Below are 288,358 nucleotides of genomic sequence, written 5' to 3' on the forward strand. Positions count from 1 at the left end.
GCATTTGTACTATTATTATATTCTAATAGCTTGTCACATGACTATGACTGACAGCAGTTACAAATCCAGATAATTACCTTTATTCAGACATGCTAAATTTTACTATTAGCTATGACAGGCATAAATTGACACATTTCGGCAGGTAAAACTGACAAGTTAATGGCTTTGTGCTTGCTATTAAGAATTAACTGCAGTGGGAATATCGGATTGACGTTTAATTGACTCTCCTTTCATTCATTGCTCATCATCCTTTGCTTTATTCCTTAACTATCTCATTTTTTATCCTTTAAAATCTGTATTATTGAAGAGATCCTATTGACCAAAAACGCTACCATTTTAATCTACCTTACCGAATCAATTAAGAGGATCATGCTGGCGCTGTCCATTGCCAGCGGTGCTGAAACCCTAGAAATGAACCAGTATTGCAATATCTTGATATTATAAGGGCATATTATGTAAACAACGTTACATGTAGAGCGTGTTGTGGTGAACTGTGTTGATTGTATCCACCTCAAACAAGTGGCCGTGGTCAGCTAGTTGGAGCCAAAAGTGCCAGTTTTCTTTACCGGCTCACTCCAGTCAGAGCGTGCTGTTGCGTTTTCCTCGTATCCGTTGCCCCAATTCTCCACCGCCAGCTACGTACTTTTCTTACGCTCGCCGAGCTATTAAAGGTTAAATTACGTCGTGGGCGTAGCGGCTCCTTGTAATGGCGACCGTGCCGTAGATGTGCCTAGGTTTGTGAAAATGAAGCGAAGAAGAAGTTATTTCTTTTAACTAAAACGCCGAGGTTCCCCGAAGGAGGACTTTGCGTCTACAACCATCACCTTTTGAAGTGGTAAACTTAGCTGTACTTTTGAACTTTTGTGCCCTTTGAAATGATGAAGCTCAAGTCAAACCAAACCCGGACGTACGACGGGGATGGGTACAAGAAGAGGGCCGCCTGTCTGTGCTTCAGGAGCGAAAGCGAGGAGGAGGTGAGTCCGAGGATGTCACTGTCTGCTAGGCCAGGCTAGCATCAGCAGCCGCAGATGCTCTGTGTGTCTTTTCTGCCTGTAAATCGGCACATTTATGAACACAGTGGGGGGTTTATTTCTGTATGAAATGATACGTAATCCTGTGTAAGAGACTGTTTTATTGTCCTCTGTGGTTACGTTTAAACCATAGTTTTAGCGCTCGTACTTACCCAGGTGTTATGTAAGCCTCTTTAGCTGTGCATTTAGCAACCTCTGGTTTATACCCAGCGTCCTGTTAGCTGCGCGCTAATGCTAATGTTAGCTTGCTAATTAGCCGCGTTGCTGCTGTGGGCAGCCGGCTCTCGGCCAGCGACCACAGCCCACAGCAATGACTACACTGAGTGGTGACTCAACTGCCAGCCATGGCTGGAGAGATATCATTGTTTACTTTCCCGATGTTACGGGTCCAAATATGTGTCTACCCTTGTTAGAGTTGATACGGCAAAAAAGTAGCGGTGGACTGTTAGCTTAATGTAACTGGTACTGATAGCTAAACATAAGGCTGATAAGTAGCTATTTAGCTATTAGCTGTGTTAGCCACAAGAAAGCACTGGTAGAGATAGCCGGTACTTACTGAGCTAAAATGAATTATATCATATTTTGAGTCACCCCTGCGGCTTAACGTCAAAATTTGCTTGTTTCTTCTGAATACATCTAACCTTTTTTCAATGTTACTGATAATGAACCACTTGATCTTTTGCTCCTCAGTGAAAACCTCCAAAAAGTAGCCTGCAAAGGGTTATTTGAGATCAGGGGTGATTTGGAAAGCTAATGTCCAGTCAGCAAGCACAAAGATGTCTTTGTGGTGGGAACATTTTACAAGAGGAAGGAGACATTGTGAGACGAAACTAATTCCTCATTAAGGTTAAAGTAAAGGTTGGATTGAGAACGGCATGGACTGTTAGTTTACAGTGAATCACATCTGTATGACCTGCATGTTGCAACAGACTTCTACCAGACTCGCTCTTCTCCACCAGATCGGCACTCAGCCAAAGCTCAGATTTTCGCCAAGTGATTGTTGAAAACATAAACTCTCCATACTTGAATGGAAGAAACAAAGTCTGTGACTCACACCTCAGCTATTTTAAAAATTGTTAGATTTTCTTGCAACCACACAGTGAGTTGACCACATTCGCACAATATCCAGCTGGAAAACTCTGCTCACGACGACTGCAGTTGTAATTTTGAAAGTTTTCCTGTGTTAACTTGATGTATCACTTGTTGATTTTCATTGCTTTTACTTCTCTATCTTACACAGACCACTGACTATCTTGCTCAATCAGCAGCAGTTGTGTAATCTAAACAAAAACATTGTACACTGTCAACAAATACCCTAGTTTGACTGCAAGTCTTAACAACTTTTGTATTTTTATTGGATTCTTGGTAGGTCTTGCTGGTTAGTAGTAGTCGGCATCCTGACAAATGGATAGTTCCTGGAGGAGGAATGGAGCCAGAGGAGGAACCCAATGTTGCTGCAGCTCGAGAAGTGTGTGAAGAGGTTAGTCCTGCAATCTTTTTTGCATTATCATTCTAACTATGTAAGCGGATAACCTGGGCTGCATTTTTGTTCTTGTTATTGTCTGTCTGGGGTTGTCAGATGAGCATTCCTGTGAAGATTGTGCACCACTAAACTTTCCTTGACCTTTATATTCAAAACACGGATGTGAAACATGCCTTTCTAGACTTAGTACATAACCAGGAATATTGTTTCTCAGAATGGATTTCCATTTCCAGCTTGGCTCTTAAGCTGTATTGTGTTTCATTTCTATTAAATCATGTCTGTATTTAACACTGGGCCTAATACCTTGCTCTCAGAACCCATTTTGTCAGTGCAGTCATCCTGTATGCATGGACAGTCAGATAGAGAGCCTAGCAACATGTAAGCTGTATCATAGCATCATGTTACAAAGCAGTGTTTGGGTACTAAAGGAGGTCACACTGAGATTGAACACTGGCTACCCAGCGGTTTCCCTGCAGCACTGAGAAATACCAAGAAATTGAAGAGATGTTGGAAAAGAATCAGCTCTCATTCTTTGTACGATTTAGGTAGTTCTAATTTTAAAATGCTATCCTCTTCAGGAATTTTTATCTAGTGGTGTAAGGATACAATTATTCTTATACCAATAACTGTAGGAAAATGCCCAGATATAGCCTGAAGTGTGGGTTAGGGATTTGAAGAGTACCGCAGTCATTACCTGGGATCTGTTCGAATAGTCCTTTTTGCTGAAGAAGGTTTCTAACTGAGTGAAACAACCCGGAAGTATTTGAGTGTAGGCCATGATAAAGGCTGTTAAAGTTCTCCAACTGAAAAGGAAAGGATCTTGATTACGTCCCTTATTATCTCCTTTAGCCTAGGAAACACTTTACCAAAGGAGAGATGAAAAGACGACCCACAGTTCTTTATGTCAGCTTCAACTAAAGTGACGCACCTGTTGGCCGCTTATCAAAACAAACGATCAATATGACCGTAATGTTACTAGCACCGATCCAAACAATAATTACCTCTGCCAAGGAAGTTATGTGATCGGCAGGGTTTGTTAGTTTGTTAGCAACATAACTCAAAAAGTTATGGATGGATGTTGATAACATTTTCAGGAAATGTCTAGAAATGACATAAGGAAGAACTGATTAGATTTTGGGAGATCCAGATCACCGTCTGGATCCAGGAATTTTTTAAAGGATTCTTTACTATTGGGAGATAGGGCTAATGGCGGAGGTCTGCGCTCTCCGAGTGCTTTTCTAGTTTTCACTGTCAAACTAATGATTTGTGTGATAAACTAGAGGAAATAAAGATAAAAAGAGGAATATTACGGACATGACAACTATATCGTCCCACATATAACTAGCCTATTTCTCTTCTTTTCCATTTTTATCCAAACAGTAAATCAATCAGTCTGTATTTCAAACTGCATTTGTTTTGCTATTTTGAAATGTAAAAGTTAGTGTGATGGGAGTTTATTAGTCATAACCATTTCAAGCGACAAAGCTGGCATTTTTCCAAATTGTGGTTATTATATATGTCATTATGATTACCAAAGTAAGACGAGGAGAATCTGTAGCCATTGAAGGTTTTTCTATTTATGGTTAATAGAGCTTCTCACAAAATGAGCTGAAAGGAAGATTAGAGTTGACTTGTACAATTAACAGAAACGAAAGAATTAAATTGCAAATGAAAGGAATTAAATAACATTCATTTAGTTGTACTGACTATGAAGAGAATTCAGATTAAGAGAAAAGTTTCTGCTGTTCTAGATGTTCACAGTCACAGTGCTTCATCTTGGGCTATATAAAACTTAATGAGCTCATAAATTTATCACAGAGGCTTTCATGTTTCATTCGCTGCACTAAACACAGAACATGGTGAGTGATGGATGCGAATTTTGTAGTCCATCAACGTAAAATTGTAGTTTTAACTCAAATTACACACGTCCGTAACATCCGCCTAGGGAAAGTGCAATCGGATTTCTTAATCATTGCTATTCTCCTTTGCTGTCCTCATTCTCCCACCTTTCCTTGACTCTGTGATGTTTTTTACTGGGCTTTAAAGAAAAGTGGATAGGAAAGGACTTAGGAAGTAATTTTATGGACTTTTCAAACAGACCCTTGGACTCTGCCCCTAAGCTCAACCAGAGGAAAAAAAAAAAATATATATATATATATATATTTGATATACCTGAAACAGAGGTCGCATTAACCAAAATTGTCCTTCATTGATGGATTTTTTTGAAGGATGACGGAGGATTTTGAAGACTGTAGTTTTGACCGACTGGAAAGATGAGGAAGAGCCTGTGTTTCAGCACCCACACACAGACGGATGCGTAGACCTTTTCTATTTTGCACACATGGACTATCAAGGAGGTTATTTAATCCATTAAAGAATCTTGTAGCCAGTGGGCTCTATCACTGACTTCGACGCCATAGATTAGTGAAAGCGCGTCGGTCTTGGTGCTGACAGCACATTGAGAGGCTGTCTTAGCATTTTACAGAGGGATACAGATCTGCATGCAGAGTGTTAAGCGATGAGTACGTTGCACAAACTGAAGATATGGTCTCATAAGTTGTGGCTCTAATTTTAGATTGAAGAAATAGTTTTTCTTATGATTTTTTTCCTCCACATCTTTGCGGCCGCTGTAAACAATCATCGGCACATAAAGGCTGAGCACAGTGATTTCTAGAAAATAATGTTCTCTTTATATACTATTCACCTTATCACAAATAGAATGACAGCCTCCTGCAGAGTAAAAATGATGATGAGAGCAGCTGGTGAACACTGTAGTATTTATGAGATCATAAAGTAAACTTAAGCTACGTGATCAGAAGTCTAGCTTAATTCTTGATGTTTAATCTAAAGAAAGTCCATTATATTAATTTTTCAGAACTGTTATTAACATAATAATAATTAACCTAAATAAAGTCTGTTATATTACCATTATTATAGAGTTAAATCAGTCTGATGTTGTTGCATGCACATTTGCAGATGGAGCCTGTGCAACTTGTGGAGTATGTGATGGTCACATCAAGTTGTCCTTTCTGGTTTCATTATTAAAATTTAGCGTGGGGTAATGATTAGAAATCCTGTGCAGCAGACAAAAATGTGCATGGTTCCACAGTCCAGCCTTTTAACAAAGGCTTTGTGTTTCATAAATTGAACACTTCTAATAAAGTCATATTGAATTTTATTATATTACAGATATTAAAGAGAAAATTATAGTGACGGTATGATGGAATTTTTACAACCCTTTCCATCAAAATACAGACAGCAAAAAAAGTCCAGTACATGTTGTCTGATCCTAAACAGTGCCCTTCCCTGCAACGTTGCACTGTGCTGCCTCTAAAGATGCATTATGGTTGCAACTGGCAATAACTTTATAGAGCATGAAGAAGAACCAATTCCAGGAAGTTTATCACACAAAAGCACCAAAAACAACTGTACAGCACTCGCTGAGTGTAGAGTAAGTAAGAGCCCCACTGAAATAAGCAGTTTCATACTAGAAATCAGTGTGTAACAGTCTTTGGGCAACATGAGAGATTGGTGTTTATATTCCTTGGGGTTTTTCGTGCATGCAAAATTTGGTGCAGAATTTGGTACTGTCTAATTTTGTTCCACAACCAGCCCTCATAAGAGTGTTTTTATGAAGAATACCATCTTCCAAAGGCAGCATTGGATGAATTGGACTTTTGCCTTTATTTATAGCAGAGGACAGTTGATAGAGTTGGAAATGGGGATGAAAGAGACATGAAGCAAAGGAGCCACAGGCCAGACTTGAACCCGGCCCACAAACGTACACGGGGCGCACCTTAACCGCAAGGTCATGTGCACCACTGAATTTGACACCTCTAACTGCAACATGTCAAAGGTGGTAATGGTGCATTTGTCTGATGATAAAACAGAATTGTCTTTTCTCAATGACAAAATTATTAGAATTCTTAAAAGCTGCTTGTGAAGGTGTTTGGGTGTGCTTGTAGCATGTGACCCATGCACATGTAAACGCTGATAAAGTTGCAACCACTGCCTCATTTTGAGCACGGAAATACCCTGTTGTAATGTAGGGTGGCCATGGTAACAGATTTTTAAACTGCAATGTTACTTAAGCACAAAATTTAGTTGAAACCCGTTTGACTTTTGGAACAGCACTGTGCTCGTCAATGTCACTTCTCCTTCACTTGCCAATCAAAACCAAGAAGGGGCATAACTTTTGACAATAGTGAAAGAGAAACTTTTTTAAGGGTATTTTTAGATCTGCAGCTGCTTCCCATGTCAAGATAGGAATCCTTTACATTGTCTGCATGTCTTCTGTGTGAAATTTCCTTAAAATATGTAAATATGAAATGCATAGAGCAATTTTAAAACAACGTTACAGATCCTAACGAAGAAAGTGGTATTCATTCTTTGTAATGTAGCAACAAGGACTGCTGATGAGAAGCACTCTGAAAATGAGGTTATCGGCACTGCCAGTGCAAAAAAAAAAAAAAAAAAAAAAAGACTGTGGAGATAGGCCCTAAATCATATATTGGCATTAAATATCAGCAAAATGTACAACTGTACCATCAGGGGTCGTTGGTTGCAGAGGGTGCCAAACACCCAAGGAGGCCTACCCGTGTGCCCTTGAATGAAGCCCCAAATGTAAAACAATAAACTACCAGACCGTACACTTCAGCTCCTCTCTCAGCCATGCTTGATTCAGCCTCCCTGCACTGAAGACACTTGTAGTGTTTTACAATAAAAAGGTCTGTATATATATATATATATATATATATATATATATATATATATATATATACACACACACGTATGTATGTATATATGTGTGTGTGTGTGTGTGTGTGTCGGCATCAGCTTGAATGAGTTTGGAAAAAACAGTATATTAGATATCTGCAAAAAATCCGGTATAAGGCATCCCTAACAAAAATCAAACATATTGATACATTTTTCAATTCTAGTGGAATGAAAAAAAGAAGTCCCAGGTACCCAAAATTGAACATTTTCTCATTTTTAACTACCAAAAAAAATGTAGGCGAACTCCTACACACTGTACAAACGGCACATAATCTTTGGCAAAATGTTGCCAAAACATTTGTGCTCTCAGTTTTACTCGCAGCAGCATTTGTGTGAAAATAATGCTTAAGTTCTAATTTCTAAAAGCTTCATTACCTTAAATTGTATTGAAAAAAACAAGATATATGAAAACATTTAAAATTTATCAAAATTTTTGGAACCTTTCAATAAGTATTTGATTATTGGTTTCAACTGACTGTCAGGCTTGATTAAAAGAAAGAAAATGATTGGACATTTATTCTCTTTATGTATTTCGTTTGTTTTTACTGTAGAAGTAACTTCAGCTAAGCCAAATAGCTTAGCAGTCATTTCACAGAAATTCTTAAGTAAATAATATTACACTGGTGTTATCCTTTTATTTGAAAGATTATTCAAAAAATATTATTTGTCGTGCCTTTCTTGAGAGGACATAGTCAGGTGTAGACTCCAAAATGGGGATGAAAAATTTGTCGATGACATGCAGTAAATGCAGTTGAACTCAGGGCTGCCACTCCAAAGGCTGTTATTTATTTAGGCTATCGTGCGGGTATGTTCTGAGTTCTCTTGAAAATTTGATGAATACATTCAGCTGTCTGTAAAGGGAGAATGACTTTTTCTGTTTTTAGAGGAATTGTCTAGCAATTGGTCAACAGGTCTGAAGCTAATTGGAAATCAATATCCTGCCCCTACAGCCTACATCCATCCCCTAACACGGTGTCCCTTTTGTGTACATGAAGGTCATTGCTTTGGCGTTTTGATCAGAAAGGCGACAGGGCTCTAAAGACATCCAATCCACCCAACCCTAACCCGGCTGTCAGCTCTTGGTGGCTCACTGACCACAGAAAGCCTATTCTCTGTGTGTGATCCGTCACACTGACGGATGCTGATATCATCCCTTATCCTGGCTGCTGCTGCTGCTGTTTGGTAGCTTAAGCGACAGTTGCAGGACAGTCTGCTTGCCAACACATTTCCACAGGGTCAAACACAATGTCAGGTCGCCACTGAGGTTTGTTCAAAGAGCCAAAAGGCTGCATTCAGAAAGTTTGTGATGACTTTAATGCATCACCGCCTACTCTCGCTCCTTAAGCCTCTTATTGGATGGTGGTGTAACAGCACACATCCTAATCCTGCTGAGCTTATTCTGATGACTATATGAGTGGTGGGTGATTGCTTGTGCTTATTGGTTTAGGGTCTTGCCAGGGATGAGTCGAGACAATGCGCTCAGGCGCAGGCAAAAGGTTATACAGAGTTCCTCTTTCAATCTGACTGTCCACTACCTTGCCTCATGCTCAGGAGTCATACAGCGGTGCTGACTGGCACAAAGAAGGCAGAAGATAGTATTGCATAAGGTATAATTTAGCCTCAGAGCTGTACGTCCACTTCCAGATTGATGCCCAGTAGTTTTCAGTTACAGGAACGCTTGATTTGGAAGACATTTTCCATCACATTAAAAATACTGGTTGACATTTGGCCTATTACTTAATCCCTGGCATGTCTTTGGGGTTTCTTGTGGTGAGCCTGGTCTTTCACAGATGATCTTCTTGAAGGCCTGAAGGGTTCAAAACTGAATCCGTGGCACACTGTGTGCAGTCAACACTTATTTATAGACTGAAACGTGAACCTGAAGAAGAAGCTGCAAAGATGTCAGCAAGTGCCCTGGCTCTGTGTCTAAACTTGACCTACTACTCACCTCAGGGAGTCGAGATATATCTTTCAGATTATTTTTGTTAACAGAATACATAACAAGAGTGTGAAATGGAGCCATTGTCAGCTCTGGCTTTGGTTTTCAATCATGTAGAGAGGAACAGACAGCAGAGACATTGTCTTTGTTGTTTAACATTTACATGCACTTTTATGACGCTTCAAACATCTGTAGAGAAGTTGTCACTATGTGGCAGTATGTAATAGGTGAAAACAACTGACATGTTTTGAGTTGTAGACTTTGGGACCTCAAGATACTATTTTTTATTGATGATGAATCTGCAAATTATTTTGTACAATAATAAGTCTATTAAATACTCAAAAATACCTGTCCTAGTCTATAGGGGTGGGATGATTTATCAATCTGGATGATTCAATCAGATGGATGAATAAGTCAAAACATCAGTCTATATCGTCATTACAATGTGCCTTTAAATTGAAATTCCTATGGCACCTGTTTGCCAGTTTCTGCCCAGTGGCATGTAATCCTGAGCTCACCACCGTTAGCATTGAAGTGGACAGCTACAAACAGCTGAGATAAAGAAGATGGTTTCTCATTTTCAGAAGAGACAGCTGTGTGGAAAGATTTTGGACATAGACTGCATCTGGATGGTCCTCCCAGAGTTTTTATTCATGTACAACAGTTTAAGATAATATACATAATAAAAATGTTCTCTTGCTGTCTACTCATTGATAAAGAAGTGTGGATGATAAACAGTTAAAACACTGAAGAAACAAAATAACCATTCAAGTTTAGATGTGTGAACATGCATTGAAAGGAATCTTTTAAAGAAGTAGGAGCAAACAAGCCAGGCTCATGATTTTAAAATAGGCCATTTGTTAATGCAGGAAAATAGATGTTCATCATTTAAAGTAGAGGTGTCCTAACTATGGCCAGGGGGCCAAATGCAGCCCTCAGACCATTTTAACTGACCTGCAGCAAATTCTAGAAAAAAAATGAAAATGGCCCACATTAGAACATGATGCTTGTGATTGACTGTGATGTACATCTTTGTTTCAGCACTAGGCTGTGCTACTGTGCTAAATCTGTAAACAAACATTTTGACAGGATGATGTATTGATGGGCTTTTTTTTCATAACTTAACTGAAACAACTGTGTAAATTTTTTGGTAAATGGAGTATCATTCTAATCCTGACTGGGGTGGAGACGGCGGTAGCCAGGGCCAGGCAGGGCTCCCCTGAAATCTGATTGGCCTCCTCAAAATCCTTGACATGACTGACTATTTGCTTTGTCAGCCATTAAGTAGCTATTTAAAGCACATCTAATCACAAAGTACATTTTTACCTAAATTTGATATACTAACTTTGACATCATAAAGCAGAGGTCTATGAAACTGGCCCTGCCATCCTTATAGTTTTCTGTGTGGCCCTCAGTGGAAAAAGTTTGAACAACCCTGATTAAAAGGTAAACAGGACCTTTAAAGTAAATGATAAACATTTGCATTTAAACATGAAAAACATGGCACTTTACAGCAAAACTCAGGATATGTTCCAATAGATTGTTGTCAACATTATAAATATTAAAATGTCAAAACATCAAAATCCACTTTTTAACTTAAGGTGAAATGTAGTTGATTGTGTTGAATGGATAGGCTGGAGGAACAAGGCAATCCCTTCTTTGGAAGTTGTAACAAAGGGGAGAGGTGATAACTGTATCAACAAGCAGCGCTTGTGTTCAAATGTGTGTATGTGGAGCTCTCTCTGTGTCATGCCCTGTCGCACTCCCATTGAGCTGAAATGCCTTGTTAAATGACAGACAGGGACATGCAATATCACGCTGTTGGAGCACTAATAATGAATACCTTGAGGTGTAATGACGGCAAAGCTTGATTTTTGGCACTGTTGTGGAATTACACAGTAAAACACTTAAAATCATTGCAGGCTTTGATATTTGCAAACATTGCATTGCTTAATCAATGTTGGATTATATCATGATGAGACTGATGATTTTCACTGCTACCAGTTCAAATTCCAAATGGATGTCTTTAGATTTACTTTTTTGTTCGTCTGAAACTTGATGGAAGTCAGCCTTACATCAAAATAAAACATTAGAAATAAGGTGATCTCCATGTGAGATGTTAAAGACAGACTTTTGTGCCTCTTGTATTTTTACTTTATTTTTTGTTTGAACAGATATTAATGAACTGTTCTAGCACTGCAGCAGAAATGCATCAGTGAACAACTGGCAAATTAACTCATTAGCAGAAAAGTTTAGCATTTATTTCCTTACTAATAAACTGAACTTCTGCTGTGTTAAGCTTCTGAAAAACGTCTTTTTCCTCTTCCTTTCTGCATCAAAACAAGACTAAGGAAGCTTGTGCTTACTAAAGATGTGTTATACATTTCTGACCTTTTCTGAGGAATGAGTTTATATTAAAAAAAAAAAAAAAGGAAAACTGCAGAAGATGGAGCAAAAAATGTTTGGTGCAACCCTGAATCACACATAATTTGAGTTACAGTTGTTTTTAAAAGTTTAAAAAAAAAGCTAGTTCTAAACAAACTTCTGAGGCCTAAATTTCCCCTTTTTGTCATTTCCAAACAAATATAATCTCGCTGCTGGGAAGAGTAGACAGCTTTGCACACCAAACTGGAAAATTCTGTGTATGGAAGATACGGCTTTTGAGCTTTTGGTCAAATTAAGTGAGACTGTTTTTGTAAAGGCTTTACTCCTGTGTTATTTGGAGATTTCAGAAAGGACTCAGGAATTACACAGAGTGAATTTGCAGGGGATAAAAGCAATCTTATGATGTAATGTAATCCACTGAAAGGCAAACACAAACCAACATTTTAAAAATACAGCCTCAACAAAACAGGACAAGGTTCAGAAATGAACTTTTATGTCAGGCTGCAGGATTGCATTACCCTTCTGCCTCTTCATATTTAGGGAAACCTCCATTTCTGTTCTATAATGTGGTTTGTTATTTCAAGCATTTTAATCATTCTTTCTTTCCCAGGCTGGTGTAAAGGGGACTTTGGGTCGATTAGTTGGTGTATTTGAGGTGATGCTCATTTTCTTTTTTTTAAACATTTTCTCTAAATGTCAGTGAAATATGTTTTATGAATTAAGTAAAAATATGCTTTATTCTCTGTGCAGAACCAGGAAAGGAAACATAGAACCTACGTCTACGTTCTTATCGTCACAGAGGTGCTGGAGGACTGGGAGGACTCGGTCAACATTGGTAAAGCTCTGCATTTGTTTACTCTTCATAATGGGGATCATATGGACAAAGTTCTCAGGCAGTCACATGCTATCTGTAGCTTTATTTTCCTATCCCAAGCCTTTGCGTTTTTACGGTTGGAGGGATTTTAATGCATATTTGTTAGGGGGAGATTATAACACCAGCTTTGTTCCTACTCTCATGGCTGTAGCAGAACTGCTAATTAGTAAAACCTATTTATTGTACAACATGTTTGTTGTTCCTCGTGTCATCTCTCACATGTCTTAAGTTGTTTTATAATGGTGTCTTGTTCTGTCAACAGGGAGAAAAAGGGAATGGTTTAAAATAGACGATGCCATACAAGTGTTGCAGTGTCACAAGCCTGTGCAGGCCACCTACTTCGAGGCTCTCCAGGAGAGTTGCCTGACGAGTAATGGAACACCTTTGGTGGCTACGATAGGTGGGGACCTGTCCCCTACCTACAGCATCAATCAGAGCTCTGTCTCGGGTATCAGATAACTAAAACCACAACCCTGACACCCCTGGAGCTTTTCGCCACCACTTGCGCTCTTACTTGTGTCATTTTCTCTTTTTTCTTTCTTTTTTTTTTTTTTTCTTTTTGTCTCAATAACATGGTTTGCCTTGCCAACTCCTTTGTGCCAGAACTGTGGCACAGACTTGATGACAAGTGTCGGGTGAATAGTCTGAAACACTTTGTAAATGTAAATGTAATTTTTGACCCCTCTTTTGTTTTTCTTTTTACTGACAACTGCATGAAATGTCCCCTTGCTCTCCTCATCCTCTTTCCTTAACGCGCCCTTAGCGTGGTGTTTATTGAATGCAAGAACTACTTTTTACTGTTGTAATGTAAAAGTGTATACTTAGTGCTTAAGCTGAAGGCTTTTGGTGGTCTTTTTAAACGTTTCCTCCATTTTTATTTTTATTTTTCTGTGAATGAATGTGCCCATTTAGTGTACCCCCCTCCCCCTGTTAATGCGGATAGGAAATGTCGTCTGTATCTGAATGAACAGAATTGTGGGAAGTGACTTGTCTTTGCATGAGCACTGTTTTGTTGTATCTCACTCGCTCTGAGTGACCTGATGCTGACCGTGCAACGGACATGTGGTAAGGTTTGGATTCTCTTCATTTTGGTCCTTATTGGGTTGGTGATGTCGCTTTAATAAGAAGGATATGGCCCCTCACTGATCTTTCAATTTCAAGTGTCAAGTTTGTTTCTCTCTTATCGGGGAAGCTAAGCCAAGCACTACAAGTTACACTCTCCGATGGAGCACATTTACAGCAAAGAGAGTGAAAGAATGTCAACCTACAAAAGTAAAACGAACCACCTTTCTCCTCAGTGTCTTTACCTTCTTTAATCCCTTTTGTTTCCTTTTTTAAATGCTTTTTTTGTGACTGACTACAAAGTCTTCCTCCACATACTGAGAGGGTAGAAATAGTAAACTTCAAAATCATAGACTTGTAATTTCAGATTCAATACATATCACTTAAGTTATTAAAACCCATTTTCATATTTTACTCCTCACATTCAGTTTGGTTTAAAAGCATTTGTTTACATTGTGTTCGTACATAGCACTTTTTCATTACAGTCATGATTTTTTTTTTTTAACCCTTCCTTTAGTATTTAATCTGCATCCCCAAAAACACTCTAAACACCTGCTTGACATTGAAAGTAATGGAATCTATAATGCTGTCTTTGGCAAGATGCAGAACAAACAAGCCTTGTACAGTTTGAGACCTCATTTTTAACATGTAAAATGCTTTTGGATACTAGTTTATGTTCTTTTTTGTTGTTTTCTCTCTCTAACGTCTGGCAAAAGTCTCTTTAGCCAAGCTGCGTCACTCGGCCCCGATGTGGTGAGAGGCAGCAGGCTCAATACTGTGAAACTGGAGGCGCTGTAGATAGCATGTTAGAGGTTTTTATTGTAAATTGTTTATTTCTGTATAGATCAAAGGTGAGAGTACAAATGACAAAACACCTCTTACACATCTGTAGTCGTACGTCATTTCAACTGAGGCTGAACTGATTGACCTCAAAGTGTAGGCTCTGGAGCGTTTCTCTTGAGATAGTATGCAGTACATCTGAGGCTAAAGAACAAGCATTGTGGCTGTAGGTGACGCTGAAGAGCCTAATATTCATTATTCTACAAGTCCTTTTATTTATGCTGTTTATTTCCAAATTCTTAACAAATATTAAATTTCTTTCTCAGCTTTAGCTGAGCTTTAAAATGAAACAACCTTGTCAGCAACAGAGACTTGGTCTAGAAGTAAAGCAGAGCCAGCATCCTTTAGCTGTGCTTCTCTCCTCAGCTTGATTCCCATGAAGAGTTTTTATTAGCTTATAGAAAGTCATGACACTGTACGTTCTGTCCATATGTTAACTAAGAAGCAACAAAAAATTGACATATAATTTAAATATTCTAAAAACAAAACATTCTAAAAGTACCCCATATTTGCATTTTTAAAAAAAAATCAAATCTGGTATTAAACAAGATTTTCATACGGCAAATTTGCAGTTTATTTCGCATGAATCATAATCTGAAACTAACCATTTTAGGTCAATTTTGTCTCTTAAAGTAGTGGCCTATGTCTAATATTTAATCTTGTTTCCTGTTTTTTTAATCATCGCAAAGTCCAATAATCCCTCTGTTGTTGTCCCTACTAGTCGCAAATCATTTAAGTACAACAGTCATTCCTGTAAGCTTAAATCTCCACCATTACTTTTAATCCATTCTTTAGCCACAGTTTCAGCTGTTATATATCCATATTTGCTCATCTGTTCGGCTAAGTTTTGCTCCAAAGCAATAGCTAATTTTTGAAAACTATATAACTGTCCAGGAATATACAAATACCAAAAAAAAAAAAAAAAAATCAGATATTGGTGCTGATGTGAGGGATAGGTACTCAAAGTCTTAAAACACTGCAGTTTCTGTACTCTGTATCATTTTACACTATCGTGTTTTCCTCTATGCAAGTAGAACAAAAAAGATGGCGCCATGCCTGCAGTTAAATATCTGAACATAAATGAGGATGGTAACAGCAGAGCTGATTGCAAACTACATGGCTTAATTATCAAGAAGAGGGGTGAGACACATCTAATGAAAAAACAACTTTCAATTTAACTTTGATAACTATAAAGACATTATCAATTAGTCAGATATGTACTTGGTATGGTTGAGTGCTCAAATCTAAGTTCTAGTGCTTGGTCTGTAAAAATCTGGCATCCATGCATCCCTTTAGTTGTTACTTTAAGTTGGTTAAAGTAGATACTAACTTAAAGTAGCTGGTGTTCAGGAACATTATGTTGCCACCTGTGGTTTTTGTTTTCCAATATTCATTTTACATTTCACTCATTTTTTTTCTTTTAGTAAAACATCTTTACAATAATCACTTTTTAATGTATTTTGCTTTAAAGTGCAAGTACAGTGGGCAAATGTCCAATACTGCCTTTTGTAAAGCAAGATTTCTGATATCCAATTCTTTTGCAGTTAAAAGCAACACAATGTCCACAGTCTTATTTTTTTGTTACAGATAGCTAAGACCTGTGGGATCTGTAGTTTTGAATGCTGACTGTGATTTAAAACTGTTTTAATTTTGGTCAGATGAGACTACTTAAAGAAACTGGCCACTATTATAGTGTTTTTTTCTTTCAAAATAGACAGAAAATGACAGTGTCATGATTTAGTTATTCACAGAACATTAAAGCGCAAGTCTTCATGGGAAGTTATGCTGAGGTCTGAGAGCTACTGGATCAAATGCTGACTTAGGAAAGCAGCAGGAAATCTCTCCATGTTGACAGCAGTTGTCTTAATTGTTTATTTTTTGCCCATTATTTTAAAGGGTATTTAAACTCTGCCAGCAGGTCAGACTGTAGACAACCTCTTTATATCGCCCTCTTTAAAATCCCTGAATGAAAACATTTTCTTACTGAATGACAACTGTTGATGTGAAAAGGGTCTAAAGTCTTCCTAAGACTTTATTGCGCTGTATCCCAGAGGTGTGGTGGTCAAAGTCTGTCTTTATGATGGCACCTCACAGTGTTTTCATGTCAATTTACTCTTTTAAGTCTTTATTGACAGGTATAAATAATGTTAAGATTAAATGGTTAACATGTATATGGCTTATAAAAATCTAAAAATATCCCTCAAGTTAATAATTAGTGATGAATTTGTCTGCTCTTGACGGTTTGATGCCATGCTGGGTACTGTCAAAATGAATGTGAGGAGGATTTCTACAAGTAACCGCCAGTGACTAAATCATTAATGACCACTTGTTCTTTATCCATAGTTTTCTTTTTTGTTTTTTTTTTTAAATCCATTGTGTTATTGACAGGCTAATGTCATGTATATAGCTAACACAGCACCCTTACAGCCAGAGGATGCTCTTTGGCTTTGGTCTGAGAAACATGAGTCTTTTTTTCTTATAAAACAAATCCCTTAAAATTTAAAATTCAGGCAGCTTCTGGTATAAATAATGGGAGTTATAATGGCGCATATAACCCTTTCTTAAAGAGATTACTGCTGTCACAATAGGCCCTTTTGTAAATTAGATCTAGGATTAAAAACTGAGAGGAAATTTACCAAAAGAAAAATGTAGAGCCATGAAATAATTTCTTTGATTTACCAAAGGGGATTGTTAAGATACAAATTGCCCCATCTTGTGGCCAAAGCTGAAATATTAAAAGCACATCACTTTGCCGCTGAGGATTGTAACATTCAGTTTCCTTTGGCATGGTCGGCAACTGAATGACTTTATTGATTATAAAAGAATAATAAACTGTTGAAAAAGCTGTAAAAGATGACCCCAAATACTTTCAATTAAGTAACAAAGTCAACAAATGTGCACTTCTAGCCGTTGACCTCAGCCTTGAAGTTACATACGTGTGTTCTTTGAGGAGTTTGTGTCACTGGACTTTTCTTTTCCTCTTTTGTCATTTGGGACTGTGGAATAAAACCAGTGCGAGAAGACTGAAGATTGTAATATAAATGTGCCAACAAATAAACACCAGTATTTCACATTCTGTCCTGTGTTATTGTTTAATATGAGCACATATCTCAAACATAATCTTTTCATCATGTACAATACAATGAATCTATAGGGACTGATTTGAAAGCTACATTCTTTAATATAAACTTAAATTTGTTATGTAATATTTACATGAGTTTTTATAAGTTTCACATAATAAAAGATCAATTGTATAATCTGATTAAAGACACATGCCTCTAAATATGGCAATATTAAATCAGTTTTAATTATTAAGTCTTTAAGTTACATTTATGCTGTATATTTCTTATAAAACTGTTTAAAAAAAATTTAAAATATGAATGATTTGTCAACAGCCAAACAGTCAAGCACACTGATAAACCTTGGGATTTTTCTGTAATGTACTCCTGCTGTGAAGTGAACAGCAAAGAAGCTGTTCACATCTGGGAGAAATTTGAATTTACTGAGTTTAACTGTTTCCTGGAAGCCTGAAAAGACTTTCATATTTTGGAAAAATTGGTTTCTTTGTGAAGTTTTAATTGGCAACTTCTTAAGTTGTGGTTCTACTGATGTTTCATTGAGCGAGGAATCATTTCATGTTGGCATGATACATTTAAAAGTGCTTTCAGCAGATTGCTTTAATAGTGTAGAGCAGTGCTCTCACCCTTTTTTGCTCAAGGCACACCTGAGATCAAGCCAAAATCTCAGGCACACCATATCCATACAAAAATTGCATGTTACTGTATCTTGAGTTATGTGGATGTACAAATTCCCACAGCATGCCACACTATTTGAGAACCACTGGTGCAGAGTATATTGTGCATTTTAGTATTCAATAAATGTACATTATGGATCTGCTTCCTCACAGGTGCATGCTGTAGATTAAAAACATAAATGATCAACAGTGTGCAGAATGTTCACCATATATAGCTAACTCTGCAGCAAAAATTCACTTCAGACTAAAGACTTGGTACTGGGTGATTTGTCTTTCAAAATTGGGACAACTTAAAAAGCCCGTCTCATAAATTGTGGCCTAAATTTTAACTTAGACCCAGGCCAGTCCTCCTACCAAACTTCCTTTCTGGCATTTTACACAACCTAGATTATTGCTCATGTTCCTATTGAGATGTTCGTAATGCATCTTTACTTTCTACATTTATAGGCTTTATACATCCATCAGATCTACTTTAAAGTTTCACTTTTATGAGGTTGTTTTTTCTATAAGGATTGAAGGTATATGCTCTTACATGAAAACTTTGCAGATTTAGGCAATGACATTAGTAATGTGTACTGCTTTTCATGGAAACTGGAGTACTGAGCAGCCCTCATTTTGAAGAAAGGACAATAAGGCTTTTTTTTACCAATGACAAATGTTTCACAAGTTTAAGTAAAGCACTAATTCTGAAGTGATTTGTGTTTAATTTTCTGAATCTAAACCTGGCAGTAATGCTCCTTGACTCAGGGTAAAAATCAAAGCTGGGATTCAAACTTACTTGTTAAATGCTTAATACCCCTTGTTTATAAAAATACTGATACAGATGAGTTTTATTTTGATTTTCTTTATTGTACAGAAAGAGTGAGTGAAAATTACTGAGGCTGCTGTCCTCCTCTGCCGCGTCCAAAGCCTCCCCTCTGCAACATGGAGAAGTTTATATCAATACATCATTCAACTAAAGAATCAGGATTTATCGCTGCACGATACAAAACTAAATTTAGCTGGCTGACATTCCATGTTGAGGCCTTTGTAAAACCGCACCCACATGCTGGTGGGGACATGCTTATTGTATAACTGCAGTAGAAAACATTCCTCATTTTCCATAACAGATGAATGATTCAAGATCAGAAATATGCTCCAATTTGAAAAAAAAAACCATTTAGTTCTTTTAATAGTGATTTAGGCAGAATAGAATCTACTTACGAACTGGAACTCTGTGGCAGCTCCAGCACCGGCCTCTGCTTTCTTGTCAGCACCAGCTATAGAGAAAAGAAAGTTTGATTACAAAGGCAGCTAAAAACCGTCATACTTATAAATAATTACAAGTGGTAGAAATTTTACAAAAGTAGTTGTATTTTTGAGACACCTCTACAATAACTGAAAAGAGAAAATAATTCAGAAGTCTGTCAGTGAAATTTCATTTAAAACATTTAATGAATTCTGACTTTGTTTTAATCAAACTTTAGAAAGAGATTTCCTCTACAAATATGCTCATTTGCTTCAGGACTTGGGGAGCAGCATTTACCTTTTCCCTGGAGCTTTTAACTTTTGGTAGATAGAGTGGATAGAAGAAGATCAGGAAAAGAGTGGGGAAACATGCAGGAAAGGGACCGCAGGCTAGACCTGGACTCATACTGCAGCTAGAGTCCTCCAAGCAGGCAGCCTATGGGGGCTTGACCTAACCAATAAGCGATTTGCCCCTAATTCATAGCTAATACCAGTTAAAAAGAAAATAGTCAAAGTCATGAGAAAAATATCCTGGTCTAAGTTAAGTCATGCCGCATTTATATATTTTGCTACACAACTTAGATATTTGGATTGATGAATAAACAAAGAAAGCACTTTCTTTGGTCATCAAGTGTTTTCAAAAACGTCTACATTTACTAGACTAAACTTTGCCATGCTTGGTGATAATCTGAAGATTAAATGTGTAGTTAAGATACCAAACATGACTAAAGTCACTATTTCCACCTGTTGGGAGCGTCATCTATACATTAACACAAGACCACAAGATCAACTCATTCCATCATTAAAAGTCATTAAAATTATACTTACGAGGTGCAGCAGATCGCCTGTATGCATCTCTGTCGGCCTCACCACGGTTAAGACGAGCGGGCCTCTCTCCCTCCATTCCTGCAGAAATAAACCAAGAAATCATCTCAGGTGTGTCATCTTACAGGTGAATTCTCTTCACATAAAGATAAAACCAGGGGAATCTGTATTCACCTAGGAAAGTCAGTGTTAGGCCACATATTACGCAATACACCTAAGCTCTGCAAGGAAAGCCTTTATTTAAAAAAATACACATTTTCTGGCCTCGGGGACACCTCCAAGGAGCAGATCACTGACCATCATGAAGATTTTTGTAGCCGAAAGGGGACACATGATCCCAGAAAGTGGTGTTAAATCATTCTACCCAGCACTTAATGGCTGTTAACTCTGGGTGAGCGATATGTTGGTGGCTGATTTGAAAATTAAATTATTGTTCCATTAATTGGATTTAAACAGATTATGTCCAATATTTCAGAGCATGACTGCAGATGGGACTGCACTTCAGGGAGCAAAGTTATAAATAACCAACTACCAAGTCTGAGTGGATACCCATCTGAAAATGCTGCAGTTTTGGAGTGGTTTAGGCTTAAACATCCTTTTGTACTGGCATTTAAGTGGTGTTACTCCTTGCTTGCAAAAGTGTCATGTAAATTAGATTCTAGGGCTTGTGAGACCATGGAATAACAGGGTTGCATCAGTAAAATGAACTTGTACATGCAGGAATATTTTCATTCCTCCTCACAGTAATGTCTTGGTAATGTTATCAGGATTTTCAGTATTGTCTTGGTAATGTTATCAGTTACTCATTAACATCTGCCATGGATAAGTGCATCTTGATGAATCATTTTAGTTCAAACTGCGCTCTCAAATACACATTTTCTGATGATTCACTTAAGGATTAGCATCCTGTTGGGAGACCAAAAAATCATTAAGCATCAGCTGTTCTCAATAAGGTGTCAGATCCTTCAGTCTTAATTGCAGTTTTAAATCTCAGATTCAACCGCATAATCCTCAACTTCAACAAACCCAGGGGAGGATTATCAGAACGTCTACCTAATGCCATAAAAGGTCAGTGTACTAGAGTACAACCTGAGAAACCACAATCTAATGTGATGCCTCGTTTCATCTCAGTAAGCTCTCACCTGTGCTTTACAATTCTTCTTTTTAGGAATATTTGATTTTTATTTAATAGTTCAATGCAGGGTAATTGTAAGCCAATTCTCAACTAAAAACAGCCATCACTGACTGTATCTGATCTGATGACAGAGCTGTAGCTGCAGCCATGGGACTCCATGATGTTAATCACTCAGGAATGCTTTTTCACTCAGCAGCTTCCCACTAACAGCTCATCACTTCTAGTTTCGTTAGTCAGGTTCCAAATTTTAGAGTCTACATTTAACCTGATGTTTGAAAACTACAAACAGGGTTGAACTAATGCAAATACTTTAATTAGTTTTCAAAGCAACATCCAATGTTACAACCACTGCCTGTGTTAAACACAGTATTGCATGGATTTTTTTAACAATATGCTTCAATAATAATTAAAGAAAAGCAACCAAAAGTCAAATAAACCCCACAGTGTTAACTGGCAAACTCACCCTTGGGCCTGGGCCTTGCGGTCTCAGGGCGGGTCTGGCGGCGAAGGGTGGCGGGCACGATCTCAGGGGGGAGGTGGAGGAAGTCTCTCAGATACTGAATACCCTCATTGGTGAGATACCAGTAAAAGTGACGCCAGGCAAATTGCTCCTTGACATACCCAGAGGACTTCAAGGACTGGAAGAAAACCAAAAACAGTTTTAATCCTTGGTGTAATACTGCCTAAATAGAGGTATACCACCTCCCCTGCTCATTTCTTCTATTCTCATGAGACTCTGATGTACAACTAACAAAATGCCTTTTAACTTTGGTACAAATGACAAGTTTAAAAAACCAAGATGACCCACTTCATGTTCACCATTTAATTTATCACACAATCGTGTCCTTAATATTTTCACCTGGTGAACAATGCTGTTCTCTATCTTTTAAGGACTTAGGTTGTCTCAACATTTTCCTCTTTCCCTCATGTGGACACAAAACACAGAACCATTTGTTACTCTAATTATTGGATGAGTGTCAATGATTACATCTGAATTGACAGAAGCTATATCAGAACAGCAAAGTATTTTAAAATAAATGCCACAGTCTTAGAAGTTTCATCTGATCATGTTTAGGATTAAGAGAATCATAGCTGTAGAGGTTCACACAGCTTAAAGACAAACAATTGCCATTTGTGGATTTGCTTGAGAGGTGTAGAACCTGTAAAAAAGGGTTGTCTAAATTTTGTGCTCCGATTTCTGTAGTAAATTCATCACCCAAGCTGTACTGACCAATCACAAATCAGCAGGATATGGTGTATAAGGTAAAATGTCCCATTCTACCAACAACAAGTGGAACTTTAACCATGATGATAACAAACCAGCCTATGTCCCTATGAACAGGCAAAGTAACAATCCAGTATAAATCATACATTTGAAATTAAGCTGCAAATATACCTGAAAATGTGAATAAAGCCAATCATTAATGAGATTTCCTCACCATCTGAAACGTGTATGAACTGTGTTAAGAGTCACATGTACAACAAAAAATCTAAATTAAAAGTTCATTTCCTCTGCTCTTTAAAGAAGACCTTGAAAAACTTTTTTTTCCCAATTAACCTGCATCGTGATGCTATTTGGTCAAACTTAGTTACCCTTAATCGAGGAAAAAATACATTAAAACAACTTCCTACTCATAGTGAGCTCAGGTAAAGCCCTAAACATTACAAAGTATATTCATATGACTCTTCAATAAAGATTTATTTTCCAAAATTCTGGGCATGTAATAATTACTATTACTCAGGAGAACAATCAATAGACTACTCTACAACTACATTTGTGCTACCCAGGCTCTACAGGAAACAGATCACCAAGTATGAGCCCACTTCAGGCCTATATTCACAGAAATGTAATAACTTCTACATGAGTGGTCCACCCTCATCACCAGTTCCTCACCTGCATCGCTTTCATCACATGAAGGTTGGGCACATTCTTGTCAGCAAGCTCGGGATGCTTGGCCAGGTGGACATCTTTCTTGGCCACCATGACTCCCTCCTTGAAGAGGAGCTCATAGATAGCAATGCGATTCTTCTTGGGCATCAGCATCTGTATTAGGGGACATTATAAGCATCAACATGGACAAGTACGTATCTGTCAGTGTAGCATAGCCTTTCCTATGGTAGCTTGCTAGCTATTAGCCTGTTAGCAAATTTAGCCACGTCTTCTAATATTATTGACCGCCAGCAAAAGCCTTTAAGCTGGTGGTCCTTTACCTTATACGCTATGATTGGAGTTAACGATTTAAATTAGATACCAAACGTTAAAGCACATTAGCGTAGTTAACAACGGCCCGCGTTAACGGACAAAAATGGCAGTCACTAGCTAACGTTAGAGCCGGGTACACTTCCCAACTTCAAACCTTGATATCGAGGATTTTAAAACGTTTAGAGGCAAAATACTTTCACGTAATTTTGTCTGACATTAACAGCAATCGATAATCAATCCGCAGTCTTCCAACAAACATAAGATGTTTAAGATATAGTTAGATTACAACGCCTGGTATATCTTTACCTTTCCACTTGATACGGGACCGGAGCCGGAAGGAACGTCTGACGTTGATCAGGAAGGTTTATCCTCTCCGGCCGGGCCTGTTGGGGAAGTAGCGCCCTCTGCTGGCTTGGCAGGGAACACCGAAGTGGTCGATAAAAGTTCTAACAGTATGGGGCATTGGTTTGATTGAGAAAAAAATCTACATATATTTTTATTTATAAGCACATTTCTTCTTACTTTTTAAAAAAAAATTATTTTATTAATTTTTCTTTATATTTCTACTTTTATTAGCCTTTTCTTTAATGGATTTTTTTAATTAATATTGTTTTATACAGCCACATTATTTTTTTATTTTATTTATAAGCACATTTCTTCTAATTTTTTAAAATTATTTTATAAATTTGTATTTATATTTCTACTTTAATTAGCCTTTTCTTTTATGTATTCCCTTTTTTTTATTAATATTGCTTTATATAGCAACATTATTTATTATTTATTTTTTTATACAGCAACATTATTTAGGTTTTTTTTTATATAGCAACATTATTTAGTTATTATTCATCTTTATATTTCCACTTTTATTTGCTTATTCTTTTATAGATTTATTTTTGTAATTTGGCACTCTCACTACTCCATAAGAATGTAAAAAAATGAAAATAATAATAATAATTATTATTATATATATATCATCTTTTGAATTTTAAAGCTTAAGCAACAAATATATTTTTTTCCTTACTAAAAAAATATTGAAAAATCTTAAAATGTATCCTCCTAAATAGCCACTTAAATTCTTTTTAAATCTATCAATTTAATTGTTGCTATATTTAATATTGTGATTTATTTTGATGTCAGAGAAGATTTGGCAAATTTTTCATAGGCATAACCCACATACTCAGCTCTGCTGCTCATCCCACAAATGCATGGTCCTTACAAATGTGGCATCATTTAAAAGGGAAATGAACAGGCTTTCCAGCGGTATAAGATTTATTGCCAAGAATCATTGTTACAACAAAGAAATAGTCAACAAAACACAAATGTCCTTACTTTTTGTGCTAAGTTTAGTTACTTGTCTTAATATATTTTCTATTGATAGTTTGATCTCATGCACTTGTACCCATTTGATGTAATATCTGACACAGGGCATACCTGCAGCTTATGGATATTTACTGCAATAGATCTACAAACACCTGACATTTTTTAAAGTATGGCAGGGGGCACAGATGGCCATGTGGTTAAGTCGTGGCCCATGTATGCAGCAGGCCCAGGCTCTGTTCCCGCCTGTCTCTCCCCACTCATCCCTGTTTCTGACTCTATCCATTGTCCTCAACTCTGAATAAAGACATAAAAAGCCCCAAAATATATCTTAAAAAAAGAAAATGTACTGCAGAATAAGCTTTGGCTAACATAAAAAAATGGTTTTATTTAAACATGCTTTAAAATATGCTTATTGGTAATTTCCACATGGTAGTTTTCATAAAAATTTAACTGATGGTCTTTCAAATGTGGTCAAAACAACACAAACGATCATCTAAACTGCAACAGAAAATGCTCTTTGTTGATTCAACCAACCAAGTATTTACACTACTAATAAAGACAGCTTAACAGTATCTAATTTGTTGCAAGAGTAATTAAAAAAATACTGATATCATCTTTCTGTTTTCATGACAAACACACCTCTTACTCACAGTTTTTCCTAGTAACCATTTCCTGCATCCAGGAACCTGCTGTCAAGCTGAGTTGTTTTGTTTGTTCAGACCTTTTTATAGCAGGTAGATAGGTTTAATGATTTAAAATAAGATAAGATGATTTTCACATAACAAACAGAATAGGTCGCAGGGTATTTCCACAAGGAATGGTAAGTATTCAGCCTAGGAATAACCGAATGGCTGTAGTTGCTCGATCATATCCTTTTTAAAAAATATTTTATTAAAGTATTGTTTGTTCATGAAAATGTCTTGTTTTGTGAATAATATACAAATATATTTGTGGGGCAGAAACCAAATGAGCATCACTTAAGACTTGAGTTTTCTATCTATCTATCTATCTATCTATCTATCTATCTATCTATATTTCAGCCCTTTTACACTCTTTGTTTACTTAATTTATTCTTTCTTTCAGTTATTTATTTTCTTTAGCTTTTCTGAGTAAACTTTCTCACCAGTGAAATTGCCTTGGTATTTTGGTGCATATTAAAGGAAATAATGTCAAAGTCAAAGTTTATTTGTCTCAAGAAAAATGGCTTGAGAGTTTATAACCTGCAAGATATGGATCAAGTAATGTTAAAAAGTTTAAAGTACATAACATGAAGATTTAATCTCATAAGATGTGTTTGGATGTGAATAAAAGAAACGTCTGTATATAATACTTAACATTAAACTTTCATTTGTGTTCCCTAAAATTTTTAATTTTGTCTAATGAATTTCTAATTTTCTTGCCAATTAGATAGATAGAGAGATAATTCATCAATCCCGAGGAAAATTCAATAAATCCATTAATGTTTATGTGCTTCTGATACGACTAAATCCTGTTTTATAGCCTATATAACTCTTAAATTATTTTCCTTTGCTTTTGTCTTATTTTGGTACTTTATCTATTGATAAAGTTTGCAGAAACAATCTTATTTACTTTTTCATGTTCACACGTTTCCTTCTTCCGGAATACGTTTATTTTGTAGGAGCGTCCCGGAAATCTTGTTAACCGTTATGGCTACCTTGACTCAAGCGGACCCTCCCCCATCTGGCGGCTCCTTTCAGTGGTACCACCGGCAACTGGCAACGGAGGAGGAACCAGCGGATGCGAACAATGATTACATCTTAAAATAATCAGAAAAGCTGGATTATATTCACCTCGGTATGTACATTTTCACAGTTTAACCGTCACTTACGTAGGTGATCAACAGTTAGCTTACGGTTGTATTGATAAAGTGGCTTTTTCGATGTCACTGAACCGTTACATTTGCTAACGGCTGGAAAACTGACATTTATCCACCACAGATGGTGTTTGCTGGGGCTTAATTTCAACTCTAAAGTGTTGAAGTTATTTTTTAAGTGATTTAAAGTTTATTTATTGTTGCAGCCTGTATGTTTTAGTTAAAGCACGGACTAGAATACTAACTTGAACCACCTACAATACTCGTATTTTATTACCCTCATTTTGAATTGAAATGACTCAGGACTTTTATACTACATTTGCTATAAGGAACCTCATTTTTTAGGTATTTCTGCTAGTTTTCATGCCGAAAATTCTGTGTGGAGCAGCAGAAGCAGCATGTGTAGGCTGCAGCAGAGGGCAGGGAGGGATGTATGTGGTTAAAAGCTTGTCTCTGGGGAAGACTGTGTTTCCTCCAAAGTAGTGCATTTCTCTGATTTATCATTGGAGAGCAGCTGGTGGTGGATCAGAGCTGCTGTTAGGAGCTGACCTCTATCTGATCCCTCACTGAGCTCTGTCCACGGTTCTGAACTGTCTAATGCACTACACACAGAGTCCAACTGGCTGCTGCAAACTGTGCATTTCTAATGGCCACTATTCTACTACCATATTTAATTAAACACGATCTGCAGCACGTGTTTGATGCATGCATTTAATTTATTCAAATAACATGGAGTTCTTCTTCTGGTCTTAAAGGGCCATATCACTCTTTTTTACACAGGTTTTTGAATTGATCTCAGCCTCAGTTACCTTGGTCTACTATTTTTTATGATTCGGAAGGCAATTTTTCTGTTCATACTAAGAGGAGTGACATATTTAAATGAAGATTTTTCTTTAATAGTTACAAAGTCCAGACCAAGTGTTTTGGGAAATCTCCCTGGATGCCTTGCAAATCAGTAGCAAGATGGCTGCTCAGATGCCAAAAGGAGTGTTTAAATATAAGTAGTTTCTTTGGAAATGTGGTTTATAAAATTTTGACAACAATTGGACATTTTAATTGGATGTTTTTCAAGGCACTAGAGTCCTTTTATTTCTTGAAAAATGCTTTTAGAATAATCACTGAAAACATTTAGTCTCAGAATGTACCGAGTACAAATAGATCTTAATACCACAGCTGTTCTTAAAGTTATTCTGAAAGTTCGTTTTATTTTCATAGATGTTCATCCCTCCTCTTGACAGTATTTCAGTTCATTCTATTTATTCTTCTAATTTTTTTCATCCTCATTATGTTGAAATATCAACATAGTGCAGACATGGCTCCAACTCTGACTACATACTTAGATCATGCTTTGATTACAAGTACAGTATCTGCAATCTTTTACAAGTACAAGTACTTAGGCTTGGTATTAGTACTGATATCCAGTACTGGAAGTGGCATCTGTCCATCTGTAGTTGAGTTTGTAAATGCTGTCTACATCCACTGGTGACATGTAAGGAACAGGAAGGAAGGAACAGACCCTCTTAAATCTTTGTGTCCCGTTTTGTCAGGGAAGATGTCACCACTACCAGTTGTAGTGTATGTTTCCTAGGGGAAAGTGTGCACTTAAAAACATGGGGTAGGGCTAGTGGTAAAAGTTAGAGATGGGACTACTGAGCCTTTACACTTCAATGGAACTACTGATCAGGACATACCTGCCTCTGCCGACTCGACTGTAAGCATGAGGAGGTCTCAACTTTGTGGATTTCACTAGATCTCCAGGAGTACTTCCAAAAAATCTCTGTATAGCAATTTTCCATATCTTATAGGATTTATCAGCATGGCTAAGTACTTCATGATACATAGCAAGAGCCACAGTTATCCGTTTGAGTGATTTTTTGTTGTGGTAGTGTCAAATATCTTTGAATCCAGCTTCTTTGTCTTCACTGTCTAGAATTTTAGTTTTTGTATTTTGACTTATTAAAATCTACAAATTTTAATTGTTTTTATTTTCCTTCTTACTGTTTTAATTGATATTCCTTTCTGTCTCTTCCTAATATTTTAGATGTTCATACATTTCTGGTCCTTAGGTATCTTTTTATGTAGTTGGGTTCCTGTGTTGCTTGGATTGGTCTAGGTTATTCTGGGTTTTTCTTCATGGTTTCCACTCTTATTCTGGAATGTTACAGTTATGATGTCTTTCTAACTTGACACGATTTCATGTTTATTGTGATTCAGCTTTTTTTCAAAGGACTTTGTAAACCTCTGTTTTTACAGGTGCTATACAAATAACGTTTATTATTATTATTATTATTATTATTATTATTATTATTATTCTTTTGTGGCCTTCAAATGGAACTTGTGAGGTCATGTCATGTCTATCATTCAAGTGGTGAAGTTGGAAAAAATGTTGCTTGATAACAACAATATGGATGCTGAAACATTGTTCTCCTCCTGGCATTCTTTAAATGGAAATGCTACATTGCATTATTTCTTTGTGTTTAAATCCCAGGCAGTGGAAAAAAAGGCAAGACAAAAAAGGTTATTATCACAACACTTTCCATAGCACCGTGCATAGCCAAAAACTGAAGTCCACGGGTTCTGACATTTCTGAAAATGTCATCGAACGCGTTAGTATAACTTATGAAACCGAAGCTTCCAAAAATGTCCCTTGTTATGTTATGAATACCAAGAGAGAGAAAAGTTCATATGGTCTCTTCTTGTACATGACTGCATTTGAAGGAAACATAACTTGTGATTAATTTCTTTTAATCTTCCTCTTTGTTATGACCAGTATATATATATATATATATATATATATATATATATATATATATATAACTGGTGATTTTTTTTCCTAACAAGTATTTAAAGTGCTTAGTTTCAATCAGTTATTCTTTTTCTTTGTGAGATTGAGTGGAAATCTGTCCATCTATCATCATCCATCCTATGCTGCAAACAATTAAAAATTATTTCTAAAGGTCAAACAACCATAGCTCTTACATAAAATATGAATCCTAAGTATTAAGAGAGTATCTCTGAAGGAATAACTTGCATTTATTATGCCAAACTACAGAAGAGATATTTCTGTCTTTTACATTAACTTTAATGGACAAACTTGACCAGATTTTAAAGGTCTAAAGCATGTGGTTTATTTAGTTTAGAAAATTAATTGGAGACTGACGTTTGCCATCTTAAAATCAATATTATTTCATATAAATATGTCATAACTGAGGGCCCTTCCCAGAGAGGCACACAAGTGCTTTTATAGGACTGAGTCTCTTAATTGGATTAGTTCATGTGACAAACGAGGGACAGTCATTTGATTTGTAGCGCTGGGTTCAACTCCTCCCTGTTTTTGTTACAACAGTAACAGATGAGCAGTCATTGCTAATGTAATTAATTAGACTAAACCCCCAGTCTCCCTTTTGTTCCATTTCTGTATAAATAATTATAGATTGAACCATGTTATTCCCTGTGGGATTCAGACGTCACTGTCTGCTTCCAGTTTCCATTTGTACTTACAAGCTCTGCATGTCTCATCTGGTGCTGAGGAGTCCAGCCTGTCGTTAGATGATTGAAACCAATTTAAGTTCTTATTCTTTGCTATTAGTATGCCTTATAATCAAAAATGTAGCTCAGCCCTTTTCCATTCATGTCTGGCTTTGCAATTAAAATGTTCATTTCCTCTGAGAAGAACCACTACACTAAATAGATTGCTTTAAAGTGAAGTACTACTCAACCACATGGCCTCTGAGTGTTTAAATGAACAGATTTAGAGAAGAACACTCGAGCTGAGAATTTAAACTACTGAAGTGGAATGATGGGGACTACAACTGATGATTATTATGACTGCTTAAAATGTAAAAAGCCATTAATTTTTAAATTGATTGGTTTTGTCTGTAATAATGAGGAGGCTCTCAAAGGCAAAGATGACAAGGCTGAAACGATTCCTCAAATTATTCTGGTGATTCAATTTAAAGAATTCATTGAGGAAAATTATCTGCCTTGAGGTTTCACTTAAATCAGTCATATATCCATACACGCCCATGCTGTAAGCTAGACATTGCACCGCATGTTTCGCAGCGTTTTTACTATAACGTAGCATGCATGGTTCGAGGCATGAAAATCACGAGGGAAGAGAAGTAAATGCAGTGATGTTTACAAGCAGGTGTCCTGCATTTTTACGCATGCATGGGCCATCACTTCATGGCAAATATGGCACTATGCTTGCACCGGTGAACCTACGCAGATCTCCAAGTTTATGCGCTGCCTGCATGACTCGCTGGTGTGAGACAGCGCTCAGTTTGTGTCTGCAGACTTCAGGGATTTTCATAAACTTCTCTGATTGACCCGACACTTTTACAGAAAACCATCAGGCGTCACAATTCAAGTCCTGTTTTGATGCTTTCCCTCTCTTCTTTGTCTTTCTCTCTCTCTCCCGCGTGTGCACATTATACATTTAATTTTAAATTTTTTGAAATTCAATGCACTGACATCTTGATTACACTGTATTTTTTCAAAACATTTCAGCATCCCCAATTATTTGATTAAGAATTGACACCAATCAAATATAAACGTTATTGCCACAGACAGAGACTGAGATGAAATAGGTTAAAGTTCATCATCGTACAGTCAGGATTCAACAGGTCACAGAAGCAGCTTTGTCCCTTAAAATGTGTTCTCCAGGTCAATGGATGGTCATAAAGGTCAAATTTTTATGGTGGATGAACTCACATACAAAAATGTGCAAAAATTAAAACCGAACACACTTTGAAAAATAGACCATATCTAAAGGTTCACCTTTCAGACATCATCAGACCACTGTGTGAATGATGGAGCTTTGTTCTTGCTATAATATGAAATATTACATTCATGCATAAAGTAGAGGATGTTAAAGCAAAGCAAGCCAATGTTGTTGATCATCCTCCCTATTTTTCCTTTATTTTTTTCTTTAAAGTCATGTTTGATCAGGTGAGTTTCTGTGAGATATTGTGACTGGAATATCGGCACTACAAAAAGCAGTTATATGGTCTTGTGGTCTGTTAGAATCATCTATTGTATGCTCAGAAGCTTATAATGTTAAGAAGTTGTTGAAACTGACCTTATGTCTGTCGTTTCACACATTTTACAAATCAGTCAAGATTTGAAAATCCTCCAGTATGGAGCCAGCCTTGCTATAACAGGGGAGAAAAGACTCACATTTAAAGAGCTGTATGAAGATTAATCCCCCATCAAATAACAATTACTCAAACATGACAGTGGCTGGCTGTTTGTTTAACATTTTATAAATAATGGATTTTTTGTTGCAGCTTTAGAAACTACCCTCTTAAATCTTTGTGTCTGCATGTTCAGAAGCTGTAATGGTGACAGAGCAGAGATCTGGACTTGGATCTGGCTCTGGCCTGAAGTGTGAGGTAATTGGAGCCTGAGATCAGATCCTCACAGGGAATCATGGGAGAAATGCAGGCTTCATTTCGTTAAAGGGCCAGGGGTTTGCTTCCTCTGTCACGTCTCTCCATCTGATGTGAAAAGATTCAGAGAGTTTGGCTTGCAGTGGAGGTTAATGTTTCTGCGGTGATGCAGTAGAGAAAAGGGCAGAACTGTCATTACAGGACTTTGTGCTGTACAATTGTTAAACTGCAGAATAGAAAAAAAGACATGAGACAATGTTTGCATAAAAGAAGAGTCCTTGGCAGAGAATTACTGTCATTCTTTGTTAAGTGTTTTATGAAAAGATGGCAGTGGCGTCATGGAAAAAGAAAATACAGAATGAGGAAAATTCATGGCATGCAGTCTCAAAACCCTTTGGCTGTCATTGTATGTCACTATAAGATAGATGATGACTGCCTCTAGGAATGAATATCAAGTTCTACATAAGTCTAGGAAAGCCAGCAGTGAAGTGTTAAACCACTTCCTGGCAAGACTTCCTTCTCTGTGCGGTGTTTCCTGTATGTCTAAAACACTGTGCTTCCTCTTTCCAAACCATCCCTCAATATTAAGCATTTATCTGCATCTTCTAGTTTCATTCCAGCAGAAGACTGAAAGTTGCACAGCTGCATCAGTCTTCCTCATTTCAGCAGTGTCAGTCAGAAAGAGAAACTAATTTTGTTGTGATTTATTTGGAGTTAATGGGAATTAAAGGGATATTTCAGGATTTTTTAAGTTGGGTTGTATGAGGTAGTTGGCTATAGTAGTGGCAATAGCCTCCAGGGATTACTGTGAAAGTTGATCCTGTGGTTATTATGAGCTCAGAAAGATGTGCGGCATAATGGCTATAAATGGGAACGTTTAATATTATTATAGTTCAACAAGTTTTGCGTAAAAATGGGCCATGAAGATATGTTCGCTCACCTGTACATTTTGTCGAAAACGTGCAGAGCACATCATTTCTCCTAAAAAAACTCTCTCCGTGTCAGGCACTAATTTATGATGCAGCTTTCGGCATTTTGTCTCCTTCTGCTGCGCACCGTTATCCTCTGATCAGCTGTGTGGGTATGCGGGCTTCTACAGGGATAAAAACACCACACCAAGCTAAAACAAAGATAGTATGAGTGATTTCTACCTGAGTGATTATACTGTGGATACGAGAGGATATTTGAATGAACCAGAGTACACCGAATAAGACCTTATACAGATGGAGAGTCAGCGAGCTAAAAGAGATAGCAGAGAAACTTCATTTGAAAGTTTTGAGGAGGAGAGATCCCGAGTTACCTAGGTGGGTGTGGAAAATGCAAACCCTTGCTTGGAACTCTCAGGGTCAAGAAGACTCTGGCAGAAAATGAGGTAGTAGGCATATCGGATTCCAGTACAACAATACCCCACCTGTAGCTGCAGCCTCATTCTCCTGAAATGATGCTGATTGGTCCGAACCATTTCAGGTCTGGCACAAATGATGTACATTGGAGCTCTGCAAGATTGAGTTGCCTGATGGTAGGCATGGAGCCTGGCAAATCCTTCTGCTTTGCAAGGTTAGCAGACCGTGGTGTCGAATGTGAAACCACCTTCACTGATTTTAGCTGGACACCACACCTACCTTTACCACCTAACACCTTAAGAAAGAAACTCAGCCTTTTTTGTCTGAAGAGATATTTGTTTAAATTTTTCTGGCACAAAAAATGCTGCACTCTTATCCTAAAGCTGAAAAAGTACATCTGCTATTCAAGACAGTTATTCATCTTTAACAGTTGTGGTACATGCAAATACATTTTTGCTCTTCTTTCCAGACACTGATTAAAAATCTCCCAGTTGTGTGTTCACTGTCAGACTGTGCTGCAGCAGCCAAAGAGACTGAATCAGCAGGATTTTAGCAGCAGGCTGCAGATCAGCAGCTTCATGCCAACACTCTTCAGCCATCAGGACCTTTAAAGCTGAGGTACATCCAGGTCACTGCCTGAAGGTGTTTTCATTAGCAGACAGATAATTTGTTTGAGGTCAGGCACAAGATATCCAGAATATTCTTTTTTTTCTTTACAAAACATTCTACCTGAACTTATCCTTTATCATTGAAAGAACACTGATATAACTGTAATACAAAGACGGCAATGAGAGTTAAAACATTTTCTAATAAGAATCATTTCAATCTAGAATCCTTTCTGCACTTTTTTGTCCTCTGTGTGCGAATCCTTCCCTGCTGTACCTTGTTTGTTCCTGATGACTGCACCAGAGAAGAAGACAAATTCAGGACAGTCTTTTATGAGACATAAATCAATATCTTTAAAAACTGAACACATTTATACAAAAAAATAACTAAGCCAGCTCTCAACGCACAAGAGAACACAGTTGTTTTAAGTAATTCTTGAAGCTAAAAGTTAAATATGACCTTGTTAAGGAAAGACAAAAGTAATCAAACATTAAAGCGCAGTTATACATCAGGAAGTATCAGAAATTCGAACTTCTTTAGAGGCTGATTTCTTTAACGACCTTCTACTTAAATGTGGTTGAGCACTGTGGGAAAGGATAGGATGAATCTTTATCCTGTTAGGTTGTACAGGCTTCCTCTTCCTTGAGTGTAATGAATCAGTGTGGATCTCTCATGACTGTTCCTCTCCTCCTCTGTGGTATGTAACATCATAAAACCCTCTCACAGCTTAAGAGGAACAAGGAGAGCCTATTAGAGGCTGTTGGCTGCGGGTTTGCTCCGCTCCTCTGAGGCTGGAGCGTGTCAGATTTATCGTGTCAGTGAGGAGCTTCACAGGAAGAGGAAGAGAGAGAGAGCTTCACGTTGCCATGGTGACTGGGTTTGGAAAAGATGGGTTTTGTGTGTTGTGTGTGTAACAGCGGGAGTGACATTTACATGATTGAAGTAGGGCTGCAACTAACCTTAATTTTACTATCAATGCACAGAACTTGCTCAATTGATAATTTGTTACGCCTGCTAATAGTGCCAGAATTAAAATCCAATATTTGCCCTGTTTTAGCATCATATCCTCAGAAGAATTTGCTCTAATCATATGCTGGCATGACACTCCCCGAAGTTTGGCAGCTAAGCACACTTTGCATGTGTTTTACTACAAGCCAACTGGCACATCAGTGGCTAGGATCACAGACACAATGACAAAGTGAGACAGGAAAAAGAAAAATACAATTTTAAGGCCAAAAACTCAAAGTTCATGCAGCCAAACACACACATGTTGGCACATTAGATAATCGTGTGACTGATCAGAGACTGGATAAAGAAAAAGGTGGAGTATTATAACATTCCAAGTCCAAGGTGTACCCCGCCTCTCGCCCAATAACAGCTGGGACAGGCTCCAGCCCCTCCACAACCCCCAACAGGATAAGCGGTATAGAAAATGGATGGACATTATTATCAGACTCATGTTTAGAACTTAGCCACCATCCAGGCATTGCTGAGAGAAGTAAGTCTTTATGATGTTGAGATTTGTGCTGTGTAAATCAATATCTTATCTGTTTATTAATTTGAATGTTCAGGATTACTCTTACTACAAGTTTTAAGTGGAAGGGTGCAATTATTCAAGTACTCAAGTAATCGATGTGGCTGTCATTATCTAAGTAACGTTTCATTGCTTGCTGAGAGTGCACACTCTTTTAGGCTTTAGTATTTTAATTGATTAAGCATTACTTGTGTAACCACACATTCCTGGTTTATCAAACAGAAAATACAGTCATGTGCATAAGTTTCAGGCATGTAAGGTTCATTACGGAGCCTGATGTGCCACAACCTGGGACTTGGGGATGGAGAACAAAGTAAAGCTTATCACATGTCAACACGTGTTGCTCAGCAGTGAAGGTCAAGCTCGATGGCATTTCTTTTCTTCCAGGCTTTTCCCCCCCTGATAATACACCCAGAGGCCGCTGGTTGTTATGGGCCCTTGGAACCAAGGGGCTCTTGAGAACCCTACTACTGGGCCAGATGGTACCCCTCGCCATGCTTACTTCAACAGATTATTTTCCCATTCCCAGAATATGACCTGGGTTGTGTCAATCCTCCTTCCCCCCCGATGGTGCTCTCAGGCAGGCTTAGCCATTACTCGCTTCACTCAAGCCTCAATTTTTGGTCCAAATATGCCTAAAAGCTCTACACAATACTGTACTTTGTGAGAAATTATAAGTATAAAGGAAATAATAACTGTTACACAAAAGTGTAACAACTGCTTTACGATGGCTAAGGTCACTCCCATGGGACACGTAATTCAAAAGGCAAATAACAGTTAACCCTGTTAGGATCAGTTATCACACATCATTTATTACTGTATCAGAGCAGAGAAGATTAGCCTGCTTACAAAAAACAGGGACTTGATATATGCTCACATTCAGTTTTGTGGTTAAAGAAGTCTTCAGCAAGCTAATTACACCTGTCAAGCTGAAGCAAAAGCTACTATCACAGCTAACAACAACCTCTCATTAGCTACTCAGTACTCAAGGTAAACTTTAAATTAATGACTTTTTTCTTTTCCTTGAGTAGATTTATAGACCAATCATTTTCATTTAACTCAAGTTATTTTTAACTGGAGTAACTGCACTTTTTCTTGAGTACAATAGTAGTGTAATTTTTCCACCTCTGATGAAATTACTGGAAAATCCTGTCCCTACTATTAACAGCAGTTCACAATGAACCAGACTGCAAACTTCTCTGGCAAGTTCAGTTTGACTTCAGTCTGCATTTGTTTCCCCTTTGAGCTTGCTCTGTGGATCGGATGCTGTCTTTTTCTGTCATTTGCAGTGATATAGCACTCACAAAAGCACTGCCATTTCTGTGTGGATCTGGCCCACAGACTTCCTTTTATACAGAGTATTCTCTTTACTGACTGAACACTAGCCGACATACTGAGAGCATCACTGATGTTTCCTCTCAGTGGATCTCTCTTCTAACAGCCTGAGGACTTCTCATTCACAACAACAACAGAGCCCTGTTGTGTGTAACTGTGTGTGTATCTCATAGCTTTTCGCAGCTGCTCTGTCTCTAAATGACTTGCGTCCATTCCCCTGCCCAGTTTATCGGCTGCAGTGTGTGTTCACACTTCTAGTTGAGCAGCTGAACCAGCGGAGCTTCAATTAAACTCTCTGTACCTGCCTGAGGAAAAAAAAGGTTTATTGATTACATACTGACTGAGGTGGAGAGCATACAGGGTCCAACCCTCTTGCCCTTGAGTATTGATTAAATTCTTGCAACACTAAAGCATGAAAAATTGGCCTGAAAAGAAAAGTAAAAGGTGCTACATAACCATGAAGAGCATACAAATGTGGCAGCCAAGGTTTTTAAAATCTTTTTTAAATGCTCCAACAGAGGACAGTTAGTGCTTTAAACATGGTCTTATAGACAGAGATTTGAGGTAATCTTTATGTTCTTATTTACCAATCATTGTCAGTCAGCACCTGCAGAACAATTCTAGCTCTGGCTACTGATAATCACCTAAAATATCAAGAAGGGCAAGTTGGAGTTAATACCCTTCATTTCTAACTGTGGTTTCATGTTTCCAAGGTCTGGAAAAACAACCCAGAATGAGGAGACATGATTAAAACTCAAAGACAGTTATATGGTTATATGTGTTCAGTGGTTTATTTGTTAAAATCTTCCTGGCAGACACTCCTGGTCCCTTGTCATCTCCCTTTTTCCTTTTTCCTTGTCCATGTCAACAGAGAGGAAAATAAGAAAGGGGGATGAGGGACAAACATTGCGCTGTGATACTACAATAGGAACATTCTTCTTGTAATGCTTACGTTGCATGCCTCCAGGACAAGTTTTTTAGAAGGGGTAGCTTTCCACAACTGTAAGTCAAACCAGAAATGGTTCTGACCAATCAGCTTCATTTGAGGAGAACAAGAGTTCTCGGGGTTGTCTTAAGTTGCATTGTAAGCCGTCAGTACTGGCTTCCTCCAGTGTAGCGGTTATCTTAAATGTAGCTGTAGTATATCAGCAGTTTTATCTTACCTGGACCATGTTTCTTAATGAAATAAAGAGCAAAGAACCACACTAAAAGCTTCTCTTAGCAAAGATGTTTTTGCATGTGTCCCGATAGGCCTCATCATGAATTTTAGCCACGCTTTGCCATTCAAACACTACAGTAGTGCTAGCTTGTATGAGGTTACTGCACATGTCTTCTACCTCATTTTGTCTCTTAAAATTCCTCATTAGACAGCTCTTACCACAATCATTTAATGCCACTGATGTCATTTAATGCAGAACTGGGATTTGAAAAACATTGACCTTCATACACACAAGTATTGATGAACGGCACAGCGCAAAAAACAAATGGGATTACCTCAAACCAGCAATCAAGTAGAGAGGTGAAAGTGTTTCGCTAGGTCTGAGAGGTTAATGTCCAACATGTAAGCTAAAAATGTAGTTTGTAAGTCATGGATCACTCACTCACTCATAAGGTAATGAGAGTATTGGTGTACTGAAGTGACTGAACATGCCAATCCCTAATCTGGACATCAGACTGTCAAATCTCAGCTGAAAACAGACTCCATTAGAAGATTGTGTTTTCTGTACCAGTAGTAGGACAGATCAGTGGCCCTTTGAGCTCTTGTTCTGCCTGCCATGGGGTCGTATATTACTTCCTGCTATAATGGGATCCAACACTGGGGTCAAATGGAGTGAGCACCCAGGGGGAAAGATGATTAGATGATCCACAGATGGCACAAACTAAAGAGATGAGCATCTGTCTGCATGGAGGGTGAATTAGGTTTTTTCAGGTTTTCATGACTTTAAAGCTATCAGACAACAATCCAGCTGAGTTTCTGGCTGCTTCATGCACACCTACAAGCTCTGGTTAGTTTATTTCACAGCGTCACTCTAAAAAACAGAAGAGCTTTGAGTGTTTGTGGAAGGATATGATGAAGCATTTATCACACCTTCTCTCAGAGAAAAACATGCCTCTAGGATGATCTGTAAATTATCTTGAAGATGCAAAAGGGACTTTTGCAGGCCTAATTTTTTTTCTCTATTTAGACTCTGCACAGAGCACTCTGCATCAGCGTTATGTTTATTGATTGAGCGGATGCATCCCAGCTGACCTGATGTCTGTCCTGTTTTATCTAACCACCTGTGCCTCCTCTCTCTGATCTTCCTGTCAGACTTTATCTTCTTGATGGGTGACTTTCCGTCCCTTTCAGTCTGTCTTTGAGTCTCCTTGGTCCGACCACACAGCACCTCTCTGAGGAATGTGTGCAACAGGGGAGCGCCCTCAGTCTCCGCCCTACACTAGCAGCTAGCTAATTATTGATGGCCTAATGTGTCTGTTCAAGGATCTGTCAAAGTTCGGTCCGTCACTGTGTGTGGGTGTGTATGTGGAAAAGGCGTGCCAGACCACAGGATGTGTCATGGTTTCATGTGTCAGCTCACCTGAAGGCTGTCAGAAACCCTTTTAGTGACGCTGTGGAGGACCGAGCGACTGCAGAGGACAGAGCAGGTTCAGTAATGTTCTCTGATCTCTACAGACTTATCTTACTTAGGCTTCAAAACTGTTTCTTTAAGATTGTATAGATACATGGATGTGTTGTATTGAGTCATTTTAAGTTTTGGATTCCTGCGAGAGGTGGTGAGATGGTGAATTCTGAATTCTTAAAGAAAGGATGGTGTGGTTTTGGTTGCTATTTCTTGAAAAAGTTCAAGGTCAAAAACAACCAAAAAAGTCCTCTTAGTACATTAAGTAGTCATGGACCTCGATCTTTGTTTTATCTATTTAAAGGAAGAATGTGTAATGAGTACCCTAATGATTCGGTGTCACACTCCTACAGCAACAGCTGACTCACCTATGGTTTTTAAGAAAGGGTCCAAACTCCTCTCCCTCTTTCAATTTCATCTTGGAAACACTATATACTCCCATATGAAACCAAAAGTAAACAATGTATTTTTACAGCCCAACACATGATCTCATCTCAGACTTTGTCGCTTGTTTTATAAACTGTTAAACACATTGAAAGGAAAAGGCACATTATGAAGAAACAAATGGTAAATAGTTTTGCAAAGAATTTTTCAAATCTGTGGTTACAATTTTGAAAGGAGTCTTTTTAAATCCCCATTGTCTTCTTCTTTGCCTAAACTACATGCCTATGTTACTCTCATTTAAACTAGGGATGTGTGTGATTAGCCAGCTGAATGGTTAAAATTGGATTCCTTTGTAGCTGGCACCCAAATTACGAGTTGGTTAAAGTAATTATTCACATTATTGGCCCACAAGCCTGGTCAAATGTCCAGTCTAAACTGTAAAGGCATATAATGACCACTGACATGCTGGCACAGTCTTCTTTAATCTGTTGTAAACACTAATGGGTAGCAATGATGGCATCTCATATGAACTATTAGCACAGTTTATTGAGAAAATGGGAATAAAGTTGATCATATAATGGAAGAATTAAGTGACAATATTCAACAAAGGACTGTAGACATTAATCTGCAAACAGGATCAAAAGCTGCCAGTGCTATCACTGCTAACCTTAGCCACTTCTGTACACCAACTTCATATTGTTACAGTGTGAAGTTAGTTTACAGATTGTATGCACTTGACTTTAGACTAGTCTGCTAAAAACAATGATCATCTGTCTAATCAGAAGGGAAATGATTCGCCTGTGCATTTCTTGAAAGTTAGGCACAGATAAAACAGATAAAAGATAAAGTTGTGACCACTCACTGAATGATCTGAATCCTTTAATATTCATGGTACAGTTGTTTGTCATCTGAGGCTTTGTTTCTTCTGAGTCATTGGCCTATGTTGTCACAAAACAATTTATAGTGTGATTACAGTCTTTCATGGAAACATTCCTCTCCTATGCACCTATCTTGTGAAATAGAGGAAGTGTTAATAGAGTTTTAGGCCTTTTTGATAATATTGAACTCTAAAGGAACAGAGATGGTATTATTTTGACTCTTGGTGGTGGTGTATGATGTGAACAGGCTTTTGATTTGTCCCTGAATTAGGCTACATTACTTTCGGTTAGTATTTTGAGCTTACATGCAGGGTCATTGTCCTTTTACCTGGCGATTGTAGAACCCACAGTGACTTAACAGTTCTCTTTCGGGAAAACATGATGGGCTGAGTAACTCAGGGCCCCACAGACAGTGTTGGCAGTATGCCAGTGTATCAGACACAGCAATGTAAATATTACAGTGACTGAAAGCTAGTGCTGCTAATGCTAACAGCGTAGCATATTAGGCTCACACCTCCTGCTCCATCTGTGTATCAGGGAAGGTGGAGACATGAGTCAAAGAATAAACAAGCCATGGACTTGCTTTGCTCAAACTGTCTACTGTTGAAAATTTACTTTGGGTGAAATAAAGTATGTGTGATTATGTATATATATTTTAACAATTGAAATCTATTCAGAATGGTAGATATTCATATTTTCAATTCTGACATGAATCAACTTTTTTCCTACAGCACTAAAACTGGTCTAAAACGTTTGTAAATATAAGCTTATATAGTCTGTTTTTTGCCGTATGTAGCAAACAAGTTTGTGGAGTTTAGGCAGGACTAACAGACCTATGTCAGCTGAAGTTCTTTTTCTTTGTCCACCCTCATTTCTTAACTTTGAAATGCTAAAGGACTTGAAGTTTTACGTCTGACATTTATATACTGGTGTAAATATGATGACTTTCTGCCCTGTGACTCAGCATTTGGTATCCCTGTAACTGCCCTGTTTTTTGTGTCTTTTTAAATTGTACTCTTGCCTGTCTGGGCCAGGACACTCTTGTAAATGATATTTTTAATCTCAATGAGGTTTTACTGGATAAATAAATTTAAATAATAATTATTGTTATTCAACATACTGCATCCTTAATTCAAAATATACTGGAATTGAAATAGTATCTACAATTTTGACAATGTTACCAAAGTGTTACCAATCCACTTAAGCTCCTGCTGATGAATATAAAATTATTATACTGTATTAACAACATAGCTGCTGAAAGTGGACAAATGTAAGTGTATTTGATTTCACTCAGAGCTTGTTTATAAGTCATAATAGATTAATCTTGTACAGAAATATCCTGCCATCTGTCAGCTGAGATTTTACAAATCATTGTTGGCTGCCTGAGAAGAATCGTAAGCTCATTCTGTCGCTTCAGTTTTGTTTGTAACAGCTTTTTCTCCATGCTTGGTGATCTGAAAAAATTCCAAAAGTGCCTAATCTTTTTTATTCATACAACTACACATATTCATATGAGAGGATTGCACAATATTATCACCCACTGTGCTCAACTTTGAGCTATTAAGCAACGCCACATGAGGAGCAGAGGGTTAAGTAGCTTTTAGAAATAATACCAGCAGCTGTAAGCAGATCAGATTCTGTTGCTTCATTCACATTTAGTTTTCATGCAGCATGTGTGTTTGCAGGTCAGACATCAGATGAGAGAAAAACTTAGATATAAGTTTCAATTTTGAATAAGATGTTTCATTTCAGATCTAGCCATATTCAGCTTAGCTGCAGTTTTGAGCAAATACGATGCATTTCGTGCTGTGGTGAGTTGGTTCTTTTACTTAAACCGACAATGACCTGTCCTCAAGGTGTGAGAGTCATCAGACACAAAGTTCTTCATCAGTCTGTCTCATTGCTCACTTATATTGATCTCTTGTTTTTATAATCCAATTGTCTGGACGGTGTCTTCAGATTACATCAAACCCTAAAGGGTTTGTGCACGTGACTCTGGTTGGTCATCTCCTCTATCTGTTTACACTGCAGTTTGCATTATTGATGAATGTGGCTCTATATTTAGGACCTGAATCTGATGATGGCGGCAGCAGAGACGCAGTTTGTCCTGAGGGAGAGAAAAAGTGCTTCATTTGAATAATGTGGCCAATATCTCACAGAGCACGCTTTGTTTGTGCTCAGAGGACAGAGGCCAACTTCTAAGAGATGCATTCACTTTAATGCATGGTATACAGTATGTATGGGTATAAGAGGATGTTACTGAAGTTTAAATGAGAAATTTGTGTATCTCACTCACATTATGATGGACAAAGCAATGATATTTGAAGACATATTTGAGACTCTTTTGGCAGAGTTTTGTCTGATAGTCATTAATCAGTTGCAGTTTTTTCACTATGATGTATTTGATTCAACAACTGTGAAGGAAAAACACTTCTGAGTAAACCCAAATGTACTTTTAGAACGATTTAACTGGTGTTAATTGGAGTTTGTGCACCAACCTTTCATCAAGCGCAAGGATTAGGTCAGTTTCATCTGATTGTCTGGTTTATGACTCAATAAAACATGACATTTTAATAAGCCTCAGTTGTAATTTGGGTCAGGTGCTAATTGTATTAACAGGTTACTGTGTTATTGATTCAACTAAACAACAATGGTCAGGGTTTCCTACACATTAACAATACTTAAGTCAGCCAACCAGGTGTATTTACACACCGAAATACAATGCAAAACAAGAGGGACATCCACCAGTATATCCCTCCCATAAATATACTAATGGAGGTTTGATGTTTATGGACGGGATAATAAAATGAAGCTTCATATGCTGTCATTTCGGTATTTTCTGCAGCTTCTTGCTGACAATATCATCCTATTCTTCTGCAGTCTGGGATGATGGTTAGCCTTTGTACATGCAGCTCACCTGCTATGCTCAGATGAAGCATTTTAAAAGATGAAGGGAAGTTATCGGATGAATACTGTCAAAAGAGCAGAAACAAAAAATTAAACAGGCAGGGTGAGATGGCCGTCTCTACCACAAGAGTACAGTGTCATTCTGTTGGAAACGCTGATGTTAAATATCAGATATTACACCTGCTAAACCACAGACTGTACAAAACATGGACATAGACTCAGTGATGTCACTCCTTGGTTTCTGAAGAGGTGTTTTCAGTGGCAGTGACCATATTGTAGATTATGACTCTTGCTGAAGTTTGACTAATCAAGAAAGCGGTGGAACTGAGGTGGGCCTAAAACTCCCTCAGCTAAAACATGCCCATCCTAAAATAATGCAAATAAATTATATGCATAAGTGTTAATATTTGACATTTTGACATGAAACCTCATGGGAATTCATTTTGTATTGGACTCAATCTCAAGTGAACGTTGGAGTTTTTTGCACTTTTATTATGACTTCATTTTTTAACACTGGAAGTTGATGCTTGTGCCAAAACTAAGCAGGTTTTCCGAGCATATTGGCATGCTGATGTTTGCTTTAGCTCAGTGCAGCTTTTTGACTTTTAGTTTTGTTCCTCAGGAGTCATATGTGCATTTTGCTTGTCTGTATCAAGCCCCATTGTGTTGAAATTGATCTCTAGTTTGTTTGTATGATTTTGGAAAATAAGACTTTATCAAAATATTATCTGCTATGAACACCCAGTCCAGGGTGAACCCCACCTCTCACCCAGTGACAGCTGTGATAGGCTCCAGCCCCCGCGACCCCAAATGGGATAAGCCGTGTAGAAAATGGATAGATAACTTGGACTTGGACAGATTTTACCCCATCAAACAGCCTTTTCACAGTTTTTTCCCTCCTCATCACCTCAGAGTCACCTGTATGCCTTTCTTTTCTCCCCCCTTTCGTTCTGTTTACAACGTAACTCTCACTCCCTCTGCCATTCTGCTTCCTGTCACTGTGCTGTCAGCTTGGTCTGGCTGGCAGGCTCATGGAGCTGTAGCTGAGGCTGTGACAGTGTTCTCCCTGCTCTTCATCTAGTTTCTGTGTTGACTTTTACAGATCAGTAGTACAGTTTCATCCTAGTTCTAAATTCCACCATGAGGTGTGTAATTATTAATCATTTTATGGCTGCCATGTCAACAGCACAGATTGGCCCACAGCCTTTAAATTCCAAACAGCTCAAGTTTATCAGGGTCAGCTCCACCCCTCATACACTCAGTATGGCATTGTCCTTATCTCATGATGATAGACCTCCACCCTACCTGCCTCCTACCTGAGACTACCAAAGGAACTTAAATGTGTTGAGAACAGTAGACAGAGTCAGAAACAGGAATGAAGTGGTGAATGTTGTGGTTCAGTACCATAAATCTCAGCTAAACCTCTAAATTGAGTTGAACAAAGATTATTACCTTTGTACAGGGTCACACATCCTAACTGTTATGTCATCCCAGCTGGAGCAAAATCTTGAAACTTTACTCATCCATTTTCCACAGACTTTTCAATATCTAGTCTTTGTATCTTTGAGAATATTTTGATTTTAATAAGCAACCCTATTTGTAGTGCTGTTAACTGTTATGTCTGTGAGACCCATATACTGGACTATCCTTAATAGAAACAGATTATAGATTAAGATTAATGGTATTATATTTTAACAATGGAAAAACTGTCCTACCTGTCAGCCAGTTTACCCTGTGAAGGCACTTTTAAAAATGTTGTTTTAACAATCAGAACACTATCAGATTCTTTAGATTCAGGTAGAAATAAAACCTGTTCATGGTGGGAAAATATGATTTTACTTTAGTTGTAATACCTTCAATGTACTGCTTTTATAGCACCCAAAGTGTGATTGTTTTCCAATGTTCTAACTTTTTTTAAGTAAACCTTTCAGTTTCACCAGTGTAAGCTGATTGATCCTCCCACTTCCACACTTCATCATCCACAGTACAGTTCATAAACAGCAGCAGCAGCAGCCCACCTACTCCACCCCCTGTACCCCCCCTCCTCACTGCTGCTCTGTCTGAACCATTCAAGCACAGCACCACAGGATTATCCCTCTCTCATTGAGAAACACACAGACACGCAGCCTTTCCTGAACAGCGCTCGGGGCAGGAAGATCTCAGATCACAGATTAGTGCTCCTCTTCCTCTTTCTCTACACGCTGATTCTCCATCACTCAGTCAGTCAGGCAGGCAGAGAGAACGCTAAAACTAAACCAACGAGAGGCGAGGAGGAGAGGGGCTGACTGCTGGAGGAGCCCACGTGTCTCTCTTTTCTCCGAGCTGCAGCCTGAGCCATGCTAATGGAGGAGCGGGGGTAAGCTTTTGTTGCTGTGGCGGGGGGCTGTGCTCTGCCTCTCTGTCTGGGTGTAGTTCTGCTCTTTGTCTGTGGGGTTTGACTCTCTTGACATGTTCATGCTTTGGGTTTGCTGTGCTGTGAGCTTTGCTGCTTTTAGGTGTCTTTGCACTTGCTTTCAAGGGATGGAGATCCATGATGCTCTTTTAAGTCTCGTTTTTGTTTGAGAGGATGTTGAGTCTTTGAATTGAGCTAAAGAATGTGCTGATGAAAGTGAAGCAAAACGGGACTGACTCAAAGAAACATGATGGTGACTAAACCTTTTAGGCTGCTGCCAATGTTTTTGTTTTTTTAAGGAGGTATTGTTCATTTATGAGGAGTAACTACAAAGATAGTGCACTCTAAATTAGTCATACGTCAGTTTATCGTCACCATTTCTTTTTCATTTTTATCCATTTTCTGGATGTGATGATGAAGTAGTAAAAGCTACTAAGTGTCTCTTTTCCTCCTCTGCGATCAGCCGTTCTGCAAGCCAAGCAAAGGGTCTTTCCTGAACAAAGCCCCCTCTCTGCGTGGAGCTAATGGATTAACCAAGCGTGATAAACACCCACTCATGCCATACTCCACGCTACATCCGGCCCAGGCGTTTGTTTTGCTCTCAGCTGCTGGCTGGAAATTCCCTTTTCAACTGGATTTTATTTATTGTACAATCTATTCACTGTCGTCTCTTATTTCATCTCTGCCCATCATTGTCAGCAGTGTTGCTCCATCCATTGCTCCACAGTTGACCCAAATACCCATGCAGCTCCCACCCCTCCCCCTGACCTCCTGTCAAAACACACCACTGCTGCTTTTTTCTATTGTTTTATACATCTTCCTTGTATCACACCCTTCTGGATCAATGGCTTTTGTTTCCTTGGATTTTTTTGTGTTGTTGTAAGATGTTGTTTTAAGTGCAATTTCAAGTGAAGTTTCTGATATTTCTAACTATCAAACATAAAAATTCATTCACAAAATCTGCAACCATAGTGCCACGCAAGGATTAACATAACAAATCAAATGGTTAATAAGTCAGAAATCAGGAAGAAAAAGTTTGACTTTCTCATATCTGTTGCTAAAATGATGCTACATGTAGCAGCAGTTAGCTTAGTATAAACACTGAGTGATAACATGGTTAAACAACTTGCTCCACTCCATCACATGGTGACAAAGCATGCCCACTAGCACCTGTTAATCCTGAGAATTGGCATGTTTTAATGATGTTTTCCTTTTCTTTTCTGCTGTTGAGGTTACATAATTTAATTTAAGGTCATCTATTTTCCCTTAAGTCCAATTAAAACTTCAATTTTGTACAAATATACTTGGGTTTTTTTTTTGGCTGAAAGACAGCAATACAAGCTCTTAACTCCCATCTCCAGTCTTTGTGTTAAGCCTTACAAACCAGCTGCTTGCTTTGGCTTCATCTGACCCTCAACAAGACATTTTACATCCAAGGTAAACCTACCTGACATTAGTTAGCTCATTTTCTGTGCACTTTGATTTATAAATCATTATAAGGAAGAACTACCTTTACAAACAAAAACAATGCATCATTCCAGAATCACTAAACAAACCTGTATCATCTCCATTACAGTGTAATCTGTTGGTTGACATTTTGTAGCCAGTAGAAGCTGACATTTCTCTGCACTGATAACAGTGCTGCTGTTTTATTCTCACATCATGTTTTTTTCTCCTGCTCATTTGAATTCCTGCTTTGCATTTTATCTTCATCTTCATTTCTGCAGGCTAGTTTGCTTTGTTTGTAATTCTTGTCTCACCTAAACCGGTTTATATGTCATTCAGTTTAAGAATGCATAGTTTAGTTTATCATTTCCATTATAAAAGTAGGTGTCTACTAAGACTCTACCTACCGAGCCACAGTCACCCCAAAATTAGACGAACAGGAGGTGTTATCACAAAGTTGTCATGACCAAGAACAACCAGAGAATATGAGCTAGATTAAAAAACAAAATTCTGATCAAGACTAGGCTCCAAGTAACAGTGTGGTGGTGTCATTAGATAAATGAAAAATCTGGTAAATAATAAGATAATTCAAATTTTGCTGGTTATTTAAAAAAGGCCTATTTCAAGGTGTCTACAGGGTCTTAAAAAGTACTAAAAGTTCATAAATCAAAGCAAAAATTAAGGCTAATAAGAAGTATTCAAAAGTCTTTAATGGGTGACCATTAGATCTTAAATTTTATAGCTGTTTTCAATTCTTAAATTTATCAAAGAAGGTTGAAGTCCAGTTTTTCTGCTTTTGTTTTTACATTTAGCTTTCAGCACAAGTGAGATTCTGATGAAACTTTACCAGATCCGATGCCAGTCTGCCCATTTGTTTATGTTCTGGCCTCTTGAGCCATCAGTGTGTTCCCAAAGCTCCTCTGTGTCCCTAGCTAGCAAACTAACTTTGTGATGGAGTGATGTGTGCCTGTAAATGATACGTAAATTCAAGTTTTCTGAGAATTGTTTGGAGGAGAAGATGTTGAAGCTGATGTTGGGGCTGAAACTTGTTTACATTTTACAGGATTTTAAAAATCAAAAGCAGCTTGGCAGTGAAGCTTTTGCCTATGAGAGTCTTTTCATGTTTGCATAGCTAGCATCTCAATGAAAGCTTCATTTGCAGACTGCAATAACAGATGCTGTCTGCATTTTCTTGATAATGGCACATTTTTATATTACAGTCTTCATAAAACATGCACATCACTGTGTCACCAATATAACTGGTTAGAAAATGAAGATGCAAAATACAGTTAGAGGATCTTGAAAAAAGTATTAAAACTTGTTAAAAATAATGTCAGATCTTCTGTGTACACCTTGTATTTGGAGCAGAGGAGGTATATTTTCTGACCAGACATGAACTAAAATAGGTATGTTTTCACTGTAGTACATCCATTCATTATCTACACTGCTCAAGGGGAATGACAGCTGATCCCGGGCGGGGTAAACCCTGGACTCATTGCCAGTCACTACAGGGTTGACGTGTAAAGACAAACTGTTACACTCACACCAATGGGCAATTTGGAGTCAGCAATCAGCCTATTGAGCATTATTTTGGACTGTGGGTGGAAGCCTGAAAGAATTCAAACATGCACAGGGAGAAAATGCAACCTCCACACAGAAAGGCCCGGTATAACTGGGGTTCAAACCAGGGACCCCATTGCTATGAGGCAAAAGAGGTAACCAACAAGCTAGAACCCTCGTCTAAGCCTTCACTTTGTAATAAGCTATCGCCAACAGCAATTTAACTGTGTTTGTATGCAGTTTTAAACAGAGCTTTCACCATCTGCTGCAGCCAAACGTGGTGCCACTGGAGTCTTGAGAGGGAACCTGATGAGGCTGTTTAACAGCACAGCAAAATAATGATCTACAAACACTGTAACAGCCCTTTTTTCTTCACCTTAGCCATTCTAAGATAGTACTCCTTAAAATCTCTAAACCTTGTCAACCCCTGACACGGATGCCCATCTTTAAACAGAAAGTAATTGCTTGTGTTGCTTTGACTTTACCTTTAACATTAAAGAAACAGACATGCAGCCATCATTGGCAAAGGCTTATTACCCCTCACTCAAAGCCTATGTTGTTTTCACTACTCTGGTAGATTCACAGCATAGTCAGTCACTTATGAAATTGCAGTTTGTGCTGTGAGCTGAACCTGAACCGTTGAAGGTGAGTGTGGAACTGATGAGCCTGCAGCAGCTCCAGGGTAATTTTTGCTTTCAGCTTCTCGGTATCAGCGTACATTTATCACCCTGAGATTATGCAGTCAATTCAACAAATCACTGCATAATCATTTCTGTCTAATTAAATGGTTTTAATGTAATAATTGCCCCCTGAAGCAAGATGACAAGATAGAGAGAAACAGGTACTTGGACAGGTTGGAGACATTTTTGTTATTTTTGTTTTTTGTAGTTTTTTTTAATTCTTAGCAGTGTTATGTGTTTTTACAGATCTTTTGCATCTGAAGTCATAATCTTTACCCCACCCCAGCCTCAGACAGCAAAAAGGGATGTGACTTCCTGAATGCTAGTGCTAAATAAATATTCTAGTTTACAAATCCCCTGCACTAATCTGTAATCTACATGTTCAACATTGGTTATCTCCTGCTGTGCAGAGGGGTGAACTAACAGGCTAGGCTATAATATATCCTTCTATCTTATGCCAAAGACAGTGGCAGAAGTGGATCACAGCCATACATTGGAAGACTTGGCAGCCATTAAAAAAACACATACGGCTGTGTAGTGCACCTTTTGTACAAGAAGAGCTTCAAAAGCTTGAAATGTTTGTACTGCATAAGACATTTTATCAAGTGTAAAAGAGCGGATCCCATATTCATTAAAACAGAAACAGTGAATGGGTTGATGTTAATGCAAGCAAAGACTGGTGTTACAGTATGAAACATCACCCTGTTTACTGAAGACCTTCAACTCAAGAGGTTGTTTGAAACAGAAAGAGTACTCAAGAATTCTTCTCTGTAAAGTTTTACATGGCATATGTACACTCCCCAGCCACTTTATTAGGTACACCTTGCTAGTACCAGGTTGGACCCCCTTTTGCCTTCAGAACCGCCTTAATTCTTCATGACATAGTTCAACAAGGTGTTGGAAACATTCCTCAAAGATTTTGGTCCATATTAACATGATAGCATCCTTAATGTGAATCTCCTGTTCCACCACATCTCAAAGGTACTCTATTAGATTGAGATCTGGTGACTGTGGAGGCCACTGAAAAACAGTGAACTCATTGTCATGTTCAAGAAACCAGTTTGAGATGATTTGAGCTTTGTGGCATGGTGCATTATCCTGCTGGAAGTAGCCATCAGAAGATGGGCACACTATATAAAGGGATAGACATGGCCAGCAACAAAACGCAGGTAGGCCGTGGCGTTTGAACGATGCTCAGTTGGTCCTAAGGGGCCCAAAGTGTGCCAAAAAAATATCCCCCACACTGTTCAACCACCACCACCACCAGCCTGAGCCGCTGATATAAGGCAGGATAGATCCATGCTTTCATGTTGTTTACGCCAAATTTTGAATGTCGCAGCTGAAATTGAAACTCATCAGACCAGGCAATGTTTTCCATTATTCTATTGTCCAGTTTTGGTAATCCTGTGCAAACTGGAGCCGCAGGCACCATTCACACAGAGACGAATTCAGGAGTATACGCAGAAGTTTTTTGTCGTATCGGCGTTTCATCCACACGGAAATGCATTTTGGGAGGCTGTTAATGTGACTTATTGAAACCGGGTCCCAGATTAACAAATCTGTAAACACTTACCATTTCTTCTCTGTGTGGAAAGCCAACCGCATCTTTCTTGAAACGATTATATCATACATAGCATAGCCCACTTAAGCCTCATGGGCGTTTCAAACCAAAACATTTATGGAAGATAACAGGGCTTACGAGGACATTTCCTGAAACGATCACATGTTTTAAAAAAAAAAAAATTCAAAATGAAACAGAAATATATCATTTTGTCTCCGACAAGGCCTCAGTTTTCTGTTCTTAGCTGTCAAGAGTGGCCCCGATGTAGTCTTCTGCCTCTGTAGCCCATCTGCTTCAAGGTTCAATATGTTGTGCATTCAGAGATGATATTTTTGCATACCTTGCTTGTAATGAGTGGTTCTTTAAGTTACTGTTGCCTTTCTATCATCTCATACCAGTCTACCCATTCTCCTCTGACCTCTGACATCAACAAGGCATTTTTGTTTGCACAACTGCAGCTCACTGGATATTTTCTCTTTTCAGACTATTCTCGGTAAACCCTAGAGATAGTTGTGCATGAAAATACCAGTAAAGCAGCAGTTTTTGAAATACTCAGACCAGCCCATCTGGCACCAACAGCCATGCCATGTTCAAAGTCAATTAAATCCCCTTTCTTCCCCATTCTAATGCTCAGTTTGAATGTCAGCAAGTTGTCTTGACCACATCTACGTAGCTGAATGCACTGAGTTGCTCTCATGTGATTGGCTGATTAGCTATTTGTGTGAACAAGCAATTGAACAGGTGTGCCTAATAAAGTGGCCAGTGAGTGTATATACTTTTTTTATTGAGAATTCAAAACCAACCATTTGTGAGGACAAATACGTGGGCATCAAAGCTCTTACATACTCTGACATCACTGCCTCTGCACAGAGAAATGTCGTTTTCAGTCCAGTCATTGCAACTTTCACAAGCTTGTTTGTGAGCAGTCTTGAGGTGTTTCACCTCATTTGACAGTCACTAACTACTATAGTCCAAAAAAATTGATGCTGTTGTTACTGCAGAAAAAATGTGACTTCCTGCTGTCTTCACATGACTGTTCTCAGGAAGACCGTGATAAGATAGGTGTCAAAACATGTCAAGGTAATAAGCACACAGAAGTTACTTGTAACTCAAATTTGTGTTAAGAAGGCTAATGCAATTATGCTACCCCTTGTTTCTTTAATAGCTCCCAAATATTCATCCGATACAACTGTCATACAGTGCCCATGAAAGTATTCACCCCTTGGCTGTTTTACCCTTTTATTGATTTTATTAGCCATGGTCGATATAATTTGGCTTTTTGACAATAAATAAATAAATGAATTACTAAAAACCTCTTTAATGTCAGAGTGAAAACAGATTTCTACAAAGTAATGTCAATTAAATACAGATATGTAAAAGGAAATAAGTGACTGCATAAATATTCACTCTTTTTAAGTCAGTATTTAGTATAAGCACCTTTGGCTGCAATCACGGCACTGAGTCTGTGTGGATGAGTCTCAATCAGGCTTGCATATCTGGACACTGCAATTCTACTCCATTCTTCTTTGCAAATCTGCTTGAGCTCTGTCAGGTTGCACAGGGCACTGGCATGAACAGCCCTTTTCAAGTCCTGCCACATATTCTCTATTGGACTGAGGTCTGTGCTTAGACTCAGCCATTCCAGAACATTCACCTTGTTGTCTTTAAACCACTTCTGTATAGCTCTCACTGTATGCTTTGGGTCATTATCTTGCTGGAAAATAAATCTCCTCCCAAGCCGTAGTTCTCTTGCAGACTGAATATGATTGTTCTCTAGGATTTTCTTAAATTTTTCCTCTACCTTTACAAGCCTTCCAGGACCAACTGTCGAGAAGCATCCCTGCAGCATGATGCTGCCACCAGCGTGCTTCACCGTTGGGATGATGTGTTTGTGGTGATGTGCAGTGTTTGGTGTCCACCAACCTAAGCATCTTGCCTGATGGCCAAAAAGCACCATTTTGGTCTCATCAGACCAAAGAACTTTCTTCCACTTGACCATGGAGCCTCCCACATGCCTTTTGGTGAACTCAAGTAGAGATTTAATCTGAGTTTTCTTCAACAGTGGCTCTCTTTTTGCCACTCTCCCATAAAGTTTTGACTAGTGAAGAACCTGGCCAACAGAGGTTGTGTGCAAAGTCCCTCCCATCTCAGTTGCTGAGGCTTGTCACTCCTTCACAGTAGTCATAGATGACCTGGTGGCCTCTCGCACTAGTCTCCTTCTTGCACGGTCACTCGGTTTTTGATTTACACATGTGCCATATTCCTTCCATTTCTTGATAATGGATTTAACTGAACTGTGGGGGATGTTCAGCGCCTTGGAACTTTTTTTGTATCCATCCCCTCTCTTGTATTTTTCAATAACCTTTTCTCTGAGTTGCTTTGAGTGTTCTTTTGTCTTCATGGTGTAATGGTAGTCAGGAATACTGATTAACCAGTGACTGGACCTGCCAGACACAGGTGTCTTTATGCTACAATCTCTTGAGACCCATTCACTGCTCTCAGGTTATCCTCATTTCATTAAGTGTGAGACTACTACCACCAATTAGCCAGACCTCTGTGAAATTAGGTCACTGACTTTAAAGACTGAATATTTATGCAATTGCTTATTTTACCTTACATATTTTATTTAGCTGATGTTACCTTGTAGACATCTGTTTCTCATTGATAATAAATAGTTTTAAATAGACTGCGATTAATTTATAAATCCAAGAGGCTAAAACACCCAATGGAGTGAATACCTTTTTTAAGCACTAAATGCATTGCAGCCTCATGTCAACATTGATACTTCTGCCTTCCTCTAGCTAACAGTTACTTCGTTGTGAGGCTAAAAATTGTGTCAATAACTGGTTTCTGATGTTGAAATTACTCATTCTGCCACCTTTAAAGCCCTTTACACAACTTTTGAACCCATTTTCATCCCTGTTTCTGCCTATTTTTGCCCCTTTGAACCCATTTCTGCCACTGTTTAATCCCTTTTCACCACTCTGAGCATTTCAACCTTTTATGTCATCTTTTGGTTATACTGAAACAGCTTTTTGGTCATTTTGTTTGTAGGCGTTTTGCCTCTCTTTGAGGTTGTTTTGCTTTTCTTTTGGTCATCCTGTGTAGACAAGTTGCTTCTTATTTTGTCATGATCTGAGGATTTTATGATTTTTGCAGCTGATTGTTTGATTGACTCCCATTATAAATGTTAAAAGCCACTTTAAACAGAGGTCACACTGATTCATTTGTACAATGAGGCCAATGCACAATAGGCCCTTCTAAAAATCCATTCATTGACACAGGATAGTTTTGCTTTTCTCTCAGCCTGCTCTCACTTCTGCACACGTTTAGTGTCCTATTATTAGTGCCATCATTTGAACTCATGTCACAGCTATTATTTCTGCAGCAGTATGAGGTGTTTCAGCAATGCCTTGAGATAATGTGTGACTACAATGAGAGAAGATTACTCTGCTATTAGCCAACTGTATCTAATAGGGGCAGGGTGACTAAACGCCACAGAAATTGCCATCCAGTCATTAAATCTATTGACAGTGTCATCTCAGGGAAGAAGACACAGAAATTGCCGGAAGCACTCAGGGTCTTAGGGTGATTGTGGTTCTCTAAGTACTTGAGTCTGCCTGAAAAATATTTTTAAAAGAATGATCTGCTGTTGGACTTTTGATTTCCACTGATAGTGGTCTCTTATCTCTTTACCTTTAGTTTGGACTTTGTACACATGGAGTAGCTTTACCTACACAACCTGTAGAGTTAATGTTAATACCTTACCGATGATTAAGAAAAAAATACAGCCGAAGCAACTATTTGACCCAACATACAGTAAACACTGAACTTGTTTCATATTCTAAATCTTTATTGACTATCTTTGATCCATCTTGGTTCTATGTGATGTTATATTTGGCTCTGAAATATCAGGGGGGAAGCTTTGAATTTAATCTGATGTGTCATAGATCCAGTTATCAAAAGATAATTGCAGTATTGATCAAAGACTTAAAAAGATACAGGGTTATTTTTATGTAAAATGCCTCAGGGATTGTGTCTGATAGAGTGCTTTAATCAGTTTTAACCACGTTGTTTTTTTTATATACCTGACAGATTTTATCACCTTGGCCTGGATATTTTGGATTTTATATAGACATAATAAATGAGTGTCATAACATTCTAAGACATGCTGCCTCTAGTATGGGGCATCAATAACAACAGGAAGAAAACAAGCTAATCTCTGCTTAAATTAAGGACATTTCGACTCAGCACATGATACTAACCAAGGACAAAGTGGACTGTGGAAATTGATTTTTGCTAATAATCGGGTTTCCTCACATTTATATGTGTGCCTGATTTCACAAAGAGGAGCCTAAAGGCACACATAAACCCAGTTCCATCAGTGGTGGATATGACTGAATTAATACCAATGTTATGGGTTACTATAACCTTTAGCTCTACTGTTTCTCTGTATTTTAGTGATCCATTTGCTTCTTTTACTATGTACTTGCTACTGTAGATGTATGGCTGCATCCTGTGGCTTGAACAGCGTAACATTTCGGCTCTAAGCATTTCTATAAACATATTACATCAGTGAAGGCTCTTTACTGCCCGCAGTGAATATTGCCAAGAAATAATTACAAGCAGGGTGATGATTTTTGTTAAATCCAATATACTGATATTTCTAAACACAATTTAGCTGATACCTATATATATATATACCAATAAAAAATGCAGTAGGTTTCCTGTGTGGTTCCCTGACAAGGACTTGAAATAACACAAGACAGACATGATCCCCAAGTGTAAATAATTCAAATAGCTGTAGTTCAGACCCAAAACACAATTCCTTTATCTACTTTAAATTTTAAGGAAAGATAAAACTTCAACTGAGCTAGATCTGCTAGATCTGCTTATATCTGCACAAACGTATTCTGATGTATTAGAAATTTACAAATCTGTATCCAGAACGATCATTTACTTTTTAAGCTAGTATATGTGTTTCTGCCATTTCCTGGCTGGAGCTGCAGTGACTACCACTTACAACTATTTTTGCCTTTAAAGAAAAACATTTTTTTTATGATTCATTACCTGTTGAGTAGATAAGACAGTTGTTAGTTAAGATCAAGACAAGATCTGCTTTAAAGTTAATGGTTATAATTCAGTGTGAATCATGAAATGGTATTGAATTATACTGTAAAAGCTTACTTATTTTTTATTTATCAAAACACATTTTTGTTTTTCCATACTGGTTCTTTTTTTTTTGATAACAATAGACAGTCATAGTCACATTATTCAGCTCTTAAAATATCATCTTAGTCCCTCATAATTCTGTTTGGTTCATAATCACTCATAATCCTTGTGCACCTTCTTTTTCTTGTTACATAAGAGCTTTAAAAATCATGACACATCCTTTATGTATAATATAAGCGCTTGAACAAAGGATCTGGATTAAAATGAAAATAATGTTTAGATCACCAGCTCAGAGCTAAGCATTAAACCTAAAAATGGAGGTCTGAAATAAATGCACAAACTTTATTAAAGACTCATAACTTCATTGGGTTCAGTTTGAATACACAAGACGATTATTTTAAGTGGCTATATCCTGGGACACTGCAGATACTAAGGAAAAGGCTTGCAGCTTAAAAGCATACTTTTAAATTTGTGTTTACCCTCTCTGCTTATCTTCTCTCACAGTGCATGAGGAGCATTTCTCTGCTGCAGACCCACATAGCCTGAAGCCTTCCTGCCAAATCCGGGACCATGTCTGGAGCTTACGACGAGTCGGCCAGCCAGGAGGAGACCACAGACAGCTTCTGGGAGGTGAGACAGTAAGAAGCGAGCTTAGACAGATTAAACCTTTGAGAGAAGTGACACCGCCTCGTGATGAACTCTCACTGAACCGGCCTCGTCTGGCAGGGGGGGGGGGCACAACCCGGGGCCTCGTTTATCAACTTTGTGTGGGCACAAATTCAAAATATAAGCATGAGCTGATAATTCGTCAATAATGTTTGATCCCTGAGCCAGCACTGATTGGTAATCACTTCTCATCACTCACATATTGATGGTTAATTTGATGCTATGAATCTTATGCTATTCAAGTGGGTAATAATTAAACACACTTATTATTTAGTGATTGGAACAGCCTGTGATATAGCTGCTCACTCAGTGTGACTATCAGGGATTTCTCATTAATATTTGCCAGCCCTTTTAGCTATCTGTGGAGGACACTGAAGTGACACTCTGCCTCTCTCTGTAGCACCAATGCCTCTTTACTGAGCTGATTTTTTAAGCACTCTCAGGCATTTCTTCATCATGGATGCAGCACTTATTAAAGGTGATATTTTGCAACATTTATAACCTTTAATAGTAGCTGTATACATAACATGACTCCATGTTCTTATCAGATAAGCCACTTATGGACAGTGTTAAGCAAGATACTCTCATTATGTAATATCATTACTACTTGTCATTTGAAGGTAGCAAGATACTTCACAGTACTACTGTTTGCACCACAGTAAATCGCTGATGACACTAGGTTGACATTCAGCTGTAGGATAACATTTATCATAAAATGATTGCTAAACCACACAGTTCTGGTAACAGGAAACTCTGTGGGGTTGTTTTTGCTTTTGATTTGTTGAAAACTGATAACAAATACAAAACTTGAAGTGCTGCAGGATGATGCAGTGGTTAGTGCTGCCACCTCAAAGGAAGAAGGTTCCTGTGAGGTGGCAGCGCTAAAAGACATGCTCGTTAGTTTAACTGGTGACTCTAAATTGCCTGTAGGTGTGAGTGTGAATATTTGTCTCTACATGTCAGTGCTGTTATTGACTGGCAACCAGTCCAGGGTATTTCCTGCCTCTCATCCAATGACAGCTAAGATTGGCTCCAGCAACCCCACGACCTCAAACGGAATTAGCAGTGTAGATAACAGATTGATGGATGGATGATATCTGATGTAGTTAATGTGGATTTTGTACTTAAATCTTACCTGTAGAGCACACTATTAAGACAACAAGTTACTTTCTGCCTAAAACTTATCATTCTTTTGTTAAATATGAGGCACCTTAACCATTAAGGCAGCTCTTTGGTTCAGTTATATCTAGATAAGCCTGAGCATCAGGTAAAAGGTATTGCACTGGCTGTCTTGAGCTTGTTAAAGGCACTGTCTCTGAGCACTCCTGTGACAGCAACACTTTACAGACTTTTTAACGGTGTACTGTAATGCGCTGTAAGAAACTTACATCTTCAACCCTCCAGCTTCTGTCTCCTGGTTCAACTTAATCTAACAAAATGAGGCTGTGTGTTATCTGTGTCAAGCTGTTGCTGCTTGGCGTAGCAGACAGTTGAAGTCACCCTTATTAATCTAAATCATTGGCTCACATCCTGGAAGTGCTAGATATCTCAAGGGGTGTGAAGCTCTGACAAAATTAGGTCATAAACCTAAACATATATACAAATCCATGAAAAAAAACAAAAATGTACAAACTACCAGTGCCATTACTACAGTAGTAGTTTAGCCTCTGAATCAAAGCTGCTCGAAAAAGTGAACAGTTTTCTCCTCTTGACGTTCCTTTCTATGTAATGTGGAGTTCTTAGCTGCTCTAATAGTTGTGACAAATTTAAACTTAAAAAAGGGAAAAAAGCATGCAGGGGGTACACAGTACACACTTCATGGAGCACACACTACAAACATCCACTAGATTCACTGACCGCACAAAGGACTGAGATATTCTTCAGAAGAGGGTTAAGAATATTGCTACTACTCTCTGAGTAGTTTGTTGATGACTTTTTTATATTCATCTCCAGGCGATTCATGAAATAATCTAATGTTCTTCTACTCAACAGCCAACAGAATCAAGTTAGAGCTGCATGTAATCATTACAGAGCAGCTGCATTAGAAACAGAGAAAAAATAGTGTAATGACTTTCTATTAAAGTGTTTTGCCCCTGCTACCAGTCTGAGGATTAAATGTTGCTGTTCTATGATGAAGCTAACTGGCAAACAGAATTACGTTATATTAAACAGCACTTCATTATAAATTTGAGGCGGATGGTTGAGTTTTTTCTCTATTTCTCTAAATCAGGTCCCTGTTGTAAACAAAGTCTAATAGGTAAAATGGAAAGAAATTTAAGATCAGCTGATTATGGCATGTAATATCTTTATTTCAACTATCCACAGTCAGTAGACCAGTGCACTGCTGAGATTCTGAAATATTAGGTGGCCCCTGTAAGGTAGATGTGCCCACAAATTAACTGTTGAAGATATTATTTTTAGGGATGTATAGTATTGGATTTCTGCTGATATCTGATATGTTGATTTTTGGAAATTCATTTTAGCTGATACCAGTATTATTATATGTAGTTCAGGCCTAAAACTTAGGTCCTTATAGCACACTTTAAAGTTTAGGGTAAACAAAGAACTGAAGAATTTTCCTTACAACACATTTTAAGGAATAAGGATGAAAAAAGGCTTAAGCTGATGTAGGTCTGTTGGTAGGGATGCACGATATTATCGGCAGTATATCGATATTGGCTGATAATAGCTTAAAAACTTAATTAGCAGTATCAGTCGATAATAAAATTTACGTCGATCTGTATGGCCGGTAATGTGATGTCATAATTAAGCACACGCGATGATGCCAGATGTGTGCCAACAACAAACTCAACATGTTGGCTTTGTGAGAGAAGTTTGAGTTTGAGGTGTGGGAACAAGACAGCAAAGTAGCTGTTTGTATTACTTGTAAAGTACATGTGATGCAAGGAGGATTCGACAACACATCTTTATTTTGCATCTAAAAAAACATCACCCTGATGACTACAAGGACTTTCTTAAGATAAAGAATGGCAAAACTTCGTGCCAGGGCAAACTCATCAGTAGCCTCTACTTAAGTCATCTGATAAAGCTAAAAAATACAGCAGTGACCACCCAAAGGTAAGGAGCTGATCAGGAAAATCAGTGAATTTAAAGCTCTTGATAATCAGCTTTTCAGTGTGATAGACTATACGGGCTTCTGTGGGCTAATGATGCATTTAAAGCCCCGCTATGTTGTACCTAGCAGGTGCTTATAGCCTTACCTGAACTGCAAAGCTTCATTTCCAGTCACGTAAAGAAGCTCCTTGTTAAAGCTAAACATATTAGCTTCACCACAGATATATGGACATGCAACCCAAAGATGTTACTCTAAGTTTTTCATTAGTGTATGGCTGTATTTGAAAATAAACGATACATCCTTAATTTCTGATAAAAATCAAATTTTTTGTCAGTTAAAAAAAAAAAAATAGACTACCAATATCAAAAAAAAAATATTTGTAGTACAGGATGGAAGTGGTGTTTTTAACAGTGGAAAAATGTAATTAATGTCGGTATCGGCCAAAATGAGTATTTAAATATCCGCATGTCCGATATCGGCAAAAATCTAATATCGTGCATCCCCATCTGTTGGTCCTTTTTTTACACTCCACAAATTATTTGTACATACACAGCCAATATTTACAGCCAGTTGTTTGAAAATATTTGCCAATGCTGAAAACAACCTTTTTAAGCTAATATCTGATAGCAATATCAAGACGATAAAATCATGCATATATAAATACCTATGACCAGAGACAACATCACTCTGTAGTTGTCTGTCCATTCTGAAACTGGATAGTGGCTATTTAGTACTTTTTGGATTTTTCCCAGGAGAGATTCTGATGAATTAGAGAGCATTTTACCCGCATGTCACACCTTTGGTCCACTTGTAAATATTTCTGTGCGAAAAAAGACCAAATTTAAGGGACTTCTGCAGCAATCTAACAATCTGGTCTATGGTTCAGACCAGAGCAAATGAACTATAGGTGTGAAAATGCCCGTAGATACCAGTAGTGGGCTCCAAGGAAAAAGTTAATCACCAGACTGAAATCAATACTAAATCAGGATTTTTTTTTTTTGGTCTTACAAGGGACAAAAAAAAAATTCTAAATGATACCCGAGTTGTAACGACAGCTTCATGTAAAGATGATAATCTTATGGACTAATGTGACACTTATTCTTGCCAGTATTAACCAACTAAATCAGAACACAGGGTAATGACAGCTTCATTAAGCCACAGGGTAATGCAGTAGTACTTGTTTTTTATAACTAACCAGAAATATTCAAATTCCTGTCACATGAGACCAAGAAAAACAACCAATAATCACACTTACAGAGTTAATGGGTGGTAATTCATGAGTGGTTTGCTTGTAAAATAAAGTAACTGATCAATTATCAGAATATTGACAGGTAATGACTTGCTTTTATGAATAATTGATTCAGTTTTTTTAAGCTTCAGGTTTCTGTATGCTGTAATAGGTTTCTCCCACGCTATTACATCACAGACACCCTGAGTGCAAACAGTCCCAAGTAATATGAGCAACAAGTTCCCAGAAGTGCATTCATTATGTATGAGGGCTGCTGAGTGCACGCCATGTTTACTCTGGGAAAAAGGCTGACCCATCTCAAGCTTCAGATCATATCCGCTATCATCTAACTGCATCTTTACATACAGTTTATATGATGGAAGGAGTCAGCAGATGTTTGAGATGGGAATGACGTATTGTCATTTTATCATTCAGCCTTTGTAATCAGTTTTCCTCCCAGACTCCTTTGTGTTTCATTCTCATCATGTCTTTAGGCCTGGAAGTGCATTCAGAAATCAGCTGTAGCAGCAAAGGTGTCTGTTTTCAGCCCAGAGTCACTACATCACAGCCCCTCAGTGCTGCAGTGCTGCCTGCTGATCGCTGACTCTGCGGGCTGCAGAGGGGTGGGGTGGAATACAATCATTTACACCAGAACTGCTTCATTCTGACGACATTTGAGATTTGTTGAGAGTCATTTTCAGGGTGAGGTATAGGTAAATACCAATTATACTTTAAGTAAGGATGCAGTACAATTGTCTCTGCCTAAAAGGAGAGAAATGAATGCAGTAAGCTGCCTCCTCCTCTTTCACATTTAGTCTGAGAGAGAAGCTCACAGCTCTCTGGGACACTACTGCTCCTGCATCCATAAAGAGTTGGAAATTATTCCCCATTAACTCACCCTCTGCTTTAATTGCATAACTCCTCACACACCAGCAGCCTTAGACCTCCTTCATATTCAAACCTGAAAGCATAGAAGAGAGTTTCTTATACCTGCTGCTCTCCACACATTGATTTTCCTAACAGGAACAGAGTACACAGTGGTTTTATTTACATCAAACAAACATCTTTAACTATGATGGTCAATATTGAAATTTGGCATTTTTTGTCATTAGTAAACAACAATGTTTTCCAAAAACATTTTGTGTCACTGCATTTTTTAACATCTGTTAGGGGTTTTAAATTGAGCATGTCCACATATTATAGTTGTTGCCTGAAAGACATTCAGAGTTCTAACCAAGAATTAAAGAATCACATGAACATAAAATGATAGAAAACCAGATGCATTTATGTAATAAGGCTAATATATTTCATCGACACAATGTAAATGTTATCTATTTAATAATTATGAAGCTACATCCAATAGTTAGATTAGTTATCAACACATCTGAGGAAATAATAAAGCAGATAGAGAAAACAACAGGTTAAATGCAGACCTGGGTCTTGGTAATAGTTTATGCTAAGCAATGCTTCTCACTTCCAGGCACAAATATTCTGATATAAGAGTAAAATCCACCTTTGCATTAAGACTGCACAATAAAAAATACAAGCTACATTAAACATTAAAAATGAGCACAAACAATGCATGTATAAAAATAAATAGATGGATAAGAACTGTTGCAAAAAAGACATTTTTGCAACAGGTTTAAAGTACAATACTACTGCAATATCAAAAATAGTCCTTTGCAGCTGTTTGAAGGTGTGTCTGTTTGCAAGAATGTTTTCATGGCGGAGAGGAGAGGGTGTGATGGAGGCTGCAGCTCAGAGAAAGAATACATTCCTTTGTCTGTTAGTGCAGGCTGTGGTGGTGGGATACATGCTAAGAAGTTGATGCTATCCTGAGAGCACCAGGCTGCAGCACCTCTGCACACTACCATCTTTACAACAACTCTCACAACTTTTATACAGTTGGATGAAACTCAAGCCAGCTTCTGGCCTCCCCCTCAGAGTAACTGTTGCAAGAAGAGCTTTGATTTAGTTTGTAATCGTAAGAAACCTGGCAAATAGCTAAGCTAAAACTCAAAAGACTCTTCAGTTACATTTAAGGGTATGGATGCTCACAGCATTCACAGTATATAGAATACATTCCTGTATTTTTCATATTGCAATATACATTACTGAAAGAAAAATATTGCCATGCCATTTTCATCTTGCACACAGTAATTATTTTACCTCCTATCATGTTGATTTATCATGATGCACTTGATTTTATGAGAAATAAACTGCAAATCAATACTTGACCCATATTAATAACTAGGAAAAGTCCAGAGGGTAAAAGTAATAAATAATATACAGCTGTATTAATAATGCACACATCCAATTGTATAAAGTATGGACAGTAATGCGAGACCTTGTTTTAAAGGTTGGGAACTACAAACGTACAGTGAAGCGGATCGATGATGGTCACCGGCTCTGCAATGACCTGATGAACTGCATCCAGGAGCGTGCCAAAATTGAGAAATCCTACACACAGCAGCTGACTGACTGGTCCAAGAGATGGAGGCAGATGGTGGACAAAGGTCTACAGCATTCTTTAATTATTTTATGCACTATCTATGCCTATACACAATTATTTAAGTTTTTATATAAATATATGTATTTTTTTTTCATCCTTACACCACCAGGGCCTCAGTATGGCACTGTGGAGCAAGCATGGATGGCAGTGATGACAGAGGCGGAGAAGGTGAGCGATCTTCACCAGGAAGTGAAAAACCACCTGATCAACGAGGACTTTGAGAAGGTGAAGAACTGGCAGAAAGACTCATACCACAAACAGATGATGGGAGGATTTAAGGAAACCAAAGAGGCAGAGGAGGGATTCAAGAAGGCTCAGAAACCCTGGGCCAAAAAACTAAAAGAGGTGAGAAAGTTTGTTTGGTGCAGCCAAATAGACATGTTTTAGAACAGTCCAAAGTAACTGCACTAATGAAAAAACCTACTTGATCCAAATGATTAAGCACTCATTATCGCTGTGTCCAAAATCATCACGCACTTACAGACTGTAGTGCACTTTAACAGGCATAGGGCATTTTGTAGGGCTGTCAGAGATGTCCGAGTTATATTCTCTATAATGTACTTATTGTACCTCAGAAGGAATTTTGAAAAGTATTGCAAAACAGATGGTCACTATCCCAGTAATATGCAGTATACCATCATGTATTATGGTGCAAAGCTTTAACATTATCATTACAAGATGAGAGGAGCACTGCCTGCATGAAAATAAAACACAGAAACACCAAAAAGTTAAAATTTGGAGGCATTTTTTAAGATACATTCATTTTAGTATTAGTTGTCAGTTTGGTTATACTGTTATTTATTATCGATCCCAGCTGGTGTTGCTGCATGTTTTGATTGTGTGACAACAATGGCATTATCAGCAGCATCAGCAGGCAAGACAGCAATTAGTGCCCAAAATCTTTTTCTGTTGTACTGGAAAATTGCACTACAGAGTAATCCCCATGCGATTTTGGACACATCCTCTATTGACAAGATGAGGTTTTGAAATCTTTACCTTGGAAACCAACAGAAATTGTAACTGGTGTGAAGTTTCATTGCTAAGAGCTTTAAAACACTTATATTTTAACCTCAACAGTACTCAGGATTCTGTTTCAGAAAATTAAAGTTGATGGAGAAATTTGACCAGCGCTGATATAGACATTTCATAATGAAACAAAAAACTGTCCACATGTAAAGTTAAGGCTAAAGATGTTGCCTGTAATTCAAGGGAATAAACATTTAGTGCCACATTAGATATCAGTTTTAGCTTAAGTTTGTAGCTTACACAATATAGAATTTTTGCAGATATGCCCATATTTACCAATAAATCTTAGCCAATACTGATATCAGTACTTACGTAGTTTAAACCTAAAACTCCAGTCCGTGAAAGCCACTTTAGAGTCACAGATTGAAAAAAGAAACAAACTTCAGTCCATAGAAAACAATTCAACTTTTAAGGAATGAGGATGAACAAAGAAAAAGACTTAACCTGGCGTAGGTCTGTTGGTCCTCCCTAAAACTTCACAGACATCTTCCAAAATATGGCCAGTAATTACAGCCGATGTATCTATTACAAATATTTGCAGGAATTTTCGTATCTGCCAATACAATAATGAAGTTTTAAGCTAATATCTATTGATACCGATATCATGCTGATAATATTGTGAATCCCTTCTTATTTATTAGCAATGCTTATTTTGCTTAGCTGATTAGTACCTCAGAAAAATAATTGGATTTTTACATCTTTCTTTGTAAATGCTTAAAATTCAACTTTAATTGTTTTAGATACAATATTATGTTTTGCTCAAAGAGAGATAAGCTGATTGGTTGAACGCAGCTTTGAAACATTGCTGAAATTACATCTTTATGACACTAAACTGTTCATATTTGTTTTGGGAGATTTTGGTATTACAGAAAAACCAATTTGATATCATAAACTAGGCCTTTTGGAAATTTTAATGGGCACTTGATGGCATTTTATTGTGAATAATTAATCAGTCAATTTTATTATTTATGAAACTTACCATTTGTCACAGCCTTACTGCATTTCGTGGCAAGTTTAAAACCAGCAATGAAATCCATGCATATTTATGATGTGTGCAGATTTAACCCAATACGCACTAAGGTTTTAACAACCTTATTTCATTTGTCCTTTTAGCTCGAAGCTGCAAAGAAGTCCTTCCACATGGCCTGTAAAGAGGAGAGGCTGGCGTCCACTAGAGAGGCCAACAGTAAGGGAGAGGCGTCTGTGACGGCCGACCAGCAGAAGAAACTCCATGACAAGGTGGATAAGTGCAAACAGGACTCAGAGAAGGTGAGAACATCTCTAACCGGCCTGCGGCATAATCATTATGCAAAAGATGTTTCCACTGCAAAGCCAAAAGCAAATCGATTCATGGTCTATTTTAGAGACAGCTTCCTTTCTGCCAAGAACCACAAAGGCATCGTAGCTGTAGTCAGTGAGGCACTGTTAATGTGGGAGTGAATACTACACCTCCCCCTCTGTGCTTCAGAGGACTCCGCTCTTTATGGACTGCCTTGACCTTCACACTCTTAGACTATGAACTGTTATGTGTTTAAAAACACACCTATCTTATTCTCCAAGGTTAAAAGGATTGACATTTGACCACAGAAGTAAAAACTAGGAAAACAAATAAATGTAATTATAGCACCTGTCATCCATGCTCTACTGAGATATAAAGGTATATTTCAGGCTCTAAAATTTTTTTGTGTGTGTTTAAACCCAGGCGAAGGAGAAGTATGAGAAGGCTCTGGATGAGCTGAGTAAATGCACGCCTCAGTACATGGAAAACATGGAGGTGGTGTTCGATCAGTGCCAGCAGTTTGAGGAGAAGAGGCTGAACTTCCTGAGGGAGGTGCTGCTGGATGTCAAACGCCACCTCAACCTCACAGAAGACCAAAGGTTTGAGATTATTATCAGAGCTAAAAAAGATAAAAAAGAATATAAGCTGATATTCACACTCACATTAAATCTTTGCTGTCTTTACAGTTATGCTACAGTGTACAGAGACCTTGAACGCACCATCACATCAGCCAGCGCACAGGAAGATCTGAAGTGGTTCAGCAACACCTACGGACCTGGCATGCATATGAACTGGCCACAGTTTGAGGTACAGAGATACAAAAACAAGCCATAATGTCATAACCATTCTGCTATTAATAAAGTCCAATCATTAAAGGATTAAATGCAATGTTAGGTAAACACTGACATTCTTGCAGTAAAACATTTGAGGACTGATATTGCTCATGTTCTGCGTGTGTGCTAATGCATGATGCTAGCATGACCATTAGACTGAAAAAAGCTGGCCTAGCTCAGTCCAAAGGTAAAAATACAAGCTCATTCATATATGAGAAAGAAATAATGTAGTATTTGTCTTGTTCAGAGTTTGGTTTTCTGTTCTCTTAGAGTTTTACTAAAGCCAGGCGTACACTGTGCAATTTCAAATCGACTCCAACAGTCGTGGTGAAATGTCAGCTCACACTGGATCATACATGAGCACTGTGCACAATTTATGTGCGCAATGTAAGTCTCATACACAGAGGTTAGAAGTCAGATCAGTTGTCTTATTTTGACACTACTAATAGCTACATACATCGACAAACAGCTCTCCCCAATTCTTTCTCTCACACAAAAACAGCATCAGGGGCAAACACAACTAGCAACTAAATAATAAACATTCTGTGTCAGGTGGATGCAGTTTACAAAGGAAAAGAGGCTCCAAAGTTGAGAAAATCTGCTCACAGTGGGACTGGGTACAGTTGTATGAATGAAGTGGGTAACTCTAGCACAACTTCACCAACTTCCAAGGTGCATGGAGGATGAAGAGAGTCTTGAAGAGAAACAGAAATCTCCAGCAACACTTGTAGTTTAGAGAACAACTTTGTTAGACCGACGCGTTTCAGCATGTAGCCTTAGTTGGTTTCTAAACTACAAGTGTTGCTGGAGATTTTTACAGTTGTATGACTTAAATATCAAACATGCTAACAATCCATCCGACCAATCAGGAGCAGCAGGTTGGGCTGTAGTTGGCCATCTCATCCCTTTGTTCACTGCAAGACAGGCAACGCATGAGACTCCCAAGTGAGGTGTACGACTCAAAATTTGTCTCTGAATCATCTAAAAATCACACAGTGTCAGCCCGGCTTAAGTTAGACACAATGCTTGGATTGAAACAATAGTCACTGTGCAGGACAATCAAATCAAACCTAAGGATGTTTGTCTTTTGCTTTTCAGGAATACAACCCAGACCTTACTCATAAGATCTCTAGCAAAGAAAAGTCAAAGAAAAGCAGTGATGGGGTCATGCTGACAAATGTCACATCAGCAGTAGATCATGCTCAAGCTGTAGAACGAGGAAGGTAAGATTAAATATTCAGGTCTAAAATATTTTTTATGTTATTAGATTTATGTTATTCTTCTTTTTTCCCAAAATGCCCAGAAAAAAACATAAAGGCATTACTCTACAAAGACTGAAATTAATTTTCTGTATAAATATTTATTATTCAGTGTGAGCAGCTATGATAAGAACCAGGCGTACACAGGCTCCTCAGAGTGGTCAGACGAGGACAAAACAGGCCCAAACTCAGCGGGAGACACTAATGGAGGGGTGAATCCTTTTGACGAAGATGAGGTCAAAGGAGTGAGGGTGAGAGCGCTGTATGACTACGAAGGCCAGGAGCAGGACGAGCTCACCTTCAGAGCAGGTGTGTGTGATGCTCAGTGACTTTTACCACACATGTAAGGGGTATTTTGATAAACAGAAAAGTATTAGCCCTAGAGGCTCACTGGTAGAGCCCTATTGAATCTGCAAAACTGCCTCCCCCGTTCCTGAATTTCTAGTCTCTCTGCAGCTTTAAAATTTAAAAATATTGATAAATTCTATAAATAAATGAAAACATGATTTGATATGCTACAAATATTTTAAGAAAAAGGGCATACATTAATGGAAAAATGTTACACTAAATCATTTATTCTATTAATTTTAATATTTTGGTACTTTCACTGGCAATTTTAATTTAAAGATTTATGTATGTTTTGTCCATACTGCCCACCAAGAACAGAATAAAACTTTTTTTCTGCTTATATCACAGCTGCTGTTTTATTGATAACTATGCTTACATGGAGCTTAGGGTTTGACACTAAAAGCATTGTTTTTACACAGCACTTCTTTCTTACTGATGTTTAAAGGATCTGTGCTTATTTCACTGTAAAAAGTGACACAAATGTTTCACATCACCTCCTGATTTCGTGTGTTTCTATGTCCTCTCATTCATAAAGGGGATGAGCTGACAAAGCTGGCGGATGAGGATGAGCAGGGCTGGTGTCAAGGTCGCCTAGACAACGGCCAGCTGGGTCTTTACCCGGCCAATTATGTGGAGCCGATTTAACTAGACCAGCTGAGGACGCTTTTTCTCTTCAGAGGGAAAACCAAGACTGAACCGTCCAGTCACATTACTGCACATTGCCAGAGACTTGAAAGCAAAGCTTCTTCTTCCTGTCGGGCACAGTGAGTGCTCTTCATCTCAGCACTCATCACAGAGACTCGAGACTTTACAAAACAAGATCGAATCAGCACCACATCATCCGCAAACACTGAAACTGAAGCAAAATATTTTATTCTGTTTGTGTGTAGCTGTGTTTGATTTTCAGATGTGACGCTAACATGCCATTCAACATGTTTTCTCATCTTAATATTGGTACGGAATTATCAGTTGTGCCTGGATAGCCTGACTGAGCTATGCATTGTGCATTTCATGTATATATTTGATCCTTTTTTACAGTCTGGATGCTTGTACAGTTTTTTCCTCATCAAGTACAGTGTTTTCTTTGTGAAATATTTACATGTTTAGCTGAAAAGGAGTAGTTCAGTATTCTCTGTAATTGTGCTTGTTCGCTTTCAAAGAATGAAGAGCAAGGAGTTTTATTTATAAGTTAAATGCAAAATCTCTCACAAGCTGTTTTAAGTACAACTGATATGATACTTGGATCAGGTTATCCTGGGTTAACAGAAAAAAACTGTCATAAAGGAGAAAGGCTGGCCTTAAAGACCAAAAACAATCAAGAGAGAAGAAGTGATGGACATGTAATATGATGAGGCAAGTCACTGTTAGAAAGTGAACAGAAGTTAGTAACTGTATTATTCTCCACTTAAGATATATTCACAAGTTTTTTTTAATCAAGTTAGGGTACTTTAATTCAAAAAAAGTAACTTTTGATATAAAACAGAATCACAGCCTGAACCTTATGGAGCTTATTTTGTCTTTATTCTTCGCGAGTCAGTGAACAAGCACATTTTCAGCTGATGAAATATGTCTTCGCTGCATTTTTCTTCTTTACTTCCCAGCATGTCACACCACAACCTAGTTTCACAGCAGTTTATAAGAAAGTCACAAAATATATCATCTGTAGATTTGTTTACATAGACATTAATTCACTGAATTTATGTCAGACAGCAAGGTCTTCAAAACGTCGTGAAGTTTATTGTCTCCCTGCAACTAAACAGATGGAGTTAATATTTATTTTAACTTAAGTTCGGGAGCAAGGCCACACCAAAATCACACCCTCAATCACCTGACAAGCCTACTTAAACACACCAACCCACATCACGCTGTCTGTCTGAGAGTCTACAACCCACCCTCCCCCCCTTCTCTAACTCATTAATCTCCTCCTTCATCCATTTGCTTTACCCAAGACTCATCTAATTCTAGTCACAGTCTGGGTTGAGTCCAGCTCGGGTAGAATGATGCCTGAGATGGAACCCCCATCCTGAGTCTCCTTCTGCCAAGCCTTCATGCATCTCACAGACTAGACTAAAACTACCTACCCATATCCCTCATCTTCATCATGACAGACAACAGTCTCGCTGCACATTCTTATCAATCTCGATCAAACCTTTAAATGCATTCTGTTGTGGTGTGGTCCTTGCTAGTCAACTAGTATTAAGTCTAATTGTAAAATGGGACGTGGTGTTTGATTTGCAGTCAGGGACAATGGATTGATCTAACAAACTTAAGATTCTAAATTGGTCTGCACTACCAATGGAGACCATCACCTTTAATTGATATTAATACTCTTATTCTGGAAATCAGTTCCAGAGGATTGGGCCCCTGTGACCCTAAGCAGGGTAGGAAGCAAAAATTATGGATAGTACCTTCATTGATAGGCCTGAACAATCCAAGTCCTTATTGTTACTTTTCTGTTATTATTTAAAAAGGTCTTTAAAAATCTAACCACTGCTGCTTTGAGTAAAAGAGAAGGACTGACCAGCAGCAGTGTCCCTAAGGTGATAACCTTCCAAAGCTGATGGATTGGCCAGATTTCATATCTGTCAACAGGCAGATCCATCTTGCAAAGCTTCAAGCTGAAACTTTTGTGTCTGTTCTGAAAAATGAACAGACCAATCAGCCTCGTTTGAGAAGAGCCAACTACAGGTAGTAGCTATGGGCGGGATTTAGTTGTATTGAAAGTCAGTAAACAATGGCAGCCACCAGTGAACAGTTTGCTTGGATGAACTACAGTGGCAGTTTTACAAGAACTGGACAACATTTCTTTATTAAAGAAGTGCAAAGAACTGCACTGAAAGCTTCGATAGGGGGAAAAGATGTTTTTTTCTTTTCTCCCAACTGGCTTTGGCATGAGCTTGATTCACCCAGTGGGTCCACCCTTAGTAAACAATGACAACAGAGAATCATCAGTGATTTGGTTTAAATGACATGACTTGACCATTGATGCAAGGCCACATTTCAGGACTAACAAAACATAGCAATACTGACAAACTCAATTGTTGGATGGATCTGAAAATGCAAAACCAGGCTTTTGAGCAGCATTTTAATCCCCATTCCTGGTCGGTACTGTAAGTATAACTTGTCGCTGAAAAACCAGTAGACTGGTATCTAAACAACAAAAGGACTGGATATTTTGATAAGTTGGCAATTATGATTCCAACACAACATGCAGACAACAAGACACAAACCACTTTCATGATGCAGGAACAATTGTAACTGCATTAGAGTATATTGAAATGTATACTGTCTGGTGATGATGTGCACAAACATAAGTCTGTGGGTTATATTTCTGTGACCGTTTTATAAACTGCCACGACACTGGGATGTACTGCATTAGCATTTGAAACACGATCTCAGCTGAGCTTCTCTTTGAAATGGAAATTCGTACTCAACCAAAACAGTGTAAAGATTGTTTACATTACCTCCACTGTCCAACCTGCCTCTAACAAGGTGCCTGTTCATCTATAACCTTCTCCCTCTGTTTTAATCTATGTGTGCAGACTATGTGTGCAGACACCATGAACAAAACCTGCCTTTATGTGGAGATAAGCTTCATTTCACAACCACTGTTTTATTTATTTAAATTCTTAACGTTTCTGCTCTTAGTGAGACTTGTTTACTACAAGTGAATGTCAGTGACTCGGCATTATCAGCTTCCAGCTCTTATCTCTGTGATTATGTGCATGCTGATGCTCCCACACTGTTTACTGCTCTGATCTGAACAGATCCAGTGTATGTCCTAAATTTACCAAATTACTGACAGTTTCTCTTTGAAATTAAAATATTGTTGTATTTATTTGTAACCAAGACATTCATGATTGGTCAGTTTTTAAATATGTTAAATATGTTTATTTTAATTATTAAGAGAAAGCTTACAGGCGCATGTAGCAGTGCAGTTTATGTTAAATGAGACTGGTTCGTTACCCCTGACAACCTCAGGTGTTGGTGAAAACCACACCGATTGTTGATGAAGAAGGCGGGTGTTCTCTTACTGACACAGACAGAGAAAGCTGCAACGAGCGCTGCACAAGAAAGCAGAAAGAGGATCTGTCTCTGAAATATTAATGAGATTGTTGCCTTTTTTCTGCAGCAAGAACAAAAGCTCATTTTTAAATCCAGAAGGAAAATGTCACTGTTTATGCTTCTGTATGCTTTTTAACTGTTGCTCCTTGTAAACACTGGAATCAGAAGGGTTAAATAAATATTGCCTTATAAAATCAATCACCCTGATGCTCCAAAGAGACTCAACGTTTAACTAAAGAGAGCCCGCTTCTGCAGAATTTACCACCGGCTTATCCAGCTCAGTTTACACTGACATGACATACTCCCTTTGTTTGACTGAAGGTGGTATGGATTTAAAGACTCATAATTTAAACTGTATTCAAGGCAGAAATGGGATTGTTCAAAAGTGTAATATGCTAGAACCACTGTGAAAACTGCAGTCAAACACTGAAGGACTTTAAATCATATTTAAAAAAGAATTCACATGCTTTTTTCCTTTTCTGTGTCTTGCTCATGCTGCAAACTTTGATCTACAATGCTGAAGAAAACTTTGTAGAAGACTTGAGGGCTTTCTCTCTTTTCTTTTTAGCATAGTGCTGTTCTTTCAAAACTGTAGTGCCTGTTCACCTGCATAAGCAAAAATAAAAGATGTCATCAGAAAACTTTGGGTTCAACTGTGACTCTGTGAGCCCGAGACAGCACTTCATAAATATTCTGTTGGTCAAACTGCAGTAACTCACCTATTTAGTCTGACACTCTTAAGTCTAACCTGAGTGTATTTTTCTTGAATAAAGTTTTATAACTCTTTCACAGTGTTTTTAAAATTTTATACAAAAGAAAAGTCATCTTAAAGTGTGTGCTGAACATCCGTGATATCTAAATATCTAAATTCAGTTAAATGCTTTGGCACCCTCATGTAAAAACTGAATTTCCTTGAGTGTTAAAAAAATATCAATTTTTTTAACTGGCACAGTAGCAGCAATTTCATTAGTCAAAATAGCATTAAATCACAAAATCAATTATATTTAATAATAAAAAAAAACTATCACACCACAGTGTGGAAGCCCAAAGGGCACATATACATTTATTTTACTCTGTTCTACCTTGAGAAGGTAATTTCAGTCATCCTCTAAAGAAATTAACTTATTCAGGTTATATACAGATACATTTAAAAATTTAAGACCTTTTCTCAGACCCTTTTCAAAGAATTTTAAAACTCTATCACATCTTCAATTTCTAACCCATTACATTGACAACACAGTTGTGCTGATAAGACAGGAATGTGTCAACAAATAAAAGAAAGCCCAGTATTGCAGCATGCAAATTAGACTTTTTTTTTTTTTTAGACTTTTTAGACTAGACTATGTGAAAAAAACTGATACTGCAAAGTAGGTGTCAATGGAAGGTCTTTTTTTTTAAACTTAAGCCCCCAAAAGTAGTTGTACCACAATCTAGAAGAATCTATTTGCACATTTTGTACCGCAGTTAAAGCTAAAATGTAGAACAGCTTGCATTTCTGTTTTAAGAACAAAAATACAAGGTATAACCACCCTTTTCAAGATACTTATAATACTCTTTTCTGATTTTAAAGCATTTTAAAGCCCACAACCTCTTTAGATTACTCTAAATATATATATATATATATATATATATATATATATATATATAAAACATTAAAGACCTTATTGTGTTTTAGACTTTAAAACTTTTTAAAAGTCTTCATTTTGGCTAACTAGATTGATCAACCTTTAATTCTCTTTAAGACTCTGCAGACACCCTGTCATTATCACTGTAAAACCAGCCTTCTTATTTTGAAATTATATAAATAATTTGAGATCTTGTGGGAGAAAAAATGGAAAATGCTCGCTAGCACCAGAAATCAAAGTAAAATCAACCGAATGAAGTCCATGTAAGGCTCCAATAACAAAGCAAACTTTTTTCAGATAACAGAACGGATAATAGAAAAATTAAAGACTTAATAGCCATTAAGTAATATCAAAGGATTAACTTTGTTTTTTTAAACAAAAACTAATAACATTCTCCAAAAATATCCCATCATGAAAATGTAGGTGCTCTGTTTTCTGAATTTACCATGTACAAGACTGAAATTCAAGATGCATCCAAAAGCTCTAGATATAACTTTTTTGGACGGATAAATTTGTGAGACAGTTTAGGAAGTCTGCATCAAAGGTAGCTTTAGTATCAATCTGAACACATTTTTATAGTTCTATCCCCTACGATCAAGCCCATTAAAGACTTGAATGCTGGTGTAGGCTACAGCTCCCATCTGATGAGTCCTCCAGGGTTTAACATTTAAAATCAATAACTTCAACTGCCACAAGAGGTCAGTAGTCGCCAGATTCACCTCTTTGTCAGCCTCTGAAATGATGTGTCACATAAATCATCATGTTACATGTCAGAGTTCAACAAAGAACCACAATCCTTCAATGTCAACCAGTTCAGTCATCACACCTGCTGCCAGTTAATGGATCTGATGCCAACATAAACCCCACAATGCCAAAGGACTCAGAGTCTTTAATAGCCATCAATTACCAGGGTTTCTTGGTCGCATAGTTGACTGATAGATAAAGAGAACCTGGACATGATATGTTTCATCTTTAAAGAAGATTCTAAATTAGATTAAAGATGGTGAAGATACTTTATTCAAATGTGTTATATCCTACTGGTTATTTTTCTAGCGCAGACCTCAACAGACAATAATGAAACTTTGCCACAAAAAAGCAGGACTTTCCACTGCTACAAAGCACTTGTTTACTTTTTATGTATATTTGGTGATTAGCATTTAAGACTGAATGATTTGGTATTTTAATTTAATGAGTGGACATGTCAACAAGGGGTTAAGTCAGATGAGACTGTGGTTGCCGTAGCTACAACAAATGCAGAAAACCTTAGTGTCCTTTAAAATGCCTCTTTTGTTTAGAATTTAAAATAGATAACTGTATTTTGACCAAGAGGGCTCTAACCTTTGCATCTGTTGTGGCCTGCTGCAATTTTCTAATCGCAGAAGTTGCAATATTTCTTTAATCTGAAATTGGAGACAAAATACCAGTTAAAAACTTTTTTTTTTTTTGCAGCAGAGATGTTATGCATTACATATGCAATTATTCAAGAAATAGTCCACAAAATAATCCTACTTTCTTCATTTTTGTACATTTTCTGATTAAATATGCAGATGACATACAAAATATCATTCACTTCAGTACAATAATTCATATCCAATTTGCAATTCGAGTCAATATCATCAAAATTAGATATGTTTTGGATATGTTATAATACATAATGCTTTTTTGCTCGTGTTTGCTGGAAAAAACAGAAGATGAGGAACTTAAGGAATTATCACATATTAAATCGCAAAAAATCTCAATTCGATTATTTTCCCAAATCGTTCAGCCCTATGATGTTATTATTACATGCAAACACATTTTTAAGCTGTATTTTCCAAAGATAAGATCCTTACCCCAGGTGGCCAGGACGTCCTAGTGGGGTCTTGGAAACTGGAGAAGATGGGGGTGGGATTGGAATGAAATTAAAACATCTTGTAACTTTCATTGGGACAGTATTTTAATATGATGGTATTAATATCTATTTATCAAAAAACTTATGGAATACTCTAAACTGAACAGACCCCATGAGTGACACTGAAACATTGGAAAGTTGCTCTGCCCCTGGTGATAAAAACTCAGACAAAAGGAGATTCAAACAAGGCTAAAATGTTAAAATGTTAAATGTTCCTTCATTATCATAGATCAAAAAAGGAGGATGGAGACATACTAAAGATAATTTAATTAGTTAAGTAAACTACCTTGTCTTATTTTCCAGGCTTTTGAGACAAAACTAGCAAGATTAACCACATCAAAATTAAACAGCCATTCTAAATTTGCTCATCAGATAACTGCAGAATTTCACGGCTTTGCAACTCATTTCATGAAGCAATATTTCTCTTAGGTCATCATAATTGGTACAGTGCAGAGTCTGTTTTCTATGGGGAGATTGTTTAATCGACCAATCTCTGGCCTGAGGAAGAATACCAGATCTTAATAGTGCAACCAAGGATCTTTGGCTTCTAGAGATGTAAGGTGTATTTCAGGCAGACAGAACATTTTCATGCCATTTTCCTTCAAACTTAATCAAGAGTTTCTCTCTTTTCTACCCCATGGAGAAGTATTTGCTTTACTCCATAAGAATACTTTTGTTTGTTCTGTCCTCAAAATATTGATTAATCGATTCAACAATCCGATCATTTAACATTTTCATTGAATAATACCTGGTTCCCAATCCGTATCGTCCTGTATAGCTGGGATCAGAGCAAATCAGTGAACTCTAAGGAAGCATCATCGCTCTGTTCTGTACATCTTTATTGTCTTCAAACCCCACACCCTTGCAGCATAATTCAACATTACTCTGATTTATTTCCAATCTCCATTTGTAACACCAGGATCTAACTAACAGAATGTGTTTAAATAAATGAAAGTCTTTATAGTGCATTAATATGAGTGCATTTATTACACAGTTTCACTGATTAGGTAAGTTCGAAGAAAATCAATGTTGTGACTAAATGTCCCAACAAAAATGAAGAACATTTTATTGATTGTTTGAGTTATATCAACAAAATCTAGACTGAATGACAAGAATTTGAGTAAAACTAAAAGGTATTTTAATCAAATGTCTAAGACTGGCAAAACTTAAAATAGCTACCAAAATTAACACTGGTACCTCCTCACAAAATATTTAAATCTTTAAAAAACGATAACCAATACAAACTATAAGACACTATTTACCAAAAGACATGGAAAACAGTGGTTAAATACCAAGATTATGAACCATTACTATTTTTAAACAGCCTAAGAAAAGGCTGCATGTTCAGTTTCTGATATTTGCATCCCATACAATGGATCCAAAAATGGTGCAAGAGGGTACCCAAACTCAATGCTACTGCATTATGGGAACCCTTGGCAAAATTAAGGAAACCCTGTTTTGGTGTATCATTAACATAAACACTACTTATTGTCAGGCCTGCCCACAGAAATGACTGGGCAGAGAATGGGCCCTCCCCAGTTGTGATTTATTGATGACGTCTATGCGTGTGTGTTGGATCAGTAGCATTGGTGTTAGCGTCCTGGCTAACAGTTACCTCATTTTGGAGCTTTGTTTTCATTTTTTCTGCTTTTTGCCAATTTGTCACAACTTTTGGAACTTTTTTGCCACATTGAACCATTTTTGCCCTTTTTTGTTTTTTTTTTATGCCAATTTTGTACCATTTTGCTACTTCTCTTCTTTAGCCTTCCCCCCCTTTTTTCCCACTATTTTGCCATTTCTAACATATTTTGCATGCTTTTTGCCCATTTTGCCACATTTTTTAAAATGGCTTTCAACTCATTTTCTTCATTGTTTGGCAACTTTTGCCCAATTTGCCTCTTCTTTTTGTGGCCGTGGCTTAGTAGGTTGAGTCGGTCATCTCGTAATCAGAAGATTGTGGGTTTCGATCTCCAGCTCCGGCAGTCACATGTCGGTGTGTCCATGGGCAAGACACTTAACCACAATTTTCTCCCACTGCTGTGTCAGTGGTGTGCAAATAGGAATGGAAGTGTATGAATGAGATTAGCTGATACTGATGGCCGCTTCTCCATAGCAACCTCTGCCATCAGTGAATGAATGTGTGAGTGAATGGGTGTGAATGGGTAGGTGTGACCGTGACCTACAGTATAAAATCACTTTGAGTAGTCGGATAACTAGAAAAGCGCTATACAAGCTGAAGTCAATTTAGCATTTACTTTTAATTCATTTTTGTCTCTTTTTACAATTATTCACTTCTAAATTCACTTCTTATCATTACCAATAAAAAGCAAATTCTGTTTTAAGGTGTATGCATTTTTTAAGATGGCTATATTGTACCAAAGCATAAATAAATAAAACATTTTTTGTTGCTTTGGTAAGAGGTTATTATTCAGTTTAGAAATAAAATAGGTTTATCACAGATTTACCCAACAATGGACCATGATTTTGCTGACATCCATGGACCCAAGTTTGGCTGGGACCCAAAAAGGCCTTGCTTATTGTGCAACCCAATCATCACTCATCCCTTGCAAATATCTTCAAAATAAACACTCCCTTAACCAAAAGAAAACACCAACAGATAGAAATAAAACAATTAAAATCAAAGACCCCTTCAAAAATAACCTTGAATTTCCAATTACTTAATTTTTGGACAAAAAGGACAGTAGTCCCGCTTGGGACCTAACCTTATCTTCATATTATGTCGCCACGGTAACAGTATTACGTAACTCCAGGTCGCAAGTGGCTGGTACTAACTTAGTATGAAGATATGGTGGCAATTAGCTCAAAGCAGAGGCAACAAACTGTCAAATAAAAATGATAACTTACGGTATTATCGAAGCTTTCGCGTATGTGTTTGCTTGTCCTTTTTTATTCCGTCTTTTGAATATAAATTACCTCCTTGTTCCCATCCTTGATGATAGAAGTAGACGTTGGTGGTCGTTGTTTTTGGCCGTCACACCCGCAACTTCTCGTCGTTTGCATCGAAAAACTACTGCAAAACAATTCATATCCCAAGTGTTCAGCTTTACTACACTTAAACACACAGAAGTAAAGTATTTTTGCGGCAGTTTCGGCATTTGTATTGACTTTTGGCTTTTTACGTGTCCGAAAAAGTATGGCGTTGTCCTAAGTATGTGGTTTAAAATATCTCAGATTTAACGGTCATACGTCGCATCACTAAAACGTCATCACGTAAATGAGTAATAGATACTAATGATTTCCCCTCATGTAAACACAAACAAGTGCAATGCATTTATTCATCTTTTATGTATTACTTTTAGCATTAATCAAGTTAAATATTATTAGGGGTTGTCCTATTGTAAAATGTGGGTCATTAAAGTTTCACTTAGAGCAGCTGTGTCAAATTTAAACGGTTACCAGCTGTGTGAAAGGGGTTAGGGCCCATTAATAATTTCTGCCTAGAGTACAGAAAAAGTGTTTAAACCGCTGTAAATCCCTGTAGGTTTACACATTTGTCAGTGTATTATCCCATCACCATGGTGCAGATCATACAGTTATCACACAGTCACATCCTTTCAGCAGAGGGTTGACATGTTAACTCCGCTTGATCCTTTTAATTCCTGTATGAAAAGCTGCACAATATATTCAGGGATAAATTTAACTTCCACTTGTGAACTGAAAAGCATGCCTACCTGCAAGATTTAACTGCTCATTATTGCTTAGGGCCACCTTTTCTTGGCAGATATCCCCTGGCTCTCCTCACAAAAAGAACAATTATGACAAATTTCAGAAACCAGTCGAACTGCTGTCGGTAAGAAGAAAAGATAAAATGCCAACATAGATTCAAGATCAAAAAAGAACACCATAAAATTTAATAACATAATAACAAGTGAGCCTCCCAACAACTGTTAATGGGTGTAGCCTGCTTTTTAAAAACACATTTAACGGAATTTACAAAGCGCGTATTAGCCAGGAAACAAAACAGATGCACAGACGCACAGGCTTAGAGAGTTTATGAAGCCTTGTTAGAAGCTTGGGAATCCTCTGTTGTTCAGGCAGATATTCAGGCAAACTGAATATGAATATTGGAGGCATTTTCACTAGAGTATTGAAAATATTCTTTCAAATACATGAATATGAAATCAATCCAAAAATAATAAATAAAATAAAAAAACATACTATGGAATAGGTAGACATACCAGAAATGGCATTTCAAGTTACAAATAATGTATTTAATTCAATTTAATTACAATCAGTTTTTCTGCCAAATTCTCATAGACTTAAGTTCTGTTTTTTCTTTAACTTTTTTCCAACATAAGCATTTAATGTAATCATCCAAGGTTTGTTAACATAATCTCTGTGCATTCAAGGATGCCCATAAGGGGGGAAAGAGAGGAAGCTTTCTAGGCTAAGACACTCAGACAAAAGGATTAAAAAGTGACAGGACCAATCAGCAAGGGGCAGTACTTTCAGGCTCAGTGGAGTTGTGCCGTATGCAAGCAGCAACGAGAGTCCGGTGCAATTATGGCAGAAGACATTAGCGTTTTATCAGAACTTGACGACATTTCTTTGTTAAAAGAAGAATAAAAAACAGCACTGAGTTGTTCTCTTTTCAAAAACAACAAAAGTTGTGTACTGACATGTCTACAGTTGCCATGGTTCACGTTATGCAGTTCTCTATGGAGTTTAGTCCTCGGTATCGGCTATGTCACGTGTTTTGTTGCTCTGATTGGCCCGTAAAGATGTGACAGACAGAATGTTCATCCAATCACCCTCTCTGCCGTTTCCCAAACAATGTCTGTGAGTGGTTTACCAGATAGATGTGTGAAACAAATTCATCTGGCGTGCCACGTTAACATGAGTCTTGTTCTGCTCAAGGTTTTCACCTGGTAAAAGGACTTTTTCCCCTGCCACTGTAACTTCCCTAAAATGTTGCTTAGTGCTGAGCTCATGATGGATTAATGTTGGTCTATATAAATAACACAAAGAGTTTGTTGGAGACCTACCCTTAAAATGTCTTAAGGCAGCATGTATTATGATTTGGAACTTACAAAAAAGATTGAGACTGACTGACCTGATTATGTAGCTAGACTACAGTAATAAGTAATCAGAGTTATTACAGCTACTATGAGGAAAATTACGGCCCATTTTAAAATATACTGCATTTGACTGGGCAGTTTCCAAGACAAAAGTTACAGACCAATACTGCCATCAGTAGACAAGCATAACAACTGTTTAACTTTTAAATCAGTACTATAATGAAGTCGCTCTTTACGCCTTGATTTATTCACAAAAATGTATTTTAAAGCTACTTATTTTATTTCTATATTTTGTTTTTCCATAGAAAAACATCCTCAATATAAAAAGCATGATACAGCAGTATAAACCAGAGTTGACAGCATATGAGTATATAAAGTTCCTCAGCAGTAAAACAGCTTCAAGGACATGCATTACTTTTTTTCAAGGAAACAAAAAAAAGAATAACATCTTAGTGGCATCATCAACGCAGTCAGAGCAGTTTAGGAGGCTTCTTCAGTCTTCTTTGTGCCTCTCAGATGAGATAAAAGCTCTCTCTTTCCCGACGTTGTTGGGTTACAAAAACTGACTGAATAATTGTGTGTATAACAGTCGGGACCAAACCCAAAAACAGCAACACATTTCTAACCACATTTTCAAGTGTGGCAGAAAAACTTGCTCTAACTCAAACAGACACTGGTCAAGACAGAGAAACTAAAAGACAAAACAAACGTAGCTGAGGGCAATGGGCGTTTTCCATAAACTTGTACGGATGAGCAATCAGTTTTTACTATTTAGTTCAACAAGAGTGGGGTAATCACTTAAAGGCTGAATAAACAGGCAGATCAAGCAAATGAAAAGGCAGTTCATTTATTTGTGTTTGTTCCCGTTTGAAATAAGTGGTTGTTTTTAATTCTGCAGAAGGAATATGCCTCAGCAGCCACGTTGTTTTGTCTCTTCCTCTTAAGCAATGCACTGACAAGCCTTCATGCAGCAGTTGCCAGCTGTTACTTCAGTGTTGGCAGAAGAAGTGTGTACCATTGGGGTTGGTCAGTGCACGTGTACCTTGTCACCTCCTCATCTCAGACTTAAGAGTTCAGGTGAGACACTGTGTCCTTCTAGTACAGTAGGATTCATCTCGTCCTCCTCCCATGATGCTGTCACCTCATACTGGGTGGACAAACTGGTACACGAGTCTCTGAGACACGTCAGGCTTGCGGATGATGCCTTTCTTGTAGTATTGACGTATGGAGCGGCTCAACTTGTCATAGTTCATAGCAGGTCGATTTTTTCTGAGGCCCCACAGCCTCGCAACGTGAGCAGAGTCTTCAATTTTGAAAATACCTGACAGGAAACAAAAGAGATTTTAGATTTCAAACAGCATGCTGCAAAATGATAACAGTAGGTACTTACATCTTTCCTTAGACCATGCTGAGAGCAATTTTAGTCTTTACTTTTTGTTTTCTTAAACTAAGCTACAAGTCTAAGTGGGATTAAAACCTCCCTTTCTGAAGCCAAGTGGCCAAAAAGGAAAGTTTTTTCAAAAAAAACCACAAAGAATATAAAAAAATACTTCAAAAAGAGAGGTTTTAACACTGTTATGAAACAAAATATTCATATGGTTTACCTAATCTTCTCTACATAAATAAAACTGTCTTGGTGAATATGTCATTTTCATTTTCATTCTAATTCTTTTGAACAGAGGAAAACACAGCTTTAAAAAACACAGTAATTGTGTGATTTTTAAGTGACTGTTGAATTTTTTAAACTTGCCACCTGAGGACTTGTAATGCTCATATAGCAATAAAAAGAATTTTAAGTGCAAGCATGAAAGAATTTGGTGTTTCATCTAAAGTTTAGGAGAAGAAAGCAGTTATGACAGCTGAAGGGTTTCACCTCAATGAGCCAAGCTTTTTAGTTGAAGTCTAGTGAAAGAAGTTGATGAAAAAAGATGAGGTATTTCAGATATTAGCTGCCATGCACCAAGTGCAAAAGAGCAGAGTGTTAACTGTGATTGTAAATAGAGTTTCATCACTAGTGAGCTCCGAAAGCAGCTGAACTCTAAGTTGAGTGTACATGATGTGTGGAGAGAAAAAATCATTAATAAACTTAAATAATAAGGGTATCAGTTGAAGTACAAAAGACCGATTGTCAGTTGTAGGTTAATTATTTCTGAGGAGAAATTTTGGAATTTTTTTTTTTGTTAAGATAAGATATTCCTTTATTAGTCCCACAAGGGGAAATTCCAATTTACAGAAGCAAAAAGTATCTTAGACAAAGCGAACCAAAGCAAACCATACATGTAAAGAGTGCATTCTTGGGTACATTTTGATGTCTCTACAGATTCTGGAGATGCTTGACCTTACTGTGGCACTGATAAATACTTAGCTGGGCATTAATGAACAAAAATACCTTTTTCTTTGTTGAGCCAGCGAATGCAGCGTCCATAGTTGTGAGGTTTGAGCAGGAGTTCTCTGAGGAACTGCCACAAATGAATAGGCTGACCTGAACAAGATGAATCAGCCTCGGACCAAAGCTCCTCAGCAACTACACAACAACAGAAAATAACATTAGAAATTGTCCTTAGGGTTTTAAACTAACCAGACACAGGAGATGCTTGCTGTTGCATAACCAGACCATATTTGAATTACAGAGTATTGAGGGGTCAGATAGTCAACTGCTCAGAAGTGCACGAACTAACATTCTGTTTGTTAAATATTGACACTATAGCAGCTTGCGAAGTGCAGTCATCTAGGTTGTTTACAAAAAATGCATAAATTACACTGGACTCATCCTCAAATTATATCAATATTTGTGATTTGCCTGAGCATAAAACCTGAATTCCCAGATCTGTCTGGTTCCCAGGCTGGGGAATAAACAAAGCATGCTTGATTTGCATAAAGGTCTAACCAGAAAAGGTCTCATAATTTTCATACATCAGTTTTTTTCATTATAATAAATGCAGCAACAGATTTTTTTTCACAACAGTGTTGTGTTACCTTCAAAGTAATGGGGAGTATAAGAAAAGCTACCTGTAGTTTTTGTTTCTCCAACTGAGCACCTCTCTTTCATCCAGGCAGCTGAAAAAAAACAAAATAAAACTTAAAATCACAAGAAGCTTCCCAATAGTGCTCATTCTATTTCTTTTATTTAACTCCACAATTGTACTGTCACATTGTTTCTCTATTGATGTTTTTCTTTTTATCACACAATGTGATGTACAGATTGTAAACCACTATAAAGCAAATTTAGATTTGTGATATTAAAAACGTATAAAAACAACAGATTTAACAAGCAGGGTTAGGGCTGAGTGATACTGGAAAAACCTGACAGTGCAACATGTCTTTTTTATGTACATTATCAAAAGTTTTAAAGAATTATACTTTCTACTATTCTTTGCTTGTGGCTTTTGTCATGAACCTTTACTAATGCTGTTCAGAGTTAACTTTGACACAACAATTGTAACTCCTAATTAAACCAAAGCCTGCTGCTTTGAGCTGCCTATAACTCATACAGCAGTCCATGGTGTAGCACTAAAATACACAAAACTGGTCTGTATATGATGCCACAGTCTTAATGAGCATTGGGATAAGGGAAACATTTATGACAAATCTGTCACTGATCTGTTACTGATCATCTGCCTTGAGTGTCATGGTGGTGTATCTGTGACAGCAGTAGCATCACCTGTAGCTTTAACATTTTTACAAGCAAGTGCCCCAGTCTGTTAACCTGACACACCGAATGGATTTGTTTCACACATCCATCTGTAAAACCTTCAATACTAAGCGTTTGGGAAAGGGCAGAAGATTTGAAAAAAAACTTGGAGTGTGATTGGATGAACGTTCGGTCTGTCGCATCTTTACGAGCCAATCAGAGCAACAAAACACATGACGTAGACGCGACCGCGATGCACATGCGCATGTGCATGACATGTCAGTACATGACTCTGTCTTTTTTGAAAAGAAAACAACTCCGTGCTGTTCTTTGTTCTTCTCTTTACGAAGAAATGCCGTCAAGTTCTGGTAAAACTGGCACTTTACCAGCATCCACGCTAATTTCTTCCACCATAATTGCACTGGCCTCTTGTTGCTGCTTGCTTACATCACGGCTCCGCTGCGCCTGAAAGTACTGCCCCTCGCCGCTGATTGGTCCTGTCACTTTCTAACCAGGCCCAAACAGTTCAGACGGGAGCTTTGCAAGACGGATTTGCCAGTGAGAAACAAGGAAACCGGCATATCCATCTGCTTTGCAAGGTTACCAGTGTGTATGCACAGTGGTCAGTTCTCTGCTGATGGTGATACCAGACATGATTTCATTGTATTTGTCAAGGAAACAAAAGAACTGGCACTTTTGCTTTCTATCAAACAACACAATCAGGGGAGTGACATGATAGAGCCATGACACTAACATCTCATGTCCTGGCATGTGAAAATCACACATGCACACAATGCAATTGCAATGGTCAAACAACATATTGCTCAGCCCTAATCTGCCCCTACTTTAGTGTACACATAGCAATTAAGATGCTGCACACACTCAAAATGCAAATTAAGAAGTGAGCATATAATGAAAAATAATTTTATGAGCTGTAGCAGGCTATAACAAACATGATAAACTAGACTACACACACCTGACTTCCATATATCCAGGTGAGCATGCAGTGTGTCTCCGCACTGCGGTGAGCGCTGACGAAACTCCTCCTCGCTCATGGCACACAGATCCTTCCCTGTCAGGTCCTGGAAGGCCTTTCCTGCATGGGGCAACCTGTACAGGTGTTCAGTCCACAGCAGCCACTTCTGCACGTTCCCTGTGTTCCACTCTATGGGGTCTGTGAAAAGACAGGAGGCTAATGAGAAAAATCCCAGGTGTTTGTGCCATAAATCAACTGGTTTAGGGTTATTCCTCCAGTGATACTGGAGTCATATAGAGACAGATAGAGTTGGTTGTAATCTCAACTTTCCTCAGTGTGTATCCTGCTTCTTTTACACATCCTAAATTTACTGAAACCTCCTCGTAATCAGGCTTTACACCACTAAAGTTGCTCTGAGTTGAACAGATGACTGGGGATTGCGCAGCTTTATGACAGCCAGAAGTCTTTACAATACATAATTCATCTTCTGTTTGCTCTTATGTGCAGGAAAGACCTCGCCCATAAGACTGTGTACACGTCTAATGTCAGGAGAAAACCATCAGTGTCACAATCGGGGAGAACTCATGCAAAGGTCAGGATTAAAGAGATCCTGGAGCAGGTAAACACAGTTCTGCGTCAGTCAGGATATGATTTAAGAGATCTGTCATCTTACCTGAGCTATCCACACAAATATCTGTTGATTCTGGGAGCAAGAATCAATAATCCTTTTTTTCTAACATAAAGCAGGCAACAGATGAAAAATGTCCCGTGTACTTTAAAGATTTTTGTCTTTGACGGTTGTATTTCTTGGGACTTTAGCACACCTCTTGAACCTACAGTAGCAGCTGTGCACAAGGGGGAGGAAACAAAGTACAAATACTTTCTACCCGTACCTAAACAGAGTTTCCAGGTATCTGCTCTTTCCTTTAGTATACATCTGACTCACAACTAAAAGTTCATAGACAGCAATTCTTCCTCTATTTGAATGCATTTCAGTTTTTTCTATCATTTCATGTAACCTTCCCAACACTTGTTATAGTGCATCCATCAGCACATTGCATGCATGAAGCCAAAGGAAAATTATACAAACATTTGGGGGGGGCAAGTCTTTATCAACTAAACTGATTTGCATAGAAGACAAGAAGAGCAGTGTTTACTTTTAAAAAATTTAATTTGAAGACAGAATTAAATTGTATGTTTGGTGCCAATGACCTAGCAGTTAGATTACAGAGGCTGTGGTCCTCCATCTCCCCCTGGCTTCCTTCCAACTCATCCATTATCCTTTCCTCACCAATTTAAAGGAAAAAAATGCAAAATAAACCCTTTCAGTGAGTAAAATGACTACAAATGCTTGAAGTAATCCAAGTTCCCCAAAAATCATCACTGACATATTTAGTTCTTCTTCTCTTCGGCTCATAAAAACAAATGCCATGTATCTCCTTACTCACTGTCATAAATGACAAAAGGAAATGGGATAATCCTCATGTTTAAGAAGCTGAAACCAGAAAATTATTTACATGTTTGTTTGGAAAGTGATACAAACCCTTATTCACTTACAATAAAGTTAACTCTTCTATTGATGACTTTAGCTTAAGCTCTCATGTAATCATTTTTTCCCCAGAACTACAGTAAAGAGGTTGAATCTTTATTTCTTGTTTTTGTAACACAGGTTCGACATGAGTGCATTCAGGCATGCACGCTCATACATGAATGAAAAAATGAGTTAATTCATATGGATAAAAATGATAAATTCTGTTCTTCCTCATGGATTTTTTCTTCTTATTCTGTCTAATTGTTTCAGTTGTTTACGTTGTTTCTACTTTTTTACTGTAAATTGAAACTTTTACAGTACAGTTAGATTGTACCACTAGGTGGGAACACTTTTGGTTAAATACACATGATTAAGCATCAGTGAAGGATAAGTAAAACATCCATATATACCTAACTCATCAATTATAATCATAGTTACTTAATTTATGTCCTTTTAAAACACAAAAACAGTTTATTGATTCAATAATAAAGAAAAAGTAAACACTTAACTTATCATTTATTAAGTATTATTCACTCATTTTTATGTCATTTATAGACACTAGTGATGCACAATATTGTAGACTCCTAAGTCTAAGTAGGGAATGATGCTGAATAAAGAAAAAGACTCCAGCTGTCTGTTGGTCCATGTTAAAGTGGGGGTATTATGCCTTTTTCAAGGCTTTACACCATCTCTCTGATACCCACATAGTAGCTTTACATGGTTTACAGCTCAAAAAACTCCTCATGTTTCTCACACTGGGGTCCTGAAAAACCCTTATTTTAACCTCCGTCTGAAATGCTTTGTTTTCGCTGTTGTCTCTTTAACACCCCCCTGCTCCACGGACCTGCTTTCCACCGATTGGCCAATCTTCCGGAGGCTGGCCGGCGGCAGGACTCAGTGTTTTGTGCCCCCTCTAATGTGGCTAATGTTGTTATGCTAGTAGTTGAAAACTTTGAATGAACCGGTCCGACTGAGTAAAATATGGTGAATTTTGATACACATCCGTATGTGTTAGACCCGGAGTCCGACACTGATAGTTTGGAGAGAGAGGGGAAAGAAAACCAGCAGCAGCGAAGGATAGAGCAGGACGTATCTGTTTGGTAAGTGTTTAATTACTGTGTTACTCAATGGCTAAATGGCTGAGAGGCCTTGTGGGGGCGGTCTTTTCTGCTTTGCCGGCAGCATGGACGAAGCACGAACCAGTCAGGAGACAATACTGCAATGACCTCATCAGTTTGCTCCCTATTCGCTCCATTGAAATCTCGTCTCGGGAGAATCTCGGAGAGATTTTTCAACTAACCGTTTTCATCAGTTTACACACTAATTCCAAGATTACTGCCGCATACATTTATCTTGTGGTTTGAAAATTTGCATACATAGAGTATGGACACCCAACGTTGTGACTTTATATTTATGTTTTAAAAATCGGAAAAGTATTATACCACCTCTTTAAACTCCACTATCTTATTTGTTCATATCACTGATATCTACAGCTGAAATAGGCAAATTTTTACAGCCAAACTATCGGTTGCCAGTATCGGCGGAAATTTTCATTTCTGCTGATACCAATAAATCCCTTTTTAAGTAAATATCTGCTGATGCCAATATCATGCCAGTAAAATAAAAAATCAGTGAACTATTTTATAGTTATGTTTATAAATGATAGCTTATATAAAGCTATCAAGCTTACTTTGTAGATGATAGCTTAAGTTTAATGACTGCTTTGGTAATGCATCAATAAAGCATTTAAAGCTCATTTTATACATGACATAAAAATGTGTTAATAATGCTTTATAAACAGTTAGTTGAGTATTTATTAATGGTTTATTCATTTGTTTTAGTGGTAAAAGTGTGCAGTTGCTGAAAAGTGTTACCATAATTGCAATTACATGTACATACAACGTAAACTTTGTCACTGAACTGAAATCGCTGCAGTTAAATAATCAATAGAAATTCTACATGAGTAAACAACTTGAGTATATTTTCCACCTCTCCAGGTGAGACTGGCAGCTTACCTGGTGTGATATTGAGCAGTTTGCATGCTGTCTCAATGTCTTTCAGCACCTCTCCAACAACCATGCTCTGGACCTGCTCCAGAGAGTGCTCCTCTTCCTGACCCTCCAGTCCAGGAGAAAGCCCCTGCTCCTGGCTGTCAATGACGGGGCACTGCTCTGGTTCCTCGCGGGGCTCCATACGAGCCATGGGTACTGCCAGCGCAGGGGGGGAGTCTGAGACTTTCACCACGTACGTGGCATCCTCAGTGAGGAGCATGTCGAAGCAGGAGAGGTAGAGACCCGGAACGCTGCGCTCCAGAGCATCCACATTTGGTTTGGTCTCTTCCAGGTCCCAGGGTTCACTAGAGCTCCTGTTTCCCTCGAGGATGGCAAGGGAGTCCTCTGATATCCTGATCCTGGATCCATACCCTGTGCCCTCTGATAAACTGCCCACTGGGTTTGACATAGCTGCTGCATGGAGAAGTAGGACATGAGAAAAAAAAAAACATATCAAAGGTTTAGATTTCTGATCTGCTATGAAAGAAACAAAAATTTTCAGTAACCACTGAAAATGCTAGAAAAATTTATCTTTTTCTTATTGGAAGTATTCTGAATCAAAATGGGTCAACAGGGCAGCTTTGGACAAACTTATGAATAAAGTTGTTGTCGACAAAAGCTCAAAACTAATCCTGTAAAATTCTATTTTTCTAAATCTAACCAGTTAAGCATTAATTTCTAGCTCAAATCAAAAAGGGTACCTTTCCCAAATGATCCTTTAATTCTCCAGCTGCTAGACAAGATATAATTTTTGTTTGATAATCAACTCCATCAGAGGAACTGTGTAAAGGAATCCGTCTTTGTGGCGTGTTGTGCGCAGCACTGAGGTGAGTTCTGCTTGATGCCCTATAAGAACCCTAATGGAGATACTGGGGGAAATGACCCTCATGAGGGTTAAAACACACACAGCGCTGACGGGCATGGGGCAAAATGGATTTGACTGAGTCTCTTATGTGTGGGTCAGTGGCCCAGAATGGCTCATATGTTGGGGGTAGGTGACTCTTATTGAGACCTGGAGCAGCTCCGCCGCCTGCCTTGGCTTTCAAGGTGCCGTCTGTCTCCACTGTCAGCTGGAGTTTTTAATCAAGTTAGATAATGTGGGGAAGAGCATTCACAAAAAACTTCAAAAAACAACTAAGGGCGTCTGTTTCATAAAGGCTGCACTGACGGCTTCTTCTTTACAGGAAATGGCCATCATAAGTGTTGGTTTATGAACGTCAGCTGTAACACTAGTGTTGTAATCCTAGGGTGAGCTCCCATATGGCACCCATAATGTGTACCTGCCACAGATGGTTTATGGGAAGGCACACTGCTGTTGCACATCAGGTTATCAGTGTCTGCAGGAAGTGTGTTTCCACATTGCACATGTTCGTGGAGAGGTATGGCTTTATTTGCCGAGAACACAAAGAAATTTAAGTGCAATAAAATTTGCAAAATGATAAATGACACTCATCGACCACAATTATTAAGGAGAGTAGAGTTCCAGGTAAATATATGTGACATTTAAATTCTAATAGTGAGAAACTGCCAGCACAGTGATGAGAAGGGGCAATTAGCAATTTATCTAAAAAGGGATAATAAAGTTTATGTTTTACTGACCCTGATCTTATGGGTGAAGTTTTCTTTTTATTCTTGACATTTTGCCTCTTCAAACCTTGTTCTAAAATTAATTGGTACTTTTAGAAATAGAAGAGCATTTGTCAGTTGAATTAAAGGTATTTTTTTATCTTTGCCAGGGAGGTGATGATTTCTGTTGAGTTTGTTTTTCTAGATGTCAAGCATATTACACAATCTACTACTCAAATCTTAATGAAATCTTTAATTGTTTTGCAGCATGAGCAAAAAAATGGAGCAGGAAAAGAATCAGATCTGACAAAGGGGCCAAATAGATGTTTTTCTCATTATTCATGAATAATTGCTTTTTACTTGACAACACATGGAAATAATAGTTTTAGTTAGTTTCAGTTAGACAAAAACAAACTAGAAAAGATTCAAATAATTTTAGTTTTCATCGTGTTTTGGCCTCAAACTCCATAAAATACAGCTTAAAAAGTCAGATCAAAATTCCCAAATCTTTTCCAACACTGCTAACTTTTAAATCTGCTCTCACTTTCTTCAGGTGTATACAGTATATCTTTTTCAAAGATACTTTTTTTTAAATAAAACTTCCCCAAAGTTAAATGAAGTTATCTGCAGCCCCCTAAAAAAGATCCCCCTTGTAGTCTTTGGTCCTCAACCCCCCACTGTAAAACCTCCTTTCCAGTTTCCTTTTATCTCCAAATTTCTGGTAAGCTATAACCCACACTCCCTTTCACTCCATCAGGAGTCAGATTAAAAGCCGCTGGTGTCCCGGCTTGGCTGCTGCGTGTCAACTCTGCTCTGCAACAGCTTGCACTAAGCCCATTAGCAAAGCAAATTTAGCCATATTACCTTCTTCCAAAAGGAAGAGGGGGCACAAGAAAAAGACACAAACACACACCCCCGGGGAGACGGATTAAGACCCTGACTGATCTCTAAATGAGTTTGGTCAAGACGCTGATATTCATTTCAGGAGCATTAAAGCTTGCTCCATTTACTCGGCAAAGTCAGCCTTTGACACCGACGGGAAGAGGCTCCAGGCATCTGCCCTGGGAACCATATTTCTCCTACATGCTTGGTCTCATTTCTCATGAAGAAGGTGATTATTTAAGGAGAGGCTTGTACCATCACCATGAATTAAATATGAATGTTTTAGCCTTAATGGAATAAAGTAATTTTTGCAGGGTTTAATCATACAAAGCAGTCATATAAGGACTACATTTGTTTGTTTTATTGTTAGTGCATTTTTGTACAGGTCTCTGTCTTTGTAACAGGGCTGTAGTATGAGAAACTTTAAATGAAGTTGTGTAAATGAAAAGAATAATTTAAAAGCAGTGTAAATGTATCACTTCCAAAGCCAAGAGGCTTTTTGTGTTCCAGATTATTGCCAAAAATAAACTTAACTGTACCCTATTGTTACACTAGAAAAACCTCACCTTCACCCATTTTATCCCAACAAACAGATCAAAGTATTGTCCTTCAGATGAATCTTTTTGAATCTTTTCTATGTCTTAAATATCTACTTTCATGAAAAAACATTAGATTTAAGTGAAAAAGTTAATCAACTCCGATCCTTTATTTTCAAAGCATTCTTGAACTAAAAGTGGTAAAAGTTGCATTCTGCCTTAACCAATCTAGCTTGACATGAACCTGTTAGTCCACTGACCATTGTTGCTGAAACAGTGAAGTGACAGAAGTGTTTAGATTAAAGTTAATGAGTAGTGATTAAAGTCTTCTCTTTCAGCACAGCATTTAACCTCTGTGATTCAGTCTGAGCTCCAAAAGAAGGAGAGGTCATCTGTGAGGTTTAAGAAGTGTCTCAAATGTTGATCATGGTGCTCGGCGCTGTGCTGTTTGCGTGTGGAGTTAAAGAAGTGTGAACAGCCAGGCGTGACTGTTTGCCATGTGAGCGTCAAAGGAGATTTTTTTTTTCTTGTTATTGTTCCTCATGGGAAACTTGGATCGACTAAGGAAGTCATTGTTCTGAGAAGAAGAAAAAAGGAGTTTCATCTTTGTCTTGAGCTCTCTGCTCGAAATTGCAGGGAGGAAGACGAAGTCTGCAGGCTTCAGGAGGGATCTGTGGGTATTTGTCCTGGATTTATGGCAACAATGATACGTGCAGGTGCTTTTGTCTACATAATAAATAAAGTTTAGGTGCAGCCCTTATCTATTTTTAGCCTTCAAGTTTATGACTTGCAAATAAATGTTGATTTTCTGTACATTTGTTTGCCATGATCATGTTATAATTTTTATTACTGTTTACTGCTTCACAGACCACACCTTCCTGTTTCCTACCTGTTAAATTCAATTACACTTAAATATACTGGTTTTCTATTTCTGTGTGGTAATCTGACAGTGGGGAACTGCTGTAAGCCAGGTGCCCTGGCATTCAGCCAGAACCCTAGGAAACACAAAACCACTGAAACACTTTGGTGTACATCTAAATTAATTTTAGATGAAGATTGTATTTACAGTTAATGATTCAAATAATAAACGTCACAGAACTGAGACTGGGCCTGCAGATTGGAGGTGTAGAATGGATAGATGGAGAGAGAAACCCGTCACCTGTTTGTGCAGATAAATCGCAGAGATGTTAGAGATACAGAGTGTAAGGCCTGAGGCATGTGCTGCTGCAGCTGGGAGTGAGGAGCTGAATGTCAAAATATCAGAGAAAGCAGTTTTTGATATTCTTAGAAGTACAGATAAAAGAATAGTCAGCAGCTGCTTTTGATTCATCCACCTGCCTTTTTAAGGTGCATTATATCAATAAATTTTTAAAACTGGTTAAAATCTCAGGCTTATCTACAATGACAGAGTTGGTAAAATGTACAAGGGAACAAATTCACAGTTTAATGTATAAGCTATCTGTACCCTTCATACAGAAATGCATTAATACTGTACATTTCCTTTTAAAGCCTTTTCTACATACATGTTGTCCCTAAAGAGTGCTCACCAGAGCTTATTGTTGCTGGGTTACAGCAGCTGTAGACCTGGAAACTTTACCTTTGAAAAGACAAGTTAGTATTTCCTTCACCACTGCTGTGACAAAGCTGGAATCAAATGGCCCACCCCCTCTTAATTTCGATTAGTTGGGTCAAAGTGACATTGATGAGTGAAACGCTGTTACGTTGAACTGTTTTCAACCGAGAGCACTACTACAAAAAAAACCCCAACTAATGCTTAGAGCTTTCCCAGTGCCAAGTGCTTTGACGCACATTTCAGAGTGGATGCTTGTTTGCTTAAGGCTGACGCATGTGTCCACTCTGGCTTCATAACAGGCACGTGTACTGTTTGTTGGCTGTATCTGCCACAGCCGTGTCTTTTTCACAAATTTTACAGTAATTAATCTCCTTACAAATTAATTGATTTATTGTCGGCTGACTCATTAGGGAAATTTCAGAATAAAAGCATTCTGTACAAACGAGAAGAGTTTCCCACTAAAATGCTCAACCAGCCCTTTACTTTGCCTTTTACACAAAATGGAAGTGTGATCGTTTTATTTCATATTCTCTGTGACATATTCTACCCATTTGGAAACAGAAATCTCCAGGTGAAGTTGAGAAAACAACTTTATGAGACGACACATTTTGTCTTGAGGCCTCCATCATTAAGAAATACAGTACAAACATACTCCACCAATGTGGCTATACATATCTACCAAAACAAGGCAAAATACAGCTCACAGAAAAACAACACTGAAAATGCATGACTACACTGGCTTTACAGTGAAAAGAAGCACTGATTCATTTTCTAAAAATTCACTGAACAGTCTCATTTCATTCAGTTAGACAGTAATTTGAGTGTATAAAGCCAATGTGAATGCACACAAACTGTAGTTCCTCAAGTGTCTACTTGATGCTGCCTGCAAAAGCCCCAGAGGACAAAAACATGCCCATTCAAAAATTAAGTCTGAATAGCTTTTTTCTTTTACAGTACACACAGTACAGGGGATGATTTTTTTGTATAACTTTGCAGTTTGGATTTTTTTAAGGAAATTAGTTAAAAACAGCTAAGACAGACCATCTAGTTGTAGCCATTTGTTGAGAGACTTAAGGTACCCCTCAGTTCCACCTCCTTTCCCATTACCACATTGATCAAGAGTTTGTTTGTGACAGAAATTTCACCATGTAGACCAACATCGATGCGCTTCTTAAGCTGCTTCAGAAACAAACGGGTAGTGCCAATGAAACAATGTCCAAGTTAAGATACAGGCTATGGTTTAAGGTTCTGAATATGTTTTGAGCGATCCCTCCACACATACCTTTCTGCATTTGATTATTTTGTAAAGTAACTATGACTGAACTCAATCCATGCTGTGATTGTTGAGCTGTTAAGTTCCCATTTCTCTCAATACATTTATTTCTATCGCTCTAATAATGCTCTTTCTCCCACAAGTTACATTTATATACCACAAATTTTACACATTTTTTACAAAATGTAATCCAAAATGAAAAAGGGGCAATGAATATAATGTGTAATCATACACAGCACTATTTATTTGTAGAATTTACTTTTGTCTGGTTATGCTGTAATACAGAGAAGCCAGCAGGGTCTTATGGGTCATTTAAAATGTTATTTGGATCTAAACAAAACCACAATATTTCTACAACTTTTACCAAGATGATTCTGTTGACTTCTTTGTCCTTTGATTATCTCTATATTTAAGGGATGTCACAATTCTCAGTACAGCCTTCAAAATAAACTCATTTTATTCACAACATCTCCTTAAACTGACTTAGTGTAACTTTGGGTCTCACTAGACACTCACTTGACACTTAATTCTTATAAAACAACAATTTCTAAAAGACTCAAATTCAATTGTAACAGTCGGAGAAAAGGGTACTGGGCAGTAGTCTGGGCAGTGTATTCTATTTGAAAGAAATACACAAAAACACTTACTCCATAAGTCAGATCGCTCTAAATCCAGTAGTTTTCTCACATAAAACAGTCATGAGCAGCAGAATGTGCTTTCTGTTATTTCTTTATTTATTCTTTTAAACTCATGTCACTGTCCTGTTTTTTTCTAACTGCCACCACATTTAATTTTCACCTTTAATCAAACCCATAACTAACTCCCTTGGTGTCTCCTGGACAGCAGAGAGAAAACTATTTTGCATATTTCTACTTATCTTTGCGGTTTTTGGCACTAAAGCTGCCAGCAAAACCCCAGACTTTGTTTATCTGACCACATTTTGTTTTTTATCTGTGTGTGAATGAAATATGCATTCAGAAGAAATGGATAAAAAGGACAAGGAAAGTAATAAAAAGAAAATGCCAAACAATAAACAAGAGGTTGCCATCATTTCCACTTTCCCACCTTTGCTACTTTCTAAATTTTTCAACATGCTTTTTCCAAATGATTTTCTGTAAGCCTAACAGCACAACCACTATATCCGATTTCTTTTCATAATTTACAAATTTCTTATATATTCTGCAATGGCTATAAAGATGATAAAAATTAAAGAAATACACTACAAATAAAATCTTTATGAGCTGAAAAAACTACCTTTAAATGTCTCTTGATTGTCGTTATCCTTTAGTAAATAAACTTCACAGGTTTCACCCCTAAAATTATCTGAAAGGTGATATAAACTCACCAGTAATGGCTAACTGTACAACTGCTAAATTACACTTTTCAGTGCATTTTAAAAAGTGGTTTGTTTGGGTTTAAAGCACTCAGAATGCCACACATCAATTGTTACATAAAAGCAGGTGTAATTCTGTTAACAGGAGCAGTATTTTTAAAGCAGTATTTTTCAGAAAACATTACTGAAACCACTGTGTAATTTTAGGGTCTTCTTACCGAGGCAGAGATGCTCTGATGGCTGGAGGCAAAGACTCGTCAGGATGGTAGATGATTCAGTGCAGCTCTGGTTCTGTTGAGGATGAAGGATGGACTTTTCAGCTTACACAGGATGCCCGGTGCTACCTGAGGACAGAGGTGCAGCAGACAGCAGGAACCCTTCAGTGTTTCTCCCCTGGTGTCTGTGGCAGAGCCCCCAGCCCGAGGCCTTGGACCCTCCCAGCCTCTTTGCTACAATTATACTTAACCTGAAAGTCAGAGCCTAAAGCACAACTGCAAACTAAAGCTAAGGAGAAAGCACCTGCTGGGGGCGTGTGCAGAGACAGAGTGAGTGCAAAGGAATTCCAGCACCATTGAATGCAATTTATATTTATAGGGCAGTCATGTTTACTTATGCACACAGTCCTGTGTTTGTGTGTGAGAGTGTGTGTGTCTGAAGTGCCATGTGTCTTACAGATTAGCTCAGACCTCTTCAAACACTACTAGTTGACCTCAGTGCTCAAAGGTGACAGACAATTTAAAGTGATAAGCAGCTACAGAAGAATATTAATGAACCCTTCAATAAATCTTTATATGATTTTAAAATGTATTCAGCAAAGAAAATTTTCAAACAGCCTGATCTTTGATATAATCATCACACAGAAATTTTGATTATGTGAGCATTTTCAATTAATTCTATTTAACTGTTTCACTTAACATTTGTTTGATAGATTACATCCATACTTCACAGATTAAAGAGCAAGTTAGAAACATGTAAGATAAAATTAAGTATAACAGCATAAAGCCCTGGTTCTGGGTATTTTTCCTCATGTGATCAATATATAGAGTTTGACCACATAGGTAGCTAACGTGTTTCTTCTACATTAAGCTGTTTCCACCAAAGTATCTGAAACTTTTGCGAATGGGGGCGACTTTTAAAAGACTTAAAGGTTCCATCAGTGGTCTGTGTTTTACCTTACAAAGAAGTCCTTGTTGAGTTCATGCAAACCATTTGGCCACACATGTTCTTCATTGGAACAATATCTTTAAATCTAAATTAAATTGTCTCATTCACTTAACACGATTACACTGTATCAATACATGACTTGAGATTCAGCCTTTAGAGGTTTTTATCCTGTGTACTCTCAGCTGTTTAAATTTCAATCTTACTGGTATGTATTGTGAGATCAACAGCCACTGCCTCCTCAGAGGACTGCAAATAGTTGAGCATTGAATGATTATAAAAAAAATAAATTTCCACAGCTGTGAGCCCCAGTAGGGTGGCTCAATTATGGTGAAAATGACTATCACTTACTATTTACTATTGAATCTCTACTTAACACGACAGAATTCTAAACGATTAATCAAATTTCTGAAGATATTACCCGGTGATTGCTGCATGCTTTATAATCTGACACTTTACTACTAATGCTTCATCTGAAAAAGGTGAATCCATTATGGAACAAGGCCAGTATATTTCTGAAAATCTGGCACTAAATTGTTAATGCTGGACAGAATTAATGACAAAGATTATACACAGCTACAACTGTGTAACATTTAATTGTTTTTTTGTGTTTTTCCTTATCTGATTCCTCAAAACCAATGTGGTTCCACATGACTGAGGTTGTTTAACCTTACTTGTGCTGTTTTCTTAAGTCCTCTTGGTTTAAAACTAACCACTGTACATGCTCTGGCTCCCTCTGCTCCTCACTCAAATTAAAGCAAGAAAAGAGAGGGGGGCTCCATTTCCCACACAAGCACTGCAGAGCATCTGGCACAGAATTCGTTTGAACTTGAACTTCTTGTTTTCATGACTGAGGGAAAACAAAACTGTGAATGAAATAGAAATTCGATTGATTGCCCAGCACTACGCGCCACCCAAGTTCCTCTATTTTTTAATAAATGCTAACTAAACTGTAAATGTTAATATTGGTTACTGTTTGAAGCCCAAAGAGATAAAATCTTCAAATATATCCTTTGGAAAAATGCAGAAAAAATCCAAAATGATTAATACAGACAAGTAATACTTTTATTACCTCTGCCAAGGTGATCGGGTGGGTTTGTTATTAGTTAGTTAGTTAGTTTGTTTGTTAGCAACATAACTGAAAAAGTTCTGGACGGATTTTGATGAAATTTTCAGGAAATGGTAGAAATGGCATAAGGAAGAACTGATTGGATTATGGGAGTGATCCGGATCACCGTCTGGATCCACACATTTTTTTAAAGGATTCTTTATTATTAGGAGATAGGGCTAATGCAAGGTCTGCGCTGTTACCACTTTACACCAGGAGATGGCGGACATGAGTAACTTCAATCACAGCAGCATTTTGGGTGTGTTTCTATTCAAAGTTTTGGAGTTTATAGAGTTTGAAAGACACACGCCCAGTCAAGGAGAAAAGTTGGAGAGTAACAGAGAGAAAGACAGCGAATTGTAGCGAGAATACTCACAATGCTGGGAGGAACAGAGGAATATTCACCCTCTGCCATGACTTCCGGTCATCCAGTGAGACCATGGGGGAGACTGTCAGTGCATCTGTTGGCACCGGCAGGCAATGCTTACACCATGACAGTCCACCAGTAGCGAAGCCAATGCTTTGCCTCGCTGTGTTTCCACCCCACTGGGGAGAGAGTAATTGGTAAATGCCGTGGTGGGGGGCGGATCCAGGAATTTTTGAAAGGATTCTTCACTATTGGGAGATAGGGCTAATGGCAGAGGTCTGTGCTCTCTGAATGCTCTTCTAGTTCCTTATTGTTCTATTCACCCTCCAGTTTTATGGTGATGGCTGATTACCACAGGACCGCCCTACCTGCGCATTAGGTAGCTTGAACATGGAATCCAGCCTACAACAATATTTAGATGACACTTATGTTACAGTTACATAGGTCATATACATTTCATTTGAACAAGTATTTTAATTTCTATATTTTAAGTACAATTCAGTGGGTTTGTACTTTATTTTGAATGCAAGACTTTTGCATTTTTAAATCTTTATAAATGCCTGCTGTGATCACCTGGACTTGTATCGATGTCCTGATTTTACACTCACGAGGCAGACTCAGACAACCCGTAGTTCAGGACAAAAATTTGGCTGAAGATTTTGTTCAGACAATATTACATAACAGTATATTAGACAAACAGCATTCAATCTGCACTTGAGAAATCAATATTTGATTTGAATCAACACTGAAAGCACCTGACTTTTTGTAAATATCAACTTTTGATGAGGTTAAGGAGCTGCTAGAAGGACTGTGTCTTGTTTGGACTGTGATCAGTCCAAACAAGACTTTTTGGACTTTAGATTTATTCTGAGTAAAAGTACCACTGACTTTAAAGTGAAATGGATTTAAAACATCAAAGTAAAAGATTCCATCATATAGAATATTACATTATATGATAATATAATTAATACATTCAACTGTGAGTAGTACTTTACAGATCATTATGTACTTTATCCAGTTAAGGGTGAATATATTTTTTTCTTTTTGAGACAGAGGTTTAAGACTGTCCCACATGTTTTTCATTCATCTTAGTTTCCCTTGTCAAATTTTTATGTTTGTTGTAGTCGTAATTGAAGCTTGATGACACACAAAAACTGTTTCACAAGGACATTACCCTCATCACAAATAGGTCAATAGCTTTCTTGGAGTCCATCAGTCCTCAACACTGAGGGCAGCCATTCAAGACTAACAGTAAAAACATCTGCATGGGTGTGCCATGCCTGTAACAATAATAATACTGATGGTGAGGTGGAGATAACTCATACTGCTCTCTACACAGATGGGTATCTATGACAATGAATACATATATGTCAGATGTTAAAGTCTAATATTTTTGGGTGCAAAATCATAATAGTAAAAGTGACTTTAACTTTCTGGAAAAATACAAAACCACCTCTCAATTGTAGTGAATTGAAGGGAAAAAAGCATAACATTGTGATAATGAAGCATAAGCACAGCAAAGTTTTGTGGATGATGCTTTCCACCAGTGGGAAAGCTGTTGAAGTTTGCATGTAGCTACCTGCTTCATGTGGTCATTGTGAACACTTCCGTTTACATTTATCATAAAAAGCATATTTTCTCCCACACTTTGTAATCCTGCTCAAATTGGATTCAAATGAACATCTGATCATTTTAGGGGAAAAATAAAATATATGTCGCTTACATGGATACATTAGATACACACTATTTGGTTTGTTATTGTGCTCACAGACAAATATTAGAAATATCAAAATGTAAAGGAAATAACCTAACAGAGCCCCAAAACCACCCCTAACACCATATTAACAAGACAGCAATTTGCAAAATACTTAGAGCTTAATACCAATCTTGAACATTTTTTTAATCATTTAAAAAGTCTGCTTCATATAAGAACATATATGTTTTTTAAATTTTATTAAATGCTCCACTTATTTTAGCACTGTGCTCTGAAACTGAATGGTTCGCGTAAGATATTACTCACTGCAACCAAATCCTCCTCTCCACACTCTCTTCACTTGGTATCTCAGGATCTGCCCTACAGTGGTTTAAGTCCTACCTCACAGGGAGATCTTTTAGAGTATCATGGAAGGGAGGAGTGTCTAAACTGCATGGCTTATCAACAGGGGTGCCTCAAGGGTCTGTGCTTGGTCCCCTACTTTTCTCAATATACACCACCTCACTTGGTGCAATCATCCGCTCCCATGGCTTTTCTTATCACTGCTATGCAGACGACACACAGCTATTCCTGTCCTTTCCACCAGATGACACAACTGTCTCAGCTCGGATCTCATCCTGCCTTGCTGATATTTCTAAATGGATGAGGGAACGTCACCTTCAGCTCAACCTGCCCAAAACTGAGCTCATTATCATCCCAGCCAGTCCCACTATGGAACCGCAGATCAGTATCCAGCTTGGATCAAATAATCTCTTGCCCACTAAGTCAGCCTGGAATCTGGGTGTCATGATTGATGACCAGCTAACCTTCAAGCTCCATGTGGCCTCGATTGCTCGGTCCTGCCGTTTCGCCCTCTACAACATCAAGAGGATCAGACCCTACTTGACAGAGCATGCTACACAACTCCTGGTACAGGCTCTTATAATATCACGTATTGACTACTGTAACTCATTACTGGCAGGCCTACCTGCATGCACAGTCATACCTCTGCAGTTGATCCAGAACGCAGCAGCACGTCTGGTCTGCAACCAACCCAAGAGAGCTCATGTCACGCCTATTTAATCTCTCTACACTGGCTTCCAGTTGCAGCTCGCATTAAATTCAAAACTCTAATCATTGCTTACAAAGCAGTAACTAAAACTGCTCCTGTTTACCTGGAGTCCCTCATCCAGGTCTACACCCTTCTCGCCCACTACGCTCAGCCAGCGGCGCCTGGTACTTCCAGCACATCATGCTCCTAAGTCACTAGCTCGACTCTTCTCCTCTGTTGTCCCTAAATGGTGGAATGAATTACCCAACTACATTCGATCTACAGACTCCCTGTCTACTTTCAAGAGAAGGCTAAAGACCCAGCTCTTCAGAGAACACTTTGCACTTAGCTAGGCAATTCTCTACTGTTGTCCCCAGTAGTAGATTGAGTCTCAGCCAGACTATTCTCCACTGCTGTCCCCAGTGGTTGAATGAGTTTCCCAACTATAGTTAGCTCACACTGTCCTGCTCTACTTCTGGGATTTCTTTGCCCAGCTCTTTGGGAATGATCCAGCACTTGGTACTTGGTAAATAGTTGTTGTGAAGCCTAATGAATGGCAATTAGTGATCCCACATTTTCCTTGATTCATTGTTGCTGTCTAAAAACAAACAAACAAAAAAAACAAACAAACAAAAAAAAACAAAAAACAAAAAACAAAAAAAAAACTACATAAACAACGTATATTTTAGGTACTCTGCCTTAAACTCTACACAGCAGCACTTGCGTCCAATTGAACCTGAAGCACTTGATGGCACTTACTGATGTTGTTTCTTCTTGTCTAGATCATTGCTTGTGTTGTTCTTGCTCTCAAATGTACGTCGCTTTGGAGAACAGCGTCTGCTAAATGACATTGTAACATTGTAACATTGTAAACAGATTTTGTAAGTATCAGGGAGTCTATGCTTAAACTGTCAAAACAACTTTCAGTAAATTGATGTCTGTGAAATAATTAACTAAAGTGTTTGTAAAGGAGTTGTCACATTTTCTTATTTGTCTGGAAAATCAGAAGACTATCTTTCATTCATGACATTTAGGTGATATCATAAAGTGACAGTTCACTACTTTATAAAACAAAAATGTTTGCCACATTATCACTGGTTTCCCAGCAGTAAGTACACAACCTCACTGCCTGCCATTCTGTGACACGGTTATTCCACAGCCAACAATAACACATGTCAAAAACAAGCCCCAGTGAGATCTCTATCTCTGTATGAGGCGTAAAAATATTGACTTTAATATAGATGAAGCATCTTTCATCAGCACCTCATTTTAGTTTTGCAGTAGTGCGTATGAATTGCTATTGTTTAATACAAAGTAATGCATTAAAATAACTAACCATTAACCATCCAGAGGAGTGCCTTGAATAAATACACAATATGGACAAAAGTATTTGGCCACATCTGTTAATTACTGAATGAATTAAACTCAAGAGTCAAGCACCTAGCTATGCAGTCTCCATTTGCAAACATTTGTGATATAAAATGGGTTGTTCTGAGAAGCTTACTGACTTCAAGCGTGGTATTGTGATTAATGCCACATTTGCAATGAGACAGTTTGTGAAATTTCGTCCCTGCTGAATATTCTAGTCAACTACAAGTGAAAGTTATACAAGTTATTAGAAAATGGAAGCATTTAGGAACAACAGCAACTTGGTGGAAGACCACGTATAATCACAGAGTGGGGTCAACTACATGGTTAACATCATCATCCTCATTAGTCTGCATCAGAATCCTGATTCTGTTATACAGTTTTTCTATCTTCATATGATGGCCATTCAGTGTTGGCTAAATCTGCTCAAACTGCTATAGATCCACTTGCTGCAAGCTAAAGATCCTTGCACACTTTTCGTTCCAATTTTTTCGTGCATATAATTCACACTAAATATCTATTTGCGAACCTGTTGGGGGGTGAACTCCTCGCACAGTAAACCTTAACTGTGCCCTTAATATTATTTTTCATCATATTCAACACAGAATGAATGAAAAATCAGTCCCTCCTCTAAGCAAACTTGGCTGCCACAGTGGATGAAACAGTGAAACAAAACTGCGTAAAAGTACCTTTACGCTCCTATCGGAGGAGAGAGAGGGAGAAAACTCACTTCATATTCTGCTCATAAATATATATCACTGTCAGAGGACAGAAAAAACACACCGCAGACTTCCACAGTGCAGATGTTCTTTAGATTGAGCATAATTTATTTGCAAAATTGCTTCGCTCCTGATTTGCATAGAAAGGCGCCCTTAATGTGTAAAGGCCTTAAGACTGTAGCCATAGACTGGCAGTAGCTCCAACTAACAGGCTTGTTCTACCTGCAAACACAGCTAACATGAGCACCTTATTTGATCAGCAGTTTGGCATTGTTTCAGTCTAGAAAACCGAAAACAGATGCAGGATGTGTCAGGTTGAACTGGCATATCCACTGTATATACTCATTTTAAACAGAAATGTAGATGTCAACACACAAGTATGAAGGCTGCACAACTAATGTTAGCCACACTTAGCAAACCAAGCTAGATCCATTACTGTCCAACAAGTTTTAAACAGATTATGCATAGTTTTGACTCTGCAGGCCTAAATCTTAACCTCCATTTAACCAACCAAACATAGTCAGCTAAACAGAACACCTCTAGAAATGAAGAAGCTTTGAAAAAAGGTTCTTTTTAAGCATAGAAATTGCTGGCCATAATAGTAATTTCAACTTTTACCTCATATTTCCCTGTAATTGGGCTTTTTATTTAGCACATAAGAGTTATGGAGAGCCATTTTAAAAGTGACCTCTGCATCCTTAAGTTTCTATTTCCTTTCTCACTTCCAGGAGATATTTCTGTTCTTTCACTTTCACTACAGGAGCTCCAAGTCTGATATACTTTATCTTCACAGTCTGAATGAAGACAGGGCGTACGTGAACTACATCAAGATGCCTCAAAAGCTGAGTGTTTGTCCTAGTTGAATAAGCTGATATGAAATTGTGTTTAATTTCACTTGCAGACTGAAGGCAGACTTGTGCAAACACATTAGTGCTTGCCAATATTGTACACACAATTAAAGTGCCTTATAATTATAGTTTGCAAACTTCAACATTCAAATTCTCTTGCACAAAAAAAAAAGAAATAATTAAAGATTTCCTTGAGGAAAGGGGTCTGTTTACTTTTGGCTTTGTCTACATCCAGTTATTGACCAAATTTGCATGGCAGTTTCATCTACAAGTGTGTGACCTTTTTTTGGCCCAAGAACTACATTTTCACGGTTGAGAGACAATGAGCCAAAGGAAGCAACAGACTGGGTGTCAAACATGAAGCCACAATGGTTCAGTGTGATCTTGAAATGAGTAATGATTGTGCAGGTGTCCCTTCTGTAAACAGGTGTCAGTGACCCACCTGAGTTGTCTTAGCAAAGTCAACAAACATCAGTCGTTGTTAAGTGAATAGGAATATGAATAAAGATTGTTATATCTGCTCTGACTTTGGTTATGACAGCTTGTCCAACTGTTTTGGGGATAATGAGAAAGAAATTCAGATCTAACACAGTTTCAGTCCTGATGCTGTTTGGAATCATATGGCTATAGAAATATTTTACCAGAACAATTTAACTTCCTCTTAGAAAAAAGAAAGTGATGAAAAGAGATATGTATTTATAGTGATTCATTAATTTTTAACGACAGTTTGAGATCAAGTTGACATCCATTCCCTGATGATCTGCTTCAGCAGTTAGGCAGACTGCCAAGACATTACACTGCTTGTGAAACTGTTAACGCTGCAGAGACAAGCCCGATCATGCAATGTGCAAAAACCAACGGATGTGAGGCGAAATCATCTGCAGAGTTACATCATACAAGAGACAGATATCATGTGAAGTGTGTGAAAGCATGTGGAAGTGTGTTTACTGATGCATGAAATAACTTTAATCTGATAATAATAATATATCAAGCATCAGTGAGATGGAATAATTAAATAGATAAGAGGAACTGTTGTACACTAGTCTTGGGCATGTTCACAAGCTGAATGAATGGCGGCCAAACCAAAAACAAGCTATAAAGGTTTTGTTCCTTATCAAAATTAGCTTTAAACTCTATTTTTGTCCCAAACTATGTCCCAATTCATAATACATTCACTGTTTGTTACAGAGACACTCACTTCTAGATCTGCTCTAAGACTCTGGATCTGCTCTCATCTGCAGTGCATTAAGAAACTGCAAATGATAATTTAGCATTAACTTTTATATTTGTTATGCCTCTATCAGCAGGTTGTAATTCTGGATAAAGACTAAAACAAAGCTGACATTTATATTTAATTTGCAATATACATGAATTGATTAATTTTTCTAGGGCTTAAGTCAGATAACTAGGATATTTTGCTGTTATGATATGACATGTATTATGATAAGTAATATGTCTCCTCAGAAGTGGCTGGCAGATTGGAAAATGATGGCCAGCAGTTGTGCTTGTTTTCCCTATTGAAATTTTGGATTGTGGTCTCTTATGTGAGTTCTGGCATTAATAATAATTCATGACGGGCTTGCCTCTCATTTGCAGACATTACATGTCGAATATGTCAGGTCAGGGACTGTACTGTACTAAGGGACTGTAGAATCCACAGTGTGTCCTAACCAAGGATGGAAAGTAAATAATTATATTTTTCTCAAATTACTTTGAGTAGTTTTTTGTCAAATCCCATAACAGCTGATGGATTTTTTAGATATATTTTGGGGGATTTGTATGCCTTTATTCAGGCAGGAGGGCAGTGGATGGAGTCGGAAACAGGGATGTGAGAAAGGGGGAGAGACATGCAGAAAAAGAGCCACAGGCCAGACTTGATCCCAAAACGCTCCCATACATGGGGCACGACCTAACCACTAGGCCATCTGCACCTCCAGGTGATGGATTTTACTTTTTCTTTCAGGTGTAACTTGACCTAAATAACCTGGATGGAAATCCATAATCACAATTTGTTGTTGCCAGCAAGGAGAGATGGAGTTTCATAGTAAACTCCACAGTAGCTACTCATTACTTTCAGTACATTGATCCATACATCTATCCATCCATCCATCAATCCATTGGGTTCTTACACACTTTTAAAAATCAAATGCAAGACTTTTCGAGACCCTTTTAAGACCTGAGCTGAGAAAAATGAATACCAGTTTGGCATGGTAAATGTTCAAAAATGAAAGGCATGAGATTTCTCGTTACACCATACCAGGACTGAGTTTTCTGGTTCATGAATTGTTAATAAAATGTTAACAGGGCAAATGAAAAACTTTTTTTGGTCTTAAATGTCCAAATCTGATGATTTCTGGCATATTAAATGCCTCCATTCTATGAATTTATCTCACAGTGATATTTATCATAACACATTTTTGCAGGGTTGCTGAGCTGCTTCTAATTAACTATTAAGAGCAGAATAATGCTTTTTGTCAGGGAGGACTTGTTAAAATAAGGGTGGGCTAGATAGATTTTAAGTGAGCAACCTGGTGGCCCAGATTTTAGAGAACTGGACCAGTGTTTCACAATAGTCCAGAGTTTATTAAATCACAGTGAGTCAGATAACACCAGAGAGGGGTCTGGGGGTCCTTCACAAGGAAATTTAGAACATTCAACATGAATTCCCTTATTTACGGAGAATGTTCATGCAACAATTTGTAGAAGAAGAAGATTAAATAATACAAGGTTGGCAAAAAACAAAGATAAGATAACAACACGCCGTAGTCAGAGTACCCTCTAAAATTTAAGACCTCTTAACTGGTAAAAAACTTTTTAAGACTTTTAAAGGCCTTAAATGTCAAATGTGAAATTTAAGACTATTCAAGACTTTTCAAGGATCTACAGGAACTATCTATCTATCTATCTATCTATCTATCTATCTAGATAAACAGATAAAGTAGAGTTGCTCACCTGATACACCATGCTCACCACGTATAGAGGCTAAGTACAGACTCTGGTATGTCATCCCTTCACCCTCTTTTCCATGTTTCCTCTCTCTCTTCAGATTTTCCTGAATATAACAGCAAATGATAATAATAATAATGATAATAAATTAATAAACAAAATATGAGTTAATGAGGCAACCAACAGGTCAAAGAAAAAACATCAATAAAGTGCAGTGACATAAGCAAACAATATCAATACCAGCAAAAAAATGTTTGAAGTAGCAAATACAATCAATTAAAAACAAAATTTTTAGAATTGATTTAGAGGTGTCTTGTGTAGTTCCCTTGACTAGTGATATTTAATATTTTTTTCAATTAAGTCTTACTCATTTCAAATTGTTTGTTTGCATTACTTATTGCTAAATAACTGTTATCAATAGAGCTATGAGGGGGTGCATGGTCAGCAGGTGCAATTCATTTATAAATGAGGCAACTAAATATTCTTGAAGAAAAGCAAGATTCAGTTGTTTTGAGTAAAATCCTACTGCAATATCATTTCCAGCTAAACAGCTAATTCCCTCTGTTATGAACAGAGACATCATTGCGTGCAAAAAGCACACAATGACCACAAACAATACAATCCCATTACGAGTTAACTACAGAAACATTCGTGGATTTACACTCAATTCAGCTACAGACTGAAGAACTTTCAACGGAAGTTTCCATGACGTCAGACAGCGGCACATAACTAGGTAGCTTTGTGCTAACTTGAGATAACCCAAGTCTGAGGCACACAACACATATTTTACAAAAAGCTTATTTTCAGCTAGGACGCTTACTTGCTGTAAAAGAGTCAAATCATGTAGTCAGTCGTCTTCTTCTTCGTCCCTCTTCCTCACTGTCCACAGTTGTCGCAACCGAATGTCTCCTACACTTCGACATCCTCGAAGTAGCGTTCTGTGTTCTCTGTACCTTCTTCATCCTCTCTCCAGAGTTTCTCATCACACAGCCCGTTATAGACTATTGTATTTCACTAAAACAATGTGTCACATGTACTTATGCCTTGACTAGTTATTTTTAGACTAATTTGGGGTAATACTGTCTGAAACAGGCTATCAGAATAGTAGAGTACCAGCACAAAAGCACTATTTAACGGTCAACGGCACTCGCGTATCCGTGACGTCATTACGTAAAATAAAACATTTTTTGTTTACTAGTCATAATCGTAACCCAGATGCTATATTTGTTAATAAAGCGACTTTTATTCAATAAATAATTTAATCTTTAATAACTTTGGTTCAGATTTTTAAGGGGTTGGTGCATCTGAAAAAAAAAAATACCATATCATGAAAAAGGTTTTTTTTCCTGTGTGTCAAATTATAGAAGTGAAAGTTCCGTATATTCTAGATACATCTCAAACATAGTGAACTATAAGGCTTTTTGGTTTGTTATAATCATGATGATTACAAAAATCACAACTCCACCATCTCAAAATACTACAATATTAGATAACATCAGTTATCTAACCCTTTTCTAGAAAATTATGCTCATTTATGCGACATGGCACTGAGCCAGTCAGTCTGTGGCACTGCCAGGGTGTTATGGGGCCCAGGTTTCTCTGGTAGCAGCCTTTAGCTCGTCTGTATTGTTAAGTCTAGTGTCTCCAGTCTCCCTCTAGACATTTTTCCCAGAGTTTCTCTTTGGGGTTCAGGTCAGGCCAGTTGGCTGACCAATCAAACAAAGTAATACTATGGTCAGCAAACCAGTTTCTGGTAGTTTTGGCTTCTCTGTTGGCAGGTGCCAAGCCCTGCTAGAAAGGGACACTGAGCAACTGTCTTGTTCTTTTTTTAGCTCAGGTGAGATACTTGTAACATTTGTGGTTCAGGTGTAGCTCGGCACCAGGAACCTGACATTTGTAGCTCATTTCCTAGACCAATCTGTGTGTGGTGGCTTTTGATACGCTGACTCCAGGTCAGTCCACTCCTTGTGAAGCTCCCCTTAGTTCTTGAATACGCTCTGTGTGGCAACCCTTTGAAGGCTGAGCCCATCCCTGTTGCTTGTGCACTTTTTCTTACCACACTTTCCACTTCCAGTCATCTTTCCATGAACACGCTTTGATACAGCCTCTGAGAACAGCCTGCCCTCTCAGCAGTCACCTTCTGTGGCTTACCCTCCTCATGGAGGGTGTCAGTGATTGTCTTCTGGACATCTGTCAAGTCAGCATTCTTCCCCATGATTGCTGCTGTGTATACAAAACCAGAATGAGAGAATAAAGGCTCAGGAAACCTTGGCAAACTGGATGCACCTGTACCCCTCCAAGTTACTTTCCTCCACTGAGGCAGAGCACAGCTGTGAACCAACAAATCTTGAGCAAGATAATTGAGGTTTTTGTATATGTAACTTTTTCTTTTTTCACTTGATTTATCCTTGGGGAAACTAATCTTTGGGAACTTTGATCAGTTCCCGACCAACGTCTATACAGACTGAGTTACTGACACTCCCTACCCCAGTACCGCCACCACCATTATTATGTTAGGGTCCTAAATCACATTTGCTGAAGTCTGTTAAAGCCAAAACTTCCCAAAAGCTATTCTGCCTCATACATGAACAGACATGCCCAAAAAGACAGAGACTCATCAGTTTCGCTGTCAGAGGGCCAATAAAAGCTCTAATGACAGGTATCACTGCCCTCCATTCGACCTATCTAACTGAAGCTCACACCAGTTACTATATTCTACTTTTATTAGCTGGATGAGGAGGAGGGGGGGAAACTTCCTGCTGCAGGGCAAAAGAGTTTCATATTAAGGTTTTAACCGTCTCTCCAGGGGATTTAAGTCCACCTCAGCAGCAGATAGTACAAAGTAATCTTTTTGTTATTCTCAGTGAGCTCATTTTGATCCTGAATTGGACCTAAAAGTAGAGGAACCAGTTTAAAAGCCTCACACTGTACTGGGAAATTTCAGGCAAAGAGAACAGAGCAGACCTTTGAGGTCACTGGGTACAACACCAGGTGTGTTACACACTGGAATTACCAGTGGTTTTCAGGGAGGCTGTTGTTAGATGGTTTGTAATGTGAGACTTAATTCAGCTCTTATGACTGTTTGTTTCAGGCAAAGCATATAACATTAAGACACCAACTGTTAACAAATCAACGAGTACTTTCCTTAGTTTTCTTTATTTGTATTTGATTCATTCTGCATTAGTCTGGGACGATTCTAGGCCCTGGGCAAGAAGGAAGATGAGACCCCTCTACATTTTTCTTCCATAGCTGGTTATTTTAAAGCATCTCTTTTCAGCTGACAGAACCATATTAAACAACACCTATCTACATATTATTTACATGTGAGTAAGCAGTATTTGCTCATTGCCTCCTTTGAGTAAAAATATGACTGAAAGTCATATTCAAACAGAGTTTAACATGTCTCAAGGCAAGGTTTAACTTCTAAAAATAAAAAAAAACATGAGACAACTACAGGTGTTAAATCAGTTCTGCCCCAATATGATTGTTTTATTTACAGTGCATCCAGAAAGTATTCACAATACTTCACTTTTCCCACATTTTGTTTTGTTACAGCCTCATTCCAAAATGGAATAAATTCATTTTTTCCACAAAATTCTACACATAACACCCCATAATGACAATGTGAAAAAAGTTTTTTTTAATTTTTGCACATTTTTTTTAAATAAAAAACTAAGACGTCACAAGTACATAAGTATTCACAACCTTTGCTCAGTACTGTGTTGATGCACCTTTAGCAGCAATTACAGCCTCAAGTCTTTTTGAGTATGATACCACAAGCTTGGCACACCCATCTTTGGGCAGTTTCGCCCATTCCTCTTTGCAGCACCTCTCAAGCTCCATCAGGTTGGATGGGGAGCATCGCTGCACAGCCATTTTCAGATCTCTCCAGAGATATTCGATGGGATTCAAGTCTGGGCTCTGGCGGGGCCACTCAAGGACATTCACAGAGTTGTCCTGAAGCCACTCCTTTGATATCTTGGCTGTGTGCTCAGGGTCGTTGTCTCGCTGAAAGATGAACCGTTGCCTCAGTCTGAGGTCAAAAGCGCTCTGGAGCAGGCTTTCATCCAGGATGTCTCTGTATGTTGCTGCATTCATCTTTCCCTCAGTCCTGACTTGTCTCCCAGTTCCTGCCGCTGAAAAACATCCCCACAGCATGATGCTGCCCCCACCATGCTTCACTGTAGGGATGGTATTGGCCAGGTGATGAGCGGTGCCTGGTGTCCTCCAAATATGACACCTGGCATTCACGCCAAAGAATTCAATCTTTGTCTCATCAGACCAGAGAATCTTCTTTCTCATGTTCTGAGAGTCCTTCAGGTATCTTTTGGCAAACTCCAGGCGGGCTGCCATGTGCCTTTTACTAAGGAGTGGCTTCCGTCTGGCCACTCTACCATACAGGCCTGGTTGGTGGATTGCTGCAGAGATGGTTGACCTGCTGGAAGGTTCTCCTCTCTCCACAGAGGACCGCTGGAGCTCTGACAGAGTGACCATCGGGTTCTTGGTCACCTCCCTGATTAAGGCCCTTCTCCCCCCGATCGCTCAGTTTAGACGGGTGGTCTAGTCGGGTGGACGGGTGGAAGAGTCCTGGTGGTTCAGAACTTCTTCCATTTACGGATAATGGAGGCCACTGTGCTCATTGGGACCTTCAAAGCAGCAGAAATTTTTCTGTACCCTTCCCCAGATTTGTGCCTTGAGACAATCCTGTCTCTGATGTCTACAGACAATTCCTCTGACCTCATGCTTGGTTTGTGTTCTGACATGCACTGTCACCTGTGGGACCTTATATAGACAGGTGTGTGCCTCTCCAAATCATGTCCAATCAACAGGTGGACTTCAATTAAGCTATAGGAACATCTCAAGGGTGATCAGTGGAAACAGGATGCACCTGAGCTCAATTCTGAGCTTCGTGGCAAAGGTTGTGAATACTTATGTACGTGATGTTATAATTTTTTATATTTTTAATAAATTTGCAAAAATTCCAAAAACACTTTTTTTCACATTGTCATTTTGGGGTGTTATGTGTAGAATTTTGCGGGAAAAAAAAGAATTTATTTCATTTTGGAATGAGGCTGTAACATAACAAAATGTGGAAAAAGTGAAGCGTTGTGAATACTTCCCAGATGCACTGTATGCCATTTTGTCACACTATACATTTTGAGACATTTTGAGAACCTACTGTAGGTGTGAACCTCTACTTTGATGCTGTTGTTTGCACTCTGGTTAGCCTATTTACTTTTCTCTCCTCAGCTGCCTTATCAAATAAAGGCAAAAGCCCCAAAAATAACCTTACTAAAAAAATTTTTGTTGCATACCTGGAATTTGATGCACACCTTTGCCCATGCCAAAGCCCCCCCTGGTGCACAAGGCCCCAGCAATTGCCTTACTGTATATGGCATTTTTGAGTACCCAGTGCAATTAATGTCCATGTAAAGTGAAATCCAAACTTTGGGTCTTAACACAAGAGCTATGTTGGGACAAGTTTAATGTGAAAATGTGAAAACACTGAGATCTACTGTATATGTGACTGAATTTTTTATCTATATCATTAGGAAGTTGTTCACCTCTTTTTTGTCTTAGTTTTATTTGAGCAGGGCGACATCTGAGCCTAAGACATCACCAGTCTTGATGGGGAATTACCCCGCCCCCTTACACTGTGAGTCTGTCTGATGTCTGATGCCTTCATTGAAAGTTTACAGCCAGCTACATGCTGTGTTTTTGTTCATTGTGAGGTAAATTTCCCAACACTATCAGCCATGATGGCCTACAGGTCATCAAAAGTATCATAATGGAAAAATTTGTGCCAGAAAACAGTCAATTTAATCTCCAACTTCTGTCATATTTCTTGTGAGTGGGCGTGGCTTCAGCTCATGGAACTGACATGCCCACATTATCCTGGAGCAGCTTTTACTGCCTCATTTTTCATGATTTTTGAGGCTTAATTTTATAAACTTAGACTTTGCTTTCATGACTTGAAATTTGGTCTGGTGGTCTATGACACAGTGGCCTGTCATACAGCAAACCAAGGTTATACAAGTTTTGGGTTTTTCATTAGTTTATATTTTTATTTTGTTTTTACCTTGCGTATTACATTTCAGTTTATTTTTAGTTTTTCCTGCTAGGTTGCTTGTTTAGTTTAGTTTTATTGGTCAAAAATGCTTCATTTTAGTTAATTGTTATTAGTTTTAGTGTTAGTTATATATCGGATACCTGTTAGGGGTGAAACCAAAAGGACTCATCCCTTTTTATTTCCAATCAAATCAGGGGATTTTACTCTCTCCAGGCTTAGGCATACATGTAAGTGATTATGCTTCTGTCAAAGATTAAATGTAAGGAGTTTTGGTCTTTGATTTTATTTTATTCTAGTTAGTTTTGTCAGCACATAATTCAGTTTTAGTTATTTAGTTAGTTTTAGTTAACTATAAAAACTATGCAACAAACCTAAAATGGAGAGTTTTTGTCACTTTACGGGGACTTTAGATGAACACAGAACTGACAAAAAATAGCATATAGTTTTCTATGCAGAACAGTCACAGTGAGATAATGAGCAATTTGGAGGATTTACATTTAAAAACAGAAGGCAGGGTTATATAATAGGAGTCACATCTCAAAAGAAAACGACTGGCCAAGCAATAAAAATTCAATTAATATGTAGACTGTCATGCTGTTACCTTTTATAAGGATGCAAAAGGGCAAAAGCTGCATTTTACAAACTGCTTTGGTAAAATCTGAGAGAAAACAAGAGGCAAAATGAAAAGTGTTTTAAAGCTTTATTTTTAACCACATATATCAGTACATGGAGAAATGCAGCAAAAGTTATTTCACTCTTGAAATAATTCGAAATTTAAAATTGAAGTCCCAGAATATTATTGGTGGACATCCCAATACTTTTAAAAATGTTCTCACTTAGATTTATTTTTTATTATTATGGTGAAAATCAATCTCAATGAAGTGACCATATATGGGGTTTTGCCCATTTATGGTAAAAAGACAAATTAATTAATAATATAAAATGTATGCTTTTTATAATGGAAAACAAACCTATATAGAGTCTAATGAGTACTAACTTACACATTAAAAAGTAATTAAATTCTAGATATCCATTTGACAACACCTGGTGAGGTTCTCACTTCTTTTAGAGGACAGACATGACTGGTTTCAGAGTACTGTATAAGTAATAGAACTACCACCAGTTTATCTTATAATTCCAACAGGTCACCTATAATTGTCACAAATATTGAATAACTAAGTGAATTTAAGCTGTGATGATGCTAAGAATAAACATCAAAAAGGATTTATATAAGTTCAGTTTAATAAAACGGTCATACTGTTGTAAAACAGGTTAAAATCACATTTATTTCACTATTTATACTACTTATTCTTCTTTATAAGTCCACCAGAGAATGTAAAAAAGACATCACAAATATTACATTTCTTAATTAATTTAAGCAGATATAAGGCTCATGGTAAAAATAATGAAATTGTCCACCTAAAAACCACACATATTGAATCATTCATATCTAGCAGTTTTCTATAAATTAGCCAAATTTACCACTGGATCACACTTCAGTTTCAATAAATCTGTGCCAACATCTTATTTTCCACACTTAAATCGCTGTAACTGCTTGAAATTCTATTTAAACAAGATATTTAGCTCTACTATTCACCTGTTTATAAAAGAGTTGTAAAATTGCATTTTGTGAGTTGTGGGGGAAACAGGAAGTATGAGATACTCTGGGCCACTGCTGATTGGTCGGATGGTGTGTTGTCAAAAAAAATCAGTTTGGTTCAACTGTATTACAGAGAGTTGGGGGAGGCCACGAACAAAGTCGAAAGTGGCCACCCATGGTTCCTTTTCCATAAAGGGTTAAATGCATGAAGAAATCACTGAGATAAACAGATAACTGTTTAAAAATTGCATTAACCCATTTATTTCTATACCCCAGGTTATGTTAGTAGAAAACAAAAAAATTATTTCTGCGTTTCAAAGATACCTTTACAAATACACTCTTTAACTTCTGAATATTTTCAGTGCTTGAGTTTGAGTATTTCACACAGACATCCATTCATCACATTTATGATAAAAATTCATGTCATTCAGCTACATTTACCCAACAGCTGTGACCAATGTTGACTTTGGAGATAAAGATTTAAGAGACAAATCTTGCTATGATCCCAGAACATATGTCACCTTGCAAAAGAGGGGATAAAATAATTCTGAGAAGAATATAAAACAGTAAACTTGACACTTGGACTCGTTTCATCATTAAACATTTACTGTTTATGACTGAAGATTTGTCTGAAGGGAGAACTGCCTCTTCTTTTTGTGACTTTTAGCGTATTTTTTCTGCTCTATTTCATCTTGAAGAGTTGGCATGAATGTGCATGTGCTGCAGTATTTTTCTGGACTATCTCTATTCTAACCTCGGTAAAATCTTCCTCTACTTTTTATAAGATCCTAATACTCCCGTGAGCAACCTCCTCAGCAGAAGTTTGGCTCACGTTCATCATCTTTTATGATGCCCTGAGTGCTCCCCACCCTGACATATAAAATCTAATCTAATCGCATTGATACCTCCGAGTCTGAATAAGCTCTATCAACCAGATGGTGCATTCAAACACACAACTGCTTCCTGTCTCTGGCACTGACTGCACCTCTTAACCTGCCAGTTTTACACTACACTCATTTCCAGGAGAAGGTTTCATCATATTTGATATCATTGTGCTGATTTTAGGAGATCATCTAGTTTCACTGCTGTGTTGTGATGCAAATAGTTATATTTAGATGCTATTTTCATTGCATTCTAGATTAGCATCATATAAAAAGGTATAGGTCTAAATTTTTTTTCAATGATGAAGATGTGAAGTTTAAATGTAAAAAGACCAAGAATGAATAAAATAGCATCAAAATAGATTTTGATAAAGAAAAAAAAAGTCCCTGAGGAGGACCTCTGGCACCAAAAGTAAAATCCAAGCCCCCCATAAAGCCCCAAATGTCTTTGCAGCCAGCAAACACATAGTTAGGTGATCCCCATAGGCACTATGAAGCAATGAATTACTTTGTGGATAAATGAGATGAAGTAAATAAAAATGTTGGATTTACAAAAGAAGAATGGATATTACACAAATAGTGACTGTATATTTTTAATTTTAAAAGTCACATACAGGCTGCCATGTTGTCCATCGTTTGTTTTGATGCTAATGTGCTACGTCCTGATTGGAGAAAACAAATGGATGAAGCAGGTCTTTTGTTGTGATTCTCAAACAGGAAAATCACTCTCTCCAAGAGCCTGAAGTTAAAATCTGGCTCAAAAATGCAGATTTAATTGAGACTTGACTGCTAGGTACCTAGTCTGGCAACAAAACACTGGCTTCAACACACAAGCATCTATTCCAGTGGAAACTCATATCACAAATAGTATCAACACAATTAATATAGTAACAAGACTAGGTTATGGCTGACAGCCATGATGGAAACGGGAGAGGAGTAGCTCCGCCAACTCCCCCAAACAAGGTATGCACAGCGCTAAAGACAGAGCATTAACCTGACATGCCACATAAACTGTTATATATATATATATATATATATATATATATATATATATATATATATATATATATATATATACTGCATTAATATATTTCACTTTCATCTTGGAAAACTCCCATAAAAGCCATTTGAGAAGGGCAGGACTTCTCAGAAGGTGATTGAAGGAACGTTCTGTCTGTCACATTTATGATGGGCCAATCAGAGCGACAAGACAAAAATGACGTTCTGCACATGCACTAGTCTTGAGCTGACAAGCTCCCTCTGCCATAGATCGTTAATGGCGGAGCTTCTTGGTGAATAAAATTGATGCCAATGCCAGTTGGGAGACGTGCATAAACATCTTCTCTGCCAATACTAGCTTTAGGTGTGGCTATATGTTCTTGTTTTAAAAAGAAATGTGGTCTAGGTCTGATTAAGCTGCTACTTTCCTTCAGCTACATCCTTGCTAACAGCTGCTGTGGCAGCAGCCATTGGATACACTGGCAAAACCCACCCATAACAATCGCAACCTATGCCAAAGCAGATCAGGAGAAAATCGAACACAAACCTCTCTGTCATGAAAAGCTTTCAGTGTTGCTCTCTGCCCTTGTTTTAATAAAGACACGTTGTCCATTTCTTACAAAACTGCTCCTGTGGCTAAGTCTGAGCTAATCACTCCACTAGCAGCCATTGTACACAACCACTCACACAACAACTTAGCTTTTCCCCCATAACTATAAGATACTCGTACAGAAGCAGGTCGTCAAAAGAGCGTCTTTCCCATCATGGAAAGCTTTTAGCATTGCCTTTATTATCTATGTCATACAGAAATGTGGTCCAGTTGTGGTAAAACTGACGCTAGGCTAAAGATACAGCCAAGGTAATCACCGCACAGGAGCAGCCATTACAAATGGGTTTGAGTACCACTAAACCCCTGCTCACAGCGCAACTCTGTATGTACGGCTCTGAAAGTATCGTCACTCACTCAGTCACCCAGTCAGGCAGTCAGACACAGACCCATGTGTAGGGCAAGTGCAGTTATGTCAAGTAAAGGCAAATGAATCATCACACTGCTACACCAACCTCAGTGGGAAAAAGGCTCTGCCAACTTAACATGTTGACCAAAATGTGCATGAAGTGTCAGCTTAAAGTCAGAACGAAATAATTAAAGGCCTTTCTGCATTATTAGTTATTTTTTGCTCTCCCAGTTTAACACATTGCTGTCTTTATCTCATTCCTATACTTTCACGCTCTTGCAGCCTGAAGCTGAAGGCCTGTTTTACCTGACAGCGATGATGAGCAGTTATCCATCATTATCAAAACAAACCTATTGACTCAAGCGCTACGAGAGATCACAGATATAATTGGAGCTTTGGAGACTCCATGCTGACACAAAAGTCAATATTTGTCCTCGGTTACCCTGTCACACCATGTTACACAAGCCCCATTCAAGTCATTGCCTCAGTGCTCACCACCTGCATGCACTGGGACATCACACCCACACACACACACGCCCACAGACTGTCTCTAACATAAACACACAGGTAGAGTGTACCTGCATGACTGAATGCTATCTTTGTGGTAGAGGGAGTGAATTTGAAGACAATGAAGAGCAAAAAGATAACTAAATTTTTGTTCAGTTTTGATTAAAGAGCTGTGAGATGTTGATGTGCAAAGATACATCACCTGCTCTTGTCTCTTATGGAATACCTCTTGCACAATCAAATTGTTTTGGTTTGTTTGCTTCTGCATTGACCAAAATGAACCGGACTTTTGGCTCTAGTGCACTCAGATCCAGGACCGGGCCCCTAGTGTGAAAGTCATGTTGTTTTTTGTTGTGCACCTTAAAGACCCTGTAAAGTGATAATAAATCTTTATTATAGGTTTGTTGTATGACATTCCAATGTGTTATGAACCCCCAAGTCAAATTTCAGTAATGAAAAACATCTCCAAGTTTATAAGATTAAGCTTTAAAATCATAAAAAATGAGGCAGCTCTGCTGCTCCAGGATGGTGTGGGCATGTCTCTGTTAAATGAGCTGAAGCCACGCCCACTCAGGAGATACACGATCTTCCCAAATTTGAAAATGCTACAATCAGAATGGAGAGCACTCACACCATTAGCCTGCCCCTTGACCTTACATTGACCTTATGAGCCCAGCTGCTTAGCTCTGTGCCAGAGAAGAGACAAAGTCCACTTTCTGGCTCAAATCTCTCTGTTGTGATGCTTTAAATGATCCATAGGCCACTGTGGCTGATAGATTTGGCAAATTTGCCACAATGAACAAAAAACAGCATTTAATTGTTAACTTTCAATGACGGCAGTGACAACAACAAAAAACTGTACAGAGATGAACTGCTCTGTGATTTTATAATGTAGCGTTAGAGGGGTGGGGTCATTCCCTACTGTGGGCTAGTGACATCACCAGCCCACATATTTGCCCTGCCCAAAATAAACCCAGCCAGAACACAGGCGAAAAACTTTCTAATGGTCAAAATCCAAAATTCATTTACATGTAGATCTCAGTGTTTTCACATGTTTACAGCTAACATATTCCAAGGTATCTAGTGTGTTAAACACAAATTTTGGATTTAACTTTACAGGGCATTTAAGAAGTTTATTGATTGAGTGATCTCCATTTTCATTTTCTTTGTGAATTAAATCATATCACATTATATCATATCATATCTTATTATATCATAAATCATATCACATATAAAATCAATCAAAGAAATCATATATTATATATTAATTCTTTTATATTCTTTTTTCATATATCATATGTCACATATATATCATATGTCTATGCACTGTTCTTGAGCTAATCTGAAGGCCACATTAAGTTTGGAGGTCTGTTGTGATTGACTCTGCAGAAATTTGGCGACCTCCGCCGATATGCACCTCAGCATCCGCTGACCCCACTCTGTCATTTTACATGGCCTACCACTTTGTGGCTGAGTTGCTGTCATTCCCAATTGCTTACACTTTGTTATAATACCACTGACAGTCGACTGTGGAATATTTAGGAGCTAGGAAATTTCATGACTGGACTTGTTGCACAGGTGGCATCCTATCACAGTGTCATGCTGAGAGCGACCCATTCTTTTACAAATAATTGTAGAAACAGTCTGCATGCATAGGTGCTTGATTTTCTACACCTGTGGTCATGGAAGTGATTATTATATTAATAATATTGTATTATACTATTATTATTTGTATGGGTGAGTGAATACGTTTGGCAATATAATGTATATTATGTCATATATCATTTCATATATCATATCGTATCTCATATCATATATCAAATCATATATCATATCATATCATATCATATCATATCATATATCATATATCATATATCATATATCATATCATATCATATCACATCATATATCATATCATATCATATCATATCATATCATATCACATCATATATCATATCATATCATATCATATCATTTCATATCATATCATATCATATCATATCATTTCATATCATATCATATCATATTGATTCTACTGGTACTCTATCATGTGGTATAATATTGCAATTTGACATGGGATGATTTATGGCCTGAAGAAAATAATAAATCCATCAACAGAAACTTTCCGACAGGAGCAACAGGTATCTGATACTCATACATATCCGCTGGGACTTTCTTTGGAAATAGATGAATATTGTAAGTTTGTTTTGTTATTCACAAAACAAACAGTGATAAAGTTCTGCTAGTGTCATGTTACAGATTTGATGATATCAGATCCTGTGGCCGGTTTATTTAGGAAGTCTTCTATGGAAGTTTGCAAATCAGGAAAAACTAATAGTCCTGTTTTGCATGTCAAGATTTCATCAGCCAAAGACTTAACTGTTGTTTCTGTACACAATCAAAAAATACATATTCACTTCCCTTCCAGTAGCGAGCTTGACTTTTTCCCTTGAGAAGCTGGTTTGGTCATAAGTGGGAACAACAGGGAACTGTTTCCCTCACTCTGCCAGTGAAAAAGTTCACTTTCAAGATAGGTTTTACGTGCCTTTGTTTAAAGTCAGCAATATTTTTGTTAGTTTGGCTTATGTACTTTTTAACATATATTTGCTGGATGCACAAAAAGAACCACTTCATATACTACTACTACTTACAAATGTCAAATATTGAAAATTTTGGAAAATCATGATGAAAGGACAGCAGGCACACTATGATGTGAGTTTACAGCTTACTTTGACAGAACATGATTGTGAAGATGATGATGGAAATAGATAACGAACAATGCAAGTTTCCCTAAAATGGTAAAGCTTCTTAAAAAGAGATAGTGCTGATGTGTTTTTATTTCCTTAATGATTCTCACCTTTTAATCATTGTCTCCTGTACAAACCAAGTAACATAAAATCCACCCGCAGGGCGAGGGTGATGAGTAAACAGAGACGTTCACATATCTGATAAAACGTTCTGTGGAAATTTATGTAGTAAGAAGGGAGCATGCCATTCATTAAACAAACTGAGTGACTCAGATTCCAGGATATATCTCTCCAGCACTTCTTACGAAACACAAGTATAGTTTATCATCCATCCATCGTAACAGACTTATTCCTGGTATTGTCTTTTTGAATGTTTTCTATTTAAATTTGCATATCGTAACAAACTAAGAGTCCTGTATTTGCATCTTAGATTTCCTCAAAGATTTAACTGCTAACCGGTAACTTTAAAATGCTTTTGTAAACAGTGTAGAAGTAAACTTTGATTTGAGGTTTTAAAGTAGAGTTGGCAGGGATTGATTTTTTTAGACCGAAAATGTGAGATTTTCAGATCTTAAGTCCAAGCAGGAAGACCATCTTGTCTTTGATTCATATTTCTCGCTCTCTACTCTCTCGGGGATCTGGGGATCAGCTGATATCGGCAATTACTTTTTAAATACCAAACCAACCAGGCTTCCAGACACCAGCTCTATGAGTTGTCTTCAGCAGTGTCTTTCTCTTTGCCACCCCCCCCATAGAGCTCGGACTGATGAAGAACCTGGGTGACAGCTGTTGAATGCAGAGTCTCTCCAATCTCACCTGCTGAAGCTTGTAACTCCTTCAGAGCAATCAAAGGTGTCTTGGTGGACTCTCTCACTGGTCTCCTTGCAGTCACTCAGTTCATGAGGATGGCCTGATCTAGGCAGATTTACACATGTGCCATATTCCTTTCATTTCTAGATGATGGATTTAACTGAACTCCAGGGGTTGGTCAGTGCCTTAGAATCCTTTCCCTGACTTTCACTTTTCAATAACCTTTTTTCTGAGTTGCTTGGAGTGTTCTTTTGTCTTCATGGTGTAATGGTAGCCAGGAATACAGATTAACCAGGTACTGGAGCTTCCAGAAACAGGTGTCTTTATTCAACAGTCATTTGAGATACAGTCACCGCATTCAGGTGATCCTCATCTCACTCACGCAAGACTACTAGAGGCCACCAGAACCAATAGGCTGGATCTCTGCTGAATTAGGTCAGTCACTTTAAGGGGGGGGGGGGGGGTTGTGAATATTTACACAATCTGATTTCACTTTGGCATTTAGGTTTTTTTCAAAAACACAATATTGTTTTGACCATGATTGCTTAATACAATCATTAAAAGGGTAAAACATCCAAGGGGATGAATATTTTATAGGCACTGTAAATTTGCCCAATACCAGTCTTCTAGGAAGTTACATTTTTGTTGCTGTAGTGTCAGATAGGTTTCAATTACATTTGATCTTTACTAGATCTATATCAAAGCTTATAATTCTGGTCTTGTGACTGCCGTTTGCTATTTCTTAATATTTTTTTTATATATATATATATATACATATATATAGGCACACAAGATGTGCTCAGCCCTACACCTAACCACTATCCATGCAAGTAGTGCTGGACTTAACATTTCTCTTAACTCCATCTATGAGTTGTGGCGAAAGAATATAGAAGTGCCAAAAATGACTATTTTTTCAGGCCTAAAAAAAGACAACTTACACCTTGTTTCAGTGTTAATTTAATCATACAAATGCTTAATTATAGATACAGGGGGAAAGCTTTATTTTGACAGTTTCTCTTCAGATAGATGTGCTATTTCAGACTATGTAAACTTTCATCTCATCCACTCTCCATGCCACCAGTCTCAAACCCAGCACACATAGTCACAACTAAAACTAGAGAATAAATCCAGCAATTTTCAGATGTCTCACCAGCTTTCTCTTTCACACACACACACACAAAGAAAAAAAAAACCCTGACGTGACTCTGAGAAGCAAAGCAGAACAGTGTATACTGTTTGGGAGGAGGACTTTCAGCTGACGTGAAAACAAATAGAGCAACACAGAATGCTGGTGAATTTTACAAACCACAGTGAACTCTAAATGTCAAGAAACAACTTTAAAGGTTCATGTGTAGCACACAAAAAAAGACACATTTCATCCTTTTTGAAGAGACATCCCCTTAAACAAGTTATAACACTATAAAAGAGTCCCACTGATGACTTTTCCATTTTATTTTGAACCCAGAAAACATGATAAAACAAGTGTAACATAACGATCAAGGCAAAGCTGAGGTTCAAATCAAGGTGTGATGGTAGGCAGATTGTTGATGTGCAAAACCTCAATGTGTGATCAACATTAACATGAATCAGACTCCACTTTTTAGATCAGATGTTGCTGCAGGGATCAAACTACAGTTTAAGAAGCATGAAAACAACCTTTAAAGCTGTGAGGCCTTAAGGGAGAAGCAAAATAGAACAACAAACCCTCTTGAAAATGCTGGTATCACAATCCACAATAAGCCAAAAAAAACACACATTTCCTCATTAAAAGTAATGAACAGATTTGTGCAAATAGCAGTAAAAAGAACATCAGTGCTAAACCTGATGTGAACCATTCATTTTCATACTCAAACCTCACTGAAACAAACTAAAACTCATCACTTTTTCCTAACAGAGCACTCAGCATGATGTGAAAATCAAGTTTATGGTTGGTCTTCTGATTTTTAGCACCACCTGCTGGTTAAAAATGGGATTTTTATGCAACTGCAGAGCAGGATAAAACGGCAAATAAATAACAAAAGGGCAAATCGTGAGTCAGTTTATCCAAATGGTGCTGAATCACTCAACAATACTTCAGAGGTACACACCCAGTAAAACTCTCCTATTAGAGATGTGTTTGTGAAGAGACACGCCATCCTTTGCCCAAGTAGTATACACCATTGTAATGTCAGTTGAATCATAAAGAGAAACCCTAACGCACATCCACGCAGGCATACATTCATACATTTATATATAGGACGCATACAGCTGACATGGACTCAAACTACAGTCACTCATCAGGCAAAATAGATTTAAATGGCTTTTTCAACCCTTCCTCCAACCTCACATTCACTCACATTACTTCAGCATCTTTTTAAAGGGAAAATCCACCCTAAAATAAAGCAAAGCACACATCCAAAGGGTAAAATCAGATGTATATTTGATAACAAAACAGGTTAGTGTCTTGGTTCTCCTGGTTTAAACTTTAGGATTGATAGCATTCCGACACAGGGATTCTTGAGCCTCATTAGATAGCAAATATCTTAAGTAGATCACATTTTTCCCCATCTTTCCAAATATTCATGTTGTGGTTTTCGCGTACATTCCCACCTAGCAGTTTGGTCCGATACTGTTTGGTGAGGTAGACCATGATCTTTGTTGTGTTTTCACAGCCAATAATATGGGTTTGCTTTCACTTTGAACATGCAGTTAGGGGATTTAAGAGTGTAATTCTATTTAAATTTAAGTAAAAAGGGAGCAGCAGGGTTATTTGGTGTGTTTTTTTACAAGATTGGCAGGGAGTTTATGTTAATGTGTAAAATAAAAATGAATATTTTAATTTGAGATATTAGTTTTGATTGAGGGAACCTTTGTACACAGAGTCAGGTGATTTTTCTTTTCCTATTCAAAGGATGTTTCAATGGATGCTTTCTTACAAGCAAATCCAAAGAAGCTGTAGCACATGATTCACTTTTATGCAATTTGATCAGGTGCAGAAGACTAACGTTTCGACGCACACTGTGTCTTAATCACAGTCCAAGGAAGTCAGGGAAATTTGTTGCACATTTGAGAAGGAATGCAGTGTCATGTTTTGTTGATCAAGATTGCACAAACTTTCCACTGTAATATGGTTGAGGCAGGTTAAATTTTTTCCCAGCCATTTAAGTGGTTGTTTAACTGTTTAGAGCAGCAGCTGCACCTCCCTTTCTCTCGCTCACTCGCTTGAAACTTGACTTTCAAACCCCGTACTGTGTCCATGCATTCTGAACAACCAAGAAAGAATGAACTGAAAAGATGCATTCTATCTCTTCAACAGATTTTGTATTGCTGTGATGCACAGGCTTGCCAAAATAATCTGAATATATGAAGGGCTATGGATGTTTTCTTCTTCTTCAGTGTTTTCAAGGAGTCAACGAACAAATAGACCAAATCTTCTCTGCTTTGTTTCCTCTCTTTACAAGACTTTTACAAAAAAATCTCAAGCAGCAAATATGTGCAATGAACAGAAAACAAACTAATCGACATGTTGTGCAGGGTTGCTGTGCATTTGGTTTTTTGTTTGTTTTTTTTAAATTAGATTACAGATCATAAAAATGCATCTTTGAAAAAATGGACACAGTGTGCAAAGACCTCCATTCTTGTTTCATCTGGAGTTTTTTTTAAAGAGTTTTGAATCATTTGCTTGTAAATGTTAGATAAATAAAGCCAAGTGTCACAACTTCTAGCCTTCTGTATAATAAAATTAAACATCAATTTAAAACAGTTTGCTGTAATGCCAATTTAAAAAAACCCTTGTTCTTAACTATCCAGCAGAAAAATGTTGAACTAACCAAATAAAGATGATTACCATCAGCCAAAATCAGGGGTTTCAGATGATTAAACACAAATTAAAAGGATATATTGTCATGTTTTGGGGCCTCATTTATCTCTGATTATTGTTCAGTTTCAGTTGTAATACAATGAGAATATTCACAATTAGCAAATATTCATATCTGTTCAATACAATCTAATCCAGGAACTTGAAGACTTGTGGTTATTTAATAGTAAGCTGTCATAGGGAATGCTCCTTTAATTATCTCTGACTTGTAGTCTTGTAAAACTTGTCCTATTTTTGGTCATACCTGTTATTTAACAAAGCGAAAGTGTTGTAAGGCTAATGTTCCTGTATTTCTGGTTTAAACTGGAACATGTCGCTTTTTTTTTTTTACTTTTAAAACACTTTCAAAGGCATAAAACAATAACACCTACTCTGCTCCCTGCAATTTCTCTAACATTTTAGGCCTGTGTAGAAACCACAGAGGACCAAATTGTGTGCTGCTAGTTCAGGGTGGATTTTCCCTTCAGTTAGAGGTGTCTTACAGTTGAAATAAAAATAGTTGAGTGTATCTATTTTAACTCTTTAATGAAGCATTCACACATGCGAGTCCGAGTGTTGATGTCAGGTGGGGTGTTTCACTGTAGCGGATGTAATCCATCACCCCACTGTAGTTTGTGTCTGTGTGGAAAGGGGCCATGAGGTCGGGGAGAGGGTTGTCATGAGTCAATATAAAACAACAGTTCCACCCCCACTCCAACTCCTCTGCGTTTAAGGACTCCCAGGGTGTGAAGCTCATCATACACCATGGAAGGGGAGAGGGGGGTCTTTGTTGTTCTAGCTCTGTCCAAATGGATAGGGTCCATGAATACCCTGGAAAAAAATGAGAAAAATGGTGTTACAATACAGACATTGTAAAGTGACTGAAGCAAACACGCGTTAGAGGATGTACGTTACTAGAATAACCACCTAGAACATGTGTTCATTCACCAACCTGTGAAGCTGCACTCTGTATCCACCATACGCCTCTTTTACCAAGATGTTCTATAGAATTTCAGGACAGGCTTCCCCTGAAAGCTTTCTGAGTTTCTATTTCATATTTGTCTCAAACATCAGAAGATTTTTACAGTCTAATAGGGAGGAGTTTGGATGAATGATGGCATAAGAGGGATGCTAAGGAAATCAGAGTGTGTTAAGCATGCGATGGAGTGCCACATCAAGGGCATAATCCACACTTTTAATACCTTTTTACGTGTATCTTTTGGGTGTTTTACCTTTATTTGATAGGACAGCTGAAACGAGAGAGGAAATATGGGGAGAGAATGAGGGAAGACACGCACATGAACCAATGCTACAGCCATAGCCTCTGTATATGGGCACCTTCTCTATCAACCAAGACAAATGGGTTCACTTTTAATACCTAATTTTCCATCTAAAAAGTAGACAGATGTGACAACTTTACCAGTATACAGCACACATGAAATGCCATGACCAAAAGCGCATGCAGCTGCCACTGTCAGACAGTTCACAAAGCCTAATCTAAATGAACTGCAAGCAGCCACTTCCATGCTCAGAATGTGCTAAGATGCATAGCAACACAGACCAGACTGGCAGGGGTTGGTGCCACTTTTAACCGCTTTTCTCCCTTGTAAGATCATAACTGTGCATTAAAAAAAAAAAAACAGGAAGTTTATCATAAAATAAATAAATGCTGTGGAGTGCTGGTTTGCCTGAAAATACTCCTCAGGTAAGGGCAACAAGTGACAAGGTGAAGGAGGGCAGTGAGCTGTGAGTCTCTCCCAACAACCACCACAGGCAAAGAGCTCAACTAGCTAGTAAATGTGCAAACTCCAGATGGCAAAAATAAATGGTACTAAAAGAGCAACACAGCTGAAATTGCAAATTATGGACTTTGCCACACAAAATTTAAAATTGTCAATCATGAGGATGATTTTAACTCGGGTTGCATGAACTCTATTATCACCATGATATCTGTATAGGCAGATATTAGCTTTCAAAGTTAACCAGATATACATTTGATTTATTGGATATTGGATGTTGCCAGTATATCCAATGTAAGACCTACACGGGCACCTTAAAATTACAATATCAGAAAAAGTTCTTTTTTGTGAGTTAATTCAACAAGTGATACTTCCATTTAATCTAGATACATCACTGCAAAGTGAAATGTTTCAATATCTAGAATTTATAAAAGTTAAACTTTCTGAAGTTAATCTCAGGAAAATACATGATATTCTATTTTTTAATGCACCTGTACGTCAGCTGAAGCTTTGTGCTTCATTCCCATTCCTCAAATCTTCATAATGGGTTTAAAAGACTTAAGTTTCAGGTCTAAACTACACTTTTATTTTGATATTTATCTGTTGTGGCTAAAATGAATTTGTACATTATGCATATCAAATACTGTCAAAAATCCAATAGTGTGTAACGCTAATTTAACTTGTTTCCCCTTGGTATATTCTAAAAAACAGGCTGAAGCTTATACACCAGGGAAACTTAATAGTCCTGAATTTACTTCTGCTTATCTTTGCCAACAGTACGACCTCTGGCACTTTTGTTTTACGGCTGGAAAAAAATAAGTATGGTGCTTTGTTCTGACGAGCGTTTGATTTTAAAGAAAAAAGGAAAATTTCCTCCTGTGTTAAAACAGGTGAAAACAAACCTTCAGTGACAGATATGATTAATGTTAATTTATCCCTTAAGTCACTTTGTAAAACATTCATTAAGTGACAAAGAGGGAAATAAAAATGAAGAGTCAAGGCAAATAAAACGATCTGTGTAATGCCCTGTTGCTCACAGGCTGTTCGGATACAACGCAACAATGTTAAAAGCTGTGATTCAAGCCAGAATCAAAAAGATCAAAAAAGATGAGCCTTAAATTCTTTTTAAACAAAAGTCATACACTGCAAAGATGGGAAAGACTACAAACCTATGAAATAACACCAGAGAGAGTTTATGTGTACAAAGTTAAGATATCTATAAAGAAAATTAAATTACAAATCACTAATTTGTTCTTTCTTCATAAGACAGCCCATTAATGTTAGCCTACTGCACAGTGAAGCAAGAGGGAGAGAGCTCTGTTGATATAAGTGGCAATGAATGCTGTGCTAGCATATGGAGCACTGTAAACACATTATAATGTCTTTAGTTGTTTAAAGCAGACGTCACAAATGTCACATGAATTAAGCTGTTATTTCCATGAATTTATCATTTATGTCCATCTCTAAAGCTAGCATTAGCAGCAGAGTTCCCCCCATCACTGAGGTTTAATCTTTTAAGTTTTGATTTATAGCCCAGACACACATATGAAGCCCCAAATGATTTTTAACACTCTCTCTCACACTGGTATGCGTACAAGCATTATTGTGTTCATCTTCATTTTTTAGTGTTTTGCTGCTTTTTCTCCTAATTTATTGATTTGAGCTCTAAATGCATTTGGAGCCTCTGATAAAGACCTGTGTTTTTAAAACACAGGACAAATCAGGCAGGTAAACAAGGACTGGGCTTAAACAGGGATGAGCTGTCATTTGAATTTTTATGGTATTCAGAGAATGAACAAAAGAGCAAAGAACATACTGGTGAGCAGAAAAGAGCATGAAGCAGGTTTGTTACTTGCACTGATCGAATTATATAAATGTCATTGCCCCCTCCCATTCAATTATGGTGAATTTTCCTGAAAACTACCTGCTATGTTAACTAAACAACTCGACCAATCAGGGGACTTTTTACTCAAGACCTGACAGGAAAATTTGCTGATAAAGTTGGAGTAAAAGTTACAAACAGCACAATCCTGGCCAATTTCACAGTTCATGTGTGAAAGGATCTACATTTCTATCCTTTATGGCTGCAATAGGCAGGACACTTTTGTCAATAGACAGCATTCAAAAGAATGAAAATGTTCAAAAACAAGGTATGAGTCAGACTGCAGTACATCAAACAGAAGATGTTGCATCACCGTGACTTTACAGAAGGGACAAAAAAACCTCCTAAATGTCTCTCTCTTTCTCTCCATTCCTCTACAGACCATGCACTTGTTACAAATTCCTTCTCACGACAGATGTGCAGCGGGCTGAGTGAGGGGAAATTTTCCATTTATCGATCTCTAATGGGATCCAAATAAAAAGTGTCACAGACATGCGTCAGAGGGAATTTCCCAAATTAACTCTGAGCACAGTTTGAGGAAATTTCCACAAAATAAGGAAATGGAAGGCATCATGATGTGTTCAGATGTACCTACAAGAATATGAAATGTAGTCGTTGAGAGAATCTTTAATATATACACCTGTTTGAAGGTGAATAATAGCTAAAGGAAGGAATAGCAAAATTTCTCTGCTACTACATCACAGGCCATACACAGCAAACTGTTTTATTCATTCAGTGTTCGTTCAGGTCAGCCAGTGCCACTGTTTAAGCTTTTCCTCAGATTAAAAATATATATATAATGTTTAATTTTTCAGATTTATTTTTGTTTTTTTATGCCTTTAGTCATATATGAGGACGGTGGATAGAGTGTGGAACGGGGACAAGAGAATGGGGAAAGATGTGGGAAAGGAGCTACAAGCCAGACTTGCACCTGGGTGCCCAAGTAAACAAGGCACAAGGCCACAAACCTTGTTTTCTGAAGTCCATCTAACTTTATGCATAATGTCTACTATCATTACCGTGGCTGTGTTTGTTGTCCTTCCCCCTTTAATCAGCTTGCTCCCTGATTAGCTATCATTCTGCATAATAACCCACAGCCTGTGTGCTTGGCTGTCTTGTGTAATCCTCCACACACCAGGATTTCTAAGTAAAAATATTGAGGGAAACAGAAGGCCAAAACACTCTTCTATAAAGTACAAGTACTACAAGAGCCATCCGCTTTCTTCAAGACTTTCCTTTCATTATTCATGCACCTTGGAAGTTGGTGAAGGTATGCCTGAAATAGCTACCTCTGGTGACTGATAACAGTATCAGCGGGGCTGTACAGTGCAACATATATGTTGCAAATGAACAAGAAAATTGGTCTGTGCCAAGAGGTTGTCACTCCTCATCGCACAGGTGCAATGACAAAGTGAGAGAGGTGTGTGCATGCCAGGTGAGCAGTGCGACTTTAAGTTTAACTTGTCGCCACAAAAACTTCACTCCACTTTGATTTGAGATTTGAAATTCATCCCCAGTCCATTTATTTTATATTTCAGGCACATTTTAAATTCAGTGCTTTAATCTCAAGTTTTTTTATTAAGACATGTAGGCTAGACGATGTCAAAAACAAGTATCTGCTAGCTTCCTCCTCCGTTCTCCTCGTCCTCTTCAATTATGCACTGACAGTCACGGTGAGTGAACTGTTGGTGAGAGGACAGGGCAGTCTGCACTAACTTCTGATTAAAGGTTAATGTATGTCCAGCGCTACGGGGAAAAAAAGTTAACGTACAGCCCTGATCTGTATAGGCCAGTCTCACTCACACTAGATGGATAATCAGTATCAGCAGAAAAAAACTGATCAGGGCATCCCTACTACAGAGTGATGCATGTTTGTGTTTTGATTGATTTTGTATCTATTGTCTTGTTTCTTTACATGGACCCTATGAAGAAAAGTTGCCACTGGGGTAACAACAAATGCGTCTCCAATGCTTATAAAAAATAAACATAAAGAGTAATTTGTATGAAAACCTGGGACATCATCCACTAGAAAATGTGTATTTTCATAATGATTCTCTATACACAACCACACCAGTTCTCAGTATTTTTCCTCTATTTCTAATCTGTTAAAACAGCACAGGTATTGCTTTGAAAAGCTTCATATTGGCCGTGCTCCATAAAACGATCCGTTTGGTTTCTATGCCAGTGCTGCACTGCTGTCTGCTGTTGTCATCAGTTTCAAAGCAGTAACAACCTGCTGTATGTGTAGGAAGCCAATCAGTCAATGTCCATTTAGATTAATGCTTAAACAAGCTGACAAAGCTGACTGGTTGTCAACACTCCAGTTTAACCACTCAGGAGCAGCCAACAGCCAAAACTATGAATAAAAGCTCAGCTATGACAGGTATGAGATGCTGCTGCTGTAAAACAATTTTGCTGCTCCACCTCAGAGATTACGGTGGTTCAGTTGTGTAAATGAGTTGTTACGGTGAGAAGTACATGCACTGATAATGTAACACTCACCTAACACACTGTAAACTTGCTTCAGCTGAATTTATTATTCCTGTCCTAATAAACAAGGAGCATACACCATTTCATAATTTAATGGTGGCATTACATACGTGGGGTTCCCAACATTCTTCAGTTTCATGCTCTTAGCAAAAGTCAGGGTCTGAAGATGGCATTCATGTCATGTTTCTCTTGGATGAAAGGATGAAAAAACAATCAGCTGTTCTTCAAAATGAGTGGGGGACTTTGATCAGTGCAATGGTGGCAAACAAAAAGGCCATATCACAACCAAAAAAAGTTCTCTCCACTGTACATTGGGAAGATATCTCAGCAATCTGTCAGGGTTGTCAGCTCTACCCTGCAGCTTTTGCAAGGTAAAGCTTTGGCTCACAGGTACCATATCATTAGCTTTTTTTTATATTGGTTTGCCAGGTTTCTTAGAAGAGTTGAGAAGTGAACAGAGAATGACCACTATGGTATCACATCTCATAATCCATCTTTGATAGCTGCCAAGATATCTCCCCCAACGTGCTGGACTGATGGCTCAGAAGTGGGGACTCAAGAACATAATGGTTGTTTCAACTCTAAAGGCCACTGCACACTGAGTTTCTTGTTGTCGTTCAAAATTGCTGCACATTCAAAAAGAAATATAATCTCAAGCTGTGTTTATCATTTTTGCACACTGACTAACTTTCATCCGTTATGTTTTCAAAACACGCTAAATATTTTGCATCCATTCAAGCCATCTAAATGGGTGATTGACTACTCAGAGCAGCAGCTACAGCTCCCCTTCTCTCTCTTGCACTGAAACTTCACTTTTAACACCATGCCATGCCCATGTATGTTAATATCAAATGGAACACACTAGATAAAGGCCATACTTGTACTCACAGTGATGTAAGAGTCTGAATTAAAAAGTTCTTCTCTGAATTGGTACAGTGGCGTGATGCACCAGCTCATCAAAATAAGCAAAATGTATAAAGGGCTATTTTTCAAGGAATGAAAGAGCCACAGAATCATCTTCACTGCTCTTCTTTTTGCAGTATGAGAATTTTTGCCTCAAACTGCCTCTTTTAACAATGAACAGAAAAATGAATGCACCGGACTCAGTGTGCATGGTTGGAATGGGTGATGTTTTTATCTAATTTCAGATCCAAAAATCGCATCAGGGAATAATGGTCTCAGTATGCAAACACTTTTAGTCTTCATTCAGACTGCAGGCAAATCTGATTTGTTTCCCAAATCAGATATTTCAGACAGACTGTCTGCACAAGTTATCAGACCGGATCTCCATGGGCAGCTGTGGTAGATTTAAGCAACTATGAATGCTGGCTTCTAAAGTAAAGTGTAAGAAACAAATATCCATCATGTCAACAATGTGATCTTAAGGTGAAACCTGCTCCATCACACCAGACAATCTGCAGCTAGAGCAGCTACAAGAGACAGTGTGGCACAGCTGCTCTAAGGTACTTCTGTCACTCTGATGTCTACACTACCACTGTGGCTTGCATTACAGTCATGCAGAAAACACTGACCAGGCCGAGACACGTCTGTAGTATTTAAAGACCTGCATTTCAAACCATCTCCAAAAGGGGCGTGGAAATGACTAACAAAAATCAAAAAAATACATGTTGTTTAATCTGCTGTCACACATTTAGATGGACTTTTCCACTCACAGTGGATCATATATTTTTTATAAATTATGAAGTACCAACCCAAGGCCCAGGGCCCAAAACCTGAAATCCTAAAAACTGCTGACCACACTGCTGTGAAATTGTTGTGGCTATGAAACAGCCCCTAGAGATATATTCCTCATGACCTCTTGAGCTTTCCCTCACTTTCCTCTATGATTAAATGTCGTTATCCAAAGACTAGCAGGCATATTTTAAAAAGACTGTGTTCTCAACACAAAGCTTGTAGATAGTCTAATTCCTAACTTTGTTGTTACTAATATTAAAATCTATGAAGCAGACTGCCATTAAATTGACTAAGCACACTGATGTTCTCAAGAGGTTTCAAAAGCTTTATATCTTAAACACCCCATGAGCTTTAATACCACCCTCAGGCCAAAATTTAAATACAGCTATCTTATTATGCCAAAGGTGAATTGCCAGTGAATTTGCTGAGCAAAATTAAGTTAAAAACCGGAAAAACACTTTTGATTTGAATTACCTCGAGGACATTCTGTCACATGCATGACAAACCTTAGAGTTTAAGGAGCACTTTGCCAGAAATTAACACTGTTCAACACTTTCACTTTGCTATGGAAGAGGATTTCTGCTTCTTAATGACAAATGAAACCTTCATTGCTCCTAGGGGAATGTGTTCCAAGAGCATAGAGAAAAACGACATAATACATCAACCCCTAGACAGGACAGCACATAACGGCAGGAAGCAAACAGTAACAACAACGGAAAAGTACTCTTGTAAAGACTTTTCCAGTAAGGGGAAAGAAACATTAAAGTTGATACATAACCACAGGGTTGCTGCACACTTTTTTAACCCAATTTTAAGACTTTTTAGACCTAAATAATGATGAATCAACTTTTTTACCACATAGCATTATTACATTTTTAATGTCCCTGTAAAGTGAAATACAAACTTTGCATCTTAACACACTAGATATGTTGGAATACATTTGCTGTAAGCATGTGAAAACACTGAAATCTCTCTGTGACTGAATTTTTTATTTAGACCCTGGCTTGGCTTTATCTGAGCAGGGCAAATATAGGAGCTCATGACAACACTGGCCTTGATGGGGAATTACCCTGGCCCCCTAATGCTACAATGATATACAAGCAGATCATCCCAATACAGTCTGTTGTTAGATCAGTGTCATGGCCTTCATTGAAAGATAGCAGCCAGTTACATGCTGTGTTTTTGTTCATTGTGTGGTAAATTTCCCAAATCCATCAGCCTACAGGCCATTAAAAGTATCATAACAGAGAGATTTGTGCCAGAAAACAGTAAATTGAACCCCAAACTTCCGTCTCTCTAATTTTGCAAAGAGCCAGGCAGCTGCACTCTAATCAGAATCAACTGTTTAATCACTTTTCAGGGACTTAATCTAAGATTTAGTTTTAAATTGTATTACTTTGATTCCTAATGTCTCAAGTTTAAAAACCTGCTTGCATGACTGCAAGTCACATTACTTTTTGCCTCTGCCAACCATTCATTGCATTTCAACCTCTGTGCCAAAATTTACTCAGTTTGTGAATGAGAATGTAATATGTGGCTGTAAATGCTGAGAGCTATGATGTGAGCAAACAACAATCCAAAAAAAAAAAAATCATATTACACTTACAGGGTGATGTAAATTTCATTAAGTGTTCACATGTCTCAGCTAAGATGCCATCTCCAATTTGAGACCTCTTACAGATAAAAATATTTTTTAAGAATCTTATTACCTCAAATTTAAAAAATAGAATCAAAGACCTTTTAAGGATCAGGAGGAGCCCTGTAACCATGTTTGCTATGTTTTATATTTCAAAAGCCATTTGATTAAAGCACGTTTCAGAAGAAAGCATTGGTCTACTTTTCATCCTTTGATGCCATATACAGTTCCAAGTTGTTTTATCATTACAAGCACTACTGGTTCTCTCAAAACCAGATATTTTAGTATAAAAGGGGCTAAGGACAGATCTCTTTCTTAAAGAAAATGTGAAAAGAAAACTGTCAATTATAGCAGAGAGGATTACTTTTATCTGTCTTTCTCTATGAGACAGCGGCTACTCCATCTTACTGTTACTGCAGCATAGTTCTTGTTGATCAGTGAGCTCAGTGCATTACTACTGACGTGATCTTTTTGATCTTAATGTTCAAGTGATGGCTGATGAAAGCTTGAAACAAACTAAGAATATAAATGACTTCAAATACTGTAGTTGGAGGCTGTCCCACTATCATTATGTAGGTACAGACAAATACTGTGCATAAGGTGCTTTTCCATCTAAAAGGCAGGCTGGATCCTGCTTGCTGCTACAACCAATATAGCAGTATAAAAAAGGCTGAAACCACAAGTCATCACCACAACTGCAGCCACCACCAACTGTACGCAACCTAACACGTTCAAAAATTCCTCCCCAATCATTATGCCTGTACTGCAAGTAGCTGCTTTGCTGAACAAAGCATGCTGGGATAGATAATGACACAAACCTTGCTTGTAGATCCACCTTCTAACAGCTTTTCTACCCCATTAGGTCATAACTGTGCATTTAAAACATATTGGTATACTGTTGAGTAAATTAACCTTGTGGAAAGCTGGTCTAGTTGAAAAGACTCCTTCATTTAAGACAACATATGACCAGTGGAGGTGGGAAGGATGATTTCCAGGCAGTGGGTCAGTACTTTACAACTATCAATGTAGGCTGAAAACTATCCTACCATTGATAGTTTGACAGCAAACTCCACATAAGGAAAACAGATAGTACTAAGCGCTATAGCATGTTACGAACAATGCTGAAACTGTTTCTTAAGTGCAGTCTTTTGCACTTGCACAAACAGGAGAGCAGCCTGTGAGAGCTAACCCTTTGACTGCAGTGAGTGTTTAGATTGAGGTTTAAAGGTATAGAGGAGATTTATCCATACCTGACCATATGTCACCACAGAAAGATTGGTCTGGAGACCATTTGATGCTCTATTTACAGCATTATGAGACAGTCCATTTTGATCTTGCTGGATTGGCTCCTGTGTGCGATCCCACGCCCCGCCAGGATCTCTGAAGCTGTTGTCAGTGGCGTCGTGCTTGTTTTTCTGAGGTGAGGCGAATGGGTTGAAGTCTCCCTGCACGTTGCGCTGGGGTTGGGTGTTGAATTCTGTCTCAAAGGAGGAAAGCTGCTGGGTCACGCCGAGGAGACCCCCAACTTCTACACTAAGAATCACCCAGATTACGTCTGATGAGGAAAGAAAAAGACAGGAGTTAGAGAAAGTTGGATGTAATTTAATTAAAAGAAGCATATACAGATTAAAAAAACGGTAAATACTGCAGACTTAACTTGTAAGTAAATCATATTTTGGGGGATTTCTTACCTCCATAAAATAAACCAGTGGCTGTACACATCCTCCACTGGCCCTGGTACATGCCTGGATTTGTGGGACTTCGCATCTGCACACTGACATCTGATATCTCCTGGGGGTCTAGTGACTTTACCATTACTGTGTTTACATGCCCAAACTGATCTCCTCCAATGTACTTGAGACAAACCCCAGGTGGCCATGACTCTGCACCTACAATACACACAGATACGTGCAGTTAATACACAGCTCAAAAAATCCATGATGCTGTCACTGACATTTACTTTGGCACAAATTACAGAGCATCAGAGAGGCTAAGTATAGAGTAAACTAAACATGTTAGTGCTGTGACGCGCTACCCACCTGTGTTTTGTATTCTCCAGGTCTTTGTGAATGGTGTATCTGGAGGAACCGACTCTCCTTCACCAATTGTCACATCTTCAACAAAGGACATGGATGGCGTGTTGACATTGGGACTTTCAAAGTCATAATATGCACCTATAGCAGCCTGCAGGTTCCTGTTGAAATACAAAAGGAAAACCATAGTGTTGTTATGGGTTCACATTACGTTCCAAAAACTCCTACAGGTTTACTTAAACTGTACATCTTCCAGTTTGAGACAACAACAATAAAGTGGTTTGTTTTCTTTCCAGCAGATTGTACTCTCTTTAAACCTGGTTTATACTTCTGCACTGAATCTACTTCATATCTAACAGTAGTGACCTACACCAGTGAGCACTACATTATTGTGCTATGCTGCGACCACGTTTCTCAGCATTACTCCACCCAAACACAACAAAGCACAGAAGTGTGTTTTCTATTCCAGTTCCCAGTGCTGCTACTGAAATTGAGTGTGTATTTTGTTGTAGTTGGGGCAATGAAGTTGATTAAACAGCAGTTTAAAGTGCAGAGGAAAAATAAAAATACACAAATACATCAGACAAATTTCACTTCTAAGGCCAGCCACACATTACACGATTTTAAGCCCGATTCGGGGTAAGATTTGCCTCCCCCGACGATCACGGGGGCGTATCCTGTGAGGAACCTTGTTGCAAACGCCTATTTGTCTGAATAATCCTCGTGTGTGGTGTCAACACGATTGTTTAACTGCTCCAAATCGCATTGTTGCCTCCAAAATCCAGAATCATAAATATCAAACACGTTTGACATTTACTATTCTAGGTCGTAGTGCCACTGGCGGAGTACCCACAACAACCGATGAGAGCGAGCAGACAGGGTAGCGTCACAGTCGGATCATATGTACGTTCACTGCTCACAACCATAAACAAAACTGTACCATTCCATCCATGATTTCATCCTGAGTCTTTCCCTTGTTTTATGATTTTTTGCCGCACCTGTAACGCATGCCAGGGCAGCCTTTTGTGGAGAGACAGCAAAACAGTATCAACAGACTTCCGTGTTGTGTTTTTTTGTCTAAAGTCACATGATCACCGAGTTCATTGGCAGGTCAGCAGGTGTGTGGTCTCCAGTTATCTGACAGTCTGGCTGAGTTGTCTAGTGTGTGCTGACAGAGGATCAAAGATGAAAATTCTTTTGAAATTGTCCTGAAGTCTGTGGTCTCACACAGTTTTAAAATCGTTTCAGATTTAAAAATCGTCTAGTGTGGCCAGCCTAAGTGTCCTCCACGTAACTGCAAAATACTGACCTGTATGGATATAGCAATCTGTGTGCCTTAATCTTGCTAAAGTGTAGATGCTGGGTTTTTCTTTTGATACCAACGCAGTAAAACAATCAGAAAAGGCATCTAGATAGTCCATTATTTTCTGCTAAATAACTTTCTGCCACCAGATAGACCTTGCACACAAAATATGTCATCACTGTGTTATATGGATGTCCAATACAATCAGGATGATATTTGTATCAGCAAATATTAGCTTTAAAGGTAAATTAGCATACCTGCTGATGTGACTATTCCTGCAGATGTTAACAGCTCATGTATTGACTATAAATAATGGCCTATAGATGAATCTTATAGTGGATCTGTGGGTGCTGCAAATATTGGCTGGCAGCCATGACTGCAATAGTAATTGCTGTGTCTACTGCTGCCTGCTGGCTTTGACAGATGCAAACATAGTTGGAATAAAAAGATTACATAGCTACTGATAAACATACCCCAATCATATAGTCTTAACTTCAGTTATATTTTACAAGTCATAATGTTTAGCTATGTCTAACTTACGGAAGAGTATTAGGGCCACTGAAAAAAAAATTTGAGACGAATTTTTTTTTTTTTCACTTGTGAGAAAAAAGTCAGAATTCTGAGAAAAAAGTCAGAATTCTGAGTTTATTCTCAGAAACCAGCATTATACATGCTGGTTTGCTTAATAGAGTAACGGCACCATCTCTCATTTTTTTAAGTTGACTGTCACAATATTGTGATAACATGATATATCATGTTACTGTTGTATCGTGACCAAAGTATCGTGAAGCATAACTTATCGGGGGGTTCTTGCCAACACTCACCCCTAAATGTTAGCGTTATAAACTGGAAGGCAATTCTTCTTCACTTCCGAAAACACTGCGTGCACAAGCTACTGTTTCAAAGATGCAAAGAAGAACCAAAAGATCCACTGCAACAACAAAGTTTAGAGGCTGTGTGACAATTATTCTCTGTATGTTTGTTAAAACACCTTCCAGACTGGCTTTGTTGTACACAACAATAAGTGACAGAATTTATAAAAAGTTAAATAACTTCTCAATCATTAATCGTGGCCTTTTGAAGCTAGCTGTTGTGCTGTCCCACTGATGCTATCCATGCCTTTGAATCCCTTACGGCAGCATTTCTAGTGAGCTTGGAACTCAGGTCATTTTTCAGGACTTTAAAGATGAAATCCAGTAAACCCAGTATTAATGTTTAATCAATTTTTTATCTTTTATAACTGCTAACTTGAATGCTAACCGTCATATTGTTTTCCCTTTGTGAGGGTCTGTAAACCAGTGGCAGGCTGTTCTGTTATCACGTCATACTGTCTAAATAGAGCGTAAAAGAAGGAAGGAAAGGGAGAGTCTGTGATGCAGCCCTCTGTGTCATTGTTATTTTAATATTTAGCTGTAAAACAATAATTTGCTGTGGGATTGGGAAAAGGGAACCCTGGTGGAAAGAGATCATAAGATAAATTACATCAGAATGTGTGACTCTCTTGGGTAATACCCTTGTCTTGTGCATAAAGACTAGGATATGATGATTTCCCTAAAACTAGTCCAGACATGTTGCTGATTTAATCATGAAACTCTGAGGAAGTTCAGCAAGGTTCTGTAGTAATTACCAGCATCTTCTGCAACTTTCACGTTTCAACACTACTATTTTGGGTGGTCTGTCCCTTTTAAATAGATTAAATCAACGACATTAACAACATATTGATTAGAATCCCTTTATCATTTGATTAGGAAAACAAAGACGGTTTGATCAACACCACTTGTTGATAAATCACGACACGTTACGTCATCTGAGTGAGGTGAAGTGGCTCGCTCTGCTGCCTCGAGTTGTGGCTCCCCAAACAGCATGGTAAAACTGGCTCTGAAGGCTATTATGTAATATGGCAGATAATCTACGCCGAGAGTTCCCTGTGCTTAAATTAGACTGCTAGCTTGTAGGCTAGCCTCCTCTTAGCTCTCCGAGACATTTCGCCTTACTCTGACTTCACTGTTGGGACAAACTTTACTGTTTCACTTCCGTTAAGAAACGAAATAACCGTTGGGTGTTAACTGCCAGCTTTTGGGAATTCTAACGTATCATACGGTCATATGCTGTCAGACTAATCAGAAAAAAAAGGAAATTTCAAGAAACAATTGGCACATTTAGGCCCATCACAGCTAGAAAACAACTCGGAAAAGTCGAAGAAAATGTTTGTACCTGACCCGCAGAGTTGACAAACCCTGACGTCATTTAAAGCTGAAAAATGGCGGACCAAACTAAATGTTGTGTTGGGGGCAAGAAACTTTTATGTATTCAAACTATGTTCAATCGGTTTCTAACTTACATGATACGTATAACCTGCTATTACACGGTAAAGGTTAATTCGACTGTATTTAGAATGGTTTGAAGTTGTTCCGACCAATAAAACTCTACACATTATCTTTGTCACCTCTGTTGTTTCAGTTTGACTTTAAAGCTAGGGAACACAACGAAAACGGAAGAAAGACTTCACAAATTGGGAATTCCGAGCCACCGCTGAGCATTTGAATGCAGGATAATCACTGTATATTCCTTGGCCATTGAGTTTTAATTCTTAGAACACTGATTAAACGTCTGTTTACTGGCTAATTATGTTGCTATGTTAGCGTCATGTTGCTGTCCCATAACAGGCCCGCGTATCCCCGCACTCACCAGTTGGTCATGTCCAGGAAGAAGGCGCAGCCGGCTGGGTTAAGCTGGAAGCCCAGCAGCCTCTGAAACTCCGAAATGAGGACGTCCTTGTCCGTGGTACCCATGCAGCTGAACTTCTGCATGAGCTCCGCGTCCACGTCCATGTCAGTGCCCTCCATGGGTGGCGGGTGTCCCGCAACAGAGACGGGGTGGTGCGGGGGATCCTCTCAGTTTAGTCCGAGGCCTTGTCCAGCCATAACAACCAGCTCAACAACAACAAGCGCCAGTGCGCATGGCACGACCAGGGGGACGATGTTTGACGTTACAACAGCCCGCGCGTCACCTTTCGCCAATCACGTAGTGGGCGTCGACGTCATCTGTTGCTATTTGCAGCCACCTTTTCATTGGTTTATCAATGAAAGTGGCTGTTTTTGGAGCACACTACCAAATATATCAGGGGTGCAATATGAGGACAGAAATCCCACATTACTTTATTCTGCAACTGAGTCATTGAAACAGTTATATTCATGTACATTTGTCTGCATTTTTTCTTCGCATTTTACATGATGCAGATCAAAAGATTAAAGCTTAACACATATTATCATAAATAAAACTAGTTCAATTCACACCTCAATACATAAGGTTTGATAACAATTCATATCATAACTGAAATGTTTAAGGTAATATTTCATCATGTATATATAAAGCTGTCTTGTCAATTTATGCATAGTGTACACAAACAAATGGTCTTCATATTCTAGCTTGTATTAATTTCCTATTTTTTCGTCTAACTTCTTTTAAAGACCAGCTGGGATGCCAAAATTTATTAGAGATGAAGAAATTTACATGTAAAGCATAAGGTGTTTATGAATCTGAATATAATAAATTTCTGCATATTTTAGCCTGGTTTGGTTTTGCTTAAGAAATCATGATAAAATAGTAATCTAAGAGTTTACCATAGTGATCTTCCTGTAGGGCAAAAGTAGACACATAGGAAGACTCCTGTGTCCCAGTAACTTTTGAATATTTATTCATCTATTCATTTATAAGTTTCTGACGTAAAATCTTTAACTTCGAATGAAAAGAAGCAGAAAGAAGAATAAACTAATATTATCTGCATACTATCTGTATGCTATGTAAGCATACACCTACATAGCAAAAATAAATAAATAAATAAGATAAAAAAGCTGCAGGGCAAAACAGATACTCAGGTCCTGATGTCAATTCATATGTCAGAATTGGTGTTACACCATATCCTAATATAAAGGTCATGTGACCATGACACAAAACAAAACGTACCTTGTTTCATTGTACTTTCTCAATACACTAGCTTTGATGTTTCTTTTAAACATAATGTATATCTATATCTGTCTATCATAATGTAAATATTTAATTAACAACATCTTAAATCTACAACTCTGTCTCTTTTTTAGACCAAACTAAAATAAGCACTCATAACTGCACAACTATCAAGTTCATGTCAAATATTTTCTGGATATTATTTTAGTTCCCCTTATTTAGTTGAAAATAAGCCTTTACCCAAAGAAAGTGGATGTTGCAGCATCTTTTTTGTTATGGCTGTGTGTACCTGTAGGCATGCATAAATAATGAAGAGCATAAATTATGTATAACTCTATAGGTTCTTGTAAGGTAAAAACATTTTGTCTGATCCCATAGCCCCAATTCTTTCTAATTCTAGAGGCCATAGTCAGGTTGGATTGTGAGCATTCAGTGAAATGTAATTTTGTTGTCTTTGAACTTGCTATGACTTCGATCCACTTTTGTATAGTACAGGCAAGGTACAAAGTAAAAAACATTGTCTCGAGTGCTTTAATTTAAGGGTCTTGAATATCTCTATTCCATGCTACCTTCTGCTTTAACTCTCATCATTCTGGGCAGGAATTATATATTTAACACCTTTACATTTATTTTAAGTATACTGATTTCTTTGGGTACCCATTGAGATAATATTCATGACTATGGCTGAAGAAGTATAAGTGTTGACTTGGCCTTCTAAATGCTGCTGGGTTATATATCAATAATAATACAACAATAAAACAGCCTGATGCATAACCGTTTCATGCCCTCGTTTAATTGTTGCTTTGAGAAGGCTTACATTTAGCTGAAAATATTTTTGGACAGCAAAAATAGGCCTTAAACCAAATTGTAATAAAGAGATATATTTTACGGTTGTGTAACCTAAGGTGAAAGGTGTATTTAGCTTTAATTTTTTTTGTTTAAAACAAATGTTTTCTTCAATAATTTTGTGATTATCACCCCTTAAAGGTCAAATACAGTGTTCCTAATTAGACTAGGCCTATGTGGGATCAATTATATATATATATATATATATATATATATATATATATATATATATATATATATATATACATATATACACACACACACACTTCAATTTACTGTAAAAAATCCCCAAGTGTCTTTGGTGCAAAAGAGAGACTGAGTCAAGTGGAGCTGAGAGAGGTGTGGAGAACAGAGGGTCTCATTGATTTATGTTTGGGACTTTACTATTTAAAATATTCAGGGCTCACAGTGGCTTTCTTGAGTGTGGGCTAGGGGTCAACAATATTGCTTTTTCAGAGCCGATACGGATCGTTAGCTCATGAGACCAATAACTGATATTTGGGACCAGTATGTATATATTGCATGATCAAAAATTGAGGTAAAATAAATAATTTAGCCCCAGCTCTATTGAAAAACGGCACAGAGCAACACAGTAGCAGCAGGAAAACAGGGAGTGATGCCATACGCCCACTGTGCCAGATAATTGGCTAGTATTTATGTGCCATCAAATTGTGTTGTTTGCAGAACATCTGGGGAGACCTTGGAAAGTGAAAATGAAGCTAGAGGGCAATACACACCTTTCAGTGGCGCAAAAGTAGCCCACTTTTGGTTCACAGATCGCCTCGTGGTCATGCCCCATACACACAGGCGGCCCTATAGTTCAAGTCTGGCCTGTGGCTTCATTCCTGCATGTCCCACCCCCACTCTTTCATCCCTATTTCTGACTCTATCTACTGTTATCCTCTCTCAAATAAAGGCATAAAAAAGCCCCAAAATATATCTAAAAGATTAGCCCACATTTTGGTTAATTCAATTAAATTTAACATCTATTGTATCAACTACAGGTAAAATAAAATGACAATACAGATAATAGGCTAAATGTCAAATATCGGTCTCAATAATTGGTCAGGCTAACAATCAATCCACCCCTAGTGTTGCCCCCTGGGCAACCACCAGTTGTTCATTTTGCTGACATAAAGGGCTGATTTACAGTTTAAACTTCTGGTATCTAGGCCCACATATTGGATGTAAGTAGGGGCAGAAATTTTTATTAAACAAATATTTATCAATTTACGCTAATATCTGCCGATGCCGATATCATGCTGATAATATTGTATCCCTATCCCTATTGTATCGCTATAAAATTCAGAAATTGATTTGCCTTCGACAAAAAAACCCACAATATCTCAATTTACTAAGCTTTCAAATAGACACATATTCGATGCAAAGAATTATGTCTTATTTATTCAAAAATAAATGCGGCCAAACATAGCGGAACCTTTTATTTAAACATTTTTCAAGCGGAACTACCAAGGTGGAGGTCCTATATCTGGTCGGAAGACTTTGTTGGAAACACCGGAATCGCGGTCGTTGCTGGTAGTAAGGGATCATGCCCAAGTAAGTTGAGAATATCTGTGTTTTACGCTCTATATATTTATTTATGCTTGCATTTGATCACGCGACATTGTTAATAATCGTATCCACTTTAAATGACGGTAAACTTTCCTTAAAACGATAAAGAATATCAGTTTATTTCACTATCAGCATATCGAGCATTGTTTGGGCTGCGTCTATCTCCTGGATTCATCCGTGGAGTAACCGTAGCCACTCTTTATTGATAAACTTTTCTTGCTCGGTTTTCTGATGTTGATCATTTTGAATCTTGTTCGAGTTGAGGTTGTTTCTTTGAAAGATATGGTGGAAAAACGTTAACGTCTGATTGTATTATATTGTATATGCCCCTTATTGCTTGTACGTACCTGTGCTGCTAGTATCCAGTAATGTAAGACGGTGCTTAGATTAAATTTCTAACATGCAGTAACGTCGATGTGCTCCCAAGGTGAACGACTATACTGGGATCTTAAAGAGGAATTGATTTCCAGAGCTACTGCTGGGAACAACACACCAACATTAAAATAAGTGGACAAAAGTATTGAGCACAGTGCCATCTATTTCCTGGATTTTTTTTCATTTAGATTAACAAAGACAATGCAAAGTTAGCTCTGTATTAAATGGATCCTTTGTGAAATACACTATCCTGCATTGTTTAGGTTTAAATTTCTGCTGAAAGAAAGATCAAGTTCTAGCGTTTATCTTTTCAAAATTCTCATGCTACAATTCCTACAGGACTCCAAATGATCAAACATTAAGTATGACTTGTTTTATTTTGCACCAGTGAATTGTATTTAAAATGGTTCGCAAATTTCATGAGTATATTCCATTATAAAACAAGTAACTGTGTAAATAACACCCCAGATTATTTGGTTTAGCAAATAGGCTAATTTTAATAATCCATACACCACATGATTAGGTTCAACAGCAATGCATTTAAGCATTTAGACACAATCAAGATGATGTGCTGAATTAGAATGGGTTAGAAAGGGGATTTAAGTGACTTTAAACATGCCATGGTTGTTGGTGCAAGATAGACTGCTCTGAGTCTTTCACAACCTAATGGTGTACTGGGGTTTTCACACACAAACATAAGGTTTAGAGATGATGGTGAGATAAAGAGAAAATATCCACAGAGCGGCAGTTCTGTGTGCCAAAATGAATTGTTAATGGCAGAAGTCAGGGGAGGATGACTAGACTGGATCTAGTATAGAAAGGCAAAAATAAATCAAATACCCACTTGTTAAAACTAAGATATGCAAAAGAAATACCCTGAATGACAAAACATCAAAACTTGAAGCAGATGGGCTTGCGAAGCAGAAGACCACCGTCCTATCAGATAAGACAAGGAACTGAGGCTACAGATCATATTGACTCACCAAAATCAGGGAATTAAAGACTGTAAAAATGTCTCCTGACGCTCAGGCTTGATTTATGCGGTGACATTCAAATGGCAGGATCAGAATTAACCATATGTAAGCCTGCCAAGATCACCAACAGTGTCACGTTAAGAGTAGCTTAAATCAACTTTTTCCCTGTTATGATGCTCAGTTTGAAATCCAGCAGATCGTCTTGACTATGTCGGCTTGCCTATATGCACTGACTGTTGCCATGTGATTGGCTAATCAGATAATTGCATTAACAAGCAGTTGTTAATGGACTTGAAAAGCAGAAAAGACTTAAAAACAGATTTATTTCATAGGGCAGGGACTGAAGAAAAGAATGAGGCTGTAAAAATTGCAAGTAAATTCCTCACTACTGTATAAATTGCGCGATTAAACCAAGAACATGATGGTACTGAAACATTGTGCTGTTTGATCAATGTGAAAGAGTTTGCTTGGAATTTTTTGGTAAAGGAAAACAAGAGTTATCGAATGTTAGGTGCCTAGGATTTCTCTCCTTGTTCTTTTACAGATAAAAAAATTTCTCTTGATTTTACTAGAACCATATCAAAGTTTAAACTTTTTATTTTTCTCCCACAAGGTTTTATTGTGATTACTGTGACACCTATCTAACACATGATTCGGTAAGTTGGGTTTCTTTTTGCTCCAAATCACATCAAATCCAATGTCACTTTTTCTGCTTATGTCAAACATACAACTTGTTGTTTTTTCTGTTTCAGCCATCAGTGAGGAAAACTCACTGTAGTGGCAGAAAACACAAAGAAAATGTGAAGGATTACTACCAGAAATGGATGGAGGAGCAGGCTCAGAGCCTGATTGATAAAACAAGTAAGCATGTCACTGTCTCACTTTGTAGCAGGTTAACTATTTTAGGGGTGCCAGCTGTGTTTTTATTGGTAGGTTAATTTTAAGTTTTTGTTGTGGATTTTCAAATCACCACTAATAAATCCTTTTCATACCCAGCCAGATGTACCTTGATTTGCAGCATGAATAACACAGTCAATAAGCATCAAACACAGAGGCAATTGAAAATAAAGAAACGCACCAAACAAAAAAAATGAAAAGAAAGGTTAATTTACAAAAGGTGGCCTTGTATGCAAAAGCACAAATGAAAAATAGATTAAAAAAATGTGGCTGAGAGAAAATGGACAAACCCAGCAGCTGCACAAATGTACTTCTGTTTAAGTCTTTTGGATGTTAAAAAAGCAGAGGATTAAAATATGTTGAAACAAATGTGAACTTTAGTAACAGTCAAGTATCACTCGTAAAGATTAAGCTGGTTGTTCAGCACTCCGCTCAAAGACTTTCAAAGGCTGATTTTTCTTTTCCATGTCTAATACTCTGGTTAGAGCCAGACTTAGTGTTGGAGTAAAGCCTGTTAAAATAACCCACACATGGCATGCTTATTCACGTGTGTGGGATATATGAACCCTTTGCTTACACAGTGCACTATGTACACCAGCTTACTCGAGCCCCCTCTGAGATTACAGATCACTAATCCCCTTAAAAGATGCAAAGCTAATGTGGTGCTAAAGTAGCTCTGTCCATTGAGGAGGAATGTTTTAAATTACAGGCTCAATTTTTATCCATGTCATGGACAACTTACAAAAGGATGGCAGACTATGCATCCTTCAGGCATGTTAAAATGCAAAATAATACTTCTTGTTCCTCAAAATCTGCTGCTTTGGTTGAATTCTGCAGGGGAAAAACACAAGGCAGGAAAATTTAGTTGCTGATGAACAATTACGGAACAAATTTTCACCATGTTGAGGTTTTGTCTTTGCAAGAATCTTGCAAGGCACTTCATTTGTACGGTATAGAGGTTACTGTCCAGTATAACGCTGTTGAAGCACAAAATGCCCATGCTATTACATGCATACGATCAGAGTGGAAGAAAAAGTCTACTTTTATGGATTTAGGACAGCGTGTTCTGCATTTATAATTACCACAGGGCTGCAAACATCCAACACCATAGCACTTATTTTTTGCTATTTTGATATTCTTAGAATATCAACAATATTGTATCCTGATTTTCCTGTCTACCTGTATTTTCGTTCAACACTAAAACATAGTTCACCTTTTTAAATTAGCAGCTATGTTGGCAAATACAATTTGGTGCACCTCGTGTTGTTGCTTGTGTTTGACACAGAATACGAAGCAGTGCCAGTTAATTCTTAACAAATGCTAAAAAATTAAATAGAAGTTTATGCGCTGAACATGAAATATTTGTGCGCTTGCTTCCATGTTGATGTTTTGTCTTTTTCTCCAAACAGCGGCTGCCTTTCAACAGGGAAAGATTCCTCCCACTCCGTTCCCTGGTGGTCCTCCCCCAGGTGAGTCCATTGTCTTTCAGCTCCACAGTAATGTGATTAAATGACCATAACATAGACACAGGTTCATGAGAGGGAGATTCTTACTCAATAGGAGTACACGGTCAGCATTTTGCTGACACATCCATATTCAGGGCCCCTGTAAAGTGTATATTTATTATTCATAAAGCTTTACACTGCTGCAGGATTACAACCAAATTAAATTCTCACACAGAGTCACAGTCTGCTGGACATGGGCGAGACTAGATAGCTTTATAGAAATAGCGCATTTCAATCAGAGCCAGTCCAGTGTGCTTTAAATGGCAAAAAAAATGTTAAACATTAAAAAACATGGACGAATGAAAAATATCAAACAAGGCAACATTTGCAAAAATGTTCCCAGTCATAGACCCCTTCATGCCCTCCAGTCCTTTTCTCACATTAAACATTTTAAACCAGCCTCCTTGGTGCCAGTACTCATTGTTTTCAGGAAAGACATCACTCCCAATTCTATGTGTGCCCCATTTGGATAAAGTCGCCAAATTCTTCTACCTTAAGGCAATACTCATGTTATTCTAGCATCTGAATCCTTGCTAGTCAAATGGCTCATACTTCTCTCTCCTCTTTTAGAGTATTATGAGAGCTTCCTGATGTCATTTCAATGTGCAAAAATAATCGGATGCAGTCCTGCAATCTGTAGCTGATCATAAATGCTACTGTGGTATTTAGGGATGCACTGATGCGTTGGCAAGTCGTATGGCATGTCATTTGCACTTTTTACCTTCTGTGTTAAATGAATTTAATGCATGGGTCTGGTATATTTAACTTTTGATTCAAATGAGAGATTTTAGCTGGGGAGAAGAAGTCACCTGTTGGATAAACTGATCTTTTTTCACAGTCAGACACTAGAAAATGTTGGTGTAGTGGAAGTGTTGCACCAAGAGAAGTAATGGAAAAATGGCAACAGTCAGTATTTGCTGAAATGTACACATCAGTGCATCTCTAGTGCTAGTGTTCAGATAACATCTAGGCTTGAGGAGACAGTGGTGTTGCAGGAAGGCCAGGCTAGGATGGGTTTATGTGTTAGATGGAAAGTCATCATACGTTTTTTTGCATTATACACTGTAAGTAAGAATATGCACTGGCACATTGTTAGTAGGAATGTACAATGTTAGAGCCATGATATCAGTATTGGCAGATATTATTGTATAAAGGGAATTATCTGTATTGGTAGACAAACATCTCTGCTGATACTCAGGCCTGCCCACAGAATTGGCTGGGCCCCTGAAAAACCTAGTGAAAGGGCCCTCCCTTGTTATGATTTATTTATTATATCAATGAATGTGTGTTAGATCAGTAGCAATAGTAACAGCATCCTGGCTAACGGTTACTTTATTTTGGAGCTGGAAGTGTGCCAAGCTATTATTGGGCTCTGATTATTTAATCATGCCACTTTTTAACCCCTTTTCATCACTGTTTTTGCTACTGTAGCCAACCATTTTTTTCTCATTTTTGCCACTTCTAACTAATTTTTGCTACTTCTTAACAGATCCTCCCCATTTTTACCACCATAAGTTTATATTTTGAAAAGGATATATTGTACCACAGATTATTATTCAGGTTAGAAATAAAATATGGTTATCACAGATTAACTTTATGATAGACCATGATTTTGCTGACTTCCATGGGCTCCAAGTTAGGCAGGACCCCATAAAACTCTCCTGTCTATCCCCCCTCATGGGCAGCCTTGCTGACATTTACAACCATCATAGGAACAACGTAGGGGAGTTTTAGGCTGGACTGACAAACCTATGTCAGCATCTTTAAAGTGTGTCTTAAGGAATGAAAGTTGTTAATTTGTTCATCCTCAAACTTGTATTTGTGTTTTAAGGACTGAAGTTTAGGTCTGAACTTTATTTGAGTATTGGTATCAGCAAAAAGTAATTTGTAAATATCAGCATATCAAATACTTTCAAAAATCCAATATCTTGAATCCCTACATTTTAGTGTGTTTTCCATTTCAAAATAAAACATATCAAACAAGAAAACAAATACTGAATCATTTTAACGTACAGTGAAAAATGTGTAACTTGTTATGAACAGACTCAGTGGCTGACAGCTGATTCTTCAGTTTGACTTAAAGCATATTGGACATAAAGCTTGAATAGTCACTGTTTTTTTGAAGTTAGTTCTGATGTTGCTGTGTTTGTATTCTGGCTGTGATATCCAAGACACAGAGTCTTAGTTTGCATTTTTCTCTGTGATATGTCACATTAAAGGACTCATTAGTTTGTTCAAAGGAAGCAGAATGAAATGTCCTATCTCTGATAGGTTCAAGACAAACCACTTCATCTACAGGAGATGTAAGATTAGACACAGAATGAAAGTTTTCTCCAGCTTCATTTAGATACTGTTAAATTAATTAAAATTAAACTAGATTTAAAAAGACGTTTTAAAATCATTTAATAATGTATAATCTAATCTAGTGGATCCCAGATGATGTACTAACGGACACTGGTGCTCTTTGAGGGCAAGTCTTGGTGTCGACCATGTGTTATTATTACAACTACACAAATATGCTACTGCAGGTGTTAAAGAGGCTGTTTTGCATGAATATAAATACAGTGTGCCTTCAGATTTGGTTTGATTTCCGGTGTGGCACATGCACTAAAGACTTAAAAACCACTGATCTGACCAACATATAAATACTTCTCTGCTGATGTGCTGTTTTGATACAGGTGGTCCTCCTCGACCAGGTATGCTACCTACACCCCCGATGGGAGGTCCTCCTATGATGCCCATGATGGGGCCTCCTCCTCATGGAATGATGCCTGGTGGACCTGGTATGAAAAGTTTATATTTTATCAAGCTTTATTCATTCCTAATTTATGTTACATCATCTTGAGAGGAGCTTAGTGTCTTGACAGTTTAAGGTATTTCAGAGGAGGCTTTTAAAGAAAGATACCTTCATCACCTCACATCAGACAGCTTTTGCTGACTTCATCATAAATATTTTTACTTGTAATTGGTACAGAACTTTAAATGTCTGAAACTGTCTGTGGGTTTGTTTCAAGTTTGTGTTTTATGCTGCTTTGATCAAAAAGAGTTTTTCTCTCAAGGGATGAAACAGATCTGAACTCTGCTGCATAATTTTGAGCAATTCAGTCTATTAGCTGCGGTAACAAGTGCAGACCTGACTCTGGTTTCTACAGAGGTTTTCGTCTGTTGTCATGGAGTTTTTGATGCCCTTTTGTTCTCTTTTTCTGTAGTCACAAATACAGAGGTTAACAAAATAATCCTCTCCACCTGATGTGTGCAGATAAAAGAGGCTGTTACTCCCCCAGGTTTATTTTAACAATACATCTTTACTTTAGACCAGAAAAATAAAAACGTGTCATATTAACATAAAAATAAGTGTCCAACTTGGGAAGACGCCCAGTTTTTGAAAATCTGTCCTTTATCATTGTATATTATATGTCTTTAAGATTCAGGCTGTTGGTAACTGGGGTAAATAGTAGAGATGCATGCCACATATTTTTTTAACAGATACCGATAACTGATAATTTCCTGATGGCTGATTTTTTTCATTTGTTGATTTGAAAAAGCTTTTTTTATGTATTAATCCACATTGGGGCTAACAGGGGTCGTTATGTAGTTAGCAGAAATATTTATAACCCATCAGGAACTGACATCACTTGTGTGTTCTTCTAAAATAGATAATAATTATGACTTTACAACTGCTTATTCTTTTTGTTTTCGAACATTCCTGTACCAGACAAAGTGCATCATAAGCTAAGGACCCACTTACTCTGGTATGAGAGATTTCGGGGTCAGGGGAGTTATTTTTGGGAGATTTGGGGGAGAGCTGATGTTTTTCTTAAAATTAAATATATGCACTGATATATTTACAAAGGGAGGTGAAAAAAATGTTAAGTGGTTCGTAAATCAGGAAAACTGTTGTTGTCCATGGTTAGACTGATGTACCTGACATCAAACAGAGCAGGCAGGACCACGTCCAAAAACTTAGCTGCAGATTTGGAGACTGAGACAGATTTTGTAATTAATAGCTCCCCTTCTGGCTCTCTTGACAAACTTTCTGCAGTTTTCAAATGCCTGCTGAAGCGGTACTCTGCGTCATTGTCATCCTAATGCTAGCGGCCAATGCTAGCAGTAGCGACTTAAAAGATCTGTTGCATTAAAACTCGAGTTTTTCCTCCCTTCAGATCTTTGCGAGGAATGTTTTGCAAACACAGTTGTGTTATCCTCCTCTGAAATACTGAAAAAGTCCCACACTAGTAAAGATTAGTAAGGCCCGCGCTTTGGTCTCAGAGCTGTAGAGGCTTCTGCTTCCCTGGGGCTTAAGCCACCTACTGTTTCAGAATGTGCAGTCTCATCTAGTAAAAGAGCACCTTTGTTATCTGTCAACATTTTATTATCAGAATAATACAATTAAATCATATAATTGCAATATCAGCCTATAATGTATAATTATTGTTCATCCCTAGTAATTAGTCATGCACATTAAGTGACATCTAATAAGGATGCTCCGGCGGATGTTTTCACATCTGATTCAATGCAATGTGAAATTGCATTATGTGAACATCCAAAGCCAACAAATCACCCAGAAAATGGTCTAGTACCCAACCATGGTACCAGTGAACACCTGGTAAATACCTTTTCAACATTGTAATACCTCAACGGAGACTTCTATTAAAATTTCTATGTGAAAATATAGAAAAAAATTTTGATCCAAAAGGATGTAATACATGACCATCTCAATGAAATGTACTAAATAGATAGATACATGACCAAAAACAGCTTTGTTTAGGGTTGTAGACATGAATATGAATAGATATTGCATATTTTAATCAACTTTCCAGTTTTGCTGGTGAGTCCAAAGTTTATTTTTCACCTTGAACAAGGCAGATAAATATGATGCACTTACCTCCCCTAGCATGACACAAACCAATGACAGCAGCACAAGCCCAAACATGTCTGACAGTGAGAGCGGCCGGTCAGCTTACTGAACAGCGCACCTAAATAGTGTGGAAGTGGTGTGGCTGTAAGAGGACAGACGTGTAACAGGACAAAATACTGCTGCCGTCACCTCTTGGCAATAGATTCACACTCTGCATTAGCAGTCTGTCATCAGTGACAGTTGCTTATTAGAAAAGAAGGATGTAAACGCCCTTCATTATGTTTGCTTTTATAAATGCTAGAGCCTGCAAGCTGCAATTACCAAGAAACTTGTTCTGATGTTTTTTCTACTGTGTTGTATATAAAGTTATGCAAATTTTCCTGAAATGCTGTAGTAAAATTTCAAGAATCTAGGATTTTGCTACAATAATAGTTGAAATACAAACATTTAGATACCTGTTTTGATGCCAGGCAACCAAAAATTACCTTAGACAGTAGTGCTGTTGTCTCCTAACAACCCTGACTTTCCTTGGTGGTTTGTTTATTTTCTCAGCTCTCTTATATTTCTCCCTCCTCTACTGATACAAAACCACGTATGTGCAGAGGAGAGCTTTCTGGATGGGTGATGAAAGAGAGAGGCGTTTTGGAGACAGTGGGAGAAGCGAAACCATTGAGAGGAATGCATGTTGACAGCTTAAAACTTCCACATAATTTATACTCAATGGTTGTGTAATAGTCATTTTATGCATTTCACATGGCAAAAGCCACGATACGTCGAGCATACTCGATATACAGTATCGTCCACCCCCACGTAGTTACTAACAATATAGGAGCGAGATGCCATGGCCATCTTGCTCTTTTGCTCCCTGTCTGCAGTAGACAAATGTGCATTTCTCAGAAATGATGAAATGACCTTAAACATTGGCAATCAAAATACATCCTACACCTTCCTGCATGTTTGTGAGGAGGTGTCGACATGCCTCTGAATTCTTTAGAGTGTAAAGGCTATGAATCCATCAGAAAAAGGCATCTTATCTGTCTATATTGCTGCTGTTTGTCTCTAGTGGTGCTACTTTTCTGTACTTAATCTCCACTCTTGCTTGTGGCAGCTTTCAGTTTAAATAAACGACTGTATTTTTTCCGTGGAAATCATGCTACATTTATGAAAATATTGAGTGTAAATGTAATGGATGTTTTTATGTTTTTGTAATTAGTTGTTTTGTCAGCTATACTTACAATAAGAAAGGACTTCAGGAATTGAGACCATATCAATGAAATAAACACAAACGAACACAGCCTCATGTTTTTTATCATTTCAAACAGTATGAACCTCACAAGGTTATCCTGCATTAACGCTGCAGTTTAAATTGCACTGTTGTGACTCTGCATGTCAGCCTGTTGTCATAACGTCGTGTATCTCCTCACTGACACTTGCAGGAGGCATGAGGCCGCCGATGGGAGGACCCATGCAGATGATGCCAGGACCACCACACATGATGCGTCACCCCCGACCCATGATGATGCCAGTCAGGCCGGGCATGATGCGACCAGACAGATAAGAGCAAGCCGAGATACTCCTTTCTTTGTTGCCATGAACAGACGCTGTCTAGTGAGGACACTCGGTTTAACACTGGGATTTCTGACCTTTTGAAATATCAAATGTCCGATTTCTTCAACCCTGAACCACAAGACCTCCATTATGTCATCCATTTACTTTTTTTCCTACCAGAACATTAGTATTTATTTCAATTCACACCTATAGATTTCAGATTTAATGTCATTTTTCTCAGTATAAAGGCCATTTTTTTTAGTCAGATTCCCCTTCTGTTGGTGTAAAGATCAAAAATGTCCCCTCATGTTGACAAACTGTTCATCGCGCAGATTTAAAGAGCCTGTTTGATTTGAATACATGTTTCTGTTGTATGCATTGTTTTAGGTTTTTACATATTTGGTTGTGTTTCATTGATTTGCCTTTATAAATAAAAGCCTGATCTCAAACCAGCTTTTTTATGACTTTTTCCAGTAAAATCTTGTGCATTAAATATTATGATTTTTATGCAACCTTACAAGGATAAATAATCCTGTCAGTTACAGCGATCATGGAAGCAAAAAAGATGGCAAACAACAGATATATGGAGTCGTAAGGAGAGAACTCGTATATATTTTGCAATTAATTATCCTAAGAAATGAAGGCTTAATAGCTTTAAAACACACTCTATACATCCAATTCAGCCCCGAACTGCAGGCAAACCTCATTAAAGACTATCTGGTGGACAGAGTAGCATTTAGCAGCTTAAAGAGGCAGCTGCTCCCCCTCGAGTTAGTCGAGAACAAAACAGAACTAAGAGGAGTGAATATGAATCATATTCATCAGGTTGCCAGAGACTAAACCTCCAAATTTATGATCATGTTTCTTAATATCTCCTGGAAGGTGATTGCTTACACGATCAGTATATCAACTTTATTAGGTAATAGTATATCAGTGTATCTGCTGACACGTTCAGTTTCTGTAGCTGTGAAAATTAAACAGCTGAGGTGGGAAAATTAAAGCTTCGTGCTGGCAACACCAACACGCAGTTTTTGAGCTGCTGGCACAAAAAAATAGTGTGGGCCATGTGTGATCAAAATAAGCTAATACTAAGTATTATTTTTTTAAAGTGATTACCCTGCTGATTGTTTTCTTCTCCAAGACAACAGTTTGTCACCAGAGTACACAGACAGGACTCCATACATTTTTATGTTGTTTTATTAAACAGTGCATCATGTTTAAGGAAAAGAAGAATCAAATGATCAGTTTTATAACCCAGGAATATCAGTATTGGAGAATATTTGCTCTTTCCTGTTGCTTCAATAGTTTGAAAAATTTGACCACCAAAAATGCTTCTTAAAACTAGCTTGTTTGCTGCTGCTTTTAAAGAACAAAATTCTTTGAGTTGGTTCTTAATGATAAAATAGGAACCCACCAACCAAACTTTCTTCCTGGATCATGTTTTTCCACTTTGATAGCAGCTGTTTTCTTGTTTGTTACTTGCATATAATTGCTGTTTTTTCCTTGCTTTACATATTTCAGTTTTGTTTTAAACAGAAATTATCCATTAGCCCTATCTCTTAATAGTAAGGAATCCTTTGAAAAAATTCCTGGATCAGACGGTGATACAGATCACTCCCAAAATCTAATCAGTTCTTCCTTATGTCTTTTGTGACATTTCCTGAAAATTTCATGAACTAACTAACAAACCCTGCCGATCACATAACCTCCTTGGTGGAGGTAATTATCCTTTAAGGGGCACATATCAACCTTCAGTGTTGTAATGAGGTCTACTGGAGTGCAAAAACCTGCAGTTCCTTCAGTGTCCACTTGAGGCTGTCTGAAGTCGCATGCACCCTGTTACTAAACGCTTACAGACTGGTTTAGAAACAAATTGGTCTGAATAGTTCATGTCTTTGTTGTGAACTATACAGGAGGCGAATTTCTTTAAATTCATCAATTTTTTTTTTTTTTTTTTTTTAAGTATAAGAGCTCCCTTTCAGTCTTCCTGCAGCCGCCTTTGCCTGACACCTGGTGTACACTGCAGGAGGTGAGTCCACAGGGGAAGCGGCTCCTTGATGCTCTCTCAGGTTGGACGTGGCCGGTAAGGTAACTCTGAGTAATGACTGAAAGAATGAGATCACAGATGCAAGCAGCTGTAATGAGTTTTCTCCTGAGGGTGGCTGAGTTCAGACATCTGAAGGGATCTAAGAGAAGAGCCAGTTGAGGTGGTTTGGGCATCTGATCAGGATGCCTCCTGGCAATGGAAGTTTTCCGGACACTTCCGGTTGGGAGGAGACCTCGAGGAAGGCCCAGAATGCACCGGAGGGATTACGTATATATCCTGTCTGGTCTGGGAATGCCTCAGGATCCCGTAGAAGGAGTTGGAAAGTGTCACTGGGGAGAGGGATGTCTGTGTTGACTTGCTCAGCCTGCTCCACTGTGACTTGGCCCCAGATAAGCAGAAGATGTATGGATAATTGGACAGCATTTCCAATATGGTGAAGACCACTGATGGGCTTCAAAATCCCCCTTCATTAATCAAAGGGTTGATGCAAATGAGACTTGGTCCAGGTTTATGTACGATCTTGATTGGAGTAGGGGTCTTTGCCTCATATCATACAGGAAAGGATTAAAAATGCTTTTTTGGAAAAGTTAACTTTTATATAGGACATTTTAATGTTTATTCATTTAGCATTCTAATATTGACTGGTAAATGACCATCACCCATGACTGAGGACTGGGAGGATATGGTTAATGAAATCTATGTCATGAAAAAAATCCCTTTTAACTTTGTTTACAATTGGATAGATTTACACAGCTGTGGTCAGGCTGGATTACATACAAACATCAGCCACAGTGAATTTTCTTAAGTTCAATGAACTACTAAGATGCTACTTGATGTTAACCACATAAATAAATCTCTATTTGAGTACCTAGAGAATTTTTACACTGCACACTGAATATTGTAGTTTTCTTGTACACCAGTTGTCTCTGTTCTTCAATCCTTTTTGGTAGAAGAAGAAATCTTGTCTCATTGCATTCAAATTTAACACTTTAAAGCCTAAAAACACAAATTATATGTCTATTACATTTTCTACTGAAATCCCCAAAAATCGAAATTTCCGTAAAATTTAACATTTATTTTTTGTATCTCATTTGATGCATTAGGTGTTTTTGGTAACTGATAATCTACTTGAGGGTTTTTTTTTATTATTTATCAGATTGTATTCAGAAGGTTTTTTCAGTAATTTATTGACCTTATTGATTAGATAGAGGTATCATAAAAGTATGAATCAAATATGATACATACTTTATACTTTAAGGGGTTAAATTAATGTAACTATACATTCCTCTGCAAATAACAGTAACAATAATATTTATGTATATAGCACTTATCAAAACCAACGTTACAAAGTGCTTCACAGAAACAAAGTTCATCACTGAAAAACACAATTAAAGGCAAAATAATCATTGATTTAAAAGTAAAATAATACAACAAGTAGTAACAAATTTGACAGACTAAATAGAAGAATAAAAAAGGAAGGAAAAATTAGATCAAATTTTAAAAACATTGACCAGTGAAAAGCAATCATAGACCAGAGATCGTGGAGAAAACACAATTCACAAGAAGGCTTTCCTGATGTAGCTTGTCTGAGATACAAAGACTGTTTAAAGTTGTTCAGTGAAAAGGCTCACAAAAAAGAAGGAAACATGAGAATATTTAGAAAGAACCCCTGAAAGCAGTTATAACTTCTTTTGCTTTATAAAAGCATGACTGTTTATGTAAAATGTCCCTGATCTTTTCCTAAATAAAGTATCATTTAAAAAAAAAGGCATAGGGGTCTTTGCCAATGGACCGCCATACAGTATTTGCCTGTGGCCTAGATGCCCATCATGCAAAAGTGCTTCAGTCACTTCTACTTTTAATAATGGCAAATATCAGAATTTTAATATAAAATGTTTAATATATTTCCACATGTTTATTTTATCAGCAATCCTCCATTCTTTCATTCAATGGCATTCTTTAGGATGATTTGAAGTTTGACTCCACATTGTTAAACATTTACAGTTAAACAGATTTTAGAAATATTCTACCTACTTGTTCCTTCATTACATTCACTGTGACTTTTTAAAATGTGTATTTAATGATTGGAGCATGTACACTTTAATTTGCAGTGAGTAAAAACATCTGAAATATTAAGATGTAGTTGCTAGTAATGCAATAAGTTGGCTTAAATTTTAGGTCCATTTCCTCACCTCTCCTCTCCAAATTTGTGTGACCCCCAAATTTAAGAAAAGACAAAATCCTGATTTAGAAAACATCAGTATTAACAACTATACTGACCTTAATTTAGAAATGCACTGATACTCAGGATTTATTAATTATTTTCACATAAAACTCCCAATATGTTGACATTTTCTTTGATGTTCGAACACAAAAACAGATCAGCGTTTGTCCTAGAGGTAACCTCATCTGCCTGATAGGAAAACTCTTTAAATCAGCAGTGAGGTGAACTTGATGCCAGCATTAAATTGATATTACACAAAAGAGGGACATCTGCCAGACATCTGTTCACGTCACATCATTTGCCAATATGCCAATGCATGTCAACAGGGCTGCTATCACCAACACTGATGATGAACCAATGCTTTGATGCATCCCTACATTATTTATGTTGAACTTTTAAGAATGATCACATAGAGCCTTAACATCCTTACAAAGACAATTATTAAGCTCATTAGACAACTAGGGAACACAGGTCGTTAGGAGACACAAGACACATGGTAAATGTAGCAGAGAAAAAAGGATGACTAGAGTAAGCAGTGAAAGAAAAATGAAGCAGGAAGGAGTAAAAGCACTAAAATAAAAGACTGAAAAATAAATTGAAACAGTAAAAATATGAGTCAAAGGAATATAATGGTAAAGACTGATTTAAAAACAGCAAGGAGATGATATCTCATCAAAGCAAGGCAATAAAACTGAGTTTAAAAGTGATTTAAAAGATGTATGTTTTTTCCTTAAGTGATGCAGATCTGAAACAGTATTACGGTTAGCTCCATCACTGGACTGAACAGATGTTCCTACCTGTGTTTCCCTGATCGAACCTGACACGCTCTCTCTGCCCGAAGCTCTCAATGTGTATGTCAGGTGTTTCAACTCTATGACAGACTGGTGACCTTTTCCTGCCCAGTGCATTCTGGGAAAAGTGCCAGGCTCCAAAGATCCTGAATAATACAAGCAGATGCTAAAAAACAGACGGGATTTTTGAAATCATTGTTTCACAAGTCAAATGAGGAAGTTGACCCGGCCCTCATTAGTCGATTCAGCCAAGCATGTTTGAAGAATTACAGCTGTTACGTAAGAATCTGCGGCTGCTACTAAATCATTATCTCAGCAGACGTTTGTCTCTGCACTCTCCTCTAGCTGGAGTCTGACTCCTGCATCCTGTAATCACCAGTGTCTGTGTGAGAAGAATTGTGGAAATGTCTCAACAGATGGAGCTAGAGAGTTGTAAAGCTCTTAAATTAGAGCCATGACACTCCAAAGATGTGAGATGACTGATTTTGTGCTTCCCTGGACTGTCAAATTTCCTTCTATCTCATGCTTCTGGAGGTAATTCTTGAGGCTTTCTGGTTAGGAAATTTCTAGGCCATGTATAAAAAAGGAGCACATTTTTCCAGGGGTAATGACCATATGCTTCATGCTGTGTTTGCTGATTTAAATACTTTTAGTCTGCAGAAAAAGGACTGCAGAGACTATGCAGACCATTCCAGAGCGGCGCAGATAAGTCATGGTCGTTGTCAGTCACGTATGTTGTAAAATGTGATCTTCAAAGTAGACTTTGGCAGATTACATGGGATCTGATGGCCACTCAAAGGGACAGATTCCATTAAGTGTCCTGTAAACTGCCTCTCCCTGCATCAGTGAGACAGGAATAAGACCATGTTAATGCACATTTTATGCATACGTCGAGCATAGGCGATGCCCATGTGTCAACCCAAATCCAAAGAGTCTTTTATGAATATTCAATCCAGAACATGAAGTGGAGCGCTGCCCTGAAGGGAACGAGGAAGTGGAGTGGGGAATAAGTGTCTGGAGCTCAGACGATGAGGACATAAGAATCTATTAAGAGAAATTTTTTATGGAATAAATTCTGCACAAAGACAACGGACATTGGATGATGATTTGATGTTAAATGTGAAATCGTGAGTTCAGTTACTTATTTTTTAACTTTAAGAGCCTTTCAGCCAGGAGAGACCTCATTTTAAGTAAACTATTTCAGAAAATACAGTGCTGTATTTGCCCCGTTCCGGATTTCTTATTTGTGCATATAAAAAACCCAACATTGTGAAAGTTTTACTCCAGATGCAATTGGACACACACCTTCCAAAAGTTCAACTTTGGCCTCATCAGTCCACAGAATATTTTCCCAGCAGTCTTGAGGATCATCAAGACCTTTTTTTTTGTAAAGGTGAGACGAGCCTTTGTGTTCTCTTTTGTCAGCAGTGGTTTTGGCCTTGGAACTCTCCCATGGATGCCATTTTTGCCCAATCTCAATCTTAAGCCCAAAACACACCAGTGCTGTCAAACGCTCATCCAAAGAATTGCCCCATTATTTTTCTATGAATAAACCCACACTGAATGCGGCCAGATACACATGGATGTGCCTTGCCAGACACTATGCCACAGCTCTATTTCAGGCACCGCCTTGTTTCCCTGAGAGAATAACTATTTTGTCCATCTTGGCCACCAAATAGCAATTGTATTTAAGACCAAAAAGGAAATTTAGCGCCATCTTTTGTTTGAAGTGTAAAAAGTGAAAGGCTTTGGCTGCTGGTGAAATATGGCTGCTCTTAGGGTCTTTTCACTTACCTGAGGAGGCGAACCCCCATCGGCCTTTTGGCTCTGGTATCAAGCACCTGGTCCAGTCGCAGCTGGTGGGGAGTTTGACCGTTGACACGCTGCTATTGGTGTGTAAAGGAATGGCAAATAAGGCATGTCATATGACACAACAGTTTTGTGCGCATGTCTCTTTGGACTTTATGTTGAATCAGGAACAGTGACTTTAACTGAGTCAAGTGAGTCCTGCAGGTCTGGGTTCTTTTGTGACCTCCTGGATAAGTCATTGATGCACTCTTGGAGTACTTTTGTTCGGCTGGCCTCTTCTGGAAAAGTTCACCACAGTTCAGATTTTTCTCCATTTGTGGATAATGTCTGTCACAGCTGGGGCCTTAGAAATGGCTTTGTAATCCTTTCCAGACTGGCAGATGTCAATGACTGTGTTTCTCATCTGTTCTTAAATTTCTTTGGAAGGCGGCATGATGTGTTGCTTTATGAGATCTTTTAGCCTACTTCACTTTGTCGGACGGGTTCTATTGAAGTGATTGCAGCAGGTCTGGTAGTTATGGGGTTTGGGGTGGCCAATTAGATTCCAGGGGGGACCTGGTTGGCCCTGGTTACAATTGGCTCCGCCCCTGGTCAGGATGAGAATCAAGATATTGCTATTCATTTGGATGCCATTATGTTCACCAATTTCAGTGTTGTCTCATTTTAGTCACAAAAAAGCACATCAATAAATTCTTGTCAAAATGTTTGTTTACACAGGGCTGTCTGCTGTCTCCACTGCTTTTCGCACTAGCCATCAAACACCTTCTATCTGCTTGCGCTCTTCCTCTCACTGCACCAGGATTTTCAGAGGAAGTGAGGAGCATAAAGTCTCGCTGTATGCAGATGATTCATTGTTGTATATTTCCAAACCTTCTAAATCCGTACCTGTTATGACGTCCATCTTAAAGACTTTTGGGCAAATATCAGGATAAAAGCTCAATATTGGAAAAAGTATTTTGTTCCCCGTTAAAATTTTAGAGGATCAACAACTTCTAGAAAATTACCTTTTAAAATTTCAACACAGTTTAAATATTTAGGAATAACTGTAACCAAAAAAATTGTGGTTCTTTAGAAAGATAATTTTTAAAAACTATTAGATCACACTACACAAGAGCTTCAACGATGGTCCCATCTACCCATATCATTAGTAGGCCAAATCACTATAATCAAGATGACCATTCTCCCCAAATTTCTATTTTTGTATCAATTTATATCAAAAAAGTTTCTTCTATGATATAGACAAAATGGTCTCTGAATTCATTTGGAATGAAAAAAATAACCCAGAATAAGAAAGGCTTTCTTGCAGCGACCTAAATCTGAAGGAGGGATGAGACTACCCAATTTTCAGTTCTATTATTGGGTGTGTAATATTAAGATGATGGCATACTGGTTACAAAAACGACCTCCGATGTGGTTAATGACAGAAAAAGAAGGTTGCTCCCCCTCTTCCCCTTCAGCTATGCTGTTTTCATCTCATTTTGATTTGCATTTTGATTCACTGGTCAACCCTGTAGTAACTCACACACTTAAAATCTGGTCCCAGATTCTCTTCAAAGTTTTCTTATTAAAAACCATTCCTTTGCACCCTCTTTTAATAATGCAATGTTTGATGACTAGTTTGAAAAAGGAATTCACAACTTCACTGAATTGTTTATTGATAATGTATTCCCATCATTTGAGCAAGTTCAAAAAAGAAACACTATTCCTCGATCAAATTTTTCGAAGTATTTACAATAGGTAATTTTGTAAAAACAAACAATCCTTCCTACCCTAATATTCTAAGCCAGTCTTCAGGGGAATCAGTACTTTTACATGATCCTTACAAAAAAGGGGGGTATATCACAGCTAGCAGGAGCCCTAACTATAGAACATCTGAGATCAGCCTGGCAGGATGACTGGAGTAGGGAGATCACTGAGGAACAGTGGTTGACAGCCTTGGAACATACCCATAGTGTTTCAGTGTGTGCAACAGATGGTCTCCTGCAACTTAAAATAATACACCAGTTACACTAGTCTAAAAAAAAAAAAAAAAAGCTTCATAAAAATTTTCCATAAGTAGCTCCATCATGTGATCGCTGTGGGGTGGCACCAGCTTCATGGGGTCATATGTTCTGGAGCTGCCCAAGGATAATAAATAATTGGAACAGTTTTCAGACATTATCCAAAATATTAAATAGACCTGTTGACTTGGATCCTTTAACAGCAGTCTTAGGAATTGTAGACCCTAGTTTGATAAAAAAAAAAATAGTGCCGGACACAATATGGTTTCATTTGTATGCTTGATTGCAAGATTGCTTCTTCTTAACTGGAAGCAGAAGACTGCACCAACATATTTAAACCTTATGAGAGATGTAATGGCACACTTGGAGCTCGAGAAAGTAAAACTGTCCTTAAAAAACAGGAGAGGAAATTTTACAAGATCTGGCAACCTTTTATTAATCATTTCAATCAAATGAGCACAAGTTAGTTGGGTTCTTTAGATGTAGCATGGAACAAGGAAAATTAAGAAAAAAAGTAGAAATTATAACATAAATATGTTGTGTGCACACCCCCCCCCCCCCAATTTTTTTCTCTTCTTTCTTTTAATACATTTAATTATTGTGTATTTTATATATATTTTAGTGTAATTATTCTTGTAAATTGTATATGTTTAGATTTTTTTTATCCTGAGTTTTCTTTTATTTCAGATGTGCTATTTATTTACTTTTTAATTTTGTGGAAAAATCAGGTGACTGTCTGCTTAAGTGTATGGACAAGCTTATTCAACCATTGCTGTATATTATTTATGTTTGAAAAGACAAAAAAAGAACAAAAAATTAGAAAAAAACCCAAAAAGTTTGTTTACAGAATTAACACAGTAGCACTAACTGGTGCTGTAGGCCAATTAAAAATAGACTGCAGGCTGCATTTGGCCCCTAGGCCATAGTTTGGACACCCCTGCTAGCAGTCCACTCATATTACAAAAAGTCTCTTTTTTTCTTTACATCTGTATTCACCTGAGAAACCTAAGCTTCTGTAATGAGCCATCGAGTGGAGATTAAACAGCATGACTCACTCCTTAAGCAGCTGCCTGAAGCCTTCGTTATCTAATGAGCGTTAGATACGCTGTACAGCTCAAGTCTTTACAAATAAAGCATAAAAGTGCTGCTTGTGATCTTTTGATCCTGCTTAGAAGTTCAGAGAATTTTGGACTCTGCAACATCATTCAGTGCTGAATGTGAAGATACAAACCAGCCCAGTGTAGAGAGCATAGCTGTTGTTGCTAACTGAGAATTGGAACGGTGTCTGTCGAGAATTTCACAGATTTAACAGTTTTGTTTTTGTGGTGTGTGTGGTTTGCAACATGACAATGTAGCACACAACACACTAACAGGTCTGTTCACTGACAACCAGTCTCCAACCTGAAAACTCCACATCCTGCTTGGTCAAACATAAGTGTAGAGTAAACAAGCAAAATGTGGCTAACTGAAGCTACTGCACCTGCAATACCCACTGTGGTAACAATTTCAGTTAAACTCCTCTCCTTGTCAGTTTGATTGAGCTGTGTTTTTACGGAGCATGTACTAAAAACATTTGTTATAAATCGATAAGTTGTTCCTCCATTTCTGATGTCCAGCTTAACTTTATGCTTCACATTTACTATCTTTGCCATGGCGGTGTTTGTTGTGCTTCCTCTTTCAGTCAGCTTGCCTCCTGACTGAGAGGGACCTCGATGCAGCCAAGGACCTCCACTTCATACCGGAAGTTGTCTTCTAATACTGGTAGTGTCAAGTTTCCAGGGAAAAACTCAAAACGGAGGACCCAAGTTGCAGATAAAACAAAAGACTGATTTAATGAAACAAAACAAAACAACTTACTCAAAATAAATCCAGGAATCAAACTCAAAGTCCATGAAACAAAAAAAAAATCGCTAGGAGCACGAGGAAGCACGAGGAAGCACGAGGAGTAGAACAGGGAAGATATCAATGAACCGACAGACACAGGGAGACACAGAGAATAAATACACTGGGAGTGATTGCACTATGGGAGATAGGTGTGGATAACGAGACACAGGTGAAACTGGTGAAGGTAATCAACGAGGAGGGAAACTGAAGCAGGAAGCAAAACTAGAATCACACACAAGGGAAGGCAACTACAAAATAAAACAGGAAACATAACACACAAAGCACACAAGACAGAAACACTGAAAACACAGGAGGATACAAAGAACCAAGGAGGGAAACTCAAACACAGGGAGTAAAACTTAAACATGAAACAACAAAACAAGAAGCACAGGGAAACTGAACATGAAACAGGGAATTAACTAAACATAAAACACAGGGAGTAAAAACTGAACATGAAACAGGGAATTAACTAGACATGAAATACAAGGAGTACTACACATGAAACACAGGGGAAAACCTAATTACAAAAAAAACTAGAAAACAAGGAATACATCAGTAAAACACAAGAAATCAGAACAAGGGTCATGACAGGTAGTCACTGAACTGAACGTCTTTTTCGTTGTTTTCAGACTAACAGCACAGCGATTACGCAACATTCATTTTAGTAAATCGATGTATGATCCAAATTCAAGTATCACTTTGCACAGATGTAATATGTGACGGGAGATTGGCTTGCTGGCCAGACGCCAATGTCATCGCCATGTTGCCAGAGGCAAGTTGCTATGTCATTCGATACAGAAGACAAGAATTGTGCATGTTTTTGGAATTTAACACTTAAACCATCAGATTAACATATATATATATATATATATATATATATATATATATATATATATACAAATTAAAAAAAAATCTATACTAAAATGAAACGTTATTGTATATAAAATAATTCTATTTTAAATCATGGAGTACATCTTTTCATTTAACTGAGAAAATACAAGAAAGAGGATTCTGCTTTTATGTTTCTCTATCAATTATTATTTCAATATGGATCATTTATTATAAATGTTTCATTAAAATCCATGTAATCTCGTCGTTTGAGCTTTTTATTCCGAAAAACGTGCACAATCCTTGTCCACTGTATTGACTGACTTGCCTCTGGCAACAATCTCCTGTCACACATTATGTCTGTGCTCAGTGATACGTGAATTTGGATCATAAATGGATTCATTAAAATAAATGTAATGTTATCGCTGTGCTTGTTAACCTGAAAACTCTCATATTTTTCATCTACTTGTATTTTCTTATGTGGTGGACTTGCCTATATTAGTATGGCAGTGACACACGGAGAAAACAACAAAGAAGACCTTCAGTTCAAGTGACTTTCGGTATTAGAAGATGATATATGGCGGTGATTTTCCGACTTCCGGTGTGAAGTGGAGGTCCTCGGCTGCATCCAGGTCCTCTTGTCCTCACTGGCTACTGCTGGGACATTTGAAGATTAAATCCACAGCAGTAACTCCAGCGTCTTTTTATCCATGCTTTATCTATTTTTGATCGTTTCTGCCACTATACACGTGCTTTTGATATAGTGGATTTTTAATTTTTAAGAGCCATGAAATATTTCACCTAGTATGAGATGAATCTAGAATATATGGAATTTCACTTCTTGAATTAAATCACAGGAGAAAAACTTTTTCTTGATATACTAATTTTTTGAGATCCACCTGCATATAAACTTTAGTGAAGGTTAAAGCTTGTGCTCAAACACATTTGAACATAAGTGTATCTGCAAACCAGTGCAATTCATTGAAATCCTCAAAATATGTGATAGTAGGTGCAAAGTTTGAGAGTGCTGTAAAAATGTGTGAAAACCTCTCACTACTGCAGTTGTAGCCTTGAACTTGACTCTACCCTCTTGTTTTTACAGTGCACTTCACTCTCCCCTCTTTGATATTCCTATCATACAGGTGAACACATGAATATAACCTCTGAGGGCTCACAGGAGAGTGCTCAGAAATCCATTCTCTGCAGCCCCCAGACCCATCAGAATGAGCGAGGCTGTGAAGGAGAGCGGCTGAAGGAGAACGGCGGATTGATTAACTGTTTATACCGAACAGGTTTGACTGCCACCGCAAAACGCACAGATTCACCCTCCCTGAAGGATCGTTTGGGTTCTGTATTCATGATGATGCATCTTCCTCTGCTCTCAGCATGCAGTTGGCATTCAACAGCCCGGGTTGAATGGGAAATGATAATCCCCCTGACTGCCGATTCCTCCAAAGCCAATTGGCTCATAACTGCATAAAGACCAGGATGATGCTCGGGAGTGTGGCGTGATTGCACTGGGCTGCTGGGTGGGCTATTGACAGGGAAAAATCAGAGTGAAAGAGAGCAATCTTTGTGGACTAAGGTCTCTTTTTGTCCTCCCTTCTTTTGTATCTCTCTGCATCTCTACTCTACCTCCTCCTCCCTCTCGTCTAGTTCCCTCCGCTGCCCTGCTACCAACACTACTCTGTAATTTAATCCATTTAGTCATGGCTCCAGATCAATATCCATTTTCCTCGGCCTTAGGGAGAGCCTATTGAAAGTGCTTGTTTCAAACTGTGGTTGTGTTGGCCAGCAGGGGCTCCCACGGGCCTGCGGGCTGATACAGATGTAGTACAACACAGCGTCTAAGGAAACAAAGCCGAATCTTGTATCTGATCTCTGCTGTAACAAAAACAGCTGCAGATGATAAAGCTTGAAAACATTTTCTTAGCCATTTTGTTCAAATAAAAGCCTCCCTTCTTGTCCACAGATGAATTATTCTCTTCCACTGAGATGTTGAAATGCAGCGCCTGGCTGGTTAGCAAATGAATGACATCAAATGAGATTCAATTAAGGCTAATTTGATTAGTGGGCCTTGTAAGTGACCAGGAAGAAAGATGGAATTATCATTTCTTCTCCCTCCAGGATTGATTTACTGTCTGCACAATGAAGCACACTGGGAGTGCAGATGAAGAGCTTTAATATTCTGCATAAAAGCTTCAGTCGCTGCAAACTGCCTCTGTTTCCCGCCAAAGTGTCCTTGAGCAAGCTACCCACATGCCATCAGCTAGAACTCCAAACACGACTGTAAGAATTAGTCACTCGCCGCCACTGGGTGAACATTTTGAGCCCGCATAACGTCGTTAGCTGGCCTACTTCAGTATGAACTGTCTTTAGCCGACCCCGTGGTGTCCTGCCACCGGCCAGCTGTACGCTCTGTGGACACTGACAGTGATTCTCCTTCACCTGCTCCACTGCCTCGTGCATCGTCATGTTTTATAAATAACCATGTTAAATATTCATCTGTCAGCATTTGCATCCAAAGTATTTTGCACCACAGTTTGAGTTTCATAAAGTCAAAAGGACATGACACACAGGGTCTAAGTATTAACAGACATGATTTAATACTGCTGCAAAATAGGAGCTAAAAATTAGCCACAGTTATGTCACCCTGATGTATTAATTTTTAATGGATTTTAAACCAGAATTATTCCAAAAACCACCCACTCCACATGTGTGTTAGTCACACAGCTGGAGTTTATGTCTGAATTATATGCAGGGCCAGGGGGAACATTTCTTTGGCAGCAGAATTATGATATAAAATACCTGCATAATTCTTTATTTATTAATCTAATTAAACTGGAGAAAAATGCATCATTTCACTTTTGTTTTAGCTGGTTCATGCTTTGCCCCAGAAATAATGTTCGAGCTCCAAAGAGCGTTTTCTATTTCAGTGTTTTTCAGATCAGAGAAACCGTCTAGGGAATTTTGATCATGTACCTTTAAGAGCATAGACAATGATGGGCAGCCAACCATTCATTTGGATCCCACCTTTATCCTTGGGGCTCTACTGAGGATATGATTACAGGTGGGATTTCCACTGATACAGCAGAAGTAGAAAAATATGTTTCTACCAGTGGCTTACAACTATCGGCAGTTGTTCTGAAAAGAAATCAGCCATTATTTTTTGCTTATAAAACTCTGTATGTGTAAAGGTAAGACTTTGCCTTCAGTTGGTGACTGTTTAGGAACAGCAAGCAATGATAACATGGTAGGCAAAAACCTCCCAAACCAGCTTTAGGGCACCGATATTCTTATAGCATCTATGTTTCTGTCATGTCACGTTCAGGGTGGGAGGCCCCGGTGTGAATTACTCACCATCAAAACATCTTTCAGTAGTCATACCTACATTAATTTAAAGCTTAAGGTGTTGGCTTGAAATGTGTATCCCTATCATTTTCCAACTTATTGTGACGAAGAGGTAATTAACTATCAAAGACACTCTGATGCGTTGTGACAACCAACCCAATCACGGGGATGGTTGTCACACTCTATGGAGTTGTTTGTAAAAAAGTTATTCTAATGGGAAAAATCCGAAAAAGAAGGCAGAACTAAATTTCATTGACAACTTGATAAATACATAACTTAATACAACTTAACACAAAATGAGCAAGGAACATGGACAGGAACATCTTTAGGCCAGCCCATAGGCCTATAGAAACATAAAGAACAAACCAAATAGGCCTAACAATAACAGCCTACTCAACCTGGCTACATGCATCCACTATCACGTGACAACCAACCCCAAAGATAATGTGATAACCAACCCCAACTGGAATTTCTTGTTATCATAATGGCTAATAATGGTCTAATAATTAGTTAGCTAGCTAACAACAACCTAAACTACAGCTTTCCCCTCCCTTCACATTTTAAAGTGTAACAATAGCTTTGTATAACCCTATTGTGTAGAATCCTAGAAGAAAATACCGTTCAGCTGAATATTTACAATTTGACATGAAAAACATTAAAAGCCCTCTCATCTCAAGATCAGCTGGCCTACTCCAGAAAAGACTATGTTAGTAAGCTCTGATCCCACTTCTGGAAGTTTCCATACCAAATGTTGGTGGTGAGTTTTAATGAGTGTGACAACCAAACCGTGTGACAACCAACCCCATTCTACCCTACATAGAGAATTAAAGTCCCTGTAAGGTGATTAAAAAACCTTTATTTTAGGTTTGCTGTGCAACAGTCCACTGTGTTATGACCCACCATCTCTAAGTGTATAAAATTGAGCTTCAAAATCATGAAAAATTAGGTAGTAGAATCTGCTTTATAGGATGGTGTGGGCGTGTCAGTTGAATGAGATGAAGCCATGCCCACTCACAGAAAATACAATCCTCTAAAAACAAAAAATGCCTCTAATCAGAGTGCAGCTGCCTGGCTTTGTGTCAGAGCAGAGACAGAGGTTGGGGATTAGATTTACTGTTTTCTGGTACAAATCTCTCTGTTATGTTGCTTTTACAAACCCATAGGCCACCTAAGCTGATAGATTTGGGAAATTTTCCTCACAGCTAACAAGAACCACACAGCATGTAGCTGGCTGGTAACTTTCATTGAAAGTAGTGACATCAGCTAACGACAGACTGTTCTGATGAAGTGCTCAGGGATTTTATATAATTGTTGGTAACCTTATTCCAATATATCTCGTGTGTTAGGACACAAAGTTTGGACTTCACTTTACTGGGTCTTTAAGGCTTTTGTACACTGAGTTTGCTATTTCCATGCACATTTGCAGATCTTTAATCTAATTTGATCTGAAGTCCCAAAAATATTGCACATTATTGAGTGTGTTTTCATATTCATTAAAAAAAAACTTGCAGTAGGAAGACACGAAAGCAGTAAAGATGCTGTGGGTTTTTAATGAAAAAAAAAAACAAAACACCAGTTCCTCCACCCTGACAGAGCCCTTCATATATTTTAGTTTCCTCGGTGAGTTTGTGCATCACGGCGCTGTGCCAAGATGCAGAGAGAACAAATCATTCCATTCAGTGTCTTTTGTTTTGCAGTCCTAAGTAAAAATTTAGCCCTTGTCTGTGATATTCCATGGTGAAAATGCACACAATACATAGTTTTAGTGTTAGAGAGAGTGAGAGAAATAGAAAGAAGGAGCTGCAGCTGCTGTGATGAATTGTCAGTCACACATTTAAATAACTTGGGCAAACATGCAAAAAAGCAAAATATTAAACCAGTAAAAAAAAAATAATAATGACAGGCAAAGGTTTCAAAGTCATGTGCCAACATGATTAACACAACAAAAGATTGCATTTCTTTTTGTACATGCAATTTGTTAGCAATAAATGGACTCAGTGATGCAATTATGTATGGATTAACCTTTAGTGAGGGCTGCATGACACCACAGGGGTTAGCTTCACAGTAAGAAGGTTCCTGGTTCACTTTCCAGTCTGAGCTTTTCTGTGCTGAGTTTGCATGTTCTCCCTGCGCATGCATGGTGTACTCCAGCTTCTCCCACTACCAAAGATATGCTTGTCAGGTTAGTTGGTGACTCTAAATTGGACATGAGTTGGATAGGCTCCACCCCTGCTACCCCAAACAAGGTAAGTGTTGTAGGCAGTAGATGGATAAACATGAAATGGCCAACCCTGGATTTTTTGCAGTGTCTGAAGTCTGTAATTTATTTGTTACTTTGTTTCTTCCATTTTTGAAGCCACTTTTATTCTTAAAAAAAGAAAAGAAACACAGAGCTCTGGCAGCCTAGTGCATAATTTGTGCACCTCATGTACAGAGACTGTCATCCGCAAAGTTTACAGCTTGAGTTAGATTCCAACTTGTGGCTGCATTCCCTCGTATTATTCCCCACTCTCTCTCTAATACTCATTTCTGACTCTATCCACAGCCCTGTCTCTAAAATTAAAGCATTAAAAGCCCATAAATGTAATTTTAGTCAAGTAGTACACATGGCCAACATAGTCTAATTCCATAATGCTGAATAGCAGTGTCCTTAAAATAATCTATGTGTACGTTAAATTAATCTATGTAATACAATCTTTATCTGTTAAGTGCATGTTTACCTGGTTAGATAAAATCAATGAGCATGCAGTCATCAAAAACTTTTTTGACAGTAGGCATCCTTTTTTGATGCTAAAGATGACGAAAAACTGAAGTCTACACAGGGTCATATGACCTTATATTTTTTTCATTGTTATTTGAATCCCTCCGTTCAGAGAGTCTAAGTTTGGAACAACTGGACTCGATGAATTTTTCATATAACCTCACCTCAAAGTAAAGGACTTGAATTTTTTATCATGGTCCTCATCACCTCAAACATATGGTTCTTACTTATGCATGCATGGAAAGAAGTCGAAAATGTCTGCCTGGAAAGAGTCTCCTTGACTTTAATAAAGATTATTTTAAGTCTTTATCAGTCTTTGTGAAATGGTTTCTTAGTTTCTTGCTGTGTTGCACTTACAGTCCAACCTAGATCTATTTGAACATGAGCGCTTTGTTATCCTTTCTCTTTGAAAATGTCAGTGCCAGAGTGGTTACTTTTTATTATTATTATTTCAGGAGATAAAGACTACCTGAAAATACCCCCACCCCTAAAACAATGCTTCAATAACAAACCTCCCCTTTGAGCCTCATAAAGCCAGGAAGCAGCAAACCAGCAGGATTTTGCAAACTCACTTCAAAACTATAACATGACTTTGTTAAAATATATGTGAGATACTCACTTATGGCATGTTAAAAATCACTTAAAATTCTTTTTTCTCCATTCTGATGCTCAATTTGAACTTCAGCAGATTCCCTTTGCCATGTTTACATGCCGAAATGCAATAGTTGCACCCATGTAATTGGCTGATTAGACTTTTGAATTAATGAGCAGTTGAACAAGTGTACCTAATGAAGTGGTCAGTAATTGTGAAATTTGATTCTGCTTCTTAAGACAGAGTCAGATACCAAGCCAAATGGCATAATCTGCACTTCTGGCATGAAAGCCATGGCATCAGCACCGTGAATAAAATAATAAAAGTGAAGGCAGTATTTGGCTCCACATATTTTACTGTTATAAAGTTGAAACCAGAAGTTCAAATACACTTTATAAAAAGTCACTAAAGTCATTAAATCAGACCAGCCTTTCCTGTTTTAGGTCAGTTAGGATTACCAAAATTATTTATTTTTGCTAAATGCCAGAGTAATGAGAGAGAATTTTTAGATAATCTTTTACCACTTTCATCAGAGTCAGAAGTGTACATATATTCCCTTAGTATTTGTTAGCATTGCTTTTAAACTGTGTGACTTGGGTCAAATATGTTGAGTATCCTTCCACAAGGCTCTCACAAGAGTTTGCTAGAATTTTGGCCCATTCCTCCTAACAGAACTGGTGGAACTGAGTCAGGTTTGTAGTCTGCCTTGCTTGTACACGCCTCTTCAGCTCTGTCCATAAATCTCTATAGGATTGAGATCATGGAGGAAGATGCATTTGCACCCAAGCTTTAACTTCCTGGCTGATGTCTTGAGATGTTGCTTCAAAATTTCTACATAATGTTCTTTCCTCATGATGCCATCTATTTTGTGAAGTGCACCAGTCCCTCCTGCAGCAAAACAACCCTACAACATGATGCTGCCACCCCTGTACTTCACAGTTAGGAAGGTGTTCTCAGGCTTGCAAGCTTCCCCTTTACCTCCAAATGTAATGATGCTCATTGTGGCCAAACAGTTCCATTTTAGTTTCATCAGACCACAGGACATGTCTCTAGTAATTAAGGTCCCCACCCCTGTGTGCATTTGCAAACTGTAATCTGGCTTTTTTATGTTGCTTCTGGAGTAATGGCTTTTTCCTTGCTGAGTGGCCTTTTAGCCCATGTGGGTCCAGGACTCTTTTTCACTGTGGATACTGATGCTCACAAGGGCTTTGGCTTTTGTTCTAAGGTTGATATGCACATTTCACACCAAAGCACATTCATCTCCGGGACACAGAACCTGTCTCCTTCCTGAGCGGTATGATGGCTGGATATTCCCACGGTGTTTACACTTGTGTATAATTGTTTAAACAGATGAATGTGGCACCTTCAGGCATCTGGAAATTACACCCAAGGATGAACCAGACTCGTGGAGGTCCACAGTTTTCTTCCTGATATCTTGGCTGATTTCTCTGAATTTTCCCATGATGTCACAGAAAGAAGCAGTGTGTTTGAGGTGTGTCTCCAATTAACTCAAATATTGTCAATTAACCTATCAGATGCTCCCAAAGTCATGACATCATTATTTGGGCTTCCCTAAATGGTTTAAAGGCATAGTAATCTAAGTGCAAACTTCTGACTTTGAAGAAAATAACAAAATATGTGTTCTCTCATTATAAAGGCATTTAGCAAATAGAAATGATTTTGGTTGATTGTGGAGAAGGGACATTCTCCATCATAGGGACTTTTAACAGTGTGAACCTCTCTGCCTCAGCCTAGTGTTTTGAATATAGTCAACATAACAGCAGATTTGTCTTTATCAGTCTGAAACCTATGAATCCTACAGCAGATTCTTATTTCACTGGTTTCATGTAGGATTCAAACATACAAATAAATGTGCATAATTCAAAGCAACTGACCCATGGTTGCCTTGGAAACAAAGTTGCAGAGTTCAGCAGGATGTATGTCTGGCTACAGTCCAGTGTCAGAGAAATCTTGAAACTAGTTGAGATGGTGGAACTAAAAAAATATTGTGTTATTGCGTTTCACAAATATTTGCTGCACTTATAAATGTTGTTAGGTAGTCCCAAATCTTTTAACAGTGGTGGGAACTGAAGCTATTTTCATGCTTAAAGCTTTTTTGAGGAGCTTTTCGTGAACCAACAGGTACTTTTTATCACTTCACTGATTTTGTCCTGTACATTAGTTACAGTTGTTCCAACATTATGATCAAAAATCAGCTTTTTGGGCCTGTATTCACAGATGCCAATTGCCAGTGACCTCTGCTTTCTTCCATTGCAGGCCCTTCATGTCATTTAAAAACAGCTCAGTGTGTTTTTCTTTTCCATTATTTAAGAAAAAGTCTCTAAGAAGAAATGAAAATAGAGTAGGAACTTGACAAAAAAAGTATATTTAAAATAGTCATTTTTAATCAATATTGACATTTCAGAGCAAAAACCCTGTATATTTTAGCTTTAAAGCAAACGGAGTGGTTGAAATACCTTTAGAGACACATATATAATTGTAGATGACAAATGTAATCTAAAAAATGCACTGGTTCAGCAGGGCACACATTTTTTTGTGTTTCCATAGAGCAAAAGCTGGAAAGAGTACCAAAAAACAGACTCGTACGCAACACTTTTCGACACCCTTCTGTAGGGGTACCAGTCTTACTTATCTGTCCCAAAAAATGAAGCTACACACACAAACAATAGGGGGTTGCACTAATCATGTCAGCGCACGACACGACTGCTCCGCTCCAGGCTGCAAAACACGGAAGTCTGCTCTGTGAGGAGCGGGGGAAAACAGGAGAAAAACCAACAAATATCTGCTTAAATATGGGGTATTTCGACTCGACAGAGATCCAAACTGTCTCCTAGTCTGTGGATGCTGATTTCTGGCCACAAATCAAATTTCCTGAAGTTGATCTGGACCTGATTTTAAGTACACAAAGCAGAGCCTGAAGACTCACATCATCCTGGTGTATAAGTGATGGATGTGAAACTAAATTAATGCTGAAGTTCAGGAATACGAGTCTTTAGATCAATTGATTCTCTGTATTGTAGGTAGTTATTTGTCTATTCTTTCATTAGGCGACTTCTAAAGATCGCTATGTGGTTGCTGAATGTGTTTGTAAAGGTTCAGGCTGCAGCCTTTTTTTTTGGGGGGGGGGGGGGGTATTTTTGGGCTTTTCATTCCAGGAGGATAGTGGATAGAATCAGAAATGGGAGAGACATGCGGCAAAGGACCACTGGCTGGATTCAAACATGGGCCGCCCGCGTACATGAGTAGCGCCTTAGACTGCTGGGCTATTTGTGTGCCCCATTTTAAAACAAGATCAGCGCACCCAGGATATCTGACTTAATCTGGTTTGATTTTAACACCACCTAGTTTATTTTTAATGTGGCGAATTCTCATGGTACAGCTCTAAACTTTTGTATTATGTCATATAGACTACATATATTTGCATTTTACGTACCCTTAAACTCCAAACGTTTCTGTACATGTATTCCTGCATTTTTTAAAAAGCACTTGGAGCTAAAATAAAGCTGTTTACGGTTTATTCCCTACTGATTTCTGTCACTCATCCTTTCTATAACACTGCAGCTGGACCAGCAGACACACGCTGCATGTGACGTCACATGCATGCTTTTACACCCCGCCCACCAAGTGAGGGTAAGGGTGTCTGTGGAAACGCAAACTATTATGGTGTTTAGCTACTGAACCATACCAAACTGTACTCAATCAAACCGGACCACCTGGTGGAAATGAGGCTTTTGTTTCCTGCGTTTAGTTAATAATCAGAGTGTGGTTGTGTATAATGATAAGCTGAAAAAAAGGCATGAAATGAAGGCGTATGACCTTTTCATCAGTCATGCAGTTTGCCAGAAAGCCTGAACACTTAAACTCCACTTCCCTGAACATTTGAGATTCAACAATCATTCACGTGTTCTCTGCAGGCATAAAGAAAATGCGGATGGAGCCTCTTGCTCTCTCTGTGTTTTCCCCCTCATCAGCATCAGTGTGAACAATCTTAAAACCATTCTCTTCAGCTCTTTCCTCTTGTACAAGAGCACACGACATGATGAATCCTGAATGAAGCTGCAAAATCTGCAGTTTTATCTGCAATGATTGTGGAAGGTTACCTGCAAAGAAGTTTTACAAATCACTTCTTTTTCAGCCTCAGAGGCGAACAAAAAAACGCCTCAAGTATACAAAATTTTTTCTATCGAGAAGCTGTCTTCGCAATCAAGTATCTCCCTGCTTATCTTCCCTACAGAAATTTCTCTTCTTCGCTCCTGTCAGTCAATATGCGCCTGTGGTTGCACTGAAAAACCATCATCTCTTACCATCTTATTCATGCATGTTTAATACAAGGACACAACTCTAGTAAGAAATGAGCAAACCAATCATTATCAAAATAAAGGCACGAGAAAGACTGAGCTCCACTGTTGGGTATTGTTCTTTCTTTGCTTGCTTCTTCATTTTGCCTAAGATTTTGGCTTGTCAGCAAATTAAAAGGACTTTAAACTAAACTGGGACGATTTACTGGCACATTTGTACTCATTTTTTGTGAGTTAACTGACTTTTTATCACATTTTGAAGGATTCTGCTTCTCTAAGGAGTTGTTTATTTCACATTTTTTTCCCAACTCACCTAGTTTGTGGAGATAGGAAAACATAAATCATCTGCCTTTCAAGAGTAATACTGCTCAAGTGAATTCAAGTTGCAGTAAAGATCTTCTTTGACGTCACCTTTTAAATCTGTGTTATAGTATAACAGAGAGCTCCGGCTGAATACCAGAGTGCTGCCTCGGCTTTTTACTCCAGCAACAAGTCAAATTGCTTCTAAATTTGTGCTCAATATAGAGCCAAGGTCAGCCTCTATTTTTAAGGAAGGGAAAGACTCTTATACTTTAAAATACTTTGATGTTCAAACGTTAAAAAGTCTAAAAGCCTTCTGCTGAGCTCTGAATATCAAAAGATAAGGGCAGATCTAGCCTTCGAAATAAACTTTTGCACATAAAACAACGGCAGAGGGTGCAGAGTAAGTGCGAGGAAGTGTAAGGAATCATTTGTGTTAGTAGAAAGATTTTGAACATAGTATTCTGGATCTCTGATTTGGTACACTGTGTGATTAATGACGTCCAATGCCCTTTAGAAGCCTCAAGTTCTGCATCGTGGTTGTCGGGTCTCTTGGCCTAGAAGTTTGTTTATTTGGAGCGGATTTTGGAGCTGAAGATGAGTGAACATTAAATTTTAAACGTTGTACCATCTGTGCATGTAGGTAATGCATTAGCTGATACTATCTGTGATGGTAAAGCTGACCGGAGTCATTTAGTTATCAGCCTAAAGAAGCAAAGAATATCTTGTAGACCTTAGTGGACTTAAACACTTCAAGATAATCTTCTCCTTCTTGTGGTTAGGGTTGCTCTGATTTAGAATATTTAACATGTTCACTACCTATGATCACAAATCCTGTTGTGGGGGTGAACACAGAGAAGACTCGAGCATGCTCTCTGTGAGTTATCACAGGGAATGATAGCCAATCAGGAAACTAGCTTACTGAAGAAGGAAGCACAAAAAACGAACAAAGAACTTTTTCGAATCTCAGTGGTCCATTGTCTTCTCGGTTCAACAATAATCCTGGTCAAGAACAGGAACCATTTCATTTTTTGAACATATATTAACACATAAATAATCTGGTACAAGACTCAGTCATTGTTAAAGAGATACTTCAACATTTTGGCAAATTTGCCCATTGCCAAAGTCCCTATAGTCTTACTAATAGGTTGGTTACCTTTAGTTGTCGGTGCAAGCTATATTATTATTGTTATTATATATTATTATTACATTATATTATTTAATAGCGTGGTGAATGTGCAGGTCACAACTTGTCCACGAGAGCATTTTGGAGTTGTTGGATTGTGTATTTAATGAGTTTGATGAGGGAAAGCCCGATACCATAAGAATCCATTGCGTTGGCAGAACAGCTCCTAGTCCTAACTCAGACTGTAGGGATTATGTAACCTTGCAAAGCAGATGGATATGCCCGTTTCCTTGTTTTTCAGTGGCGAATTCAATCTTGCAAAGCTCCCATCTGAACCATTTGGGCCTGGTTAAAAAGTGACAGGACCAATCAGCGACGAGGGGCAGTACTTTCGGGCACAGCAGAGTCATGACGTAAACAAGCAAGAGCTGGTGCAGTTATGGAGGAAGAGATTAGTGTGGATGCTGCTAAAGCGCCAGTTTTATCAGAACTTGACGGCATTTCTTCGTTAAAAGAAGAACAAAGAACAGCAGTGAGTTGTTTTCTTTTCAAAAACAACAAACGTCGACTACTTACATATCTATAGTCGCCATGTTTGGCGTTGTTCCTCAGTAGTTCTGCACGCACAGCTTGTGAGTGGCTATGTCAGGTGCTTTGTTGCTCTGATTGGCCCATAGAGATGTGACAGAACGTTCATCCAATCATACTGCGAGGATTTTTCAAAGCCTCTGCCTTTTCTCAAATGTTTCCTGTTGAAGCTTTCCCAGATGGATGTGTGAAACACATCCATCTGGCGTGTCAGGTTAGGGATTATGGCAATGGGCAAATTCGGCAAAATGTTGAAGTATCCCTTTAAACTAAAGCATTGACCTGGGTGACCTGTGGGAGCACAGACAGCACCTTTACAGTAGCAGAGCCTGCTACGTTACTTGCAGACAGGCACGGGGGCCTCCAACCTCTAGGGGGCCTCGTAGCCCAGCCAACTGTATCATCCTGCCTTTGATTTTATTATATCTTGTTTTTAAAAAGAAGTAAATATATATTTTCTGCCCTCAAATATGATGAAATATAACTATATTGATGCAGATATGTTTATTGACAAATAAAAGTTTTCTGGTTGCTGTGGTCACAGTGACAACAGGCCAGCCACATTTTTTCAACACAAACTTAATTCTTGCTTCCAAAGTTGTGACTCAGACCATTAACAACCCAGCACACAGAGACGGAAGTCTGCCTAAACTCCCTTACTGCTAACGGTTGACTGCACCAGAAGCCTCCTAAAATCGCCTGTTGCTACCAGAGGCTCCGTCATTGTCAGACATTAGCTGATGGTTTCTGTGATTACTCGCTCATTGGCTTCATTTTTCAGCTGCAGAGCCTGACACTTGGCGCACACTCTTCATTTATAAATGGATTTTCCCTCAAGTGTCAACAGCAGTATAATGTCTTTATTCCCAACGTGTGTTCTCAACCCATCTTAAAATGCTGTGTGAGCCATCTCATAATGGAAGTGGATTGTCTTACGGTACCACGTCCTCGAGGATGGATTCCTTGACTCTGAGCTGAATATATTGAGCATGTCTGATTGATTCATGACCGCCAATATCATTAGTATCGTTAAGACATACATCTCCTCTACTCTCTAGGTATGGAGCTTGCCAAGGGCAGCTATTATGGTGATTTTACGTTGAATGTGACCTGGCTGCGAACTGTCAGCATTATCTGTGGATTAATTAAGGGGCCAGGAGCCTTGACGTCAAATTGGGGGAGGGGGGTTTAATGTGTGATCACTTATCCTCCTTTGGAACTGTGTGGATCTTCACATCTTTTTTTCTGAAGGTGCCTCTCCTTTTATGAAGCACAGGGGACTGATAAATATCATATTAGATCATTTTTTAGCATTTCTTTGCCAGTTGAAATAAAGCAGGGCATCTGTCAGTGGCCATTGTCATCATCCTCCTCCCCTGATGTGAAATTCAGAAACATGGAGCTGTGCCCATTGTTTTCACTGAGAGCAGCACAGAGAGCATTAACCCAACAGGAAGCTGAGCTCTGCGTGCCTCTGGCTGCTGCACAAACATTTACCCCTCCATGCATACATAGGCACACGTGCACAAATAAACACATGTGCATGCATGCATACGTGAAAACTCTGCAGGTGAACACAGGACATCATTTCTTCCTCTTATACCAATGAAGGTGGTGCCGTTCGATTTCACGCTGCACTGTGATTCTTATCTTTCCAGCATGCTGTATTTATCTGTTAAATTTATCTCTGTCCTGATGTGGCCTGCAGCGATGTGTTGTGGCACATGATGCTACACAGCGGGGCAACAGAAGAAGAAGAAGCAGTCTCTTATCACACCAGACAAAAAATGGAAGCAATATGAATGTTGTAGTAACGTCACTGATAACCAGATTCTGAAGGTGAAAAGTCTTGGCGACAACTCTGATGTCTGGCTCAGGATTGATGCTCTCTATTTAACATTGTCACAACAATTCATCTCATTCAAAGGCATCTGCGAGCTAACAGCTCCACGTTGAGCATTTTTCAGATTTCTTTCCCTCCTGCAATGGGAAAATAACTGAACAAGGTTCAGAAGTCTGCAGCGTCTACAGCAGAACTCTGTGAGGCTGTGTTTGCTTTGAGCTATGTTATTATTTCCCCAATAGAGCTCTGTTTAATCCCACCTCTTCTGCTGTGATTGGCTTGAGCAGATTTGCTCTTATTGGCCAGTGCTCCTTGATTCAAAGTTTGCCTCCAGGCTTTTCTGCTAGGAGCTCTTTTCCCCCTGAGCCGTGTACTTATTTCTGCCGGGAGAGCAGGAGCCATCTGTTTGTTCTGTCCACGCCGACTTTTTTTAGTTCAAACCTGAACCGACCCAAGCAGTGTCATAAAATAGGCAATGTGAAGGTATGTTTCATCACTTTAAGGCTGCATCCTTCAAAGGACGCAGCTTATGAAGGACCCGGCTTTCATAGCCTGCACAGGCCCCAGGCTGATCTAGAATGAGACGGTCTGTCCTACAGAGGAATCCTCGTTTGCATCATCAGCCATCCCTGCCCTCGGCCTGAGCACTGCCCCTGTCTCCTGGAAATCCCTTCAAGTGCATCATATCAAGTTGAATTCAAGGGAAATTTCAATATTTTTCAGGCTGGATTGTAGAAGCAACATTAGTGGTATAAGATTTTAGTGTGGTTGTCCTCACAGGAGAGCATGCTGGGAGAACCAGTGAGGAAGCTAGACTATATGACACCACAGATAGGTGCAGTCGCTCCATGTCCTTTACAGAGTTTGGGGCAAAAATGGGCCTACATATTCTCTGCCTCAGTGTATGAGGAAGCTAGGCTATACAGCGCTACAGATGGGCAGAGTTACAGAAAAGTTGCAGTGATTTGAGGGTTTCAGGTGAAAATGGACCAAAACACAACTCTGGCTCAAATTCTGAGGCATTTTATATTTCAACAAGAAAGCCTTTGTGAGTGGCACTATTTTGTGAAGCAACCTTTGGCTTCGGTTCTTCAACCTCATTGTGTTGTCCTCTCCTGGTCAGCTGTCTGACTACCCCTTTTCCACTGGCTGAAAAAAATGCCGATACTTTTATGACCTGGATTACAGAGGAACAACTTCTGTAGACTCAGACTCAGCTGGCTGGAAGAGAAATGGGGAAAACTTCAAGCAAAACTGTTTCGCAAGAGGGATCCTGCGTTTTCTGGTGCTGTAAGTGTGATGTAACTATAAGGCCATGCCCACAAATACAGAAAGCTACTGTTCATGAGTGGGACTTCTTTCTGATCTCACAGACACCTGCAGCCTGCATCACTACCCATCCAGAGTTCCCTGCCTTACTGATCATCGATGTTTAACGAACCTTCCTAAACTTTCAGTCAATAAACTGGTAAAACCAACCCCACAAGAAGAGCTGAATATAGATGTGTCATCCAGTTTATGGATGACTAATTGACAGTTTACGGCGTTACGGTGAGTTTTTATTCTTTTAATATTCGTTGTTATTCTTCTAATGTCTGAAAAAGAGGCTAGACAATATGCTGACTTTATGAAAACAATTTGTCAGCTGTAGAAGTGGAAAACTGAGCTGAAATAACTAGTTTAGTTTGTCATCGTCATCTGTGCAGTAGCCCACAGAACCGAAAAAGTGATACTAAAGAAGTTTTGATAGGCTGTGGCGGAAGAATACGTAGCCGATCTGTCAAGATCCTGAGGAATATTATGTGTATTTTGGTATTTGATTGATTTTTCCTGCTCTGTGTTCTTTACTGCCCTCAAAGTGTTTCTTGTTTGTTTCCATCTTGCTTCTTTTCTAGTGTTCTTTGTTGCATTCCTTTGAGTGTGATTCCAGTTTTCTTCCTGCCTGAGTTTCTCTCCTTTGATTACCTTCACCTGTTTCACCTGTGTCTTGTTTGTCACACCTGTCTCTGTCTGCAATCACTCCCTGTGCATGAAGGTTCTGTGTTGCTCCCTGCCTTTTGTCCCTTCATTGATTGCTGTCATGTTTCTGTCTTCGCTGGTGTGATTTTTTAGTCCTTGTGTTTTCAGAGACTTCTGTTACCTGCTTTGTTATTTTTTGGTGGACTGTTGAAGTAAGGTTTTGTCAATAAATTTTCTTGGATTTTTATTAACTAAATTTATTTTGTTCAATCTGCACTTGGGTCCTCTTTTGAGTTTTTTTCACCTCATGACATGATAGTTGCATTGCAAAATAGTACCAAAAACACACAGGCTTTCTGGTTGGAAGTAAAATGCTTCAACATTTTTCACTGTAGTCTACAATTGAGCCCACATAGCTTTTGGTCCATATTCACCTAAAACTCGCTAAATTGTGAAGAGGGGTCTGGCTGCAGACCATTGATCTCAAACGGACCGCTAATATGAGACGCCACATACCTCAGAATGCACATCTCTATTGTAAAATGATAAATCAGCCTTTAATAAGAATTAAGAGGTTATGAAAGTAAAGGGGCTCACTGTGTTAGGGAAACATGGCGACTAACTTCTTTTCTTGCATGAAACCAGTGCTACATAAAAATAGGTAAATGATGTTTTTTTTAAAATGTCCAACTGCAGACTCAATGAGCTTATTTCCCTCTGAACTTATTTCACTGTCTCCTAATCAACGCGTCTTTACTATATAAAATAATAGTGGGTGTAAATAAAATACAATAGGCAGAAATCAGTTAAATATTAAAGAGTGAAATGCTTAACAGGAAGTGCAATGTGAATTTATTTTTAAAATAGCATGTAAGGAGACAATTCATCCTATAAATTAAACTGGTTGCACATTGAACAGTTCAAACACATAGCACAACGCAGATGCAACACAAATGCTTTGAGTGTCCAACTAATCAAATATAGATCTGTGCCTTAATCTGGAAGTGTAATCTGGTTTTATTCGGAAAGGTGTGTAATCATTTCAGCCCTGACAGTGGTAGATTTTCACCGGGAGTTTAATCCAATGTTTTTTCTTGGAATTTTTAACATGAATGTACCATTCTGAGATGCATGGCGTCTCAGATGATCTGTCTGATAGGCCTTTCAGACTAACAGGGCTCTGTGCCGGTTCCGGTTCCTGAACCTAATTTTGAACCTGCCACCATGTTCAAACAAGGGAAAAATTGGTTCTGAACCTGAAAAGTTGGTTCTCAGTTGGAACCAAAAATAGTTTGTTCTTTCTTGGAAACCGTGACATCTTCAGTGGGCGTATCAGATTCTAGGTTGTGAAGATGAGCAGAAAATGGAGAAAAAGTGGTCTGCTGGGGAGGCAAAATGTTTGTTTGTGACCTGGGCATCGACAGAATTCCAGGTGAAGCTGGAGAGTATACGAGAAAGAGAAAATTATATGCCGAACTTGTGAAAGAGATAGTGAAGGTTTGGTTCACCTGAACACCAGACCAAATAACTAATAAACTCAAAAATCTGAAGAAGGAAGTGGCGCTAGACATGGTTATACATTTCCATCATGTCCTCCCAATTTGGCTCTGTTTAAATTGGTGAACACGGACTGGTTCGCCAGAAAGCACCAAGGTTCTGACACTCCAGAACAGAACCAGAGCAAGAACCAGAACCAGAAATGAACGCTCTGCAACCAGACCATCTTGAAATTACGTGGACAAACTGTGCCTGTCTGTAGTGCTGTATAGCCTTGCTGGTGTGTGGCATGCTCTCCTTAAAGTGGCAACGCTCACTGAAATCGCTGTAAAGCCTTTGTGGCTTTGAATGGGTAATTCTGCCCTGTCAGTCAATTTATAGAAATGTTGTGTTTGAGTTTTCTGATCCACACCTCAAAAGCCAGAGCTTCTGTGTCTGCTCCATGCCTTAAGGAAAGTTTAGCCTTTTAGGTTGAGATTTCTAACTGAGACCAAGAGAAGAATATTCCCATTAATAAAACCATGTCAAAAGCATGCCCAAAATGCCAGTGAAGCCCTCTACACAGATGGAGAAATACCAGATCCTTTTGGTTTGGAGACCCTTGTGCTGACTTTCCCATAACCTTCCCACGTTGAAGATAATATTGACAGGAGAGCATTTGAGGAAATTCACAGACTAACCCAGTGAGATTACCATCTGAACCCGGTAAGACTCTGAGAAAAGATTGTATCTCCAGTCTCTCCACCTCACTCCACCTCAACAACACTGATGGATATCCGGCGTTACGTCTTCACTCAGCCATGCATGCTCGCCCTCCCATTTCTCTGCTGTGGGGTCAGTGAAAGCTTCCACAGCTCCATCTTTACCTGCTTTAAACTAACAGCAGGTAGTTTAACTGTTGAGTCTACTGAAGTGATTTATTTCATCCTTTGGCTTTGAGGTATCCTTTGTATGGAGGTAAAGTGAAGAGCTTTATTTTAAAGTGAGACACCTGTGCAAGATAGCAGCACCATAATGAAGAAATAACAGCTTTTATTGCTTGTATATTGGCTGTGCTTTGAGGTAATGCAAAATTTATATGCTGAATATGGTGTTGGCCTTTAAATGACCCATTTTCCCTGACATTTTTAGCATAAGTTTATCTCCTAGATAATTTTTCTTGGATTTCTCTCCTTGGTCGTAGAAAAAAACACTCTGAATTCCCACATTTCATGGCTGTGAAAATGAAAGCTTGGCTGAATGGCATCCCTGCCGCCTCGGGGAGCAGATGACCTTAAAGGTTAGCATCAGAGCATTCTTGTCCGTGACTCTCGGGTTAACGTCCTTTCAAACTCTCCAAGGAGGAGAAGGAAAACAAGGCGCCATGGGATTTCACAGAATGAGGCATATATGACATGTCATTAAGGTCTGAAGATTCCCAGGCAAATGAGGAAATATGGGGCACATTTTCTGGTGCTTACAAGGAGTTTTGAAGCATATTTGCAGATTTGTTGTGAAGCCAAACGGACTGTATCTGAAGGTAATAGCCTCCTAGGTTGATTAACTTTATTCGATCTCTACCCAGTGGCCTCATTCTTTGTCTCCGTTATGCTGTCTGATCATGTGGGAACTGCAAGGCACCAAATTGCAGGGAAGGATTGTGATTTATAGTCCAGAGCAGTGAGACAAAAGCAGTTCCAGGACTTGAGCAGTGTTATTAAAAATGTCAATTATGGGCCTGGGGACACATATAACAGGTGGAGAGAAGAATCCTGAAAACAAATCCAAGTGTCAGGGAGCACAAACAATTTAGAAGCAAACAAGCGACAGACACAAACGGCGGGCAGATGAAAATATCGCACTCCAGAGTGTGTTTACAGTACGTGCTGTCTCTCTGTGACTTGCACAGTGTGCATGTCTTTGTTGGAGAAGAGGTTCATGAGTCACCATCGTCTTTAGCCCGAGGCGCAGCAGCCAGCCAGCTGAGGGAGCGGATGCATGTTTTATTTTAGTCGCTCTAATATGCCGTGAAGACATCATTATCTTGAAACATGTTGTATTCCAGAGCTTCTATTGTTCCAAATGGCACAGCAGACGCGGAGAAGCGCTTCATCCCCATCACAGTCATCCAGATCATTAGACGTGCGATTCATTAGATGTGGCTTTTGTTATTGCCAGCTAAGCAGTGTGTGACTGTGTGAACCCTCTGCTGCGAGAGAGGGATGTTATCTTTTCTGTCATGCACATACCAGCGCTGCCCATAGGGAAGAGGTGAGCATGCAAGGAACTTGGCTGATTGAGGGCATGGGGCGCGGAGGAGCTCTGTGCATGGCTACACAGCTCGCCTGTGAATACTCAGGACGTCTCACAAGAGATCCTTTTGTCAGCTTCGACTCCCCTTGAGAAGAGTCATGAGTAGCACAAAGTGTGTGAGATGTTTTCTGCATTCTTCCCATTTCAGACACACTTTCTATTTAGATCCAGTTTCTACCTCTGCAGATTCCAATAGTTTTCACACTATCAAGCTAAAGAACAAGAAAGTACTTTTATGATATTTATGGTACACTATATTTCCACTCACCCATTCAAATAATTTAAATCAGGTGTTCCAATCACTTCCATGGCCACAGGTGTACAAAATCAAGCACCTTGGCATGCCGACTGGTTCTACAAACATTTGTGAAAGAATGGCTTGCTCTCAGGAGCTCAGTGAATTCCAGCGTAGTACTGCGATAGGATGCCACCTGTGCAACAAGACCAGTTGTGAAATTTTCAGACCAAAGTTTCAGAAACACGTCACACAAAAACATCAACATTTCATTTCCCCAAACCAATAGAAATGAAACAACATTCCCCAAACTCACAACTTTACCAAAAATACAACAATAACACCCCACAAGATTCCTTAAAAAAAATCACATTACCACCAAAAAGAACCAATATTCTCTTAAAGACAACAATTTTTACAAGACACAACTTTTCCCAAAACACAACTGTCCCCAAACACAACATTCCCTAAATTACAAAACCCCTCTCCATATCTCAACATTCCCCACAACACAACATTTCTCAAAAGAAAACAACTTTCCCCAGAGCAACACAATGTTTTACAAAATACATCTTTCACAAAAACACAACTTTCCTGAAAACTAGCTTTCTCTAAAACAAAACAACATTCCCTTGTAAACAACTCCGTCTAAAGACCAAAATCTTTCCACAAAATCTGAATGTTTTAAAAAGCAACAACTTTCCCCTGAACACAACTTTCTGCAAAACTACACAATTTTCCCCAAAGCTCAACAACTTTCCATACAACACAACATTCACCAAAGCACAGCAATATTCCCAAAAGAATAACTTAATCCAAAATACAACACGTTTACCAAAGCACAAAAATCCCCAAAATATAACTTTCCCCAAACTCAAGATTTTTCAAAACACAACATTCCCAGGGACATTAACAACTATTCCCACCAACTTTCACTCAAACACAACATTTCCCAAAAGGAAATTAATCTCTTTTTGAAAAAACATTTTTTTTTTACAACCCAGCTGTCCTCAAACACAACATTCCCTTAAACACCAAGTCCTTCTCCATATCTTAACAACTTTCCCCACAACACAACATTCCCTCAATAAAACGTCTTTCCCTTAGAGCAAAACCAGTGGCCAGTGAGATTACTGACCTCAATGAGGTTTTCCTGGTTAAATAAAATAAAAAATAAAACAATGCTCCAGAAAATTTGACACAAATTTCCCCTTATAAACAACAAAATTCCCTAAAATAAACAAAAAAAGTCTTTAAAACTCACCAAGTTTCCCCACAAAACATTCCCTATAATAACAACTTTCCCCAGAGGAAAAACAATGTTCAGGAAAACAAAGCTTTCCCAAACACTGAGCAGCATTCCTGAAAACAAAACAAAACAATACTCCCTCGAAAACGATGCAAATTTTGACTGTTTCCAAAAACAAACTTCTCCTGAACACCACAACTTTAAGCAGAATCAACAACTTTCCTCCAAGCAAAGCAATGTTCCCTAAGGAACAACTCAACCCAAAATTTAACAACTTTCCCCAAAGCATTATAATTTTCCACACAGTGCAACAATCCCAAAAACCTTTAACCTGAAACACAACATTCCCTCTAACACAACAACTCTACCACAAACCCACAGACTCAAAATACAACAACTGAACTCGAAGCAAAGCACTGCTCCAGAAAATCAACATTCCCAGTAACATAGGATTCCCAAATCGCTCTAACATTCCTAGAGGCAGACCAACTTTTCTGAAAACAGAACTTTTCTTTAATCATTAAAAATTTGCAAAAACGTGTACATATTCATTTGTAAAAAAAATAATAATAATACTTTTCCAAAAACCTGACTGTCCCCAAACACAACAACATTCTTTAAGGCTCAGCAGAAAATATCCTTAAACACCAAATTTCTCCAAAAGACAACTCTACACAAAGCAAAACACTGTTTCAGAAATTACATGTTTCCCTTACACACAACATTTCCTCCAAAATACAGCAACTTTAACCAAATTAAAACTTCCTAAAAGCTTAAAAACTTCCTGGAAACAAAATGATATTCTCTGGTAAACTATAAATCTTCTGAAAACACAAAAACTTTCTCCAAAACCCCAAACACAACAACATTCCCTTTAGGCGCAAAATATTGAACCCGGTAACCTGATCCAAAACTCAAGAACTCTTCAAAAATAACTTTCCCCACAACACACTTTTACCCAAAGCAAAACAGTGTTTTTCAACACTCCGGAAAACACAGGATTCCCAAAAATCGAGATAACGTTCCTTGAGATAGAACAACTTTTCTGAAAACTTTCCCTGAAACACAAAAACTTTTCCCAAAAAAACAAAATTTTTCACAAAATGTATCTTTCTACAACAACATTCCCTATAGTATAACATTCCCTAGGACACAACTTTATCCCAATCTCAACCGCTTAAAAAACCCAAACAACTTTCCCCACAGGACAGCAATCACCAAAATACAACAACTTTCTCCAAAACACTAAAACTTTCAAATGCAACTTTTGCCAAAACAACATTCCTTAAGAGTCAACATTATTCCCCACCAACACCTAACAACCCATCACTTATAGGACAACTTAAAGACATTTTATTAAACACAACAATAATCCTCCAAAAGCACAGCACAAGTTAATTTATTTACAAGTGTCTGACCGGTAACAAGAGCACTCAACTCAGTGACCCCTGTCCAGACTCACTCAGACACTCAAAGCCCCTCAGACACCCTCAGACAGAGAGGAGGAATCCCGTCTTCTCCCCCTGCTGTAAAATGGAGCAGCCACCCAGCGCGTTAGTAACCTGATTAGCCCAGCTGTCAGTATGAATGAGGCCGAGCTTCAGGATCGTCCCGTCCACCGGTCGACAGAACGAGACAGAGCCGGCACTCCTGAAGAAACAAGATCAGAACGAGAGGGACAGAGAGCACCACGCACACCAGTCAGCAGGTAAGAGGATTCAGAAATCTCAACCTTTCTTAAAATTTCAAGTTTATTGTAATAGGTTTAATGTTTAAACCTGTAACTTTATCTCAGTTAAGTTTAAAATGATTCATGGATGTTTGGATAAACAGGCTGCACTTTTGTAAAGATGGAACTAAATAAGAGAAATGTTTTTAAAGTAACATGTTGATCTAAACTTTCATGATGGAACCACAGACAGTTTAACTGGATCTAAAAAATGTTTGCTGAAGCTGTACTCTCTCAAAAAGGACCAAAGATACACATTGTAGCAGCAGTCATCACTAACCTGTCTGACTAAAGATGCACCATGAGGTTAACAGAGAAAGGAGGGTCTGCCCAAATAAATCACTGGGAAACTAAGCTTTATATGTGTGCTATTCAAATCTTATTTTCCCCATATTAAAGCTGTTAGATGGAGTCTTCAGTCTATCAAAGAGTGAAAAAGAAGGGAATGAAACACTAAAGAAATGGATTTCATTTTTAGTCTTTGTAAAGGTTTACATTCGTGTTCCTGTTGAAACAAATTAAAGAATTTCTACCTGTTAAAAAGTTTGCATCTTACTACAGTTCCTACTGTTAAACAGCTTCATAGTTGCAGCAGGAATAGTGTTAAAAAACTGGAAAATTTAAAAAACCCCAGTACTCCCTGAAAGGATCAACATAATGACAGAACTGGCCTCCTTTGAAAATCTGTTGGCTAAAATTAATGATGAAAAAGGGAAGTTTGGAACAAATTTCTTTTTTTTTTTCAAGTGCTCAGCCTGTTAGATTTGTGTAGCTGCAGGTAAACTGTGTTGGGGGTTCACTGATGGTCTATTTATTTTTCTTTCTTTCTTTCGTTGTGTGTTTTTTATTTTTTATTTTTTGTTTTGCCTTTACTTGATTTTCCTATTATTATTTTGAGCATATATCAGAAAATTGGCAAAAATGTGAGAACTCAGTGTGTGTGAATTGAGTGATGGAAAATTAATAAAAATTTAAGCAACAAAAAAAAGTTTGTATTTAGCACCGTATGCAGCCTAATACAGTGGTTTTCAAATGGAGGGCCTGACCCCCTCAGGAGTGTGCTAGAGGAGGGGAAATAGAACAAAATTAATAATCAACTAATAGCACTTTTAGTCTAAATACGATCCTGCATGATATGATCTTATGAAGACATTGATCAGAATCCAGATTTCCTTTTTCAAAGCCAATCTTACAGTTAAAAGAAGAAATAATCCATGTCGTAGAAAAATATGTTTACTTTACCACCGGCTATTGTCAAGACTAAAATTATAAGACTGTTATAGAAAGACAGTGTGCAAAACTGAGAATATTGGCTACATCTAACAGTTAGGTTGCAACCCTTACTTCTGGTGGGAACCAGTGGAGTAAAACAAAATGAAAAACAAAAAAAAAAACAGTTATTTGGTCCCCTCTGTGGTACTGTAGAAAAATGGTGGTGGAAGATGGCAGTCTGTGGAAGGGCCCGTCGTGTGTATTAATAAGAGGCTTATTCAAAGTTTATTAAATGAAAAATACTCGTATTCAGTTAATAACATATTCATTTTAACATACTTATAAGTGTTAAATTCCATTTTTAACTACCACTAGATGCTGCTGAATATTACACACTGTTCCTGTAATGAATATATAAAATGCTAATTTTTTGTACATTTTATCTAGTGATTTTATCAACAACTAGAACAGCACTCAGAAAGCGCAGACCTCCGCCATTAACCCTATCTCCCAATAGTGAAGAATCCTTTAAAAAATTCCTGGATCCAGGTGGTGATCCGGATCACTCCCCAGTGGGGAGCATTGTGAGTATTCTCGCTACAATTCAGTCTTTCTCTCTGTTACACTCCAGCTCATCTCCTCGACTGGGCGTGCCCCTTTCAAACTCTATAAACTCCAATACTTTGAATAAGTTACTCATGTCCGCCATCTACTGGTGTAAAGTGGTAACAGCGCAGCCCTATCTCCCAATAGTACAGAATCTTTTAAAAAATTCCTGGATCCAGACGGTGGTCCGGGTCAGTCCCAAAATCGAATCAGTTCTCCCTCATGCCATTTCTGACATTTCCTCAAAATTTCATGAAAATCCGTCCATGACTTTTTGAGTTATGTCGCTAACAAACTAACAAACAAATGAACAAACCCACCCAATCACGTAACCCCCTTGGCGGAGGTAATTATAGACACAGAAAAATGCAAAATACTCAACTGAAAACAGACGTCAGAGGAAATAAAAAGTGAAAAATCACAAAACGGAATGAAAAAGGGGTAATTGGGGCAACATTTGACATTAAATGTTCATTTTTGCTGCTTGCCTAGAAAAAAAAATGTGTACAAAGGGTGTTACCGAAAGAGGAAAGAACTGGATTGTTCTTTTATATTTTGAACACTGAGTCCCACATCCTCTTAAATTTCTGAGGTGTACCCAAGAGTTCATATCTCAGTCTCTATATGTAAAACGTCCACTAATTCCCATAACCAAACATCAAACCGGGGAGCTGCTTCAAAAATGTTTCTCGTGGCACTTACCAAGCCATACAACAGAACTGTCTTGCCATTTTTTTAAGGAAAGATATTTAGAGAAAATAGGTCAATTTTTTCTGATTTCTACTGTGATGTACAAGAAAATTTAAGTTCTTAAAGCGATGGTCCCACCTGAGGCTAGTGATAATGAGGGTCCAGTGTATTGCAAAGCTTGGGAACCTCTGGTCAATTACAAAATAGAGTCATGAAAATTTCAAATCTTCTTTTGAAATGAAACACCAGAATAAAACTGGAACAATGCATGCAAGTATAAAACACATTTTCAACAGTCTGACTGACTTGCTTAAAGGGGTGAGACCATGAGGAACTGGCCATCTGGAATTTGGTCAACTGCCAGAAGGGCCACCCAACTATTTAGGCGAATATTACAAAGAAATAAAGCTAATATATTTATTTTCTCAGTAATGTTTTAATTTGAAAATCTTACTGGTGATGACAAAACATTTGAGGTCGGTCTAACTTTATGTTTTAGTAAGAGTTATTTTTCTGGATGTCTTGTGGTTGTGAGGGTGAAAAGGTCGAGTGAGGTCAGCAGTAAAAGTGAATGTTCACACAGCAGTGCTGGGCAAAAGAAGATGAATCTGGGTACCAAAGAGCTGAAGGGAAGGGCAGGGAAGTAAAAGAAGGAAAGCTATGTTAGCTAAGGGTGTAAAATTTGACAAATAACCGATTCATACCGCTATTTTTTTGCAGCCAGTGTGGCTAACAGTGCTGCCTCAACTATCAGCTCTAAATGTGCTAACAAACTGTTGTTGTATTTCTATACTGTCCTAAGAAGCGTCATGTTTTTGGGTCAAACCTCTGTTTGTGCTCCATTCTGTGGAGCATATCAGCTCCTAGTGCTCTAATTCCCTCAGATTGTGTTCAATCATTGTCAGCATACATCAAGGCCTGTAGTGAGCATTTATATGTCGTTTCTGTGTTACTCACTGCTCTGTTCTCCTCAGCCTGCAAGGATTTTATTCAAGATTTTTATGTTAACAGTTAAATTAGTGCTTTGAAAAATAGGACCAGTCTGTTGCAAATACCAAGGCAGGTTTTTGATGCTAGAGTCCATCACTGAGCGAGACCATATACAGCACTGTAGGAACGACCGTTGTTAAAAAAGTTGGGTTAACTTAGAAATCCAGAACAGCCATTTCAGCTCTATTTTTCTGAGATGATAGAACACATTCCTAGCTTCAAGTAAACTGAACTCAATCATATTAAGTAGGTTTTACAATTTACTCAAAATATTTGACAATCATCCCTTAATCAGCAAAGATTTCCCAGAATGCCTTTGGGCATTTTACACTTTTGCGCCATGAGTGAAGTCACTGACTCAGTCAGAGAACTCCTGTCTATGTCAAGCAACCCGAATTCATAATGGATGGTATACTGAACTAACAGATAAGGACCCCCTGACACATTACTATGACACTTTTCAAAGGTATACATTTCAGGCAAATTTAAAGACGTATCCATATCATTCAGAATTTTATTTAGAGAAACTTCAATTGAATTTAAATGTTTGTGCAAGCAGGTAGAAAATAAAATAATTAAAATGGATAGCCATAACACAAACTTAGACGCAGAGTTCATACATCGACAACATAAAAAAGGCCCAGTTTCTTTTCTTACAAAAAAAAAAAAACAGACACATTAGCCAACTATAGTCACTAGTTTCAAGCAAGAATTTAAGACTTCAAGTCATCAAAGATTTTCATAGAAATATTTATCTTTCTATGTTTAAACAATTCAGTCTTCATATATTTTGTGGTATTGGCATGTGGCCTCAGAGTACTTTTTTAAAGTTTTCTTACAATTTTGAAATTGACTTTGTGACAGCATTGAGTAAGAAGGATAGTCAGGTTCACACATGCAAAAGGAGCTGCTGAGATCTGGTACTCTTTTATGATTGGTCCTCAAAGTCACATGGTACGGCAGGACAGACCTGTGTGATTGTTCTCAAAAGTCAGGTGATACTCACAAGAAGGAAAGGCAACACAGTCTGGATGAGAGAGACAGGGAAGCACTCAGGGAGAAAGCAGTGGCAAGACCTATTTCAAATTACTTATTTGGTATCAATACTTTAATAAAAAGATCTATACCAAAAGAGTACTTTGTAAATATTGATATATCGATACTCCCATCATGACTTCTTTGCAAGAGCAGAGTATGTGATAGAAATACAGAAAAACTGCAGTGGATTAAGATCATGTAGCTTTATGAAAAGTGCACAACCTTGTTGTTCTGAGTCAGATTTAAGCTGAATTTTTAATTTTAGGAGAAGTTTCCACAGTGTAGTTTAACTTACAAAAATTAACTTAGCGTTACATAAATGCACAAGATATGATTACTCAAAAAAGTGTTTCCACTACATAAAACCTTTGACGTTTCGACAAAAATTTGGACTATTTCCAACTTGCTTGTTTTTACAGTGAGGTTGGCGACCCCTGCTTATAAACAAATGGAATTATATGCTTACTTACTCATCTAATACGGCAGTATTTATACATTTATTTGGCTTTTAGCCATTATTGTGATAGGGCCAGGGGCATAGCTAGGGATTTTGGGCCCCCAGAAAGAATATTACACAGTCCCTCCATTAACTGACTAGCCAAGCAACAATGTTGTATTATTTTTTACAAATATGTATACATTTTAATGTATTTTTGAAGCATAATTTTCCTATTTATGAGCAATATTTTTACTGTGGTTAAGCTGAATTTACTTGCATTATTTTGCAGTGCTGGACTATACCATTTGGACATTATTAGGGGAGGAGCAGAGGTCCCCCAGTATTTATTTAATTCTATTTGATACAAATTTCAGTCGGTTGACCCATTCGTTTTTGTCACTTTTGATTAAATAATGACACTAATTACTAATAAAAATAGATAAAAACACACTTTTCATTGCAGGCTCCTCAAGGGCCCCTCCCTACTGTGGGCCCAGGTAATCAGTACCCCTTTACCCCCATGTGCTACACCCCTGGATAGGGCAACTGCTCTAAACTGGCACCCAGCACACTTTTATTTGACTCTGCTGAAAGTTCGATTGTCAAATTGCTTGACATGTGGATACTTTTCATTTACACATGCTTTAAAATGATTGAATCTTTATTATCATATGGATTGGTTGTCTTTAAAAGCTTTAAATAAGCTGCATTACTCCATTTAAGGTGCATAGGAGAGGAATGAATCCAGCAACAACTGCAGGAAAACTGCTGCACATTGTTTATCAGTATAAAACATTGCCTTTATGTTTGAGCAATTTACACAGTGTGCAGGGGTTTGCAGGCAGTTGTGGGAAACTGAAACAAGGAAAAACCTGAATTGGGTGCCAAGGATTTGCGTTTTTGTTGCCGTGGAATAGAAAGAACATCTGATCTTACTAGCATTGTGTTAAAGTTAAAATCTGGTTTCAGGGAGTTGTTTTGGGAGTTTTTTGAGTACTGATGTCTTTTTTATGAGCTACAAAATGAAACTAAACCAACAGCATAAAGACTGATTCTTTCTATGTAATTGTTTTTAATGTTGAAACGTCCCTGCAGGGTCGATGTTAGATAAGAAGCAAGCTGCATTAACAGGCCGATTGGATTTGGCCTGAGAATACACAGGCCAACACTGGTTTTAAAATCCACCAAACCAGTACAAATTTAAGATGGTCCTTTAACATTACAAGCCTTTATACCAAAGACAGACTGAGTTCATGAATTTTATGCATAAAGCACCCAAGAGACCAAGGGTTAGGAGTCACTAATGAGCATAATTAGACACAGGAAATTAAAGCGTCCACTCCCCTGTGCACTTCATTGTTTCAAGATTTGTCCCTTCTCGCAAAGTGATTGGTATGAGCGTACTATTAACTCCGAAGAAGTCACAGTTGAGAGGATAAAGGAGGGGGATTCTTTGAGGCAGCGAGTCACTGAGGGGAGGGCAACAGGATACAACATGTGGGTGGACCTTTGTGATTGTTTCTGTGCACAAGTCTCTCACTTTCACACTCGCTTTCCCTCCAAACAGAAAGACTTTCAATGTTTTATAGTGGTGCAACCTGTGATTTCTCAAGTCTACTACATTGATGTTTCATTGATCTGTGTCTATCAGGGTGATCTTTGATTGGCTTTCCACTTCTAGAAGTTAAAGAGTTTTGAACCTGGCAACTCCAAAACAATGGCAGAGAGCACACCGGACTCCAACCCATCCACCAAGGTGATCCAGAATCAGGAAAAGACTGACTGTAAGGACACATTTGAAGTGTCTGATTCTGCAGCAGTAGCAGCAGTCAAAGCCAGACCTTCAGACCTGGGGCTGATCCGAAGCCTGTCCAAGTCGGACTCTGACTTGTTGGCGTCACCGCCCGGGGAGGAGGATGGAGGAGGTCTGGCCGGCCGCAGTGGGTCCGTGTCTAACTGCAGCTCCGGGCAGCCGTCCATGGAGCGCATGCCTTCTTTTGCCTCCGAGTGGGATGAGGTAATACTCGAGCTCTCTGGGGATGGGAAACAAGTGGGAGGGTTGGAGGGGGAGAGAGGGAGTGGCACTGTTGGGGTTAAAGAATGGGCACACTTTCAAGTAGAGTTAATATCTTTAAGAGGGAGAGTGTTTAAGAGTGTGAAAGTGAGAAAAAAACAAGGTGCAGCTAAAGGGAGGGGAAAATGAAGCAGCACATTTCAGGGAAGAACAAGGAAGGAAGGAAGGAGGTGGGGGCAGAGGCTGCAGTTGGAGAGCGATCAGGAGTCCAGCAGTGATAGACTGTAGTAACTTTACCCAGGCTGTTGGCGTAGAGCGCCTGCGGCTGAGTGCTTGAATGCATGAATGGCTTGATCACTTGCACCGACCTCCCTGTAGCAGCCCTGGCATCCAAGACTAATTGGGCTTGTGCTGTCATCCCACATCCACTCAGTACATGTCTCAGGGGCCGGCCCACGCTTCCTCTGTCTCCTCCTGCACTCCTCTGGATCCTTTGCTACGTCTTGCGCCATCTACTTTCAGCTCATTGTGTGCAACCCCTCCTTCTTTTCCTCCTTCTTCTGCCCCTCCAAAAGTCTGAGCTTGTGATATTTTAGCACTCAGGAATGTCAGCTCAGCAGGCCTTGAAGCAATGCAAAAATATTAATTACTATTTTTTTCAAACCAAAACTTCTAAACACATGAATATTGAAACCTGTAGGGGCATTGGTTGATGCTATTATTATAACAGTACACAGCTTGGAGGCAAAATTATGCAATTTTTCAAAAAAGGCTGCAGCAGATGGGAGCATTTCTCACACTTTTTACAGAGTGCAATATCAATATCACACAAATAAACCCACATACTAATCCAGTACATGAGTCAAGTGCAAGTTGTATAAATGCAGAGTAGTAAGTTATGTGCAATATAATGTCTGAACTAACTGTTGTATAAGATAGTGTTTTGGCCTGCAGGATATGAGAAAAATCTGCAGTGTGTGATAACATTGTTCGGTATGGCAATAATGCAATAAGTGCTCAAAACTCAAAGAGAACATAACTTACAGATTATTGCTGTTCTACTTCCTGTTTCACACAATACCTGTTTGCAAAAAGGTTTTGCAAAATACATCCAAAAGCAGTTTTTTCTTACTGCAAAAGCATCATTTAATCTGAGGGTGGCTTATCATCTTATTGCATGAAAGTGGAGTGAAAGCAGAGGCATTGTGCTCAGATATCAATCCAAACTGGTACAAAGTCTATCTTATATAACTGACATATTATTTAGACTTTTGCAGTGTGTTTAGTGAAATTGTTCATCTCACAGAAATGATGAATTTGTTATTTTTGGCCAGAAGCTAATTTATTTTCAAGCTCTACTTACAATTGTGGAAAAAAATGCATGTAAGAATTTAGTTCATGTTGTTTCTGAAATTCAAAAGTGTTTTCCTTGGTCATTGGTTTTAGAACTGTATTGTGGTCACTATAACTTGGCTTTTTGATAAAGAAAAAAAAAACACAAAAAAAACCCTCTTCAATGTCAAAGAGAAAACAGATTTCTACAAATTGATGGCAATAGAATGAAAATATGTTTTGTAAAAAAGTGATTGCATAAATATTCACCCACTGCAACTCAGTATTTCTCAGATACACCTCTTGCTGCAATCACAGAACTGAGTCTTTGTGGATAGGTCTCAGTCAGGCTTGCATATCTGGACACTGCAGTTTTATTCCATTCCTCTTTGCTCAAGCTCTGTCATGTTGCACAGGGATCAGACATGAACAGCCATTTTCAAGTTAAGCCACAAATTCTCTATTGGTTTGAGGTCTGGGCTTTGACTCAGCTACTCCATAACATTCACCTTGTTGTCTTAAACCATTTCTGTTGTCTTGCTGGAAAATAAATCTTCTCCAAAGCTGTAGTTCTCTTGCAGACTGAATTAGATTGTCCTCCAGGATTTTCCTATATTTATCACATTCATTTTACTCTCTACCTTTACAAGCCATCAAGGGCTGGCTGCTGAGAAGCATCCCCACACCATGATGCTGCCATCACTGTGCTTCACAGTGGGGATGGTGTGTTTTAAGGTGATGTGCAGTGTTTGTTGTTTGCCAAACACAGCGTTTTGTCTGATGGCCAAAAAGCACCACTTTGGTCCAATCAGACCAAAGAACTTTCTTCCACTTGATCATGGAGTCTCCCACATGCTTTTTGGTGAGTCAAGATTTAATCTGAGTTTTCCTCACTAGTGGCATTCTCTTTCCCACACCCCATGAAGCTTTGACTGTTGAAGAAACCTGGCCAGCAGTTGTTGTATGCAGAGTCTCTCCCATCTCAGCTACTGAAGCTTGTAACTCCTTCAGAGTAGTCCTAGGTGTCTTGGTGGCCTCTCTCACTTGTCTCCTTCTTGCACTGTCACTCAGTTTGTGAGGACGGCCTGATCTAGGCAGATTTACACACAAGCAATATTCCTTCCATTCCGTGATGATGGATTTAATTGAACTCTGGGGGATGTTCAATGCCCTGGAAATTTTTTGCATCCATTTCCTGACTTAAACTTTTCAATAACCTTTTCTCTGAGTTTCTTGGAATGTTCTTTTGTTTTCATGTTTTCAACGGTAGACAGGAATACTGATTAACCAGTGACTGGACCTGCCAGACACAGGTGTTGAATTGGGTCAGTCACTTTACAGAGGGTGAATACTTATGCAATCACTTATTTTATCATACATGTTTTTGTTTAATTGACAATACTCAAAAGAAATCTGTTTAAACTTTGACCCTAAAGAGTCTTTTTTTTTTTGGCTTTTTTTTGTTAAAAAAAAAAGCGCTATTATATGACCATGATTGATTTATAAAATCAATAAAAGGTTAAAACATTCAGGGGGTGAATACTTTTTATAGGCACTGTAGACAGGCATACATACTGCATTTATTACAGTGAACTTTGATGTTAAACAGCAATACTTCAGGGAAAAACTATTTGAAGTGTACCTGCAAGTTGGTAACAGCTTAGCTTTTAGATTTTGTCTCTGACTTTTTGCCATTGTGAAAGTGGGAATGGCATTTGATAAAAAAAAAAAAACTGACTTTATGAACATGGGCACAGCACTTTAGCTGCTGATTTGGATGGTTAAATGTAGCCCAGTGCATCTAAACATTCAGGTCTTTATCTGGCCAGTCCAGGGGTCCTGGTACATGCGAAGCACCTTATTTATTATTTATTTAACATTTATGCAACATGAACGCACAGTAACATTGACGCTGTGACATTAAATATTGCACAGGTTCCAGATGCACTGCTGTAGGTATTTATAGTGAAGTGCTAATTTTCAACACCTGTCCAGGCTTTTAGAAGTGAAAGATAAAATGAGAAACAAACAGAGATACCAAAAAAACATATTACATTACGGTCAAGTCAAAATATTCAAGACAGATAAAATAAAATTACAACCAGGTAGAAGGCTGTATTGGCAGTAGTTTCTTTAGATAAGCAGACATGTTTTATGTGTGGGAACAGTATTTTTTCTCCTTCAGCCATGATTTAAGGCCTTTTTTAAATCTTTAAAATTATGCTGCATTGTCAGCTCAGTAGGTAGTCTATTCCACAGTTTTGTTCCTGTAGCAGAGAAGGCTGATGTCCGAGAGAGGTTTTGGAATGCAACAGTAACTGTTTACTGAAGCCCATGTTTTGGCTCCACTGGATGGTCACTGCAGCCTTGGCTAGCCTGCGCATCAATCCAACCCAGGTCATGTACCGTGCAAAGGGGCTATTCTCCTCCAAGCAGACAGCCCTGGTTTTAAGTGCAGCATCACGATTTCCTACTCTATCCACTGCCCTATCAAATAATGGAGCCCAAAAATGAATATAAAAAAACTAAATGGAAGAATCTAACAGCAATGAAAAACTATAAATACTTGTGATAGGCTCACATAGATTGCATAAACACATGGATATCTGTGTTTATCTCTATTTCAATCTACAGTGCTTTGCAGAGTTTAAAACACAACATTTATAACATTTATGATACGTACCTGGTGAGAAAGTAGAAGTTATAGAGGTGTTTTTCTACCCTGGCATCATAATCCACCAACCTGCTGGCTGCGATGCTGAGATCAGACTTGGACTCATGCATGGGGTGATGAGCAAGACAGTGTAGCATTCCCATTTTCTGAGCATGTGGATCAAAGTCTTTCAGTCCTTGGTCCTCCCTTGTCTTACCATACTCTTGTGAGGCCTAGACATTGACTGATGGCCAGAGGTGCCAACTGGACTCTTGGATGACAACTTCTCTTTGGTGCATTTTTGGGTACTGTGCATCTAATGCTGATGAGCAGAATGGGGATGGTGAGGTGTTGGTTATGGGATGGCAGCTGCGCTTTTACAGGCATGTGGTGCGCTTTCCCGGGCGCCCAGGTCCCGGGGAGCTGGTCAAGATGCCGGGGACAGCAGGGTGCATTGTGGAAGGGTCAGCTGGGAGGTTACCTGGAGAGATGGGCCTTGCACTGGCCTGGAGGATGGCCATCAGGAGGCCAGAGCAGTACAGGACCAGGGTTGATGCAGCAAAGTCCAACCCAGCCAATGCTCACATATCTGACCTGATATGTAACATAAGATAAAAATAAATGGAGAAAATGACATCAGCAAGATAATAACAAGAACAGTGAAAACAACAATGAAAAGGTTTTCTTATGATAATTTACTTTAGTTGTTGTGTCTGCTCATATCACAAAATAGGTTAAATAATTTGAACTTGAATTATGGGTGTGTCATTCAGTATTGATAGGGCACATGCATTCTCTTCTATCAGTGGGAAGTGAAAATAAACCTGCAAAGGGTGCTGGCATATCTTTGGTACCAAGACACTCTAAGGAGCTGGATGGTGGAACCGCAAAATTGATGCCTTTTTTGCTAATTGAAGCTGTCATTAACGTTCCAATAATATGATAAAGATTCCCCTGGCCAGTGCAGGCAACCACAGAACAGATTCATCCGTCAGTATGGAGTGGTCACCTGAGTTTAGTGGAAGTTCAGCGATTGTATAGTTATTTTGCATCATGTTTTTCCCATCTTTCTTCCTCTACTAGCAAATGGTTGAGGCTGCTGCAAGGAGTTTAATTTATTTGATGTAAATCTTACATTAATTTAATATGCAGTCACTTTAGCAAGTTATTAAAAAGTAAAACAAAGCTACTCAGAAAAATCAACACTTCGATAAAAATCACTACAGATTCCCTTTTTGGCCAAAAAAATATGTGCAACTTTGCTTTATAGTTCCACCCACATCCAATCTGTTAACACGAGCAAGATTGGGTATAGCAGCTGGAAAGCAGGGGGAGCTTTACATATTTTGGCTTCACTGCTAGGTGGCTGTTGCTTTGTCTATCTTAATAGACATGGGTTTAGTTGATGTCATAATTTACCATTGACGATAATAGTGGAAGTGTTGAAGTAGATAATGCTGAACTATTTTGTTTGGTTTCATTACCTACAGTTAAACCTATAACTAAAGCTATTTGGTCCAGAAGTGATCTAAAAAGTGCCAGATATTTTACCTATAAAGATGTTTTTTGGACTGAATTCAAGATGCCTTCATAAACCCCAGCCCAAAGGTTATCACGGTCATATATCCAGGCCCATTCTTTATAGTATGTCTGGAGCATGTAGCTGTTTTGTTGATACAATGAGGGCAGATGCGTGTCACTTCAGACATGTTGAACTTTAGCTCAGCTCTGTGGACCCCTCTGCTTGTCAGTGCTCTGTGTCCAGTGCTGGCTCCGTGCTCCACCCCTCTGCCCTCTGACAGACATGTTTATTCAGGCCGCGTTGGGTGGGGTGTCCTGTTCTCAAGGGCATCCTGTTTTGCAGCTGCTACCGAGTGTCTGTTTCTCTTCCAGATTTCAAGGGATTTGTTTGGGTTGGCGATATGAGTGTGCGTGTGTGGCGAGGGGCAAAAAATGACTCTGCCTGGTGAGTTTATCTCATGAAGCGATCAACCACCATCACACATTAAAAGTGACACACAAGGCTCAGAGGGAGGCTGAGCTCATAGTCAGAGACATATACACACTCATACTGTATTTGCACATGCACTCACATAAAACAATAGTCCTGAAATGCTGACATTCCGATGTCGTTATATATATAAAAAAATCTTAATAAGATTAAAAAATAAACAAAAAAACTTTAAATTCTATTGACATTTTGCTTTTATATATTCATGCTTTGTTTTTGGAAGCTTGAGCTCATATTATCATAAAAATCCTTTGACAAAAAAAATCATTAATAACTCTATATGCAGATAGTCTGTTACAATAAAGCAATAGGAAATCACAGTTAATTCTTTGGATGCCTCCAGCTCTAATAAATACAATAGAATACCTATTCACAGAAATAAGGATCACAAATACACCACTCACACAGCTGCGTTTGACATGACTACACCGATATCAGTTGGCTGCATCTACACTTAAGCCTATATAAGATCTGGCCTATAAGTTATGAAGTCATATAGATCTTCCACAACAACAACAACAACAACAACAGTGTGATTTTTGTTGACTAAAATTATAACTAAAAATGTTTGTTGACTACCTTTATTCCATGACAGTGATGGAACTTAAACTAGCAAAAAAAGATATTTGCTGACTTAAACTCTTACTGAAAGTAAGTTTAGTTTTCATCAAGAAGACAAAAACAACACTAAAATGTCATTCTTTTTTTGCAATCAAAATCCAAAATCAAATTTATATTTCTCCATTTTGCATATAAGGTATGTTGGTATTTTTAATATATATTTTAAAATATATAAAGTACTGATAGTGCATGAAAATGAGTATTTTACATTTAATATCAACACTACAAAATGGTTAAATAAGTACAAGAAAATAACAGTCTTAAAAAAACATAAAGACTAAAATTAAAGGAATTTTTATTAACAAAAACTGGACTTCAGTGTTTTGTAGTTTTCATTAACTTAATCCACACTAAAACAATAAAGTTTAAAAATCAGTATAATAAGATTAAACTAAATGTCATTTTAATATAAACACAAAAACTAAGAATTCAAAATAGCTGCCAAAAACAACACTGCAACACTAACAAGAAAAGTATTATTATAATAATTATATTCATAAAAGACGCACAAAGAAAAAAAAACATTAAATGAAAAAAACAACCAAAAAAACAAAAAAACAAAAAAACGCATGAAGCCACTCAAAAGTCAAAGAAGTAACATTTTGTATGCGGCTGTTGGTCGGCCTGAGCCTGAGAAAAAAACTTCCAAATATGGTCAACAGGAAGTATCCTGTGCCTTAACTTGTCAACACGGCCACCTGAAGCTAATTTTTTATCTATTAAAACTTTCCTTCGATAGGTAATGATGAAGTATGGCAGAGTTAACAGTTTAGTTTTACCTGATATAGCTTTTTTTTTAATGAAATGATACCTACTGGAGCTTATCCCTCGTTTCTGACGACGACAAACACTACAACGTGATAGTTGAAATCCTCAACGTCCGTGACGCAGTTTTAACTGTCAAATTCAGGAGCCGTCAAATGTAAGTGAACTCATAGTTTCTCAGTTTTTGCTTTGTTATTGAGTTATTGTGTTTTTAAAGTAGAGGTCATTGCCTGTAGTTTAATGAAGACTTAGTGGGTTTTGTTGCACCTGGTTAAAGTTTGACTAGCTAGCTTTACTCCATCAAAAACCTGCATAAGGTCAAAGCTAATGAAGCTAACGGGATATTGGACAAACGGTTAAAATGTCTAATCAAAACACATTTGTGTTTTTGTGCCGAAATCAAAGTTAGTTTGCAAAAGTGTCCTCTATGTAATATAATTTAGCTTCATTTCCGAGTTCTTGTTCATTAGAATATCTTAAAATTATATAAACGACGACTGTGTTCGTTAAAGAAAGTATTTTCCAGGAAGTATTTGGATATACTCGCAAATATGCTTCTAATTTAGGAAGAGGATCCCTTTTAAACTCACACATACACACAGCATATAGGAATAATAGACGTTTCTAATAACTAAGCTGCTGATAGTCAGTAGCCATGCCAAAAAAGCTCAGTCGATAAAAAGACTGCTGCATAAGCTTAAAATATAGACTGGTAGGGCCTGGGTTGGTTGCCACCTGAATTTCAGTTATACATTTTGAATAGTGCTTGCCACATTTCATGTATTATAAACTTTGCAGTTGTTTAATAATAAAATTGCTTTGTTAATTGGAGATGCTGAAAAATTTAAGTTATACTTAAGAGCTAATTAACCCCACTACCTTCTATTTCCAGCTAAAATGTATGCACCTTGGTTTACAATTTAAACTGGCATTTAACCAAACAAGTTGTTTAGTAGATACAGTTTTCTCACCTGTTAAACCTGTCCGTACCTACTTGATGGTATTCACCATGCTCCTGTAGTTTGGTCAGATATCTCTAAAAAGCCAAACATAACCACTAAACCACAGAATGGATCCATGAGTGCAAGGCACATCTGCACTTCTTTTTGTGTGTTTATGAATTTTTTATGTGCCCTTGAGATTGATACTAAAAATAACCTGATTATGTAAGAATATTGCATTTGACTGACCATCATGCACTTCACTAATTATAGAAATGAAGGCATGTATGATTAAGGTGATTGACATCTTCACCACATCTGTTCAATACTCATAAGGCAAAGGTTAACATAACCACATGTTACAGATGCTTGAGTGGCTTCATTCATGTGTACTCTGAATTTCCCAGTGGTACTCCACAGTTCATTACATATGCAAGCTTTTAAATGCATACTCTGTGTGCTCATATGCTGCTGCAGTTGCTGTGGTTTTATATTACATGTGTTTTCAGATTGAGATAATTAAAGTAAGTATGACTTTAGCTCATTAACTTTGTTCAAGTGTAATATTTAAGAATGCTTATGAGTTACATGCTAATATTCTACAATTATTTTACACCTCCAGTTTGAAAAGGGTAGACTTAAGGTGCTTTTGTGATCCTAATCCCAAATTTCACCAGAATTAATGAAGTCAAAATGAAGCAGAATGAGGTTTTAATGTTGGTAAATTCAGCCCATAATGCAGGAATATTTTGTGTTATGTGTAAGCTGGTTTATAATTCATATAGAGAGCCACGGCAGAGTGAACACATCCCAAGATCTGGTTAGACAGATGTGGTACATGAATATGAGAGTAGTGGTGATGGTGTTTAGTGGGGAGGGGCGCAATCCTTTTTCACTTGCCATATTGCCCGTAAAATTTCTCATCAGATATAATACATTAGACACTGTATTGCATCTTACCTGTTATTGTACACTGTTATCTCCACACATGCAAGGACTAAGCCAGGTCATAAGCTATTGTGTGTTTTTAAAAATTAATGTTTCACAGTTTGAGAATAGCAATGTGAGCATTTGAGCTGGGAGATATGAGGAGTTACTAGTTTTATGACTTTAAAATGATTATATTATAAAGTAAATAAACTGTTTTCAGCTAAGAATAATCCCAAGATTCCTATTTTTGATCATTAGATTGATAATGCGGTATATAATTTGTGCTTTACTCTGACTTAAAAAGTATTGACTAACATGACTTGGAACTGTCTTGTGGGGCTCCAGTGCTGTGAGGGTTAGAAGGTGTAGTTACACACAACTGACAGGGGGAGCTGGGGTGACAGAATGCAGAGAAAATTGGTAAGAGCTATCCAATGTCACTTCTGGCACTTTAGATTGACCAAGCCCCCATTTGGGGGGAACCAAGCCCTGACACTGAGGATTAGAAAACAGCTGTGATAATTCGATTAAACTTTATTGTGGTGTGTTATGTGCTTCAAACAATAAATGATAAATTACTGTTTTTTTTTTTATCCTCAAAGGACAAAGGAGTGTTTATGAAAAGCTCAGTGGCTTTTGGTGCAAACTAGAGTAAAATGATAAAATGTCGGACGTCCACACATGTGAGTTCTACTGACTTTAAGCCAGCAGTTGTTCTGTGACAACAGAAACTAGTGGGGCATTTCCACTACAGCTTTTGGCCGCGCTGAGCCAAACCAAGCTGTGCTGATTTGCATTTCCATCATCAGTTTTGCTGTGCCAAGCCGAGCCGAGCTCAAAGCAGACCAGCCCCACCTTCAAGCATGCCTTTCTGACGTCGAAGCACTTCGCGGGGTCCGATTTGCTGTGCAGGGGTTTACCTCCTCTGCTACTGATAACCCCTCCATGATCAATTTTCACCCCACAGGGAGACGGGGACATACGTTTTATCCTTGACTCTGCTCCAGCTGTCCATAACTCTTCTACAGCGGTGTCAACATTCACTGTATGACCTAAATGTTTGTGACACAAGCCCAAAACTCCAGGTTTTTGTGCATACTACGGTCCGATAGTTGCGCATGACTTCTCACACTGATGAGTGAGATCAGGAAGAACTAGGCGCAGATCCAGAATTACAACTTTTTCTGCACCTACTAATAACAAAAGTTTTACCCCTTTCCCCCTCTTATATACAAATAAATTCTAGACATTTAAAAAAATAAAATGCTGGAGATGTTCAAAACATTTTGCCTATGACGGAGTCAGTCTTTTATTTAGGCGCTAGAAAAGCATGCTGTTCTCACTGCCCAATCCAAAAATATGATTGTGTTCGTCTTCTGAGACCACAAATCAATAATAAGGAGACTGTTCTTGAACTAATATGCAGGAAAATTATCACATTTGATGATAAGCGTAAATTACTGTTTTTTTACTAATTGTGGATAGAGAGAGAGAGAGAGAGAGTGAGGGAGAGAGAGACGGGAGAGAGAGGGTGAGGGAGAGAGAGACGGGGGAGAGAGAGAAGAGCTTGCAGCACTGTCGGTCCACAGTTTTATTTTTGCTTTAAAACGTTGTAAAGTCATTCAGCTCAGACAGTGTAGAGAGACTGAGCAGGGCTCAAAACACTGCGTCATCAGCTCTAGACGCGCCCTCAAATGGGTAGCTCGGTTAGGGTGGGAAAGCAAATCCCCTGCTGCGCTGGGCGGCTGTGCTGAGTCAAGCCAAGCTGCGCCATGTAATGGAAAAGCCCCGTAGATTACTTGCCTGTTTATAGATTCTTCACCCTTTCACTATGCAAGGCTCCTGTGGATCCTTGAAAAATCTTAAATTGTACTTTTGAAATTTAAGGCCATAAAAAGTCTTTAAAAAAGTCTCATATGAGTGAGAGGCCTTAAATCTGAGATAGATAGATAGATAGATAGATAGATAGATAGATAGATAGATAGATAGATAGATAGATAGATACTTCATTTATCCCCTCGGGGAAATTCGGGTATCCAATAGCTCACATAATAAATAAGTATATAAAATACAATGAAACACAGAATAAGAATATACAATAAAATACACAGTACAGTTTACATTTAAAGAGGCCGTCAGTGGGAGTGGCAGCCAACAGTCCAGTTAAGAGCCACTGCCCTTAACCAGGGAATTGTAAGATGATGACATGATGTAAGATAATTGTAGATCTAACTTTGATTAAGGGCCTGTGTCCATAGCTGTCTTTTTTAGCACTGGCAGCACATATTTTTAATTCAAAACCCATATAGTCCAGCGTTCTGAGTGCTCAGCATCCTGGGCGGAACAAGCTCTCTCAGCATCAGATGATTTTGTCACCACGCTCAATGTGATTTCAGTTGAAAACTGTTTAACTTTTGGAAAAAGTCAGTGTCACTTCTCCCTCACTTGCCAATCAAAATCAAGAAGGGGTGGGACTTCTGACAATAGCAGAAGAGAAACTGATCTGACTCGGCTTTCTTCGCCTTTTTTCAAGGGTAATTTTCAGGTGTGAAGCTGCTGCCTGAGTCAGGACAGGATTCCTTTACATTATCTGCAAGTCTTCTGTGTGATATTTCATTGAAATATGAAAATATGAAGCACATAAAGCTACTTAAAAAAAAACATTACAGAAACAGTTGAGCATCAAATTTGCTCTTGGTCAGTCGTTTTCAAATGTTTAATGCACAAGGCAAATGTAGGGTCAGCCAAAATTTGTAGGCACATGACACTTGCATCCATGCAAAATAGTCCCTTCAACACATGAGACTGTCTTTTTAGTTGATTTACAGTTGTAGTAATAACATATTGTTGTCCTTTGTCCTAAGGCACCATTTGGGAACCACTGCCCTGTTAAATGATGTCAGTTTATGACACCTTTGGCCACGAAGTGGGGGCTTTTTTGAATGAGAAAATCTGAACAGAAGCTCATATAACTGTAACTCTATTTAATGTTATGATGCCAATCCTTGTTCAGAAAATTCATCCTTTTCATTTTATACTCACTGGCCACTGGACGTGGGCTCCTAATAACCATTAAACTGTATAGTTTTCACATTTTAGGTTCCAAATCCCTGAAGACCCAGTCTTTTCAATTTGCCACCATTGGTTTACATGGAATGTAAGGGAAGGGCCTGGAATTGTTTAGCCAAAGTACCCGGATGTATTGCTCCTATTAATTGCAGAGAATAATTGTGGCCCATCACAAGTAAGCAGGGCAAAACACGAATGAGATACAACAACAGAGCTGCAGCGTCCAGTAGTAGATCATATTTCCTTATGTAGCGTTCTCCGATATAACATCCAGAGTTTCCAAGGCCATGAGAAACATTTGGCACCTTTCACAGCAGCGGCCCTGACAGAGCAGTCACCACCACCAACAATGAGATACTTAGTTTAGACATTTCAATGTTAAAACTCCTCATAATGTACCTTTAAAATCATAATCTATTTAGCATTTTAATGAATGATAAAATATTGACTAACTTTAAAGGATTAAAATGAAACATGAAAACATGTGTTTGCTGTTACCCTACTGTTTACCCATTAGTCACATACTGATCTGATTAACGTGGTTTAAACAGGGGTGAAAATAAACACTGCAGTGTGTAATTTATGATAATCCGACATTACCTGCCATTCACTCACATTTCAAGCTCTGCCTTTCTATCTGGATGTACGGTTATAATTAAATCTTTACAAATCCACAGTGAATACTGATATTTCAGCAGGCTGCACTGCAGAGTCTTAGATTTCATTTAAATTTCAAGAAAGCATTTTATAGTCGTTAAAGTCTCTGGCTGTTGATCACATGAATCACTGAAAAAATCAATATAGAAAACATTAAATAAATGCAATTTCCTTTGACCTTTGAGGCCAAACAAATAAATCTGGTTGACACTGCTTAATAAATTAGTTGTTACTATAAAAAGTATCATCAAGAAGCTTTATAGGCCAAAAAACAGAAGAAAAAAACATCCATTACAGATGATGTATCTTTGAGACAAAGCACTGCTGTTATGTCATCTTTCATGGCCACATCTATACAGTACACTGTGAAGGCCATCAAAGCTTAACTGTTATTATTCTTCATGTCTGCTTACTTTATTTATGTTGTGTGGTTTTATAGCTGTCAAATAAATAAAAATCAATCCAAATCATGAGCTCTGCTGGATGGAATTATGGGATCTTGGTCTTGCATCGCGTGGAGCTACAGGCCCATCTGTCTTTATTGACAGTGATACTGAGGCGGTAATCCTGTTTCCAGACTTGAGCCAGTGAAGCAGGATGCCTTTTGGTTAGTTTATTTTGTCCAGCCATCATTTCCATGTTGCTCTATTTTACCAAATCACTATGATTTATGTACAAACATCGGCTCACAGAAAATGTTTTACTCTTCATCTTTAAAGTGCATTATATAAGATGATTTCAATGTACTTGACTAAACAAAAAAGGAAAGTGAGCAGGAAGAGAGTCAAGTGCTTGCAAAAGCCTCAAAGAGGCATACAGACAGAGCAAACTAATAGCCTGCTGGTGATTCAATAATCCACTCCATGTTTCTGGGAATATTTTCAAAACTCTGAGAATATTTTTGGTTTATATTATTCCTTACAGGATTCAAATACATTCCAAAATTTAAGAGGTTCATTTTCAGGTCATGGAACACACAAGTTTAATGAAAATCTAGTTCCTAGATTGTGCTGTATTTCCCAAATTAAATAAAAATAGCATGTAGTCATATAGGGGTTTCAAAGTGTCTCAAAAAGCTTCTCTATGACAACTAAGCAGAAAGAAGTAATTATTCCAGTTTTCAGTTGAAATTGCATGATGCTTCAAAAACTCACCGACACATTTTCATTTGTCACCAAGTACATTTTTGGGATGTCTCTTTTAATGCTGGAAGAACTCACAAAACTCAGCGTTCTCAAATAAAGCAGCTGTCATACCAAAATATCTTGAGTTGTCATCGGTGTAGTGATGAACTTTGTCTCCTATAATTCACAAAGAAATTGGGAAGCAGTTCATAGTTTGACAAACTGGATGGTTAGACAGCTGAAAGAGGAGTGTTTGTTATCTCCTTGTTAGGTTTAATTGGCTCCAGTGTTATTCACTGTCATAGCATGATGGACAGCTCTTATCTCATACAGATAGTGCAAACTGATCAAGTGTAGTCATGTCTTGTTTGGTAGCTGTTGTGTTTTAGCTGAACATCTTAAGTATATGTTTGAAGTAAGCTTTAAAGGTACAATATGTAGAATTTTCAAACTGATGTATCTACATAAATTGAAAAAATGACTTTTTATGTGAGTGGTTGAGAAACTATTGACCTGGCAGATTATCAGGGCTGATATTTGGCATTTGGCAGATTATCTGTATGGTCGTTTCATTTTACAGATGGGTGATACTATTAATTAAAAACTGCTATACTTTGGCTCTGCAGTGAGTTGCATCTTATCCTCCGGCTCTGGTTTCACTTTCCACAGTCTCAGCCAGTGTCTTGCCCTAAGCACTTTTTGAATTGTTAGATGTTACACAAGTAATAGCCATAATTATCTTTAGTAGTTATTAATGAAGAAGTATAGTTTTCTTATCTTTTTGATGAGAGGTTTAGATCCAAAAATGCTGTTAATCTAACATTAATATTACTGAAACTAATGGCTTTTTTCACTTTACTACATATTGACTACATATTGGTTTGAAGTATCAGTTAATACTAGCTGCCATAATCGGCCCTAAAAATTCTAAATTGATTGTCTTAATATATGTGTTTTTGCTATCTTAATTCTTAAGAAGAAATCCTTTATTTTTATAGCTGTAATAGGACATTTCTTACCATGGTGATTGCCATGGCAAGACAGAACTTGTTTATTGTTGCTGTGGAAATGCTAGATGTTATGTCCAGGACTTCTATATAGCTGCTACTGCAAGCTACTGTTGTGCTGCTGTACCTCATTCATGTTTTAAGCTACTTGCTTGTGATACACCACCGTCATTTTTGCCATCAGTTGTTACACAGTGGCTTGCAAAAGTATTGAACTTTTCCACATTTCTTCACGTTACAACCACAAATATGAATATATTTTATTGGGATTTCATGTTATAGATCAACAAAAATTGGTGCATGATTGTGAAGTGAAAGGATAATTAAACACGGCTTTCAAAATGTTTTACAGATTAAATCTGTAAAGTGTAGTGTGCAAAAGTATTCAGCCCCCTGGAGTCAATACTTTGTAGAGCCACCTTTTGTTGCAATTACAGCCGAAAGTCTTTTGGGGTACGTCTCTACCAACTTTGCACATCTTCAGTCGTGGACAAAAGTATTGGCACTCCTGGAATTTTTTAAGAAAATACACCATTTCTCCCAGAAATTGTTGCAATTTCAAATGTTTTTGGTATACATGTGTTTATTGCCTTTATGTGCATTTGAGCAACACAAAAAATCTGAAGAAAAAAGACAGAATTTACACAATTTTACACAAAACTCAAAAAAATGGGCTGGACAAAATTATTGGCACCCTCAACTTAATATTTGGTTGCACACCCTTGGAAAAAATAACTGAAACCAATCACTTCCTATAACCATCAACAAGCTTCTTACACCTCTCAACTGGATTTTTGGACCACTTTCTTTTGCAAACTGCTCCAGGTCTCTCAGATTTGAAGGGTGCTTCTTGCAACAGCAATTTTGAGATCTCTCCATAGGTGTTCAATGGGATTTAGATCCGGACTCATTGCTGGGCACTTCAGAACTCTGCAGCGCTTTGTCTTCAACCATTTCTTGGTGTTTCTTGAGGTTTGTTTGGAATCATTGTCCTGCTGGAACACCCATGACCTCTGATGCAGACCCAGCTTTCCGACACTAGGCCCTACATCGCGGCCCAAAATTTTTTGATAGTCTTCAGATTTCATGATTCCTTGGCAGCAAAATAACCCCAAAACATCCTTGAACTGCCATCATGTTTGACTGTAGGTACTGTGTTCTTTTCTTTGCAGGCCTCATTCCATTTTCTGTAAACAGTAGAATGATGTGCTTCCAAAAAGCTCTACCTTAGTCTCATCTGTCCTCAAAATGTTGTCCTCAAACTGAAAGATGTTTAGGCGATGACCGATGAAATACATCCTGCTACCTAGTGAGCACCTACAGCGAACGGAACTCTCATTTAAAGGTAAAAGGTTACCGTGGGTCGTGTGAGATTACAGATGCTGAGCCAGAGCATGCCGGAACAGGCTATGAAAACAAGCAGCAGAGCCTGAATGAACCAGCCTCTAATGTTAAAACCAGTCCAAAGACCGGTTTGTCATGCATTTTTACCAATCGAGGACGTCAGTGGACCGATGCACTAGGGCCGCTGACGTCAAGATCGGTTAACCGATCCATAACAGATTATCTTTACACCACTACTCACAACACATGGCTATACACTCAAATCCTGAATCATTCATAAAACCAAAACCAAATCCACCCAACAAGTTGAATTATGCCACTATTAAACCTCAGCCTAGTATTTTTGGCCCCTCCCTCCAGTTTGTAACATATCCAATTAATTCATATAATCTAAGAATAAGCCAGTTTCTGGTATACCTATAGCATTTTAGGATCATATCCTCTGTTCTGCGTTTTCATATACAGTTTATTTTTAGGGTGCATATAATGAGTGTAGGTAAAATAAGGCCTGTAGAAGAGCTCAGACTGACTCCCTGCCAATATGGAGATTGCTGTACACTAACAAGCACAGTCTGTAACATGTTGAAGCCAGTAGGCATAACTCACGTTAACAATCTGCTGTACTTTGATGGCCTGAAAAAAGATGCAGCATATGTTCTTCTTCTTATCTTTGTTGGGTTCTTTAAATCTTAAAATCCTGCATCAGCAGGATCTGAAGTTGAGCCAGACTTTGTTGTCCTTCTGTAATGTTTTTGGATTCACAAAGAAAAAAAAAAAAAAAAAAAAAAACGGTGCTCAGATCTGTTTGGAAAATAATAAGTATTATATAAGCACTGACTTGAAAGTAGGGATGGAGATTGAAATCCAATTCCATAAGAACCAAGTTGCGCATTTTTTAGAATCCAAAACCTAAATAACGTTTGAGCTTATTGATACTGCTACTAATTCTTGTGGGACCAGTATGGGATGTTACGTCACAGGTCGAATCATGCCAGTTTTGTGTAAAATTATGTCAATTTTGTCTTTTTTCTTCCGTTTTTTTGTGTTGCTCCAATGCACATAAAGGCAATAAACATGTATATACCACAGACAGTTGTAACTGCAACAATTTCAGGGAGAAATGGTGTATTTTCTGGAAAAATTCCAGGAGTGCCAACACTTTCATCCATGACTGTAGAGACTGAAATTTTAGTCCATTCCTCTTTACAAAATAGCTCAAGCTCTGTCAGATTTGACGGAGAGTGTCTGTGAACAGCAATTTTCAAGTCTCGCCACAGATTCTCAATGGGATTTAGGTCTGGACTTTGACTGAGCCATTCTAACACTTGAATATGCTTCAATGTAAACCACCCTTTTTTTGTGTTGCTCCAATGCACATAAAGGAAATAAACCTGTATACCAAAAACATTTGTAATTGCAACAATTTTTGGGAGAAATGGTGTATTTTTCGGAAAAATTCCAGGGGTGCCAATACTTTCGTCCATGACTGTATATGAAAATGTTGCCTGATATTAAATCACTATTGGATAAAAAGAATTTGTAAATATTGGCATATTGGATATTAGCAAAAATCCAATGTTAAACATCCCAAATGGATATCTTTAAGCACATTAGTATCAATAAAAACAATGATCCCCATCCCTATTAAGACTATAATTAGTATTGTAAAAAATATGTGCGGAGTAAAATTATCTTGTATTCTGATCTTAATCTGTCTAATTAGAAAAGACTAGAGTGAACTCCAGGAAATCTCATATTTCTTTCAGATGTTTGGATTTAAAAGTTTTTAATCCTTTAACGTATGCAGGTAAAATACTGCTTCTTTTAATGTAGCCTGTTTCGAGTTTCCAGAGAGCAAGTCATTAATCTAGAAGCAATAGGCCAAGGACATGAAATATTCTCAAAATTCTGTCAGCCACTTGACTTTGCACTGCAAATGTGAGCAGGAAAGGGTGACATTAAATGGGAAATTGTTGCAGTGTGAGCAGGAATTGAAGAGCAGATCAACCTGTATTAATATGTAAATCACTTCAGGATGCAGTGCTATCAGTCAGAGTTGAGCACTGCTGATTTAATGACAGTCCACTCAGAGCCCCATTTGATTCATAACTGCACCGTCAGATACATTTCTGTGTGAATAGATCCTCTGATTATTTCCTTCCTGCTACCAGACATTCAATGGGGAGTAGTCTTTGTGTCAAATTAATTTTCAATTTGGAGCTGGCTCACAGGTTGGTGTTATTGTGCCTTTTCCTTTACAAAAAGTCAAATATGGATAACTCAACAATCAAGCCTAATTTTACCGTCATTCTCTTGAGAGGAGATTATTTGTTGCACTGTTGCACACTGAACTGTACATTTTTCTGTGGCTTAACCTTATTGATATAAATAGGCTGTTATTTGTACCTGCTGTCAAAGGATGTGGATTTGGGGATTAGAAATAATAGGGGGGCAGCATGGTGCTGTTCTGGTCAGTGTTTGTCCCGTCACTTTAAAAAGGCTTTTGGTGTTGGATCAAATTTAGCTGTGCCATGTAGGGCTGGAAAAAAAAAGATAAATTTAGGAAATACATTATTACAATATATCGATTGTTTGCAGTTAATGTCACATCACAGAGAAGAACTCCATATGGGGGACATGTGATTTCTGTATTGAGAAGCACGATCAAAATGCCCAAGTTTTGTGCTGTTTACCACTGTGCTAGCCATTTTAAAAGGCAAAAAAAGGAAATAAATATGAAGCTACTTTTGTGTCCCTAAAGTAGTGACCCATTCAGAAGAGAAAATGTTTTAAAATCAAATTGCCCATTGCCGATCAATTAAAAATGCTCAGTATTGGCCCTGATCCAATACATGTGATCAGGATCGGCACATCCCTGGTCTCATTGGTTGAACAATTGCAGATAGAGAGAGAGCAGCAGGTGTGAGGGAGTGGGCAGCAATGTGCAATCAAGAAGCCAAAAGATAGTGAGTGTATGTAGTCACAAACAAAACAGTGATGCACAGAAATAAAATGTTTTTTTCTAATTGCTTTACATCGGTTATGCTGGAAGGATCTTGAAAAACACGAACACTCATGCAGGAAGGTGCTGTCATGTTGTGTGTTCTTCTGTCACAAACTCTTCTGTCATGGACATAAAGAGAGCAGGAGAGAGGACTAATGTTTCATGGAATGACTTTTCCTGCAGATTTGTTTACAGTTTACCTCAGTAAATGTACAATACATGCTGAGGAGAGTTTATGTTCAGAAATTATACAGCGTGCTAAACCAAGTAGGTCCTGTTAATTGTCATTGTTATTAAAAGATTTTTCTTGGCTATATAATTCTAAGTAGTTCTAAGTAGTATAAGTGTTGTGATTACGTGCTTGCTGGTGGGCTCTGAATCAATTATTTAAGTAATTTTAGTCAGCCAAGAGTCTTTTCTGTTGTTGAATACAGCCCATGTGTTATGTGAATAGGAGTTAATTTGCCAAAGAGGTAGGCAGTGGGATAAAATTAAAAGAGGAAGAAGGTGAGATACAGTCTTACATCACTGAAAAGAAGTTACAAAACTAGCTCCAAATTGCAGTAAAAAAGATAAATGAACCTGGAACCCCACCTTTTAAGGGCTTTTATCTGATACTGTGATTTATCATGATTGTCTTGCAGTATATAAGGTGTTGCAGAATCCCTGTTATGTGATGTCATTGTTATTTTGGGCCACATATTGAGTATTGTATTGTTTTATTTTGTATAGCCAGTTAACACCGGCAAAGGCACTCCCTTTGCCGGTGTGTTTTTTGAGAGTTGTCTCCAACAGTGATAGGTCAGTTGGTGATTGTAAATTGCTGGTAGGTGTGACGAATGTTACAGTAAAGGACCTAATGCACACCTTAGCAATCTTAACTGGATCTGCCTCGAGACCTTTGTGACCTTTCAGGATAAATGGATATTCTTGAATAATAAAAGGCCACTTGACTTGAGCTTTCATGGTCACTCTAACCTCATCAAAATCATGACATTTTGACATTTTATGTGTCCTTTAATACTGTCGATTTTTTCAGCTCTTACATAAACATCAAGAAACAAAAATAATGCTGAATAAGGCTGTAGGTGCTTGATGACATGACTATCAGCACATTAACTATGACGATGCTGTTTCCTTTGGCTGTGTTTTGGTGACAGGTTTTGATAAGGTGCACTTAAGCTTGATGTAATGCAGCTCTGCTGAGTATGTGTGTATGATATAGAATGTAACTGGGTTAATTCAAAGAGTAATGTGAGGTCTGTATTGCTGAAGGCATATGCCACGCGTCCCACGTGCCTGACTTCCAAATGAATCAAGGCTTTTCCACAGTGTTGATGCCACTAGCGAAGTGCATAGGGCTTTTTCAAACACTAAATATTACATCAAATAAGCCTGGCTGTGTCTCTGGTGTCACTAGTGAAAGCAGAATCAGCTTTTGAGGCTTGCAAAAATCTTCCTCACTGATTGTGAATAGGCTACTCCAGTGATTCTAAATTTAGTTCCCAGTCTGATTTGCAAGAGTTCACAAATAGAGATTATTAAGGTGTCCCCTGACTTTAAGTCGTTTCATTTTAAAACCAACAAATGTACATGAAGATATATTGTCTTATCTGCACAAGAAAAGATGTGCCATTTAATGTTTCTATGATATACCGAATGATGCATTTGTTCTGTGCTTGATGTCCCAATGTCCTTGAGCATGCAGTGCCAGCTGGAGTGTGATGTTTTGTAGATAAATGGCTTCCACTTGCTAAGATATTTGTATATTATTCAAATAGATGCAATAGATTTGATAAGACCTGGACTGTTTGCTTAAGTCTGAATATCACGACTCATAAATATATGTATGTTTATGTATCAATAATAGGACACTGATAAATAAGATTCAGTCAAGTTACAGAAATTCATGGAAAAGGGAAAAGAAAACAGGTCAGAGCAGGATAAAAATCTCACAACCAATCTTCTTCCGTTCTAATGCTGTTGTATTTAAAAGAGTATGGTGACATTTTGAGAGTGACGTTACTGACTTACTTGGTTCATGAGAGTTGATGAGAAGGTTTCCACTGCTTGCTCATTTGCCTTGTAGCCATTTAATTCTAACGAGTGAGTAAAGGAACAAAATAGTAAAAATGACAAAGTAACTTCCTGTCAAAACAATGACTTTGAATTGCCAACTGTAAAACTGCAACTCTCATTCTGTTTGCATTGAATAAATAGATGCATAGTTTAAAACTAATCTACTAATTTTCAGAATCACTGTTAGCTTTGTGAGTGATAGAGTAACCTTTTGACAAAGCTGGTTTTCATGTTTCCAGCTTGTGCTAAGATAAGCAAATCAGATGGTGTCTTTTGCTTTGTATTAACCATAAAAACAAGTGTTTGGCCCATGGACCAAGGTAGGGCTGGATTTAAAAATTGAATCTCAGATTTTTCACACTAAACCCAATTTTTCGATTTCGATTGACATTATTAAAAATGAAAAATAAACTACTCAAATAGGTTGACTGTAATTTTATCTATAGTATGACAAACGTAAACTGAATTTACTCTACAGGTTTAAGCATTAGCTGTAAACTTGTCTAAAAATTGCACTATGGGGGATTATTTACTTTAACACTCAGGCTCTGAAAGATGTTATCTGTTATAGAAACAAACTGACAGTAATGGTGACTTTTCTCCATGATCTATTCAAGTAACACGACAATCAGAAAAATGATCATTATTTCCTTATTTGTATTTAAAGGGAAAATCTCAATTTTCAATTTTCAAAGTCTCAATTTACCAAAGCCCTGATTTATTGATTAAATCGATTTATTTCCCAGCCCTAGACCAAGGCATTATCCTCACCATCATTGGCCACTGATGCCTCTGTAAATGCAATTGTGGGATTTAAAAAGTGTGGTGCTTTTTAAGTCTTTGTTTCTTCATTATCTGAGATCTGAAAGCGTCAGATTTCCAAACAGTCCTGGAAAAAAAAACATGCACCGATATCGATTTTAGGACCAGATCTTTAGAGAGGTTCAGCAGAGACTGTGACATTCAGAGTTCTAAGTGTTCATTCCCCCGCTTTACTACTTGTTTAGCCAAATAACAAGAAATTCTTCCTGGACACAAATTTCTCCATGAAGTTGTAGATATTTTTGCAAAATTGTTCAATTCAATTTTTCATACATTTTGTTTACTTTTTCATCAACATTTTTTTTTAACATTCAAAATAAAAAGAAATTATTGCTGTTGTTGAGATGTTTTTAAAGTCAGCATCAGCAACTATTATGTTAACAAAGTTTTGAATGCAGGAATTTTACGTTTGACAATGCAGTTCTACACCTTGTTAAATCACTATTTAAAGTAAATTACCTGGGTCCTTTTTCCTCCACTATTGTAAGATTTTTGTAAAGTAAAATAATTTTTTACTTAATTTAATCTCACCAAATACCCTACCTTCCTCTGGGTTTTCTGCCGTAAGAAAGGGAGATATTTTCTCATCATCCTGACACATGCTGCAATTTCATTCATAATTTTGTGTTTGCTACCATTTACCTGTGATACAGTAGTCTAAAAATTGCTATTCCGCTCCCTCACAGTCATGTTCATGCATTTCTGAGCTCTCCTTGTTAATGTTAGACAGGATGCTTGTTGTAACAAGTCATATCTAACATTTACAGGCGAGCCAGAGGGCTAAACCACCTGAATGAGGTAGGGCTAACATCTTTAGGTGATGCTCAGACATGTATTACATATAATTAATCATGTCTGTACATTGTAATGGTTGGTCCTCTACTGAATACTTCAACTCACTGCTCTCTTTCGTGTCTGCGTCTGTGTCTGAGCATTAGTGCAGGTCTTATCAGGATTTATGGATTAACCATAACCAGTATATGTCACATGAATTCAGGATTATAATCCCTTTATTTGTATAGCACCTTTAAAAAAAAGGGTTTACAAAGTGCTTTGACATGTGCAGAGACACACAGAAGAACACAGCAACGGAACAAAAAAAATTAAAGACAATAGAACCATGACACCAACACCAGCCGAACCCAAGCAGAAAGAGAACATGAACGACAACTGGACCAAGATATTAACCCAACAGCATCATTAGACATAAATGAACCAAAAACATCATAAGATAATATTCAAACCAAGACAAAACAAAAAAAACTGATGGGATATGCACCCCTGTAACTGTTATTTCAGGGGTGCTGAGATAAAATTAAGAGATCCTTTAGTTCCCCTAAAAAGAGTCTAAAATCCCCGGTAATGTGCGCCCTGTTCATGTGCCCCACGGCAGCAGAAGCAATAAGGGCTACGTTTGGGATCCTAAGGGCCACTGGTTCATTTTCTGGTCAGACAAAGGTAGCTGGATAGGTGTCAGTTCTCTTCTTGAGTACTGCTAAAGTTCCTTGAGCAAGGCACAAAACCTCAAACTGCTTGGATGCTCTTTTAAGTGCAGTTCCCACCTCTGACATCTCTTTCTATTAGAACATGAGAACCCTGCACTGTAAAAAATGTCCGTAGAAAATACGGCAAAAGACTGTCAAATAGCAACAGTAAAAGACCGTAAAACAAATAAACATATATTACTGTATAAAATACACAGAATTGCTGTAAATCAAGCAACGGTATGAAACATAAATTTTTACAATTAAAGTACGTAATAATTACAAAATTGTACCGTTTAAACGAAAGAAGATTGTGAAAATAAAGGAAAAATACTGTAATCTTCAAGACGGGCAATTACTCTAAAAATTACAGTAGTATTTTGTTAAAATTACAGACTTTTCTCTCATGTACATTTAAATTCAAAGTAATAATCTGTGAAATAAATTGCTATCACATACCGTAATTTTATCATGGACAAGAGGTTAAAAATACTGCATGATCAGGAAAGTTCTGTAGAAAATACAGTAAAACCTGTCAACCTGCAAAACCTGTGAACAAGCACCAATTTGTTGTTATGTCCACATTTGTTTCTCAGTGCTACACCACATGATGCTGCCTTGTGAAATAAGCGGACAGTTACAGTTAATATGAAAACCTTATTGAAACCAAGAATGGTACCAAAAATCATTTTGTTTGTTCTTAATTTGATGGATGAAAGTGGTCAATTATTTTAGTTTAACTGATTTATTGGAAAAGAATGATGTTAATTGCTCTCACAAAGAATGCCATTGCATTTGTAAAGCCATTCCACTTCCTTTAATGCATCTAACACAAAATACATTGATGTACTTTAATGTTTCAGTCAATCTTTCAGAACTGAAATTGGATGACACATATTACCGATAGGAAATATAACAAGGTAATTGGAAAGAACTATTTTATATATACATAAAGAGAGAGAGAGAGAGATACATACTGTATATATAATATGTATATAATACAGTTGAATATATAGTATATACATTATATAAATACAATAGTTATTTTTACTGGTTAAACAACTTAAACATGAATGCAAATAGAATGACAAGAAACCCTCCATAATCAGTTTTAAAAATGAATGGGAACTGTGCATATAGTCTATCAAATTGATTTCTAAGGGATAAAATTCTTAATTGAAAAACTGTTTCCCGTCGCCATTCAACCCTGTCTACACAGGAACGATTTCTATTCTGTCTGTACTAGAACAGCGATTTGGGTGTTTAAAAATGGAACAATTTGGAAACGAGCTCCAGAGTGAACAGTTTCCAGGCACCTCCCTCCATGTACACTAACAGTGCTGCTTTCTCCAAATGCGTTTGCGCACTGTAGTTGCAGTCAATTGCCATGCGCGAATACGGTTTCGCGCAGGCGCGGGGAAAGAAGGCCCTTATACGCATGCGTGTGTGGTTCGTTGGAAAATCAAACCGCCAACGGCTGCCTGGTAAACTACAGCGTTTTCGTGTCTTCTGTGGTCTCGTGTGCGCGGAAATATTTCATAAAGTTGCTGTCTGCTCGTAGAACGAGCTGCAAACGAAGATGGAATACAAAGCAGGACATTGGCGTGTATTAATTCGACGTCACCCGGAGCATCAGCCTACGAGCTATTGGTAAGGTATGTAGAACTTCTTTTGTCGTAGTGTCAAATATTTCTTGAGTTCTTTTCATTCAGTAACACCACGTGTTTATAGGTAGAAGTTAAATGGGTCAGGAGGCATTTTGTTTCAATTCTAGACCAGCCAACATTGCTGTCTGATTTGTATTTTTTGCTGTCATTTTAGCGTGGAGAACGTTTAACACTTGCTGTGTTGGGGACCATAAGTGAACCCCAAGCTCAGAGCTAACTCCGCCCACTTCAGACTTTTGAAAAATGCACAAAAAATGGGCGGTTGGATACTGGGAACACTGGGAAGAGGGAAAGAAAAAGGACGGAGTTTTCCAGATGAGATGGGAGTGACAGTGAGGAAAGTGATGTCCCCTAGCCAAAAAGTGAGAGTCCCGCAGCACTGCTGCTTCAGAACGACCTAAGGTGAAGGATTTTTCCCCTTCAGAGTCATATTCATATCTGTGTTCAGAGTCCCCTGAGGTAGGCTTTCCAGCTTATTCCTACCCCTCCATGAATATGGGCGCAACTTCCGCTCCGTTCTATCTAAATGGGACTTTGCATAGAAACGAGATGCTAAACGTGACTATTAAAGCAATTTTAATACTAAACTACATAAAGTTAGACTGCTTCACCTCAGACGGGATAATATTATTATTATTTCTCTAGCCTCTACTGGAGAGTTCAAATTGATGACATTACTTTAGATAACCTACAAGGGCATATTTAGCTAACTTTAGTAGCTTTATATCGGTATAAAAAGATACATTTCTAGTTTGTGGAGTTGCTGAAATTCTCATTTTACAAACTAATCCCTCTTAAATATGGGAATTATATTTATAAAATTATCCATGACTCAAGTTGCCAGCTCTTCAGTTTGGTAAATGTCAAGTTTTGTATTAAGAATTAATGATAAATTAATACTAAAAGAATCACATCCCCGATGCATTTAGACAGTGGACAGCATGTTGTGAGAGACATATTTAACTTTGTCATAATATTAGTACCATGAACATAGCAACAGGTACTGAGCATTACAGAAAATATGATTAAAACATTTCAGCTCATTGATTTAACAAAAATGAAGCAGTATTTATTACAGCAAATATTTATTTATTTCAGAACAACCACTGTTGACACTAAATCACTTTAGTAATCCTTTGGAAAAATCATGTTTTGCTATTATTGTTACTGTACTGGAAGTTCCACTTCCATTCATAGCTACAGTAGACCCCAGGAATAATGTGGTATCCACCTTATTTACTTATCTACAGCTTATAATACAAACAATGTGAACATGTGATAACAAAAATATAAATATTTACTAATTCCAGAAGAATTCCTATTGAAACAACTGTCGTTCTTTGTTAGCATCTATAGTTAGTTGCTGTACTAGAATACATGTATTTAATGTAGCCTACTTCCGTTTGGCACGGAAGTTTCGCCCATATTCACATTTGCAGTAGCGGCCCCAGGAATAAGGGGATAGTGTGGTGGTGGACTGTGGTGGTCCTGGGCACTACCTGTTGGCTCCAGCACCTCCTAAATGCACAATGGGGATATGTGCACGTCAGTGTCATGGCACTAAAGATTTAATAGCTCACTTGATTTTTGCAGGATGCCACAAAGCTCAAGATTCAGAGAGGACAGTTGGAGGGCTGCTCAGAGGACATAAAGGGCTTCTCTCCTGTTTCGACAAAAAAGAAGACAACCTCTTTTGCCTTGTTGAAACATTCTTGCCAGATGGGGTACCAGTGGAAAGCCTGCCCCATGTATTGTTTTTGTAGTAAGTGGATCTCAGAAACACTTTAAAGACTCATTTGGATGGTAATGGATGATTTGCTTGTAATTCTTTTCTACTTTTATCATCCTCCCAGGAGCCTCTTGCTAGGCTTCAAGGCAGCTCATGCTATGCATTGACCAGCATTGGGATCCACTCAGGAGTTCCTACAGAGGTAATAATTTTTCCTCTTTAGAGGTAGTTATATGGTATAGTGTAATGCTGGCAAAATGTTTTATTTCCTTCCAGCCGTGTGCATCATATGATACAATATCAGTTATTTTTATAACTGTGTTATTGTCACCTGTAACAACTGCTATCCTGAGGAAGACGGTTCAGGACAATAAGAGCCAAAACTAACAGACTGAAAAACAGCACATATCCCAGAGCAGTTGCAATAATAAACTAGAAAAGCACTCAGAGAGCGCAGACCTCCGCCATTAGCCCTATCTCCCAATAGTGAAGAGTCCTTTAAAATTCCTAGATCCAGACGATGATCTGGATCAGTCCCAAAATCAAATCAGTTCTTCCTTTTGCCATTTCTGACATTCCCTGAAAATTTCATCAGAATCTATCCATAACTTTTTGGGTTATGTTGCCAACAAACAAACCCTGCCGATCACATAACCTCCTTGGCAGAGGTAATAATAATTGCACTGAATGGAACTGTGCAAAATTTCGTTGTACTTGTGTACAATGACAATAAAGATTCTGGTTCAGATTTTTAGGTTTGATAGTATCCAAATTTTCAAATTTAAAAACAAAAAAGAAATAGATGTGCAGCATTTTTTTCTAAACCAAAACTGTTGTGAGCAGAAAAAGCGCAAGGGCAAGCAAGATGACTTACAGAGCTGTGGGATCAACACACACTCTAAGTGGAGAGGGTAGCACCAGTCACAGCTTAGTGTTGATTTTAGAAGAACATATAAACACAGCAACACCCGTCTGATAACTGCTTAACAGCTGGATCACTCTACATGTATGTCTGCATTTTGTGTCTGCTGTAGCTTCTGCCACAAAACACAAGGGATGTGACAAGACATTCAGCTCACGGGACAAGAAGAGATTGGGTCCCCTCCTTTTTTGAGTGAATTCAAAAATTGGATAGTACTTTGCAATCAGTGCATACATAAGTGTTCAAAACTTCTAAGTTGACATGATTTGGTGCTTTACCTTGTCTTTCTATTTTTCCTTACTCTTTTTTAAGGTCCTGTTTCTTCTGCTAGTGGTGACTAGGACTCCATTACTTCATACTGTCTCCGGTATTCCACTCTTCTAAAAAGACGCCAGTTATCAAGGAAAAATAATGGTAAGCCTTGCACAGCATTTGTACATACCTCAATAAATTCTTTAGATTAATCTTTCTTTAAGCAACATGAAGCCATTTTATGTTTATTTTATGTAGTTTACACCAAGCACTGCATTAATCTGGTCATGTAGAAATACCCAGAATACTGCCATGCCACTGCTTTGTCCAGCTTGTTCTCAGTGTTCTGATGATCACACCATATGGGGGCCAATACAGTTTTCTGTGTGAGTCATATGTTTTCATTATGATTGATTTAAAATTCAGCACCCATCATCTTTGTTACAGCAAAATCCTTTTGTACCCCAAAGCATTTAGGGTAAGTGTACCCATTAGGCCCACCAAAATCTAAGTTCACATATTTTTCATAGATACTAAGATGGTTTATAAACATGATCATTTGTAAGAATGAAGGATTAATCCCTCATTTGAAGGTATATTTATTTACTTATGCATATTTTAGAGAACAAATTAAAGAAATGTTATGAATAAAGTCAAAAGTCTGGCATGGGCTTAATTGGTACCTAAGTACCATTTAAGCCCACATGTGTTCCAAATAAGCCCACAACCACGTTTATTGACAGAAATTTTAAAAATTATTACATTTTTCAAGTAGTAAACATATATTAATTCAGTAACATGTTATACATGTTAAACACAATTTATTTTTTGAACTTGGATTTAATGTTTGGCTTGTAACAATGGACCACCACAAACATGACTAAGTAGGCCTAAACCTAATTTTCATTGGCTTCAGTATTTAACATTTCATTGAACATTTTATTTAATATTGACAAAATTTGATTCAATATTGACAAAATAAAAAAAATGTGTTTGTTTTTAAAAGTATTAAATGACATTACAGTGAATCAACAATATCTTATTGAACTTGGATTTAATGTTTGGCTGTAACAATGATGATTTTAGGACAGTTGCTGTAATTCCTCTTTTTTGTTGGCATTTTCACTATATAAACAAATAATTATGCAAAATTAACTGACATAACAATTCTTCTGGTCAGTGTGTGATCTGTGATGTACTCGTGTTAATGAAGTTAGTATAACAACATCCAACACAGGATTACAGCGAAAAGCTATCAAACCTCAAAATTTCATTTTTTTCTATTGAAACACATAAGATGGGCTTAAATGGTACTACAGTGACTACCAGGGAAATGAAGATAATATGTTCTCACCAAAGTTAAACAAATGTTTAAAGAAATGCCTGTAGGCTAAATATGCTGCAAAACTTGCCATCACAGTTATTCCTCTTCTGCCAAACTTTCTGAATTATCAAGGAATTCTTGTTCAAAGTTTTATGTAAGATTTATGTAAAATGAATCAGAAAACACTTAGTTTGTGTACTTATCATTTTTAATCATTAAGCAGTGTATCTATCAGTAGGGCTACATGTATTGACTAGTGATTAGCTTGCTACGCTAGCTAGCATGACTCATCTTTTCACATAAAACTAAATAGTAAGAAATTACAAAAAAAATACCTGTTTATACACAAAAAAACAAATCAATAATCTCTCAAATTACATAATGTGAATGTACTTAACAAGTCAGTGGCTGAAAATGGTTGAAAAGAGGTTTTTTCTGAGGGTCCCAAAACACCAAAGTTTTGAGGCGACTTTATCTGAGCCTCCTTGAGACTGCACAAATGTAGGCGGGCCTTTTTCAATATCTACAAATGTGATTGGTGTCAAACAAAAACTGACATATAATTAAGAAATTGTGTGATTGGACAAAATAATGTATAGCATAAGACAGGCCCCTCTTCTTTTTTTTTTTTAAATTGACTTCAAAGTCGCAAGTGGGCTTAAATGGTGCCTGGGCTTAATGGGTAGGCTTACCCTAATACAATACAATAATAACTTTATTCAGCCCGAAGAAATTATATAGAAATTATATATAAAATTATATATTATATTGACATGTAAAAGCAAATTCTATATTTATTTGGGTGGTCTTACAGGTAAATATATAAATAAAGAGCATAGTTTGCAAATATTTATCTTGTGGTTCAACTACCTAAAATCACAATATAACCCTTATGAATGGTTCATACCAAGGTCTTTTGCTAACACTTGTGGTTTGGGCTATGGTGTGTAGCTTTAAACCAGTGTTAATTTCGTCGACTAAAACTATGACTAAAAATGTTCATCGACAGCTTTGTTTTCCATGACAAAAACTAGACTAACAAAAATAGATCTGTGATGACTAAAACTGACAAAAACTAAGTTTAGTTTTTGACTAGAATGTAATGTAGTTTTCGTCGGACATTCAAAATCCATGATATCTCTCCACTGTGGGTAATTCTGTCAAAAAACAATGCAGCTGTAGCTCTTCTGTCTCTCAGCTGTAGAAAGCAGGGACCCCAGGTTTGGCAGGGTGCAGAGAACATCGCACTATGACTTGGTACCAGATTTAAGCAAGACAATAAATGCTTGGACTAAAAGTAAAACCTAAAATGTGAGGACTTTTTATGGACTAAAACTAAATGGACAGAAATTACTAAAATGTGACTGAAACTACAATTCATTTCACTTAAAGACTAAAACTAAGACTAAAATTAAAAATATCTGCCAAAATTAAAACTGCTTTAAATAATGACATCAATTCAAATTTATGTTTAGTTTTTACAGCAATAGCTATGTCACTTTTTTGTGGGTCCATATCTTCTTGGATATGTGAAGGAGGGGGGAGCTCAGTGGATACAAGCCTGGGCACCACAGCTCTAAACTATAAAGGAAAAGCAAATTGCAATTAATATGTCATAACTGTCTCATTATAATCAATAACGGAAAAAGTAATTGGCTGTTGTTAGGTGATTGCTGACTTAATAGCTGGCACTTGTGGGTACATTTGCGTTTCTTCACCATATTCTATTATAGAAGCGATCTGTATGTACTGTACACACTGTTTATTTTATTCTGTTGTGCTGATTGTAAGCATGGCTTATTAGAGCCTAGTTTTCTCAAATTTACATCTGTGTAGGCATTAAACTGAAGCACTGAATCACTCTAACTTTGTTTTGTATATGTACTTCCTGCAGAGAGGATGGAGCCAGTCCAAAGTAGAACACCTGATGAACTGTGCTCAAGTCTTCAAGAAGATGAAGTTTCTTGGCCACGTGAAGCTTCCCAAGTGGAAGGCCTTCTTCAGTCAAGACTGGACTCATTACTCTTCAATCATTTAGGGGCAAATGACTTTGTTTCATCTTCATGCATTACACCAAGGACTACCTGTCGTACATATGGACACAAGCTTTTTTTTTCCAAGATCTAAACTGCTTTGTGAGTATACAGACAAGTTATCACATGTGTTGAAAGGTTTTTTATTGCAAACATATAACTGCAGAGTTTCTTATTGTTTATCAGAGAGCTTGAATCTTTTGTTAAAAGTAGGAGTATTAGGGCACTACTGCAAAAATCTAGCAAATTAACTGAAATTTCACATGTTTTGTACTGTATTTTTTACAGTAAATTTCTGGCAACCACAGCTGCTGGTAATTTACAGTAAAATTTAAAGTAAGGCAGTATTAAGCTACTACTGTAAAATCTGCAAACATCAGCTGTAATTTCTCATGTTTTGTCCTGTATTTTTTACGGTAAATTTCTGGTAACCACAGCTGCCAGTAATTTACTGTAAAATTTAAGTAGTTATAATAAAATACCGTTTAACATTATACGGGTCTACTGTTTTTATTACTGAGATAGATTGTATTTAGGTTTACAGGATTTCTGGTGTTTTTACAGTAATTTACCGTAAACAGGTTCGTTTCATTATCGTTATTTTTACAGCCAATCCCTGTAGAAAATGTTGTAATAGAGCTGTAACTTCTACATCAAATTACAGTAAGTTGTACAGCAAATTACTGTAAATATGGTTACAGTATAACTGTTATTTTTACAGCAAATCCTTGTATAAATGGTTACAATATTGTATTTTTTTTAACAGAAATTTACAGTTAAAAAAAAACAGGTTTGAACTGTAATATTTACAGTTGTAGAATGAAAACACCGTTTTTTCTCATACATTCTCACCGTAATTTTTACAGTAAATCTCTGGTAACCACAGCTGCCAGCGTTTTACCGTAAATTTAACGGAATTTTTTTTACAGTGTGTCTGTGCATGTTGTTCAGTCTTATTTGTGTGTAACATGTTTAAGAACGGTGTTAAAACTGATCCAGCGTTAAACATTCCTGTTATAATAGAGACTTTATTATAAAAAAGACTGGCGTTAATTTATTAATAAATAAAGCAGTGAAGTCGTATTGCTCTGGGATTCAGTGAAACTGTTCTTGTAATGACTATAGAAGTAAGAATGATTTTAAAATTGGAAGCAGTGATCACTGTAACATTATCAAAAATAATGGTGGTAAAGAGAAAGATGTATAGAATTTATAAAGGTGATAACAGCAATGCAAGTTGAACTGTGTTTAGATTTAATTTAAGATATGCGATAGTTACACGAGTTATAACAATAATAGTGATAGTAATAATAGTAATGATGCCACCAATCAGACACATTTCTGTGCCACTCTAGGATTGTGGATACTGTAGTATTTTTGGCTGACATCATGAAAAAATTATGTTTTCTCAAAAAGTTGTTGGTACTTGATACCTGTCTTTTACAGGGGCGCATATGATTGTTTCACACTCAAATAGCTCATGGTAAGTCTAATTTGGATATGTCTGACAATCTGGCTGATACACTGTAATACCAAAAGTATTCCCTCTTCTGCCTTGACCCGCATATGAACTTAAGTAACATCCCATTCTTAATCCATAGGGTTTAATATGATGTTGGTCCACCCTTTGCAGCTATAACAGCTTCAACTCTTCTGGGAAGGCTTTCCACAAGGTTTAGGAGTGTGTTTATGGGAATTTTGACCGTTCTTCCTGAAGCGCATTTGTGAGGTCTCAGACTGATGTTGGACGAGAAGGCCTGGCTCTCAGCCTCTGCTCTAATTCATCTCAAAGGTGTTCTGTCAGGTTGAGGTCAGGACTCTGTGTAGGCCAGTCAAGTTCGTCCACACCAAACTCTCTCATCCATGTCTTTATGGACCTTGCTTTGTGCACTGGTGTCAATCAGAGTTCCTTTCACTGGAACTAAGGGGCCAAGCCCAGCTCCTGAAAAACAACCCCACACCGTAATCCCCCCTCCACCAAACTTTACACTTGGCACAATGCAGTCAGACAAGTACCGTTCTCCTGGCAACCGCCAAACCCAGACTCGTCCATCAGATTGCCAGACAGAAAAGCATGATTTGTCACTCCAGAGAATGCATCTCCACTTCTCTTAAGTCTAGTTGCAGTGTGCTTTACACCACTGCATCCAACGCTTTGCATTGCACTTGGTGATGTATGGCTTGGATGAAGCTGCTCGGCCATGGAAACCCATTTCATGAAGCTCACTACGCAGTGTTCTTGAGCTAATCTGAAGGCCACATGAAGTTTGGAGGTCTGTAATGATTGACTCTACAGGAAGTTGGCAACCTCTGTGCACTATGAACCTCAGCATCCGCTGACCCCGCTCCGTCATTTTATGTGGCCTAACACTTCGTGGCTGAGTTGCTGTCATTCCCAATCCCTTCCACTTTGTTATAATACCACTGACAGTTGACTGTGAAATATTTAGGAGCGAGGAAATTTCATGACTGGACTTGTTGCCGAGTGGCATCCTATCACAGTACCACGCTGGAATTCACTGAGCTCCTGAGAGCGAGCCATTCTTTCACAAATGTTTGTAGAAACAGTCTGCATGCCAAGGTGCTTGATTTTATACACCTGTGGCCATGGAAGTGATTTGAACACCTGATTTCAATTTTTTGGATGGGTGAGTGAATACTTTTGGCAATATAGTGTAACTAAATCCACTGTGGTGAAAATGAATGAGATTTTTATTTCTGGAACCACACTGTTGTGCTCTGTTAACTATCAAATGAACTGTGTAGCTTCAAATGTCTGAAATTGTTTGATGGACTTCACAGTCATGGTCAGGGTAGATTGAATCAGAGCAGACAAAAGACTGACATTTTTCCTTGTTTTGCTACTTTTATTGTACTCAGTCATTTGAGATTTGTTTTTTGAAATTCAGAGCCTTTTCATGCTGTCACTCCTGCATTGCTCCAACGACAACTACATCATTGTCCATGATGATGTTTAACTTCAGACATGTTCACATGCCAATGCAAATAACATTTCCCAATCAATCTTAACTCACAAAGAAGTCTGACAAACACTCAGACATGTCTACTGCTTTGTACAAGCAAACGCAACTCCATACCAGTATGTAATGCTCCCTGCTTTATCATTGAGTGCACAAATTACTAATAATCAAGATTCAGACAGGAAGTTATTTATAGTGCAGTCAGAGCACACTCTGCCATACTTCCCTCATATTGCACTGACAGAAATGAGAGTTGTTTTGATGTTTTGACAAAATTTGGCAAGGGAGCCCAAAAAAAGCAGAGTATTCCTTTTATAAACTGTGGCAACAATGTTCATTACATGTCCTGGTTTAGTTTAACAGCATTTGATGATGTACTAAATGTAGTGCATAAAGCACTTTGTTGGAGCCTGTGATTGTTCATCTATCAAGAAAATAAACAAAAGCAAACTACACGGAAATGTATTCTGTAAATATATTTTTGCTCTCCTTGAAAGTCAGAGACTATATGAATAAACAACCATGGTTCTAAGCTCCAAACAACTCTTCTTCGAGACACTCTGTAATCTTCCACATGCAGCATTGTGCTCTCCTAACCTTGCAATAAGCTGTTGCCTTATTCTGTGAAGCTTAAATAATACAGGTCTAAGAGGGCAATCAAATCCGCACAAAGACGCAGTCAGGAACAGATCTGAATCTCTGGAGGGTCAGATTGTGCTGTTTGGACTTGAATACCCTACTGTTTTTAATCAGCCTCAATAGTTTGGAGTTTCAAAGCTTCTGGGTTGTAATTCACCTTATCACCTTGCCGTGTTTTTGCTGAGTTGTTGGTTGCTCATTGAACTGCACTCCACGTTTGACTCTTTCTTGTAATCCATCACTGCAAAACAGGACACCTCCTTCCCAATTCTCCCAGCAGCAGCAGCAGCTCTCTGTCCTAACTCTTCACCCAGGATGCTTCTTCAGTATTAGAGTTGTTTAATTTGTTTGGATGCCTCGAAAGGAGGAGGGCTAGACAGGAGTTTATTGGATGTTTTGAATTAATGGCCAATACTCATAGACTATCAACATCAGACACCCACTTTTCTGTTTAGAAGTGTTATCTAAAGGTGTTTCTTGGTGATGATGTCTTTGTCTTACGTGGTATGTTTGTTCTCTAACAGATTGAGAAGATCATGAACCTGATTGGAGCAGGCATTGAAACATCCAAAAAGAAACAGCCCACATCAAGCTCAGGTAAAAATTCTCCAACTGTTTTTCAGAGATGAAATTCTGTGGTGTGTAATTTATTGGCTGGGTAATGTAAAATGACAGGCTGGTCTGAGGGGTTGAGTGAGTCTTACACATTAACCATTTATAAAGCTCTTATCTACCCGGGGTGCTTCACTGATAATAGTCTGTAGGGTTGTTGAAGAGCTGTACCCCCTCCAGAGATTTTCCTTGTCAAATAAGTAATAACGATATAAAAATTATATATATATATATATATATATATATATATATATATATATATATATATATATATACACACACACACACACACACAGAGTGCTTAACAAATTTATTAGACCACCTGTCATATTTGTCACAGAGACCATCCAGCATCATGAAGTGCTTTAATGCGGACTCTCATTTTCAGTGAGCTCTCCATGTTTTACCATTTTGAACAGGAATGAGGGATTTCAAACCTAATTCACCCAAATTTGAGCCGGCTCACTGGGCTTCTCTGAGAAGTCAGAAATGAATCAAGCATAACATTCAACCACTGAAACTCATTTTTCTGTTCAGGAATGCAATTAAATAACTATAATTTGACATATTACTCAAGAAATATTAATGTGCTTTACTATTTTTTCAGTTTCTTTGTAAATCAGTAAATATGAAAATTCACGGATAATGATAATAATTATATTTTAGCATTAAAAATATCATTTGGGTTAAAGAGCTTCTACATATTGGTTTATTAACCATTGCAGAAACATAAAAAATAATTTGGTAATTACCAATGCTGTTAATTGAGGGCAGCTGTGGCATAAACCTTACTTTGGGTGGTGGTCTAATAAATTTGTTAAGTACTGTATATATGTAAATATATATATATATAGATAGAGAGAGAGAGAGAGAGAGAGATACACATGTATTCTCAAATATACACGTTACTTATTGAAATATTTTGAGTGTTTTTAAGACTAATTATTGATGTGTTTAATTATTTTTTAGAACAGCTGAAAAGAGTAACCTGACACGCCAGATGGATGTGTTTCACACATCCATCTGGGAAAGCTTCAATAGGAAGCGTTTGAGAAAAGGCAGAGGATTTGAAAAAAACTCAGTGTGATTGGATGAACGTTCTGTCTGTCACATGTCTACGGGCCAGTAAGAGCAACAAAACATGTGACGTATCCATCTGTTTTGCAAGGTTATGAAAAGAGAGGAACTGTGGAAGAAGAGAGCAGGGGAAGATATGCACAAAACAGCACCAGCATCAGGATTTAATTCTGTACTTGGAGGCAGTGTTAATTTTGACAACTAAAACCATGACTAAATGTTAATCAACTAATTCCGGCCTTACATCCTACGACTTTTCCTCTGATTTTAAAGTCATAGACAAAATTCCAAAGTCGGAGTAAAATCATGGGAGTCGCAAAATCAAGATCCCACTTTCACTTCTTGGTGACATGAAATAGAATTAGAGGTAAGTTATTTCAGTGGATGATAGTTTGGCATTATAACTTTTTAATAAGAGAGGTTAAATCAGCCGTGTGATTAACCCTGGCACACACTTGTCCTCGTATTTGGCACTCTCCTTTACGCACGGAGGATGAAAGGTGTTTGTTATCCTGTGAGCTGCTGTTTGTGACTAAAACAAGGGAAGAAGCTTTATTTTACAAACCAAAAATCCTCTCACAGTCATTAAAGCCTGACTTTGCCAGAGACTGGTCAGAAATGTGGACTGGACTGGGATCCTGCTGTCTCTAGCATGCAGCTGCTGTCTGGTGGGCTCTCTGAGGCGGGTCCTCTTGTTGTTACTTCATGCTACGTCACATTCCCGTGCTTGTGCTCCTTCATTTGCATCTGTGCCGTACCTAGGCCCACCTTGTCCATCTGTGCCAGGGCTGCGAAGCATGCTGCGCCGAAGCACAGAACAATTGCACTCATACTGGCCAAACGTACCGGACTTTAGGCTGAAGCGGGCCCAAGCACGGTATGGATAGCCTAGTGTGAGCACACCCTAAGACTATCTGATAATAGAACCTTGGTGATTAGAACTCTGATGAAAGTAAGTGTGTTTTTTTTGTCACATTGACTAAAGTGTCGGTGCTGGACTGCTCGATGTTCAGAATCCATTTCATTTCTCCACTGTGTATATGAGGTATGTCATTAAATCCTTCAGTTTATTTGAAAGTTTTATATGTATATTCATTTTATAATATAGTTTATTAAATTAGTTCAGAGAGAATAGTAATTTTGACTAAAAGTAAAGACTAAAACTGGACTGAGAAAACCAGACCAAAACTTTCAATAGCGAAAATTACCAAAGGATTAAAGCTAAGACTTAATATACAAAAGCAGCCAAACTTACACTGCTGTAAGGGCTCCGGCCTCTGTGTGTGGGTGTCTACTCAGCCAACCGAGCTAAACCAGCACCCTGAAACACATTTTAAAGTTGTTGTTTTTTTTTTTTTTTTATTACAGAAGATGATCTAATCTGGTAAAAAATCTAATAGAGCTGTTCTACAGGGAGATGCAGAGCTCTCCCCCTCTACAAAACAAACAGACCTGAAATTAAAACTTGTGAAAACACTGAATTAAGCAGTTTGACAATAAATATCTGTGAGACAGTCTTTAGCGACTGTTAAATGGGGCTGTGAGCTAAGCTGCAGCATATTGTAGCTCAGCTCATTTTCTTGAACTTTAAGATGTCTGAGAACTTTAATCCTTCATTGAGTCGAATTGTTTAATCGTGAATTTCATTCATGCATTTGTTCATTTATTTAAATCCTCTGAAAACACTGTGAGGGAGAACCTTCAATGATGCAACAAAAACAGCAGATACAGATGAAATCATCAAAGAAGGCTGGGAAAGCAACAAAAGAGGACAAGAATGAAACAGGAAAAAGCATCGTATTAAGAGATAAGGGCAGAGATTTACATCATAATTGATGTATACCAACAAAACAAAACATTAAAACAATTTAAAAAGAAAACTTAATCACATTAATGAGACTCGAAAGGCAAAAAACATCAGGCTAACTGGTGTTGTCACGTTATTTTAGCCCTGTAATAGACTGTTAGAGCCATCCATATTGAGCAAAACAGCCTAAGACCATCCATGTATTCAGTATTTAGAATTCATTTTTCTGCCCTAATTAAAGTCAAATCTGGCTCTTCAATTTATAGAACTTACTAAATATATTTAACTAGCTGTTTTGTTTGATTTGTATTTAGCACTAAACTCCTAAGTCAGTCTACAGGGGGTCTCATGTTTACCTGTCAGCATCAGATAACCCACTAACTCCTGTTTATCATCAGCTGTAGACTCCATTATACCATGATGTTTCCATCCTCTGTGGCAGTATTGCAGTCATCTGAAAAATCACTCACAGTTGCTGTCCAGATTGTACCAACATCTGGATCAAAAGGGGTTCAGCGAACATCTAGAAACATACTTGAATAGCTGCCCAGCCTTGTTCTTTCTGCCCCAAGGTAGGGCTACCATCCTTACTTGCTTCCACCATATTTAGTTTTGCAGTTTTTAGTCATTTATAGATTCTGTTTATGAAGTATACAACCTGCCATGCTTCCAAAGCTGGCTACACATCCATTAATCTGTTAATCTCTTAATTTTTAGTGTTTTTTTTAGTACATTTTTACTAGGAATTTCATTTTAATACATTATCTGAACCTTTGAATTCTGTTAAATACAGTTCAGTAAGGAATACTCTCACTCATATATTTACCATTTCATTGCAAAATGGATATACACAGTTTTACTTGGTGGAGCATGCTCTGCTCAAAAGATGCCCCCTGGTTAGTCAAGCAGCATGCTTTGACTTTCCAGGGAGTGCATGGCTAGGAACCCCCATGTGGATAGGCACATTTATGACAAGCATACTGAATACAGTAATATTAGTTCAAAAGCAATTAATCCTTAATAGCATGTATCTGAATATGAGGGTACAACAAGCTTTATGCTGTAAAGGAGGAGGCTGGGGTGGAGGAGGTTAAGCTTTGTCTACAGCTGAAGTGTGTATATCAGCATTAATGCAAGCAGGTATTAGTGAGAAGAACGTCATATTTTGATATACCGCTGTGCGGTATATAGAGAGAGAAAGAGCTGTGATTGGCTGTGGGAGCTGGGAGGCTATAATTCGGATCAGCTGGCCGTAATCTGATGACAGCTGGGCGTATGACTACCATGTCCTGCATGAAGTAACGCTAGGCTTCATTTTCATTTAAAAAAAATTTCAAAGCAATTGAATACGACCTTACTTTCTGCTCTGACCTTGTTGAATAAATGCCTGTCTCAGCTTGGGTTCTTTTATTTTGAAATTCTGCTTTAGTTACCCGAAGCTACGTACTTGGAGAGCAGTGCAAGAGCGTACCAAAAAAGTTTATATTATTTGTAGATTTTAAGCAATCGATGCATCTTTTTTTACGGTTGGATTTACTATATTTGTCTCCTGGGGACCATTTCACATGCAACAATACACTTTCAAGATAAGATAGGATAGGATAGGATTAAATGGCCCCATAGAGAAATTTGTCTTGGACTCTGTCCTGGAGATCCAAAAATAGTAAACTACATACTAAACAGTGATCATACAAAACACATTGAAGTACCTTGACACATTGTACATTACTTGTTATTCAGACGTTTAATGGGCATGTTTACAAGACGAATGTTTCACTTCAGCCTAGAATATTATGATCAGTAGAGCACAAGAGAGATTCCAGGTTAGTTAAATGACAACAAATCGTTGTTTGGTGGTGGTCTGATGGATGTGTGGATTAAAACAGTGGTTGGATCTTTAAATCACAAACATCACAGGTCTCTAGCAATGTGTGGCATTATAGTTATACACAGCAGTTTTATAATAAATAATGGTGTTAATGAGGATAAAGTATACTGACAGCCCAGGGACTGTCAGTCGGACTTACTAACATTAACGTTAACTGCTGATAGCTTTGAGCAGAATTAAAGGAATAACTGCGGTGCAACTCAGTGTCTTTGTTAAGGGATTAGTGGTGAATGTAGTTTAATTTTTCATTAACTGTGCTGCTTTGTTTTCCTGCTTTGCTTGTATTCTAGTTATATAAAAGACAGAAATTCCATAGACAAATGCTGAACTCTTGACTTATGAAGTTGAGATTTAGAGGTCAGTTGTATTTAAATGTTTATGTAACATCAGCAGCAACCAAAGTTTATACAACCTCTATCCGATTGCATTTGTGAGCAGCTCCTCCAAGAGCTGCTGTTTAGTATTCAAATAAATCCTCAGAAAAGATGGAGAGGAGTTTTGTTATAAATCACAGAGATCCAAGCTGACATTTGTTTGGCACGTTACTGTTGTTATTTTTACTCACAATGTTTCCGGTTTATGGAAAATCTTATTTTAAATGCAACTCAGTGACTGTCATATTTTTCCTGGAGTTACTATGTATCTCAATAGGGCCTGAATTGATAGTACGCTTCATCAGGTGTCCTTCAGGCAGTGCAGAGGGAGAAGCCAGCTGGCAGCGACTCAGTTTGTTTAGATAACACTCCCGAGTTGCTACAGTGTAAACCTACCTCCATTAGATACTCTGCCACGAGGTGGTTTCATCACACTGTATTGTGTAACAGCTTGTCCGTGACTGCCTTTTCAAAGCCTCATCAGATCTGTGGAGATAATATTTTTAATTAGTAATGTGCACTATCTTCACGGATTAAAAATCTGCTGACCACTGCAAGACGTAAAACCATTTGAGCTTAAGACGGAACAAAAACTGTGAAGTGAGGCTGCGATAAAAGGATATTTAGTGAGGGCTAATAAAAATAGAACAGAAACGACACTAGATTTAGGTAAATTAAGACTTTATGGCTGCACCAGCATTAACCCTTTAGTGTCAAAGTACCAGAGGTAATTATAATTCATCTTACATCATGTCATCCAGCCACTTTAAAGAGAATGGAATATAATATCTTTGCTGTCATTGTACAAGGTACGGGCAAATGAAGTGTGAACCTGCCATCACCCCAATAATTGGAGAATCAGCACAATAATAAATAAAAACAGCATGGAAGTAAATAAATTCACATTAACAGCAGCAGTGGAAGTAGATCCTCAGTCTGTTTTGGGCAAATGTGCAGATGTCCATCAGCACAACAACTGCATCAGTGTTGGTAGATTTACAAACATCGGATCAGTGCAAAGGTGAGAAGGCAACTGCTCAATAATGAAAGTCAGAGTAAACAGTTACTGGGGGACATTTAGGAGACTAATTGAAGCCCCTTTGGCTCTGGGAATGAGACTACTCTTCATCCTTGAGGTGAAGGGAAGGCCTTGCATCTTTTGCCAAATGTTGTTCAGACAGATGGTGACACGGGTGAGTGGAGTCCTTACAGATGTTTTTTTTTTCTAAGATTATTTTGGGATTTTAGCCTTTCTTTAGGTCCTTGCAAATGCTGAGAGCTTGTATGTAGCAACATAGGCTGTGGATGTCTTCTAGTCCTGGAATCTGGTCCAAATTTGGGCTGCAACCAATAATTATTTTAATATTTGATTAATCAGCTGATTATTTTTTCGATTAAACAGTGAATACTCCTTTTTTTCCCTCCATCTAATTATTAAAACAGAACAGAGGCATCCTTAGACTGTTAAATGATATTAAATTAAATTTTTTTTCAAACACAAATTCACAAACTAAATGTTGGCAGGCTTTGCTGCGTCAGATATCTTTAACAGGCAACAGAATAACAGACAAAAAAATTTAAATGTGCTTTGCTACTTCTGCAAAATATTTTTTTTCCTCTTATATACTCCTCTTTCACATACTTGAGGCTTTTTTCCCTTTAAAATAAAAGCCTCTTGAAAATCCTTCTGTTTACCATTCAGCAAAATACTTTTTTTACATGCAGAAAATACTTTACTTAAACTGTTACAGCTGGCAAACATTTTAGCATGGAGGGGTGACAGACTTAACCAATCAACAGCTTTTACATCTTTTTGAAGGGAAATCGTAGTCTTGAAAAGTTCCTGTTATTATGACTCTTACAAACGGCTGCCAATCACTGCTTGGCCAAACTATTGTTAACCAGTTAGTTAAATCTTGTAAACCTAACGGTCCTCATTTAAAAAAAAGAAAAAAACTTACTTGGCGTGTAGGGACTTGTGTTCATAACCAGCTTTTTTTTTTTAGCACTTGCAGCACTGTTAACCTCATTTTAAGAGATCTTCTCATCAGTTCCTTGTTGCAACCTTAATAAAAATGAATCCTGCTTTGCTTGGTAGAATCTGTAACGTTGTTTTTAAATAGCTCAATGTGCTCTATGTTTCCATATTTCAAGAAAATAGCACACAGAAGACATGAAGACAATGTAAAGGAATCCTGTCCTGACACAGACAGCTGCTGCAGACCTGAAAACTCCCATAAAAAAGACAGGTCAGATCGGTTTCTCTTCTGCAATTGTCAGAAGTCTGGCCCCTTCTTGTGAGAGAGAATTAACTTTAACAAGTGCAGCACTCTTCCAGAAGTTTAACGGTTTCAAACGAGCGCATTATTGGCTGCAATAAAAACTACTGACACTGAGGGTTCTTTTCCTGCCTGGGGTGCTGAGTGCTTAGAACACTGGACTACAATTGTTTGAACTGAGAATAAGCGCTGCCAGTGCTTAAAACGCTTGCTATGGATGCAGATGCTTAGGTCTCGTCGTCCAAGCTTTTACTTAAAAGATCGATTATTAGGGTGTTGTTTCATAGTGCTGAGCCATTAATCAAGTTTCAATTGCAATGACAGTTTCAGCTTCCCTTGAGCATGAAAACAAGATAATTGAGATTAAACGATAGTTGTGTCACCTGCCATGTTGCTAAGAAGATAAGAAATTGGTTAACGATGAAGGCATAACAACCTCATTCCTATGGAACCTGATTTTAAAGAGTCAGACCTGGAACAATAAAAATTAATTAGCAGAATGGTCACATGCTTTTTGCCTGTCCCAGAGCAAAGTGACAAACATATTTGATAATGTGAAATCTAAGTAGATGCATGTGTTCCATAACTAGTGAATAATCGAATTTAATAATTATCGTCTCCATCATAGGAAAACCATTGCTTATGAACGTTTAACCCTATGATTTCTGTTAATCATAAAATTATTACCATTAAAGGTGTAAGTAAAATTAAAGGTTATTGTCTGTGTCCATGTGACCTAACAGCTCTGCGACACAGCAGAAAATGAATTAATTGGCAATGCTTTTAAATATAACCTGACATGCCAGATAGATTTGTTTCACACATCCATCTGGGGAAGCTTCAACAGGAAACGTTTGATAAAAAGGCAGAGGCTTTGAAAAAAACTTGGAGGGTGATTGGGTGAACGTTCTGTCTGTCACATTTCTACGGGCCAATCAGAGCAACAACACGTGACGTAGCAGCTATAATGCGAGGAATGATGCAAAACATGGCGACTATAGACATGTAAGTACTTGACTTTTGTCATTTTTGAACAGAAAACAACTCACTGTTGTTGTTTGTTCTTCTTTTAACGAAGACATGTCGTCAAGTTCTGATAAAACTGGCGCTTTAGCAGCATCCACGCTAATCTCTTCCTCCATAACTGCACCAGCTGTTGCTGCTACTTGTTTACGTCACGACTCTGCTGTGCCTGAAAGTACTGCCCCTCGTCGCTGATTGGTCCTGTCACTTTCTAACCGGGCCCAAACGGTTCAGATGGGAGGTTTGCAAGATGGATTCGCCACTTAAAAACAAGGAAACCAGTGTTTCCATCTTCTTTGCAAGGTTATTTTAAATAGGGATGATTGCCGATTTTATTGTTAAATTGTTGCAGTCCTGGCCAAATTATTAAATTATTTAACTAAGGAGTGCCTTCTTATCAACTCCAGAGCAGATTTTAATGTGTGTGAGTTAAAACAGCAAGAAACTTGCATAACACTCTTTTTTAACAAATGCAATCAATAAAAAATCTTATTATACAAATTTTTAGGTCTTCTCCTTGTTTATCTGTTTATTTATTTATTTTTTTGTTTGTTTGTTTTTTTTAATGTCCTGAGGGGGACATATAGCTTACGAGTGTTAGGATAGCGGATTTCTTTAGAACTGAGGTAAATAAAGCTCATATGAATGTGGTTGTATGCATTAAAATGTTCACAAAAAGAATAAAGTTAACATTGATTATGCAGCTCCTTTCTCAAAATGAAGCTTCAAGCGCTTTGTATGATAAAAGAAAAAACATTAAAAGCATTTTAAAGATTTTAATGCATTTAAATTGAGGAGAAAGGGGCATTTTTTTCTTTATTACATTATTGGTATAATTTAAAAGATTATTTAAGGTGAAAAGGAGAAAGAAATTAGCAAAGCAGTCCTGAAGCAAAAAGGGGTTTTCAATGCAGAGTTAATTTATGTTTTTAATTGTAACTTGTCTTCCCGCACACCCAAGCACTCTCCTATTAATTGCTATCCAAACAATTAAGACCTGAGGCTGTTCATGGTTACATAAGTGGAAATATGTTCTGTGTTTGTTTTTTTTTCCCCTCCACACATACATGTATAGGTGTGTGCTATTTATAGACACCGAAAGTGTCCCAGATTCAGCTGAGTCATACAGTTGCTGCTCCGATTTTAATCTGAGATTGTGCACAAGAAGATCCTGAGGTTGCAAGGATGAATTTCATCGCTGTTTTTGTACGTGCCGCTTGGTAAAGAGGTCACATTTCGTATACCACGATCTATTATGAAAGGAAACAAACAGGTACCCTTCAGAGTTATCACAATGAGAGGAAGACGGACGGAGACAGAATAGAAAGGAATGCACAAAGATCAAATCTAAATTGTCTCTTAATCTTTTTCTTGTAGATGTGGGAAAACCTTATCCTTTATTCCTGTTTTTGTGTATTTTGATTCCAGCCACTTCCTATTTGTATATTGTCCAGCAGTAGCCAAGGACAGCTATTCATCCTCTGATATCTCAACAACAGATTTTTGTTGCTTCTAAACACCAGCCCTGCAACACAGTGCCACCCTGCACGCTCAAGGATGAGGTTGTTTGTTGTGTGCCCGTCACCAGTGCCTCGATTGTATGCTAAGAGAGCACTGAGTAAATGAGCTTAAACAGACAGAGGGAGCGGAGAGAGAGAGCTCAGCTAACAGCACACGGGAGGCATCAGCTCGGTTTGTGTACAGGCACACTCTGACGTTCAAAGCAAAGGAGTCCGCCCTCAGTTTCCCTGAATTAATTCAGCTTTGCGGCTCATTTTCTTCAGTGCTTGGGTGTGTTGACAAGGAGCTAGTGCTTTTCTCCGGCTCTGATAAAGAGGCACAGCTTTATCTAGGCACAACCTCTCCCTCTTCGGCTGTGAAAAAGGTCTCTCCGGGCGCTCCTCTGAGCCAAGTCTAGACCAGGCAGTTCTCAAATAGCAAAGGATCCCACTCGGATAGATTTGACAGCTAGGACTGTTTAAGAGGGGATAAGACAGTGACCCAGTTACCCCCCAAGGAGAAGCACTGGATACTCCGTCAGTCAGTAATTAGGTTCTACTACTGTGGGAGGTGTTGCTCTCCCAAATGAATGGAAGTAATTGGATGGGGTGGCTGGTATTTTTATCACTATTTGTCTGGATATTGTGGTGTAAGAGCTCAAGAGGAGTGAGTAAAGAAGGAGGAGGAGTTGTGGGATCTGGTAGTGAATCATAATTAGTCCACTTCAATCCTTCTTACGTCCTATTACCATCTTATCTCGCCCATATGTTTCTTCACCTCCTGTAGTCGTCCTTTTCTGTCTCTTATCTACTCTCTCTCTCACTCCCTCCTTCGATCATTTCTCTCCTAAGTCAGAGCACTCCTGACAGCAGCTTCTCTTCCTGATAACAAGCGATGAGCAGTGGTCCTTATGGACAGGTCAGGGAGACCGGACTTGGCCTTTTACCTGCTCGTTAACGCAGGGAGCAACTGGGGTACAGGCGGCCAATTACGGAGGAGGTTCAATCAATAGCCCGTCACTTTGCCTCCCTCTGTTGGCATTGCCTCTCCCTGCCCTGGCTGCTTTACTGACTGCCCATCTGGGAGTGTGTGAGGTTATTGCGAGCAGTTTGAAAGCCTGCATAATTATGCTTTGCCTGCAGCTGTACCCAGATAACACCAGTGATGGACGTGGTCAGCAGCCCTGCATAAGTGGGCGGGTGCTAAAGTCTACCACTCCCTGAGCAGACTGTGAAAATCCATCAAGTCAAAAGGCGCTATTTGTGTGAATTTTTTTCCCGAACCTATCTAAATTTTATATCATCTCACTTGTTTATCCAGTAAGTAGCCTCTGTTGTGTGCTAAAAATGGTTGATTTGACACAAGCATCTGGAAGAACATAATGGAATTTCCTCTTTTCTGTCATGCTTCATGGCGTGGTAAGAGGAAAAGAGACAAGACATGACGAGTGTTGGTGTGTCTCTTATCCTTTCCTGTGGCATGTTGCACCAGCCATGTGCAGATTCTGTAGTTAGGGTCTCACAGACATTACTTTTGCATTTACTTTTTCCTTATTTACTTTTTAATTCACAACAAGCTCTCTTTTCCATAAGTTCATGCAGTAATCTTTAATCTACCTAAAAAGGCAGGTTTGTATCTAAACAGGAAGTCAGTTACCTTTAGTTTTAGACAGTACACAAATCTAAAGTGACACAAAAACGGCATTAAATGCAAAATAGTGGAATTTGAAGATGTGATGAAAATAATGTGATTAATCACAATATCACAATAAGCTGAAGAAATTTTGAAAATAGTCAAGATTGAAGATTTAAATCTTTTGACAGCATTAATATTTACTGTTTCAGTTTCAGGGATAAATTTTAACTTTAAGCCAGATAAGCTCTTTTACAAGCTTCCTATGTGAACTATACACAAGCATTTTGGGAGTGTGCCGCAGCGTGAAACTGGAAGGCATTGCCACTTAAATACATTGTTTCTCCCTCAAAATGTGACATTCATCCTTTAAACCAAAACACAGTTTTACTCTTGACTCTTGACTCTTATGACTTTCATTTTATAGTGAAAAGGTACCTCAATTCAAAACAGCCAGTAAGCAACAGAGGTGACGGAGCACTTTGTTACATCACTGCCTGGCCTTGATGCAGTCAGTGGGGCCTTAATGATACAAAGCGGCAACCTCCAGTCCTGAAAAATGAAGCCAATGTGGAAGTGCAAAAAATTGCAATACCACGTGTGTCCACTTAAGGCTGGCTGCAGGAACACTGGAAGTCCCATCTGGACACCTGTTAAACAGCTTGTTTTTACTTTAGAAATAAACTGGTTTACTGTCTTGTTCAAAAAACCAAACGTGTCTCATTACCTAGTGTCTTCATGTGCTCTCATTGTACATGGGTGATTTTTTTTGTACCATGATTGTTTGGATTATATTTAGCATAAACCTCACTTTGCGCTGATTGGTGTGTCTCATTTGATTGACAGATAACTCGACAGGCAGAGGCTACGTTTCTGTCAACCAGAATGCTAGCTAGCTAGCTGACAGGAAGTAGCGCTTAGTGGGTGGGGCCGTTAGGTTGATCCAAAGTTCGGTTGAGACTGCGATTTCAATATGGAAGCCTCCACGGATTGGCTTCAAGAGCTGTTTGAGTCCGCCTATTGTAAGCAGACGGCTGACGTCACACGGGGTTTGTCTAACTCTTTCTACAGTCTATGACTGATGCACATTCTCTCCCCACTGGGAGCAATTCCTGGTTCGCTGTCTTGCTCAAGGGCACATTGCCATGTAATGTACCCCAATCATTATAATCATGGGAAGCCAAAATCGTGGTTAAAAAAGGTTGAAAGATCGGACACTGAGCCCCAAACCACCAATCCTCTAAAGATGTGCCTGGCTAGAAGGGACTTCTGTGAGCTGTCTCAAATCCACAAACTGTATGAAAAATGACAAAGCATTGTGATTAGGTGATAACTAAAGCCTACAACTTAAACCTACAGCCAGTGTAAAATCCCAACAGTGACATCTACTGGTGAAATCACCGATAACAGAAGGCAATTTCATGGCATGTCATTATTGTACAGCTAAAATTATCTATGCTCATGCACAAGATAGTCATCATATGTTTCTGAAGGATGAAATTAATCATGGAGAGCATACTGTTGACATCAAACAGCTGGTAAAACCATCTGCTCCAAGTGATCCTTCCTGTTATCCAATCCTTTAAAATGATAACCATGACAGCTATATTTACAGAGGACTTCACACAGTCTGAGGCAGGTGTTAGATCGAAGTTTTAACTCAAGCTTACGTCGAAACCATCTCAGCTGGTGCAGAACCTTAGATGTTAGTAAAAGGTAAATTCTACTGCAAAGCCCAGTTCAGACCAAGTATTTACGACTTGATTGGGTTGACTGATGACTGCTTGTGATTACTCTGCAACACTCTAAAAGCTGAATAATTCACACCTTTGCAACGAGAGGAGACGATGCATTTTTTTTCATAGCAGTCACTCTCAAAGTCACTTAATTTAAAGTGATTTGTGTATTTATTTATTTATGCACGATAAATCTATTTCTACAAGGACAGTATTGCATATTCAGTTTTTTCATGTGGTTTTGTTGTCAGCAGCTCTAATAAAGTGGAACATTTTTGTCATGTACAGATGCACAATAGTGATTTATTACAAAATCCTCTGTGCCTTCACCATGGTAGGGTGGTGGCAAAATTTCATGGCACATATAGACAAAATGCTTAGCTTGCTCAGTCCTGTTATAATGACGATATCTGCAGAGAAAAATTGATTTTCCATGGGCAGATTTAGCTCCTACACCCTTGAAATTCTTATTTATAAGCTCATGTAGTGTTCTGCTTACGTGTACAGATGATGGAGGAGACCAGAGTGTTTTATGGGCTGAAGTTTCCATGTGAAAAGTGAAAAAAAGATGTAATCAATTACGAACTCACAGCATGATTATGAATGTTAAACTTTGAATAGATATTTGTTGGCATTTATTGCCTATCAAAACAAGATTTTCTCCTCCCATTTCACATTTGTCTGCTTGCAGCTGTCTGCAACAGAGCTGTTGATTATGGCAAAAATAATTATCAGGATTATATTGATTGATATTTGTTGGGAATCAGCCAATGGGCAATAAAGCACAATTGTTGTGCTAAAACCTATGGACAAAACAAGCCTAACATGGCACACAGCATTGTAATAAGGATTGTCTTGTTTTTATAATCATGGGAAGCCAAAATCGTGGTTAAAAAAGGAACTCAACTGACCGGTCCCAGACTGTGCAACTTGCCGAGCTGAATGGCTGGCAACATCATCAGATAACCTTATTTGAGCTACAGTGGTTTGGTTCAGACAGCTGCAACTGTCGCAAGTGTTCTTTAGGAGTCTTTGGTCTGAACTGGGCTTAAGTTAGAGCTCACATTCAAACTTGGAAATGTTTGAACTTACACAAAGCTGGTGCAATCCAGTGCAGTTCTTACTCTCCTGCAGAAGTGAATTAGAGACTTCTGCTGACTTGAATCAATGTTGCACCTCCTTTTCCTCTCATCAAAGTAAGATCTAAATGAATTAAAGCCATCTACTAATAAGAAGAGGCTTGACAAGGCTCTATGTTTGCTTAAAAAAACTGGCGAGTGTCCTGCAGAAAAGGATCCTCTATCAGCCATCCCTTTACATTCTAGTCATCCTTTCCAGAGAAGACTGTGATTTCAGGCTCACAGTGCTTGTTCCTTGCCTCTGATGGTGGTGTCCTTTCTGCACTGGCAAGATCAGAGTGCCTCTGTGCAATTCTAATCAGTGCAGTGGAGGGAGAGACGGGGTGAGGTGGGGTAAGGTTAGAGAGAGACAAAGACGGAGAAGAGCAAATGTGTGTGCATTTGGATGAGAAAGAAAGGGGGGCGAGATGGAAAGGGAAGAGAGATAGACGGTGAAGAGAGGGAAAAAGAGTGTGTGCATCTGTCTGTGTGTTTGAGAACCAGAGGCAGGGAGCGAGACAGTGAGGGAGAGTGCAAGCCAGAAAAGGGGGAGAGAGAGTCAGAAAGAGAGACGGAGAGAGGGAGAGGGAGAGAGAGAGAGAGAGAGAGAGAGAGGCAGAGGGAGGGGAATTGATATAGTGGGAGAGAGAGAAAGTGGTTACGTGGAGCAGCACCCCACTTCATCAGGCAGCATACGGCAGCCCTGCAGTGCGATCACACACTATGGGAATGGGGTTATGAGATCGAGAGCGAGAGAAAGAAAGCAAAGAGAGACGAGAGCGAGGAGGGGGGGAGTCAAAAAGAAGAGCTTCAGGGATTTGCTCGGATGAGAAGGGGGGGATGATCAGTGAGTCTGTTGCCTGCCGTGGATGTGGGAAGGACGTGGCAGCAGCGGCTGAGGTTGAGGCAGATCTGTGGTCTCCTGTGTAGAAGTAGCCGGCGTCAGGACGTTATGCCCTGCAAGCAGTGAGGGGTAGCGTGTGAGAGCCAGGAGCAGCTGCTGTGACTGCATCTGCGCTGCCTGCATGTCTCAGACAGGCAGGGGATGCAGCAAACCTCTGCCCTGAGCACACAGGCTGCTAGCTGTACCCAGCAAGGAGAAGAACCAGGTGGGCTGGGGTTGGATTTTGGGGGGGCGTCTGCCTCAGGAAGGAGCTAGCTTAACCTGCACTGTGGTCCTGCAGTGATCCTTGCTTTCAGAGTCAAGAGGCTCACCTGCCGTCTGCTGGATCTGAACCTGGATTTACAGCTTTGAGAGAGAGATGAGAGGCACGTTCTCCCCAGCAGCCTGGAGAAGAGTATGAATGCTGGGCAGCACAGGGAGCACTGGCACCACCAAGGACAACAAGCCTTTTCTCACTGGTAGACAGCTTACCTGGAGCTCTATCAAGGAACCTATTCTTGGATTTTATTATGAATTGAGGAGTTTGGAATCACTGTGGAAATCCTAAGCCAACGTTTCTTCCTTTTTTTGATGTAGGATTTACAATATGTCTACCTGACCGTACTCCTTGTGGGTCTGGAGTAAGGAAGAGAAATAATTTAATCAAATGTGTATCCCTTGATCAAAAATAACATGAGTACCTCAACAGTACTTTAGAATGCTGCTACCTTCATTGTATGAGCCGTGTCCTAGCTCTCAAAGAGGTTGACCAATGAAGCCATGGGACTCAGCCAGAGCTTTACAAGTATGTGGTGAAAATACTGACAGATTTATTTTGGGGGAACTGAATATTTCTGTGTTGCACCCTGAAGGTGTTCTTTCTAATTTTAGAAAAAAATGGCGGGGATAATTTTAGCAGAGTAAAAATGTGTGATGTATGAAAATGTCTTATATAGTGGTAATATTTCAATTTTTCCTCAGCCTGAAAAATATTTACTCACTTGACTTGTAGTGTTCAGTATTGTTATGTTATTGGACTAGCTAGACACTTGTTTTAACACTCGCTCATCTGCTCACTAAAGGAATGTTTAGTGAACCCTGTTTGTTGGAAGATGCCGTAGTGGCTCAGTCCAACATAACTAACGTTACCAAGCTTCAGATGGGCTTCCTTCCCTGCACTACCTCCACCCTCGCCTGACATTTCCAGTCAGTCACACTAACACCAGTGGGTGTATATTAGCCTAGTCAGTCCCCTGCAGGGCTTGAGCTGGGCCTGCAGCACTTCCTACCCTCCTCCTGTGTTTGAGTTAGCCGGGCCCCCGCCTTTACCTTGGGAGCCCCTCACCCCCGGCCTGGACCCTGTCTCCCCCCCACCCCGCCTGGTGCTGCTGCACTCGGCTCTGCCTCTGCTGGCCGAGGATGATGTGGCAATGCCATGTGTCGTCCTCTGAGTGCCGCTGCTACCGGCTGAACGGCTTCTCCCTGCTGAAGCGCTTCCCTCTCTCGGCAGATGGGGCCTGTGGTAAAGCCCTGGACCAGCCGGTGGGAGAGTGGCTGGAGCACGTGGGGCTGCCGCAGTACGAGAGCAAGTTCCTGCTCAATGGCTTCGACGACCTACGATTCATGGTGAGTCACCTGCAGCACGTCAGCTCAAGGGTCGCTTCCACTTTACATCACCCTGTCTCTGCTTGTGTCAACCTCGTTGCATTTGTCTTTTTCTGTCACCACTCTCCTCTCACTGGCTCACTCACCCCCTCTCTCTTTTCCTCTTTTCCCACTCACCCTTGGACCTTTTCCCTTCCTCTTCCCTTCATAACTCCTCTTCACCTCTGTGTAATGCATGACCCTGCTAAGATTTATGGCCCCACACTGAATCCTTGGTAGGAATAAGGCCTGTCAACAATGGCAAGACAAATGACAACCAAAACCTATTAACTTTTCCCAGCATACCCAATCCTGCCATCCCATTTACTGTACGATTGATAAGCAAATCTTCTGATTTAATGTCACTTGACTTGACCTCTTTTGACCCAGATAAACCTGCACAAACTGTCCTCAGTCTTTACACACTGCAGTTTGTTTTAAACACACTTTGCATGGTTGCACAAATCTCACTAAATCCTCTCCCAATGATGCTCTGCTTGTGCTACTTACGAGTCTGTCTTGTTAAAAACTGCACAATCTGTAATTACACTGCAGCAGCATGCTTTAATGCTGCATTTCTACACTGTGTACTCTTGTTTTTAAGATTTTGATGAAACATTCATTTTCCAAATTTATAATTTGAGTAGTAAGTAAATTATAAAAAGCCACACGATTTGTCCGCTCTGATGGATTACAAGACATGATCAGACAGATTAACGTCTCTGAAAGGCATTGACACATTTTACATGATGCTTTGCATTTTTAAATGACTCTGTCAGATTACATATTGATAAATTCATTTAGCTGCAGCCAAACAACGTCTACGATCTGACTAAAAGCGTTATCATGTTTCCCGTAAAAAAACGTGTATGTAAGGGAGCTTGATGATGTAGAAAACACCATTACGTTTCCATTCCCCAGGTCATGTTACTTTGAAAAACAAGGCAGTACACCATAAATAACAAGACCCAAAGGGCAAACGCGGACATTTCTCAGACCACAGCGCCGCATTAGCACTATAGGCTATATGTTACATCAGATTTTCACAGTTGAGCTCTGTTAAGTGATACCAGTAAGCTCCAAGGGAAAGTGGTTGTATTCACAAAGTGTTTGAATGGAAGACTGCTGCTTTCTGATCTGTTTTTCTTTCTAGTGAGGTATGAGTTCACACATAACAGTTGTTTATGACCATGTGATTGCTCGTACTACAGCACAAGCTCCAGGGTCAGAATTGTGTTTGAAGGTGGGTGGTTATAGGAACATGTAGGTGCAGGGCAATTAAGGAGCAGCAGCAAGAAAAAAAATACAAACCTAGCCAGAGTCATTGAAAGTTTGATAATCAGAGCATTTGGATTTTATTTAAGAGAAGTCAGAATTTTATGTGGCCTTGAGGTGACAACAAGACTTCAGCTGTTGTTCTTGACCTCAGAACTTTAAAAGGAACATTAAAAAGGAACAAAAAAATTATTGGGGTTAGTGCTGATAAATTTTCAAGTCTGATGGGAATCTTAAACAAGAAATGCAATACTGCCAAATACCAAATACAGTCTGGTTAATGTAATGGTACTCTTGTTACATAATTTGCAACAAAGAGACAAGTAGGAAGTAGGGTTGCAACAGATCACCGAAACCACACATTAGATCATATCATGGTTTTAAATCCAGTATTGAATCAATTCTCAGTTAAGTAAAAATAGAAGAGACAAATAAAACCTTACTTTCACTCCAAGCAGCTTGAATTATTTGACCTCCAATGAAGCTTATGAAATTCTTCCCCTCCTCTGCTAGCCATGACCACCACTCTTGCAACCCGAGCGTCCCTGATTGATTTGGATCCAACATGCTCCTTTCACATGAACACACAGCAGCTTTTTTTCTGCATAACCAATCATGTGTTATGCTTCATACTAAGACACTACATGCATCTGTCTTCTCTGCCTTTTTACTGCACCTCTGCAGGGAGATAACAGTGGCAGTAAAACTGTATTTCAGACAATAATTCATGAGTATGTACATACATTAATCCATACACACACATACATTACAGACATTCAAGATGATAGGAAATAAATCATGCACTTATTAAAAAAAAGTTACTGTTCCACTACTTGAGCACCTTGATGCCCAAGCATCCGTTTTAGAAAATTATCTTTATAACATGAAAACTTAGTAGAGTTTAGGCTACCTTTGCACAAATTTAGGTCACTAGAAGAATATAATCTTTAAAAAGTGTTCATGTAAAATAAAGTAATGGTTTATTTTCTTATTAGGATGCACTATAATGTAGAACATCGATTCAGAAATGTAGAACTTGAGCAAAGAAATTTCACAGATTTGAGTTCATTTAATTCTTCATTGACTAAAGTAATTGAATTAAGTCAAACGAGAAACCTGCAAATTGCCTTTGCCATTGCTATTGCCTCTGTTCATTTTGCTGGTAGTGCCAATTTTCAACATTTTTCAAAACGTTCTATTATGTCCTTTAAACAATTGAATATCTATAATATTTATGTTTTGTTGCCCCAAAGTTTTAAAGAAAAAAAATATGTATGCCTGTATTTCAACCCAAAGTTGTCTAGAGACTTTTAAATCCTGGCTTTTCAACAACACTGGGCTCACGTCTTTAGTGACATTTTGCTGCCACTGTTATCTCGGCATCATCTTGCAGCATATTTTAACAATTACTGCATTTAAAGCAGAACCACTGCCACTTGACAGATCCCGCGCTGTTTCTCGTTGTCCGTCTCTGAACAGAGCTAACTCACCTTGCTACTTTGTTTACTTCCTTCACTTCCCCATGCTCTCTCCTCTGCTGATACAAAAACACACATGTGCAGGTGCAAGTTTTATAGATGGGCGGGGGAGTGAGCGCTCTGTTGTGGGAGAGATGCGTTCAGGGACAATCGGAGAAGCAACACTCCAGTGAGAAATGCACGCTGACGGCTCGAAACTTCCACATGATTGTGTTGTTTGCGTTAACTAAGATGTTCGCGATATGGTCATTTTATACATAGTGCATGACAAAAGCCACGATACATCGCCCAGCCCTAGTATATTGTATATAAGAGACTGTTACAGACAGATTGAGATCATTGGAGAGAAAGCGATATCTCCTTTACATCCTGTCATTCTGACTGATGACAGCCTCACAGCCCTGCACAGGCACCCAGAAAATGACCAAAATTGGAAAGAAAAAAAATGGAAAATTAAAAGTGCAGAATCACTGTACACACTTATTCTAGTTTATTAACAATAATTTAGAGTAAACATCTGATTTTGGGTAGGCATGATACATTTATTTAGGGAAATGCTCTTTGTTTTGCCTTTTAAGACTACAAACAATATTTTACCTTATGTTATGTGCTTACTGTTTAGCAAACAGCAGGTAGCAGGCTTCAAGATCATTTTATAGAAGCTACTATTGTATCAAAAACCACAATTCTGTTATCATGTCAACTGTAATTCAGTGTTTTCAGGGCTCAGCATCCTAAGCCTAAAAAGCCCTTGATGTCAGCTGTTTTTTTGTTGCAGCACTCACCTCGCTCTCAGTTTGAAAAAGTCCAACTCATGGAGCACCAAAATGCTTGTCAATATCAAATCTCTCTCACCGACTAACCTCAATCTAAAAATGGGTCTGGACATGTGTTTATAGATTGTTAATGGCAGTGGTAGTGGCAAAACCTCCCTGATTTATCTTTTAGAGGGTACAGTTTCCTCGTCTTGAGCTGCTGCTAATGCCAGGACAGATTCTATTATGGTGACTTTCTACCAAGTAGTTGGGTTTTGTTCAGTGTAGTTTGGTACGTTTTGGTATGGTTAAACCCTTGTCTAGCTTGTGTTCAACAGCCAACTGGACCCTTACTTGGTAGGCAATGGAAGCTGGATGGCGACAGCTGCAACAGCTCCATAATAGCATCAGGTCATATCACAGAAGGTTATGATTCAACCATTCAATGGACTGCAGTGAGTCTAGCTCCACCTTAGAGGGTCAGATAGGTGTGTTTGGTACCCTAACAGAGAGGTACCAAAGCTGTAAGATGGAATGAGCTGTTTATTTAAGTACCTTTTTAACTTTCAACAATGGAATGCAAATCATTTCAGACTATGCTGAATTTAGCCCAACCACTGCCAAAATGCAGCGTTTGATTGTTTTCATATTTTCCTGGTTACATTTCTTGGCTATGTTTCCTTGAGTAAAGGCACATTTTATACAAACACAGTTCTTTAAATAAACGTATGGTCTTCAGAACTCAACTTTTGTAGCCAAGCAAATCGAAACACTTATAAGATGTACTCTGAAATTGAGGTTATGAGCACTTACAGTGCAAAAACACTGTTGGTAAGCACAGATACTAAATCAGACCTGCTAAATGACATGCATCATTTTTGACAATAGCCTAACACAAACAGAGGTATTAAAGAATAAGCTAGCAAATTATGATATGAATATATATCAAGATCGCTGTAATGTAATGTGATGAAGACTATGGATCATTAGTCATTCTGATGTTCATTTCCATGCCATAAGTAATGTGTCCTCTGGACTTGTATCAGGGAAATAAATCATTAGCTTCAAAAGGCAAATTACCCATGGATATTTACAAGGATGTGGAAGTTGCAAACAAAGGAAAGGTCAGAGTAGTCAGGCAGACGTTGTGAATGTTTTATATTTTGCCCTTTTAAAATGTGCTTGACTTGTTCAGCTGTGATCAATCTAACTGGACTTGAACATCAGAATGCTCTGATGTCCTAACTTGTGTTTAAACAAGGCAAAAAAACGTACAAGTTCACCCTCATGCATTTACGTTGCATCTTTCCTGCATTAATATTGCATCAGATCTTGCAGCCCCCTCTCTAAAATGTTAAAATGTTGAGCTGAACATGCATATTGTAACACATTAACTCAGTCTTCTTTCTTTGCCAGATTATTTTTACGCCCGCTGACTTTTGAAAAACTAACAAAATTGAATTTTTTCAGACAATTCCTCTGTGATGCAGAGCAGCAGAGCAATCCTAATTCACTGTTGCATTAACTGAGTGCATTTAGAGAGATGAAGGACTTCTACCATGGCTGCATCTGCAAGTCGTATCATGTTAAATCAAACCACCATAGCTCATAAGCTATGTAAGAACTGAACCATACATTCCTGTCACATGTTTCAAATGCAGCATGAAATAATAAGTTTACTGAGTCTCCCGAGGCATCATCAAACTTCAAACCATGTTAATAAAAGTGGAGAGTCTATTTTGGGCCTCCCTTACATCAGACCCTGCCTCATTTTGACCTTTATTCTAGCGATCAGTGAGTAATCTCCAGACTGCACCCTGATACAGGGCTGTGAACACTGCTGCATTGTGTTCTGAAACCAATCCAGTAAGAGCAGATTGAGTAAAGACTACAGAACATTTTAACATTCTTGGCCAGGAAGAATCAATCTGCGGCAGCCCAGTGGGAAAAAACGCTTAGCTCCACATTTTCAGGGTCCTCCTTGTATCTTTATTCCTGCCTATAAACCGGAATAAGATGACAAAGCACCTGGAGCTGCAAATATGTACAGCTACATGGAAAAGACAAGAATCTGCTTGTCAGTCAAGATTTCGGGAGGAGGAAGAGAAAATCTTGCTCATGGTGCTAAATTAAGAAAATGGTACAAAGTGTGGAGAACTCTTCTGGCTTCTTCTTAGAGTATTTTGGTTTACCTCAATGAAACGCAGCAGAACAGAGATCCAGTAGATGCTGCTGCAGTTATGAAGGCTTTGTTCCCTCCGAGTCGTACCAGATCAGATTGATTACTCTTGGCATGCACAATTCATTTGACTTCATTGTCCTCCCACTCTGCTTGTGTGCATATTCTGTGTGTGCTCATGTTTATAAGTGATAAGAATGATTGTGTTTGCACCACTGCCATTATGCCCTGGTAGTAGTTACAGCGTAGAACAAGCCATGATACTTTGATTGACCCATGTCCTTATTAACTATATTTATGTCAGTATCTCTTGTATAGACTGTAGTGTGAGTGCAGACATTTAAATGACTTCACATTGCACAGATGTATTTTCATGTATTGTACTATTGTATGTCCATATTTTGTATCGTCTTCGTGCCTTCGCTTGCGTGTATGTGACTGTTTGTTTGCCTACATGTGCGTATGAGTACGGCTGCGTGTATTTGTGTGTGTGCCTGTGCGTGAATGCGTTTACTTGTGTGTGTCTCTTGCGTTTGTGCTCATGCAGGGAAGTAACGTGATGGAGGACCAGGATCTCAGAGACATGGGGATCACTGACCCAGGACACAGAAAGAAAATCCTTCATGCGGCACGCAGCTTGCCTAAGGTACTTAACATCATAACTTAACCTCGGCACTGAGGAGAGGCGGTGACTGACAGTGTCTCAGAAGGAGGTCAAAATATCAGGATGTTTATCACAATAATGACAAGCAAAATAAATTGTAAAGGGGGAAAAGGTTTGGGGAATGTGGTTAAATACAAATGCTGTATTGTTAACTTGAATAGCAATTCTGTAAGAAAAGCAGTCAAAAGGAAACAATTTTTAACTACAGACACTCAGATTCAGAGGCAAAAATACATGTTATCGGAAAGTCTTAACAGTGTTTATCTTGTGAAGGGGTGGTTGCATGGGTAAAATAAGAGCAGTCCAGAAATGTATTATCCAAACAGTCATACTGCAACTGTCCTTCAAAAAAGCAATTTAAAGCACGTTTTTTGTAAAAATTAAAATGCTTATGTTTTACATGACAGAATACATTTTTTTTAAATCCCCAATTAATTTTAAAATTATATCAAAGGCATTTTAATTTTATACAAAACCTACAGTTGTCTTTGGGTTTCTTTTTTTAAGTACAGTTTACATTTTTTGATCGTACATTTTTGGATTGAACTCTGCCTTTTTTTTTTTTTTAGTCATACAACCATCCCTTCACAAGATGTACTGACTAAAGCAAATGTAAAGTTTCCTGTATGTGACACTATAAAGACACAGTCGCATTTCTACTCTTTTGTTCTCAGATTCAACGGTCTTAACTTTAAAAGGGGTCTTTCAGTATTTTTGAAGTTGGATTGTTTAAGGTACTTGGCAATATAAGTGGCATTAGCCTCCGGTAAATTCAGAGAACATTGCCCCTTAAACAGGATGCGTTTAGAGAAGCCTGGCTATGCAGCGTAGCAGATTGGTAAAGTTTCACTGCATAATTCAGCTAGTTTAAAAGGAGGCCAAAAGAAAAACACCCAACGTTGACTCAATTGGGCACTATATTGAAAATGTTCAAAGAGTTTTATTAATCACCCAGAAAGCCTCTATGTTTGGCACAAACACAAAAGCCTCAGCTACACTAAGGCGGAAAAACACGTAGCCAGTAGCTGAAGCTCGCATTGCAAAAATATTGCAAACACAGAGGCTTTCTGGGTGAAAAAAACACTCCAAAAAGTTTCTATATAGTTTACAGTTGAACCAGCATTGTTATCTGGCCCATCTTTACCTCAAACTCGCAGAATTATGTGGTCAAACTTTACCCATCTGCTACACTGTACAGCCTAGCTTCCTGTTTGAAGGGGCAGCACTCTTTGAAACCACTGGAGGATAATGCCACTACTTTTGTCAAGAACCTCAGACAACCCAACTTCAAAAATACAGATATATCCCTCAAATTAGAAAGGGGGAAAAACCAAGACATCATTTTGGAAAATACATAAATCCTAGACTTAATCAGCAGTTTCAGGATGAAACTTCAGCCTTTTTCAAGTTATGCTACAATAAAGCTCTGAAGTTATGTTTTTACGTTCATGTTGTTATGCAACAGCATATATTATTCGTGCCCCAGTCTGTTATTTCACATTGTGTTAAGGCAATGCAAAAGTGCGACATAAACAGCCAGCAGGAGATGCACATACACCCACTCAGACATGTACACAGAGACAGCACTGACTTCCCCCACCATTCCTGTCCTGCCCTTGTAATGCCTGTGTTGCTACCTGTGATGATGACACAGAGTTGGGATCACTTTGTCCCCGTATTATGCCTCTGTGACATTCATACTGAAGGTGAGATCTCACAGAGGGTACACATTTTGCCTTGAATTAAATAAGGTTGTTTGTACTGATATGTTTGAGTTTTCACATGTAGCTAACCTATGTGACAAATCAAGGATATGTGAAAAAAATGCCTTAGTTTTTCCCTTTTTTGAAATCTCGGTTTTCCAGCAATCAGTATCTGCACCTCCACTGACCTTCCCAGCACTCCAGATTTCTATTTTTGTCTTCAGGAGTGCTAACTTATTTAGAATGAAATAAAATAATCCTTGAATGCATTCTTATTCAGAAGCTAAAGGCAGAAGAGAACTGGTTAATAAGAAATGTCCAGCACAGGGGTTATAGTTTAAAAAGGTCTGGGAGAGTAATAGGGGCCATTTATAATTTATTTGCAGATAAGATGATGTCTTTAAGCCTCCAAATGGAAATTGTAAGATGACTAATACAGCCATAATAGTTGCTACAGAATGTAAGGTTGAAGAAATTCACTGCAGTGCCTGAAGCTAAATGCTAACATCAGTTATGCCAACACACCCTTCAACCAACACAGATGAAGTGACAATGTTGGAGTTGATTTGGTATGCTTACATGTTCATCTTAGATTAGTCTGTGATTACTGTGAAGTAGGGCTGGGCCAAATGCAAAAATCTGTCACAATTCTTTTATGGCCAGATCATGATCTCGATTTTATCCGTATTTTTTCCTTTCAATTTTTAAGAACAATTTGTAAGTTATTACCAGTATAAATAAACTTATTCCTCTTAAAATTTTTAAGTGCACAAGTGCTTTATTTACAAGCCACAATTGTCAATGCATAACAAATTTTTAAATTTGCCATTCCATAGTTGGCACCATCAGGAAAGGAGGTCTGTAGGTGATCTCCCAGAATATTTAAGGACCAAATGTTTATTTTCCTGCATTCTATCTATTTGATGGAACCAATTTCTGTGTTTTCTGTACCATTCTAAAATTATGATTTGTGAGTCCTCTTCTGGGTTTTTTAAATCTGTTTAAGTGTTCCCCAGCCACATTTTAGTCACAGAAACTTTCATTTTAAAGCACATGGACTAGAGCAGAATTCCTACAGCTGTAGCGTCGCACAAGTAGCATATTTATATGCAATTTTATATCACAGATTCAGGTGACTTCAGCCTCATTTTAGGCTGCCAAAATAAGTAAATGTAAAACTTAACCCTGACTAAAATCTATTTCTGAGACATGGTTATGAAGTAAAGTAATGACTGTTTGTTATTTTTATAAGATAATAAACATTAATGTCCAGACTTCGTCATCATTACCAGCCTCCCTTCGCAAAAGAAGACACTGATATAAATTTTCACTCGTGATTCCATTGTGTTGCCAGGTACGTCTCATGTAGAAGGGTGGAAAGGCTTATAAATAACTCAAAAATAAAAACAATGGAAAGAAAAACATTGTCAACTCTAACAGTTAAAACAACAATATCTGCTTCTGAGATACAAGAGTATCTAAATGTTAAGTTTCAGTTTCATTTGCAGCCATGAATTATTGATGCATCGGGAAGCAGAAAGGGAGGGGGTGATGGAGCTAGAAGAGCTAGAGCTAGAAGTAGTAGAAACAATTCTGTGATAAAATAGCTTTCAAGTTGTCATTTGTAGGGTTAAGAATGACAGGTTAACCCATAATATAATATTCAACTCAGTACAAGATGATATGATACCATATGATACAATATGCAACAAGGGGCCCCTGATAATAATGACATCATGATACAGCAATTAAAAAAAATGCATCCCTGTTCAAGGAGGATTGCATGATGTTGGATTTTATATCTGATACTGATACTCACACTTTAAAGTCTAAGGAAGGGTGATGCACAAACACAGGGTCTGTTGGTCCTTCTTTGTATGCATTTCTGACATTTTCAGCAAAGATAGACTGCTATTTACAGTCAGTATATCAGCTGAGCATATCAACAGAAATGTTCATATTTGTTGATAAGTATAATTATCTTTTATAACCTAATTTCTGCCAATACCGTTATGCTGATAATAACACGAATCCCTAATTCCAAGACAATCTTATGATACATCAAAATATCTGATTTGCTGAAGAAGCAAAAATGCCTCTCAAAAGGCAGAATTAATGAAGCATAGTGTTAGTTACTGCAAGAAGCTGAAGTCATAGGCCCTGCTGCCGTCAGCCGACTACCAGATGATTTACTTATTTCTCCCCGAACTTACAACCAATCACAGCTCATTTTTTCAACAAGGCGGCCCATTCAAATATGATGTCCTTCTCACTCATCCCTGCTTCACCAGAGCTGATAACCTTAAACTGCTGTTGGCAAAGCTTTATCTCCACTGCTCCAGCCTCCGTTCTAGCCGAGAACTTCTGTGTGTAACCTCATGTTTATTTTTATGCAGCTAAGGAGTGGATTGCTGCCAAACTAGATTTTATTGTATTTGACATGCATTGTCATTGATATATTTATACATCTATGTGGGTATTTCTTGCACTGTGCCCCTTGGAAAGTCAAACCATGCTGCCTGACTTACCAAAGGAGCATCTTTAGAGCAGAGCCTTCAGCTCCAAGCAACACCGTGCATCCATTTTGCAACAAATGTTTAAATGTATGATGAGAGACTGACTGCAATGTGTTTACTGACTGCAATTCAGCATCAGTTTCAACTCCTATCATGTTTAATCTTTTACTTCTTTTCAAAACTGTTTGGCATTATTCCTCCTTCCTTTCAGTCAAGATTTCAGGAGGGGGCCTCCCTCTCCACCCCAATCATTTGTAGTTTCCATATTTAAGGAATTTGTCTTGGTGTTTTTGGTGGATGACAGTAAACATGGAAAAAAGATTAAGACATACAGCTGATCATGTTAAATCCATAGTGTCAAACATGGAGGATAACTTTTTAAAATTATGTTTAAGGTACTAAAGTGTCCATAGTTTCCCTGATATTTAACTCTAAGCAAAGGTATTTGACAAATGACAAATATTAATTTGATTGTGATTCTAGCTAAAATGTTTTATAGCTGGCTTTATGAACACAACTTGACAGAAATAACACAGTTTGTTCATTCCCATTATAAGTACTTTTCTTAGCAGAGAAAATTACAGTGCTGCCCCTTAACATTTGTCTCTTCCTTCACTTTAGGTAAAAGCACTGGGCTGTGATGGCAGCACATCTCTTGCCTCCTGGCTGGATGGTCTGGGCCTGCATGAATATCTTCCTAACTTTCTCTCAAGTGGCTATCGTACACTGGAGTGTGTGAAGAACCTGTGGGAGCTGGAGCTTGTCAATGTAAGAAGCAGTCTCTCTCATTTTATCCAGGATAAGTCCTCTTTCAGATGATGGGCTGAGGAGGAAATAGTTCAGTCTCTAAAGCTCTCACAAAAAAACCCAGGATTGTTGGTGGACTGTTGTTGAGACATCCAGGACCTGGTGTTAAAGAGTATTTCTTCGATTACAAGATTTATGAGTCATTTTTAGATGAAGAGGCACTTAAAAATCATGATACAAAAGATATCTTCAACAAGGGAAGAATTTGCATTAAATTACAACAAAGATTCACTAATTTGTAGATACTTAAAAGATAAAATCAGAGTAATATGGTGAGTGATGATGGGGTAGTTAATTATTTGTTTTAATCTTCATAGAAATAGGCTAACATTTTACGATAATTTTTAATTAAAAAGTAATCTGTTTTTGGTGGAATTAGTGTGAAAAGGACAGAGATGTGATTCAAGCATCTGGCTGAACAAGTTGGCAGGTGTTGATTTGTGTGTGAGTTTGTGTGTTCAGACCACAGCAGTGGTTTTCCCACAGATTTCTGAGGGAGATCTGAGCCTTTGCAGGATGATAAAAGGGAAAGGAGAGATATTTAAAACATAGGCTGCAAAAACCTCTATTCTTGACGTTCCTGAAATGTCTTACTTTTGGAGGAATAATGCATTGTTTTTCATCATCTTTCCTCTGAAATGATTCGAAAGAACAGCTCAGAGAAAAAAACCTCCTTGGTTAATCTTTTAGTCTGTGACAAGTGGTCAGGAGTAGCAAGGGATGCATAAATTTGGATTATATCTAGTATTAAATATTTTTTAACCCTTTTCAGACAATTGCAGTTGTCAATATGGAATTTTCTTTACTCTTTGGAATGGACCATCCAGTTACTTCTTTGGTGGAATAATCTTTTCATACTTACTGTGATTTTCAGCAGGGAGTTACAGACTTTGATAGGATTGGGCAGTATTTATTTTCAGTACCATTATACCCCCCCCCCAAAAAAAAAAAAAACCAAAACAAATTGTACCATGTTATTCAGGCACTTCTAAGCATGCACGGGCAAGTACAGCGAGCAGAGCACGCGCCTCCACTCTTTCCTTCTCTCCTTCCTGATTGAATATGAGAATTGATAATAAACTTTTATCAGTAGGGTTGTTCCGATTCCAATACCAGTATCGGAAATATGTTTGATACTGCGTAAAATGCAGGTATTGGTATTGGTGGGTACACGAGTTTATGCACTGATCCGATATCATTTAGTTTAGATTTATATTTTGCTTTGGTTAGCTATGCTAAATGTTAGCGCTATAAACCGGTAGTCAACTCTTCTTCACTGCCGGGCTACTATTTTTATAGAAGCGAAGAAGAAGCAAAGAAAAGGACCCACTGCAGCATCAAAGAATGGTGGCTTCATGACAGTTTTCGTTAAAATGCCTTCCAGACCCGCGCTGTCATACATGACAAGTAGTGACACGGTTTATCAAAAGATAAATAACTTTTGAACCATACATCGTTGCCTCTTACTTGTTTTTACTCTTGAAGCTAGCCGTTGTGCCTTCTCATTGAAGCTATTGAAGCCTTTGAATCCCTTGCAGCAGCATTTTTAGCGGACCTGGAACTCGTGTGACTTTTGAGGACTTTCATGATAAATCCACACCAGTAAACCCGATATTGAACATCTTTTTTATCCATCTAATCAAATTACGATCATATATTACCACTAGTTTGAAGGCTAACGCAAATGCTTACTGCAATATTGTTCACCCCTCTTGAGGGTCTGTCAAAATGGCAGGCTGTCGCTTAATCACGTCATGCTGCCCAAGTAGAGCATAAGGGAGTGAGATAGACAGCGCCTGTGATGCAGCCCACTGTATTATTCTGCAGTAAAACTCAATAATCAGCAGAAAAACAACTTTAGGGTCACAGAGATGCTGTACATTATGATTCTATTTGTTGAGCAATGTTCTGAGTCAAATATAGGTCTAAAATAATTTGCTTGTCTGCACGGTCAGTCCAAGTTCTTGCTGGTATAGGATCAGTACTTGGTATCGGCCGATACACAACACCTTGTTATTGGGATTGTATTGGGAAGGAAAAAATGGTATCGGAACATCCCTGATTATCAGTTTTAGCCAGTAGAACTAAATTATACGCTAATGTGATTGCTTCAGGTGTTTTCGATGAAGCTTTTATATCCATTAACTCTGCTGATAAATGTTCTTGTACATTCTTGTAGAGGCTGTGCAGAGCGCCTTTAGAAGTAATTTATGTGATAGCTAACTGTATAGCTTTCAAACCATTATCAGGGTGTTTCCCTTGCAAAGTTAGCTGCTTTGCCTAGTTGTGATTATTTTCATTTCTTCTCTTTCCGTTTTGTTTTTATTTTTTTGAAGCATGTGCTGAGCAAAACATTGTCTCTTTTCTAGAAGTTGCAAAAACGAGAGTGAAATTCACCCAAATTGCTTGCAATGTGTCCTAACTACATGTGACAAAAGCAAGCATCAGCGGCAAAATCAGCGTAATCACATCAATTCCTGTTGTTGTATCCTGACAGTTTGCAAGCATTTTAGCACAAAGCAGTGTGTCAAAGCATTAATTCTTCTTGTTCACCAGAGCTTGTTGTCTGACTTGTATCAGTATGGAGGCAGAATTCGGCTCACAGCTATACAAAGAGTCACACCTCCGTATCTCTACATTCAAAATAACAGTAGTGCATATCATACTATTTATAAAGGAAGCCTGAAATTTACAGGGTAAAGAATTAATTTCTTAATGGATGCGTTGTAGACATGGAGCATGCAATGCTGTGTGATGCAGCACAGTATCAATGGTCAAATGCAGTAAGGACACAAAAACTAGACTAAAAAGGTAAAAGTTCAAGACCTACAGCAATAAAAGCTACTGAAGATATATATTATTGTTTTTGTCGTGAGTAGCCACAAGACTACACAGAGACTCTGGCATGGCTGATTACCAGTGTCTGAGCAGTGATTTTGCCTGTTTACAGTGATCATATTTCCAGACTTATCCACCCATTGCCATGTCTGTTTTGTTGCGATAAGCACAAAGACATTAGCAGTAAGGAGGCAGAAATCTGCAACAGCTGCAGCTGCAGCAGCTGCAGAAAAGCAGCTACTGAACATACAGTAAATGCAGTGTGAGAGAAATGGTGTCCAGCAGACTGCGACTCAGTACAGAAAGATGGGTGTGAGAGCAGGGCACATTACTTTCAGTGTGCAGAATAGCAGAACTGCCTCTGAGCATCTTGGCAGAACTTGCTCTGCCCATTTCATTTTCCTTCAGCCTCTCTAGCATCTTTCAGCAAATAGCGTGAACCATCAATTTGATCTATGAGCTGGTTTACATCCCTATATAATCCCATGGCTCTTTATTAGTATTTAAATCTTCTCCTATATCACATACCTCATGCATACTGGCCTCAGTGGAATTCTGCCCTTGAAAAAAGTGAAAACAGCTCCAGAAATCGAGAGAATAGACCAGTTGCCTCTTCTTCCTCTGACTCTCACTGGATAAATAATTGAAGCCCTCAGACAAAGAAGCATATGAGCCTGTTATGGAATATTTTGTACCAGCGACATAATTACAAATGTAACATTAATCACTCGACATCCACCTTCGCTGGATGAGCATGAATGTTAATAGCCAATTATGCAAATATACAGTGTTAGGATAATGAGTTTTGACTACATAAAATTAACCTATACTACCTCCTCAGTGGGTTTTAGCCACAGAAGCGGATAAGGCATTTGTAAAAGGTTTAAAGGGACAAAGATACTGCGGATAGAGGTGTGTCAGGGGAACTTGCAGCATTAAAATACTCTTAATTAAAAACATACATCCAAATTGTGACAAATGGAGCGGGTCTATGCAAAACAGTTTGAAAAATGCATGGTAATTTGCATATTATGTCCCATAAATTGCCAAATTCTGCTTTGTTATTTAAGCACTGTGTAAAAAAATGGGTCGTGAATTATAGAGTGTCCCGGGAAGGAGACAGTGCTGTACTTTAAGCTTACGGCAAAACAGATTGGGGCTGAATTATTGACGAGAGTCATTTCTGTTTGCTCGTGGAAGCCTGCCAGAGAGGGGTTCATGCCACCAACTCTGTGTCAGTGTATTTTAGATATATCTCTATTAGCTTAGTCCACAGTAGATGGATGCTGGTGTTTGAGATATTTATGTGGCCATGCACTTGAGATGCCTTATGTGTGCCCTTATGCTGTCCTCTCCAGGTTATTAAAGTTGGTCCCCTGGGCCACAGGAAGAGGATCGTTGCTTCTTTAGCAGAGAGACCATATGAAGAGGCTCCCTCTAAGTCACGTCGTCTGTCTCCAATCTTGGTAAGAATGGCGATACAGAAACTGTTACACATTTAAAGTGTGAAAGGGTTTTTTTTTTTAGCTCTTCATTCGCTATGACTTTAAAGTAGCAATTTTCTTGACGTAATGCTCAGTTGCTGTAATCAGATGTGTTGTGTTGGATTGTTGTTTCAGGTTACAAGTCCTTGAAAAGCAAGGAATTCACAACACTGTTACCATTTCCCCTCCTCCCACTTAATTATCAAGCAATTAAAAAAGAAGACAGACAATAAAACGACAGTGAATATCTAAATGGATATCAGGTCATATTTCAAAGGAAATATTGCATCTAAGTAAGGCTTACACTAGCATTACTCAAATTCCAAGCTAATTTTACTGTAAACAAGCCATTTTTTGTCTCCGTCTATGTCAGACCAAAGATTCACGTTGAACTTGCTACTCTCTTGTGATGGGCCACTCTTCAACATTTAGAAAGCCTGTCAGTTCACACCACTGTCACGGGAAGAGATCTCACGGTTTCTCGGTTTAAAAGAGTTTAATTTTTTTGGTTTCTGTGCAATAAATCTGTCTCACCAAGAAAGACAGCTCTCCACCACCACTGAACTTTCAGTATCTTTATCATCAAGATAATGGGTACATTCTCCTATAGGATTTCTGCATGAGGGCGATTTATCACCAAGTCCATTTAGTAAAGATGTTGCATGCACGTTTTTTGTTGTCACCATTATAGCGTGGAAGCGCAATTTCACAGCACACATTGATGCAAAAACACCTTTCTAGCTTAGTGTTATTATCACCAAGATATCTACATTATTTTCAGCACAGAAATTTTGCTACTACAGCCTTGGTTTTCTCATCTATTAGCTTGTATAGTGCTGTGGTTCCCGGTATTGGCAGAGAAGGTCTGGCAAATTTTTAACAGGTCCAACCCACATACTCAGCTCTGCTGCTCATCCCACAGATGCATGTTCCTCACAAATGTTGCCCCATTTAAAGGGAACTAAACAGGCTTTCCAACGGGTTTATTACCAAGAAGCATTGTTTCAACAAAGATGTAGTCTAACACAAATTTCCTTACTTTTTGTGCTAGCTTAAGATATAGTTGATGACTCAAAAAAGTTTTAGTCCAGTGTTAGTCAATAAATAGACCTCATATTTTAGCATTTACTTATAGTCAATGCCTTTATTTTCCTTGACCTTGGTTAAATAGACAAATTGCTAATTAATATTATTGTAAAACACCCTTATTAATGCAATAATTCAATGATTACAATTAGGGGTGCACGATAACTATCGGGGCCGATAACAGGAAATTATTACGTCGTTCTTATCGGTCCGGAGATCATTATGACGAGCCCTGATAACATATATATATATATATTTGTCAGCACAGCAGTGCTGGTGTTTGTTTCTTTCTCTCAAGACTACACATTCCGAAACAGCAGGTGGCGCCGCAGTACACGACCTGCTATTAAAGCACCAAAGAAGAAGAGAAAGTAGCAGCCCATAGATATCTTTAGAACCATAGATATCTATGGAACACTACATACGCCAGCGCGCTGTAGCAGCCCGTTAAGTGACGTGCCTACGTGGTGGCCATCTTGGCGGGGGCGACGTTCTCATTAAAGGCAATGCATGTACGTTGAAAATAAATCATATGTAATGTAATAAATGTGTGTAGAATTTGCCCTGCAAAGGTCGCTAAGAGTAGAGAGAAGTCCTCGACGAATCTTTTAAGTCGCTTAAGAGTCATCATCTTAACGACGTTAAAACCAAGCGGCAGCAGCCACTAGCCTCAGCCGCGGGCATTAGCAGGCATTGAAAACTGCAGAAAGCTTGCCAGAGCCAAAAGGCGCAACGTTATAACAAAATCAGTCTGACAGTCTCCTGATCCATCGCTACTTTCATAGATGTATATCTGCCTGCTCTGTTTGACGTGGTTTCATTCAGTATGATCGACGTTATGAACAGAAGTTAGCCACAGACCACGGTGGACTTCACATTCTTAACCTATCTCCAATATGACTTAGGTCAGTGCATATTTTTAATCTATATGTAAAACATCAGCTTGCTTTAAGTCTGGCTTAAGCAAAAAAACAAACAAACAAAAAAAAACCCCTAAATATCTCCATTTGTTAAGCATAACAGCCTGTTAACATTTGGTTTTATGGGGGGAAACCGTCTGTCAGTTGTTTGTGTCTGCTGTACTTGGTACACAAATGTTTAACTAAAAAAAGTTAACTATGATAACAGTTATAAAGTCAAAATAGCTCTTTTTAAAAAAAAAAAAAAACACGAGTGATATTAGTTAAAATTAGTTATAAATATCTTTGCTCACTACATATTAACCCCTTCTTACCCCCAGATGTGCATAAACACATCAAATAAACTTCTTTTGTTAAATCAACAATTGAAAAAATATATCGGTTATTATCGGATATCGGCCATCAGGAGTAGGAAATTATCGGTTATCAGTATCGGTTCAAAAAAATAGTTATCATGCGTCACTAATTACAATATATTGATGAACTACTGACATACCTTATATGGACTGTGGAGAAATATCATGGATTTTGAATGTCCAGCAGTCCAACACTTACATTTCTTGACAATAGCTAGACTTACATGTCATCAGTCTTATCACCAAAGATCTACTTTAGATAGTCCTTGTCTAGAATTCTTCATGGAAAAACGGTAGTCAACTCCCATTTTTAGTCATAATTCAAGTTGATGAAATTAACATTGCATTGTGTTGCAAATCTTTGGTCAGAACTGGGTCTAAGATGACAAAAAGATAACAGACTGCATAATACGTGGATTAAATCTCAGTGACTTTATATTTTAGTTTCTGAAACAGAGTTTTGAAACAAACAGCAAAGTGGTTGTGGTTATGTTGTGTATCAGTTAAGAAGTGAGCCATCAGAGAAAACTATTGCTTTTTACCAGGCTGTAAACATTTTGATTTTTGCTGTCAAAATGTGTGTTTTAAACAGGTTGTTAGTTGGACTGTCAGGGCTTTTGCTGCCATCCTCTAGTAAACACTTGAGGAACTGCAGTTATTTGCCCTTCACTTTTAGCTTCACATCTGTGGAGGTTGCTGCTTGATTGTCAGTTAAAAAGGGACTTAACACTAATATTAGCTCTTGTCTTCATGCAGCCAAAGGATTTTCAAACATGTTGTTGTCTCTTGCAATACTCCCCGACATGCCTGTGCATTTTAAAGATTTCCAATCAGTCCTGGGGTGATAAAGATGATGATTTTTCAAATAATATCTATTTATAGAACTTGCAACCTGCAACACAAAATGGTATTCATCTGAGCTCCTTACTCTGAGCTCAATGCTTGATGAAAATGCATGTTGTTTAAATATTGTGAACCAGGTGGTATTAACCTGATCTTGACCCTTCCTAAAAGAAAGAAAAGAGCAGAAAGATTGCTCTATTTAAAGCATCGAGTAACACAAATGTGTGACTCACACTAAAGAATTGTTAGTGCTGCTGTATCATCATTTAGGAGCAGAAACATACTGTGAATGCTAATTTAGTGAACAGATTAGGTATGCACAGTATGCCTAATTAGAAGGGTGGGTCTGCTCACCTCTTCAGCAAAGCCCAAATTTAGTTCCAGTGATCTCTATGAAAGATACCAAAGGCTTTTTTATAACTTAAAAATAGGTTCACATATGTCCGAGTGCTCAACGTGTAAATAGGGATCAATCATTACTCCCTGGTATCTTTCTTTTCGAACAGAGCTTCAGATAGAAGGTAAACAGCGTTTCATGCTAAGCTTTATTTCCATGCCAACATCATTTTGTAAGAAAAATGGATCCTTTTTTCAGCAACCGATGTCTAATTTTGGAATGAGATTCTTCAATATCATTATGTTCACAACAGTTGAATAGCCAGGGCTGATTTCCCAGGCAGATTAAACTGGCCTGAAAAGGACTGGGAATATCCATGGAAGAAGCTCTTTTGTTGCGGATTAGGCTTGGATGTAGATCAGGGAAAACAGCCGTGTAGACAGTGCTGTCAAACCATTAATCTGTGCTGTTTGTATGTTGGTTTATTTGGACTCCTGTGTTCCTTTGCATGTGGCAGTTTCATGACCTCCTGTCCCAGACCACATCCCCCCTCAGTCAGATGGACCCCTACACCAGTCGCTCCATGGACATGCTCCTGCCCTTGACTGAGCCCGACCGCAGGCGGAGAGGTGTCGACCAAGACTGTAGTCTTTCTTTGCGCTCATATTGCGAGAGGCCGCGCTCTGTAGTGAGTCCTTCCTCTTTTATCTTCTTCTGGGAAAACAGCAAAGAACAGACTTTCAGTGAGGGACTGGCTGAATAATAGAGGAGGAGGCTGTACACAGTCGGATGTGTCAGGGTGTCTTGTCACATGCTGTTGGAGTTGTAGTCACATTTTTCTGACGCAGTGGGCTGACCCAAAGTACCACACAGCAGCATCAGACTGTGACGACAGCAAAAGAGTAATTAGGGTTTATGATAAGACACAAGATACCATCTGGGTGATTTATACAAAGTCTTGAAAATGCTTCTTGTTAAACACGATTCTAAGGTTTCGAATATGCTTCCTTTGGGAGCAGTGATTAATATGTCTGCTTGTGTCAAAATCTACATGATCTGTCACTTAAAGCAAAAATCTTTGATTTGAAAGAAAAAAAAGTAAAGTCTTTTCATGAATGAGTGGATAAGGATTGTAGATATGATGATAAAGGCTTTGAGAGATTGGGAATGTAGTCTGGTAGCTTGGGAGAGATTGAATTCTTCCTTAAAGCTCAATCAGATTGTACTACTTGTACTTTGAAAGCTATTGTGAGTCATTATAATCACTGGACTGATGAGACCAACCACAGAGAACAGTGTTGGAAATCATTGTGCAGGGATGTTTGCTTTTTTTGAATATTAGATTTCTGATTTTTGCATCAACATAATTTGTCCAAGTCCAGTGTTTCTCACACATAACTGCACCTGAGTGAGCTGTCCAAACTTTATTTCTGACTGGTTTATTTATGGCTCAAGTATTTCTTTGTTAGCATTTGTATCCATATAAGATCAGCATCCCTGATGAATAAATCTGTGTACAATCTCCTCTCATTTTCTAATCCCTTGTGTATGAGAGTAATTTATCTACTTATGCTTTGCAGGATGTATGTCAGGCCTCACACTAGACAACTAAGCCAAATTTTAGACCAAAATTGTGTCCATGCACCATACACTAAACAATAACTTGTCTAAATAATCTTCAGGTCAGTTCTGTTAGACTTTTAATCTCTGAATTTTTTGTTGTTAATGATCACGATTAATGGCCTGTTTGTTTGCATTTTGACATTCCACTACTTTGCATTTAAAACAATTTTTATTTAGTTCTTAATTTTGAGCTTTCTTAAGCTAAGGGCAATGAGTTCCTATTTTGATACAGACCTGCTTTTATATATATATCTCTATGGGTAGATTGATGATTATGACAAAAACTTCACCACAGAAAAAGGGATTTGTTCTGGATTCTTAACAGTCCACTGAGCTGTCTGTGACTTTTTTAAGCGAAATAAAAAACATGAAGGAGCAGTGGTGGACTTATTTTATAACACTGTAGCTGCCAGGAGAATGCCGCAGTGGTTGAACAAAAGAGGGCTGAAAGGAACAATAAAGCATGCAATAATGCAGTTTATAAAATGGAGGCACTAATTATGGATATTAATTGCATTGCAATTAATGCATTAATGCTGACAAGCCCTATATCAGACATAATTGATATTAATGTTTCTAGGTCACAGTGCTGCCAATGGAATATCCACAACAACCAATGAGTGCCAGAAGGCCAGGTAGCATCCACAACCAGATGCTACATACTTATAAATATAAACACAGCTGTACCTTTATCTTGGACAGGATTTTATTCATATTCTTTCCATAGGGTTTTTTCCCCTGTAACCATAACATATGCCACAAGAGCCAGTTAAGATTTTAAATGTCTTCCATGTTTGTTTTAGTCTGAAGGCATGTTTGATTATACATGTTTCTGTGAGGTCTCATACATGTTTTGTGTGTGAAAATGATACTACAGACAGCAGGCTGTAGTCTTTGGTCTCTTTTTTTAAACTGGGTATGATTTTAAAATTGTCTAGTGTGTGGTCAGAGAGAGAAAGATGGAGAGTTGGATGTCCTCCGGTGTATCCCTCTTGTTAATGCCTTGACTGAAGCGGGACATCAAAAGTTAAATATAGATCTACTTGTACTGCTTCTTCTTTTGGTTAGTCCTGGATGGTCCTGGTGTAATTTGGCATTCCTGTTTTTTTTTATCATGTCTATAAATTACATCATTGCTAACATTCTTGTCCCACACATAGATCTGCTAAGGTGATAATGGAAAAAGGAGTGAATGATTTAATGTCTTGTATATTTTGGGCAGCTTGTATAAAATGTATTGCTGATGAAAGTAAAAGAAAACACATACAGGCACAAAGAACAGTAACATAATTGTCTCAAATCAGCTTTTAATTTTACAAATTGTCAGTTCGTCTATGCCTCCCTGAATTTCTTGGATTCCTAAAAACTAAGAATAACACAGTGATCAAATTTTACCATTTGCTAAAGGTCAACCTGCGGCATCTTCACAGTCAAGATGGCATGGATGGTTTCTGACTCACTGAGGCCGAAGAGAAAACACAGAGGAGCATCCACAGATCAGGGAAATGTTCCCCGACTGCACTCACAGGATCCATTAAATGCAAAATCAATACTCATCATTTCCCCCAAATGCTTAGTGGATTATTTCCAATAGTATATTTTACTCTGACAAGTGATTTATGAGAGAGCTGAGCACAGCCCACTTTGACCCTAAAGGCCCAAACCTCTACATGAATATTTATGAGAAAACCAGCAGATCATAAAGGACTTATACCAAAGCGCTGACTAAGCAGACTCCTGCAGCTTTTACACTAATGTGCATCAGTCAGTGGTTTTACCTCTCCACCTTAACGGAGGCACAAAAAGTGCATTGAGTCAATGTGTCTACAGCTTTCCGGTTCCAGTAGTAGTAGTTCTTTAAGTAAGTGAAAGAGAGTTGAGAGGCTAAAACTCCAACCTTTGCTATATCTTGAAGTAACTTATTTGTTTCATGTCAAAAATATTGATTGTTTTCCCTCTTGGTGCATTCACTATTCAGGACAGACAAAGTGAACGACATAAAGACTCACGTTTAAACCTCCGGCCCCCGAGCCATTCTGCTACCTATGCCACTGTATCTGCCTGGCATCACCAGCCTGAGAAACTCATCCTGGACTCCTGCGGATATGAGGCAACAGTAAGTCACTTGTTACCTGTTGTCAGCAAAGAGCAGGCATGCAGTCATTTATTCACCACAGCCTACTGTTTGTCATTAAAATCTTTTGTGATCTTAGCACATGATGTTTTAACCCTGTCCTCCTGTCGTCATTATGCAGCATGTCAGTACAGACAGTATGTAGGACCTGTAATCTCTGGGCTCACATGACAGGTTCATGTCGGAGTTTTGCACATCTGCATTTTGTCTGATGGCCAACAGGAAAAGATTACACTGGGTGTCCCATGGATGAAACCCTTTTGGAGAAAGGGCCTTCTTCTCAGTTATCATATTCCTTATGTCTTTATGGTCTTAGTTAGGATAACACAATATTATAGGCATGTTATTGGAATAGGCAGAAAATGGCTTAAAGTAGATATCAGTATTGGCAGATATAAAATTTCTATCAATACTTACAGCCCATATATCTGCAGCACAAATCAAATATCAACCTTAAATACTGGTAAAATATACAAGTGTCTCATCAGGTTTAGATGGCTGCCTGTGCAGCACAATTTGGTAATAATGTGCAGTTGCAATTATAATGAGCAGTTTTGCAATTTGTGATTGTGGTTACAATATAACACATGAATAGTATCATGAGTCTAGGTAGTTGCTTGGTTATCAAGGAAAATGCAGAGAATGGTGATAAGTACCATAAAAAATGTAAAACCTGAAGTTTTTGCAGTAATGCTTTCAAAATGACTTAATATTTCCAAAAAATAAAAGTCCAGTCAGAAACACTTGTGTCATACATTTAACCATTTTATTGCAATATGTTTATACAGTTTAACTTGGCGGAGATCCATAGTAGCATGAATCTGAATCTGAGGGTGCAACAAGCTTTATGCTATAAAGGAGGAGGCTGGGGTGGAGGAGGTTGAGCTTTGCCAGCAGCAGCAGTGTAGTGCATCAGCATTAATGTAAGCTGGGATTAGAGAGAAGTATGTCATATTTAAATACACTACTGGTGTTGAGAGGAGGTGGGATTGGCTGTAGGAGTTGGAAGTCCATCAGGTCGCTGTCAACTGATCACGGCTTACTGTATGACTACTGTGTCTTGAATGAACTAATGCTAGGCTTCATTTTTTTCCTTTTTGAAAACGGAGGTACAAGGTGCAATAGGGAAACTATTGATTGTACTTAATACAGAATAATTGCAACCTTTTATGTGATTATGTAATTGCACAGCCTGACATTATGACTGTGATTACATTAATTATGCAACACTATTGCCTGGGTGCCACACTCAATCTCTGAACATTTTGAATGAAGCCCAAAGCTTAGAAAAGCTACCAGACTGTCTTCTTCTCTGCTTCTCTCTCAGCTCTGTTTGACTCAGCCTCTCCTTGCAGGAGGAACTTAATTTTCTTTTTGATAAAAAAGGTGTGTATATAAATGTATCAGTGTCAGTATCAGCTAAGATGAGTTTGGAAATGTGGATGCATCAGATATCGGCAGAAATCCAGTATTGTGCATGCCTAGTTTAAATTGTTATTTTCAAGACTATTTCAATGCAGTATGTTTATTTTGTTAATTATAGCCCCATTTGGCTTAAAATTAATGATAAATAAGGGCTTTCTTTTGGGCCCATGTCCACAGCTGCTATTTTTTGAGCTGGCAGCGCCCACAACCTCAGTTTCTATGTGCTTCTCACCAGCATTACTGTTGCCAAGTTGCGAAAGTTGACTCTGCTTTCCTCTGTAGGATAAAATTGTTTTTTTAAATAGCTCAGTGTGCTTATTATTTTCCTTTATTCAAGGAAAAATCACCAAGAAAACATGAAACAATGTAAAGGAATCCTCTTGTGGCATTTGCAGCTGCTCTACCCTAGAAAAGATGCGTTAGATCAGTTTCTCCCCCTGGCAATGCTGTTGGCAAACTGCTATCAGAAGTCCTGTCCTTTCTTGATTTTCATTGGCCAGTGATGGAGAAGTGACAATGTAGAACATGGGGCTTTTCCAAAAGTTGTTCCTTGTTTTGCAGTAGGATGCTAAGTGCAAAAACTGCTGAATTACATAGGCTTTGTGCTGAAACTGAGTAGTGCCAGTGAAAAAAAGCAGCTGAGAGCACAGGCTCTTATGGCATAGCTACCTGGGATTGATGTTTCACTGTCATGTTGGTTCAGTCAGTCATAAAAGAGACATAACTCTAGATTCCCACCATGTCATTTACTTCTGGCTCCCATATAATCAAGATGGCAGCCGTGGAAATGCTAAACTGGGTACTTTGTCCACTTTTCTGTAGATTCTCTGTACAGACCCATGTCAATTGTACTGAACCAACTCCGTTGTGCTGTCTTTTTCTTTTAGTACCTAGGATCATTGATAATCAGGGATCTACGAGGGATTGAATCCACACAAGATGCCTGTGCTAAAATTAGGGTAAGTATAACTAAAACCAGTTCCTTTTATTTTGAAGAGAAAAATGTGTTACTGATTTTCCACAATTAACAAAGTCCAGTAAATAAACGATAAAAATGTCAGGCATGAAAAGAAAAAATGTGACAAGAGAAAAACACAACTGACAATCACTTTTCCCAGTCTGCACACGTCGGAGTTCATAAATATTTCTCTTTGTAGAAGGAGAACCATTGTGTTTAGTTTGACAGTACGCTCTAACCTCTCACTCTTTTAACTGTGCCCATTGCAGAAATCAAAGGATTCTAGAAAGGGTCCGGTAGTCATACTGTCCATTACCTATAGAGGGGTCAAGTTCATTGATGCAGCCACGAAGGTAATGGGGAAGTATGTTTGTGTGTCTGTGTGTATTGATCTGTTGATCACAAATGTTGCAGCTGGCTCTCTTAGCCTCCATTAGTGGTTGATTTCCAGTTAGCACTCACTGTCCTCCTCTCTCCATTAGACTATAGTAGCGGAGCATGAGATCAGGAACATCTCATGTGCCGCTCAGGACCCAGATGACCTCTGCACTTTTGCTTATATTACCAAGGATCTGAAGAGTGGCCACCACTTCTGTCATGTCTTCAGCACTGTGGAAGTGGTGAGTAGTCAACACTTTCTTAATACAGATAAAAAGAATAGACAATCATAGACTGTATAATAAATGGACAGGGCAACAGCTTGCTGTAAGTGAAGCCAAAATATTAAGAGCTCCCATGACTGCTTAGCATAAATATAGGTTATAAATGCTAAAGGAACATGGGTCAAACTAGTCAATCGAAATCATGTCAGATGAATGTTCCTCAGCACGTAATTCTATCCTGGTGGCTTGATATTATAACACTTATTTGTGTTCAAGTTGTCTTTTTTGGTTTTGATGAGTTAATTGACTGGGTCACTCACCCAAGTGTCACTGAACTTTCCATAAGTAATCTATATCTACTTTGAGCGATAGACTTTGTTTTGTTGTGCCCTTTAAAACTTGAAGGATCTTTGCAGCTGATCTGTTAGTTGTAGAGTTTTTTGTTAGCAGATGCGAGGTGACATTAGTACAGCATCTCTTCCAGCTGATCTGTACTGCTCACACTCTTAATACTGTTTCAGACTGGGTGCATGTTTGCTGCATGTGGCTGCAGCACATGTCCACTCCAACTTGCACCACCACAGCTTTTATACCAGGCACCTATGTGCTTTGTTTGGCTGCGTCTCCCCACTGTCACAGCCTGGTCTTTCTACACGTTTCACCTCAGTAAATATCCCTACAAGGGATTAGATTTATTCTATAGACAAACTGTGCTGGGAAAAAGTCAAAATAAAAGCATTCTATACAAAGGAAGTGAGTTTCTACCTTTTTGAAAAGTACTACTAGAAGTGCAATTGTACTGTTTGTCTTCCTTGCAACACCTGAGATTCCAAAAAAAATCTTTAGACTGGCGTGTTTTAGCTTGTGGCCTTCCTCAGGGTCATTAAGAGACAAATGACCAACATATTCTACCAGTGTGGAAATCCATATCTGTTAAAACAACGTAAACATGGTTCTCTTTGTATCAGTTACACGTCTATATTGTCTGAGATGCGCACGGCTTGTGCAGACAGTGAAAGCTCTGACTTGTTAATGTGCAAGCTGAAATGAATCTCAAGCTGTGACACTGTTAAGATGAAGATACCACGTAGAGCCCTGTGCGGGACTGTTTCCTTTCCCGCTCCCGCTGAATTTCTGACCATTACTGCCCGCATCCGCAACGTGTGTGTTTCATTCCCGCCCGCACCCGCAATGTGTATGTCCACTCCCGCCCGCACCCGCAAAGCCCTGAGAATTCATGCCCACATAGTAATAGAGACGCATTGATTTTGTGTCTTCTCCCGTCCTGCAGGAGAAAACACGTCATTTTTTAGGCCATTAATAGAGATTCAGACCGGGTGTTATTCCGACGGTAAAGAAGAAACAAAAGTTTCATGGAATACATCAAAAACGAAAAACAGTGCCTTGTGCAAAAACAGGCCAAGAAGATCATGTGAGTGCAAACAACCTATTAATCTAAATGATTAAGAAAAAGAATCAGCTGCAGAAAAGCACATACCATCAACGGAGAGCGTCTCTCTCCCTCACTCTCCCTCTCTGAGCGGCAGCTGTCAGTCAAACCTGCCGCGTTTCAGCACCAAGGTCAGCTCATTTAGCCACTCTTAGCATAGACATCAACATTCACAACACAAAAACCTGCTTTTTCAGTTGAAATAATTGTTTATGAAACTGTACCTGTCTCGCCATTTATTATTCAGTAGTAGATATCAATCTGTTATTCCATCAGAGCTTGTCTGCAGAAACAAAACTTGTCAGACTTGCCTTGTATTCTTTTTCTGTTGTAAAGACCTTGTTTGAGCTTCTTTTATACATCATTTATTGAAGCCACATTCTGTTGCTAGGCCACATCCTGATCCCGCAGTGTTTTTTTGTTTTTTTTTCGCCGCCCGCTCCCGCCCATAGCAAAGTTCAAACCGCCCACTCCAGCGAGATTTGCGTTGGGTCCCGCGGGACCCAATCCCAGTGCAGCCCTCTAATACCATATGCCCAGTCTGATATGCCCATAGCGCCAAGTGAAAAACATTTATTGTGGGGATATTTTGGCTTCATCTTAATGCAATGGAAAGAGGCACACTGGCCATCTTATTATACAGTTAATAGTAACAATCACTGTTTACCTAAAAAATATGAGTCTTCTGTTGTTAAAAATGCATAAATTTCATACAGCCCATTTAGAAGGTTCTTTATATTATTCTTTCGATGTATGACTTAAATTTATCAGTCTGTGATTTTAAACAGAGTTTTCTTTGAGATGTTGGGTAACCTGCTGCTAAAACAACATGAAAATCCTGAAGACATTATTTCCTTGATTGGCTCTTTGAACAAGCTGATTGAAGTTCTGCTCCTGCTATGCATGGCATTTTGGTATTTCCATATGCAGGCATACAAAATGATGCTATTTGAGTCTGAGCTTCTGTAAAGGTCAATGACAATCATTAAGCTTTGGCAAATAAACCACTATGAAGTGTTGTTAACTGCAGGGAAACATTTTCAAAGTTTAACGAGGCCAAAACACAATTTTCTGCCTTCCTTGTTTTAATTTAATGCAACTGCTCCATGTGCACAATGTGATGTTTAATTACGTTGGCTTTCCTCTGAAAATCTGTGTGATATCCAAGCAAGAGCCAACATGTAATTATACAAAGTAATTATCCAAACAATGTGAAGAGCAGCTCTTATGTGTGCAATGCAGTATTGCTTTGTGTAATGCACAAATGATAGTTGAGAACAAGCATCTGCAAACCCAATTCAATTACAGTTACTCTGTCAGTGCTGAAACAGAGTCAGAAGTCATGAAAATTATATTTACTATTGAAATTGTTATCCTGATGAAATTGCTTAAATGAAGTAAAACCAAATGGTTGGTCAAGTGTGTGAAATAATTTCCTGAAATCTGTTAGATGAATGAAAAGGCATTTCTTGCATATAATGCACCATATCTCCAAAGATTAATGTGAACACTGTTTAAATGTTATAATATGGTTTGGATCCACACCAGCAGGAATGGCAAAATATACCTCCATACCTCATGTTAAACTGATTTAACCCTTGATTTTTTCATTCACGCAGACACAAACCTACGAAATCATCCTCACACTGGGACAGGCATTTGAAGTGGCCTATCAGATGGCAGTCCAGTCAAGGGCGAGACAATACATCCCTCCTACATCTCTGACCTCAGAGGTCATAGAAACCAAAACCAGCCGTCCTGTTCCTCAAACGTGGAATAGTATGCGGAGATCAGCAGTGAGTACCACCTTTACAACCCTTGAAAAATACCTGTTGAATGTGTCTTTTTCTGTGTTTGTGCGTGCGTGTTCAATTTGCTCCACTTCTCTCAAGGACAGAGGTAAAGCAGAAAAGCAATCATGATTCAGAAAAGGTACACAGACCTTGTGACCGACTTTTTCCCTCATGAATCCCCAAAGGACCCCTTGCAAAGGAAGTCTTGCAGTGTTTGTGGCTGAAAGTGATGAGTCATTACTTTGCTAACAGTTTCATCTCGCCCACCCCTCAGCTCTGAGTCACTCCGTTCAGGGGTGATTTCTTTTTGTGCATACATGAAACATGATGAATGAGAAGTTTTATTTGCTGCCCACAGGCAGGTTTATGATTTCCTCTGGGGGCTCAGCCCTGTTGGCTGGACCCATCCTCTGCTTCCTCACTATTGATTAAGTTTGTTGCCTAAATGTCCACGTATACCCTAAGCCACGCAGTGATGCATTGACCTCTCGGACTGCATATAATGAGCACTCAGTGATCACTGTCACCTGAGAGAACTGCACAGCCGGGAGCATGCACACTTCTAGACCACATGCTTCTGCAGAGACACAAATCACTTTGTTTTACTACCTGCCTGTAAGGATAATATATGGAGTAATCACAGAGCTGCATAATGAGTCTGGCTGCTTGTTTTAGTTTTAAATGAGATGGGGGGAGACTCCTATCTACTGCAATTTGTTTTAATCCTTTTTGGCTATTTGAGTGCTACCAAATCTGGTTGTTTGAAAAGAAAATGTGTTAGCCACACAGTTTTTATTTAACAGTTCATTTAGCCCCCAAACACCCTAAGTAAGTGTTGCTACAACTGTGACTTTTGCACAGCAAAGACGCTGTTCCTAATTTTAATGAGAAAATATTTTACATTTCTCATAATTATTTCCACAAATGGGCTTTGTTTTCAGACAGAAGTACACAATGTTACTCTCTCATTCACAGCAGTTGAAATGAGCCTAGAAAAGACAGTTCTGACTGACTTTATCTGCTGTAGCTGGCCTGTAAACTCTGTAAGATAAGGGAATTTGTTAAACACACTGGCTCTAGTTGATATTTTTATGTGCTTATTTGACTCTTTCTGAAACAAAAGATAACCAGCTAGAATATGCACCAACATGTCCTGGGCAAAACAAGCATGTTGAATAGAGAATCTAAAATTTCTCCATAGGAAACATTTAAGATGTTCAGAGACAAAAGGGAACAACTGGCTGCTCAAAGGGGTTAAAGTAGAAGAAATATAAAACAATGGTTAGTGCTCTTGGAAATCAGAAGGAAAAATATGCAATATAAAATGAGAAGAAACCAGGCACAATCATTATAGCGTTCTCTGTATCTTCTCTACACTTAAGATATGGTAAGATATTCCTATTAGTCCCACAAAGTTAAGTTCCTTTGAACCTACAATCCAACTGACTAAGACAGAATCTGGATTCATTACTGAACATAACTGGTGCCAATCAGGCACCTGATTGTCAGCATCTTGGGGTACCAGAAGTTTAAACAAGAGTCAGTAGCAACAGAAGAGTAGCCAATGGGCATGGCAGAGAAGATTTGGCAAATTTTTCATGGGTGCAACCTACACACTCAGCTCTGAGTGCTGCTCATCCCACAAATGTATGTTCCTTACAAATGTGGCATCATTTAAAAGGGTAATAAACCAGCTTTCCAGCAATATCAGGTTTATTGCCAAGAAGTATTGTTAAAACAAAGAAATAAGATTTCTTTTGGTGCAAAATTTATTTGTTCATATTTTATCAAACAATAAGTGCTTAGTACTCTGCACTGCATTTTAAAAATCCTCTTCATGTACAAACCTTGGGGAAATTTTAATGATGCACCTGTACTGTTTGAACATTTTCAGCACATAATAACAACAGCGTGATACTGATAACCATGATATTTTAGGTCACTTTAATCACGATAGGAAATATTAATACTGTTACATCTCTGATTTGGCCATTTTAGAAAGGCTTCTTTGTAAATGTTTCATGCTTGGATGCTTGCATGCGAGTGCCTGGTTTCTTCTCTTTTTATTCTGCATAAAATATATTTAGTCGTGTTTTTAGTCATGATAAGAATTAATTTAGGATTGAGTTAAATAACATGGTTGTGATGCTCAAAGGCATGGCTGATTTCAAATGATCCTTTTACCTGTGGTACATAAAAAATCTGTTATAATAAAAGCTGGCTGAACTGACAGATAAAATAAGCGATGCACTGATCCACCATTTTAAGCTCTGACATCAGTCAGATTCTCTAACTTTGGATATTTACTGATACGTAAACCAAACCTATACGACTTATGTGTTAAATCGCTGACCTATACTATTTATGTGTGGGGTAGTGGCAGGTTTCAACTTTTTTAGGCTTTCCTAACAAAAATATGTGCCCCTGGCAAGTCCATAATCCCCCCCAAGAATTAGACTGACACAGAGGGTTTTTAGACATACAAAAATCCAATTCTGGAGTGTTTTTTTCAGCAACAAACTTCACAGGCATGTTTTGAGGGCCTCTGAGACTAGGGGTGCAAGATTGGTTTCATATGCCTTTACCCACTAAAATGTGAAAAATGAAAGACTAAAGGAACTGATATAATTTAGTGGTTTGGACAGCAACGCTTTAAAATTTTCATTTATATTTGAGAGAACTACCTCATGTGCAGTTAAAACAACAAGTTTGTATTGTTTCACAGGTATTGTTCAATGTTATTCAATAAAATAAGATTGGAACATTGAAGGGGTATGCTGTCAGTTATGAAACAATTGGTATCGGCCAAAATCGGAATCGGCAGGTCAGGCTTTTTAAAGATCAGCCAGAAAATTGCAATCGGTGCACCCCTATCTGAGACCAATATAAAGTTGTCTTAAAGTGGTAAAATATGTGCTCTTTAATACTTTAGATGAATAAATACATACAAACTGAAATTGTTGGTGCAATCAGAGCACCACTTACAAAATCATCCCTCACTTTCGCTGTCACAGTGAACCCTCTTGAGCTGTGCTGTATAAAGCAGCCTTGGCAGTGCACTCCTTTGTTGTCCATGGCTTTTTCATGTTGCTGGTATTGTCTCTGAATACCTCACACTTTAGTAAACTAATAAAGCATGTCCTTTAAGGCAGCTGAAATCGAGTCGCTGGTGTGAGATACATGGAAGTCCTAGCCTGTAGCACTGCACTGTGCGGTAATGTAATAGCTCAGGGTGTCTGTGGTTAAGCTCATAGCTTTAACATCCATTAACTCAGTAGATAAATGTTCTCATACTTCCTTGTAGAGGCCAGGCAGAGCACCTTTAGAAATTATTTACGTGATGACAAACTGTACTGTGGTTTCAACTATTTTGTTGCTTTCAAACCATTAATGGGAGTATACCCAATCTTTGGAATGCAGATGAAGAAGTTAAGTGCTTCCTTCTAGTTTTCTCTGCCTTTTTTGTTTGATTCAACTTGTTGTTAACCACCACCTTTCAAAATAAGCAGAAAGGGGATGTAGCCACTGAAGTTGATAGCATAACAAGCATGAAATACCACCAAACTGCTTAGCCATTGTTGTTAGCTTTCGTTCTGTGATATAGCATGTTTTAATATAAAAAGGAAACTTCACCTGATTAATACATTTTCTTTTATATACATTAATTATTTTACAACAAGCAACCCTATTTTTCATACTTTCAAACACCTCACACTAGGTCAGCTCTCTGATAGCTGGTTGTTGTGTAACTTAAACATCAGCAACCATTTCTTATGGCGTTTTAAGTTCTGTTTAGTCCTCATGATCACCCCTAAGAGTTCAACTCCTGCTTAAATGACAGTAACACTCCAGGACACACCTAGAACTTTAACATGAATGATCGACACAGCCCTGCCATTGGTAAACTGTATGTAAAAGGTGCATATGCTAGGAACTGGTGCTAGCAGCAAAAGGCTCACCTAAGCTCGGACTCTCATAACTGAGCTTCTGCCTGAAGTGTCATGGCAGAGTATCTGAAACAGCAGCAGTGTCACCTGTAGTGTGAATATTTTTTTTTATGCAGGAGACACACAGATCCTCCATGCACAGTTCTCTATTCTGTGGCAGCTAATGGTGATATCAATTTTGATGAAGATAGGTTATAAAATAAGGGAAATTTGCAGTTTTGGTTCTCATTAAGCAACACATAAGTGGCAGCATGAACTGCTTCAGATCATGTGACTTAAATTGCTTACCGTGTAATGTGACTTTTGCTCATGCGCACATTGTCTTTTGGGATTGTCAAACTTTTATATCATTCAGCCCTTAAAAGTGGCTTTCAACAATGGCTACCAGTACACTAAAAACAGTAACAGAGCACATGCATGTGCTTGCTGTAAACAGAAAAATTTAGAACCGAGCTGTATACAGTGCTGTGAAAAAGTATTTCCCCACTTCCTGATTTCTTTTTTTTTTTTTTTTTTTTTTTTGCAAATTTGTCAGGCTTAAATGTTTCGGATTTGTCAAATTTTTAGTTTTTATTATTTTTTTTGAATGACGATTAATGTAATAATGGTCAAAGCAGTCCAAATCTATCTGGCCCTATGTGGAAAAGTGATTCCCCCCTCAACATAACTGGTTGTGCCACTCTATGTGACTTATTTTAACTCAGCCATATTGGAGGGTTTTTGAGCTTGAACAATCTGTTAAGATCTGCCACAGCATCTCAATCAGATTTAAGACTGGACTTTGACGAGGTCACTCCAAAACCTTCATTTTGTTTAAGCTATTCAAAAGTGGACTTCTTCAAGGTGGGTTTCAGATCATTGTCCTGCTGCATAACCAAAGTACTTCAGGTTGTAGATGTTTTGACTGATGACTTTCTGCTCTGTGACTCAGGATTTAGTATCTCTGTGATTGTATCTACTCTGTTTTTATGCCTCTGTCTTTGTTAATTGTGCTGCTGCCTGTCTTGGCCAGAACACTCCTGTAAATTAGATTTTTAATCTCAATGAGGTTTTCCAGGGTAGATAAATTTAAATAAGAAGAAGAGAGCTTGAGGTCACAAACTGATGGCTGGACATTCTCCTTTAGGATTTTCTGGTAGAGAGCAGAATTCATGGTTCTATTAAAAGTCATCCAGGTCCTTAAGCAGCAAAGCAGCCCTAGTCCATCACACAATCACCATGGAAGACTGCTGGTATGAAGTTCTTTTTATGAAACGCTGTGTTAGTTTTATGCCAGATGTACAGCGACACAAAAATGAAACTTTTGTCTCATCAGCAGTGGATTTGCTCTTGGAGCTCTTCCATGGATGCTGTTTTGCCCAGTCTCTTTCTTATTAGTGAATCATGCACACTGTCCTTTGCTGAGTCAAATGAGGCCTGCAGATAATTAGATGTTGTCCTGTGTTCTTTTGTGACCTCCTGGATGAGTCATCAGTGTACTCTTTGAGTACTTTTGGTAGGCCAGACACTCCTTAGAAGGTTTATCACTGTTCGAAGTTTTCTCCATTTGTTGATAATGTCTCTCACCATGGTTTGCTAGAGTCACAAAGCCTTAGAAATAGCTTTGTAACCCTTTTCAGAACGATGCAAATGACTGTTTCTCATCCATTCTTGAATTGTGTTGCTTTTTGAGATATTTGAGCCTACTTCACTTTGTCAGACTGGTTCTATTTAAGTGGTTTCTTGATTCAGTAGGTCTGGCAGTTATCATAATTGAGCTCAGGTTTCCAGAATTTGGTTAACATTTAATTCGGGCAATTCCTTTTTCACATAGGGCCAGCCCAGGTAGGTGTGGATGTTTTTCCCTTAATAAATGAAATAATTTAAAAACTACATTTTCTATTTACTTGGATTGTCTTTGTCTAATATTAAAATTTGTTTGATGATATGAAACATTTAAGTTGGACAGATATACAAAAAATAAGACATCAGGAAGGGGGCAAATACTTTTTTACAGCACTGTAGATCAGCCTCAGGGGTCAGCCCCAAAGACTGTCCCTAACAGATCCAGCTATTTTAATCAGGATTAGAGTGATATCAAAGTCCAGGATCAGATTGACGTATCCCTAAATAAAATGTTCATAATTCTTTGCTGTGGTTGCTAAATTAAGTTAAAAAATAGAAGGGCTGAGCTGCTAAAGTTAACCTTCACTGTGTTGTATCTATCTTGGACTTGCTTCTACACTGTGGGAAACTATGTGTATGTGAACCAGGCTTTTTTTAACCTCCAACCATATAAAGCTGTTACATAATAATGTGCTTCTTTGCCTCAGCAGTAACACCGTGTTGCTACTGTAGTAACCTAGTTAGCAGAGCATGCAATGTTAGCAGCTTACATTACTGAAGATAAACTCTGATTATTTATTTTTGTTTTTTTGCAAGGCTAAAAAAAGACACTACAGTCACTGAGTCTTTATCCTCTCAACAGCCTCAGCACACCGCTTCAACATGTGTACAAATCCAAACCTTGACAGACCTGCCGTGCCTAGTTACGGTTGCTAAGCTGTGATTGGACAGGCTCTCTTTGGGGGAGGGTTGTAGTGAATGTCAATTACAAAAACACAAGAAGAAGCAGAATAATTTTATTGACTAATTTGCCTTCTTCAGCTCTAGACAGGTGACAACAGCTCCGTCTGCTGCTGCTAAATTATCTGTTTGGTGCATTTAAATGCTCTGTCCCTCTATTCTCTCGTTTTTTTTAACATGTCTTTGTTCTTGTCTTCTTGGTCCTCCTGCTTCCCAGGGTGCCCCTCTGCTCGAATGCCGCTGCTGTCACTGTCACACGTGTACTACCCACCGTCCTTCCTTCCTCCCGTTGCACTCTGTTAGCCCTGGAGTCCAGGTCCTTCTCTTTCCTTTCCTCTTTTCAACCTTTAATCACCACACATCAGCTTACACACTTCTCCCTCCTATCTTTCTTTCTGTTTTTTTTTTTTTTTTTGTTGTTTATGATCTGGTGCTGCAGTCTACTTTGTGTACGTGTCATATGGATATTAATATTTCCGCCATAAATGTTCCTCTCATCCCTTTACTTTCTCATCTCTCATCTTCATCTCACATTTTAGAATTTAGTTTATTCCTGTGGTTAAAAACATTCAGGGAGGAGAGGGGTTCTTGATGTGATTTACTCCCTCTTTATTTAAGCTTCTCAGAGGACTGTTGGCTTAATTGTGCCAGTGAGGGTTTGTAAACAAGATGGTTGAAGTTGTCTGTTGGATGGTTTTAAAGTCTCTGTAAAGTGATAGAAAATCTGTATTTTAGGTTTGTTGTAGGACAGGCGGCTATGCTATTAACCACCAGGCCAAATTACAGTAATGGAAAACATCTCTAAGTTTATATAATTTTCAAAATCATGAAAAATGGGGCAGTGGTATCTGCTCTAGGATGCTGTGGGCGTCTCAGTTGAAAGCAACAAATGCATTACTCACAAGAAAGACGATACTCTCTGAAATTTCCACAAGTGCCAACACTTGAACAGAGGACTCATCTGTCTCTACTGGACCTGTCAGCTCTATGTTTGAGCCACCAGAGACACAATCACATTCATGCGATGACAGACAGACAGTTTAGTGCCAAAATGTCTCAGTTTTATTTTCTCTTCATGCGTTTAAGATTTGAGGCCTCCTAATACTTCATTTTCAATGAGTGATAGGAAGTTATGTCTCTCTCCTGTTTGAGACGTTAAGCTGTGGGGATGCTGCTGGATACACTGCATTTCCTGACGCTGTTCTTCAAAATAAAAGTCTTTAGAAACATACATTTTATTGTGCCAAACTTTGCGGGAATAGAATGTATCTGTTGTCCAATACTTCCTTGAACTTCAGCATGAGCAGAGACAAACTGCTGCTGCTTTGAGAGAGACACAGCCACAGACTGATTTTTAAGAAAATAATCCAGGGCTAAAGACGAGCAAGATAGTTGTCTTAAGCAAGATACGAGCAAGACGAGCAGATGTTCGTGCTGTGTCTGGTTCAAGAGACAAATAGGCTAGACCAGTGGTTCCCACAGTTGGGGTTGGGACTCCCAGGGGGTTCACGGGATGCTTTAAAAAAAAAAAAAAAAACAGAGAGAGATAAATGAACAAAAAAA

At 38.3% G+C, this 288,358-nt stretch overlaps 7 protein-coding genes and 1 long non-coding RNA gene across 19 annotated transcripts in view; 4 read left to right on the plus strand and 4 right to left on the minus strand.

Annotated features, from left to right (window-relative positions):
• The first annotated feature begins 696 nt into the window (after positions 1-696).
• Positions 697-17,461, plus strand: nudt3b (nudix (nucleoside diphosphate linked moiety X)-type motif 3b). The gene is made up of 5 exons (XM_041783946.1): positions 697-974; positions 2,401-2,511; positions 12,225-12,269; positions 12,365-12,449; positions 12,751-17,461. The coding sequence occupies exons 1-5, from the start codon at positions 876-878 to the stop codon at positions 12,945-12,947; spliced, it is 537 nt and encodes a 178-aa protein (XP_041639880.1). The 5' UTR covers positions 697-875; the 3' UTR covers positions 12,948-17,461.
• Positions 17,462-18,972: 1,511 nt separating this feature from the next.
• On the minus strand, positions 18,973-23,943 carry rps10 (ribosomal protein S10). The gene is made up of 6 exons (XM_041783947.1): positions 23,841-23,943; positions 23,226-23,375; positions 21,795-21,969; positions 20,200-20,277; positions 19,348-19,403; positions 18,973-19,061 (listed from the first exon to the last, which is right to left on the minus strand). The coding sequence occupies exons 2-6, from the start codon at positions 23,373-23,375 to the stop codon at positions 19,017-19,019; spliced, it is 504 nt and encodes a 167-aa protein (XP_041639881.1). The 5' UTR covers positions 23,841-23,943; the 3' UTR covers positions 18,973-19,016.
• A 2,630-nt stretch (positions 23,944-26,573) lies between these two features.
• pacsin1b (protein kinase C and casein kinase substrate in neurons 1b) lies at positions 26,574-73,416 on the plus strand. 4 transcript variants are annotated; one of them, XM_041816400.1, is made up of 10 exons: positions 26,574-26,669; positions 57,002-57,127; positions 63,827-63,983; positions 64,089-64,324; positions 66,119-66,274; positions 66,708-66,883; positions 66,971-67,091; positions 68,216-68,340; positions 68,489-68,685; positions 69,260-73,416. In XM_041816400.1, exons 2-10 carry the CDS (start codon positions 57,068-57,070, stop codon positions 69,367-69,369), a joined length of 1,338 nt encoding a protein of 445 aa, XP_041672334.1. In that variant the 5' UTR covers positions 26,574-26,669; positions 57,002-57,067; the 3' UTR covers positions 69,370-73,416. The 4 variants fall into 4 exon arrangements, with proteins under 4 accessions (XP_041672334.1, XP_041672324.1, XP_041672342.1 ...); XM_041816390.1 differs by lacking the exon at positions 26,574-26,669 and adding an exon at positions 39,504-39,542; XM_041816408.1 differs by lacking the exon at positions 26,574-26,669 and adding an exon at positions 45,926-46,042.
• Positions 57,033-79,452, minus strand: LOC121528816. The gene is made up of 5 exons (XR_005993504.1): positions 79,171-79,452; positions 76,247-76,283; positions 75,753-75,814; positions 62,366-62,428; positions 57,033-57,120 (listed from the first exon to the last, which is right to left on the minus strand). It is a non-coding gene; the product is annotated as an uncharacterized LOC121528816 (long non-coding RNA).
• A 2,211-nt stretch (positions 79,453-81,663) lies between these two features.
• Positions 81,664-109,045, minus strand: LOC121507193 (SAM pointed domain-containing Ets transcription factor). Of its 2 annotated transcripts, XM_041783399.1 has the most exons (8): positions 108,778-109,045; positions 107,964-108,063; positions 96,915-97,040; positions 89,498-89,947; positions 85,952-86,149; positions 84,354-84,401; positions 83,734-83,868; positions 81,664-82,665 (listed from the first exon to the last, which is right to left on the minus strand). In XM_041783399.1, the coding sequence occupies exons 4-8, from the start codon at positions 89,940-89,942 to the stop codon at positions 82,487-82,489; spliced, it is 1,005 nt and encodes a 334-aa protein (XP_041639333.1). In that variant the 5' UTR covers positions 89,943-89,947; positions 96,915-97,040; positions 107,964-108,063; positions 108,778-109,045; the 3' UTR covers positions 81,664-82,486. The 2 variants fall into 2 exon arrangements, with proteins under 2 accessions (XP_041639333.1, XP_041639334.1); XM_041783400.1 differs by lacking the exons at positions 107,964-108,063; positions 108,778-109,045 and adding an exon at positions 99,342-99,388.
• Positions 109,046-126,891: 17,846 nt separating this feature from the next.
• ilrun (inflammation and lipid regulator with UBA-like and NBR1-like domains) lies at positions 126,892-142,113 on the minus strand. The gene is made up of 5 exons (XM_041781417.1): positions 141,829-142,113; positions 137,844-137,998; positions 137,496-137,693; positions 137,055-137,359; positions 126,892-127,193 (listed from the first exon to the last, which is right to left on the minus strand). The coding sequence occupies exons 1-5, from the start codon at positions 141,984-141,986 to the stop codon at positions 127,158-127,160; spliced, it is 852 nt and encodes a 283-aa protein (XP_041637351.1). The 5' UTR covers positions 141,987-142,113; the 3' UTR covers positions 126,892-127,157.
• Positions 142,114-145,421: 3,308 nt separating this feature from the next.
• On the plus strand, positions 145,422-156,133 carry snrpc (small nuclear ribonucleoprotein polypeptide C). The gene is made up of 6 exons (XM_041777880.1): positions 145,422-145,509; positions 147,487-147,529; positions 147,626-147,734; positions 149,180-149,239; positions 151,954-152,058; positions 155,570-156,133. Exons 1-6 carry the CDS (start codon positions 145,502-145,504, stop codon positions 155,689-155,691), a joined length of 447 nt encoding a protein of 148 aa, XP_041633814.1. The 5' UTR covers positions 145,422-145,501; the 3' UTR covers positions 155,692-156,133.
• A 41,510-nt stretch (positions 156,134-197,643) lies between these two features.
• The window catches only part of anks1ab (ankyrin repeat and sterile alpha motif domain containing 1Ab), a 100,262-nt gene continuing 9,547 nt past the window's right edge, over positions 197,644-288,358 (plus strand). For 4 of the 8 annotated variants that reach the window (XR_005991690.1, XM_041782632.1, XM_041782629.1 and 1 more), the window contains exons 1-12: positions 197,644-198,097; positions 234,009-234,081; positions 250,924-251,039; positions 257,292-257,390; positions 262,249-262,395; positions 266,631-266,738; positions 270,816-270,986; positions 273,900-274,037; positions 276,368-276,439; positions 276,708-276,791; positions 276,921-277,058; positions 280,110-280,286. Coding sequence is in view for 7 of the 8 variants with exons in the window: in XM_041782632.1 (XP_041638566.1) it covers positions 197,798-198,097; positions 234,009-234,081; positions 250,924-251,039; positions 257,292-257,390; positions 262,249-262,395; positions 266,631-266,738; positions 270,816-270,986; positions 273,900-274,037; positions 276,368-276,439; positions 276,708-276,791; positions 276,921-277,058; positions 280,110-280,286 (1,623 nt within the window). In the remaining variant the exon portion in view is untranslated. Of the gene's footprint in view, positions 198,098-205,407; positions 205,634-234,008; positions 234,082-250,923; positions 251,040-257,291; positions 257,391-262,248; positions 262,396-266,630; positions 266,739-270,815; positions 270,987-273,899; positions 274,038-276,367; positions 276,440-276,707; positions 276,792-276,920; positions 277,059-280,109; positions 280,287-287,012 lie in introns of those variants that run through there. The other 4 variants (XM_041782627.1, XM_041782631.1, XM_041782628.1 and 1 more) reach the window with 4 other exon arrangements.

The sequence above is a fragment of the Cheilinus undulatus genome, linkage group 3 (genome assembly GCF_018320785.1).
Source record: "Cheilinus undulatus linkage group 3, ASM1832078v1, whole genome shotgun sequence".
NCBI lineage: Eukaryota > Metazoa > Chordata > Actinopteri > Labriformes > Labridae > Cheilinus > Cheilinus undulatus.

What these genes read in the sequence shown, in the direction of transcription:
- nudt3b (XM_041783946.1), top strand. Translation starts at nt 876, where the DNA reads ATGATGAAGCTCAAGTCAAACCAAACCCGGACGTACGACGGGGATGGG. An exon ending in GATTAGTTGGTGTATTTGAG is followed by an intron (nt 12,270 to 12,364) that starts GTGATGCTCATT and finishes TTCTCTGTGCAG; the next exon opens with AACCAGGAAAGGAAACATAG. An exon ending in GGAGGACTCGGTCAACATTG is followed by an intron (nt 12,450 to 12,750) that starts GTAAAGCTCTGC and finishes TTCTGTCAACAG; the next exon opens with GGAGAAAAAGGGAATGGTTT.
- rps10 (XM_041783947.1), bottom strand. Translation starts at nt 23,375, where the DNA reads ATGCTGATGCCCAAGAAGAATCGCATTGCTATCTATGAGCTCCTCTTC. An exon ending in CAGGCGATCTGCTGCACCTC is followed by an intron (nt 19,404 to 20,199) that starts GTAAGTATAATT and finishes TTTTCTCTATAG; the next exon opens with CTGGTGCTGACAAGAAAGCA. An exon ending in CTGCCACAGAGTTCCAGTTC is followed by an intron (nt 19,062 to 19,347) that starts GTAAGTAGATTC and finishes TCCATGTTGCAG; the next exon opens with AGGGGAGGCTTTGGACGCGG.
- pacsin1b (XM_041816400.1), top strand. Translation starts at nt 57,068, where the DNA reads ATGTCTGGAGCTTACGACGAGTCGGCCAGCCAGGAGGAGACCACAGAC. An exon ending in TGAACTGGCCACAGTTTGAG is followed by an intron (nt 67,092 to 68,215) that starts GTACAGAGATAC and finishes TTTGCTTTTCAG; the next exon opens with GAATACAACCCAGACCTTAC. An exon ending in CGAGCTCACCTTCAGAGCAG is followed by an intron (nt 68,686 to 69,259) that starts GTGTGTGTGATG and finishes TCATTCATAAAG; the next exon opens with GGGATGAGCTGACAAAGCTG.
- snrpc (XM_041777880.1), top strand. An exon ending in GAGCCTGATTGATAAAACAA is followed by an intron (nt 147,735 to 149,179) that starts GTAAGCATGTCA and finishes TTCTCCAAACAG; the next exon opens with CGGCTGCCTTTCAACAGGGA. An exon ending in CCCTGGTGGTCCTCCCCCAG is followed by an intron (nt 149,240 to 151,953) that starts GTGAGTCCATTG and finishes GTTTTGATACAG; the next exon opens with GTGGTCCTCCTCGACCAGGT.
- LOC121507193 (XM_041783399.1), bottom strand. Translation starts at nt 89,942, where the DNA reads ATGTCAAACCCAGTGGGCAGTTTATCAGAGGGCACAGGGTATGGATCC. An exon ending in ACTGCTCAATATCACACCAG is followed by an intron (nt 86,150 to 89,497) that starts GTAAGCTGCCAG and finishes GTCTTTTCACAG; the next exon opens with ACCCCATAGAGTGGAACACA. An exon ending in CCTGGATATATGGAAGTCAG is followed by an intron (nt 84,402 to 85,951) that starts GTGTGTGTAGTC and finishes GTTTTTTTTCAG; the next exon opens with CTGCCTGGATGAAAGAGAGG.
- ilrun (XM_041781417.1), bottom strand. Translation starts at nt 141,986, where the DNA reads ATGGAGGGCACTGACATGGACGTGGACGCGGAGCTCATGCAGAAGTTC. An exon ending in CTGGAGAATACAAAACACAG is followed by an intron (nt 137,694 to 137,843) that starts GTGGGTAGCGCG and finishes TGTGTATTGTAG; the next exon opens with GTGCAGAGTCATGGCCACCT. An exon ending in CACTGGTTTATTTTATGGAG is followed by an intron (nt 137,360 to 137,495) that starts GTAAGAAATCCC and finishes TTTCCTCATCAG; the next exon opens with ACGTAATCTGGGTGATTCTT.